General features: G+C 35.5%; 40 protein-coding genes, 2 long non-coding RNA genes, 1 other non-coding gene and 3 pseudogenes across 77 annotated transcripts in view; 24 read left to right on the forward strand and 22 right to left on the reverse strand.

Moving 5' to 3' along the window:
- The first annotated feature begins 1,599 nt into the window (after nucleotides 1–1,599).
- Nucleotides 1,600–4,702, forward strand: LOC140828034 (putative transcription factor bHLH041). Its single transcript, XM_073191002.1, has 7 exons — nucleotides 1,600–1,865; nucleotides 1,968–2,093; nucleotides 2,205–2,325; nucleotides 2,447–2,509; nucleotides 2,607–3,317; nucleotides 3,420–3,818; nucleotides 4,573–4,702. Exons 1-7 carry the CDS (start codon nucleotides 1,750–1,752, stop codon nucleotides 4,639–4,641), a joined length of 1,605 nt encoding a protein of 534 aa, XP_073047103.1. The 5' UTR covers nucleotides 1,600–1,749; the 3' UTR covers nucleotides 4,642–4,702.
- Nucleotides 4,703–7,509: 2,807 nt separating this feature from the next.
- On the reverse strand, nucleotides 7,510–12,677 carry LOC140825457 (DNA repair protein recA homolog 3, mitochondrial-like). 2 transcript variants are annotated; one of them, XM_073187243.1, is made up of 9 exons: nucleotides 12,435–12,677; nucleotides 11,854–11,911; nucleotides 10,779–10,996; nucleotides 10,054–10,141; nucleotides 9,796–9,968; nucleotides 9,546–9,692; nucleotides 9,012–9,143; nucleotides 7,976–8,372; nucleotides 7,510–7,794 (listed from the first exon to the last, which is right to left on the reverse strand). In XM_073187243.1, exons 1-8 carry the CDS (start codon nucleotides 12,492–12,494, stop codon nucleotides 7,980–7,982), a joined length of 1,269 nt encoding a protein of 422 aa, XP_073043344.1. In that variant the 5' UTR covers nucleotides 12,495–12,677; the 3' UTR covers nucleotides 7,510–7,794; nucleotides 7,976–7,979. The 2 variants fall into 2 exon arrangements, with proteins under 2 accessions (XP_073043344.1, XP_073043343.1); XM_073187242.1 differs by having other exon boundaries at nucleotides 7,510–7,872.
- A 2,113-nt stretch (nucleotides 12,678–14,790) lies between these two features.
- On the forward strand, nucleotides 14,791–20,143 carry LOC140828651 (uncharacterized). Its single transcript, XM_073191584.1, is given in 9 exon segments — nucleotides 14,791–14,996; nucleotides 15,434–15,641; nucleotides 15,769–16,402; nucleotides 17,580–17,646; nucleotides 17,758–17,879; nucleotides 18,052–18,102; nucleotides 18,462–18,602; nucleotides 18,727–19,497; nucleotides 19,499–20,143. Coding segments are annotated over 9 exon segments (2,427 nt in total). The 5' UTR covers nucleotides 14,791–14,842; the 3' UTR covers nucleotides 19,778–20,143.
- LOC140825458 (heat stress transcription factor A-2-like) lies at nucleotides 19,902–22,838 on the forward strand. The gene is made up of 3 exons (XM_073187244.1): nucleotides 19,902–20,037; nucleotides 20,632–21,054; nucleotides 21,868–22,838. Exons 2-3 carry the CDS (start codon nucleotides 20,725–20,727, stop codon nucleotides 22,606–22,608), a joined length of 1,071 nt encoding a protein of 356 aa, XP_073043345.1. The 5' UTR covers nucleotides 19,902–20,037; nucleotides 20,632–20,724; the 3' UTR covers nucleotides 22,609–22,838.
- A 1,496-nt stretch (nucleotides 22,839–24,334) lies between these two features.
- LOC140825459 (uncharacterized) lies at nucleotides 24,335–28,603 on the forward strand. The gene is made up of 7 exons (XM_073187245.1): nucleotides 24,335–24,676; nucleotides 25,607–25,825; nucleotides 26,625–26,711; nucleotides 26,891–27,037; nucleotides 27,585–27,611; nucleotides 27,702–27,797; nucleotides 28,281–28,603. The coding sequence occupies exons 1-7, from the start codon at nucleotides 24,437–24,439 to the stop codon at nucleotides 28,476–28,478; spliced, it is 1,014 nt and encodes a 337-aa protein (XP_073043346.1). The 5' UTR covers nucleotides 24,335–24,436; the 3' UTR covers nucleotides 28,479–28,603.
- A 426-nt stretch (nucleotides 28,604–29,029) lies between these two features.
- Nucleotides 29,030–33,650, forward strand: LOC140825460 (probable protein S-acyltransferase 17). 3 transcript variants are annotated; one of them, XM_073187247.1, is made up of 11 exons: nucleotides 29,030–29,356; nucleotides 29,484–29,577; nucleotides 30,348–30,442; nucleotides 30,517–30,684; nucleotides 30,783–30,855; nucleotides 30,959–31,011; nucleotides 31,408–31,499; nucleotides 31,594–31,646; nucleotides 32,210–32,335; nucleotides 33,091–33,367; nucleotides 33,461–33,650. In XM_073187247.1, the coding sequence occupies exons 1-10, from the start codon at nucleotides 29,208–29,210 to the stop codon at nucleotides 33,364–33,366; spliced, it is 1,179 nt and encodes a 392-aa protein (XP_073043348.1). In that variant the 5' UTR covers nucleotides 29,030–29,207; the 3' UTR covers nucleotide 33,367; nucleotides 33,461–33,650. The 3 variants fall into 3 exon arrangements, with proteins under 3 accessions (XP_073043348.1, XP_073043347.1, XP_073043349.1); XM_073187246.1 differs by having other exon boundaries at nucleotides 33,091–33,650; XM_073187248.1 differs by lacking the exon at nucleotides 33,461–33,650 and having other exon boundaries at nucleotides 32,486–33,174.
- Nucleotides 33,651–33,906: 256 nt separating this feature from the next.
- LOC140825464 (uncharacterized) lies at nucleotides 33,907–34,770 on the reverse strand. The gene is made up of 2 exons (XM_073187253.1): nucleotides 34,673–34,770; nucleotides 33,907–34,457 (listed from the first exon to the last, which is right to left on the reverse strand). The coding sequence occupies exons 1-2, from the start codon at nucleotides 34,760–34,762 to the stop codon at nucleotides 34,014–34,016; spliced, it is 534 nt and encodes a 177-aa protein (XP_073043354.1). The 5' UTR covers nucleotides 34,763–34,770; the 3' UTR covers nucleotides 33,907–34,013.
- Nucleotides 34,771–35,265: 495 nt separating this feature from the next.
- Nucleotides 35,266–36,903, reverse strand: LOC140825463 (uncharacterized). Of its 3 annotated transcripts, none has more exons than XM_073187251.1 (4): nucleotides 36,739–36,903; nucleotides 36,233–36,424; nucleotides 36,040–36,135; nucleotides 35,266–35,955 (listed from the first exon to the last, which is right to left on the reverse strand). In XM_073187251.1, the coding sequence occupies exons 2-4, from the start codon at nucleotides 36,335–36,337 to the stop codon at nucleotides 35,293–35,295; spliced, it is 864 nt and encodes a 287-aa protein (XP_073043352.1). In that variant the 5' UTR covers nucleotides 36,338–36,424; nucleotides 36,739–36,903; the 3' UTR covers nucleotides 35,266–35,292. The 3 variants fall into 3 exon arrangements, with proteins under 3 accessions (XP_073043352.1, XP_073043353.1, XP_073043351.1); XM_073187252.1 differs by having other exon boundaries at nucleotides 36,233–36,427; XM_073187250.1 differs by having other exon boundaries at nucleotides 36,233–36,369; nucleotides 36,739–36,902.
- An 829-nt stretch (nucleotides 36,904–37,732) lies between these two features.
- On the reverse strand, nucleotides 37,733–41,895 carry LOC140825461 (uncharacterized). Of its 2 annotated transcripts, XR_012116668.1 has the most exons (3): nucleotides 41,203–41,895; nucleotides 38,114–40,782; nucleotides 37,733–38,005 (listed from the first exon to the last, which is right to left on the reverse strand). XR_012116668.1 is itself a non-coding variant. In XM_073187249.1 (2 exons), exons 1-2 carry the CDS (start codon nucleotides 41,224–41,226, stop codon nucleotides 38,407–38,409), a joined length of 2,400 nt encoding a protein of 799 aa, XP_073043350.1. In that variant the 5' UTR covers nucleotides 41,227–41,895; the 3' UTR covers nucleotides 37,733–38,406. The 2 variants fall into 2 exon arrangements, 1 of the variants encoding a protein (XP_073043350.1); XM_073187249.1 differs by having other exon boundaries at nucleotides 37,733–40,782.
- Nucleotides 41,896–46,221: 4,326 nt separating this feature from the next.
- Nucleotides 46,222–49,294, forward strand: LOC140825465 (protein phosphatase 2C 50-like). Of its 2 annotated transcripts, XM_073187256.1 has the most exons (5): nucleotides 46,227–46,633; nucleotides 46,959–47,785; nucleotides 47,883–48,233; nucleotides 48,322–48,427; nucleotides 48,786–49,294. In XM_073187256.1, exons 2-5 carry the CDS (start codon nucleotides 47,075–47,077, stop codon nucleotides 49,118–49,120), a joined length of 1,503 nt encoding a protein of 500 aa, XP_073043357.1. In that variant the 5' UTR covers nucleotides 46,227–46,633; nucleotides 46,959–47,074; the 3' UTR covers nucleotides 49,121–49,294. The 2 variants fall into 2 exon arrangements, with proteins under 2 accessions (XP_073043356.1, XP_073043357.1); XM_073187255.1 differs by having other exon boundaries at nucleotides 46,222–47,785.
- Nucleotides 49,295–53,594: 4,300 nt separating this feature from the next.
- Nucleotides 53,595–55,165, forward strand: LOC140825466 (diacylglycerol O-acyltransferase 3-like). Its single transcript, XM_073187257.1, has 2 exons — nucleotides 53,595–54,164; nucleotides 54,273–55,165. Exons 1-2 carry the CDS (start codon nucleotides 53,811–53,813, stop codon nucleotides 54,891–54,893), a joined length of 975 nt encoding a protein of 324 aa, XP_073043358.1. The 5' UTR covers nucleotides 53,595–53,810; the 3' UTR covers nucleotides 54,894–55,165.
- Nucleotides 55,166–57,109: 1,944 nt separating this feature from the next.
- On the forward strand, nucleotides 57,110–59,081 carry LOC140825467 (protein RETICULATA-RELATED 3, chloroplastic-like). Of its 3 annotated transcripts, XM_073187259.1 has the most exons (3): nucleotides 57,153–57,213; nucleotides 57,512–57,543; nucleotides 57,648–59,081. In XM_073187259.1, exon 3 carries the CDS (start codon nucleotides 57,669–57,671, stop codon nucleotides 58,761–58,763), a length of 1,095 nt encoding a protein of 364 aa, XP_073043360.1. In that variant the 5' UTR covers nucleotides 57,153–57,213; nucleotides 57,512–57,543; nucleotides 57,648–57,668; the 3' UTR covers nucleotides 58,764–59,081. The 3 variants fall into 3 exon arrangements, with proteins under 3 accessions (XP_073043359.1, XP_073043360.1, XP_073043361.1); XM_073187258.1 differs by lacking the exon at nucleotides 57,512–57,543 and having other exon boundaries at nucleotides 57,110–57,213; XM_073187260.1 differs by lacking the exon at nucleotides 57,153–57,213 and having other exon boundaries at nucleotides 57,523–57,547.
- A 637-nt stretch (nucleotides 59,082–59,718) lies between these two features.
- Nucleotides 59,719–65,196, forward strand: LOC140825468 (uncharacterized). Of its 4 annotated transcripts, none has more exons than XM_073187262.1 (6): nucleotides 59,719–59,949; nucleotides 61,167–61,244; nucleotides 61,729–61,842; nucleotides 62,260–62,386; nucleotides 62,459–62,576; nucleotides 62,663–65,196. In XM_073187262.1, exons 2-6 carry the CDS (start codon nucleotides 61,235–61,237, stop codon nucleotides 62,714–62,716), a joined length of 423 nt encoding a protein of 140 aa, XP_073043363.1. In that variant the 5' UTR covers nucleotides 59,719–59,949; nucleotides 61,167–61,234; the 3' UTR covers nucleotides 62,717–65,196. The 4 variants fall into 4 exon arrangements, with proteins under 4 accessions (XP_073043363.1, XP_073043365.1, XP_073043362.1 ...); XM_073187264.1 differs by having other exon boundaries at nucleotides 59,719–59,937; XM_073187261.1 differs by lacking the exon at nucleotides 59,719–59,949 and adding an exon at nucleotides 59,956–61,057.
- Nucleotides 63,787–66,242, reverse strand: LOC140825470 (UBP1-associated proteins 1C-like). Of its 3 annotated transcripts, none has more exons than XR_012116670.1 (5): nucleotides 66,089–66,242; nucleotides 65,938–65,986; nucleotides 65,618–65,751; nucleotides 64,121–65,111; nucleotides 63,787–63,998 (listed from the first exon to the last, which is right to left on the reverse strand). XR_012116670.1 is itself a non-coding variant. In XM_073187266.1 (3 exons), the coding sequence occupies exons 1-3, from the start codon at nucleotides 66,173–66,175 to the stop codon at nucleotides 64,955–64,957; spliced, it is 378 nt and encodes a 125-aa protein (XP_073043367.1). In that variant the 5' UTR covers nucleotides 66,176–66,242; the 3' UTR covers nucleotides 64,903–64,954. The 3 variants fall into 3 exon arrangements, 1 of the variants encoding a protein (XP_073043367.1); XR_012116669.1 differs by having other exon boundaries at nucleotides 65,912–65,990; XM_073187266.1 differs by lacking the exons at nucleotides 63,787–63,998; nucleotides 65,938–65,986 and having other exon boundaries at nucleotides 64,903–65,111.
- Nucleotides 66,243–77,016: 10,774 nt separating this feature from the next.
- LOC140828652 (uncharacterized) lies at nucleotides 77,017–78,744 on the forward strand. Its single transcript, XM_073191585.1, has one exon. It carries the CDS (start codon nucleotides 77,017–77,019, stop codon nucleotides 78,742–78,744), a length of 1,728 nt encoding a protein of 575 aa, XP_073047686.1.
- A 973-nt stretch (nucleotides 78,745–79,717) lies between these two features.
- On the reverse strand, nucleotides 79,718–83,629 carry LOC140825472 (PHD finger protein ALFIN-LIKE 4-like). The gene is made up of 5 exons (XM_073187270.1): nucleotides 83,370–83,629; nucleotides 83,125–83,157; nucleotides 82,010–82,238; nucleotides 81,168–81,303; nucleotides 79,718–80,223 (listed from the first exon to the last, which is right to left on the reverse strand). Exons 1-5 carry the CDS (start codon nucleotides 83,464–83,466, stop codon nucleotides 79,978–79,980), a joined length of 741 nt encoding a protein of 246 aa, XP_073043371.1. The 5' UTR covers nucleotides 83,467–83,629; the 3' UTR covers nucleotides 79,718–79,977.
- Nucleotides 83,630–84,461: 832 nt separating this feature from the next.
- Nucleotides 84,462–89,454, reverse strand: LOC140825471 (alpha/beta hydrolase domain-containing protein WAV2-like). 2 transcript variants are annotated; one of them, XM_073187268.1, is made up of 8 exons: nucleotides 89,019–89,454; nucleotides 88,183–88,218; nucleotides 87,946–88,024; nucleotides 87,735–87,789; nucleotides 87,434–87,550; nucleotides 86,254–86,418; nucleotides 85,416–85,653; nucleotides 84,462–84,765 (listed from the first exon to the last, which is right to left on the reverse strand). In XM_073187268.1, the coding sequence occupies exons 1-8, from the start codon at nucleotides 89,254–89,256 to the stop codon at nucleotides 84,746–84,748; spliced, it is 948 nt and encodes a 315-aa protein (XP_073043369.1). In that variant the 5' UTR covers nucleotides 89,257–89,454; the 3' UTR covers nucleotides 84,462–84,745. The 2 variants fall into 2 exon arrangements, with proteins under 2 accessions (XP_073043369.1, XP_073043370.1); XM_073187269.1 differs by having other exon boundaries at nucleotides 84,462–84,847; nucleotides 89,019–89,451.
- A 3,711-nt stretch (nucleotides 89,455–93,165) lies between these two features.
- LOC140825473 (protein Brevis radix-like 4) lies at nucleotides 93,166–98,065 on the forward strand. 3 transcript variants are annotated; one of them, XM_073187271.1, is made up of 5 exons: nucleotides 93,166–93,273; nucleotides 93,748–93,882; nucleotides 94,013–94,404; nucleotides 96,649–97,191; nucleotides 97,693–98,065. In XM_073187271.1, exons 2-5 carry the CDS (start codon nucleotides 93,760–93,762, stop codon nucleotides 97,769–97,771), a joined length of 1,137 nt encoding a protein of 378 aa, XP_073043372.1. In that variant the 5' UTR covers nucleotides 93,166–93,273; nucleotides 93,748–93,759; the 3' UTR covers nucleotides 97,772–98,065. The 3 variants fall into 3 exon arrangements, with proteins under 3 accessions (XP_073043372.1, XP_073043374.1, XP_073043373.1); XM_073187273.1 differs by lacking the exon at nucleotides 93,166–93,273 and adding an exon at nucleotides 93,374–93,397; XM_073187272.1 differs by lacking the exon at nucleotides 93,166–93,273 and adding an exon at nucleotides 93,410–93,579.
- An 8,463-nt stretch (nucleotides 98,066–106,528) lies between these two features.
- LOC140828653 (uncharacterized) lies at nucleotides 106,529–111,928 on the reverse strand. The gene is made up of 4 exons (XM_073191586.1): nucleotides 110,899–111,928; nucleotides 110,362–110,817; nucleotides 109,114–110,043; nucleotides 106,529–108,618 (listed from the first exon to the last, which is right to left on the reverse strand). Exons 1-4 carry the CDS (start codon nucleotides 111,926–111,928, stop codon nucleotides 106,529–106,531), a joined length of 4,506 nt encoding a protein of 1,501 aa, XP_073047687.1.
- A 4,838-nt stretch (nucleotides 111,929–116,766) lies between these two features.
- LOC140828035 (uncharacterized) lies at nucleotides 116,767–119,517 on the reverse strand. Of its 2 annotated transcripts, none has more exons than XM_073191004.1 (11): nucleotides 119,259–119,517; nucleotides 118,859–118,924; nucleotides 118,715–118,773; nucleotides 118,568–118,628; nucleotides 118,433–118,472; nucleotides 118,155–118,271; nucleotides 118,026–118,072; nucleotides 117,783–117,843; nucleotides 117,593–117,684; nucleotides 117,274–117,513; nucleotides 116,767–117,078 (listed from the first exon to the last, which is right to left on the reverse strand). In XM_073191004.1, the coding sequence occupies exons 2-11, from the start codon at nucleotides 118,904–118,906 to the stop codon at nucleotides 116,983–116,985; spliced, it is 861 nt and encodes a 286-aa protein (XP_073047105.1). In that variant the 5' UTR covers nucleotides 118,907–118,924; nucleotides 119,259–119,517; the 3' UTR covers nucleotides 116,767–116,982. The 2 variants fall into 2 exon arrangements, with proteins under 2 accessions (XP_073047105.1, XP_073047104.1); XM_073191003.1 differs by having other exon boundaries at nucleotides 116,767–117,088; nucleotides 119,259–119,514.
- Nucleotides 119,518–120,035: 518 nt separating this feature from the next.
- On the reverse strand, nucleotides 120,036–129,078 carry LOC140825474 (uncharacterized). 2 transcript variants are annotated; one of them, XM_073187275.1, is made up of 19 exons: nucleotides 128,904–129,078; nucleotides 127,427–127,757; nucleotides 126,968–127,156; nucleotides 126,793–126,876; nucleotides 125,990–126,049; nucleotides 125,672–125,716; nucleotides 125,353–125,552; nucleotides 124,425–124,844; nucleotides 124,119–124,245; nucleotides 123,834–124,031; nucleotides 123,541–123,630; nucleotides 123,285–123,347; nucleotides 122,849–122,923; nucleotides 122,672–122,722; nucleotides 121,918–121,995; nucleotides 121,495–121,629; nucleotides 121,241–121,348; nucleotides 120,515–120,580; nucleotides 120,036–120,351 (listed from the first exon to the last, which is right to left on the reverse strand). In XM_073187275.1, the coding sequence occupies exons 2-19, from the start codon at nucleotides 127,721–127,723 to the stop codon at nucleotides 120,283–120,285; spliced, it is 2,355 nt and encodes a 784-aa protein (XP_073043376.1). In that variant the 5' UTR covers nucleotides 127,724–127,757; nucleotides 128,904–129,078; the 3' UTR covers nucleotides 120,036–120,282. The 2 variants fall into 2 exon arrangements, with proteins under 2 accessions (XP_073043376.1, XP_073043375.1); XM_073187274.1 differs by having other exon boundaries at nucleotides 127,427–127,754; nucleotides 128,904–129,077.
- A 2,855-nt stretch (nucleotides 129,079–131,933) lies between these two features.
- On the forward strand, nucleotides 131,934–135,288 carry LOC140825475 (12-oxophytodienoate reductase 3-like). Its single transcript, XM_073187277.1, has 5 exons — nucleotides 131,934–132,237; nucleotides 132,371–132,511; nucleotides 133,457–133,587; nucleotides 133,842–134,024; nucleotides 134,426–135,288. Exons 1-5 carry the CDS (start codon nucleotides 132,158–132,160, stop codon nucleotides 135,085–135,087), a joined length of 1,197 nt encoding a protein of 398 aa, XP_073043378.1. The 5' UTR covers nucleotides 131,934–132,157; the 3' UTR covers nucleotides 135,088–135,288.
- A 7,900-nt stretch (nucleotides 135,289–143,188) lies between these two features.
- LOC140828654 (MOB kinase activator-like 1A) lies at nucleotides 143,189–144,905 on the forward strand. The gene is made up of 5 exons (XM_073191587.1): nucleotides 143,189–143,279; nucleotides 143,648–143,699; nucleotides 143,888–143,999; nucleotides 144,745–144,838; nucleotides 144,902–144,905. Exons 1-5 carry the CDS (start codon nucleotides 143,254–143,256, stop codon nucleotides 144,903–144,905), a joined length of 288 nt encoding a protein of 95 aa, XP_073047688.1. The 5' UTR covers nucleotides 143,189–143,253.
- Nucleotides 144,906–146,097: 1,192 nt separating this feature from the next.
- Nucleotides 146,098–151,268, reverse strand: LOC140825476 (uncharacterized). 4 transcript variants are annotated; one of them, XM_073187281.1, is made up of 4 exons: nucleotides 150,783–151,268; nucleotides 149,423–149,547; nucleotides 147,742–147,854; nucleotides 146,098–147,290 (listed from the first exon to the last, which is right to left on the reverse strand). In XM_073187281.1, the coding sequence occupies exons 2-4, from the start codon at nucleotides 149,448–149,450 to the stop codon at nucleotides 146,361–146,363; spliced, it is 1,071 nt and encodes a 356-aa protein (XP_073043382.1). In that variant the 5' UTR covers nucleotides 149,451–149,547; nucleotides 150,783–151,268; the 3' UTR covers nucleotides 146,098–146,360. The 4 variants fall into 4 exon arrangements, with proteins under 4 accessions (XP_073043382.1, XP_073043380.1, XP_073043381.1 ...); XM_073187279.1 differs by having other exon boundaries at nucleotides 149,423–149,569; XM_073187280.1 differs by having other exon boundaries at nucleotides 150,778–151,268.
- A 4,385-nt stretch (nucleotides 151,269–155,653) lies between these two features.
- LOC140825477 (subtilisin-like protease SBT1.8) lies at nucleotides 155,654–159,143 on the forward strand (annotated as a pseudogene).
- A 3,674-nt stretch (nucleotides 159,144–162,817) lies between these two features.
- LOC140825478 (protein trichome birefringence-like 14) lies at nucleotides 162,818–167,575 on the forward strand. 3 transcript variants are annotated; one of them, XM_073187283.1, is made up of 7 exons: nucleotides 162,818–163,015; nucleotides 163,716–163,935; nucleotides 164,582–164,728; nucleotides 165,100–165,291; nucleotides 165,957–166,152; nucleotides 166,549–167,385; nucleotides 167,494–167,575. In XM_073187283.1, the coding sequence occupies exons 2-6, from the start codon at nucleotides 163,722–163,724 to the stop codon at nucleotides 167,375–167,377; spliced, it is 1,578 nt and encodes a 525-aa protein (XP_073043384.1). In that variant the 5' UTR covers nucleotides 162,818–163,015; nucleotides 163,716–163,721; the 3' UTR covers nucleotides 167,378–167,385; nucleotides 167,494–167,575. The 3 variants fall into 3 exon arrangements, with proteins under 3 accessions (XP_073043384.1, XP_073043383.1, XP_073043385.1); XM_073187282.1 differs by having other exon boundaries at nucleotides 166,549–167,575; XM_073187284.1 differs by having other exon boundaries at nucleotides 162,818–163,005; nucleotides 163,781–163,935; nucleotides 166,549–167,575.
- A 5,538-nt stretch (nucleotides 167,576–173,113) lies between these two features.
- LOC140828036 (protein TIFY 10A-like) lies at nucleotides 173,114–174,565 on the forward strand. The gene is made up of 5 exons (XM_073191006.1): nucleotides 173,114–173,352; nucleotides 173,476–173,647; nucleotides 173,765–174,039; nucleotides 174,129–174,186; nucleotides 174,287–174,565. Exons 1-5 carry the CDS (start codon nucleotides 173,211–173,213, stop codon nucleotides 174,393–174,395), a joined length of 756 nt encoding a protein of 251 aa, XP_073047107.1. The 5' UTR covers nucleotides 173,114–173,210; the 3' UTR covers nucleotides 174,396–174,565.
- Nucleotides 174,566–176,846: 2,281 nt separating this feature from the next.
- LOC140825480 (mediator of RNA polymerase II transcription subunit 7a-like) lies at nucleotides 176,847–179,621 on the reverse strand. The gene is made up of 5 exons (XM_073187285.1): nucleotides 179,399–179,621; nucleotides 178,495–178,564; nucleotides 177,580–177,746; nucleotides 177,402–177,475; nucleotides 176,847–177,114 (listed from the first exon to the last, which is right to left on the reverse strand). Exons 1-5 carry the CDS (start codon nucleotides 179,531–179,533, stop codon nucleotides 177,054–177,056), a joined length of 507 nt encoding a protein of 168 aa, XP_073043386.1. The 5' UTR covers nucleotides 179,534–179,621; the 3' UTR covers nucleotides 176,847–177,053.
- A 1,541-nt stretch (nucleotides 179,622–181,162) lies between these two features.
- On the reverse strand, nucleotides 181,163–181,663 carry LOC140828656 (ethylene-responsive transcription factor ERF017-like). The gene has a single exon (XM_073191588.1). The coding sequence runs from the start codon at nucleotides 181,661–181,663 to the stop codon at nucleotides 181,163–181,165; it is 501 nt and encodes a 166-aa protein (XP_073047689.1).
- Nucleotides 181,664–183,231: 1,568 nt separating this feature from the next.
- On the reverse strand, nucleotides 183,232–184,156 carry LOC140828037 (ethylene-responsive transcription factor ERF017-like). Its single transcript, XM_073191007.1, has one exon. It carries the CDS (start codon nucleotides 184,034–184,036, stop codon nucleotides 183,326–183,328), a length of 711 nt encoding a protein of 236 aa, XP_073047108.1. The 5' UTR covers nucleotides 184,037–184,156; the 3' UTR covers nucleotides 183,232–183,325.
- A 2,311-nt stretch (nucleotides 184,157–186,467) lies between these two features.
- Nucleotides 186,468–188,815, forward strand: LOC140825482 (uncharacterized). Its single transcript, XR_012116671.1, has 3 exons — nucleotides 186,468–186,783; nucleotides 187,548–187,693; nucleotides 188,580–188,815. It is a non-coding gene; the product is annotated as an uncharacterized lncRNA (long non-coding RNA).
- Nucleotides 187,731–194,512, reverse strand: LOC140825481 (respiratory burst oxidase homolog protein E). Its single transcript, XM_073187286.1, has 14 exons — nucleotides 193,717–194,512; nucleotides 193,394–193,553; nucleotides 192,563–192,611; nucleotides 192,079–192,192; nucleotides 191,034–191,456; nucleotides 190,563–190,949; nucleotides 190,367–190,462; nucleotides 190,009–190,124; nucleotides 189,715–189,885; nucleotides 189,470–189,626; nucleotides 189,174–189,359; nucleotides 188,940–189,068; nucleotides 188,683–188,761; nucleotides 187,731–188,266 (listed from the first exon to the last, which is right to left on the reverse strand). The coding sequence occupies exons 1-14, from the start codon at nucleotides 194,330–194,332 to the stop codon at nucleotides 188,157–188,159; spliced, it is 2,793 nt and encodes a 930-aa protein (XP_073043387.1). The 5' UTR covers nucleotides 194,333–194,512; the 3' UTR covers nucleotides 187,731–188,156.
- Nucleotides 194,513–202,100: 7,588 nt separating this feature from the next.
- On the reverse strand, nucleotides 202,101–202,173 carry TRNAA-UGC (transfer RNA alanine (anticodon UGC)). The gene has a single exon. It is a non-coding gene; the product is annotated as a tRNA-Ala (tRNA).
- A 1,399-nt stretch (nucleotides 202,174–203,572) lies between these two features.
- LOC140825483 (uncharacterized) lies at nucleotides 203,573–212,773 on the forward strand. 6 transcript variants are annotated; one of them, XM_073187289.1, is made up of 13 exons: nucleotides 203,573–204,518; nucleotides 205,463–205,727; nucleotides 205,963–206,148; nucleotides 206,494–206,640; nucleotides 206,737–207,186; nucleotides 207,433–207,841; nucleotides 207,923–208,501; nucleotides 208,655–209,628; nucleotides 210,215–210,402; nucleotides 210,501–210,656; nucleotides 210,861–211,095; nucleotides 211,633–211,946; nucleotides 212,129–212,773. In XM_073187289.1, the coding sequence occupies exons 1-13, from the start codon at nucleotides 203,746–203,748 to the stop codon at nucleotides 212,439–212,441; spliced, it is 4,989 nt and encodes a 1,662-aa protein (XP_073043390.1). In that variant the 5' UTR covers nucleotides 203,573–203,745; the 3' UTR covers nucleotides 212,442–212,773. The 6 variants fall into 6 exon arrangements, with proteins under 6 accessions (XP_073043390.1, XP_073043391.1, XP_073043389.1 ...); XM_073187290.1 differs by having other exon boundaries at nucleotides 207,950–208,501; XM_073187288.1 differs by having other exon boundaries at nucleotides 207,433–208,501.
- A 182-nt stretch (nucleotides 212,774–212,955) lies between these two features.
- LOC140825484 (eukaryotic translation initiation factor 3 subunit K-like) lies at nucleotides 212,956–215,816 on the forward strand (annotated as a pseudogene).
- A 2,941-nt stretch (nucleotides 215,817–218,757) lies between these two features.
- Nucleotides 218,758–221,069, reverse strand: LOC140825485 (probable pectinesterase/pectinesterase inhibitor 54). Its single transcript, XM_073187294.1, has 3 exons — nucleotides 220,695–221,069; nucleotides 219,996–220,598; nucleotides 218,758–219,567 (listed from the first exon to the last, which is right to left on the reverse strand). Exons 1-3 carry the CDS (start codon nucleotides 220,996–220,998, stop codon nucleotides 218,870–218,872), a joined length of 1,605 nt encoding a protein of 534 aa, XP_073043395.1. The 5' UTR covers nucleotides 220,999–221,069; the 3' UTR covers nucleotides 218,758–218,869.
- Nucleotides 221,070–229,149: 8,080 nt separating this feature from the next.
- LOC140825487 (uncharacterized) lies at nucleotides 229,150–230,606 on the forward strand. The gene is made up of 2 exons (XR_012116672.1): nucleotides 229,150–229,849; nucleotides 230,062–230,606. It is a non-coding gene; the product is annotated as an uncharacterized lncRNA (long non-coding RNA).
- Nucleotides 230,547–232,677, reverse strand: LOC140825486 (putative pectinesterase/pectinesterase inhibitor 45). The gene is made up of 3 exons (XM_073187296.1): nucleotides 231,676–232,677; nucleotides 231,424–231,584; nucleotides 230,547–231,327 (listed from the first exon to the last, which is right to left on the reverse strand). The coding sequence occupies exons 1-3, from the start codon at nucleotides 232,569–232,571 to the stop codon at nucleotides 230,639–230,641; spliced, it is 1,746 nt and encodes a 581-aa protein (XP_073043397.1). The 5' UTR covers nucleotides 232,572–232,677; the 3' UTR covers nucleotides 230,547–230,638.
- Nucleotides 232,678–233,743: 1,066 nt separating this feature from the next.
- On the reverse strand, nucleotides 233,744–236,377 carry LOC140828657 (probable pectinesterase/pectinesterase inhibitor 32; annotated as a pseudogene).
- Nucleotides 236,378–241,996: 5,619 nt separating this feature from the next.
- Nucleotides 241,997–244,247, forward strand: LOC140825488 (3-ketoacyl-CoA synthase 15-like). Its single transcript, XM_073187297.1, has 3 exons — nucleotides 241,997–242,496; nucleotides 242,842–243,426; nucleotides 243,560–244,247. Exons 1-3 carry the CDS (start codon nucleotides 242,098–242,100, stop codon nucleotides 244,109–244,111), a joined length of 1,536 nt encoding a protein of 511 aa, XP_073043398.1. The 5' UTR covers nucleotides 241,997–242,097; the 3' UTR covers nucleotides 244,112–244,247.
- Nucleotides 244,248–245,681: 1,434 nt separating this feature from the next.
- Nucleotides 245,682–247,083, reverse strand: LOC140825490 (uncharacterized). Of its 5 annotated transcripts, XR_012116674.1 has the most exons (4): nucleotides 246,827–247,083; nucleotides 246,557–246,701; nucleotides 246,101–246,228; nucleotides 245,682–246,011 (listed from the first exon to the last, which is right to left on the reverse strand). XR_012116674.1 is itself a non-coding variant. In XM_073187299.1 (3 exons), the coding sequence occupies exons 1-2, from the start codon at nucleotides 246,986–246,988 to the stop codon at nucleotides 246,558–246,560; spliced, it is 306 nt and encodes a 101-aa protein (XP_073043400.1). In that variant the 5' UTR covers nucleotides 246,989–247,083; the 3' UTR covers nucleotides 245,682–245,986; nucleotide 246,557. The 5 variants fall into 5 exon arrangements, 4 of the variants coding, with proteins under 4 accessions (XP_073043400.1, XP_073043401.1, XP_073043403.1 ...); XM_073187299.1 differs by lacking the exon at nucleotides 246,101–246,228 and having other exon boundaries at nucleotides 245,682–245,986; XM_073187300.1 differs by lacking the exon at nucleotides 246,101–246,228 and having other exon boundaries at nucleotides 245,682–245,993.
- A 376-nt stretch (nucleotides 247,084–247,459) lies between these two features.
- Nucleotides 247,460–254,180, reverse strand: LOC140825489 (uncharacterized). 2 transcript variants are annotated; one of them, XM_073187298.1, is made up of 15 exons: nucleotides 253,883–254,177; nucleotides 252,907–253,431; nucleotides 252,516–252,614; nucleotides 252,386–252,438; nucleotides 251,587–251,644; nucleotides 251,320–251,402; nucleotides 251,035–251,112; nucleotides 250,410–250,489; nucleotides 249,275–249,453; nucleotides 249,041–249,115; nucleotides 248,598–248,638; nucleotides 248,404–248,509; nucleotides 248,236–248,318; nucleotides 247,931–248,004; nucleotides 247,460–247,683 (listed from the first exon to the last, which is right to left on the reverse strand). In XM_073187298.1, exons 1-15 carry the CDS (start codon nucleotides 254,081–254,083, stop codon nucleotides 247,568–247,570), a joined length of 1,851 nt encoding a protein of 616 aa, XP_073043399.1. In that variant the 5' UTR covers nucleotides 254,084–254,177; the 3' UTR covers nucleotides 247,460–247,567. The 2 variants fall into 2 exon arrangements, 1 of the variants encoding a protein (XP_073043399.1); XR_012116673.1 differs by lacking the exon at nucleotides 247,460–247,683 and having other exon boundaries at nucleotides 249,045–249,115; nucleotides 253,883–254,180.
- Nucleotides 254,181–255,964: 1,784 nt separating this feature from the next.
- Nucleotides 255,965–258,571, forward strand: LOC140825491 (pollen receptor-like kinase 4). Its single transcript, XM_073187304.1, has 3 exons — nucleotides 255,965–256,768; nucleotides 256,934–257,524; nucleotides 257,793–258,571. The coding sequence occupies exons 1-3, from the start codon at nucleotides 256,090–256,092 to the stop codon at nucleotides 258,458–258,460; spliced, it is 1,938 nt and encodes a 645-aa protein (XP_073043405.1). The 5' UTR covers nucleotides 255,965–256,089; the 3' UTR covers nucleotides 258,461–258,571.
- A 1,526-nt stretch (nucleotides 258,572–260,097) lies between these two features.
- LOC140828658 (U-box domain-containing protein 52-like) lies at nucleotides 260,098–266,900 on the forward strand. Its single transcript, XM_073191590.1, has 10 exons — nucleotides 260,098–260,504; nucleotides 260,923–261,036; nucleotides 261,724–261,845; nucleotides 261,933–262,141; nucleotides 262,234–262,300; nucleotides 262,542–262,839; nucleotides 263,268–263,369; nucleotides 263,507–263,935; nucleotides 264,208–264,963; nucleotides 265,080–266,900. The coding sequence occupies exons 1-10, from the start codon at nucleotides 260,373–260,375 to the stop codon at nucleotides 265,161–265,163; spliced, it is 2,313 nt and encodes a 770-aa protein (XP_073047691.1). The 5' UTR covers nucleotides 260,098–260,372; the 3' UTR covers nucleotides 265,164–266,900.
- LOC140825492 (pentatricopeptide repeat-containing protein At3g42630-like) lies at nucleotides 266,447–268,881 on the reverse strand. Its single transcript, XM_073187305.1, has 3 exons — nucleotides 268,673–268,881; nucleotides 267,982–268,113; nucleotides 266,447–267,900 (listed from the first exon to the last, which is right to left on the reverse strand). The coding sequence occupies exons 1-3, from the start codon at nucleotides 268,775–268,777 to the stop codon at nucleotides 266,965–266,967; spliced, it is 1,173 nt and encodes a 390-aa protein (XP_073043406.1). The 5' UTR covers nucleotides 268,778–268,881; the 3' UTR covers nucleotides 266,447–266,964.
- A 3,670-nt stretch (nucleotides 268,882–272,551) lies between these two features.
- The window catches only part of LOC140825493 (FCS-Like Zinc finger 13-like), a 3,058-nt gene continuing 248 nt past the window's right edge, over nucleotides 272,552–275,361 (forward strand). Inside the window, exons 1-2 of the mRNA XM_073187306.1 lie at nucleotides 272,552–273,477; nucleotides 275,317–275,361. The exon at nucleotides 275,317–275,361 is cut by the window's right edge and continues 248 nt beyond it. Coding sequence (XP_073043407.1) covers nucleotides 272,897–273,477; nucleotides 275,317–275,361 — 626 coding nt within the window. The 5' untranslated portion in view covers nucleotides 272,552–272,896. The remainder of the gene's footprint in view (nucleotides 273,478–275,316) is intronic.

Raw genomic sequence — 275,361 nt, forward strand, 5'->3', positions numbered from 1 at the left:
TTAAATGGGGCGCCCGAATCGTGGTGAGTTTGTAGCATGAGCTTATAAGTAGCCGAACAGGTAAATGTCCGAGACATCTTCATCCCGGGCTATTATAAACCCGGGCTTTCTGACAAGCTCCCGAGTGATTTCTACCCGAGCTACCTTGAAAATAACAATTCACTCAAGTGCACTAATATGAGATACCTTATGGTTGACAATCATTACTATCAGAATCACATGAGTTTGGCGTGTCAGAAAAGTTGTCAGAACTAGAGTATGTTCAGTCATCTTGTCCTAATTAGTAAGTTGACACTGAAAACAAGGTAATAATGTGCTTCTTTAATATAAATAGCATGTATGATTTATATTCAAGGATCCTTTGGCATATTCATAGATTCACGTATATTCACACATATACAACCATTTTTCATCTTTACCCGCAGACTTAAGCATCGAAGTGGCTACGCTAGACTCCCTCTGACGCTCATTCACGAGTTCATCTTCTTGTTTGCAATATATAGTTGCAACAGCCATATCACCTATCATAGAGATATATCTTCCCCTCATAATTCTCTTAATTGTATAACAAAATCCCTCTTCAAAAGTATCGCAGGTAAAAATATCCAAAAGAAATTTTCATTTATTTATCAAAATATCATAATTAATATTTTTGAAAAATCAAAATCATAGCATGACCAACTTTGAAACTTAGATTAAATTAAACAGAAGATTACAAAAAATATGTAGTTAAGAAACACATAAAACTGATTTTTAAAATGATTACTATTTAAGGTTGCAAAAACACTCTAAATCGATCCGATTTAACAAATTAATTATGAATCCATGCAATTTGACTTACGAGGTAGAAATGAAATCGACAATCATTGTGAATAAAAAGAAATCGATTTTCGATATTTGGAATTGTATGACAAAAAGTAGACTAGTGCAATTAAGCCATTTCTCAAAAAGTCAAAGGTTCGTGTGATAAGGAAATGACGACTTACAAAATTTATACGTACATGTACAGTCGGTCGCCCTCCACGAGACACTCCTGACTTAGTTTCCCAACCAGGAGAACAACATGAGACGAATAATATAGTAATGTTATATTAGTAAATTAATATAAATATGATGATAATATATAAATATATTTCAAAGAAAAAATATGATGATAATAATAAATAAATATATTTGCTCAAAAAAAATATATATATATATAAATATATTTAAAGATGGTAATAATACATGAATGTATATATATAAGGAAATGCCAATGTGCCAAGAGTAGCCAACATAAATTCATAAAGCTGAGAAGGCCTTTTGCAATTCAACCATAATTCAGGGGTAAAAATAAAATTAATCCAAACACTTGTAATTTCCACAGTATATAAGTTAATGAAATGACAAAAGAACCCCTGCCTCCCCACTTTGACTCAAGACTTTGACCTGCTTCATACTTTTCCACGCAACCCCACCCCACCACTACTCTTTCTCTCGTATACTTTTCATGTTCCAGCTGCTTGTTTTCTTGCTTTTTCTGTTAATAATGACAGTCCCTTCTCCTTTTTTCATCAATACTTTTCAATTCTCCTCTTCACACACCTCATGCCCCTTGTCTGTTTTAACTATATTCTGTATGTTTTATTTACTAAGACCATGGACTTGAAGTGTATCTGTGTGCATATATATATGTATATATATATGTGTGTACATGTACAAGGATCAAATGTATGACAAGACAACCTTAAACCCTAAGTCCTGATTCCAATGGACTCCATTTTTCTCTTCGATAAAGGAGACAGGTCCTCTTTCCTTCTACGTATGATTCAATCTGTGGGCAGTTGTTACATCTGCTTATGGTCATTTCCACCCCAATCATACAAGTGAGAAGGATCTCCGATCGATCGATAAAATTGTTTTACGACCAGATATATATTTCTGAATCACCTGACTGATCATCTTACTGTATCATTTTTTTCTTACAGTTTGTTGTCGTTCCTGGATGGAATCTATCAAGAAATAAGCAGCCAACAGCAGAGCTCGTCGTCTAGAAGCCTAGCCCGGAGGCTTTTCGATGCATATTCTCAGTCGATGAACTATATGGATACCGGGTATGGCATACGCTAGTATTAGACTATGGTGAAACTGAAGGAGTGCGCACAATTTATATAGTTTATTTGTCTTCAAGTTGTCGATTTTAGTTACTACTATCTTTTCTTTAGGCGAATTCCAGGGTTTGCTTTTATGAACCATGTTCCTTACGTGGAGCTAAAGGAGCATGATTTTCAAAGAATGGCATCAAGTAAAGCGCAGCTGGATTTCTATCAAGAAGCTGGAATTAAGGTTTGTGTGCTCACATATATTCATGCGCTGATCATAAGCGAAATTTATGAGTTAAAAAGGTAGTTTTCCGTACGTATATCTGAAAATTTTCATGTTCTGATTCATCTCTTTGTATGCATAGACTGTTGTATTCATGAGTTGTGCCCAGGGAGAGATTGAACTAGGAATGCGCAACGAACCTCGGGTAAGAAAAACAAGTAAAACTTCTTGGTCTAGACCGAGTCTGTCATCATTACATTTGGTGCATGAAATTAATTAAAACCAGTGTTTTTTCTTATCAGCTAGGACTAGAAATTATGAATAATATATTCCAGATCATGGATTTCTCGCAACAAGCAGCATCAGCACTAGGCCCTCAACCAGCTGTGGATCAAAACCGACCCTCATCGTCGTCGTCATCGTTAAGGTCATTATCGTTTGATAGCCCGGAACGATATTCACCTCTCATGTTCAATATTCCCACCTCTTCTGTGGTTCAAGAACTACAAAGAGAAGCAATTATTCAAGAATCCCACATGGAAACTGCTCTAAATTCGGTTCCATTTTTGGCACCAAGCTTGCCATTTTCATCGTCTCACCAGCAAGTCATCCAAGATGCAAGCCAAATTCAAAATTTTCCAATTACGACTAGTGCAGATGCTGCCATGACAAAAGCCATTCTTGCTGTTTTATCTTCTTCTTCAACTTCTCCGCCCACTCAGAATATTGCACCAAATTTCAAAGTCAGTCCTGTAAGCCAAAATGCTACTCCATTTCAAAGGTATCGAATGGCTTTAGCCCCCGTTGCAGCTCGTAATCGTAAGAGTAGCATGTTTAGAAGAGCTGTTGTTTTCTACAGAAGCTTGCATTCAAAAAGAAGTCGAGAGTTGGCGATTCAAGAAAATCGGCCTACCCCTGCTCAGTTGCACCACATGATTAACGAAAGGAAACGCCGCGAAAAGTTAAATGAAAGCTTTCAACTTCTAAGATCATTAATCCCCGTAGGATCAAAGGTACGTCTGATTCAAGTAAAATAGAATTGATTTCTTTTAACATATCATCAAATTCTGATTCCATCTCCAAAAATGAACGAAAGGGTTTTTTCCTCTCTACAGAAGGATAAAGCTTCTGTTCTTACCAGCACTACGGAGTATCTAAGTTCATTGAAATCTAAAGTGGAAGAACTCAGCGAAAGAAACCAGATATTGGAGGGGCGGCTTTTGAATCGAAAAGAACCTATAATACAAGAATCTTTGGAGGGGCCTTCATTTTCTTCTTCAGTTCAAGAAAGGGTAAATGTTGAAATGAATCGTGTTCCAGAATCGACATCAGAAGCAAGAATCTTGGATTTGAGTGTTACAGTACGAGGAGAAAGCAGAATGTTGGATTTGGTTAGTGCGATTCTGGAGTTCCTGAAACAGCAAATGAATCTTACCTTGATGTCTATTGAATCTAACGCAAGAATGGCGGAATCAGATTCGGTGCATGCCTTGGTTTTGAGACTGAGAATTGAGGTACGTCGATGATTATTTTGTGAATTTGGTGGCTTATTGCATGGCTTATAATTCATAAATGTTATGCAATATTTAATAGTAATGATTACTTTGTTATAATAAATATATACATATAAATACATACATATATTTGTATGATATAATATAATTTTGAATAATTAAGTTGGTTTATTTTGAAATTTTATAACACTAAATTACATATCATAATAATAAAAATCATTTTTACTATGCAAAAATAAAAAATATTAATAAATTAAATTAGTTCGAAATATAGCATAGTTAGTTTCGAGGGTAGTAAAACTAATTTTTTTGAAAAATAACATTTCCCGGCCCAAGCAAATACCCTCGAAGGGTTTAATTTTTAACAAAATTGATCCAATTTATTTTGCTAACTATCTCATAAGCTTAAGTGGCATTCGTACACAACCCCGAAATAATGTATACTGTGTAACACCGATTTGCGAATAAACATAAACATCAATATGTAAATCATTAAAAATCGTGTTTCTAAAACTTTATAAAATTAATCCGATTGGCGTTATCACAAATTCTTAGCCGCCGGCACCATTAAAATAAATATGTATATATATGTATATATATATATATACACACATATATATATATACATATTTTTACGCACATGCAGATTATTCTTTATTCAATCATTTGACTGCTAAAATATAATTGAGATGAAACCATATAAATATATAGATATCAAAGTTGAGAATTTCTTGTTTGATTTTCTTGTCCTCAGGGAGATGAATTTGACGAGTCTAATTTCCAAGAAGCCGTGAGAAGGGTTGTTGATGACTCAACATATTGACAAAGTTACCCCCAAATATTCTATATTTAGGTACATGTCCATATCCACACATACACACACACACACATATATATACATACATACATACATACATACATACATACATACAAGTCCTACTCAAATTATGAAGGTTCGGATGTAAAATATGATATTTTCTGGTATATTAAGTATAAATAGCATTATAATCCAGCATTCCAATCAAAAAAGAATTCCTTTTTACCAAAATTAATTAGCGCACTGTGGAAAATCTTGGTAGCCAACTCTTTTTTGATAGGCATATACTAGAAAATATCAGATTTTATATAGAGACTTCAATTTATTAATAATTTGAGTAAGAAATTTTATATTTAACTTTGTAATTTGTCTTATCAGAAATTTATCTACCTATCTCTATCTCGTGTGTACCCATTTAAATAAATATTATTTCTTCAAAGTTATATGGTATACAAATCTTGTCTTTTTTATATTTTATTTATCTCTCTATATCTATATATTTAATTTAACAAATAAATTATATCACCGATTAATTTAAAATATTTTATATTTTTTTTTCATAATCTAGACAAAAAAGATACAAAAGGCTGATTCTCGACTATTATCAATTAAAAGATCCTGTTTACTAATATATATTAAAGAATCGTACTGTATGTAACTTAGGTTAAAAAAATTGCTTTTTGATTAATCAAATGTATATGTAATCAAAAAAATGCAATATAGTTTTAAAAACTTCAATCACATTAATTTTACATTATAGTCCCAATGTTGAGATAATTGTATTTAAATATATAACTTATTTAGGATATGGACTTTCAATTTTTTTTTAATATAAACGTAAAATAATCTCTCAAGCAGAAAATGTTAAAATGCTTATTTATATAATAAGATCTGCAGTTACCTGAATCAAGATTACTATTTAAGATTATTGGAAGGTGGTTTTTCTCTACCATTATATAAGTGGCTTTTAGAATATATTGTTAAATAATCTTATAATAATATATAATCATCATATATATTATTTTCATTAGTAATTTCATCTTATATTTGTTTATTTGCAATGTTGATCTTATACATTGTTAAAATTGGTTTTATTCAATTTTTTAAAATTTTTGTCATTTTAATTCTTTTTAATTAGTAATGTAGACATAAAATTGTACACATGAGTGTCACACGATCACATTAACGTCAAGTCAGCATTACGACCGAGAAAGAAACAAAATTGGAAGAGGAAGAAAATTAAACAAAAAATTCAAGATAAAGGACTAAAATTAAAATTTGACAACACAAAGTACTAAAATCGTAATGTGAAAAACTTGCATAATCTAAATTACAATTTTCCAATTAAAATAGAAGTTATTTCCAAATCACTCAACTTATCGATGGCGTAATGTCGTGAAGCCTTCTATATTATAAGTTCTTATTTCTCTCACTTTCACGCTCTTTAATTTTTTCCCTCTTTCGATTCAAACTATTTAATAATTAACATATTCATAAATATTTATATTTTTATATTATTTTTCTTTCATTTCAAATTAAAATTAATTATATATCATTTAAAATGTCAATTTGAAATTTTGAATTGTATGTGTATATCAAATTCTTTTGTTGCCTATCTTGACTGACAATAAATTTATGGGGACCAATTAGAATCACATCAAATGAAAGGAACAGAAGGCCATATTCAATGATGGTCAAATGTCAAAACACTAACATTTCTTTTGAAAATCGCTTTCATGATTAATTTACGTTTAATTGTATCATTTAATAACCTTTCGTAGGTTTCTAATTTGGAATAGTTTTTTCTTTTATATTGTATCTTTTAGAGTGTTCTATTTCTGTCTTGATTTTGAAGAGAAAATTAATGGTCAACAAAACTGTTGTTATTTTCTTTTCATTTTGTGTTTTGGTATTTTATTGTATATTAAGTACGGATGATGTCGATGTAAAAGAGTAAATAGTTTTGAAGTTTTCCAACAACAAAATTACACTTAAAATCGAGTTGATTTGATTAGAAAGGGTGAAGGGCAATAAATATGTATGAAACAAGTTGAGCCCCCCCACTAGATCTTATATGTTTGTATGTTTGCGATTTTAGTTATATGTCGATTTTTTGTTGGCAAGTATAGAAGCCAGTAGTCGGCATTCATATATGGGTTTTCTCGTAATGCTAAAAATTAAACTAAGGATCTTCTTTCTTTTTTCTTTTTTTTTTTTGTAGCAAAATCATATCATCTCATCTTTGTGGTCAGCTGCAGTTGGCGATATGCCCACTTCCAGAAGTTGTCTCAATGAAATACCAAAAAGACGATTTTGAAAGAAAAAGGGGTGATGTGTTTGTGGCAGGAAGCAAATTGACTAACTGCCCAGATTCGAAGCGTTCATACATGAATTTTGAATCAAGATCACCTTGGAAAAAAAGTTGGTGACAACTAACCCAAATTAAATTTTAAGAGGTAAAAAATATATAGTTCGACTCAATCACTCTAATTATAACCTATCTTTGTACAATCCATAAAAATCGGATAACCTATCTTTGCTCTGAGGTGTATAAATTGTAAACTCTACCATTATAATTTTGGTCATAATGCAAGTCAAATCTTTATAAATACTAGAATAATCCAAAATTATGATTGATGACGGCTAAAAAAATAAAAACTAGGCCATTTTATGCATACATGTTATTTTTAAAACTTTAAATTAGTTCTTTTGGTATCATTAATACATGAATTTTGAATCAAAGACCACCATTCTTATACATAAAGTCATCGAAAGCTTAACATCCTCGATAAAGGGCGCGTGTTTTTATCTATAACTTAAAAGCAGCCAGACGAACAGTACTAAATATCACAGCCATTTCAACAGAAAACAAAATTAGACGATAAACAGCTGATATAAAAATGGCAGTCGTAAATTAATTGCCTTTGATAACTTTTCTTAACCATTAACATTGCTGAATATACAACAGAGAACATTTTTAACATACAAAAACTCGGGCCGAACATCAGAAACGGATGATTGGAAGTAAATCATACAACCATACAATCAACCGGTTACCTGCTTGTCCGATTTTGTGGACAAGTAAAATTTCGACCGAAAGACCTGAAACATCAGGTATCTGGGATTTTACTGTCACTGTGCAGTTCAAGACTTCAGCACCTGACAACGAAGAATACTGCGGGTAAATTGGTTGCAAGACTTGTCCCAAAATTTCTACTGATCTTGGCTTGCAGATGTCTATCCATGATTAGAAAAGGATTAGACGGGAAAAGCAGAACTTGCACAGCAATATAAGCTAAAAAAATCGTTATTTCATCTTCTTGATCAAGAATAACCTTACAATTTCATGCCTGAACAGCAGTAACAATTTCTTCATCAGTCGAGTCAGATGCAGCAGCATCTTCAGTGATCTCTCCACCTATAGCTCCAATTACAGAATCATTTGTGGCATCTGGTTCAACGTCAATGAGTTTTTCCCTAAGCAACTTCATAAGTTCTTCCCGCCCACTTTCATTTGCAGACAGATAACTCTTCAAAGCTTCCTTGCCATGAAAATTTTGACCATTCATGTTAAAGAATGAACCAGATTTTACAACGAACTTGTATTTGCATCCTAAGTCTATCAACTCCGATTCACGACTAATTCCTTTGCCAAATTCGAGCTCAAACTCGGCAGTTCTGAATGGAGGTGCATGTTTGTTCTTTACAATCTTCACATGAACTTGGCTTCCTATAGCCTACAGAAGAAAAAATCAACTAAAAATTAAAATACACTTACAATTGAATCATTGCAAAGTGCTCTTTAACTCTTATCACTCTAAGATAGCAAAACCAAACACAGTGTCTTGCAGTGAACTTTATTTTTTTTTCCCAAACGTAAAGTGCATGAACAAGCAAAAGTTGAGAAAAAAGAGAGTTGGAGAGAAAACAAAAGGCCAAATAAGTTGTTCATTCTTGTTCAACATCAAATGGCCAAATTGATGGAAATGCTAATATCAGATAGTATTCAAGAGGAAGCTATCCAGTTTATCATATAATTATACGGGTATTGTTTTGTTTAGGAACGTAGGATGACAATGTAGAACTTCTGGTAAAGTAAATTGGAAGTGCAATTTCTCTCCAGAAGCCATATTCCACAGATCGAATACAATTGTTTACAATTAAAAATAACTTATTCAGAAAAAGAATAAAAGCACCAAAAATTAAGAGTTTATATTGTTATGCGCATTGCAAAAGGGACAGAAAAACAGACCAATTAACCAAGATAAATGTGAGGACGAGATAATCATTCCATTTTATTTAGATGCAAGATATTCGTTACTACAAAAACTTTTGTATGAGCTTCCAAGGTATTGACATATGAGCAAGCTGCATACCTCTTCTCCCTTCTTGACAAGGCCTGTTCTCTTAATATTTAGACGTACTGAAGCATAAAACTTCAAAGCATTTCCACCACAAGTAACTTCAGTGGGGCCGCCAAATCCAAAGGTAGACAACTTGGATCTTACCTAAAATTACATATAATTCATCAAGGATGTAGAAAGAAAGAAATTGAAGGGAAAGGACAACTGGAAGGAAAGGGGATTGAGCTAACCTTATCTAACTCATGGCACAAAGTAAAAGTAGAAAGTGGACGAGATATTAAAAAGCGTGTCAAGCTCATGAAATTAAGGACAAATATGCTGCATGACAAACTAAGATCACAAAGAGAAAATGAGTATTAATGGGAAAGTTGTGAAGAATGCAACAAGATGCACAGAAAATGTGGATGAAAATTATTTTCTGGTTTATTAACAACAAAAAGGCAACACATTTGAGTAAAAACACATTCAAGGATATATGGCAATAAAGAGGAAGACAGCAGCAAAATAAATAAAAAAAGTTTCGCAATAAAAGTTTACAGCCTTTGCCTGATTTGTAAAAATTAATATTGTCTGTGAGAGTGACAGAGAATGGCTCAATTTCCGAAGTGCCTGGCTCATAAGTCTAGCTTGCATTGCCATGTGTGCGTCCCCCATTTCACCATCAAGTTCACCTTTAGGGACCAGGGCAGCTACCTACAAAATGAAACTAGGAAAAATAAATGGCATCACAAAAGATTTCCAATTTCTTCGTGAAGTCTTTCGATGACATTATAAGCAGGAATCACGTCTTACTTACACTATCCACAACAACTACATCGACTGAACCACTTCGGATCAGGGTATCCACAAGACTGAGAGCTTGCTCACCACAATCCGGTTGTGACAGAAGTAAGTTTTTAGTGTTTACTCCAATTGCCTCCGCTAATGCTGGATCAAGTGCATGCTCAGCATCCACAAAGACACAATAACCTAGAAAAGGACAAAAAAGGTAGAGAAACAAATTTTGTCAATAAAACAAGCATTAGGGAAGTTAAAAGGAGGCAAAATGACCAACCTCCATGTTTTTGTGCCTCGGCAATCACATGGAGAGCAAGAGTTGTTTTCCCAGAAGCCTCTGGACCATATATCTCCACAACGCGCCCCTATGGTAAACATCATTACATAAATTTAAATATAAAAATTGCCGACAAAAAAATGATCTCACGCTTTTAGCTGCCTTGTACGAATGTACGGGTGTCCTAATATATGTTCATTGACAAAATGTTCAAGAAGGTTTACACTCACATTATGTAGCCCATAAGTAATACTATATATATCAATAACATCTCTTCAAGGTTAAATGCAGAGGATATACTCTTCAAGGTTAAATGTAGAGGATCTACATGAAGGGCATAATCAATAGCTTACACATGAAGGGTCTAGAAAAACCATACAAATAGATTAGTTATACCTGTCCACACGATACTATAATAAAATCTGAATAAAATGGAGAAATAAATTTTGAAAACAAAAGCACGTAGAAGATAATTGACTGGACCCCCATGAAGGAAAAGAGAATACAATGTGAAAGTTAACAAATTTTAACCTTCCCTTGGCAGTGTACGAGGGAGTGCTCACCACATTCAAAGGTTTTGTAACTTACACCACATACCCAGCTGCATGATAATAAGATCCAAAACCATGACTCCTATACAAGGAGGATAGGGCAGTGTGCAGATAATACAATTTGAAGTTCTTTAACAAGTTTTCAGGCATGGACATCTTTTTTACGTATAATACCTTTGGAAGTCCACCTATTCCGAGTGCAATATCCAAGGCAAAGGATCCGGTGGACACCACTGGAGTATGCTTAGGAGAGACAGACCGCCCGAGCCACATAATGGATCCTTTTCCAAATGATGCAATGATCTGATCCAAAGCAAGCTTCAGAGCTAAATCTTTCTTGGACATATTTTCTTCACCAGAATCACCATTGTCTGACTTTGATTTTCTTTTACCTTCATGCATACAGAGCAGCATCAACTCACTTAGGAATCTTTCAAAAAAGAAAACAAGATGAATATAAACAGATTAATGCAAGAAAACCTTGCAAGAGGACCAAAAAGAACTGTAGGAACCCAACACAAAAGCTTACTAATATAGGAGAATACAATGGGCTTATTTCCTTAAAAAACCGTATTCATCATTGCCAACCAAGTACTGTGCTATAAGTTGGTAAAGCCATAACTGATCTTGTAAAGCTCAAGACAGATATTCGTTGGATTTATATGATTGTGAATAAGAGTGTACAAGAACAACAATCCTGAAACATCGAGATATCAGATCAGGGTATGGAAGAAAGTCGCATCATCGATCATCTAACTACAAATGGTGGAGGAATGGATGAAAATGTACGTGAAGAAGAAATTGCACTAAGCATACTCAATGATAATGTTCACATTGTACTATATAATGAAAGAAGAAAGACATCTTCGTCTATGGGAAAATTACGTGTAAAGCATGAACAATTAATTTTATCCAACTTTTCAGCTTATATAGGTGACTCGGACAATTGAGAACATAATCGCTCAGTTAAAATGTAGGCACACACACATTCAAATATTCCTGGACATATCAATTAGTAATCAAACATTCATTTAATTACTTCAGCCACTAGTCCACTCTATACTTATTTGGCAGTGTCCCATGTATATAAACATAAATCTGAAGCAAGTAAAAAAGGAAACACTGACTTTGATATCAACAACTTTGATGCAATATAGTGATCGAATTTATCAAAGATGCAATTGTTATTAAGTGGGCACAGAAGACATCAATATATGCGATAAACAGTCAATTAGAAAAATCCCAGTACCTTTTGTAGAAATGTTGCATATATGAGTGGATGTTTTCAATATTCCCTTTCTATATTCCTGAAAAATCAATAATAAGAAATTTAAGAATGCAAAGGGCATTTCTGTTTTTCCTGGAAACTGAAAGGACAATCTCGAGGAACTGCTTAACAACAAAACAAACCAGCAGGCGACCCCTCCCCCAAATCCCCATTCCGACAGACATAAAGAAGAGCAAGCACGCTTTGGTGTGTCGAAAAACAGGCCGTAGAATATAGATTCATTGAAGCTGATGAAACAAACCCAAATTTCAAATTGCAACTTCATAACATAAAATCAAACATGTGTTTCCAGTTCTAAGCAAGAAAATCCAAAAAATGGGAGAAAAAAATACACACGCACCAGCACATAGTAAAACGCCCCCTTTCTAACAAGCCCTCGAGCAAAGAACCGGGTTTGAACGTGAAAAATATTTTATATGACCACATGGGCCCCTCAAAACAAAACACAAAAAACTTCTCATTTCTAACCAAAACTCCAGCGTCATATCGAAAAGAAACAGAATGAAGTGAACAAACACAAAGCTTGTAAGTAGGAAAAAAACCTGTAATTGCGGAAACAGGCATCGCCTAATACAAGAAACGTTTTGAAGAAACCTCGCCATTCCGAATTCCAGCTCAAAATAAAAATAATGATAGGGCAAAAAATCCCTACGCTTTTGTGTTAACCCGCTCTCCTCAAAAACCCTGTAATTTCACTACGAGAGAGTGAAAGTGGAAGAAGAGGGTTTTAGGGTTTTTGAGGGGGTTTTCCCTCCTTTTTCAACTCCTCGTTTATGGAGACCAAAGGAAACATTTAATTGAATTATTATATTTAATCAGTGGCCCGTGCGGGGTGTCTCTCTCCATCCCAATTTTGTAGTTTTAAATTATATAATTAAGTTGATTTATTTAAACATTTTGAATAATATTTCTGTCAAAAAAACATTTTGAATAATATTAAATTATTTTTATTCAAAATGTTGAATAATAGTAAATTATGACATCGGACTTATAGTCCAGTTGATCTCAGGTGTTATCCTTTCTTTTTGTACTAGGGTTCGAATATCCCCTCCCCTTTGTACTAAAAATAATAGATATATATATATACACATGCATATATGATGGTAAATTATATAGCCTTTTAAATTTTAATTAGCCAATAGAACCAATTATAGAATTTAATTACACGATGTGAATGCGATATTGAAATTGAAAAGGGATGGATGGATGGATGCTCATCAATCATATATAGTTTGAATCCCTTGCTAGTAGGACACTATTCATGATGTGGACTTGGAGAATAATGTTTTGTACCTGTGATTTATAATAGTAAAATATTCCTTACGAGTGATAAAAAAAATTATTTAGGATATAAATGTGGTCGACTTAAAAATTTATACGAGATGGTCTCTTGTTATAATTATCAGAAATGATTTGTAAGAGTTTATACTAAGTTTGATTTGATGATTAAATAAGAATACTAAAGTGGAATTTAGAGTCCTTGAAACGGTTGATCGCCATTATAACAGTAGAATAAATGTTGGAAGAGAAAAAAATCAATTACATGTTTAATATTTCTGATAAATATTTGGGAGTGGTTATGAATAGAACAGCTAATCATTAGTAATTAAATACTGTATAAAGTTATATAATTTTAGAAATATGTGAGTCATCTCTTGTTTTTCTATGATCACAATGTTGTACGACGGGGTCTCATCGTGGATGTTCTTATTATGTTTGTCATGTGAGTTACCTTTTGGTTCATGTGGGCGGTATGCGTGGAGCATGTGAGCCACTTCTTGTTTTCAAAGTGATGTATGATAAAGATTGTAATTGAATTATAACATTCTATTTGTATATGAATTTATCATTTGTTATTGCGAAAACTCTTGTCGTTATCCACAAATTAATAGATGGATACATGAATGCGCCGAATAATCCGTCTTCAAGTAATGATCCAAATGACGAGGATGAATATATAGAAAACGCAGGAAAGATTGTCAACGAAGAAGACAATTTTGAGGCATCGATTTGCAGGGTTTGAATATGTAATTACTATATTTTTAAACTTCAATTAATGGTGTCAGATAGTGTCTTGAACAAAGTTTGTATTCGGAACTTATGAAATATATGTTGATTTAAGTAAAAATATTTTTTTTATGTAAAAAGTATATATATAATATATGTTAATTTGAGTTAAAAATATTACTTCAGTATATATATTGATCGGACTGACATGTATCCCAAATATATATCTGTGAGCCAGTTGAATAAGAGACTTACTCATTATTAAAAATAATATTTAATTTCGAAATATATGGACTACAATGGAGTTTTTCCTTTCTAAAACTCATGTAAAATTAAGTAAAAATTTGAATCTTTAAGCACATAAATAAACTAATCAATCCTTCATTAACTACTTATGCGCGAATAGAGCTGCTTTCAACCAGCCCAATTAATATGCGATCCAAGTTTGGTATTACGTAATGACCAGGTTTAAGGGAACAAAGTAAAAAAAAAATAGTTTGAAGTCAACTTTGTAAAATTTTAAAAACTTTAGTAGGTATTTTGTGAGATGATCTGTCGATATTTAGAATAGTAAATAATATTTTTGAAATAAAAAATAAAATTCTTTTATTAGTGACTCAAATAAAATATACAACTCACAAAATTGACTTGTTATATCATCTAAAAAAAATTATTTGTATAAAAACTTTAATAATTTAAGGTAATTTTTTTGTTTCTTTTATTGTTTGGTTGCAATAATTAATTATTTACGTAAATCATTTATTTATTATAAAATATAAATCATTATCTTATTTCAAAATTAATTAATTTTCATAAGTATTATTATTTATTTAATATTATTCAAAATCTCATTTAAATATTTTATAGATCGCATTATTTAACATTGTTGGTTGGAGACGCGGGGACTGACCGTGCTGGTTCTTCAACAAATGGCGGCGTTCCGATGGAGAACCCGAGGCAGTTTCCAACCCTAAAAATGTCCGAAGCCACCGTCCTGCCGTTCTCGCCTCATCTCCGAAGGCCAATACGCAGCCGGACGTACTTCAATCTCATCCAACTTATCTCTCACTTCCAGACCGACATTTCTCAACTTAACGGTGATTTATTATTTCTCTCGGGCATTCAATTTTGTCACTTCGTTTTTCATACTGGACTTGTTTGATGTTTAGCGGATTGAAGTAGATCAGGGAAAAAGAAGAATTTGCTCTAGTTTTCGTCTGGATTTGTGTTCCTTCGATCGAAGACAAGTGATCGTTTTTTTTTTCGACTTTTTAGACCAGCAGGAATTTTAAAATGTTGCGATGTAACATATTACTTGCCCTGGTTTATTTAATGTCTCATTTTTTTAATATTCTGTAACTCAAGTAGAAAACATGGAACCCTGTCAAGCTTCTTGTTACCGGACGTGCGTTTATTTGTACATCAAACGGTTGAATTATTTCGAAAGGTGGAAATTTTTTCATGCTGCGTGGACTTGTCACTTGCTTGGTGAAATTTTAGTAGTAATATGATTCCTGCTTTTTGTTGTGCGAAGGTTCTGGTAAAGGTGATGGTTTAAGGCGAGGGAACTCTGAAAATATCCAAATTAATCACGGTGAGTTGAAGTCAGCTGAATTATTAGTTCCTAATGATATCTTAGTTCAAGGAACTGAAATCTATAAAAGCATAGCAATTGTTGGCTTTCAGGATGAGATTTTGATGATGAACGAACCACAGTATCAGAATTGGGTTGTGCAAACTTAGTAACAGATGGAGGGGAGGTAGTCACACGATCAGATAGTATGAGTAGTGGGGATTTGTTGGCTGGTGGAAACCTGCATGTTGATTGTGCGGTTCAGATTGCCAAAGAGCAAGAAATTCTGGATAATGTTCATGTTGGTTCAATGGGACAGCTGACATGGACAACAAATTCTCTATTGCTGATTTCTCTGAAGTTCTTGACTCTTGTTTTGGTGGAGATATGGTTTCTGAATCATCAAAATGGGGAAACAACAGCAAAGTGAACAACTTTGCATTGGAGGTGAATACCTTCGAAGATTTTGAGCATCAAGTGCAGCTGAAACAGATGGAATTGGAGAAGCTTGTATCTACATCAGGCATGGATGAAGAGATTGAAGAAGGGGAAATATATGGAGAACTGGGGTCTGTGATATGTCAATTGATGATTGATCCGTTATGTATTAATGCTGCATCATTGGGAAGGATATCCATACAGACTTCTGAGGACAACGGGTATAAACAAGACTTCACTTGCAAGAGTGAAGACCTGGGGTTTCCACGACGTGATACTTGTGTGATCAAAGAAAATGATCATGTGAAGGTGGAACATAGAGCATCGTCCAGGCCATCACTAGATATTCAGTCCCAAAGCTCTGCTGTTGATGATGGAATGGAGACTCAAGGATTTGATGCTATACCCAATTATTTGGAAAGTTTACCTCTGACTGAAATGATCCTCGAAAAGCGTATTAATGACGATCCAATTTCTGCCATCACCAAAAAGGTATGATATGTTTGTTATGCATTTTCCTTTTTTTTGCATGATATAGTTTTTAGATTCTTGATGCAACAGTATAGTTGCATCTTTAAATCATTGTTGTATTATTGTGTATTCTCACAGGAGTAATCGAAATTGTAATGCAAGATCATGGAACTTTTAGTGGGAACTGGGAAGAATTTTGCGGGTCTTACCCTTGGGGTAAATTTACACCACCAATTTAGTTTAAAATAACAATTTTTATACCATTGACCCAGTAAATTTTCCAGTCAATATAAGCAGTTTTTGGTGTTTGATTTTAATACACGTCCCAATAAAGGTGGCTAGGGCAATGTTTAAAATCTTAAGCTGTAGGAATTTAGTGCTATTTGTTTTTTACTTTTTAGCATACATTAGTAAATTGGCACTTTATTTCTCTGAAATTTAGATGATACTTGGGGTATGAAATGCTTTTCTCGTGTAAACTTCTTGATATTGCAACAGGATATTACCAGATTTGAAATTCTTATATCTTATTTTGTGCAGTTTGTTTTGTTTTGGCTGACAGTTTGCTGTAGAGTAGGTCTGAAATTATTTAGAGGTGTTTACTATTTCATCCTGGTGGTTGGACTCTTTAGATTCGGATTTTTAATAACTCGACTTTACCTGTAGGAAATTCAAATTTTTGTCTCATTTTAATAGGGTGACCGGTGATGTTATAGTGGTATTTCCACTTTTTACTCTTCTTAAATGTAGTTTTTTTGGGAGTTTCATAAAGAGTTGAGACTGCACCAATGAGGGCACAGAGACAAACACCAGTCTCTTTTTTACTCTTCTTAAATGTAGTTTCTTTCCGGAGTTTCATAAAGAGTTAAGACTGCATCAATGAGGGCACAGAGACAAACACCAGTCTCTTCTTTGTTCCTTCATTACAGCGCTTGAATAAACAAAGGAATGTAAACTTAGAGTCAGAGAAATAAAACTAGGTGCTGGAATGCGAGAAAGGGCAAGTTGTTCTCTTCATTCATCTTTGATGAGATTCCTGAAACTGTTGTCAAATATGATTTGTTATAAGCAGTTGAGAATTTAAGAAAATAGAGAATTTCAGCACTGATGGACTTCAAATTATAAGCCATTATTGAGATGTAATATAAACTAATCGCTATCATCTCAAGGCCGATGACATTTGGAGATCCTAATACAGGAAGGAGATGGCAGAACAAATAAAAGAAAGAATGGTTCTTCAGCCAAGGAAAGAAATGCTGAGAAAAAGATTTGTAAAAGGAATATATAAAAGCGAAAGAAATAAATGTGGTTTGCATATATTAGCTTAGCTTGATAGGTGTTTCCTAATATGTAATTTAGCACAAAATGTTACTTGCAGAAAAGAAAACGAGCAGAGAAGAACAGAAAGCTTGGTATTAGAAGATTAAAGCTGCAAACAGTTTCAAAGCCAAAAAAGATAGTGTATTGTCGTCACTATTTGCAAGGGAAGTGCCATGAGGTTGTATGTTATCCTCAACCTATGATATTGCTGCGCATCGTAGGGTCATATCTTAGTGATTATACATGCTCCCGTACCTTCATTCCCATGTTAGGAAACTCACATGCACACAATAGACAAGAAAATAATTTCTCAAAACTGGCTCTTATATAGTTCATTTTGGTTTGTACAGGGTGAGAAGTGCAAATTCTCCCATGACACCACACCCTTGACAAAATCTAAGGTATGACTTTGCAACTGCTATGTTTTTGTAATATACATATCTGCATGTGGTTTGACAAAGTCTTATATCATGCTGGGGTTCAAGAGCATGCATCCTTATCTTTCAGGTTGGTCAGTCTATGGGCAAGGTTGAAGTTAAATAAGAAAGTGTGATTGAAGGATGCATAAATTCAATGCTTTAATACCTTGAATTTCTGATGGGGAAAAACCAACATGTTTTCCAAAAATCGGGTTTTAGAAATTACTCACCTGAACCAAAATGTGGATTCATGGTTTGTAGAATATCTATTGTATGGATCAATTCATTCGAGCGATTGATGGTTTATATCTTTTAAAGAATGCCTATCTTATATCTTACAGCCGCGCGGTCATTTTGCCCGCAACTCTTGCATGAAAGGAGATGACTGCCCATACGACCATAGACTATCCAAGTATCCATGCAACAATTATACATCAATAGGATTTTGTCATAGAGGTGCTGACTGCCTATTTTCACACGAGGTAATATTTCCTTTTGTAAATTCTAGTTTGTTAAGGTGCGATCACACTTGTCTCTTGCTGTCTACTACAGTAATTCGAAGTTTAGATGTGTTTTTACCGAGTTTTCAAACTAACATGGTCTCAGATACCGGAAAACCAGATTCTATCCATGACGCATGATGCCTTGAAGTCTGAGTTGAAATCTGAGCAGTGTAAAGGGCCGGACAAAGCAGGCTCTTTCACAGCATCAATAGTCAGTAGGCCTGAAGTGAAGTTTTTACCCCAACTATATAACTCAAACTCCAGTAATTCCTCAGACATTCTCACATCCCATCAGAAAGACAATGCTAAACTCTCCTCTCCAGGGAAATCCGGTAAGAGCACGGCAAAATTTGTTGCTAAGCCTTTTTCGAGGACAACTGCACATGCTCCTAAAGGAGTTTGCTTTCTTACCGATATCTTGCTTGGTCAAAACCATATGCTCAAACTGGATGAATCAGTCCAAAAATCCGGTGATGCTGTTGAGGTTGCCCATAAAACAAACCCGAAAGTACCAAGCAGCAGTAATAAGTTGAACAAGAAGTCCGAGGAGTTGACTTCAAGGAAACCCCGGGGAGTAAATTTCTTATCTTTTGCTCAATCCTCTCTAGATGATTCGAGTTTCAAGACATTTGAAAACTTCTTTTCAGATAGATTTAAAGAAGCTGGAATGTTGGTATTGGCTGATTTGGCTGACGGGAAACAAACATGTCCATTGCCCAAGAATGGTGAATTTTTTGAAGATCATGGTCCGACAAGCCGAAATGCGATAAATTTTTCATGGAACTTGAATGGGGAAGCAAATAGAACGCCTGCGACTATACCGTTGTGTAACAATTCTGCGTCACAGGACAAAAATCAACCAGATGATTCATCCTTGGGGGAACCGGATGTCAATAAAGATGGCACTTTTTTTGTCATCAACTGAAGAGAAACCAACTACACCCTGTAATCTTCCTGTTAAATTGCGCCTACTTCCCTTTGGTGGCTCTTGTGATCAATCAGCATCAGCTGGATACCCCCAAACTATATCCAGCTCTTTTAAGACGTCGCTCTTGTCGAACACACCAAGTTTGGTGCAGAAGGCTGTCCAGTCAACATTAGCGTTCGCAGCAAAGTTTGAGTCTGAAATTAATTTAGGACACCATCTTCCATGACCAGAAAATCTCACGTTGATCACTTAATTTCTTGAAGTTTGGGGTGACGTTCATACTCTGAAACTGGTTTTCATCAATCCCCCAGGTTCGAATGTGGGATTGTGGAATCATCAGCAGATGACGTGTTTGAGCAATTTAATGTCGGAGGAAGTGATGAAGTCTGGGACAGGTTGGATGTTGGGCGTGTTTTTTATGCAAGTTCGAGCTCGAATTTGATCAATTGCGCTCAGGATCAGCATGAAGTTTTAAGCCATTATGAGGTCGAGTTTGATTTTGAATAAATATTTCATTTTTCCTGTTTGATTGGTTACGTGAATCTAAAAATTAAATTATGTTAAAGGTTTTATTGATATATATTAAAATTTATATATATTCTATGTGAAAATGTGTTTTCTGCACGTATACATAAACAATTTGTTTTTTGTGACGGAAGGGTAAAGCCCAATTTGAAGTTTGTTACGCTCAAACCGCATACATATTATTTTTGAAAAAGTAGATAAATTCTTATGATATGCGACTTGAGAAATATGATTCATATGAAAATAATAAGAAATCGTATATATTTATTATTTCCATTTTTATGTTTTAAATTTGTCATAATTTTATTGACTCAAATATCGAAAAAAATATACATTGTGAAAAAACAAAATCAAAAGATAATCGATAAATATTGCGAGTCAATGCATGTATGCATTCAACATCTATGTTGTGAAGATTAAATAAGAAAGAGATTTAAATGTGAAAATTTTTAAATCTTCGTAACATCCTGACTTGAAATACAAAAATGAAAGGCCAGGTGTTTTCTCTCTCATTGCTGCCACCTGCGGACCGCGCTTTATCACTGTTGTATGCAGGAGTCATATAATCGGCGTGGTAAAGTGATCACCACAAGAAATGATATATCCAAGTCGTGTGTATGGAGCCTGAAACAGTACTAGCAGCAGAATATGGAGCCAAACCAAGAAAATGATGGAGTAGTGGAGCACGACAACCAGAATGAGCCATTTATATTTCTTGCAGAAAACGCCGACGACGGGGAGGCTCGGGGAAAGGAGATACCGAAGCCAATAGAAAGGATTGGAGAAATGGGGCCACCGCCATTTTTGAGGAAGACGTTTGAGATAGTGAATGATCCCAATACTGATTCTATAATATCATGGGCTAGTACGAGGGCTAGTTTTATTGTCTGGGATCCTATCAAATTTTCTACTGATTTGCTCCCTAAACACTTCAAGCACAACAATTTCTCGAGCTTTGTTCGTCAATTAAGCACTTACGTAAGCATCAGCGGGTTGATCATTTTGGTCTTTTTAGTCGATCGTAACATTACAGTTTCTACGGGTGATTCGTAACGTAGTTTCCTCCAATAATATATTAAGCTGACTTATGCCGCATCCATATGTTTAATGCAATAATTTCTTGCTTGGAACAGATTCATTCTCGGGTTTCCATCTTTCTTGAAGTTAAGGGCCGATGGAAAGACTTTCGTGTATAATATTTGAGTAAAAAATAGGCAAATTGTTTTATTTTTCTTGGAGGACGATGATTTTTAAGACATATATCTCTGTTCTCGTTAAGATAATGAGTTGCATTTTACGATGGTTTTATATTTATTTTGAGATAGCTATTATCTGCATTCTTTATTTCTCGCCGCAGTATTCAGATTGGTTTTGAGAGGGGAAAGTGAAGGAACGATCAATTTATGGAATATTATCCTTCATCAGCATTTTCTAGCACAGTGTCCATTCTTTTCCTCCAATTGTAGCTTTTTCTCTTTCTTAGTGAACGCTTTGAAAATTTATTATACAAAAATTCGTTTTGCTGTTCGTCGTCTTATGCACGACATTGGTCATGTAGATTATGTCTGGTTCAGTACTGTGTAAGGCTTCTGCTACCTTTTCCTTTTGTTTTGGATTGTTGTAAACCGAAGTGCTGCTTTTTTTCTTTCTTTTTTTTTTTTTTGCATTGGATCATGTGTTTTTTATATTTTATTATTTCCGTTTTGCTTGACTGAAGAATAATCTATGTTCAGTGTGTTGTTTGTAAATGTTAAAATTGAATGGAACTTAATGAAACATGATAATTTGCAGAAATTTAGAAAGATTGATTCAGTCAGATATGAATTTGCCAATGAAGATTTTCAGCAAGGGAAGAAGCATTTGCTAAAGAACATCAAAAGAAGAAAGTACGATCCTCAAAGCAAACAAGGAGCTATGCATAACTCGTTGGATTCAACCAAGAATAGGATGGAGGCAGAGCTTGAGAAACTAAGGTCCGAACAAAATTCTACAAATGAAGAGATAATGATGCTACGGAAACGGCAAGAGAGTACACAACAACAGCTGGCTTCTCTTAAACACCGTCTCGACATCACCAAAATGAAGCAAAAAAGAATAATTGTTTTCTTGATGGAGTCCCTGAAGGACCCAAAGTTTCTGCAGAACTTCATTGAGAAAATGAAGAAGAAAAGGGCACTAGAGGTCTTGAAGAAGAGGAGGTTAAATTCTTGTGACTCAGGTGATGATAACTTATTCGAGGCCGAGGCCCTGAAAATCGTCGATGCTGATGATATCAATGATGTTAGTCTTGATGAAAAGACAGTATTATCTTCTGATGAGTCTGGCAGCTATTTATTGGATCACAAGGCCGAAGTTTCCTCCGAAACGAGTAACTTAGGGACGTGCCCTGAAAATTGCTTCTTTTGGGAGAAGCTCGTGGAGGACGATATCATATATCAGAAGCAAGAAGAGATGGTAAAACCCACGAAGAAACAATCTGATCTTATTCTAGAGTTGGAGGATTTAATAGCCAAACCTCCCCTCCATGGCTAACATCCATAGCATAGTTTCAAGGGTAAAAATCCTAATTTCGGCCTCCTCCATATGCTTTTTTCTATACTAAATGAAACATTCTATGATGTAGGAGGTGGAAATAGGAAAAGCCACCACATACTGGTTGACGACTTATTGTCTTGTTCAGAAGAAAGAAGAATCAACAATTGATGGATGCATGGAAGCATAGGCCATAGCTCCTAGATTTCTAGTTTCTTGCTAATTTACCATTTGCGCGCGATCCTAACAATATTTGGGCCTGAGTCTAACTTTTAAAAAGAGACCACCGAATCATAATGTGTACGTGTTCATATTTTTTTCGTTCCATAAAAATTTTCAAATTAAATCAATATGTCAAAGACAATATAAAAAACTAAAGGAATAAAAATATCAAATATGTCCAAAATGATCACTAAGAATCAACCCACCTAACAGTTTTAGAGCTAAAAGTACTAATCAAGTATGTATAATCAAGTTGTCCAGTAATTTCTTTCTCGATCGATAACATAGCCAATCCATTCAATCTTTCTCGTGATATGGTTGATCGGAGAAAAGTTTTGATAAGCTTTATGTTTGAGAAACTTTGCTCTACACTTGCTACTGTGACCGGGACAGTCAACAAGATTTTATAAGCAATATGAACATTTGAAATCCGGATAAGCATTACATCCACCAAAATTTTAGTCAAAAAACGTAGATTATAGATACCATATAAAGCCCCGAAAAAAGTAAAAAACTACAATAAAAAAATTAGAAGCCCGAACAAAGCAAATACAAGAAAATAGATTTACAGCTCCTCACGGGTCTTTCAATCAAACCTAGAGACGACGCAACGACTGGAGTCGATTAAGGCTTGTCTGCAGATGAATATTGGGGAAGATTGGGGAATAAATCGATAACATGCTAAGCAAGTTCAATTTAATAAATATTTGGTTTTAGACTATCTAATAACTAGTATTATATATAATAATTTTTTTTAAAAAAATTTGGGCCCCAAAAAAAATATGGACCTGAGTTGTTGGACTTATTTGCCTCCTAATAAGCACGGCCATGTAAGAGGATGATATAAAGAAAGAAGCAAAACATATTCATCCAAAAGCATCACAACTTTCATCATCGATACTTGTCCGCATCCAACTAAAAATGTTGATACCAGAGCTTTACTCGGGTATTTTCTTGAGTAATTCAAGCTCGAATTAATAACGATTTTTAAACTTTTTTTTTTGGTCAAAATATGTAATTTATAGAAAAAATAAAAATTAAATGATATTGAAAAGTAATAGCTCGATCCCATACGAAGGATGTGGCCTAGTGACATCAAGTGGTACAGCAAATATCTAAATTTGGAGATTTACATAAAACACTCTCTCTCAATTATAAAACAAGAAGAAATCGACCCATGTGAAACTCTTCTTTGTTCTTTCTAATACAGAAAACACAAAATTGAACTTCATGTAAACCTCTCCCTCTCAATTATTTTTTTTAAAAAAAAATCAATCTCGATCATTGTGAAACTCCCCTTCTCAATTATTATAATAATGAAGAGTTACTACTCGCATTTATTTATTTTGCATTTAAAGAAAGATGTGTTTGCTGATAATTATGATTAAAAAAGCATCCCTTTTCTCTAATTTTCTAGTATTTTTACAAAATTAAATCACATGTATTTTGGGATCCAAAATAATATAAAAAAGACTTGTTTTTTAATATTCTATAACATTGGGAGTGAAATGCAAAAGAGGATAATTCGGGGGATTCTGGAGAACTTTCTGTTCTTCTCATAGATTATCCACTGAAAGATGGAAATAATCTATCATTTGTTTAAAAAATGGCGAGTCGTGTTATGGTGTATTGCCATGGAAATGGAGCAATCTACAAATATTCCACTGGACAGCGTACAGTTGCGAGTGCATTGGAGCAGCCGCCGGCTACCGGGAGGTTGAGGTGGCCGGAGTTGGAGGAATTGGATAATGAGTTGAGCAAAGGAAATGAAAGGGCTGCCTTGAATATCGTCAAGCTTTTGAAGGACAAGCCTGGGGGCCTCCGCGGCTTCGGTTCCGCTCGCCAGGTGCATGCAATATGGCCTTTTATTGGATCTCTGGCCTTTTATTTGATCTCAACACCCTTTAGTCTGATGTTCGATTAATCTTCCTCGTGAGTGACAAGTTGGGTGACCTGACCTACATTGTGAGTACTTTTGATCGGGTAGGATCAGCCGAGATGCCAAGTCTCTCCCTGCCTGGCCACACACCTTTTCCACTCGGGCAGTATCATTCAAATCTGTTTTACCCGGCCAAGAATATGAACCCGAGCACGTATAGTGCTTTGATATACTTCCCGGATTACTTCTTTATCCGGGTTCGCTTCCACCCGGTCTTCGCTTGGTTTGTCAGGTCCAACTCTAGACTGATCCCGCGTCTTCTCCCGGGTCCAAAGATGACCTGGTCCTTTCCAGGGCATCACCATGTGCGATTGTTGATTTTGATTATCGGGTAGAATTGTTTCCTTCCATTGTTTCATGAACTTTTCATGCATGGAACCGTAAATTTATCTAGTGAAGTTTGAATCTGAATTTAGTTCGAATTGTTAGATGGGAGTCAATGGCTTAGAATCTTTTTCATGATTTGATGGAAGCTTACTCAATTGAACCAACCAGGCTCTGTTCCGGAAACTGATCAGCATAGTCGCAAAAATCATTTTTTTGAAATGAGACGAGTTAATTTTCACCTTAACTTTGTTTTACTGTCTTAGCAGCGATTAGATAAAACAGTCAAGTTTTTATTTATGAAAATAATTATTCAGTAGAGTCTCCAAGGTCTAATATCTGAGGATTAAGATCTTAATCTAGTTATCATGATAAAGATCAAATTTCATGTTTGCATTCATGAATATTTGGTAATTTTTTAATTTGTCAATTTTCTTGACTTATCTTCCGAGTTTTGAATCTCTCCTTCCATCTTGAACATTTGCTTAAACTGATGAAATAGACTCATTGCAGATACCCCAAAGGCTCTACACTCTGGACGAATTAAAACTGAATGGAATCGAAACTGTCTCTCTGTTATCACCAGTCGATACCACATTGGGTTCTATAGAGAGAATTGTGCAGGCTGCTACTCTAGTGGGAGGAATATCTGCTTGGAATGTATTTGAATTAAACCCTCAACAGATCCTTTTCTTGTCTCTGGGCTTGTTATTTCTTTGGACTTTGGATGGGGTATGCTTACCTTTTTACGAGTCACCTCACTTGTGACTCTGCTCATACTGCAATATATACACATCACTTATGACTTCAACATTCACATACATGTAACTCTGTTTTTGATATTTGAATTCACAGAACAACCTGCATTTCAAAATTTTAACGCAACAAAGTAGGAAATTATGTTCATGGCATGGCGCGTGAGTTGGGTTTTAAATGGATATTTGTACCTAACCTTTTGAAGCACACTTACAATGTTTAGCTCTAAAAACAGGAGAAGTTTGTTGCGTGAATGAAAAGCAACACAGATGGGTAAAATGTGAAACTTTCGATTTGTTGCTAAAGGTCAAGCTAATTTCTTGAAAGGGAAAAAAATAGCATGTTGCGAATAAACACTTATTTTGTTCCATAATAATGTAGTTTCTTTACACTTTGTGCCAAAGCCCAAAACCCTGGCAGTCTAGGGATCCTTTACACGGTATGAAGTTCATTCCAAATGGTTCTGGTTCTTATGAATAAGAGTGTGATTTATATTCAGCCATTTTCATCAAGCAGTAATCAGCCTCGTCAATTGTGCAGTAATTCTTTTTTTTTTTTCATATATAGATTTTATCCACTGGCATTCCTTTAGTATTTTACAAAGTTGCTGGCATGACAAGTCCCAACGATGTGAGCTCATATATGTGAACCACGGGCATCCTTTGGTTTTCTATGTGTCTGGCATGTATGCATGTATCCTGTTTTATGAGGTCACTACCGCACACTTTTATGGCCTTCATATGATTACTATCTGCTTCAAAGTGATTATGCCTAGGTTTATTTCAATGGAGGGGTCAGTTTCTTGGTTCTTGATACCCTTGGCCATTTGTTCAGTCAAAAGTACCATAATAGGGTTGTTCAAGTAAGTTTTCTATAGCTCTGTCCCTCTCTCTCTCTATATATATATGTGTGTGTGTAGATATTTAAATAGATATATATTTATTAGTACAAGTGTTCTTGCATTACTGACAAACTAGATCTCAGGCCACCCCGCTGTTCCTCGAAATATAATTAATATTGATTCTCTGTTGTATGTCATAGCATGAGGCTGGCCATTTCTTAATTGCTTATTTGCTTGGAATTCTGCCAAGGGGGTATACATTAACCAGTTTGGAAGCTCTAAAGAAGGAAGGATCTCTTAACGTTCAAGCAGGGACTGCTTTTGTGGACTTCGAATTTCTTGAAGAAGTATGTTTTCTTCTGACATTTCTACAGTTGATTTGCTTTTCATGTGCTGCCACTTCTTTCGCAGTGATTGTAAATGGATCTAAGGATGATGAGATAGTGTGCAAGTTAATTCAGTTTTCGGCTTTTGTATTTCGCTTGTAAATGTCAAGGTTCCCATTCTTTGATCGATTTTTTATTGGATTGTTTCTGCCGTCACCGTTGTATAATTTCAGAAAGCCTTCAAGGAAGAGCGACAAATTTCTTTTACTAATATTGCAATCGCTGTACCTTAATTTCCAATCCTATGGTGAAGGTATCCCATCAATCACTGATAACTCAAGATTCTACAAATAATGTATTGACGAGTTATTGAATTTTACCATATGGACTCTTTCTTGTGGACTTAAGTTTCTTTGGACACTTCTTCTGGGAGAATCGTTGACTGAAGTCCATGTCCAAGTCATGGTTTGTGTAAAGGAATAGTGGTGTTTCGTTGCACCCGCCCTTAGGTAGTGCATGCATTTGATGCTTATCCTTCGCTTACGGGAGTAATTGTTTTGTATTTCAGGTGAACAAAGGAAAAGTATCTGCCACAGTATGTATTGTTTACATTTTGCCAGTTAATGGTATTGTTTTTACTATTTGCCTATGTAACTCAAATAACTGTTGATAATCATCTTTTCAGACACTGGACAAGTTCTCGTGTATAGCACTAGCTGGCTTGGCAACTGAGTATCTTCTTTTTGGTTGTTCAGAAGGAGGTCTTGCGGATATTAACACGGTTCTGTGGCTCTCTCCTCATTTATGTTCATCAAAACGCTCTTCTTTCTTGACATCCTTGATACTCATCTTGAATTATGAAAAAATTAGATGTTTATACAAATCTTCAAAAGTAAATCTACAGGAATCTATGAAATTTTTTTAGAACTCTATGAGATCTATAAAAGCCGCTAGAGATCTGTAACTACAGAATTCTATTATTTTTAAAAAGTCAAATTTTCTTCAAAGTAAATCCGTTGGAAATAAAATTTATTTCACCTCTACTTTATGCGTGGATCAAACACATTCCAGTAGGGCAATGACATTTTCTTGTTCCAGCGCATTCCTTATTGATGTCGAATGCCATATGCCAAGTTAGTATAATCAATGTTTTTGAGCGAAAATTGGAAATTGTTCAATGAAGGAGGTTGTATAGCTGTTTTCTGGGCAAATGGTCTCTGCAGTACTAACAGCAATTCTCATTCATGACATTTTTGGTCAACAGCTGGACAAGTTACTTAAAAGCTTAGGCTTTACGCAGAAGAAATCTGATGGTCAAGTGAGATGGGCAGTGCTGAACACTGTCCTCACGTTGCGTCGCCATGAAAAAGCTCGATCGGTGCTCGCAAATGCTATGTCTCAGGGAAGATCTGTGGGATATTGTATAGACATCATTGAGAAAACAATAGATGATGATATTTGATTTATAGAAAATTCAATTTCATGTATCTACTTGTTTTATGAGAAAGAATCCATGTATCGTTTGGTCCTATGTATCGTGGCTGTGGGTTGACAAATTGGTAGTTTATAAATTGTTTAATTTGCATTTTTTAATCTCAATCTTGCTTATCTTGTTCCTTGTCTGGTCTTGCGTGTGGAAAGCACGAGTCTCGCCTTTGATGTGTTATCATAAAAAATTAGAAAAATTATATAACTCGATTTTATTTTATTAAAAAAAAATGAGTTCATATCTTATTAGAAAATTTTCGGATTCAATTATTTTGAAAAATCCTCTCAATTTAGTTTATATTGATCTTGTATATTAAAATGTTATGCTGATATGTAGTTTTTATGTAATATCTAGATATTATATTAAAGATTTTCTAATATTTTATTAAAGTATAATAATTTAATTATTCTAAAATTTATGATTATTTTTAAAATTAGAAAAGAGTAAACAAATGTTACATTTAAATTTGGATATGTTATAAAGTTATAATAATAATGATAATAATATATTAAAAATTTGAAGATGAGTCATAGGTTTGAAACGACAGATGATTGGCTATGCAAACTGTTAAAGTCAAAATCTTTGTTGTCTTCATTCGCAACACAATTTAACCATTCAATTTCGTTTTCATGTTCATTTTCCCTCGAACCCGTAATTTACACAATCTCGAAGCTGTGTTAATCGATATTGCAGCTGAATTTGATGGATGTTCTGTGGCTGCTGGTGTGCCATGGCCTGTTGACAGCTTTAGTTTTAGTATCATTCTTCTGCGGGCAGTGGCCAATTTTCCAAGGCACCTTCATTCAGCGCATCTATTTTTTCATTACCTTCGGCGCCTATGATTATCTCCGGTAGTGTCCTTGGCGGGTTTTATTTTTATATTATATAATTTATGGGAAATTGTGTGATGATACCCTTTTGCGTATGATGGTTTTTTTGTTTCTGAGTTGATTTATTTTGATTTTTTTGGTGGAACAGTCGTTTTATCCATTTCGCGTGCGGGTCTCGTGGCAGCAATGCCATGCTCTCCGTTGAGTATTATTGTTGCGATCGCCCTAACCCCATTTTACAGGTGATTTTGTGGTAACTTAATCCTTCAATGATGACGATCTGTTCTTTTTCGGGTTTTTCAGATTGGTATTTGATGTTCTATTTTTCTAAGCTAACATGGCTTAACTTTAATTCGATTTTTGAACAAATTCGAACGTTTGAGACATCCCTGAACTACTTTCTTTATTCACCTTTGTTAAATGTCCCACGTCGGTTAGATAATTAACCTTTGAGTGGTATATATGGAATTGGACAATCCTCCCCCCTTGAGCTAGCTTTTGGGGTTGAGTTAGGTCCAAGTTCCAATCTTTATATGGTATCAGAGCCCAGGTTTCACCGTTATGTGTTGGACTGCCTATAATTAGGCCATCTGTTCTGCCCACAATTGGGTCATTTGTAAACTCCACGCTCCAGATGATCATTACTGAGCGTGAGAGGGGGGTGTGTTAAATGTCCCACATCGGTTAGATAATTAACCTTTGAGTGATATATATGGAATTGGACAATCCTCCCCCCTTGAGCTAGCTTTTGGGGTTGAGTTAGGTCCAAGTTCCAATCTTTACAACCTTACTTGTTTAAGCCGAACTGTACTCATGGCTTCAGCGAATCTTTCAAATTCAAGTTAGGCTGTTAATATTGTCAATATCCTTTTGAGTGATATCATGAGAACATTCTTTGTTTATTGGATAATTGCGTGTAGTGGGTGATCACGAGATTGAGTTGGCCCGTTCTTTCCAAAATTACATATTTGCGTTAACAAGTTTGACTGACCTGTTTATAACCTGTGTGCAGTTGATATATTTTCTAATAATTGGGGCAACTTATTATTTCATTGCAAATTCATCCTTCAGCTACTTTCCTGGGTATTACTTGAGTGGAGTGCACAGGTAATAATGCTTGCTATTTATGTACTAACGAATCTATAATTTTCGCTTCTGTGTAAAAGTATTTATAATTTCAGGTACACGAGCTTCTTGGCAGTTGGTGTGGGTATTCTCCTATTTCTATTGACTAGCTTTTCTGATCCAGGGACAGTGAGTTATGCTAATGTCTCTCAGTATATTTCTGCTTATCCTTATGACAACATTATCTTCTCAGAGAAAGAATGCTCTACCTGCAAGATTCCAAAGTAAGTTTATTGTTCTAGCTATTGAATATCATGAACTTGTCCCAAAAATTTGCTGATTAAACACTGGGATACAAATTATTTTGTTGTTACTTACTCAGGCCTGCTAGGTCGAAGCACTGCAGCATATGCAATCGTTGTGTTGCTAGGTTCGACCATCATTGTGGTTGGATGGTTTGTTCACTACCTTTTTCTTGCATGTATAGTTAACTTTGAAATGTGCAATTCTCTGAAACTCTACCCTTCCCTATATTTTTTCATTTTTGTCATTTTTCAGAATACTTGCATTGGAGAGAGGAACACTGGATACTTTATGGCTTTTATTCTATGGTAAGTAATGATCTTTAAGAAGTTTCCTTGTATGAACAACACAATTATATTCAGTTTTTGCTGCAGCGTCCTTGCATTTATGCCACTATGAATGTCCACACTTTTCCTTCGATTTTTTTTAATATTTTAGGATGTGCAGAACTTTCCATTTGTCTGTTTTCCTTGGATCAGATATCTTGTGCATTGTCAGAAAGAAAGAAACAATGATGTCATGTGGAGTTGATGATTTGTATTAAATTACACTTACACATGTAGAACATCATCAGGATGAGAATGCTATGCTAGACTAATTTAAGAGGAAAGCAGTAGCAGTTCTTGGATGATCAAATTATTGGACTTTTTTCAGTCCAATTTTGGCTCTGGTTCTGCCTTGAGTAATTCTCAATGCGTATGCAGGCATTTCCTCATCTGTATATATGGAGTCGTTGTACTCGCATTGATTCTCGCTGGAAGGCTGAAGGAGCTGAAAGTTATCTATATCTTAACAGGTATTATTGGTGCCTTCCCAAATTTGTCTTCCTCAGTTGAAGATGTATCTTTAATGGCTGAAATGATCTCTCTCTCTTTCACTCGGTGCTGCAGCTTATTATGGCATTGAAAATTCTTTTAGAAGTTTGGCTCCACATGTTGTACAGGTTAGTGTATTTCTTTTGATTCTTAGCGCAGAACATTGCGTTTTATGGGTTTCCTAGAGTGATCCATGCCAACCTCCAAAAATTCACCAATGAACTAAGCTTTTTGTCCAACCTTTTATTTAATAATATCATTATTTCAAATATGATTATTAATATCAGCAGTTCACTGAAAATTGTGATTGTCATTGAACATTTTCTTTGATATTAACTTGTTTTGATACTGGCTATAGACACGTGGAAATGCCCAAAATAGTATACTTCTTCTGAAACACAAAGTTAACGTGAATTTAAATATGCATCAGGTGGGGTCAAAAGTTGCACGACTGACTTTTATTTGAAGCTCACCGCCACATTATCAGGAACTAAATGGAGAGCTTTTTGTCCATTATCTTTTTAGATGATTTCTAAATTGTTAATTTTTGGGAATGACCATCCTTTCCTGAAAGATAGATGGATGTACGCCACGTAGAAACTTGATTCATAACTATTGTATCTTGGTTTTTTTTGGTCAAGTGTGCTCATCCTGTAATGGCTTCTGACATTAGGTCTCTTTCCTTTTATAGTGGTTGCTGAGCTCCTACAACACGCAGATACTTATTATGATGTTTCTGGCCATAGTTTCGCTGCTGTTAGCTGGTTTCTGCATGTATCATGCGAAACTTTGTCTCACAAATACTACCACAAATGAGGTAGAACTCTTTCACGTTTCTTTTAGATATAATTGGCTATTAGACTTTGCAGTGTGCAATAAATGGATGCAACCCCTATTTTTTGTTCATTAGGAACATTCTGGCAATTTCATGTGGATTATATTTAGAATCTTGATTGAATTAATGCAGCTGCCGAATATCGCTTGCTGTTCGTGTCTACTTGCACCGAAAAAGTTTTAGGATTCTTGTGCCTCCCTCCTTTTGTCCAGACCTGCAAAACCCTCCCCGGTATTAGCAATTGCATCCACGGGTTTTCAGAAATGCTACCATTTTCAAAAAATTTATTTCCTGCCTGCTAACTTTCTTTCAAAAAAATCATTGACTAGAAATACTTTTTACACCAAAAGATTCTAATTATTATTCTTTTTTCTATTTTCCTTTTCCTCTTTCCTTTTCCTTTTCCTTCCCCTCCTCCAAGCCAGTGCTGCAGCTGTTGGGTTTGGGAGAGAGGGCCGGGTTTGAGTTTGTGAGAGGTACAAGAAAGAAGAATTTAAACAAAGAAAGTGGAGGCAGAAAAATTGTAATTACAACATAGTTTTTCAAAGAGACGGTGGAAGGGAGGCTAGAATGATAACTTTAGACTCATATGTATAACATTTTTAAACCTCGAGGGAGGTGAATGCAATGATAAATTTAGTTTCGCCAGTTTCAATAAATACCAAAAAACTAATTCCAATGGGAGTTGGGAAGCAAAAAATTGGAAAATGGAAGTGATGAATGCTGTTGAACTGCAGAGTTTCAAATGGCAAGATCACCTGCATTGGCAGAGGAAGGTAAATGAGGCCAAGGCTAGTGCAGAAGCTTTAAAAGCTAGTTTAGGTGGATTAAATCAAGAGAGGAAGACTCAAGAGAGTAAATGGATAGCATTCTTTAGAAGATCGCGTTTAGAAGACCTTGAAGTTGTTAAAAATAACATATATGACAGAGGATTTCTCAACAATATTGGTGAAGTTCTCTATCCCCTTTCAACTAGGCGGTCGTTTGGGCTTAACAAGCCAAAATCAGGATAAGGTGACGTTTACAGTTCCTTCATTTTTTATCTTGACTCGTGCTAGATGGCATCGCATTATGAAGTGATTTGAATTTTAATTCGTGGTGGTGCAGAAAGATGATTAGGCCCTGAGTTACATGGTTTAAATTATTTGTCCATATGTATACTGCAAGAGACGTGCTTACGTTCATTCTTGTAACAGAAGCTGTGTGATTATATTTCTCTTATGTTAATCTTCGAGGATTTCTGGACAATTGTTGACACTGACAATGATTTTTCTGATTCACTCTATAGCCTTATTTATTCCTGTATTGAATTTTTTAAACGACTACAGACATAGAAGGAGAGACATCTCCATGTCTTTGCTATCCATAAAATTCTCCACTTTTATTTGATATATGTGCTTCTGGTATACTCTGGGGCAGAGCTGGTTAGAGACGATTATTTTTCCTCATCTGATTTTTTTTAAAAAAAAATTAATTTACTATGTTCAAAATATAATTTTTTTACCTATCAAATCCACTTTTTGATATTTGGGAAATCTTGTTATGTCAATAATACAAACTAGTGTCTGCCTGAAGCGAGAAAAGTGGTTGCTTACCTCAAATGAAAACAGAAGTTACAAATTTATCCCCTAAAATTCTACAAGGAACGCTAAAAGATGCATCAATCAAGGTAAAATTTAATGTCAATGCCATTGTCAATGAGGGGCTGAACTGCTCTGATCTTCCCATCAAACTTGTCACTCTCCCTAGGAGTATACGATGCTGTGTATACATCAACTTCTCTTGCTCTATCAGCCAAATTCCGTCCTATAGCCAAACACACAGGTATCTCTGATCGCGGTTTAAGCACATCCTTCATATCATTCGAATTTGTACCGGACACAGCAACTTGATTGCACGTTATCCTGTGGGTAACTGAAGCAGATACGATGCATTTTAAAATGAAGATATCCAGGGTAAATGGCTCCATGAAAGCAACAGTCCGTTGCTTGAAAGATATGTGCTTGGTTGGATTCATGGACTTCTTCCCCTTTTGGTAAGTATATGTCAAGGTTATTATCATCGAGAAAATCTTCAACACCAAAGAAGCTTCTGCAAGGGAAGGCTGTGACAAATGGGATAAACAAAATTTTTTGGCCCCCGTCATCTCATTGTCATGACAAAATGTTAAACGGACACGTTGTTCATGAATGAACATTTGATGTATCTGAGCAAAGGGAGGAAAATCACACTCACGAACACCTGGTTCGTACATGAAAATTCACACTATTCTATCCAGTTCCTGAAATTCTGATGATAATTAATGAACCATAATGTTACCTGACCACTGTCAAAACCATTCAATTGTGCACACATGATAAAGGCCAAATTCCACCTCTTCCCTTTGTATGATCGCATAACTTGCGGCATATAAGTCTCAGCATCTCAATTGTGCACACATGATAAAGGCCAAATTCCACCTCTTCCCTTTGTATGATCGCATAACTTGCGGCATATAAGTCTCAGCATCATAAAACACTACCAAAAAAAATAAAGATTTTAAAACCCTTTGGAAAGTCGCCGCGATCCATTTGCTACGGTTTTTGAATTAGCGACGGTTGGGCTGTAAGGCTAAAACCGTCGCAACGGTATTTAAAACCGTCGCAAATTAGCGACGGTGTTTAAAAAATAAGTCACTAATCAGCGACGGTTTAGAGCAAAATTGTCGCTAATTCTATAATTTTTTAAATTTATTTAAAAAATATTTATTTTTTAAAATTATTTGTACACATTTATAAGTAATCTCCTCGACTAATCTAAAATAATATTTTTTTCAAATTTGTAAATAATATAAACCATTCGATAAAATAAGCGAACAACAATATTAAATTATGTCCTAAATACAAAAAACAAATAGTTCATAAGTGTCAATAAATACATATGTAAATGTAATAAAAGAACTAAGGAGACCGAGTCTCATCATCATCGTCGTATGCGTCGTTGTTATCGCCATCACCGTCGTTGTGACCAAAGTCCTGTGATGGTGGGATGTGCTCAGACAAGTACATCAGACCCTTGCCTGAACCTCGACGATGTGATGATCCAGTTGCGTATGGATCATCAAAATGTGATGACCCTGCTAAAGCGCGTCCTCTGCTAGATGAGCCTCGACCATACAGAACTCGTCGGGATGCATGTGGGTGCGGATGCGGCTGTTGGTGCGGTAATCCAGCGACGAGTTGACGTACTTGGTCCTCCAGAATCGTCATCCTATCCTTCAACGAGGCATTCTCATGTTGGGTCGCCTTTAGAGCGGTCTGTGTCGCCTCCAGGTCGATACGGAGATGTTCATTAACTCTTTTCTGTGTCTCCCACTCCTCTCGCATCCTCTCCATATCCTGCGACCCTCTGCTCGAACTGCTCGAACCTCCACGTGGACGTCGAGCCATCTGATCCGGATAGAATGTGGAGGCCATGGAACCACATCCATAGATTCGTCCCTTTTTCGGTCCACCAACGACCATGCTGAACATCCTGTTCACCTCTTCCGAACTAGGCTGGCTAGGAATTGTCCCATTGTCGAGAGGTGTCAAAGACTCGATCACGCAAGTCTGCGTAGCTTGCTGTTTCAGAAAAAAAGATATTTAAAATCAATATTTCGCAACACATTTTAAATTTATGTAATTATAATTAAACATAATACTCACATCGACAAGTGGTGAATCGTCGAGCGATCTGTCGTCGTGTAGATGTGTCTGAACATATAACTCCAACGACGTAGGATCTCTAACATGTTGTTCTGGCTGCATTATTAATTCGATTTTATGTAATTAGAAACGATAAAATCATATATTTTCATAATAACCACAATATTTAATAATGAAATATTAACATACTTACCGATTTCTGGCTAAGTCCGCTGCAAGTCTTCGAGCCAGTAACGTGCTTCGTAGTCCCAGTCTCAGGTCCTGCTGGCTCGCTATTCCCGTTTTCATTGTTGTCCATTGTAGAATTTTGTCTGGAGCTTTAGATTTCGCCTAGCATAGAATACTAAGTTATTTCACTGGTCCACCCATTACCCAAATTCACAACCTTCTGCCAAAAAAATAAACAAACTTGCAACCTTTGTTGTGAATCACTGAACTCAAGCACAACAATAAGCATCAAATTCTTGAGCTAAAATGGATTGATAAAACGAAAATGACTTCTCCAGTAATCAAGGCACATCTAATAAAAGCAGAATAAAAAAACGCCTCAAGCATTGATTCGAACAGGTTGCGTGCATTCAAATTTTACTCTCCGTCTGCTCCAGAGCACCCCCCCCCCCCCCCCCCCCCGTCAAGTGAACTTCCTTTAAACGAACCCGTAACACAAAACTATCAAAGTTAGCCGAAAAAGAGGTGTACCTGTGGTTGATCAATGTACCAGTTCTCCCTCCTCTCTGTGAACGAAACAGATGAATAGTAGTAGTGTTCATGGAAATGCAAATTGTTCTAGTTCACATTTTTTTTGAAGTCTTCGAGACTCGGCCCATTATCAATCCAGATTTATAAACTTATTCACAGTGATACACTATTTTTTTAAAGAAAATATGTTTTTTTTAATAATAAAAAAACCGTCATATTATATCCAATTAAAATAATTATTTAAATTAAAAAACTTTAATTTAAAAAACACCCAAGTTAAATGAATTTATGGTAATTTAATTTTTTCTATTAAATGAAAAGAGGTAGTTTGATTCAACTTCTTCGGAAATATTACTTAAACGATAAATTTTTTTATACCGTATTTCATGTACTACATACACTACCCTTCAATATCCTTTTGATTGAATATTAAAAATTAGGACAGGTAAATGATATGCGGTCGAAATGACGAGAAAGTGAAATATATATTGAGATGATAAACCGAAAATGCACTTTTGATCTCCACAAATTCAACCGAAAAAATACCCCCTTAAATTCAAATAACCCAAGTATCAAAAAATAATTGCAAAAAAAAAAAAACAAAACAAACAAAGCTATTCAAATTAATTAAAGAAAAAAACATCTTCCGTGTAAAACAATAATAAATATACGCAGCTCTTAATCCCAATGCCATAGTATTTGATATAATGTCAAATCACTCGAATTGAGGCCTCATAAAGTGTAACATTACGTGGTATCATATACGTATATGTGCAAAATATTGCGTCAATTCAACCAAAAAAAAATTCCATGAATTCATCCAAAATAGTCGAATTCAATTCAACGCAACTAGTAAAATAACCAAATGTCTCGATCCAGCAATTTTAAAAAACAAAATCTGCAGAGATTTTTTTAAAAAAGGAAAAAAAAAAAAAGACTAAAAGCTGCAAGCAAACTCAATGTCAACAGGATCGTGAATGCAATTTTTCCTCCAGGGATGGAAACTAAATATTTTTGGACAAATAGCAATAATTCAAAAGAAACTGTTGTTATCCATATAAGTAACAGAAAGAATAGTCGCACCTACACGACCAGTTCAACGATAACACTGTCAAGAGCGTCCTAAGCTAAAACCATGCACCAAATTGTAGAGAAACATGTAGACTGAGCAAGTATGTGTGCCTCTAATGCAAACATAGCTGCAACACATTGCTCATGCCCTCAAAATTCCTGGTCGAGCCAAAAAGAAAAACCTATCACTCGAATTCTGCAAAATGCTTCAGGTTAGTTTTTGCAAATCTGCACATTGGTCTTGGACAGTTAGTTGATCGTATAAAATCTATGCTAGGTCGTAAGTGTCCCAATTGAAAGTTACCTGATATTTGTTCTGCCCGAACACCAGCATTACCACCAAAAAGCCCAAAAAAAGTCCACACGCTTGAAAGTAGAGGTTAGGTCCCATAGCTTCGTTGACAATATCAATAGATCAAGGCTTGTTGAAGATTGTCGTAGCAGTACACGAAAAAGTAAACATGTGCTATGCATGGGCTAGAATCTGTACCTGGTTCCTGCTTTCCAAATAATCACATGATCTGACTACATAGATTACTACACTTTCCTTTTTTTTTAAACCTAATAAAATTCAATCCTACTGGAGATAGCCAAAGCTTAGTAATCTTCATCGTCCCCTTCGTCCAAGTCCACACACTCTTTTGGAGTACTTGTACCCTTGGGTATTGCGGATATACCTTTTTTTAGCTGATTCTGCTGGCCATTATTTCCAGATTCCATATCTGCTTTGCTCGGGTAATACAAATCATCAGGATTCATAGGTAAGGAAGCAGGATCGAGTTCAAAAGAACCTTCCGGTACACCCTCTCTTTCACCACCTTTCATTTTGTGACAGGGAACACGATGAGAAAATTTATAAAGATCGTTAGGCCCTATAAAAAACGAGCCACACTCGCTTTGGCTAGTTCTTTGAAAAAGGCTCACGAACCCTGTGATTTTGTCCAAGTAAACAACCTCGGCACCAACACCAGCAACAAAATTTGAGAGCACCTCCACAATTTCATATTTGAACTGGCGATTTTCTGGGTTGGAACTCCATCTCGTATCCCTGTTACTGAAAAGAGCCCAAGTTTCCCCGTTTCTTGGATAAATTATAAAAGAACGTCTTCCCTGCCCTTTTTCGTAGCACATTTGGTGTGAAAATAAAAGGCGGCTTGAAGTGGCTTCAGTTTCGCCAAACTTGAAGGAGCAACAAGAGATGGGTAACTGCTCCTCCATACATTTCTTGCTAGCTTCATCTTTAGGGTCAGCTTCAAGCCACGTATATCTCAATTTAAATGGAGATCTAGAAATCTCCTTCACCTTGGCATAGAATCTGGGCATGCTATCTAAGCCATCGTAGCAAGCCCATATTTGATTAACACGGAAAGTTTTTTCATCTCGATCATTATCAAAATTATGGAATTCAGTATCAGGACAGTGATACACTCCCACATCTGGATCATCACCAGAATATGGATCTTGGTCAGAATCACTTTCTACTTCAACAGTATCAGCATCAATGGGCAGCTTACCGCCGGATTCTCTCCTCTGCCTGACTTCTTCATCATGGTCAGCACCATTCTCCTGGAAGTTCCCTTCAGGATGGACAGTTCCCATTTGTTTGCCTTTTGACTTGGAGCAATCAGCACCCGTAGCAAAATTACTTTGAATGCCATGTGTGGAACCTTCACCACCAGAAACTTCCTTCTGTTCCTTTTCAATATCTTTTGGCAATTTCCTTGCTTGTGAACCCTCTGTACGGGAAGGAAAATCATCATCACTTTCGTTGTATACAACATGCTGCCTTTTCCGAGTTGATCTCCGAGGAAAATGGACGTCATTAGGTCCAGAATTCATCTCAATCGTTGAGTCGTTGAAATTTGCCCCACTGGACGCATATTCAACGTCAGATTCACTCGAGGCATCAAAACTTTCACTAGATTCCACTGCCTGCTTCTGACCCCTCTTTCTGTCCCTCTTCCCAACCTTGCGTTTTAGATCTCCTGATTCTTTAGTAACTGCATCCCCATTGGATGTCCCAACTGCCTGGGCATCTCCAGAACCACTTCCTGTCTGGATCCCTTGTTCTGGTTGAACTGTTCTCCTGCGGTCATTGCTCCGTGAATCAGTATTTGCTGGAGAAGATCCTTTTCTAATTTGAACACCCACTTTAAAGTTGCCCCCCTTTTCTTGAAAAGCAGAGGGTTGATTCGAGCTGGGTTTTGAAGGCATATGTTGAGTGCTATTGGGTCCACACTTGGATCCCAAAGGAATACCTTGAGAACTTATTTCACATGCCATGAAATCCTTTGAGCATTTCTGGCAGCGAAGAGATCTGTTCACAAATTTCCTTAGGTACTTGAATCTACAACTACAAAAAGGACATGAAGTCCAGAAACTTTCCTGCGAGACAGAGGAGCTTGACCCTGCTGCTTGATGCAGATTCAGGCTGGTGAAACCATTGGTGGTAACACTGTTATGAGCTCTGTTCGTGTTGTTAAATTGAAAATTTCTATTTATGTGGTGAGTCGGTGGATATCCTGGCGCAGATCTACTCGAAACTCCAATCTTACTGTCATACAAAGACTTTTTTGTGGGGTCCGAAAGCACTGCATTTGCTTCACAAATCAACTTAAAAGCAGCCTCAGCACCAGGAAACCGATTCTTATCAGGATGAAGAAAAAGAGCAAGCCGCCGATATTGTTTCTTGACAGCCGACTCATCAGCCAACTTTTCAACTTGGAGAATTTCGTACCAGTCCTTTTCAGACCCCAAAACCCTTTTTAGAGATGAACAGTGAACATCACAGATGGTTATCAGCTGAGAAATATTCTCAAGTTCAGGGTAAATATTTTGCGCCTTCTTAGCAATTCTTCGAGCCCCATCAAAGTCATTTTTCTCCATCTTCTGCTCAGCGATCTCCATGGCCCGAATGGCCTCATCTTTGTTGCATTCCATTGCTCTGTCGTGGAAATAGAAATCCAAATGATCCTGACACAAAGTCAATCGAATGCTTATGATCTTCACTTCAGAGGCCACCGATCATTTCAATAATTAAACTCTGAAACCACATTGCAGACATAAATTTGGTAAAAAAAAAATCAAGTTAAAGATTCCGGAAGCTTAGTGTTCCTTCTTTCTAAAATGAAAAAATTCAAACATGTTCAAGCAATAGATATAGGTTAGATAATAGCATGCCGATGCTTATACAAGAGGGAAAGACTATAATATAGGAGTCGAGCAATATAATAATTTCCATCTTGCATTTTTATCTTAACGAGACATCTGAGATGTGGTAAATAAATGACATACACAGAGTTTAAACAGAAGTATCAAACTCAATTGATCACCTGCAACATGAGACAAGAACAGAGCCTATCATTCCAGCTTATTAAAAGGCGTAAGGCATACCTCAATGCAATGAGGCACAGACATAGCGCACAAGCACACGTGCAAGTTACGAAAGAAAATAAATTGGCATCCTTCGCACGATCAATGCAGCTAACAAGTAATGGAAATAACACACTCGAATAAAAGAGGTTGATAGAAAATGTGAGAAAGATATTTTGACCATGCTACAACAGTGAATCAGTGATACTGAAACAGTTTAAGCTCACTACTAAGATTGAGTAAAAATCCACAAAAAAACAAAAACTCGGCACATCGCAGATATGAAGATAGTCTTAAAAAATTATAAATAGAATTTAAAAAAATACAAATCACCGCCCCATTCCGCATCAACTAGTGCCAGTAACAACTCCCAAGAATAAAACAAGATAACCAAATCTCCCTTCCCCCCTAAATCCTCGAGAACTACCCTACTTTCAGATTCATACAGTCTACAGACACTCATCCAACCAGAATGTATCAACGCTCCAGTAATCTATCATGTAAAAGAAACTTTGGCCCATCAATCCACAGTGTAGGAGAAATATAATTTAAAAAAACAGAGCCAAAAACCAAGGAACACATCGATCAGAAAACCCTAAAAGTGAGTAACCCGCAACTCAAACCGCAAAAATCATTAACAAAAGCAGCAAACCGCGAAAAATTAGAAACTCAACCGACGCACAAAAACCAAAGAAAAACTTGTACAAACCAAATACGTACATGCAGATATACATTAATACATACGCACCCAGCGACGATTCAGTGAAAGAGATGCAAGAACAAGAGCACTTCCATTGTATCAGGAGAGAGGAATTTTTTCAGTGGCTAGAAAATTATGTCCGCAGAAAAGAGAGGGAAGAAAAAGGAGGGAAACAATTGTATTTTTGTGAAGGGAGATGAGAAAGGACGAAGGGACCCCGAATTCTTCTGAAATATCATATGCCCCAAATTTGTGTGTGTTTTCACAAGCAATGAAGAATCAGGGTTTTCGTGATCGTCGACGGCGAGCTATACATACATATAGCAATCGATGGATCTTCCAATCGAATTGGGCTTAGTCCTAAATTCGATTTTTATTGGGCCGGCCCAATGGGCCTATAAGTTTTTGGAACTCCAACTCAACTTTAGAAAATATTCAAAAGATTTTAGTTACATCGTACACGAGACCAGAGGTGAGCAATATTTCGGTTCAATCGAATTAATCAACTTAACCGAGCCAATTCGGAAATTCGGTTCAGTTATTTCAGAAATTCGGTTTTCAAATTAAAAAAAATCGGTTATATCGGTTAATTCGGTTCGGTTACGATTTTCAAAATTTTGAAATCGGTTAACCGAATTAACCGATATAATAAATATTATTGTTTAATAACATTTTGATTTTGTGTTTTTATGCATTTGTGTAGACTGTAATGTTCAAGAAAAAAGTACATATCCGACCGAATTAAACGATTTTAATTCGGTTCGGTTTTCATCAGTTATGAAAATTAATTCGGTCATTTCGATTATGGCGAAATATTTGGTTCGATCCGGTTATGGCTAATTATACAAAGACAAAAACTTGTGTGAGACGGTCTCATTGATCATATTTGTGAGACGGATCTCTTATTTGAGTCACACATGAAAAGTATTACTTTTTTATGCTAAGAATATTACTTTTTATTGTGAATATGAGTAGGGTTGTCTCACAGATTATGATCCGTGAGACGGTCTCACATGAGACTCATTCTTATACAAAACCATGAGGTCATTGTTCTTGTTTGAAGTGATGGAGGGATGAGCGAAAAATTATTGCAAAAATTAAAATATTAATTAGTGAAAACTCATATGAGATTGTCTTGTAAATCAATTTTGTGAGACATATCACATAACTAACTCTATCCAATAAAATATATTAATTTTTATGTCAAAAATATTATTTTTTATTCTAAATATAGACTATATCAATATCTCTTGCATAATAAATCTTACTCGTTAATTAGTCGAACCAGCAAACCGGATTCAAAGTACAATCGTAGTTGTCAGTTCAATCATAACAATGCAATATATGTTGAAATCATTTAAACCAAAATCAACAAAAACGGGCATGCTTTAATAGTTCACATAATTATCGCTCCTTATCATATGTCTTCACATAATGACATCAACTTTGTTAGTAATAAGAATCGAATATATATTTTTTAACCATGAAATTAATAATAAAATAAAATAACAAAATTTAATAAAAAAACGTAAAAGTGGATTTTTTCATGATATTAAAAGTAGACACAAATATAAATGACAGCTACGAAATATGAATATTGAATGACTTCGTGCACTCTGACTTTTTTTTTATATATAAATATAGATATAAAAAGAGATGATATTTCTATAAACAAGTCTCGAATGTTAGTCCATTAGCTTGGGAATATAATTTTCAAATTTTTGACATATTGTACAAGCTTCGGTTTCTCGACTTTTCCACTGCACGGTTGATAGAAATGCTAGTACATAAAATAAGTTTTGTAATCATAGAAAATAATTCAAGTTTTTAAAACGCAAGCTGTAAATATGGAACCTCTAATACATATTTATTCTTTCTTGACCCTGTCCCTAGCTGACCCTATCTTGCAGGATATTTTTTTTATTTAGATGAGAGATGACCACTTGATTGGACAAAACAAGACCCGGGTTGTTGAATCCACGAGGTCTCATTGGTAAGTGCTACAAGATCTCGTGCGCTTCTTATTACATCAGTCTTGCCCCCGAATGGTTTTTCATCGCCCTCTTCAAGACAGGTGAGTTCTACGATGACGAACTCAATGAAGCAAGTTATAACGATCCTGCTACTGCGAAAAAACAATATGAACATGCTCTTTTTTCTGTTACCTCAGGAAGGAAATAAATGCAATATTCCCAACATCGCAATTGGATCTGTCTATTTATTTATCTCTTAACTCGAAATAGGAGCAAGTTTTAAGAAATACCGAAATTTTCTATTTGATCTTTTATCCGTAAATATGACGAAACCGGTATCCGAACCACCCCTTCAAGTGCTAGTGTACAAGAAGTAACATTATGCAAGCAACTAATTAAGTGAGAGGAGCAATACCAATCTTGTCATCAACTGCCTCCACTGGAAGTAATTGGGCTTCCAAAGATGTTTTATTTCTTATGATCAGAAACTGCCCACGACGACGCGGACTGCTTGGTCTCACAGACAAATCTTCTCTGTTAGACGAAATTTTCCAAGCATAAACAAAAATAAGGAGAAGCTGGCAACAGATGGTTTGGAAACAGCCATTCAACGATGCGCACACACTTCATCTCAGGTTTGGCCACATCAGAATACGTACTCCATTTGTACGAATAACCAAATAAATTAGTAAATGATTAAAGTTCTCCCCAGAATGCCACGGCTGAGGATTCCCAGTGGAAGAGCACCACTCATGGACTTTTAGGGGGTTGATTTCTAAATATGTTAAGAGTACAAGGGTTCATAGAGAAATTGGAACATTATTTTAAATGTAAATTCATTTATTTATGACCCGACACATAAATTGCATACACTACACGTATTTTGGTTTTTTAAGGGGAAAAATAAATTTAATTACAATATTTTTTTGATGGCCATAAGAATTTGGAAGGGCATAGTTGAAGGTTTAAATATTGTACCTTTTGTCTATGTGCTAATTCAGTGTAGGCATCAATTATATAAAAAATTCATTGTATGAAATTTTGTATTCAAGAAATCTACAAAATAAATTTTTATCTAAAAACCCTATTTTACCGATTCGTCGTACCAGAAAGCCATTCGAGTTTTGATTGAGCACATAATTTTCTTTCTATATCAAATTGAGTAGGTCTCTTGTGAGACAGCCTCACGAATATTTATCTGTAAGAAGGGTCGACCCTATCAATATTCAAAATAAAAAATAATAGCGTAAAAAATAATATTTTTTTTATCTATTTTAATGGATGACCAAATAAAAAATATATTTCACAAAATATGACCCGTGATACCGTCTCACACAAATTTTTGTCTTTTAACTTTGCACATTTTCTGTGATAAACATGTATGTAATATAAATTTTCTTTTTATTTAAATAAATTAGGTTTATTTTCTGTAGTAAATTATAAAAACTATGAGGCGCATCACCCAAAAAAAAATGTACGCTGAAATAATTTTTGAAAAATCAAAGTCACCACCAGACTATATTTGAGATTTTGATTAAACTAAAACAAAATCTGATATTAAAAAACATATAAAACTGATTTTTTTCAAGTGATTATTAAATAATTGCGTCTTTTCGAAGTTGCAAACACTCGCTTATTGCAAACCTAAAAAAAAAAACCTGAGTTTACACTTTTATAATATAATAATAATAATAATAATAATAATAATAATAACTACCTAGCTTGATTCTGCGATACTCAAACATCTGTACAACATAATATTTTTGAGACAATTCTTTTATTAAATAGATATTATTTCTTAAAATATTGCTACAATCAATATTTTCCATGACAGAATAAATTACGTAGCTCGCATTATGAAAATGAGAATGAAAATCCAATATGATTTTGGTAAGAGATTGTTCTAAGGTCAACAGAAATCCAAATCTATTTATATTTTTTTAAAGAAGTCTGAACTTCTAAAAATTCAATCTTGACACACAAGTATTGGCGTGTCTGTCTATTTAGGAAAAACCTAACTTTGATTAGTATAAAATATTAACATATTATTTTAAAAACAACATTTTTAATATGCATAAAATAAACTAAACGCGAGAAGGAAGAGAGCATCAATCAGTTCAAACTCCGACATACTATATTGGTGACACCTGGTTGTACAAATGTCAACATATGGGGCCCAGATGGACCGCGGGATTCGACACGGAAACCCCCTGCGCTTGACACATAATTGTTTCAGTTCCTTTCAAACTCTTAAAACAAAATATACAAAGAATCTATCTTTTTGTAGGTCTTCAATTCAAATTAAAATGTGTCATCTATTCTGAAACGGTAAGCGGCCCACCCCACCTCTTTCTTCCTTCTACGATTGAGTAATTTTATGTTTTTGGGTTATTTTAATCTTTATTCTTTTTTTTTCGTGCTTTGTAAATGAGGTTGCAGTATTTTTTTATTTTTTATTTTATTTTTTTGTTTGGGGGGTGTGAGTTAAATGTATTTATTTCTTCTTCTTTTTTTCTTGGAAAGGTGATAGGTGTCCCGAATCCCTAGCATTATTTCTCTAATAATATTGACTGGGTGACGTGTGGGGATTAAAAACTGGATTTTTCAACACTTGGAGGCGAAGGGCTACAAAAGTGGCCATTTTTAATCAACATTTTGAGTGGGGTTTCCTTTTCCTGATATTTTTCATTATTTTACTTAAATTTGGAGCTTTCAAGAATGGTATTAATATTCTGTTGAAGGGCACCTCCTCGTATTAATGGAGCCTTTTTTATAGCTTGTAAGTTCTGTTCTGATTACCTTTTTATTTTCCTGTTCTCTTCCTCGAGAAGATGCTCAACATTTTGTGTGGGAATTTTCCTGAATTTGTTTTCCCTGTTTCTTCCCCCCTTAGAATCGATTGCTTTTTTTATACTTTCTTTACTTAATCGATTCTCTTTTCTTTAGTTGATCTCTCGTTCTGATTTTCTTGGAACCCTCATGTGATTTTTCTTTCTGAATTTGGCATCGAATTCGAACCGTGCATATCGGTAGAAATTCTTGGTGGAGTAATTTGTTAAGATTTATCTGGTGATTGATGGATGAAATAACTCCTGTAATTTCAGTCTCCTTTAAGCTGGGAAATCTAATTAATGAGGACTCAGTGCTCACGACTTGTGTTGATATTACTGGGATTGAGCTCATATCCAAGTCCTCGAGAAGTTTGTTGTTGGAACCATCTATGGCTAAACTACCCATGTCCATTGAAAACATAAGCTTTACTTCTAGTGTTCCACTAGATGGAGTTGTCACCAAGAATGAGTCGAATTTCGATGAACCGAGTATTGACGTAGCCGATCTTTCTGCAATTAACAGGGAAGATGAGGGTAGTGTCGTACTGAGTGACCCTATTAATCAAGAACTCAGGAAAGGTGGGTTTATACCATTCGACATTGACTCGATTCCGGGGATTATAGATTGTGGATACGAATCAAATGGGACTATCACGCCATGCGTTGATGAGTGCAAAGTGTTGGAGGTTGATTTAGGGCCGATAGCACTTAGTTTCTTGAATAAGGATTGCAATGGTTCTTATAGTATCAATTCATCCGATTCTGGGGAATCGTTGGTGGAGTCATTTGCAGTAGAAGATCTTGTTTTGGTAGGAAAGAACGGTGAGGCGATGGTTATGCTTGACTTGAGTAAAAGAATTTCGGAATCCCTTTTCGAGGTTTCCAAAGAAACAAAAATAAATAAGCTTAATTTTCCACCGGTTTGGGGATTGGTGTCGATTCAAGGAAGGAGGTCTGAGATGGAAGATTCTGCGGTGGCTTTACCTAGATTCTTGAGATTACCTTCCCAAATGCTGAGTGATAACCCTCAGTTATGTTCATCAGATCAAGATTCAACCGTCCACCTATTTGGAGTTTATGACGGACATGGAGGTTCGCAGGTAACATTCGTTACTCTTCGCCGTTTTCTTGCCATTGATTTTGCCACGTAGTATGTTTCCATCAATAAATTTAACATAGTCAATTTTGGGTGCATAGGTTGCAAACTATTGCAAAGAGCGTCTTCATATAGCCTTAACCGAGGAGATCGATAAATCCAAACAAAATTTTAATTATAATTATGTTGGATATAGCTGGAAGGAGCAATGGATGAAGATTTTTCTCAATTGTTTTCAAAAAATAGATGATGAAGTTGGCGGTTCTCCCGAAATCGAAGGAGATATCACCTCTGACTCGTTAGTGGTTCCACCCATTGCGCCGGACTCCGTTGGATCTACGGCTGTGGTGGCGATAGTCTCTTCGACCCAAATCATTGTTGCGAATTGCGGTGATTCGAGGGCAGTCCTGTGTCGTGGGAAAGTAGCCGTGCCCTTATCTACAGACCATAAGGTTAGGCTCGAGTTTGTCCAAATCATATATATTGTGCTGATGATTTTATATGTTGTTGCAAGATTTAACCCTTCATTACTGTTTTCAGCCTCACAGAGAAGATGAGTACGAAAGGATAGAAGCTTTGGGAGGCAAGGTTATTAACTGGAATGGATATCGAGTTTCGGGTGTCCTCGCGGTGTCAAGATCCATTGGTATGTTCTTTCTATACATAGTGAAGAAGTAACTCTGTCTACCCATGCTCGAAATTCGAGCTGAGTTGATATCCTCGGGGCTGTTTCTCGGTCTTCGATACATATAATAAAATGGACAAATGAGAATGGCATGAACTTTATGGTAGCATCTTGTTGGGAGTTTTGGCTATTTTCGGCTCAGTAGATTTTTAGGGTTCTCTAGCAATGATGATGCCATATGGTTTGGATCTAGAACTTTTAAGATGCAAAGTGTTCAATGAATTTTCTAGCACGTATACTACATATAAACATGTTCATGTTCACTTTGCAGACAAAGGTAAACCCTATTAACACCTCCAAACATTTCTTTTCCATGTAGGCGATAGATATTTGAGTCCTTACATTATAGCAGATCCAGATATAACGTTCCATCCTCGAGCGAAAGAGGACGAGTGCCTTATTCTAGCTAGTGACGGTCTTTGGGACGTGATGACTAACGAGGAGGCTTGTGATTTGGCTAGAAGGCGAATACTACTCTGGCACAAAAGAAACGGCGGTACCATTTCCAAAGATAGAGGCGAGGACGCCGATCCTGCGGCACAAGATGCAGCTAACTACCTTTCACAGGTTGCTTTCCAAAGGGGAAGCATAGACAACATCTCTGTAGTCGTGGTGGATTTGAAAGCCCCGCGGAAGGTAAAAAAGAAGGTGTAAACTGTTCTAATACATTACTTTGATACTTTGACAGGCTATGTAAGAAAGATGAGATCGTTAGGCCAACTCTTGTTTTAAAGTTAAATCTCATCTTCACTTTAGTTGCTCTGCACATTACTTGTCTTGACTTGTATATTCTTTTATTAGTGAAAACGAGGGAGTTTTTATTCATTTCTTTTCAAGGTATTGTTCTACATTTTGATTAAAACAAAAACAAAGGTTTAACTATCTGATTGAATTTTTGGGAGGATTCGAAATGCATAGATTTTAAATGATTGTCTACAGGTTGAGTTTTTGAAATCGAACCAAATACTTTTTTTTGCGTTCATACGCGATTTCTTTTTTAAGAATAATTATGTTGAAAACTATTTGAAATCATTAATTGCTATTATTTTTAATTAAGATGTGATATGATGTAAAAAAATCAGGATGTAACTTGTTGTGGGATAAATATAGTGTTGATTCTAAAAATTAATTTGTACGCTAGATAACAAATATTGGTGATTTAGAAAATGGTTACATCTTCATACCAAATTAGCTAGGATCAAGTCAGATTCTTCAAGAGCAGATAAAAATTTGTGTGAGACGGTATCACGGATTGTATTTTGTGAGACATATTTTTTATTTGGATCATCCATGAAAAAATATCACTTTTTATGTTCAGATTATTACTTTTTATTGTGAATATTGGTAGGATTTACCCGTCTAACAGATAAAGATTCGTGAGATCATCTCCCAAGATACCTACTCTTAAAAATATTTTTTGGAGATTTTTTACGTAGATAAACTTTTTTATTCGTACTATAAAATCTCATTATGAAAATCTTGAAATAATGAAGAAAACAGTTACATAATTTTATTTAATCATAAACCGTCTTCACGTGATACGTACAAAAAAACATGTCAATTTATATAGAACATGCTCATATATATCGGAAAATTTGGGTTCAGTCTCCAACCGTCATTTTTTTTTGTTCAGTCTTTAGGTATTTTTTTATTACCACATTTCCACATGAAGTGTACCACATTTTGTATGACATAGTACCACAATTTTGTGGATAGGGAGTAAAGCCAAAGAAATTTTTTGATTGGAGATTTTTCAATAACTTCCCTTATAAATATTTACAAAAAAATAAAGGATTAACATAAATTAAAATATTATATTGCCAAAAATGGATAAATATTTCAGGAAAAAAATGAAATTAACATAACTAAAGACATCACATTGCCTAAGGAGTAAGAAAATCAGATCGAAATATTTATTGACAATACAACTTGCCAAAAACAAAACAAAAAAACACGGATGTGAACGTCTGAACGATGAATTTTGCTTCAAATATCTAAAAAAACTCGTAGCAGGGTCGTGAATTTTGTTTGTTGGACATTTATAATTAAAATAACTTATTTTTTATTTGATCTTCTAATTTCATTTGCTTTATTTGATCTTGAGGTGATCTCAACGTGAAAAAAATTCATATTACTCGTACCAATTTTACTATCGACTACAAAATGCATAATAAAAAAAAAAAAAACCAATTGGAGGTATCTGTTTTACAAATATATAACTATATATGCTTTAAAGCACGTAGAAAAACCCAAAAAAACACAACCAACTTGAAGTTCAAGAAATTATTTCTAAAAAAAAAGTGAACCCCACCCCCAGGGCCAGAGTTGCCCCAAGCTCGGACATGAAGAGAGTTAAATCAGAGTTATGTACCGTCAGCAGGTATCCAGAAGAGAAGTTGGCAGAAAAAATCTCCATAAAAGGAGAGCCGAGACTCGATCTCTCACTAACATAGATTAAAGTATCCTTCACTCCAAACACTTATCACACGACCTATGCCCCTAAGGGCTCAAGAAATGATTTGTAGCTTGTTGTTACCTCTTCTCTGCGTTTCTGAAATTTGGCTCTTGAATCACGAACAACAGCAGCAAAAGATCAAGTCGAGGCAAGGAAGATCCTTTCTCCGCAAGACGAAATTGCCCGTATCAAAATGCTATACGTTTCAAGCAATCGTCCCCAAGATACAACGACTTCAAGTCAAAACTTTGCAGCACTACAAAGCCTTGATATCAGCGAACAAAAATATGCAATTGCTTTCTAAGTTTTTTTTTTTTCAAAAATTTGTGCAGCAATATGACAAGAGGAGAGACCACAAAAATTCAGCAACCTTACAAAATGAATGGAGGGATTATTTATAGATGATCACCGGTTGTTTTGAAGAGACATGTTTCTTCAGACCGGATGTAATGAGGAGACACACTTCTAGACAAGGGGTACATTGGTTGGGGCAACAGCAGCCTTCAAAGCATGCCTAGACCATCAAGAGCCGCGCAAAACGTTTGGTGCGCTCACGACCAGACATGCGCGCGCACAGTAGGGCACGCGCGCCCTGCACTGTCAGGTGCGCGCATTTCACAGTAGGGCGCATCAAGAGCCGCGCAAAACGTTTGGTGCGCTCACGACCAGACATGCGCGCGCACAGTAGGGCATGCGCGCCCGCGCGAGTAGCTGCGCGGCCGCGCGCCCTGCACTGTAAGGTGCGCGCATTTCACAGTAGGGCGCGCGGGTTCTGGCCCGATGCTCGAATTCTAGTGACATGCGCGCGTCCGCGCGGGATGTGGCGCCCCCGCGCGCCCAGTTCTGTCCGAGTGCGTGCACCATGCACACTCTTGTGCATCTTTGTTGAGTTAAAATTTAGTTTCCAAATAAATTTGGTCTAAAAAGATTAACTTTGGTCAAAGACCGCACCGCACCGAGACGAGACGATCGCGCGCGCGTTTCACCGAGACACAGCCTATGAGCGTCTTCCCCCTTCTAAAAACTTCTGGTACCCCTTGGGGCCCAAACCCTTGTCTCAACTTGGAGCTTATTAGGGAAACTTCATGTGGTGATTTTCTCAATGTGGGACAAGCCATCTTGAGACATCCCACTTCCCTACACAACTCAACGCCTCTTCATTATTCATTTATCCAACATAGCTTTTATGTTGGTTTGAAACATAGAAAAAGAAACCGTCAACGTGTTTTTTACTTTTTTTTAATATTATGTATGATAAATGATTCTGAATAGAGTGAGTTGGGTTAAATATGTATGATAATAAATTATTATAAATATTAGTTATCATTTTATATTTATATAAATATAACTTCTTCTTTATTAAACAAATCAAGTTTATAATTCTATCACAACGCTGGCCAGATTTGATACATAATAATAATTTATTATCTTACTTCAAATTTAATTAATCAAATTAAATGTTTTATTTACCAAATATCATTTCAAGTTTCACTCAATATTTCAAAAATAGCAACATTATTTTTATCATATTCAAATCAACTAAACACGATACAACACGTCATTATTTCAAATAAGAGTAGATTTATTGTGAAATGATCTCACGAATATTTATCTGTGAGATATATAAATCCTATCGATATTATTTCAAATAAGAGTAAACACAATCAACTATGTCATATTCAAATCAACTAACACAATACAACATGTCATTATTTCAAATAAGAGTAGATTTATCGTGAAACGGTCTCACAAATCTTTAGCTGTGAGACGTGTCAATCCTACCGATATTCACAATAAAAAATAATAATACTTTTAGCATAATAAATAATATTTTTTCATTAATTACCCAAATAAGATATCTGTCTCACAAAATACGACCCGTGAGACCGTCTCACACAAGTTTTCGTCTTCAAATAATAAGTTCGAACGAAAAACATCACGCTCAATATGATAAAAACAATAGAGTATGTCTTTTGTGAGAAGGTCTCACAAATCTTGATCTGTGAGGTGGGTCAAGTCTATCGATATTCATAATAATACTTTTAGCATAAAACATAATAAATTTTCACGGATGACGGGTCAAGTCTACCAATATTCACAATAATATTTTTAGCATAAAAAGTAATATTTTTTTACGGATGACCCAAATAAGATATCCGTCTCACAAAACACGACCCGTAAGATCTTCTCACACAAGTTTTTGCCAAAAAAATAATAATATACAATATCAGTTTTTTATATTTAAAATTAATTACACATATAATATAATAAACAATATATTTATAATGTATTATCACGTGAAAAAAACGTGATAAAATAAAAATTCAAACAAAAATTTAAAGTTTATATTATATTAAAATTTTAAGATACATTATGTGCCTAAAAATCAATAGTAAAATATTAAGAATATATATTACTATTCACGTAATAGAAAATTTCTCAAAAAAAGATTCAATAATTTCACGTGGATCATAATCCTGACGTCAAATGAATCCAGCGGCTCGGATCCTCCCAAAACGCGTGTAGGACATGGAAGAGCGCGTGTAAAGGCGTAACCGCTTGGCGCTCTGCACACACCAATCCATGTAGGATAATTTAACGATGATCTGACACGTGTACGGGCAGGATGATTGCTTCAAGCAAGATGACTCCTACTATATTATAAAAATGGCAGATAATCCTTCTCCTTGGCCACAATCAATCGACAAAACAATCCGATATAATCAAGAGAATTCACATAGATTTTGTGTTTCAAAGGGATTCTTCCCAAGGGATAGCTGAGATTATCATTCTTCTTCGTACGTAGTTTCAGCCTTACCCTTAAGAGGAACTTCCCGTCTATTGATCAATACAGCACAGAACAATTCGCAGTGCAAGAAAGCGATATCAATGGAGGCTTCACGGTTGATTTTCAGGCAACCCCCCTGTTTGTATTCTTCGCATTCTTTCAGAGAATCGAAGTACTGCGGTGGAAGAGGAGTATTTCCTGGATTTTATGATCATGGTTCTGTGCAATATTATCACAACCGCAGTGCCAAATCTAGTTGCGAGGTTTCATCCATGGGGGTGATTAGATGTGAACTGGTGGTGAAGGAAGGCAAGGGCCCGATGAAGATTAAGAAGCAGATGAAGTTGCTCAAGGGACTCTCCAGGGATTTATATGCTTTCTGTCAGATGGGTTTTGGATTGGATTCTAATCTTGATCAAGATTTGCTTCATCAGGTCAAAGGCACTTCCATCTCGGTATGATTTTGTAAACCTCCTAGATTATGTATTATTTGGTTGAGTACACCTTAAATCACGTTTTTCCATGGTGGATTAATGATCATGTGAAAAAAAACTTGTGTTCAGGAAACGGCTGATCGTTTACTGGAACAACTTGAGAAGCTCAGGGCGGAGAAGCAGCTGGAGAAGAAAAGGAGACGAGAACATAAGAAGCAGATGCGGAACAGCCTTAATCTCGTCCAAATGTCATCCAGTTCTTCAGAATCATCAAGTGACAGTGAATGTGGCGAGGTAATCGACATGAAAGGCCTTAAACTCGCACAGCCGAAGCAAGAGGAGGAAGTCCTGCCACCAGTTCTTCAGAATTATTCACCGATTTCACCATCTCCATTTTCTGCAAGCGAGGCTACACTTCCAACGGAGATTACATCACTCGGAAACTCGCTGAAAGCCACCTTGGAGACCGAGTGTTCGAGTAAACTCGAGGTATGCATGGGTGGAAAGTGCAAGAAATCGGGAGCAGAGGCCGTTCTTGATGAATTTAAGAAAGTTGTGGGGATTGAAGGCGCAGTTTCGGGGTGCAAATGCATGGGTAAATGCAAGGATGGCCCCAATGTAAGGGTTCAGAGCGGTGAAGTTGGCAATAATCCGTTGTTCATCGGTGTGGGTTTGGATGATGTAGATATGATCGTGTCCAATTTGCTCGGAGAGAATAGGGAACAGCCTGGCTTTGCTGCTGCAGCTTGAGTCTTGGATACGTTAATTCTAGTTTCTTGAATTACCTGTAAATTGTAAATACTAGATATATATTGGGATTTGGAGGTTGAATTTTAGGGCTCCCCTGTTTTTATTGGATTTCCGTTCTCTTATTGATTTTGTTCAAATTTATATGTAGTCTGTTTTAGGAGTGTGGTTAACATGGCCCACTCACGGGGCTTCCGTGAATTTGCTGAGGGTGATACTATCTGGAGTCAATTGTTACTGTACTTTTGTTATAAATTTATAAGTAATTTGTATCTTGTCATTGGTAGTTCGAAAAATAAATATGATCCAATTAAGTTTTTGAAAACTAGTTTTCTGTGTATTTATATGTATCGAGAAAAAAAAATTTATATGAGGCGGTTCTGTGTTTGTATTTGGTGAGATGGAATTTTTATTTGAATTATTTATGAAAAAATATTTTATTTTTTATATTAAATGTATTATTTTTTATTATGAATATAGAGAAACACATATTTTTCGAAAAATAATTTTATTTTTATTATTTAGTTGGCTATCCTGTCGCTTTTCTCTCCAGCTGGACATTTAATCTCCACGCTTTCTAAAACATATTTTTAGATAAACTGAAGTGTCAAAACAATTGATTAATTAATTTGTCTAAAAAATATTCACAATTGTTTTCCAAGAATGTGTGATCGTTCCTACAATATTAATTTAATAATTATACAAGTTTGTATCTGTATAAAATTAACGAAAAATACTTGGATTTATAAAAATAAAATTTAATTTTATATAGCTAAATATGTAATTAATTTTATGTAAATATATTAACGAAAAAGGAATTTAAAAAAAATAATCCAAAAAAGAAAAACAACAAATTGACCAAAAAATGAACATCTCTCGCTAGTGTATATATTTAGTAATTTATGCATTCTGACTTCTAATCTGTATATCTTTTAAGATAAAAATTTGTGTAGGACGATCTCACGGATCGTATTTTGTTAGACATATTTCTTATTTGGGTCCTCCATGAAAAAACATTATTTTTTATGCTAAGAGTATTACTTTTTATTGTGAATATCGGTAGGGTTGAGTCGTCTCACATATAAAGATTTATGAGACCGTCTCACAAGAGACCTACTCTTCTTTTAAACACATGATTACCTTTTAAAAAAATAAATAAACTTAAGCAATACAACCGTTTTAAAAATAGAGTATGTCTCTTGTCTTTGTGAGATGGTCTCACAAATCTTTATTTGTGAGACTGATCAACCTTATCGATATTCACAATAAAAAGTAATACTCTTAGTATAAAAAAATAATATTTTTAATGGGTTTTTTTTTTATTAATTTAAAAATAAAAAATATTTCAAAAATAATTCAAAATAAAATAATTTTACAAAATTACTTTAATATGTGTTTCGTAAGCACAGATTATACTGAGGTGGAACATTATACGTGCTTTGTAAGATATTATATTTTTATGTTGTGATTGAATTTCAATTAATAATAATAACTTTAAAATAAAATAAACAATGTAAATTTAGGAATAAAATGAAAATATTATAATTCAGCATAAGTTTTTATCGATACTATATGCTAAAGTTAAAACTTTTGTGTATTGGTGAAAGACTACTATTTTTATTCTCCTTAATTTTCTCCCATCCAATCCTCTTATATCTCTAATTTTTCAACTATCCAAGCAAATAATATAAAATATTTAATAATTATCATATATTATAAATATTTATATTTTTCATTCGAATTAAATTAATTATTAAAAATTATAATAAATAATAAAATAATATAGTAATTTTGAAAAAATATTTTTTTAATTTTTAAATTAATAAAAAAACTATTTTTTCATGATGATCCAAGTAAGAGATCTGTCTCACAAACTTCGACTGTGAGACCGTCTCACATAAATTTTTGTCTTTTTTATTTCATCATTTCAAATTGTTGTTAGTATCTCATTAATTATCTGATATGATTTCATTCAAATATAACTATTTCAAATTACAATGTGATCTTTAATTATTTTTTACAATCATGATATTATCTTTATTTAAATATAAAATAAATAAATAATAAAAATACAATATAAACACAATAATCACATAAATTTGGATTGAACTGTTTTTGGACCGGAGCAATTAAATGGATTAAAAATTCTGATGTTTTGGCCCAACTAGAATGATACTAATATTGGGTCATGATTGCGGAGCCTGCTAAGTCAGCCAAGCCCAACTCTAATATAAATTGTCCGTTACAAGTCTGATCTCCCTTTACTGAGTTCGAGTTTCTTCCATTCACAGCCGGAAATAGTGTGATCTCTCACAGCAGCCAGGTTCCACAATTTTTTCTTGATTAAATCCATCGTTTTTATGTTGTCACTGACAGTTTCACTGATTTTCTCGTTGTCTCTTAAATTTATTGGCGTACCTGTGAATGCGGGTTAAGTTTTTTTAGTTAATAGTGTTTGTGATGGAAAGAATCGCGTGATCCCAATTTTTTGTTACCCTAATTTGTATGATCATCGGGATTATCGATTCTCGATTCTCTCTCTCTTTTTTTCCTATGATGGGTGTCGTGATGTATTCCTTCTCAATGATTCTGTTTTGGTGTCATATTTTAATTCTTCACAGGTTCATTGCTGAATGCTATTTGGTTTGTTGTGGTAGGTAGGGTGGGGATTTAGGGGATTTGAACTTTTGTGTTGTCTCAATTATTTTCTCAGTTGTATATTCTAGTAGATTAGTAATCTTTCTCGAATCTTTCTAGGGGTTATTCCAATTGAAGAGGATGGCAGCTCAGCTATGCTACTCTCCTCCTGCTGGCGGCCATGGCTGTGTCACTGCTACTCGTCATGATGCCAAATTTGGTACAAGATTTGCCGATACTACTTTCCCTAGTAACCTTTCCCTACCCTCATTACAATGCAGTACCATAAAACAAAAAAACATGGATTTGGTTTCCAAATTCTATATTCCATGCGTCGCTGCTGGTGGAGGCAGTGGCGACATTGGTGTTGGTCGTGGTGATGGTGGTGGGAATGGTGGCAATAGTGGGTGGAGTGGGGGTGGGAACTCAGATGAGTCTAAGTCTTCGTGGGATGGATTTGGACCAGTTGGGGCTTTCATAAATGGATGGAGGTCGAGGGTTGCTGCTGACCCTCAATTCCCTTTCAAAGTTCTCATGGAAGAGTTAGTCGGTGTCAGCGCTTGTGTTCTTGGAGACATGGCGTCACGCCCCAATTTCGGGCTCAATGAGCTTGATTTTGTGTTTTCGACGCTTGTTGTTGGTTCCATACTGAATTTTGTACTCATGTATCTCTTGGCCCCTACTATGTCTTCTTCAAGCCAGCATCTTCCAGGAATTTTTGCGAGTTCTCCAGCTAGCCATATGTTCGAACCAGGACCGTATAGTTTGTTGAGTAGGCTTGGCACTTTCGTTTACAAAGGAACTCTGTTTGCTGCTGTCGGGTTTGCTGCTGGACTTTTCGGGACTGTTATTTCCAATGGGTTGATTAGCATGAGGAAAAAGATGGACCCAAAGTTCGAGACGCCAAACAATCCTCCACCTACGGTTTTGAATGCCACTACTTGGGCAATTCACATGGGTGTCAGCAGTAATTTCAGATACCAAACCTTGAATGGAATAGAGTTCTTGTTAGCCAAGGGATTTCCAGCGTTCTTATTCAAGACCTCGGTTGTGGTTCTGAGGTGCTTGAACAATGTTCTTGGAGGTATGTCGTTTGTGATTCTGGCCAGGATAACAGGGTCACAAAGCGTTCAAGAGGTGAATTCTGTTAGTGTCGAGGATGGATCCGTTGCTGAGAAGGAGAAGCTAGTGAACAAGGATGACGTCTTGCAAACCGGTGAATATACTTCCAAGTGATCTTGGTCATACCGGACTTTACTACTCGATGGAGACGAAGTGAGCCTCTTCGAAGAGTCGTATGTTTCCACTTTGGTCCACCCATGGGTACCGAGCTTTTGTTGAGCTGGATCGAAATGTTAGCGTCATGTTTGGGTTATAGTTTCGAGTCTTTGATAATGTGTTGTCAGCACAAGTTTATGTTTGTAGTAATAGGGATCCTTGTGTTGGGTAAAACAGTTTTGTTTTTGAAATCTGAAGTTAGTTGAATCCATTAAATGATGGTGGGCTATGGACATCGACTTCTGAAATTCCATTCAAAGTTAATGATTGTTGTTTTGGAATGCTCTTTAAAAAACTCATTTTCATACACCAAAATGGAATCCTAAAATATCCTCACACCTAATACAGATAGTTTATCTATGATGAATTTTTTGTAGGGATGAGTTATTCATGATGTTCGTTCTTATCTATCTATGTTCCATGTTAATGCATATGTGTCTGGGATAATTAAATTATGTAAAAAAACAATTTAATAATTCAAAGTTCCTGGATAAATAAATACAAGTATTTATGTTTGAATTTATAATTTGTCAAAAATTCTAATAAAAAATATTTTGCTTAAAAATCACGATAAATTATGCATACATTGTATCAACAATGTTTTAACATATCATCTAAAAAAATGATGTACCTGGTATATAATCATATAATGAAAAATTAAAAAGCTAAATAAAAGAAAAAACAAAAATTCCGCCCAAAAGTGGATTGTTTTTCAATAAAATCATATAATCAATGGATTTATTGTTTAAAAAAACATTCAAGAAAGTCCAAAGTCACAAATAACTTTTTTAGAGTTTCTTGCCTTTAGCTTAGTTTTTTTTTAAAAAAATTATCTTATATAAAAAAAAATAGATTACAGTAGGGCATTCAAACATGAAATTAGTTTTATTTTCAGTTTATAAAAAAAAAAGGAAAAAAAAAAATCAAAAGAGAAACGAGTCGTGAAACCGACCGTGGTGGCCCTGGTGGTGTATTAATTTCTTGAAACCGAAGCGTATTTAGTAGTGGTTTTCTTGTAATCGTATTTCCCTTCAAGATTTCTCTTTTCTATTATCCTCTTTCAAGAGCTGTGATCTGAAAGCTTGAACTTTGCCGAGAATATCAATCAGCATTCAGCTCTTCTTGCTCTACGGCAAGTTTTCTCGTAAGCTTCTGTATAAAAGTTTTACATCAATTCTGCTTCTCTTTATTCTCTTGTCTAGGAGATTTATGTGTTTTTCTTTTGGGGTTCTTGCGAGTTGCGATGGTTTTTCATTTTGTTGACTCGAGCTGTTGGTGTATGGTGGTTTATGAGAAACGGGTTTAATTTGGAACGGTGGATTGGTGGATGAAAGGGGCAGATAGTGTTCAATTCTATGGTTTTTTCCAGTTTAGTTTTGGTGTGGTATTTGATGGATGATATTTTTTTAAAGAAACATTTCAACAATTCTATGAAATTCGGATGGACAAGTGACCTTCATCAATTTGTAAATTCTGCAAATTGTTCAATCCCCTAGACTCAACCCCTCCAATGTTCAAGTATTTCAGACTTATTTCCGAAAATTTTAGATCTGCTATTGCATGTAGGCTATCGATAGCTTTAAACTTCGCAGATTTGAACTATTATTATGCTACTCCAGTCTTCTGTTTTCTAATATTTGGTCTAATGAATAATTTCATGCATATTGAACCTGGAAGAACAAATGGAACATGCTGCCTATGCTATAATCATCTAGGAACCCACAGAAGCTTGTCACATTGAAAAACTAATACAATTATGTTGACGGATTAAGTGCTTGCGAGGGAGAAGAAATGTAGGAAACTAAGCAGCTAGTATTACTACATAGTATGCGAGAAATGAGGAGAAAAGGGAGCAATCAGATTTTTCAGGTTGTGGAAAGAAACAGAATCAACACATATATATTCATTTTCTGTGGCTTGAGTAATTATCAACCGATGATTTGGCACCATTCGCACGGTTGCCATGATGTATTCTGAATGATTATGAGAAGATAGTACAACGAGTTTCACTATTAGCTCTATAAGACGCATAGGATGCTGGCATGATACGGTGAAGTTAGAGAAGTTCTGTACATATCTAGAGAACCACACAATTTCACAATTAGACTAAATGTATTAGTTCGATAACATGAACAAACCAACTTTTAGATAATTTTCACGGTTCCTTTTCAAAGTGCTCTTTTTTGGGAGGAAGGATTCAAGATTGTATTATCATAGGATGATGGACAAAAAATTGTACAATATGTACAAAGGTGAAGCCTTGAAACTCGAATTTTTGAGTATTTTCTTAATACCTGACCAAATCTTTAACAAACAGGAGTACTTGTATGGTTTTGATGCTCTATTACTTTTGTAAAATAGGTTTGCATAAACGAATTTGGTGGCGAAGATCTCAATACACAAAAATATATCACCTTGGGAGGACCGTCATGGAGCAAAGTAATCAACTTTGAGTTTTTGTTTGTTATTTTGTTCGATAATTTCATTTCAAAATTGATGTGCAGCTTTTTCTTTGACATTTTGAATTCTGAGCTGCATTCTTAAATTCTCTAGTTTTTTTTTTTGGCTGGCAAATGATTTTTTCTTGGCAATTAGTGTGGATTTTGAAGCTTTATTTAATGCTATGGCTCGCCATACACCATAGAATCATTTGTAAATTTAGTCTTAAACTGTATAATTAATTCTCAGAGTTGAGATCGTTGTTTACATCATCAAACATCAGTGACAGAAATGCATATCATCTGACTTGTATGAGAAAACAATTTAGCATTCAACTTCGTGGTTGCTCAGAACACTTTTTGTCATAAAATATTGCCTGGATCTTTTTTTAAATACAATTATAATAACATGGGTGGGAATAAAAACCAAAATAAGAGTCTTATAAGCCTCCTGATGCTACAATTGGCACTTCTTGGTTTTGCAGATGCTTCCATTGAGGAGGGAGCGGGTAGAAATATCCTTGAAGTAGTCACCTCAGTTTCTGATAAACGTCTTGATCTTTTGAGACCATCTGCTCGATTTTACTCCATGCTTAAAGGTAGTTAATGTTTTTTAGGAATGCGGGACATTATTAAAATAGGCTTTTGGAGCTTTTTCCACACCATTTCTTGTTACCTGATTGAGTCATCATTTCTCGTATCCTATTTCTTTCTTGGTCCAAGGATAGCTAAGGGCCGAATGTTGATACACCTTCTCATGCTAAACATTTGTTTACCCCGTCACTAGCTTAAATACTAGTAATAATAATAATTTAATTATATACATATGTATGCATACACATGTATTGATTGATATCTAATATGTCAGTTTGGAGTATTTTATGTTCACATGAGCGTATAAATTTGTCATATAGTGAGCGCATACATTTTGTAACCTTGCAGCGTATGAACCTTTTATTGAACATCATAATTTTAGAACAAATCAACACAGAGAATTCTTTGGTACATCTTTACAGGAAAAATGGCAGATGCTGCAGACAAAGTGAAGGGAAAATATACTTTGATTCAAGATGAAGATGACTCACAACTTGGGATATACGAGAAACCTCTTCCTTGCTTTGGTTGTGGTGTTGGATGGTTCTCGTAAGTATTATCCTTATAAATGCCATGTTATTTTTTCCTAGCTTTCACTGTGATTCACAGTCCATTCTCCAGTTTTCTTGTAGGTTTCTTATGCCCACTGATGTGGTATTATGCAACGATATTGTATTTCCGAAATTATTACCGTAGGGATCCGAGAGAACGAGCCGGACTCGCTGCTTCTGCCATTGCTGTGAGTATATTCCGTCACATTTTTTCCTGATGCCGTAATGTGTAATTGAAGTTCAGAATCATCTCTGTCTTGTGTTTCTGTTGCAGGCCATGGCATGCACCGTCGTGTTGATAATCATAATCTTAGTTCTACTTCTCTAGTGCTGATCTTGATTCCTGGAAGTTTACAAGCATCAGTTTAGAGTTGGACTTACACGACAAAAATATAGATAAAGAAAATTCCTTAGCGTTGAAATTAAAAAATTTTCTGAAACTTACATCAACTTGTTGATATGAACATACGCATTATATTTCTTACTTCTCTTTATGAGCTATGGATGGTGAAAATGTACTGTAGAAATGCTCAGTGAGAAATCAATGACATACACCAGTCTTTTTGGGAGAAATAGTGTTTTTCCCTTATTTCTTGTTTCTGTTTCTTGTGTTGGATTTTGAAGACTTGATTTTTGTTTCTTTCTAGGCATAAGGAGAACATTCTGTTAGGGAGTTAGAATCAAGGTTTTAATGGGCGAAAAATATTAGTAAATATTAATGTTAGCTTTTTAGGGAGAGCCTACATTTTAAGAAGCTTTCCATTAAGAGCGGAAATAACATTGGTCTAACTTAAGATCTCATGGAGGCTCAGATTCACCCCTTTTGGAAAGAAGTTCCTTATAAGGGAATCCGATAAGAATAGGAGAGCATTGAGTCTCCGTGGGTAAGCTGTTTTAGAACTAGAACATTCAATAATGATCTTTAGCCAGACAAATATTTTTTGCAATCTAATTTTTGTTATTGAAATAAATGATCTTCAGCCAGACAAATATTGTTCGGACTCTTTAACTTTTATCAGTTGTATTTCAATTTATGTATAAAATATATTCATAATGCGAGTAAAAATTAAACGACAAATCATGTTTTCACATAAATGCAGTTGTTTTAAAAAAAAGTTAAATAGACACTTAATTATACAATTAAATAAAAGGAATAATTAATAAACTTTAACAAAATTAATCCTAGAAATTTACATAAATACTACAGTCGACCAAAATATCTAGGACAAATACATAGGACATAACAAATTGTTTGGATTGAAAATGTCACGGTGTTTACTTCATATCAACTGCGTAAAATAATCAATGACTCGTCCAACTATCATCTGATCCACACATAATCTCTGTACAATTTATAGTAAACAATAAAAATGATAAAAAAAAATGCATTGAAATAATATTTCCTCATTCCCACTTAGCCGATAAACTCAGAAAATTGCTGCAGGCTCTTAAATTTTGTCAACTCGAATTGCTACTGCTACAGGTGCAATAGCATACTGGGTGGGTTAAGTTCAAGATTGAATTCTTCGAGACTGATGTTAGGTCCCTTGGCTGCTGGTGACCAGGCGAACATATTTGCCATCAAAGGTAAACCTAGAACTTGAACTTATCTGCACAGCATTAAAGAAATGATACCCACAAGCGGTATTTATCATAAGAATGTCACTTCAGAATACTTTGGAGGCATAAAAACTTTCAACAGTAAAGGAACTCAAACCAAAGAAGTACACACCTTCTGCTCAAGCATTTCAAATACTTGGTTCTTGTCTTCCGCAAATCCAGATTCCTTGAGGGATTTTAGCACAAACTTCCGAAGTTTTATTAATTTCACCTCACCATCTGATTCCTGTTACGCTCAAGAAAGATGCAACCACATCATCTCATGTATTGTTATCCTTTCCACTTCAAATAATGAGCCAATAACAGAAGCTTCGTCAAAGAATAAAAATAACTTTGAAGCAGAGCTCCAGTTTCCATATACGTAGCACTTCCTGCCCCTCTTTTTGTTTCCAAGGGCCACATAATGCCAACGCTTGCATTGTAAGACGAACCCACCCAAAACAACCATATTTCTAATAAATATGGAAAACTTGAATGATCCCAAATAAGTTCATATCATTATTCCTCCATTGCTTAGGAAGTAGATATCAGATATACAATTTCACAATTGTAATATACATGAAAAACTTGAGGGATAAAAACCAGAGTGGCATACTGATTTCAGAAACGAAGTAACAAGCTTTTTCCACTTTATTTTCTTCTCGATGTTTTCCTTTTCAGAAGTTGAATCCAAAATTGCACCTTCCTTGGTCATACAATTTTTGGCTTTCTTCAAGACTTTAATTACCTCTGTTTCTGTTTGTTGTATTTGAATAACTTCACCATTACCATCTGTGGAGGTTACACCTCCAGTATTTAGTTCAGCACCATCTACTTAAGATGCCTCAAGTTTTCTTTTCTTGTCTGATTTCAACGAATAGGTTTCCACTTCCAAATTATCATGAAGAGAAGTTACTTTAGATGAATTTTGGTCTCTTGATTCCCCTAAACCATTATTTTCAGGAACTTAGTTTTCCTCATTCTTTTCTGTCAAGTCCGTAGTTCCAACTGCATCTACGGGCTGCTGCTTTGATGCATGGAAACCTCTAGCTTTTGCTCTGTGTTTCTTTCCGTCAGCATGAAGAAGCAAGGTTTGCTTGCTTGTAGTTTTGGTGTTACAGAGACTACAAAATAAATGAAAAATGCACAACTGAAGAGAAGTTGAACATGGGACCCAACATAAGCTACCAACTGAAAAAAGAACGTCACGTTTACAAACCTTGCACAGTTGCACCAACAGGGGCAACTAGCTATCAATTATAAAGAACAGCGGATTACAACTAAACCAATGCCATCTAGCTTCATCGTTATTGAAGAATCATAATTGGATTACTATCGATATCGTATCTACTGATTACTACAGACTACTCTCACCAGGAACGAAAGTTTACAAGATACTTTTATTAGAAAGCCTCACGCGTAACAGGTTTTCCAAGGTGGAAGCTAGTAAGACAAAGCTAGTCCTGCATTTTCAATCACTCCATGCTTCACACCAACCCTTACATATGAGAAATTACTTTTAATTACCAACTTATTTGATCATGGCATGATTCTTTCTACTCAACAAATAAACATAAATTATACCGTGAAGACCAATTGTTGAAGGCATTTATACATAAACAGATCATACCTACAGAACCATGGAGGGCGTTCAGACAATCCAACATTTATATCGATTTCTGGCTTCTGCTTGGAATCATTCTTGGATTTAGTATTAATTGTTCCATTTGGAGCCTGTCCTTGACCCTTTGGACCATATTTTTCCTGAAAACGCACCATGTACAACAAACTAAGATACATCAGATACAGCTCCGATTGCAAAATACAGTTAACAACAAGATTAGGAGAACCGCGCGCACAACCGTAAAAGGAATGAAACCCACATTTTTTTTTACAGAAAATCAAAATTGCAGGGAAAAAGTACCGATTCAGTGATGCACTGAGTGTGACCTTCAATTGATTGCTACCCAAACACTTGTCCACAGTCAATGCACGATAACTAACTCGATCAGAAACCAACAAAATAGGGATAGATAATTCAGATTTCTTCACAAAACCAGCTCAAAGAAATATTTTGAAAAACAAAAGGAAACGTCGGAACCTTGGAAGCAGAACACATTCTGAAGTGATCAGGGAGCTTGGGTTTCTTAAGGTTGTCTCCACAATCCTCACACTGAAACCACACCATTTCTCCTTCACCTCCCCAACAACAGATGCGATTGATATCGTTTCAGAGGGTTTATGATTAGGGTTTTTGCCATCGATTCAAATCATAATGGGCTTTATTTTCAGTCAGGCCCATTACTTTATTTCAAAAACCGAAACTTCAAATCAGAGAGAAAATCGAATTATATCTCAATTCCCTCTTTTAAAAATACTAGAAAAATGCACGTGTGTTGCACGTAAAAACTTAAACTACTGAAAATATATGTGCGAAATTTTGATAATATTTAAATGAATTAAAACATGACTAATAATATTTATCAACTGAAACAAACTAAGCCATAAAAAATAAAAAAATCATGACCATAGACGGTATATGAATAAGAGAAATTATCTTATCCACTTGACACACTTTCAAATATGCTTCTTGGTTGATTTTGAGAACTCAACAACTCTTTGTCGTAGTTTGTTATAATATGCATATAACTATTTTGATATGCTCAGCAAGTATCTGATCGTCTTTAACATATATTATGTTATTTACAATCCTTATCCGGGATTCGACATGCTCATAGTTTGTTTCTTTATCACGACATTTTTTTGGTTTTCTACATTGTTTTTATCTGATAATCTTAGTTTTCTGGCTATTTTTTTGTTGTTAAATGATTTTTCAGCTTTTGACAATCATCAACTATAACAACTAAGAAAAAATGCTTTTATTCGCGATAAGTTTTCACTGTGACTAAAAGTATGTATAACTTATATATTCTTCAACAACATAACCAATGAATGGTGTTGCACTTTCTTCAAATATTGTGATATTTGTGATATCATTTTTATATATTTAGTATCAATATTATAAATATATAGCTATAAGGTTAATAAATTTTTAATAACTATTTCTCAATCACTGTGAGAAAAATAATTGAAATCTCTTCAAATGGTCATATCTTTGAATTGTGTCCTCATTTAATTTGACGCAATTCAAGAAAGTCATCTTCATCGTCATTTTTTGGAAGCTTTGAAATAATGATTGCGTGCATCATGTCATGAGGATGATATAGTTTCAATCTCATTTGTTGCGTTTAGAACGTAATATTATATTATTCATTGAAACAAAATAAATTTTCTTCTATCGAGTTTATATTTTGTTTTATAATATTTTATATCTTGTGGAACGATATACAAACTTAATTATTGTATTTTAAAAATATTGAGAAGAGATACGAATAATGTAATTAAGATATGCATATGAGATATCATTCAAATATATGTCAAAGTATTTGTCTTATTCAATATCTCATCTAATAATATAACCATTTAGATTTCATGGACGATGAGTTTTCTATGATACAATCATATATGTTATGAATTAGTGGTTAGACACTTTGACTAAAAAAAAAAACAAAAACAATCTCGTAGTCACATCGAAATATATCGAGATAATATTGGAGGAAATAAAGTGAAACTGGCTTAATGTCTCAATAAAATGCACAAAATTGATCTATTATATCGTGTCAACAAAGTTTTAGAATTGTTCTCATACCATTATAAATAGAATGAGAATTATGCACAATTTGTTTTTTATGTATTTTTTTTTCTGAATGAAGATTTTTTTCTTTTTGAAAAACTATTTTATTGAGAAATATTGACATTTTATATGACATTCATATGTCGGACAACCAAGAAGTAACAACATAATCATTATATAACACTTAATGTACACATACAATTCTTCAATTTCTTCTTCATTGTGTTTCGTTTAAATTTAAATCTGAATCATTCTTGATCTTAATATTTTGCTTTAAATATGATTTAATATATATGTATATGTTTCATGTTACTTAGTTGAATCCAATTTCAAATATCTATAAAAAAATGTGCTTGAATTATATCATACAGAAATTAGGACATAGTATGTAGGACCGAGCGCTTGTCGCTTTACCAAAATCTATAGTTAGTAGTAATGGTGCAACTCAAATCTTTTAAACTGCACAGCAGCTCAAGCACCACGGTTCGGCCGCTCTACCAAGCAGGAACAATTATTGCACCCAACAATCTTCTTCTCAATAATTGCACTATTCGCAATCAATGGGAATCGAACCCGTGACCTTGGCTCTGATACCAATTGTAGGACCGAGCGCTTGCCGCTTTACCAAAAGCTATAGCTAGTAGTAATGGTGCAACTCAAATCTTTTAAACCGCACAGTAGCTCAAGCACCACGGTTCGACCGCTCTACCAAGCAGGGACAATTATTGCACCCAACATAGTAATACACAACATTATTTTTTTTATTTAACATGTTTATTTTTTTTTTTCATTCACTATATTTGTCTTAACTTTTTTATTCAAAATTTGACGCATTTCGTAGACTATATGTATGAAAAACCAAAAAATTATATAATTAACAGAAACCATTTATTATTGTCTTCGTAGAACAGAAGACCCAAAATACGTGGATTTGATTGGTATACTCTCATACTTATTTTTATAAACAACAAGACACATCATATAATATCAGAAAAATCAATTACCGCCAACAATACTAACCAAAACGAATAAAAAAATCATAACACAAACAACCTCGATAAGGAAAAAATGATAACTCAAAGTTTAAAAATAATTTATTTAGTACAATAACAAAGAAATTGAAGTATATACGAGCAATAAAAAGCATAAATCACTCTCAAATTAAATATTAACTCATATTATTCATAATTTGTATAAATTTTCCAATATTTTTTTCAAATAAAGAGAAGACACCTTATTAATGCATCGTTTTATAGATATTCATTCCACTTCTTTAAAAAAACACAAATGAAAAATGGTGCCTTGAAATCATAAGAAAACCAATTAGAAAAGGAGCCGTAAAAATATAATACAAAGTCACACAATTTTTCTTAAACCATAGAAAAATATTATACTATTGACAAAATATATCTAGCAACAACAAAGCATGTGTTAACTTGTGATATAATTAAAACTTAGAATCATGCATAATCATTGAATTAGAACAAAATAGCATGTCAAAAATCTACTGGATATTATATATTTTAATAATTTATCCATATTTGTCGTTCGTCAGAGGACTCTTAGACCTACCAAATTTTGTAGTTCACCTATTATTTTCATAATAGATAATATCACAAAAATAATATAAGCAAGAACATAAAAACTCAAATTAAAATGTCTTCTATCAATCTAAGTAAAAAAAAAATTGATTAGAGAATATAATAATGTCGTAAAAAAATTAAATATTGATTTATGGACAGAAGTTTTGAAATACAATTGTCTCAATAAATAAAAAATATTAGCTCTTGATATTCTGAGACATAACGTAAAAACGAAGAAATATTTCAATTTTTTTAATATTTTATAAGTCACTTCAAACTAAGTAATCTAAGCAAACAGAAAACATGCATTATGTGTTTAAAAATTAACAAAACATCTCAACAATAAAAAATTGAAAAATAACCATTTTTGTTGGATATTTGATTTTGTTTCTCTTTTCTTCGTGCAAACAACAAATCACATAAACAATCCAAAAACAATTACATGATCAATACAAATGACATATAAGAATCAAACATGTTAACGCTATGGTAAAAAAAACTCCTCATTGCAAGAACACAAAATGATCAAATGGAGCATATTATTTAGTAATATTTATTTAGCAGCATTTATAAAAAAATTGACTAAATAACTTAAAAACATTGTTTGAAATCACTTACATACAAACATTTCTCTCAATCACATATCTTTATTGACACATAAAAAGTTTGAAAATGTTTTTATTCTAAATGGGAGAAAGAAATTTTGTATGGCATTAATATTTATTAATAATTTATTTTTATTCAGTCCGACTCATCTCCCTTTGTCTTCCTATTATTATTTGACGGCAATATATAAATTTAAGTAATTAAAATTAAATTTAAAAGTAAATTAAAATAATAATTAGTTTGATTGAGTTAAATACACTATTAATGATCTTATTAAACTAACATAAAAAAATGACTTAAATAACAACATTAACATGACAAATTGTAAAACAAAAAAAATAATATAATAGTAAGCTCACAAATGAAAGTCATATATTTAATAGATTAATTAATAGATATTATATTATTTAATAATATGTATTTAGCATCATATATTGAAAATTGATTAAATAACTATATATATATATATCTACCTTCTAAATGGAAAAAAAATGTTTTATATGACCTTAATATTTATTAATAATTTAATTTTATTCAATCACACTCATCTCTATTTGTTTTCCCATTATTACATTAATGTTCGTAACATTAACAATTTATTTAAATTTATAACATTATGATAGTGATTTTCTGTGAATTTGATGTCAATGTAAATATTAAAGTAAATAATTAAATTTAAAAATAAAAACATATTAATGATTATTATTAAATGAATAGATGAAAAAAAAATATATATAATTATGATAGTGATTTTATGTGAATTTGATGTCAATATAAATATTAAAGTAATTAATTTTAAATTTAAAAATAAAAATTATTAATGATTATTATTAAAAGAATATATGAAAAAGAAAATATGCAGTAATTAATTTTAAATTTAAAAATAAAATATATTAATGATTATTATAAAATGAATAGATGATAAACAAACAAAAAAATAAACATGTATTTATGATAGTGATTTTCTGTGAATTTGATTTCAATGTAAATATTAAAGTATTTAATTTTAAATTTAAAAATAAAAATATATTAATGAAATGATTATTATTAAAAGAATATATGAAAAAGAAAACGTGTATTAATGATTATTATTAAATGAAAGTAAGGATATTTATGTAAATTATTATTATTAAATGAAGGTACGGATATTTATGTAAATTCAAAATTCACATTCATATATTTAGATTAGTATTAGTATTAGCATATAGATATAAATATAGATTAAACATCGACATATAAATTTAAAATTTCTTATTTTCTGTTTTGTTAAATATAAATTTTTTTTGTATTATTTGTAGAAAAACTAAGATTATGAAAAATATAATCAATACATAAATTATAAAAATAAGTTCGAAACCTCTATTAACATAATTTTTTGTATTATTTATTTTAATAAAAGAATGTATAACACTATTACTATTATTTATAAGGTATTTTCACAAAATCAAATAATTTTATGTGAATTTGATGTCAATATAAATATTAAAGTAATTAATTATAAATTTAAAAATAAAAATTATTAATGATTATTATTAAAAGAATATATGAAAAAGAAAATATGTAGTAATTAATTTTAAATTTAAAAATAAAAATATATTAATGATTATTATAAAATGAATAGATGATAAACAAACAAAAAAATAAACATGTATTTATGATAATGATTTTCTGTGAATTTGATTTCGATGTAAATATTAAAGTATTTAATTTTAAATTTAAAAATAAAAATATATTAATGAAATGATTATTATTAAAAGAATATATGAAAAAGAAAACGTGTATTAATGATTATTATTAAATGAAAGTAAGGATATTTATGTAAATTATTATTATTAAATGAAGGTACGGATATTTATGTAAATTCACAATTCACATTCATATATTTAGATTAGTATTAGTATTAGCATATAGATATAAATATAGATTAAACATCGACATATAAATTTAAAATTTCTTATTTTCTGTTTTGTTAAATATAAATTTTTTTTGTATTATTTGTAGAAAAACTAAGATTATGAAAAATATAATCAATACATAAATTATAAAAATAAGTTCGAAACCTCTATTAGCATAATTTTTTGTATTATTTATTTTAATAAAAGAATGTATAACACTATTACTATTATTTATAAGGTATTTTCACAAAATCAAATAATTTTATAAATAATATTATTAAATATTGATTCGAATCATTAGTTGTTGAATAAATACTTTGATATTATTTGTAGTCATGCCATGAAAGTGAGTGAAAGAGTAATAAATAATAATTAGTCAATGGATTAATAATAATTAACTAATTACATAAAAGGAAGAAAAAATATAATTAGAGTATAATATTAATAAGGATAATAGAGGAAATTCACAATTCAATCCGTATATTTATATAGATATAGAAGATATAGATTATAACATTATGATAGTGATTTTTTGTGAATTAGTATAGATTAAAAATTTATTTAAATTTTTAACATTATGATAGTGATTTTTTGTGAATTTGATGTCAATGTAAATATTAAAGTAAATAATTTTAAAATTAAAAATAAAAATATATTAATGATTATTGTTAAATGAGTAGATGAAAAAATAAATAAACATGTATTTATAATAGTGATTTTCTTGAAAAAGTGAGTGAAAGAGTAATAAATAATAATTAGTCAATGAATTAATAATAATAATTAACTAATTACATAAAAGGAAGACAAAGTGTCATTAGAATACAATTTTAATGGGAACAATAGAGGAAATTCACAATTCAACTGTGAATTTGATGTCAGTGTAAATATTAAAGTAAATAATTAAATTTAAAAATAAAAACATATTAATGATTATTATTAAATGAATAGATGGAAAAAACAAAAAAACTAAATATGTAATTATGATAGTGATTTTATATGAATTTGATGTCAATGTAAATATTAAAGTATTTAATTTTAAATTTAAAAATAAAAATATATTAATGATTATTATTAAAAGAATATATGAAAAAGAAAATATGTAGTAATTAATTTTAAATTTTAAAATAAAATATATTAATGATTATTATAAAATGAATAGATGAAAAACAAACAAAAAAATAAACATGTATTTATGATAGTAATTTTTTGTGAATTTGATGTCAATGTAAATATTAAAGTAATTAATTTTAAATTTAAAAATAAAAATGTATTAATGAAATGATTATTATTAAAAGAATATATGAAAAAGAAAACATGTATTAATGATTATTATTAAATGAAAGTAAAGATATTTAATTAAATTATTATTAAATGAAGGTAAGGATATTTATATAAATTCACATTCATATATTTAGATTAGTATATATATATAAATATAGATTAAACATCGACATATAAATTTATAATTTCTTATTTTCTGTTTTGTTAAATTAAATTTTTTTTTGTATTATTTGTAAAAAAACTAAAATTATGAAAAATATAATTAATACATAAATTGTAAAAATAAGTTCGAAACCTCTGTTAGCATAATTTTTGTTATTATTTATTTTAATGAAAGAATGTATAACACTATTACTATTATTTGTAAGGTATTTTCACAAAATCAATTAATTTTATAAATAATATTATTACATATTGTTTCGAATTATTAGTTGTTGAATAAATACTTTGATATTATTTGTAGTCATTCCATGAAAGTGAGTGAAAGAGTAATAAATAATAATCAGTCAATGGATTAATAATTAACTAATTACATAAAAGGAAGAAAAAATATCATTAGAGTACAATTTTAATGAAGATAATAGAAGAAATTCACAATTCAATCCGTATATTTATATAGATATAGATATAGATTATAACATTATGATAGTGATTTTTTGTGAATTAGTATAGATTAACAATTCATTTAAATTTTTAACATTATGATAGTGATTTTTTGTGAATTTGATGTCAATGTAAATATTAAAGTAAATAATTTTAAAATTAACAATAAAAATATATTAATGATTATTGTTAAATGAGTAGATGAAAAAATAAATAACCATGTATTTATTTATAATAGTGATTTTTTTGAAAAAGTGAGTGAAAGAGTAATAAATAATAATTAGTCAATGGATTAATAATAATAATTTAAAATTTTAACATTATGATAGTGATTTTTTGTGAATTTGATGTCAATGTAAATATTTAAGTAAATAATTTTAAAATTAACAATAAAAATATATTAATGATTATTGTTAAATGAGTAGATGAAAAAATAAATAACCATGTATTTATTTATAATAGTGATTTTTTTGAAAAGTGAGTGAAAGAGTAATAAATAATAATTAGTCAATGGATTAATAATAATAATTAACTAATTACATAAAAGGAAGACAAAGTGTCATTAGAATACAATTTTAATGGGGACAATAGAGGAAATTCACAATTCAATCCATATATTTATATAGATATAGATAAATAAATTTCATAACAGTGAATCAAAGGAGTGATCCAATTGGATTAGGTTAGTCAACTTTTTGTTAGTTATCCAGCCAGCCCTGCTAACAAAGGTGTGGTTGGTCATCCATTGCTGTACTACAAATGATTGGCAAAAACTTGTGTGAGACGGTCTCACGGGTCGTATTTGTGAGACGGATCTCTTATTTGGATCATCCATGAAAAATATTACTTTTTATGCTAAGAGTATTATTTTTTATTATTAATATGGGTAGGGTTGACCCGTCTCACAGATTATGATCCGTGAGACGGTCTCACATGAGACTCACTCCAAATGATTTTAGCTTGTATTTGGACGAAAGAATTTGGAGTTATGAATTTTAAATAATTTGATTGTTTGTATGAATTTATGTTGGGATGATTTTAAATCTATCATTTGTTAATTCAGATATATGTAATTATAATAATGATGAATTTGAATATCTTTTAAGATGGACGTTCAAATCTTACCTCAAATCAAATTATTCAAAATCCTCTTATTCAAACCCAATCTCATTGAATACTGATAGTTTTTGACAAATGTTCACTCGTTTGAGTCTGATTTGGACCAAATTTAGACAGAGAACTGAATTGGTGTCGACCAAGCCCCGCCCATTGACCCTATAACGTAAATACAGACAGATATTTGATAATTGTTTATGACAAAAATTAAAATGTGCAGTTACTGTGTACTTAATATTTAACTGAGAACACTGATTTATGAAAAAGGGCCAAAAGCAGGCTTCTTTTTAATAGTGGAGCACTTGAATAAAAGTTGGTGGAAAATGTTGCAAAATCCACACGAAATTCCAAACCTTAGATTGTGGCTTTTTTGAGTTACACACCCATATTTGTTTCAATATAAATAAAATTTATTAATTATGAATTTGCCTTATTGGCTATATATTTTGGGAATTTAGTTATTTAATCTTTATTTGATTTATATTTTGATGTATCATCTGTCTATGCTTAGCACCATGTGTTACATGGACTATTTAATTTTTGAGTAGATCTCTTGTGAGACGATCTCACGGATCTTTATCTATGAGACAGTCTCAACCCTACTTATATTTGCAACAAAAAGTAATATTCTTAATATAAAAAAATAATATTTTTTCGTGGATGACTCAAATAAGAGATACATCTCACAAAATACGATCCGTGAGACCATCTCACACATGTTTATGCCTTAATTTTTAAGCAGTGTTATATGTATAGACCATATATCAATATCATAGGTCAAAATAAAGTATGTGGCCGGGATTGTCTTTCGAACAAGCCATTTGAATTCAAAGAGAGAGTTATGTCCCAACCGTCCTTATAGGTAACGTTTGGTTGGGGTGATTGAGTAGGATAGATAATTTTATCCTACTCTATCCGACGTTTGGTTGGAGTGATTATTTAACCAAGTCAATCCCTCCTATGAATGATTAGGTTATATTAGGTAGGTTAAAATAATACCTCCTCACCCCCTAGGATTATTTATCTCACTCTTAATACCTCCTATTTTTCCAATTTTACCCTTCTCCTAAATTCAAACTCACCACCACTTCCCGCCTAAAATCAAACTTACCACCACTTCCCGCCACCGACTGCCGCCTCAACAACCGCCGCCGACCGACCGCCGACGGACAACCAACCGCGACCGAGCACCGGCCGACAGGCGATGGACCGCCGGCCGACAGCTGTTTAGCGACGGTTTGTAAAAAACCGTCGCAAATAGCGACGGTTTTTTTTCAAACGGTCGCTAAATGTCAAATTTTTTAGTAACTAAAATAATTCAAAACCAGATCGGCGACGGTTTCTCAAAAACCGTCGCTAATAGCGACGGTTTTTAAAATCCGTCGCTAATTTTCCGGAAACTGCCCTTTTCCAGCAGACCATTTCCGACCGGCCGCCGCCGTCGCGAAGGGTAAGGGCAATTTCGTCTTTTCATCCAAAAATTCAAAATTATCCTACACTTAAAAATCTTACCGAACATAATATTATTTTACACCATATATTACAATCCTACCAAAATCATTTTTTTTTTTATCATTTACGTACTAATCATTAGTTTATCTTATCCTTCCAACCAAACGCAGCCATATGCTACTAATGTTACAAGAGATTGAAAAAAGAAAAAGAAAAAAAAAGACATCCCTTTCACTTTTCTTTTGGGAAAGTTGATTGTCCAAAGGTGTGCGTGCATTGAAGTTTGAGGTTGAGAAAGGGGTTATGGAGCAGGCGAGAGCATCAATATGTTTTACGAATTAGAATTGAGCTTATTTAAATTTTGATATCGAACACAAAATATTCGACTAGTTTGCACGTAAAAGATTAATTTGTATTAGCATGAATTTAGTATTACTAAAGATTAATCATTCTAAAAACAAATCAAACCACCTCAAAAATTTATAAATCGACTGGGTCTATTTGGAATCGCTGCAAGGTGATGTAGCCTCTCTGACACTGCTTAGAACATCTGTAAAGCCAATCGTGATAAAGCAATTATAATCATTCAAAATATATGTCAATTACTTGTCTATGTTGGGGGGAAAACATGTACCCAAATTTCATTTCTCGCAAAAAGAATTGGCTTTAATCTTTAATTTATCGTTCATTGTCCGACTTTAAATATCACTTGTGTAACAGCCAACCAAAAACGTATAAGATTTACGCAAATTTCAATCTGCTTAAATTCTGTACCAAATACCAAAAAATATCCCATACCATGGAAGCCGGAGACTCGCCGCAGCTTTGGTCTCCACCAACTACCCTCTTCATCCCTGTCCGCCGCCGCCACGGCCACATATCTCCAATCCTTAATCCGGAGGCTCTAATCTTAACCATCCCAATACTTGTTTTACTCATCGCCTTCCTCATACTCCCTCCATTTCTCTCATGCACTAACCACCAAATTCTTAAGCCCATTTCTTTTCAAAAAGGCTGGGATTCTATTAACACATTTTTGGTGTCAACTGCTGTACTTTGCGGTGTTTTTGCCAAAAGAAATGATGAAAAATCATCCTCCCCCGATGCTGATGGACAAAAGAATTTAGATGCTGGTACAAATGTTTCAGATGACAATATAAGAAAATCCATTGCAAGTTCTAAATGGTTGGATTTTCTCGATAAGTCAGAGTATGATAAGATGAGAAACAGCAGGTCTTATCCCGATCTAAGACATGAATCGTTGTGGGGTTGTGAGAGTAATGAATTTAATTTTTTTGATGATTTTGAGGTTAATTTTCACCGGCAGCCAGAAAAACGCTACCACAGGCGGAGCCAAAAGGTAGAGAAAGAAGATGTTGCAGAGCCAGCTCCTCTGCCTCAGCCTGTACAGAGGAGACGATCTGTTCATAGGGGCAGAAATAACGATGAAAACAAATCCCCACTTCCTCCTCCACTGCCGCCTCCTGAACCAGAGTTTATTCCTGTAGCTGAAAGGACTGAAAGGATTCAAAGGGAAAAGAGTGGCACCACGAAAGAAATTGCTACAGCCACAGCTTCACTCCAATATGGTACTCAGACGCAGAGAACGAAAAAAGTGAAACGCAGAGATATTTATGAAAGCGCCGCTGAGGATTCGCTTCCACCTTCCACAATAGCCCCACCATCAACTCCGCCACCTCCGCCTCCTCCTCCACCGTCTAAAGGTTTCCAAAGCCTTTTAAAGAAAAGCAGCAAAAGCAAACGCGTGCATTCTGTTTCCACCACTGCCAAGCCACCTCCGCCACCTCCTCCTCCACCGCCCAACTCAATTTTCGCTAATATCTTCAAAACTGGAAGTAAAAGTAAGCGTTCACAGCTTTTCTCAGCATCCTCTCATCCGCCTCCACCACCGCCATACCCACCTTACTCTATTTTCAATAATATATTCAGCATGGGCAGTAAGAGTCAGCGATGCCAAATTCCATCAGCTTCCTCCCAGCCGCTTCCGCCGCAACCTTCACCTCAAACATCTTCAATACTCATTTCTTCATTTGAGAATCTAACCAAAACCCGGAGATTCAAGAATTCTGACTCCCCTGCTCCACCTCTTCCACCACCAGAAATCCGCCCTGTCAACACAGGAAAGCCCCCAAAACCCCCAAAACAAAGCACTTCTCACAACGAAAATGACATAATTGTGGCACCATCACCGCTGATCCCCGTGCCATCACCACCAACTCCGCCACCATTCAGAATGCCAGAAATAAACTTTGTCCCAAAGGGAGATTTTGCGAGGAAGGGAAGCACAAACAGCTCCCAGGGAAGCTCCCCGAAACTTGATGTTGATGTCATGTTGATTGAATCAGAAAGTGGACAATCAATCAGGCCTTCAGTTTCTTGCCCGAGTCCAGATGTGAACATGAAGGCTGACACTTTCATTTCCAGGCTCAGGGATGGTTGGAGGCTGGAGAAGTTGAATTCCATAAATGAAAGACAGAACTCGGTCTCCACATCGAGCCGGCTATAATGTTGGTGGTTAGGAACATTCATCATCTTTTCATTTTTCCCCAAGCAATTTAGAAATTCGACTAAGATTTTCGATGAAACCGTACCAGTTTCTACTACAGATTATATGGATCGATCGTGCGACCTATATCTCACGTAGAGAATTCTATGATTTAATCAGATGAATTTCACATACTGTAGTATAATTATGTGATGTAATATCCATCAGCAACCTTATGCATGGCCAATGTCATAATACAAATGCACTTCATATCTCCAGTTTGAATCAAACACGTTAAAATCGTACTACCGATGTGTATCGAATGGGATATCCAGACCAGCCTAAAATGCTCAGAGTGAATTATTCGAATTCAAGTTCTGTCCCGTGTAAACTGGGTTTGGATACAGAACTGTTAGATTCTTAATGAGCATCAGAGATTGAAAAACAATTATGTTTATGTTATGGAAAACAAATTTGAATTTGGATCCTTCACCAGCCACAAAATTAGACCCCGATGAAGTTGGATTCGAATTAAATCCACCTAATTGACAGCCAAGGACTATTATTCAAAACGAGACGGTCTAGGCAAAACAGCAACTAGAACCAAGTTTTCTTCCTCTGAAAACTCAGCAGCAGACAAAACAAACCCTGGCCTTGTAAATAATAGATTAGTTTTGCATATGAATCACCTGAGCCCACTCGAATATCATTTGATTTGTATTGTTTAAAATCTTAGAAATATATTTAAATATTAAACGATCTCACGAATTCAAAGTGTTACTTGTGGGTCAATAAATTATTTCGAACTAAACAAATCAACACAAATTAGAACTCCAATTTGAGCCAAATTCAAAGCCTTTTTATTTTTTTTAAGTTTTGAGATAGCTAAACAAATCCGAGCATTAAGCTTATAAAGGAAAATATAAGTAATATTTGACTCAATTTCATCGCACGCTTGTAATGCATAAACCAAGCAGAGGTTCCTAATTTTCTATGGAGATTTAAGCTTAAGCACAAATGGATCACATTCCTGCCAGTAGGACCTTGAATCAAGTAACTATAAATGAACATTTTCAGCATGCCTGAATTAGTCACTAAGTATGATTATAGAAAAACATCCGAAATAAACGAGACTAAAGACCAGTGAAATAAACACATAAACACAAGATCAAGTTTCAAGACTAACTACATGGTCAGCTATGTCCATGAAAGATATAACGAAAAGGAAGGCAAACCATGCTTGCCTTGACATTGCTAAGGGTGTGGTCTCTTGTTGCTGCACGACGGGCATTTGTACCGCTTGATGTGCTCAGCCTTCGCAGGAGTGATCTTAACACACTTTCCATGGAACCATCTCTCACATAGATCACATAAGATCCAAAATTGGTCTGAGGAATAGTTTTCGCCACATGCTCCACACAAGGTTTCACCATGTTCATCATCGTCTTCTTCATCAAATCCCTCATCCTCATCCTTAACTTGGGCTTTGGAGATCTGGCCCTGAGATTCAGAAAATGAATAAATAAATGAAGTTTCACAAATGACTAACTACTTGAAGAAAGTATTAGAAGTATAAAACTGATTGACTATCGAAAAATAAATTAAATTGTAGATATGCAATAAAAATGAAACTAATGAATTCGATGCCGAAAGGTTGTTGCTATTTTCCAATATAGCGCAAATAAAGTTTGATCAGACAAGGTTTCAAAAGAGAGCTAACACAAAAAGTAGACCAATTCTTTGTCATCATTTAAGAATGATACCCAAATTCTTTATCAACATAAACTAGCGGAACATCGTGATAGAGCAAATACTGCAGTATAATAAAATTTCCACATAAGAGCAACTTATATGATTAGAAGTTCACAACTTGGATCTTAAACATAAAGATAGCTTGTGATACACTCAGGAAAATACAGATATTATTGTTGAAAGCAAAAGTAAAATCATAATAAAACAATATTGTGGCTCAAAAGGCACCGACTCTTTGGATGGATATGGAGTACAAGGATTCCTTCCATTTTTGCCAACTGTTGTAAATTTGGATCTTTTGTTAAAATGACCTAATGGAATCTTTGAAACTTTAAAAAAATATATATAGTCAAAATTAGAAGGTTGGTCTCTCATATTGACAAGAGGTGTTCTAGATCCCGTAGAGTTGCATTTTGGAAAGAGGACAAAGTACATGAACAAATTTAATGCCATCCTCTACTTGTAATCAAAACTTGAAACAAATTAAGTTGGTATCCATATTGAGACATTATCTTGCATATCAATGAAAATTAGGTTGGCTGGCCTATACACCAATTCAGCATAGACCATAGTCTATTTAGTGATTGACCATACTTAAACTCATAATAAATGGGTATCATAAATCTTGAGAAGGTAGAATGTAAAATGTATGAGCATTGTCATCGTTTTGATAAACCGGAAATTTCTTTTACCGCTTTGGAGTTTGACTTAAATTTACTGCCACTGTGATTTGAAACGGATGATTTGTCCTTTGCTTGCTTCTGTGCAGCTCCATTCACATCTTCAAATATTGTTGGGAGATCATTTATCATATTGAACAGGCGTTTCCTATATCCCAATAAAAACGAATGAAGCTAATAGTAAAGTAAACAAAATGAAAAATCGCTTCCTTTATAATTCACAATTTTAAGATCCCCCGTCCTCCTAATAATGCCAAAAGGTAACGAGTTAGACTGGGAGGGAAATATACCATTGTTATGACAGAATCTTGGAAGCAACAAACCAAAGAGTCGCTCAGTGACACAGTTTCAGATAAAGCATTCAACAACGCTCAGTCATGTGGAAGATCTATTGTTGCATAAATGGCGGTTAAACTTTACATCAGGAACCAAAATTGGATACAAATTTTTGGTAACACAAGCAATTCCCTAGGAAACCTGACTTAGAAAGATGGAGTAGAAAAGTGAAAAACAAATGCAACACAGAACAGATAATGTTTAAATTATGCCAAAACATATATCTATAGCATCGCCCAAAATAAATTTTTGGGAAGAAGAAATCAGAAAGTGAACAAACAATGCAACACAGAACAGATAATGTTTAAATTATGACAAAACCGTAACATGGAGATCATCATGCCTAAGAAATATGGCTGTGCAAAAGTAAATCCAAAAAATGTTCAGATGAAGCAACTGTGCAAAACAAAGTGAGCGAAGTTTTTTGGCTAAAAGACATCCCATGAGATATCAAAACCAAATAATAAAAAACAACTTAACGATCTTCCATGAAGTTCACTACTCAAAAGGAAGCATACCTGTCAGCTCTATCAAATCCAAATCTAGCACCAAAATAGAAGGCAACAGAAAGTAGCCATGCGTCACTGTGTACAGCGACAAGGGCCAACCAATCTTTTTCTTGCATCCCGTCTCGGGCAAAGTTAATGCCTAAAGCAGGCTCCGGAAGCTCGGGTGGAACCTCCTCAGCAGGTAAATTAACTTCCCACTGCCCATTAGGAAATCCATAAAGGCAAAGATTTTCCTTTTCTGAAAATTTTCATGTGACAGCAGAGTATCATTTGATAAAGAAATCAAACACTTTAAAAGATACGCATTTTTCATTGAAAAATTTATGTAACATATTAATTCTCTCCTCTATTTAAAAAATAATCATACACTAGTCAGTAAAGATAAGCCTTCAGCAGGCTACATATGTAACCAAAACATGGAAGGGGAGGGGAATAAACAGTCTTAAGCATATATTGAAAGAATGCTACTTATCAAGGAGAACATCGAATGACGTAAGTAGCCTGAATAGGCAGTTTCTTTATGTTACCCCCATCAAAACAACAGTAAGTTATAAAAAGTTGAGCAAAACAAATTTATCAAAATCTCTAGTTCAAATATACAAGTCAAATTTGGTAAACTGGATTCCTGTATTGCCTAGAGATTAAGCATGAAACTTGGTCCCTTCTGTTTTACTAAGGATTGAACATTCAAATCTTAAGTATATTGAAAGCAACAATTACAAATAAAGAAGATATATGCTCAAACTAAATGGTAAATGCATGATCGTGTGCAAGTACTAATATGAATATTTCAGACAATCTAATTTGAAATATATGGATGCACAGAACAATTCCAGTCTCCAGGGAGATGCTCAGAGAAATACTATTTGCATACTATAACCATATCCAAGAGTCAAGTACACGTGCACGCACACAAAACAATATCACTTACATGAAACATTGTGATTGACTTCACTAAAATTCATGCAGTGCGATAATAAAGCAGGAAACAAAATCCTATGACATGCAGTGGACACAAGGAAAACTGAAAAAAAAAACTTAATTAAAGAAATAACATTCCACACAAATAACATTGGCGGATAAATCACAGCATTAAGAAAGCTGAAAAATGAAAAACAACTCACCGGGATCGCACTGTTTATAGAATTCTGCAAAGTCTGGAAAACGAAAAACAAACAAAAAAATTAAAAACAAAAACAATGTATCAGCTGTAATAAAAAATCGAACACGCGGAGACCGCAAAGCCCGGAGAAAACACAAGCAAATAGAAAAATCACCCAAACTACACGAGCTGCACGATTCGGTTAAACATATCGACACAGAAAATTCTCAAACATTCAAAATTTAAAGACGGAAGTAAGGAGTATACCAGTGGTGAGAGCTTTAATCAAGGCATTGCGCCTTCCCTTTAGATCATTGAAAACTTCTTCCACCGTGCGCAGATCATTGAGAGAACTTCCATCCATGCTTTATTCTCCGCCGTACACACAAAATCACGCCCGAATGTGTGTTTTCTCCAGCGATGTTTTTCAAATAAACGTACAATGGCTACGGCGAGCGAGGATAAAAAAATTAAAGGGGGAAAATTAGGGGTACGTTTGGACTCATGCTGTCCATTTTTGGGGTGGGCTTTATGGAGCCAAGGGAACCAAAATTTCGTGCCTTTTCTTGTAGGTTACTTACGTGGAATATAAATAAAATACATAAATACAATATGTACGGACCCCACTTCCCATCTTAAGTAAGTTATCAATTATTATTTGATTTGATTTGATTTGATTATAATTCCTTTATGTTAAAAATAAAATCTTCAACAATGTAAAGATATTATTACCTTAATCAGATCAGAGATATTAATTAGAGTTTATATATATGTAGACATACTTTTTAATTACCCTACAAATGTTTAAATGCATTATTATATAGCAAATGTGGTACAACTAGTGTAATTGATGAAATCCCATTTATGGTTAATCTCAAGCTGAGCTTTATAAAGTTTGATTCGAGCTTTCAACCACCAGAGCAATTAACAAATTTGAACTTAAACCATACAAATCAAATGTTATTCAAGTGTTAAGATCACATCACGTACGATAATTGAACTTACAATAAATCATTAGTATCGAACGCATTACCCTTATAACCAAAAACTATGTATCGTTAACAATGCCAACTCACGCATTTTAGTTATCACACTAAACCAATTTGGATCGTTGTAACACATAAACATCCACAGGAGATAGAGACAATTCCCAGACTACTTAACATTGTTACCAAATCTTGTGTAGGCGAAGAGAAAATGTTTGGAGCTGCTAAATGGGGGGACAACCTGGGATCTTGTCCCAGAAACTCCATTTGGTTTTTATGATGTTTTTAAGAGGAAACAAGACAAAACATTGAAGAAGGCATAACACCAAGATTAAATGAGACGATAAAAGATGGTACGTAAAACGCTAACAAAGACCATGCACCGGTGGTTCTTTCATTACAAACAGAACCAGGTCAACCGACAGTAGCATAGCAACCATTATCACAATACAGAGATAACCCAGGAGAAGAATACATGTATGTTTCAAATTTTACGAGTAATTTCAGATCGGTTACATCATTATTGGGACGATCAATCAGTTTACTGGGATATGATGTGTCGGTATCATGCTATGTACCTAAAGCATCTAACAGCCTTTGCCTCTTCTGAACATCATGCATCCGATGAAAAGCACTGGAAAACACGGTGTTGGACAATCACAGATAGCTCTTGGTTACTGCAAAATCCATAGAAAGGGCGTAACTGTTGAATCTGGATGTTGTCCTTAAGTGTGGCAGCAGATCAATGCGCATCAAAATCTGACACAAGTGCAAAATGATGCATCAATTTGGACTGGGACATAGAGTAGCTATTAGTTTGAAGAAACTAGATTTCTGATCACTCTCACAAAAATAGATGGGATTAAAAAACTAGAAAGAAAAAGGAAAAGAATCCCACTGATCTACTGGAGCAAAAGCAATGCGTCTAGCCTCTCAAGCCTAGAAATATCCAACTTGTGCAGGGTATGAACAGATGAAGTCAATTGATTCTTTTGGTAGATGGTAGAAGTAAATATATATAACAAAAGTTAGTTTACAAGAGTAGAACTAAAAGAACAGGGAAATAAATGGAAACCATCGGTGTCATTTTCTTAATGTCCAACCCCAAACCACCAAAAAGGTAAAACCAAAAAGTAAAGCATGTAAAACAGATGGTCAACATATGATATTCCCACATGATCAACTCATTTTATTCGACAGGACAGTTCCTTTGGCGAAACTTTTGGGAACAAGATGTGGTAAGTTTTAAACAACTGATAATTATAATAATAGATACCGGAAGATGCAACATTGCATTAATTTGGCGCAAAAGAAATTCGAAACATACCACTTTCAGAGGAGCCGTCAATCTTCTTATCTGGAACACTTTTCTCCAAGAACTCCTGAATTGTTCTCCAATAGTGATCACCACCAGACAACCATGTATCCATATGCATTCCCGTAGGAAACTCCACAAATAAACACTGTTGGTTGCGTGCAGCAGCCTTAGCATATAACAATTGCATGTGCAAGGGGGGTACCATTTCGTCTTGTAATCCAGAGAGGAAAAGGATTGGTTGTCTGATCTGCAGTTCGAAGCATCGAACTTTAAACGACGGACATATATATGGAAGATAATAAATGACGAGAAGAATGTTACAAAAAGGCTGCAGCATATATGAGAACATTGCAGCACAAGAATGCCAAATGGAACACTTTTAATCAGCTGACAACAATGGCTTTAAAACTAAAACAATTCTGTCAGCATATACAAGAACATTGCTGAAACAAGAAAGCCAAATAGGACATTTTCAATCAGATGACAACAATGGCCTTAAAATTTAAACAATAAAATTGCCTTTAAATCAACATCTGGATTGCAGGCGAAATTCAATTCACAAACCAGATATTCGGATACCAGTACTAATTCCGTTATTTCAGGAAAAAATCATGTCTATGATTTTTAAGGAATGAACTTGACATCCAACTGAATCCAGCTTTCTTTGACCATTCAACTATTCTAAATTTAAGCCTTACACTTTAGCTCGTGCTCGGCTTTTTTTAAACTCATTTGGATAGACATGAAAATTACCAAGGTAAGCTAGCCAAGTTGATAATTGATGGTCACTATGTCAAGAACCACAAAAAAAGATACTGAACCACATATACATCTAAAGTCGCCTCACCTCATTTATAACATCAATGGTACTCCATGGAGAACGAATAAGAAAATTCAAAACCCCGGGAACTTTTGAGCTACTTTTTCCAATAAACCACTTCAGGAAGGGTAGTAGAACTCCAGCCATGTCCAGGATAGATGTGAAAGTGTTTTCCAATATTAATGCAGCCACCTGAAACAATGAAGGCACCAGTTGCACCATGAGTCAAAGTCAGAACACCCAACACATTCGGAGTAACCAAAATATATTTATTTCTATTTCCAAGGAGAAGAACAATTATTTTATTTCTAGATTTACAAGGAGACAAGTACAAAAGAAAACCCAGACCACACACCGCAAAATGGTGAAAATGACATATGAACAATAAAGAAGACTTAGAAGAATACCATATGGCCATAAAACGAGAAAGAAATTATTTGACGTCACAACTGAAAGTATAACACCATTCTAATAACATCTTTGAACAATTTTTCAAAATAAATAGCAAATAAATAATAAACTTGATTGATCAACAATCAGAAATGCTGCATCTGTACCACATGATTCCCAATTGTTGCTTAGGTAGCACTCATATACAGCAAGGGTTAGGAAAACAATTGGTCCAAAACAATTTGTTTGCAGAATTAGAACGTAACAGAGATAGGATATAAATAAGAAGAAAAGAAACAAAATTTCAAAGTCGAAACTAAATGAGAGGAGAATGTTAAACCATGCCTAAAGTACCAGTTCCAAGTAGAAAATTATTACACTTTCAGCTTTACTATAGAGAAAAAAAGACATTGACGTGAAAACACGGGGAAATTCTCTTCCATGGAGATACAACTGAAAAGTATAAAACCTGTCAAAAATTACGGTTTCCAATTTAAACCAGTAAATATGATGTGACTGACTGGACATAGTAATTTAGACCACAATTTACACAAAGAAATTTGCAACTGCAATGTGAATATGAACATGAATCCCATCCGAGAAATGAAAAGATGTTGGTAATTCTTTTTAATTCACAAGCATGACTATCATATTCAACAATGGCCATAGTCTATCAAGTATTTCGTCACCTTGATCGGGATGAACAAAAATATAAATCAATCTAGAAATGGAAAGTAAGTATATAAGAGGAAAAGTATGGTTTCACACCCGAAGAAGGAAGAGGTCTTTAAGGTGAGACAGGCCCTGAGGACATTACCTTGTCTGGGTTGTTTTTCGTAAGCACTGCTCCAACAGCTCCCCCAAGTGACCTCCCAAAAACTACAATTCTGGACGTGTCGATATCTGTCCTCTGACTCAGATGATCCAGTGCAGCCTATTCCACATGATTATCGGAAAGATTAGAATTGACATGCCTGAATACCAGTGGCTACCACTCCTCCCCCATCCCAACCCATCTTAAAACAAGGTTGAAAAGAACAAGCAAAATAGCAAATCTAAAAGATTGCCGGGGGAAAACTGTGTTTCATTAAGTGAAATACAATAACTTGAAGCAAGACCTGGGCATCCATTGTAATACCATGTTGTGAAGGAAATCCGTCACTAGCACCATAACTGAGAACCACAAAGTTAGAGCAATGTAAATTTCAGTCTAATACAAGTATATATGTCTAAATACACCAATTAATAAAAAAAATACAACCAAGTAGCAGAAGAAAGAGGAAGATAAACCATAAAAGAGAAGAACATAACAAGAAAACAATCACTTACCCTCTATAGGAAAGCATGAAGACGTTGCATTGGAGTCTTTGCAACATAATTCGAACCATTTCAAGACGATGAGCAATGTCTGCAGGTAAATCATCAAGGCCCCAAGAAGAATATTTTTAAAATCTTTTTGTCTGCAAAGCTAATGAGCTCGAACAAAAAGAAACATTTTGAAAGCTTAAAAAGACGTGAGAAATGCTACATCGATGTTTGTTTCTAACATCTAACTGAAAAGGATACTTCCAGCATTTTCTTGGAAGAAGAGAATCGTTGGACCTGCAATCACAGGGAAAAAAGGTTTTAACTTCAGTACGCACATCAAAGACTATCCAACTGTAACTGCAGCACCTGCTGCTGCTTCTTCGTACTTACCTTCTTCTTACTAAGCTGTCCATTTACAGGTACATTTGCATCATGAAAAAAATCCTTCTTTTTATGTAACAGTTGAATTGACATTTTATGTAACAGTTGAGTTGACAAAGGTAAAATTTTCCGTGAAAAACTCTCACAGAAACTCAAACAAACTAGTAAGACCTTCACTGTGGAATGACTCCTTGTACCAAATATTGCATTTCGTGGTGGTGTGAGCAAAGAATCATACTTGAAGCAGAGAAGTGAAATCCTAACTCATGATTTTCAACTCCCAGCATTTATCAGCTCTAAATTAAGTAATATTTTCCACAAACTACACTTAAAAAGAATCAAACCAAAACATGACCCATCAAGTTCTGTTTTATGTATGTATCCAGTGGCAAAATATCGTCTCTCTCTTTTTCCTTGTTGCCTGAAATAATTTTTAATTCACTCATATCTCATCACACCACAAAAATCTAGTCTCGCAATGTAAATGACCAGTAAACCCTAACCCGACAAACCACTCTCGCGGACTTTGTCTCAAACGGATCGCAATCAAGCATATTTACCCATCCCCAACCAACACAAATCCCCACACGTCCGCAACATAATTTCTCCAATCAATCGGATACGAAGCCATAACATCATACATGCAACAGCACAAGTAAAAACCCGTTGACAAAAAAAACAGAAATAATAAACAAATACGAAAAGAAACCTACCTCTGCAATCGGGTAAGAGCTTGATAAACCAGGAATGGAGGCGAACGCCATCGGAAGAGGTTAGCCAAACGTCCTCATAAATTAGGCGCAGGCGTGCGGGGGTGATGGGGTAAGATTTAGTGAGACCAGGCAACACCGGCACGTATACGAGCTTTTCCTGAAATGCCACCAGTAATGCCATTCCCGCCACAACTATTCCGCCCATCCCGTACAGAAAAGCGTTCACGTACGACACCATGATCGATGCCCTTCCAGCTCTTTTTCCCTATCGCACTACTTTCGCATCTCAAATAAGTGTGCGTTTAATCTTTTGCGGTGTATATTCTGTTGTTCGACTCGATCGGCGAAGGGAGTAGCCGAGACGGAGAACGTTGAGGAATGGAGGCGTTGCTGGAGATTAAAACGACGACGTCGATTATGTGAGAATCGATATTATTTTAAAATACTCCTCTTTCACTCTTTTTTTAATCAACTTTACATTAAAATAATTATTTTTATAGTTACTGGTCATAACATGATATCTACATATTTGAAAAACCAGATTTCTTTTTAATCAACTTTGGATTATTTCTTAAATAAATATTTTACCGTTATTAGGAATTATGGCCGATAATATTTGCCAAACTTAATATATACTAGGTACTCTGCACACGCGGTGCGTGTGTGTACATTTTTTTTTATAATTATTTATGGACTAAAATGAAATTTGACAAATTATCGAGGTACTAAAGTGCTATTTGAATAATTGTAATAAAAAAAATAAAAACAAAAATGTTTTTTGAAATTAAAAAAAAAAACAAAAATGTAATTTTGATATCAAATAGAGGCAAAATAGGGAAACCAAAAAACAGACCAAAGACACCAAAAACAGTTATTCTAATATGCTTAAACTTAATAAATAGTAAAAGATATTTTTAGCATGAATGTTGACTTGACATTATGGGTGATATGAATGATAATGAGTCGAGTTTGGATGAGATTTCATATCATTCATCGTCATTTATTATATTCATTATCATCATCGTCATCTTTATGCACATCGGATGATTTAATATTCATATTATATTCAAATATTTTACTACTACCTATAATTGTATTTTATTAAATTTGAATTATTTCGAGTAATCTACTAATATTTGCTAAATTGTTAATAATAAATATATAACAAATATAAAATGAGAATTGTTATTACATCTTGAGACTTTGTTATTTGCTAAATTGTTAATAATAAATATATAACAAATATAAAATGAGAATTGTTATTACATCTTGAGACTTTGTTATTAGTAATGAGATTTTGTATTGAATTTATCATGATATTTTGATTAATGAAATTTTTTATTGAATTTTTGAGTAATGCTAAAAGTACAATCAATATATCATACATATGATTTGGCCAATAGTGTGCAAAAAAAATTTGAACGGTGATGTGGGTTGGGTTTATGAGGGATACAAATAACTTCTGATTTTTTTAAAAAAAATTGACGAGCAATTGGAATAAATAATAAATTACAACTCTATCGTACCACAGTCGGTGTATTGATATTTGTATTATTAAAACGACCTAAAAATTGGCATTTACCTACTACAGAGATAGTGTGATGACCAGATATCGTTGAATTGATGTAGGAGGCTAATGATATTTCTGATGCACGTTAGTAGCACGAGGAAATTTTTTTGAAAGGAAACAAAATTGGATTAAGATGAATCTTCAATTATTTAAAAGACACACCAGCTTAAAATATGTAATTTACTATTTTTGTTCCCTTTAAAAAACGTGCATATACTCACTGGATTGAAATAATTGATGATTTCATCCGTCACAGTAATTAATAAAATTTAAGACAAAATCGTATAGGTTGCTGCTTGATTCGTCATTTGGAATACGTTTTCTAACCCATAACATCTACACGAAACATCAATTTTCCATTATTCTTTTAAGGTCTTTCACGTGAACGTTTTACAACTTTTTGTATCATATGTTATCAAATTTTATGTTTAGTTCTTGATTATTACAGTAAGTTTAGTGATATCCCATAAGGATCTGGGTCATCATTAACTCGGTTTGTTATTTGGATAGTTGAGATTGTAATCAATGTACCGGTTAGTTTCCTAAAAACCCAGGCGAATCTTCTCTGCTCGGGCACTGCGGGCCTTCCCGGGCAATCATCATAAGCCCGAGATCTCCACCAACCACCTCGATACTCTACTTACTCCGGGTCACCTCGAAACTTGCACCATACTTGAGTATGATGGATACAGACCATCTATTCTGTTATAACCACTTGGGTTTGGAGTGTACTAGAAGTCATCAGAAACTTGAGTATGTGCAACCGACTTGCCATACTTAGTAGGTGGCAAGAGAATCGAGTTACCTACCCCATTTTCTGCTATAAATAACATGTATTAATATCATTTAGTGATTTTGAAACCTTTGAACTCTCAAGCATTATACATATTTTCTCTCAAATATTGCTTGTGTTCATCTTCAACCTGCTGACTTTAGCATCGGAGTGGCTACGCCGACACCCCTCCGACGCTCATTCACGAGTTACTTTCTTGTTTGCATGTGTTAATCCAAGCCATTACCTTTACTCAAATACTATAAATTGTCGATTTGATCCGTTTGAGCTCCTTACCCGGCTCACTCATTTCAGCGGGTTCACATCATTTAGTAATTTTTCTATATTGTGAAGTTGATGTGACGCTCACTATCACCGATTAGAAATGACAATTTCACCCGAATCCGAACCCGGTCAGAAGGAAACCATGATATGAAGGAGAATTTTTATTCGATTAAATAAATAGGTAATAAGATATGAATTTTTTTGATATGAGGATGGAGGCGGATATTAAAGAAAGAATCATATTTATATCCTACCCAAATACCTGATTAAATTAATATATATATATATATATATATATATATATATATATATATATATATATATGATTTTTTGGCTGTAATGTTAACTATAATATGCTTTTGTTGAATGATATTAGTTGGATGAAATAATAAAATTATTAATATATAGTTGATGCTATTTTGTTGAATAATGACGTTAATATAAATTGTTTCTAATATTTTGTTATTTGTTTCGAATAATACTACATGAACAACCAAATTTGTACAACAAATTCAATGCAAACATTTCATTTATCAAATATCATGATAGTTTCAATATAAAATCATACGAGATCATAACAAAATATCATGATATTATTATTATAAATATGATTGTACGATATATTGGTTGTACTTTAGGCTATGTTTGGTTTAAATGATAGGATTACAGAATGATTAACACATAAATGATAAAACAGAATGATTGAAGTAGATAATGATAAAATAAAACTATGTTTGATATGATTATTAAGAATGAGATAAATAATAACCTTTTGATGAATTGACGAAATTGCCCTTCTACTTTTGCGACGGCGGTGGTCGGCTAGCAGTGTGATTGTTGGTCGAAGGCGAAGACGGAGGCGGCAGGAGAAGGGGGTGGTTGGCCGTGGCGGTCGGCCGGCAGGAGGAGGGGGGTGGTCGGCAACGACGGCGTCGGGGGTGGTCGGCGTCGGGAGGCGGTCGGTGGGAGGTCGGGTGAGGGAAGTGGTGATAAGTTTGGACCTAGGAGAATAGTAAAATTGAAAGATATGATGAATTAAGAGTAGGATAAATAATCTTAGGGGGTGAGGAGTGATTATTTTATCCCAGTTAATATAGCATAATCATTCATAGGAGGGATTGACTTGGTTAAATAATCAATCATACCAAACAAGAGATAAAGTGAGTTAAAAATTCATAAACCCACCTTATCAATCCTACCAAACATTGTCTTAACATTATTCAACTATTAATCATCAATCGGTCAGTATAAAAATATTTGTAATTTGAAGTAAAAGAAGAAACATATCACATCTCATGCGTGTCTTTGTTTTTTATATTCTAAAAATTAATAAAATATAAATTTCCACTTATCTATACTTCTGGATTTATTAAAGCGAAAATAAAATATTTTAACTGTAATAATAATAAATATAAATAACTTAAAATTTCTAAAATATTAATTAATTAAGTTGAAAATCCTTCAACTAGCTCATAGGTAATAACTTTACCAACATTGAATGTTATGGATAAAACAAAAAAATAAAGTAAAAATCAAAAGCCAAAAATAAAAGCATCTAAAAGCCTCAAAGCTCTCAAAGGCCGACAGTTTTCAATATGCTTTTCACATCTTCAGTCTCCTCCAAGAAGGTAACGAAGCACCACCCTTATTCCTTCCCGTCACCTTTTCTTTGGTTCGCCTCCCATCTCCACCATCCTGAAATAAATCTTCCGAAAAATTCTCAGATTTCTTGCAATGTTTCTTTCTGATCCTGTAATATATCGACATTTTTCTTTTGTATTATGTGTGTATACATTTATAGAATATACACACGTAATGCGATCAAAATATAGAATCTTGTGTTGACTCGTGCATACCTTATAATTAAGGGTGGGCACTAAGAGTGCCGGCTCACCAAAATCACAGCTCTGTTTTTCGTTCTCCTTTACATTCATGTATCGTAAACTCTCTCTCGTTTCCCATTAATCTACACAGGATTTTTCTAAGTTAGAGTTCTGTAATTTTGTGCGGTTTTTTATTTGGGTTCTTTTTTTGTATTTTTTTTTACAGATTGTTTAATTTGGTTTCTTCTTTTTGACCTGTTTCCTGCATCATATTTGCAGATAAGATAGAAGATGCTTACTTGCATAGCACGTTCGAAGCAAACGGGTGACGGATCGTGCGTTGATCACCAGGGAGAAAAGCCTAATTCCAATGTCACTCCTAATAAGCAAGCTATTAAAAACCTTTCTTCTCAGGTGATTGGACGTGTAAACTAAGTGATTGTCCCGTTGATTTTGCTCGAAGGAATGCAAAAATTGTTGGGTCATTTTTTCTTTTCCTGAAATTTATTTACTGAATGAAAAATGTGGTGTCGCCGTGTCGCAGATCAAGGACATGGCATTAAAGGCCTCGGGTGCGTATCGGCACTGCGCGCCGTGCACAAATGAGCCTGCGGCGCAGCAACGGAGGTCCAGGAGTTTCCGAGGCGGTGGTGAGCCTGAGTCGGCGGCTCCCGAAAAATTCCGGTGGTCGTATAGGCGGACGGGGAGCTTCAACTCCAGTTCGACAGCTGGGCGGAGGGAGCTTGAGGCGAGGCTGAAGGGGATCTCCAGCGGCGAAGGGACACCGGCGTCGGCCAGGTGCCGGCGAGTCGACCCGATTGTATTCGTGGAAGAAAGCGAGCCCAAGGAGTGGGTGGCACAAGTGGAGCCGGGGGTCTTAATTACGTTTGTCTCCTTGCCACGTGGCGGAAACGACCTTAAGCGGATTCGATTCAGGTACGTTTTGGTAGTTTCGCTCAATCTTTTCTTAAAGTATAATTTTAGAATAATTTAATATATTTCTACTTTCCTTCCAAAGCATGGCAACCCACCACATGGGAGAATCTAGGATTGAGACAATTAGATCACCATTTTGACCAATTTTTTCAAAATTCGATAACGTCGCAAAAACCAAATTTGGAGAGGAAATTAATGTATATATGATTTTTCTAAACATTTAGGTCTCGAATCCGAAATCTCGTTCCAAATTAGGAAATTTGAATGAACTACAAGTCCATATATGCCTGCCTATCTACGGATTCTGTTAGTTAATTATTTGTTAAAATATAATCAAGACAATTTAGTTTTGTAAAAATTTAGTACGAAATGCAGGTTCACAGCCCTTCGACAGAATAATGAATTGTGAGTGGAGACTATTGTCAATAATAACTGGAATAGTTAAAACGCATGATGAGAATTGATTATTGGTGTAGCATAATTAAGAATTATGATATATGGTCTACGGAAAATTTAAATGGCTATGAGTGTTTTCTTGACTTTAGGATGAAAAGTTTGCACGCTTGGTTGGTGTAAATATATTTATGGCTATCATGGTCATTATACAAAATTTTCAAACAAAATAAATCGTCGAAAAAGAAGAAAAATATCGAGTCGAATTTAATCTCATATTACTTGGATTTGCTTGAATAAGTATCTTATTTGAGCATTCTATTATTGAAGCCATACTTGCATGTCTCTCCAAATAAATTCATAATTAATGGGATGTATTTTAAAATAAACTGGTCATTAAAAGCAAGACTTTGTGGGCAAACATACTAGATCGTGCCTATAAGGAGAAATCAGCACAATTGTTTTGACAAAATTACGCTAATCATTATGAATTGGGCCATGAGGAAAAGAAAAATAGGACAACACCATTTTCAAAAGTCTTAAAAGCCAAATTAAAACTCAAGAAAACATCTCGGTAGGCCTGTCGTTTTCAAGTGTTGGGAAACCTTTTACTTATTGTTGTCGTTTTGTCGGGGATTGCCATTGCTTTCGTTTTCAATTTTACTCACGCCTCTTTCTTTGCTTTGTCATCTTGTGTACTGTTTTCTTGACAATTTGTCTATGAAATGTATAATCCTGTGTGACTCCAAGACTGATCAACTGGTGACAAGATGGGTATCTGAAGCTGGCTTATGAACAATAAACATTTCTGGCAGTGGCAGACAACAGGATTTTGTGTAGCCATTGATGAATGTTGGATTTATCTTGTTGCTTTGGTATCAGTCGGCAAAAGTCGAAAATTAGCACATGGGATCAACTCAGTCTAGGATGTAGTGGATCTAACTTCTTAGCCTAAATATGTTTTCTATGCTATATTTGGTGATAGACATTGGTTTATTTATAATCATAGATCCTGAATGGGGATTTTTTCGACTCTACTTTTAGGACACTTAACCAAAATATTCATTTAATTGTTGTAAAAGAGTGAAAAATGATGTGGGCTCCTTTATAGCAATTAGATCAACTTTTGAAATAATATCCCAAGAGTAGGGTCGAATTTAACCCTGAATGGGATTCACATGACATTGGCTCTTTGTGCTATATTATCTAGTGGGTAAAGATTGACGAACGGCTCACTTTAAAATATATTCCCATAATTGGTAAATGTATATTTTTATTTAAATTCGTTTCATGATCTAATTATTCGATTGGTTATTCTCCTTCATTGGTTCTGCACTCTCATTATTTTACCGGAGATTTGGATTATCTTGAAACCATTTCAAAGAGCATTCAAATGTCATGCACTTTATGTCCAAGCCTCCATGATTTTCAGTTTCTTAATATTTAGTGATGAAACTTGTGGAACGGGGGCCAGTCAGGATTTAGGACTATCCCCTCTTTGATTTTCAACTGTTTAGCATAAATTTTTTCTTTGTTCGTATTATATGATTTCAGTATTTCACCACCTCTGAATTTTTTGAGTTCTAGAAATTTAGTTTCGTCGTCCTCTATGAAAATCATGGCTCCACTGCCACAGCTAACTTTCTTGCCATAATTGACAACCATTGAAATAAAGTTTGAATTGATTCTTTGATAAGTCAGAATGATGAATATTCCTCAGTAGCGGCATATAAGAATATTGAACTGTTATTTTTTTATAATCATGGGAATTGAATGACGATGATAGGGAAATCTTGTTCCTTAATCACCTTAAATTTTGCTTAAAATGTTTGCAATTTCATGATTCTTTAGCCGAGAAGCATTCAACAAATGGCAAGCTCAAAGGTGGTGGGCCGAAAATTGTGAGAAGGTGATGGAACTCTACAACGTACAAAGATTAAACCGCCAAGCTTTTCCCCTTCCAACAACTCCGAGATCCGAAGATGGCCGTAGCAGTTCAAAGATAGAATCCATTCAAAACAGCCCAGTTACGCCACCATTAGATAGAGAACCTCTGCCTCGTACCTTTTTTCGGCGGGTGGGAAACGGGATATCATACTCATCATCGGATTCACTAGACCATCAGTCGACTCATTCTCGTTCTAACTATGACTCATGTGGTGTTTCCTCTACGCCAAAACTCTCAAGTATCAGTGGTGCTAAAACAGAAACATCCTCCATGGATGCTTCAATTCGAACTAGCTCCTCAAGAGACGCTGATCGCTCTGGAGAGATATCAATAAGCAATGTCAGTGATCTGGAAAGTGAATGGGTCGAACAGGATGAGCCCGGTGTGTATATTACAATTCGACCACTGCCTGATGGTAAAAGAGAACTGAGACGTGTGAGATTCAGGTTAGTATTTATGTTGGCTTAACTTGTCTTGATTAATAGCATTTTACATCTACTACCTGAAATATTATTCCTGTACTACCCAGTCCCATAATATCCAATCCCTAGTCAAATTGTGAAAAATTACTAAACTGCTGTAAAAGTCTATGCAATCAATGGACTTTTCAAGCATAGACTGATTATTTTTGTAAAGCTTGGACGAATATAAAATAATCTCTTATATATCCCGCGATAAAGAGTTTTACTTGATCAGGCCCGGGACATAGCAGTTCCAGTGGATTACTGTACTATATATACTAGTAGCAACGAGTCCGTCTTTTAAACAAGATTGCAGCTCCTTTCTGCCTGTCTCCTGTGTTCTTAAATAAATGCATCATAAATGGTCAAAAAATGTAACAAAATTTTCTCCACCTTGAGACTTTTTAAGCTTGAATTGAATCTTGAGTAGTAGTCTCGTTGTTTAATACTTGTTCCAACTTGACTTAATATCGGAATCAATTTTAGCCGAGAGAAATTCGGCGAGGTGCATGCAAAGCTATGGTGGGATGAGAATAGATCCAGGATACACAAACAATACTTGTGATGGATTCAATTCAACAAGGGAAGGAGATCAAATACTGCAATATTTTACTGATTGAGAGATATAACATGGTGCCAACTAAAGTGTTTACCTTTTATTGAAAGAAACTGGTTCAGTCTTGCAAGGGGAGAGTCATAGTTTATGACTTGAAAGAACCTTCATCTGGTCTTTTCAATTTTTGTTTCTTGTACTTTATTTGCATGGAAATTGTGGGATATCTATATTGTGGGCATTTTTTTAGTCATGTATGAATCTTATATGTATAATTTAAACGTGCTTGAAAGGGCATTGATGCTGATTGTGTAAAATTTCGAGTTACAGCAAAAAAAAAAAAAAAATTCTCGGGATTTTATTATATATTCTTCAAATAGAATAAGGAATCTGACTTGTCATGTTTACTTATAAGCCGTTTTAACATATTCGAAATTTCGAATCACATGTGGCTTTCATCCAGCAGATGAGCACCGATGCTCAAGAAAAACAAAGAAATGAAGATTTAAATAAATGTTGTACTATTTTTTTTTATAAACTGACGTCCATTTTAAAGTTTGTCCTATCAGATTTTTATATGTTACACACACTTATAATGTTTCTCCTCCGATGAAATTTTAGTATTTGAATCATTAACACACGATATCAACAACACATATAATTAGTATCATAGTCAAGGTCACGGGTTCGATTCTTATTGGTTGCAAAAAAAAATAATCTGGAAAAAAATTGTTGAGTGCAATAATTGTTCATGTTAGGTAAAACAATTGAAACATGATGTTTGATTTATTGTACATTTTAAAAGATTTGAGATATATCGCTATTATTAACTATATCTTTTAGTAAAACGAGAAACGTTCGGACTTATATTTCTCGATGTTTAAATAAATAGATGAGTAAAATTAATGATTTGTACGGAATGTTTCGACCAATATTAATAATACGGAAATAGACAAAGGATTAATAGTTATTAATAAAAAATAATTAGAAAAAAGCAAAAACTTGTGTGAGACGGTCTCACGGATCGGATTTGTGAGACGGATCTCTTATTTGGGTCACCCATAAAAAAGTATTACTTTTTATGCTAAGAGTATTACTTTTTATTATGAATATGGATAGTATTGACCCGTCTCACAGATTATGATCCGTGAGACGGTCTCACATGAGACCCACTCTTAAAAAAATTTACTTTGATATTTAATAAAGTCTTATTATATCCTTATAATCTATATTACGTTATTAAGTTTAAGGAGATCAAGTTAACGAACTTTGAGATCGTGACTCCTCAAATTACAAAAAAAAAAATTTGCTTAATAAAATATCATATAAGCCATTAATAAATTTGTATCTTGTACTTGTGACATCCTAATAAAACATTTCTTTATTTTTATCTATACTTTTGGAATTTAAATAATCATATCATTTGTAGCATAAAAATATTATAAAAACGATTTTTAAATTTAATATAATTAATAAAAAAAATTTAAAAATAAATTAGCACCAAAAATATACAATTCCAACTGAGAATACTTTCTTGTAATTTTTTAGATTAAAAAATAACCATAAGTGGAGTACATAAAATAGGATATCAAAACATTATCTAAAAAAACATTATCTAAAAGGCACATTTGGCCAATTTTTTGTAAAATCAGATTCTCTAATTCTACCCACGTGAATAATATGTCCAATCATTTGTCTGCTCCCAACAGCGTTGAATGGACCTTAACAACGTTGAAATTTGATTTTTTTTTTAAAAAAAAAGAAACCGAACAGGAACAATGACGGCTTTTCTTCACCAGACGAGACAAGGCTCTACTCTGGAGGCATCAATTTTGTGCTTTTCTTCGCATATTCTTGAGGACCTTTCAGTTCTCATCTCTTAATCCTTTCATCGGCATAGTTCCGATTCCAGTGATGCTGAGCTGTGGTCCTGTCTGGGCTTGCTTTTGGCGGTTGCAAGATTTTCAAACTAAGCTTGAACTGAATCAATAAATCTCGATTCTCGAGTCTTGGCTATCTATTTTCATGATCAAGATTTTCACTTTTCTTACTGTGGCAGCTTCCCAACGGAAAGTGAAATAACACTGGCGGACAGAGGAGGAAACTATGATGTTGTTGTGGAGGTTCAGGTTCCGGGCACTGGAGGAAATGGTGTTTCTGGATAAACGGGTGACTATTCAACGATGGAGGAGTTGTCTAGAGTGCAAATGCCCTTATTCTCAAGTATTATGACTACTGCAGCACTACAGGGACTCAAGATTTCTCTGCAAAACCACCATTTGGGTCAGCCATCACTAATGAAATCCCGAAGCCAATATCAAGAATTGTGGAGCCTCTACATTTGAGCACTTTGATGCCAGGTGAGGATTAGGCAGAGTTAACTGAACAACACGCACTATCCTAATCCCGATCTCATTTACCAGTGACGATCAAACAAAGAAAGGAACTTTATTTAACAGAACAGCAAAATTGAAATGGAACCAATACTATTGACCGACGAATTCGGTTGGGATTAATTCTAGCAAGCGGACTAGGTCAAGTTATAGTAAATGGACAGACGTCCAAGTATCGATCCCACAGAGACTATTATTTAATTACTAAGATTTAATTATTTTATTTAATCTAGGCAAACAATAATGAGTGATTTGATTTTTATATCAAATAAATAAATTTTAAACTAAGTTACGCAAATTTAATGGCTGATTCGAATATCAGAGAGGCTTGAAATTTGGGATTTTCAAATTTAAATAGAATGACCGGGAACACACGACGGTAACAATTTTTAATTAATATCAAGCACTGAAATTATTCAACCAAAAATTATTCTATATCACGATGTAATTCCCTAATTTAATCATAAATCTGTTTCTAGAATTTATAATCCTATTTTTATTTAATAGTCCAATTATTTCTAATTGAATTTAATTAAACAAAAACGCATTTAACAACGAAAGAATCACAGCTGTCGCCTAAAATCGCACACTGAAACCGAATACTATTTCTAGTCGGTTTAACCGCGTGTTAATTAATATTTTTGAAGCTAAATTTAATCAATTCTCTTTCGAGTCAAGATTAAACAACAAACATGCAAATAATTGGCCAAATTAAAAGCACGAAATTTATGCAAACATTAATCAATAACATAGAACAATTTTATAAATCAAACACTTCAATGAATAACAAAAATCAATCGTTTGTTCCTATCGTGGTCCCGATCATAAAGGAAAACTACTCCATAAATTCAAAACTAAAATCAAATTTAAATGTTGAATTCATGTCTGAAAATAAGAAATTAAAAAGAAGAGAAATTCTCAATGATGGCGCGCGGATCTTGCGTGTAAATTGCGCTGTCTTTCGCCCACGTTGTCGCCGTCTTTTCCGGGTCGCAAATCTTCCCTTCTTCTCCAAAAGTCGGCCGCCTCCTCCAATATTCGACAACCCCCTTTTCTTCCTTTTTTTTTTCTTTTTATTCTCGGTCAAATCTCGAGCAAATCTTCGCCAAAATTTTCTTCCGATATTAAATACACGGACCCCGTGCCTGCCTCAGGACATGGGTCCGTGTAGACTCTGCCCAAGCGTTCTTCCGGATTGGTGGACACGGACCCCGTGTAGGGATCCGTCCTGGGGTCCGTATAGATACTGTAATTTTCTTCTTCTTGATGCAAGCGACACGGACCCCGGATACAGGTCCGGCAAGGGGTCCGTATACATACTGTAAATGTCTTCCTTTGGCTTCTGATGAACGGACCCTTACACGGGGTCCGTGTATGGGTCCGGATGTCAACTTTTGCTATTTTTCCGGCATTTTTGACGTGGCATTGCGGAGTTTGACTTTTCTTTCATTTCTTTGGCTTTCATCCTCTTTTGGTCAAACCTACAATTTGCCATAACAGTACGAATTAAGCGCATAACTCGGAATAAAACATGCCAGATAAGCACGAAAACGACAAAATAAAGACCCTAAAACGCTATATAATTCGTGCTTATCAACTATACCCACTGTGTCAACAATCCATATCAAATTACAAGTTAACCACAGGATCAAAAGCACATGCAAATCAAATTTGTACAAAATTAAAAGATTTAAGGATTTTACTGTGAATAAACAGAATTGAAATGCGCACTTCACAAAGTACTAATCGCAGAAAATCCAACAAACCTTATAGATCTGAAGAAAGTAAGCGAAGAGCGTATCTTAGGCGTACCTCCATGAATTAAAGATTATGTAATGCCCGAGAATTTAATTACCGTAATCTGAAATGATTGGGATATGATTACAGTAATCGGAGATTAATCCGGAATGATTTATTGAATTAATCGCGATAAATATGGACGGGACGGATCGGACTAGAACACATGAGAAAGGTGTAAATGTGTGTGCCAAGAAAGAGCCTCGCGCACATGCGCTGTATGGATTGGCGCACATGCGCGGAGCTGGCCGAAGCTTGCGCGCACATGCGCGAGATAATGCGCGCACATGCGCAACAAGGCCAGAACCAGTGGCGCATATGCGCGAAGATGCTGGCGCATATGCGCGGGAGGTCCAGTAGGTTGGGCGCATATGCGCGGAGGTGTGTCGCGCATATGCGCTAGCCAACGAGTGCCGAGCAGAAAGTCTCGCGCACATGCGCGATGGGGGTGCGCGCACATGCGCGGAGCGTCCAGAGGCTGTGGCGCACATGCGCGAAAGATGGCGCGCATATGCGCGGAAGATGCTGCCGAGACACGCGCCACAGATTTGTGTCTCGCGCATATGCGCCGATGATTGTCGCGCATATGCGCGAGACGTGTTGCGCGAGGGACGAGCCATGTGCTTTGCTGCATGTGAGTGTAAGTATATATATATATATATATATATATATATATATATATATATAGAGCTCGTTTTCCTTCAGATTTCAGAGGAAAAATCGAGAAATGGGAGAAAGGCTTTGTTCGTGATTTTAGGATCACTTCTTTTTGTTTGTAATCGAACCGCCCCATATGCTTGACTTTCATACCCCTCTCTACTAAATGTTGAACGACGATGACTAGGTTAATAGGTCTTTTTAAGCTTATAACGTAAGGCCACGGTTCACGGCTACAAAAGAAGGCGTGGGAATCAAAAGTGAGAGAACATAAAAAAAAAAATTAATCCTGTCGCACATTCACTTAACTTTTGACTCACACCAACTACTGCATTTTCATCATTTTTAGAGCCCTGTCGTTTCCTGTCTTTCTCATTGTCCATCAACTTTCACCCACAGATTTTTCGGGTGTTTTCAATACTACACACTTTCTTCCCTTTTCTTCCCTTTTCTTTTCTTTTTGTTTCTCTCTTTTTCATGAATAAAGATTCATTGACTCCTTCACACATATTTCTTCAACCCATTGGGGTATTTCAACCATTTCAATGTGTACAGGAAGTTTATTTCTCTCACAAGTGGGTAGAGAAAAGTGTATAGGCTAAATTCCAGGTAGTTGATGTAGGACTTTGAATAAATTACGAATGGAGGCTAATCGTGTGTCATAGACACACACCATTCGATTTTTGTAGGCTCAAAAAGGGTCGCTAGGGGCAATGAATGATGTGTCGGTCAGGCTTGAAAGGCTCAAACGGTCCAAAGATCACCTAAATCATCCCTAAGCCACCATCGTTCGTATTTTCGCTTCGAGGACTAATCAGACAAGTTCTAGGGTTCGTTATTCGAATCTCTTTTTTTTTTTTTTTTTTTTTCACCTTTCACCGATTTACTATTAATGAGCAAAAATCTGACCACGTGCATAGAATGAAATGTTGATACAGAACTAGTTAATGTCTGACTCTCTCCTTGAAACTACGACTCCTCTCATTCAATACTAGGCGTGAAACGATTTCCCGGGTGATCCAAAATCTAACAAATTAATCAGAATATCAAGTGAAACAGGAGTTCGTTGTCTAAAAATAATCTCATCCTACGTGAAAAGTGCTGTTAAGTGTTGTGCAACGATGTGTAACAAAAATGACTCACCCCCACACTTTGACAACGACACTGCCCTCAGTGTAACGCAACGTAAAAAAAACGATAAAGATAGTTATATCAAATGAAAGAAAACACTTCCCTGGACAAATGTCGAGTCGGTGGTGAAAATGTGAGACAAATCAGCAACTCCTGAAAAAAAAAAACGACATCGAGTACACCAGGAAACGTAAAAAGGAAAAGACAATAACACACAAGCGCTCCAATAAAATCCAAAAGATAATAAACATAAATAGCATGTCCCAAAACATCAATAACAACGAACGAAATGTCTAAGTGAAACAAAACGAATACAATCCTCCACAAAGTCCAAAATAAAGCTACGCCTCATCGTCTGACCCCAGCTCTAAGTCATCTAAGGCATCCAGTGTAGATCTGTCCCAAGGTGGTGCAGAGGCGTCGGGGGACTGTTGCTCGAGCCGAGCCAAACGGGTGCGAATGTCGTCCATACAATCAAAAATGGCCGAGAAGACCGGACGGATACCTCTCGGTGCACGCTGTCGTGGGGGCGCATAATCCTGTGGGCCAGTGCGGGCATCCATAGCCGCTTCTTCCTCCATACGAGGTTCCCAGGCCCGGTCAGCAATGGCAGGGGGAGGCACCGGTGGGTCCCGGGGATGATGACTGATGTGTCGACTCCCAGGATTACGATACCACGCTCCCTGTCGAAAAATGAAGAACATGCCCTGCATGGCCTGAGCAGTGAGCATCTGGGTAGAGGTAGGCGTGAATGATGTCTCGCCAGTGAAGTCGACGCCATGAGCCGCTAAAATCCGAGCTATGATGATGGGAAACGGGGCATACGGCCTCTTATTCTTTGTGGGGTCAATGTGGGCGACGGAACGCATATGTGAGACGATAATCGACGCCACCGGAATAGCAGGAATGGCCCCCAATCCATTCAACATCTTATCTATGATGTACAGATCCATGTGACGGACCTCATTGTTGCCTGCCTTCCTCGGAATGATGTTGGCCCCAGTGAAATAACAGATCAAACGGTCCAGTAGTGGGATGGACGTCGGGAGGGTGCTGGAGCGTGACCCGGTTGGGGTCGTATCGTAGTCGAGGCAGTCCCGTGCCTGTGGGATTCTGTACGTGCTGTCGGAGTGGAAAAAATCGATCTGGTTGAACTCCACCCAAGGGCCATCATTGGGGACTCCCAAAATCGAGGCCAGATAATCACTAGAAATGTTGATGGGAACGCCCTTGACGTAAGTACGGATCGATGTCAACCCTGTTATGTCTTTCTCTTCAAAATTCGCATAAAACTGCCACACCAGATCAGGGTAGTATGGCCCGGAGATGTCTAAGAGGGGACCCCAACCAAACTTATCAAATTCCGCCCGCAGTGGCACTTCGGCATCGATACGTGGGTGAATAGATCGCTCCACAATGACAGAATTCCCGTGAAGTGCCGAGTACCATTCAAAATTTTCGAAGGATGTGAATTTGGAAGTATCAAATGATCTCCTGGCTGACCCAGAGGAAGAAGAGGCACCGGTTCGAGCGCGCTTACCAGTCAGCTTGCGAGGAGGCATTATCAATTCACTCCAACAATGCAAGCACAATAAATCCAACAATGAAACACCAAGAACCCGATACACAAAGGACACCAATCTAATACTACAACCAAAACGAATCAATCCCGGTGATCCCCAAGCAATGATAAGAACCAAATCACGCTAAGCTCAAAACAATGCAGTACCAATACCCACGGCCAATCAACTCACAACCAAGATGCTCAATAACAACGAATCAACCCGGAGAACTCACTAACAGTAGTAACAATCAAAACCACGAACAATTGATTCGCAACAATCAACGCCCACAATAGAAATCCAAACCCCTAACTGCTTAAACTGAAAAAATTTTGCAATAACTCACGTTGGGCGGTGTAATGAGGTGGCAGAAGTCGGAGTACGGCTGAGGGGGGTGTTCCGGCGGTGAGCGGTGACAGCAGGTGGTGCTGCGGTGAACGACGGTTGTGCTAGGGTGGAGTATGCGGCGGCGACGGGAGGTGGGGGCGAGTGGTGGTGTACTGGTGCGGTAGTAGTGCGGCGGCGTGAGTGGTGGTGTGAGAGATCGCCGGGAAAGCGTTTGGGGATTTAGGGATTTTGAAGGAGAGTGTGCGCGATTTTAATCTGAGAAGTCCCGAAAATAAGAGACACGGACCCCGTGGTTGGGTCCGTGTATAGGTCCGTGGACCTACTGAGTTTCGAGTCTTTTGAAAGTGATAGACACGGACCCCGTGTAGGGGTCCGGAGTAGGGTCCGTGGACCTACTGGATTTCGGCTTTTCTGGAAGTGGGGAACACGGACCCCGTGGAGGGGTCCGGAAACTGGTCCGTGGACCTACTGTATAAGAATCGAAATTTTCAAATTTTCACATAAATCCCTATGCACTCTAGACCCAACATACAATGCAAGTCAGGAAAGAACAATTCGAGACATCTGTACAACAAAATTTAAAAGCAACCAAGCACACAAGATGCAAGAATTGTACAGAAACTTCCCTGGCCTATTTGACGTTCTGAATCCGTTGTTTTGATAGAATCCCATGCCTTATAAATCCGTCCACCAAGGAATAAATTACCGGCACCACCAAACACTGAGATTAGCTTACGAATAATGCGAAAAAAAAACAAAAAGAAAGTAAATTAGAGCACATAAAATAAACTAAAGCGTGAAAGAAAAATAAAACTAAACACTGGGTTGCCTCCCAGTAAGCGCTAAATTTAGAGTCGATAGCCTGACTGTACTCCCTTGATTCAGTTGGGATCCTGCAGATCCACTGTGGTCGGCTCATCGGGTATGGCACCACCATGATAGACCTTCAGCCTATGTCCATTCACTTTGAAAGATCCAGTTGCTTCACTAGTGATCTCCACTGTCCCATATGGAAAAACTTGCGTGATGGTGTAAGGACCGGACCACCGAGAACGCAACTTACCTGGCATCAATTTCAGTCGAGAATTATATAATAATACCTGTTGACCCACCAAAAATTCTCGACCGACAATGTTCTGATCATGCCAGCGTTTGGTTTTCTCCTTGTAAAGCTTGGCATTCTCGTACGCCTCCAACCTAAACTCATCCAATTCGTTTAGCTGCAGCACTCTCGCGTCACCTGTGGCTTTAGCATCAAAATTCAGAAATTTAGTAGCCCAATAAGCCTTATGCTCAAGTTCGACAGGTAGGTGACATGACTTTCCATACAACAATTTGAAAGGGGACATGCCAATGGGGGTTTTAAAAGCAGTTCGGTAAGCCCAAAGTGCATCGTCGAGTTTCCTAGACCATTCTTTCCTCGAAGCACCGACAGTCTTCTCCAGAATGCGTTTAAGTTCTCGGTTCGAAACCTCGACTTGGCCACTATTTTGGGGATGGTAAGGTGTGGCCACCTTATGTCGGACCCCATACTTAGCCAATAGACTGTCAAACTGACGATTACAAAAATGAGTACCCCCATCGCTAATGATGGCTCTAGGTGTGCCAAAACGTGAGAAAATATTTTTCATAAGAAATTGAACGACAACCCTAGAGTCATTAGTTTTGCATGCAGCCGCCTCAACCCACTTAGATACATAGTCTACAGCCACCAAAATATACTTGTTCCCAAAAGAAACCGGGAATGGACCCATGAAATCTATACCCCAAACATCAAATATCTCACATACCAAAATATTATTAAGAGGCATTTCATGTCTTCTAGAGATATTACCTGTGCGCTGACAATTTGAACATTTTGTAACATACTCATGCGCATCCTTAAACAAAGTAGGCCAATAAAAACAGGACTGGAGGACTTTGGATGCAGTTCTAGTTGCCCCAAAGTGGCCTCCAGCCGGACCAGCATGACATTGACACAAAATTTCGCTTACCTCTTCTTGGGGAACACATCTACGGATTATACCGTCTGCACATATTCTAAACAAATAAGGATCCTCCCACAAATAATACTTCAAATCTGAGAAGAATTTCTTCTTTTGCTGGTATGTAAAATGGGGAGGAATGAACTTACTTGATAGATAATTAACAAAATCGGCATACCATGGTAGACTGTTGATCGCAAACAGTTGCTCGTCTGGGAAATCATCGCGAATAATTTCATTACCTGTACTTGGATTCTCCAATCGCGAGAGATGGTCTGCAACTTGGTTCTCTGTTCCCTTCCTATCGATGATCTTCAAGTCAAATTCCTGCAACAGAAGAACCCAACGAATTAGTCTTGGCTTTGCGTCCTTTTTAGCCATCAAATATTTTAAGGCTGAATGATCAGTATGCACGACAACTTTGCTCCCTATCAGATACGATCTAAACTTATCAAGAGCAAAAACCACGGCAAGAAGCTCCTTCTCTGTAGTGGCATAGTTCAGTTGGGCAGCGGAAAGTGTCATACTAGCATAGTAGATGACATGAATACATTTATCCCTCTTTTGGCCCAACACTGCCCCTAGAGCGGTGTCGCTTGCGTCACACATCACCTCAAATGGCGACCCCCAATCAGGTGCTATCATCACTGGTGCGGTGATCAATTTCTCCTTCAGGACCTGAAATGCCTGCACACACTCAGCAGAAAAATCAAATTTCACATCTTTTATCAGTAAATTGGTCAGTGGCTTAGAAATGCAGGAAAGATTTTTGATAAACCGTCTATAGAACCCTGCATGTCCTAAAAAACTACGCACTCCTCGGATGTTTGTTGGGGCAGGGAGTTTCTCTATCACTTCAATCTTAGCCTTATCGACCTCAATCCCATTTTCAGAAATTTTGTGCCCCAACACTATCCTCTCTCTCACCATAAAGTGACATTTTTCCCAGTTCAGCACCAAATTTGACTCCTCACATCTCTCCAAAACTTTAGACAAATTAATCAAACAAGTATCGAATGAAGAGCCAAATACAGAAAAATCGTCCATAAATATTTCAATGAAATCCTCAATCATATCATGGAAAATTGCCATCATGCATCGTTGGAAGGTTGCTGGTGCATTACATAGACCGAATGGCATTCGTTTATATGCAAATGTCCCATAAGGACAAGTAAAAGTGGTTTTCTCCTGATCTTCAGGGTCAATAGGAATTTGCATATAACCTGAATAACCATCCAGGAAACAGTAAAAAGGATGCCCAGCTAACCTTTCCAACATTTGGTCAATAAAAGGGAGGGGAAAGTGGTCTTTACGGGTGGCGTCATTAAGTTTCCTATAATCAATGTAAACACGCCACCCTGTAACAGTTCTAGTAGGGATTAATTCATTATTCTCATTCTTGACAACAATGATCCCACCCTTTTTCGGAACTACTTGCACTGGACTAACCCACCTACTATCAGAAATCGGGTAAATAATACCTGCGTCCAGTAGTTTAATCACCTCTTTCTTTACCACCTCTTGCATAGCTGGGTTCAGTCGTCTTTGAGGTTGGGTAGAAGTCTTGTGGTCAGCCTCCATCAGAATTTTGTGCATGCACATGGATGAACTGATCCCCTTGATGTCTGCAATGCTCCAACCAATTGCTTTGATATTATCCCTCAGAACTCGCAGCAGCTTTTCTTCCTCCAAACCTGTCAAAATAGATGAGACAATTACTGGCAGTTTATCATTGTCAAGCAAAAATAGATATTTCAAATGAGAAGGGAGAGGTTTCATCTCTAAGATTGGGGCTTCTTCAATGGATGACCTTAAAGGTCTTGGGACATGCCCAAGTTCCCCAATCCTAGAGTTTACCGTTCTCGAGATCGGTCTGCCTGCTTCCAGATAAAGCATGTATTCCTTAACATCCTCATTCTCCAACTCTCCTGAACATGAATCAGTCAAACAAACCTCCAAAGGATCTTCACCGATCAATTCCTGCAAACTGCACTCAACAAGCTCGTCAGTAGCATCAATTCTAAAACAATCAGATTTATCATTAGGAAATTTGATGGACTGAAAAACATTAAACACGACACTCTCATCATTCAGTCTCAACACCAACTCACCCTTTTGTACATCTATCAGAGCTTTCCCAGTGGCTAAAAATGGTCTTCCTAAAATTAGAGGAATCTCACGATCCTCTTCCATGTCTAACACAACAAAATCCACTGGAAAAATAAACTTGTCAACTTTCACCAACACATCCTCTACAACTCCCCTAGGAAATTTAATTGATCTATCAGCTAACTGTAGAGAAATTGTAGTTGGTTTCACTTCACCTATTCCTAGTTTCTCAAAACATGAATAAGGCATCAAATTAATGCTTGCACCTAAATCACACAAGGCTTTAGCAAAAAATGAAGTTCCTATGGTACAGGGAATAGAGAAACTATCTGGATCCTTAAGCTTTGGAGGTAATTTATTTTGTAAAATAGCAGAACATTCCTCCGAAAGCTTAACTGTCTCAAAGTCAACCAATTTCCTCTTGTTTGATAAGATTTCTTTAAGAAATTTTGCATATGAGGGCATTTGAGCTAAAGCTTCTGCAAATGGGATATTTATGTGCAGCTTTTTGAAAATCTCAAGAAATTTTTAAAATTGAGTATCCAATTGCAGTTGCTTAGCTCTTTGTGGGAAGGGGAGCGAATTAATATCAACATTGGAGTTCAAGTTTAGGGACTTACCTTTCTCCTTCGTGTCATTGAATCCTTGCTTTGATGACTCCTTCTCCTTCGCATAATTATCGACATCAACCACCTCTTGCTTTATGGGAGACTTCACCGTGACTGCATTGACACCTTTAGGATTCTTTTCCGTGTCACTAGGTAGTGAACCCGGAGCTCGTGTAGCCATCTGTGTCGCTAACTGCCCTAGTTGAGTCTCCACTCTTTGCATCATGGCATCATGATTTTGCCATCTCATCTCATTCCCTGCTATGTACTTTGCAAGCATGTCCTCAAGGTTTGACTTGCCATCTTGTGGCTTGAAACCGGGTGGCATAGAGGGTCCAGCACCTTGTGGAGGCTTAGGTGGTTGTTGAGGAGGCTTTTGCTGCATAGGATGTTGTGGAGGATTAAACTGTAATGGCATAACAGCATTTTCTGATTGTCTCCACCCGAAATTTGGATGATTCCTCCAGCCTGGATTATACGAGAAACTGTAAGGATTGTTTTACTGACGCCCCTGGTTTCCCAAATAATTTACTGAATCCCCTCCAAAACACTGTATTTCCTCAAAAGGCATATCTGGCATGAATGGCATGTCACAAGATGGACCACCAACTATTTCAGCATTTCCTTGGATCTGATTCACTGACTTGACTGGTATTGACTTCTGCGCTTGTAACTGTGACATCTGATGTGTCAATCCATCAAGTTTTGCTGTAATCGCTGTCAAAGCATCCATCTCAAGGAATCCTACTTTCTTCTCTCTGCGGTTGTCTTGCCAACCCACATTGCTCTCGGCCATATTAGATATGATTTCGAGCGCTGCGGTTGGCGTTTTCCTGTATAGACTCCCATTTGCTGCCGCATCAAGCATAGATCTCACAGAAGGATCTACCCCATAGTAAAATGTCTCCACCTGCTGGCCTACTGAAAAACCATGTCTCGGGCACATTCTCAACATCTTTTTAAACCTCGCCCATGCTGAATTCAGTGATTCCCCATCTCTCTGTCTAAATGAAGTGATTTCATTTCGCAGTTTTGTAATCTTAGTAGGGGGAAAATACCTGTGCATGAAGAACTCAACTAGCCCATCCCAAGTAGTGATAGAACCAGCTGGAAGGTCGCGAAGCCACTCCATAGCTTCTCCTTGCAAGGAGAATGGAAATAGTCTGAGTCGTATGGCATCAGTACTCACCCCATTGCACTTAATCGTATCACAGATTGACAGAAAATTCTCCAGATGTGCATTGGGGTCTTCAGATGGCGCTCCACCAAACTTTACTTGCATTTGGATCATCTGGATGATGCCTGGCTTCAGCTCGAATGTATTTTCCTGAATCGTAGGGCGGATTATACTAGACCCATAACCTTCGAATGCTGGTCGATGAAGCTCCATCAATGTACGGTTATCCTCTTCTCCGGCCATTTCCTCAACTTCTGGTTTACGGTCTATTTCGGATTCTGCTTCAGATTCGAATTCCAGAGTCAAGTTGTTGTTCCTTCGGGCTCTGCGGATACTGCGGAGAGTGCTTTCAATCTCAAGATCAAGTGGCACTAGATTCCTGACGTCTTGAGCACGGCTCATATAACACGAGCTAACCCCTGAAATCAAAAATTTAAGTTCACGATTTAAGCTCCAAGAGAGAATAAGTAGAATAACCAAAGGTAATTAAAATGCTAAAGAAAGAATAAAAACAATTTTAAACTAAGAGTAAAAGCCTAGTCTCAAACAAATAATTTATCCTAATATCAAATAAATAGTCCCCGGCAACGGCGCCAAAAACTTGACCGACGAATTCGGTTGGGATTAATTCTAGCAAGCGGACTAGGTCAAGTTATAGTAAATGGACAGACGTCCAAGTATCGATCCCACAGAGACTATTATTTAATTACTAAGATTTAATTATTTTATTTAATCTAGGCAAACAATAATGAGTGATTTGATTTTTATATCAAATAAATAAATTTTAAACTAAGTTACGCAAATTTAATGGCTAATTCGAATATCAGAGAGGCTTGAAATTTGGGATTTTCAAATTTAAATAGAATGACCGGGAACACACGACGGTAACAATTTTTAATTAATATCAAGCACTGAAATTATTCAACCAAAAATTATTCTATATCACGATGTAATTCCCTAATTTAATCATAAATCTGTTTCTAGAATTTATAATCCTATTTTTATTTAACAGTCCAATTATTTCTAATTGAATTTAATTAAACAAAAACGCATTTAACAACGAAAGAATCACAGCTGTCGCCTAAAATCGCACACTGAAACCGAATACTATTTCTAGTCGGTTTAACCGCGTGTTAATTAATATTTTTGAAGCTAAATTTAATCAATTCTCTTTCGAGTCAAGATTAAACAACAAACATGCAAATAATTGGCCAAATTAAAAGCACGAAATTTATGCAAACATTAATCAATAACATAGAACAATTTTATAAATCAAACACTTCAATGAATAACAAAAATCAATCGTTTGTTCCTATCGTGGTCCCGATCATAAAGGAAAACTACTCCATAAATTCAAAACTAAAATCAAATTTAAATGTTGAATTCATGTCTGAAAATAAGAAATTAAAAAGAAGAGAAATTCTCAATGATGGCGCGCGGATCTTGCGTGTAAATTGCGCTGTCTTTCGCCCACGTTGTCGCCGTCTTTTCCGGGTCGCAAATCTTCCCTTCTTCTCCAAAAGTCGGCCGCCTCCTCCAATATTCGACAACCCCCTTTTCTTCCTTTTTTTTTTCTTTTTATTCTCGGTCAAATCTCGAGCAAATCTTCGCCAAAATTTTCTTCCGATATTAAATACACGGACCCCGTGCCTGCCTCAGGACATGGGTCCGTGTAGACTCTGCCCAAGCGTTCTTCCGGATTGGTGGACACGGACCCCGTGTAGGGATCCGTCCTGGGGTCCGTATAGATACTGTAATTTTCTTCTTCTTGATGCAAGCGACACGGACCCCGGATACAGGTCCGGCAAGGGGTCCGTATACATACTGTAAATGTCTTCCTTTGGCTTCTGATGAACGGACCCTTACACGGGGTCCGTGTATGGGTCCGGATGTCAACTTTTGCTATTTTTCCGGCATTTTTGACGTGGCATTGCGGAGTTTGACTTTTCTTTCATTTCTTTGGCTTTCATCCTCTTTTGGTCAAACCTACAATTTGCCATAACAGTACGAATTAAGCGCATAACTCGGAATAAAACATGCCAGATAAGCACGAAAACGACAAAATAAAGACCCTAAAACGCTATATAATTCGTGCTTATCAACTATACCCACTGTGTCAACAATCCATATCAAATTACAAGTTAACCACAGGATCAAAAGCACATGCAAATCAAATTTGTACAAAATTAAAAGATTTAAGGATTTTACTGTGAATAAACAGAATTGAAATGCGCACTTCACAAAGTACTAATCGCAGAAAATCCAACAAACCTTATAGATCTGAAGAAAGTAAGCGAAGAGCGTATCTTAGGCGTACCTCCATGAATTAAAGATTATGTAATGCCCGAGAATTTAATTACCGTAATCTGAAATGATTGGGATATGATTACAGTAATCGGAGATTAATCCGGAATGATTTATTGAATTAATCGCGATAAATATGGACGGGACGGATCGGACTAGAACACATGAGAAAGGTGTAAATGTGTGTGCCAAGAAAGAGCCTCGCGCACATGCGCTGTATTGATTGGCGCACATGCGCGGAGCTGGCCGAAGCTTGCGCGCACATGCGCGAGATAATGCGCGCACATGCGCAACAAGGCCAGAACCAGTGGCGCATATGCGCGAAGATGCTGGCGCATATGCGCGGGAGGTCCAGTAGGTTGGGCGCATATGCGCGGAGGTGTGTCGCGCATATGCGCTAGCCAACGAGTGCCGAGCAGAAAGTCTCGCGCACATGCGCGATGGGGGTGCGCGCACATGCGCGGAGCGTCCAGAGGCTGTGGCGCACATGCGCGAAAGATGGCGCGCATATGCGCGGAAGATGCTGCCGAGACACGCGCCACAGATTTGTGTCTCGCGCATATGCGCCGATGATTGTCGCGCATATGCGCGAGACGTGTTGCGCGAGGGACGAGCCATGTGCTTTGCTGCATGTGAGTGTAAGTATATATATATATATATATATATATATATATATATATATAGAGCTCGTTTTCCTTCAGATTTCAGAGGAAAAATCGAGAAATGGGAGAAAGGCTTTGTTCGTGATTTTAGAAATTGATTGGCGAGCGAACCGTCTATCCAAATTGAAATCCGACTTCGGTACTGTATTCCTATCAACGCAGGCTACACAAGGACGTAAGTTTTATTACGTTTAGACAAGATTTGAATTTCTGATGTTGTTAGAATTGAATATGATCTAGATATGGTGTTTCTGCTACTGTAGACATCGTATAATTGAAGTCAAATTGAAGAACAGATTGTTTATGTATTTGTTATGATTTTCAGAGTTGATTTGATTGAGATTTTATATCAGATTCGTATTGTTATTGAGATTATCATTTGTATCAGTATTGATTTCGAAGTCTGGTATTATATTTGTGATGTTTAGACTGACGGGGTTATCGAGACAGTATTGTTATGCCGTCGAAACATCAGTTGGTACAGATTGATCAGATTCAGTATTGGTTTCTGTTATCTTGTGATATGGTTAATATGAATCAGATTGTAGTTTATTCAGATATTGACCAGACAGATTTTGAATTGGATTATACATTGATACATTGTATTGATTATTGTCATTTCAGATCAGATATGGACAAATTCGACTTCGAGACTTCGTCTTCATCAGACGGAGACGACAAAGGTATAATTCATGTGATATTCGGGAAGCATAACTCAAATTAGATTAATTTGAGTTTCCCAATAAAATCACATACTAGATTATTGTTTATATTGTTACCTGATTATGCTTTGATTATAGAATTGGATTCAAGCATGTAAAATAACGGTGATATTCAGTTATGAATATGATTATGCTTTGTTTACAGATTGTTATTCATTGCAGTTAAGATAGGAAAGTCTTGACAGTCATTGTCAGACTTCTAGACGTTCGGTGTATCGTACATAGGAGCAGACATTGTCCTATTGTAGCACCACGATACAGCCATGGCCGAAGTCTAGGAATAAGACGTACAGTTACCACGATCGGTTGAGTAGGTAACAGCCATTGACGTCTTATTCATTACGGGATCCCTAGAGTTATAGTTGAGTCGAGTCTAGACATGATTTGATTAGGACTACATGCACATATGGACGTGGCTCCTAGATCATGGGACCCATCATTATTGCTTCCAGTTGTGCTAGCATGTTTTTATGATTTAGATTGGTTATATGCATGTTTAGCTGATTTGACGTGCATGCTTGTTGTGATTAGATTTCATAGCTTATGAAATCTAATGTTTTGATGTTATTCATGACAGCATGTTTCATGAACTAATTTATGTATATACATGTTTACCATGTTTTATACTGGGATTTATTCTCACCGGAGTTATCCGGCTGTTGTCTTGTTTTGTATGTGTGCATGGCAACAGGTGGGGCTGGATCAGGGTCAAGATGATGATGAGAGAAAACGAGTGTAGCGTGGTGATTCCGGACTTACAGTAGACTTGGTTTTATTACTGGACTTTATTAGTTGAACCTTAGATTAGCTTGTTGTACTTTAATACTGAAATGTATTTATACAGACATGTATAGTATTTAGATTCCATTATCTTCCGCAGTCATATCTTAAAACGAATTTTTTTTTTTTTTGACCCTGTTTTATCTTAATTGATAATTAAATCCCAAAGATGATTAGCGTCCGGGTCCCCACAGATTATATTAGCAAAAAAAAAAATTATAGAGGTTAGAATATATTACTCAGCTAAATTGAACTCAAGCTCAGGAACTGAAATATGCATATTTTCACGACAAACAACATATGTAAGCTTTTAAAATACATCAGTTGGTCATGAAATATAATTTCATAAATTATTTTTTTTTTCCCTTAAACTCGCGTTATTTTATTTTTCTAGGAGATTATATAGAATTTGCTTAGAACATGTAAGATAATACATTTTATTTCGAAATGATTCTATTTTTAGTCACTAAAATTGATGTATCGATCGTATTTCTGAAAAATATATCATATATAGTACCTATGCTACACATGCACAAACTACTTTGCGATCATCTAGGACATCATGGTGCCGGGAGACTCGAAAAATTTTGATTCAGAAATTATAATCTAAAAAAGTACTTTATTAATCTCAATTTTAAGTGTTTTCTAAAATCTAAAGCAGTTTTCATGTGGGATATAATAGTTATTTTTTTAAAAAAATTGTATAAGTTTCGGGATCCCGGATACTGTTTCTATATTGCACGTCACATTCTTACATGCATGACACTGATGATACTCGGACAAAAGTGCACCTACTTACAAAGTAGGTGAAATCCATTCTGTGTATCGTTCTCGGCACAAAATACAACACTTTCCCGCATGAATGTTCTCAAAAACAATAAATGAATGTGGTTTCAAACTCAATATAGGAGAGAATTTTTCTGTATCAAACCAAAAAATATTGTCATAACTCAGATATACTGTCTAGGATGGAGTCGATGTCAGGGAGTTATAACGGCGCGTTGGTTGAGTTCCCCAAGATTGCAGCAATGTTTATTTTCTGTATCGATGGCAACAAGATCCTGTCCAAAAGCACAATCCAAACCTGCAGATACCTGAAATCCAGGTAAAATTTACTTTTCTTATATTATTTATTCAATATTTGAAATTTCTCATCAGCATTTAGTAACCAAATGGCGTTTTTTGGGCTACTAAATTCCAAGAAGCCTCGATTTCAGATTAGCTACATACAAACATGGAAAAAGGACTTGATAGAAATTGGGGTTTGGTCTATACTTACATCGTATAGTGTACCGCCGAGCTTCAACTTTACAGCACCACTTTTGTATACCAGCATTTTTCCCATTAAACCTGCAGGTAATTCTTCCAAACCACAAAGCTTTTGCGATGATCTTCCACCCTTTTCTGAATTTTTAAGATTTTTGTCCTGATTTTCACCTTCTGCATTAGCCGATTGCTTCAAAATAGGCATAGTAGCTGGTAACTGAAGAAAAATCATCCTCTTCTCCTGCTCATCGTCCTGAAAACCATGTTGCCCATTTAATTTCAACACTCGCATATGAATATGTTAGTACAAATCATCCTTAAAGATAACGAACCATTAAACCTAAGTCAACGGTGGAGTTGGATTCATGTTCCTCGTTATGCAACCTGTCTGTAACTTCTCCAAACTCTTCTTCATCAAGAAGCTCTACGAGCAAAAAAACCAGGTAAAAGGCACTTTGACAAATGAACTTTTTTCAACCATACTTATTGAATGTGAAAACCAGGTAAATTTCTCCTTCTTACCAGGATTTCCTGAATATGGCCTCCTCAAAGGAAGTGTTACAGGATAATTGGTGTAGTAATCCTGCAGTTATCACTCAAGAAACATAAGTATATCGCAAGGACTTCAATCACAGACACAATTAATCAAGATTTCAGTCAAAATGAACCCTCCCTCAAAAAACAAAGTGGAAAAGAAAACACAAAGTTAATGCCACTCAACTAAATTTCTCAATCCCACAATAGAGGTCAGCAGTATGTTATTACCCAAGGTTCCTTGTATTCTTTCTCCGCTACTTGGGTATTATCATCACCTACAAGAAGACAAATGATCTACAATGAATTCCAAATTACAAGCAATGGAAAATAAGAAAAAGGTAATGAAATATCACTGACCATTAGAAGACGGGCCTTGCTTGGTTTTCATAAATTTTGGAGGAAATTTAGGAGAGCCAAATGACTTGATGGAATATGATTGACCTCCATAACCAAAGGCAACCTGACTCGTCCCAACTGCAGCAGAAAAAATCGAGATCACACCTCGGAAGAATCGATCAACAGTAGAACTTTAGCAAAAATATAATTCTTTGAAGAACGAAGTTCTCTTTATGAGCTAGCACTATTCGTGGATTTAACAGCTTATTTCCAAATGAAAATATTCGGAACAAGCTTACCCTTCCTCTGAACTTTAGCCTTTTCCTTGAAAGATGACTCCTGGAATGAAAAGCAATGGAATTATATAGCACAGAAAAATCAACACACATTTGATCTGCTATAGAATTTAAAGCACAAAAGGGAACCGGATATACATGTAAGCGGCGTAGAAGTTGCTGTGCCTGTGCTTCATCAATATCACTTTCAACCTTTTCCCTGTCAAATACATAATAAATTCACTATACATAGAATAAGTTCACGTCAAGAATCAGAGTATCAAACATGAAAGCCAGGACCATTACACTTTAGGCAGGGTAGGCTTCAGTTCTTTCTTGATGGGAGCTTTTGGTGCAAACTTCACCTATAAAAAACAAATCAAATCAATCCTGACAAGATAGAAATGATCACAAAATATCTGAAAAAATAGTAAATTCAAATAATCAAACCTTCCTCGGCGCCTTGCTGGCCGACTTGGCGAATGGCTCTGAATCCATACGAATTTATGAAATATTCTGATCATAGAAGCCGAAAAAAAAAAGAACAGCATCACTCATTGATTAGAAACAAATGACAAATCATATAAACGTGAAATAAGTCCAAAATTTTTATACAAATTTGTATTTTATCCAGAATGTTAAATTCACATTGGATCATGCATAATTTTCAAATTTTGATGTTTAAGAATCTGATCAAAACAACAAGACATGCACCCTTTTTCTTGCATTCACCAATACTATGATATTAGGTACGAAGATCCAATGCGACATACCGCTGATGGATCATCGCCAAAGAAACTGGGCAATGAATAAAAACAAAAATCTTGATACGGGACATGTTTAAACCAACCTGTTTTGATCAATAACGATCGGATTCTGGTTTTCAAGAAATTGTCTTGTGTGTGATCTTGAGTGAATTTTAGCACTGTGGCGTTATTATAAGGAAAAGGAAAAGGAAAAGATTGGCGGCTAAGTGTTAGGGTTTTGGAGAAGTTTAAGAATGGAAGTATTTGCTTACGTTGCCAGACGACTGTCTGTTACATCACATTACATCGGGCGATTGACGCCTGAATCCCCCCTTCTCCGCTTTCTGATCACATTTTCCCTTGGGATATTCCTGTAAATTGACTTAATTTGATTATTTATATTAATAATTAGTTTTGATTTTTTTAAAAAAAAAACATCTATATATATATATATATATATATATATATTGTATCTTTCATTTTACTAAAATAACTTCTTTTTAATACTTATCATAATTCTATTTCCTATCCATCATTTTCCAACTTCTAACATTATTGGAAATTGGAAAACCAACGAAATAATATGCGACGCAATCGATTTTGCGATACAATCTGCAAATTCTAACACGAGACAAGTAGTGAAACCAACGGTAGAAATCAAAGTTTTATCCTTAATTTAACCGATCAAAATCTCGCGACTTCTTATCATTCGTCATTCAATAAATAATCGTTCGATTTCTTTTGTTCCGTCGAAGGCAATCATAAGTGGAAGTGAGTGTGAATCCAGCTTGAATTCAAGTCATTGACAAAGCAAATTACGTCGGAAAAACAGAAACCAGTTTCGAGAAACAAACTGAATTTTGATAAGCAATCACGGCAGATTGTAAACAGCAGAAAAACATTGCTCAATATCATCTTATTTTGCATACATTCGTCCAAATTTAGTACAACAAATACATTTCAACACCTCCACCATATCATAAATCATGGGGATGCATCACAACACGACTGAAAAGAAAGTTTCCTTCGACTCTAAGTCACGTGATCGTGAAGCAAAACACAAGCAGTCGATACATTGAAAATGTATATATCGTCTCTAATACATTCATCACACATTTGATCGAGGAACTATTCTTTCTGGAAAAAAGAGAGCACAAAATCTGTATGTACAGAGAAGAGCTGTGTATCCAAGAAAAGCTGTTCACCAATATCCAGAGAATGAAATAATATATCAGAATTATGCTATTATAACTTTTCCCAAAACATATCCTCCAAAACCTCCAATAGCAAAACCATGCAAGCCCGTAATGTAAAGTTATGTACAAACTAAGGAAACGGAAATAAGGCGTAAGGGACGTGCCTTCATAAAAGGTCGGTCTCGACTGGGGAAAGAATCGATGAAACTCTCCTTTAGTAACAAAGATACCTGATGATCAACGAAAAAAATACTTCATGCTCCAAAATATATCCTCCAAAACCTCCATAGCAATATTAACAGGAAGGCCAGAAATATTTTTTCCCAGTCACCACAATGAAAGTAGACTTGCAAAATGGCATATAAAAGAAACCCTCTGGAAATAACCACAAAGAACTAAATAGTGCATATTTCGAAGTTATTTTTGTATTTCGGTATCAAATGCTTTTAGCAATATGAAGTCCCAGTATCTCATTCTTTAAATGGCATTTCCCAAAGTTTTCACTTACTTAGAAAGAGTTTAAATGTAGGAGTATTTAGCTTAAACTAATGCTTTATCAAAAAGAACCTTTTCTATATGAATCTGTATCAATTTACATTTTGATATAATTTTGAATAGAGTCTTATTTTATTCTTTAAAAAAGGTAAGTTAAAACAGAATTCTTAAAAACCATATTTACTACTTTCTTTTTCTGATATTATCAAGCGCTCCAAAAATATAACTTCTTTCGACAAGAGCCCCTATTCTTTCTTTTCTTTTGTTTTTTACTTTTAAAAAAATTTAGAAAAATTCTGTCTTCAGATGCACTCTTTGTATCATATGAAATCACAGTACGTGTCCAAGTGCAAAGTGTGGTTAGAGCTTGTTGTGTTCTAGAAATATATACATACCTTATCATTGTTAGATTGGACATTAGTAATTGTATGAGACCGAATGTTAGAACATAGAGAATCCAAGTAAGATCGCAACACTCCTAAAAATGCTCGGGCAGCTTCGACCTGAAAATGTTACAATGAGTACACTAGACCAATATTCATTTTATTATTATTATTTTTCTTTTGGAGGGCGGGTGTTACCCCTAATTGTTAATTTAATTCAAGTAGAACTCAGAAAAAGGGGTAACTACACCAACAGAACTACATACCTGTACTGGAGTACAATCATAAACTGGTCTTTTCTTCCCCAAGTAACTTTCTCCCACGAGCTTCTCATGGAATGGACTAAGGCGCGAATATAGTTCTCTCTGTTGAGGTAACTGGGGTATCGCTGGTGATTTCATCTGTTGCCTCGATACAATCAAATAAAAGAGATTACAATATATCACAAGTTTAGAATGTTTGCATGACTACTAAAAGACCGTAAAGATAGCGTCCAAAGAAAAAGTGGAACCAATTTTAAAAAAGGGACCTTAGAAGTCCCCAAGAGACCAAAGTACCAAATAGGAACACCAAAATGTTTAGACAATAAAAGCTTTGGGTCATGACTTTGTACAACATAATATATTTCGTGTGTGGAAATCTTGGATCACTTTTCAAGTGCCTAATACAAAACTAGAAACTATAAGCACCTGGTTTCTGTTTGCATCCACGAGTACGACATTTGTCATCTTTGACTGCACTTCTGTAGTCTTGTTCTTCACACCTACCTGCTCAGAAAAATGGACATCTGTAACTAAACAGAAATCAAAAGCAAACAAGATCTCTTTCGTGTAGCAACAGCGCATTGCCTTTGAGAAAGCAAATATTCACATATATCAAATTTGATCAGGATAATGACCAGAAACATAGTTATGTGAATTTCAAGTTAAGAAATGGAATATTTATTAAATATCATGAAACCCTATTAATTTCATAAACTCACAAGATCAAGCATAAGAATTTGCCAATATTTTTGCCTCATCAAGTGCAAAAAATAAAAAAAGATAAATCGGCTAGACAATAACTTGGAAGAGTAGGAATCATGCATATGCTACAAATAACCTATGGTTGAGATTTGGATCCTACTTCTTGTTTTTTTTGGCTCCACATGCTTCAGCGTTAAAACATAACTCTTTATTATAAATTCAAAACTTGGTAGAGCTCATAAGAATTATACGTAATCAGTTTCCTGGAAAAGCTCAACATTTCCCGAGTTTACTGTTCATCATCTAATACAGACATCTAAAGCTCCACCTTCTGTTTCAGGATCCAATACAGTAGTAGCCCAAGCTTTCAGGTTCAAATATTTTAAAAACTCACCGAAATTCATATGGCTTTCAAAATTAAATAACGAAAAATCGAGTACGATTTTCTCACTAATTAAAAAGTACAGGAAAAACTCACTATGTAAGGGACAGGTGCATCAAGAAAGTCCAGCATATCATTTGGCAAGACCTGCAAAAACAACCTCAGATCCATAACAATCACCATGTGCAGCCACAATACATATTAAAGCTAAACAAAGTTGCGCCAAAGGCATAAAAAAAACCATGAAAAACTACTGCAGGGACAAAGAGGTACCGGCATTAATAAGCTCTGCCATTGATACGGACGAATCAGTGGTATAATTGACAAAACTATAGCTGACAAAATACCCTGCAGGCCAATAAAAACCCAAATGGAGTAGAAACTTTTAAGTTACATTTCCACGATATACCAGAGAATCAGCAAAAATGTAAAGATAAGAGAAAAAAGCAGATGCGAGTATTAAGAATCTGAAAAGAAAAGTTGGTTAGTGTAAATCTCCTTTGGATGAAGTTGTCGCTAGCATGCTAACCCTAAAGTACAACACACATCATGCGATAGTTTTACCAGATACATGACCAGATGGTCTACAGATAGAGCTGAGAGAGAAACTGCATAAGTATATATATGCACAGAATGCCAAAAACCTTCAGACTGATAAGACAGAAATATGATTAACAAAAAAATTAAAATTTGCGCAACTGACACCTACCAAATTTGAACAAACGACCACAATCTGCTTTTCCAGAAGAGCACCTGCAAATAAAGTCAATACCTGAAAAAGGGAACTGAAAAACTTTTAGATATTGAATGATCCACCACAAAATAAAGTGTTTGTGTTGCACATAGTGCCTTCTAACAAGCTGGTTGAAAGGAAATTATTGTAATGGGCAATCTGCCAAATCATATCAGTGTTTCCTTGGATGATATGTTAAAAGTCATGGAACTCAATAAGGGGATGGACTTACATGCTCCAGTCGGAGGGAACCACATAAGCAAGCAACAGCCCATACAGATAAAGCAGTGGCCTCCTCCTCCACCATTAACGCACTGTGGACCTATAAGGAAAAACCAACACATGGCAGACCTACTTCTCAGTTGAAAGGACGACACTCAATATCACAACCAAAAGCTAACCAGAGAAGCAGAAAAAAGTTCAGAGAAAGCTACCAGACAATTTTGTATCAAATCAAACTGCATAAACGGGATTAAACATCTGAGATCTACATAAGGGTGAAAACTTATATTCTTCCCATCATACCTCTGCTAACTCCAAACTCGTGCTGCATGATCTCAAATCAATTGTTGCTCCAGCAACATGTAAGACTGTTTCATTTGGTCTGTGATACTCGAGAGGATGCAAATGATCCAAAGGGTGGAATTTGAGGGTTGAACCACGTGTTGGACAATTTAAACGATAATATTCACAAATTATACACAAGGATCCATGATTGTTTGCCTGAAAACATAACGGGGATGAGAATACCTCAGCAGACAGATAATAATATGAATGAGACCCAAATACATCCAGAAGAAAAATTCCAACCTTTGCCCAATCAGTTATATCGCTATGTTCACTGAGGACATCTTGGCCAGATGATGATGCCTCTTCCACTTCGGCCTCATCCATATCACTCCTGAAATGTCTATAGTCACTTGGAGAGCCCTGAATACTGCATCCATAGTTCATAATGCATTTGTTAAATTACATGTTCCTTCTCTGGACAGCAGAAGAGGAACTGTTCGTGGTATCTGTGATGAAACTAAAGTTTTCACTGTGTATGTTTTTCACGTAACCCGATAATGGTGGAAAACCATAAAATTACAAGGTCAAAGATGGGAGTTTATCTACCTTGAGGAAGATTCAGAGCTTTCCAGTTGCTGAAACTGTAATAATGGTAAAGTAGGATTTGGTGGACGGCATTCCACTGATTGATTGCCTGCAATGTTATTCTCAAGATTTGGTGGACGACATTCGACTGATTGATTGCCTTCGATGTTATTCTCAATAGAAGCATCAACCACGGAAACATCAACAGCAGATCCCTTCTTTATATTACTGTCATCATTTAGACTTTGCTTTTTAAAGAAAAATGTATCATTTGTCACTCTTTCTTCAACCATTCCATTTGACGTTGCACCTTCTCCATCTTCCAGCGCTAAACAACTGCTTTCTTCCAGTGTTTCATCTTCGTCATAGCTCACAGGTGACTCCAGATCCAAGTTATATATCTCCTTTGTTAACCGTTCCAATCTCTCTTCAGTGAATATGCTACAGAATACAGTAAGAACTGAAGTAAAGGATGAACAATAACAAGTAGAAACCACAACACTTCCGAGCAATCTAAAATTTAAAACACTAAGGTGTATTCATGAAGATGCCAAAAGAACAAATATATCATTATAGTTTATCCGGCATCAAACACCAAGAAACCGAATCCTAAAGTGACATGCACACGAATTTTGGTCAAGAGATGACCACAAACGTGTAGTATCTTAAAAACTACTTGATTCAACAGATCCTGGAGTTTACCATTTCCAGGAACATCAGCATGAGGAGCAAAAATTTAAGAAGGATCACAAGTCTGCCAGCAGCAAATCATTCCGTGAAGTAAGAAACACAGAACCATCAATAAAAGAACAAAGGAATCTAAATTAGACAAGCAAGTAATTGTATCATCATCGGGTGAAATATTTTGGAATAGAACAAGGATCTAGACAGATATCTCTTAAAATGAGATGCATCAGACAACACAACATAGACACGTCAAGTGACAAACCTATTCAATACTCCAAAATGCAGTTCAAAAAACGGCACCCTCGAAAGAATGCAGTAACAGCGACGTGTGGTCAAAATATGTCGGCCAAGGCTAGAAGAAAAGGGATGCCCATCTGACATCATAGAAATCAATCCTGATGGCTTTTGTACGATTTCATCAATCAAAACACAGCAACCATAGAGAGTTGAATCATCTGCCACCTAAAACATTTCAAAGTCATCAGAAACCTATAGGAAAATAAGGTACAGTAGAAACCAAGTTTGGCAAAAGAGAATCAAGAGCCAAATGGCAAAACTTGTAAAGAATGGTTTCAGCACACCTGCAGCCGGAAGACAAAGGACAGATCACTCTGTTTCAGATGTTCCTGTAAATACACCCATATTTATTAACACTGCACTTGGCAGAGAGAGCTAATGACTTTTAAATGGGCACTTATACAATCTCTTCAAACACCCAACCTACCCAAGGTGATAAATACAAATAGAAAAGTAGAAAGGGATAAGTACACTCATCGAACTACACTGAAAATCTTATGAAAAATAATAACAGAATAAAAAAGAGAGCCGGAAAAAAGGCCTGTGAAGAAGAGAGTTGGGAAGTCGTCAAATCACTTTCAGAAGAAGCACTATAAAAATACCTGTCCCAAAAGTATCTCGTTCAATTCACTCATTGATGGAGTTCTCTCAACAGCATTAACCTGTAACAAAGAGTTGATTTAGAAACCTAAATAAAAACTAATTCCTCAACAACCGTTTTTTATATCAATCACGCCCACAGGAAATTAATCTTAGACAAGGCATGGTTTCTGCTAGCCCTATTATTCATGACTAATCACTGCAAATGAGACTCAAGTGCACAGCCTTAAAGAAAGATAATCCACAAAAGCATGAAACTGAAGCTCTGTTGAGACCTTTCGTATCCCAGGTACTTTCCACCATAATAATTTAGAAAAGTACAAAACAACAGCAATGAGAATGAACCAGAGCAATAGAACTGGAACAAATGATAAAGGGGCCCCCTTTCCAAACAAACAGCTTCTTAGGCTATCAAACAAAGAAGTGCCATAAAAAATAAAAACCTACAAACCATTATTTTGTGTGGATTTGAAAAACATCTACAGACAATATTACACACACACATACAGAGCTGGAGAACAGCCATGATTTGTGTATAAAGTCCCAAAAATTTATCAAGGATAATGAACAAAAGATTTATTTTAATCATCATTGACTAGGATGTTACTATAATTTGCACCTTATGTGGCCTGCCCCCATTCTTACCCATTTAAACCATATTAAACTTATTTTTTAACCCAGATAGAGTTAGCTGCCAAACAAGAAAACCATAACTCCAAGGAGAATAAAATGAGAGTACTAAAATAAAATATACAAACTTAAATTAAGTTGTAAGAGGAAAACAAACAATTGCACTTCACATGACCTCTACTCCTGCAGGAAAACAAAATGAAAGGAGATCCTTGTATTTGAGTGGCAACTGTTTGCCTGGAGGGTAAACGAACAAAACCTGAAAACCATTAAAGAATATTGTTTCTCATTTTATGATGGTTTAAATTTTATCACAACAAAGTTGGTGGAAGAATATACAAAATCAGCACCTGAGGCTCAAGATTAGGTTCTACACGAGACTGATGCGGACCACCAAGCGCACTTCGAAACCTCCCAGAGCCTTCAGACTTTCTAGCAAAGTAAAGATTTTGTAGTGCTTGAATATCAGAACTGGGAGGAAGCCCAACGACTACCATGCTCTCAAAGAGATTCGATGGCTCCTTCCAGACTCTGTGATCCTGAAAATATTAGCATTATAAATAATGGAAAACTTCAATTTTATATATTAATGGCTTCACTTTAGACATAAGATTAGAAAATGGTGGGGTTTCTAGAGCATTTACAGTTTGTTCTAGTTAAATGAGCTTCTGTTGTGGTAGAGAAAGGATTTTCGATTTATTTCTTGAATAATTATTTTAAAAAAACCAGATAATAAGCACCGGGCACAAATTTAACTAAGATTGCAAACGTGAAAAGAAAACTTGTTAAAGTATGAGACAAGAACCTACCAGGGACTGCAAATGAAAGCTCGCCCATTGACGTTTTTGACTAGTAAGAATTTCTGGGTTGTAAGGTCCACGTTTCACTTCAGGGGGACTCGATAGACCCTTAATAATTCTAGATACATGCTGCTGAAGTTTATGAAGCTGGCCCCCACTTTCCACTTTTGATGAATATACCACAGAAGGTCGTGGAGAATGAACAGCAGCAGCAGCAGCAGCAACAGCTTTAGCCACATCTTCAGTTGTTTGCATGAAGAATGATGCACTCCACCCAGGGCTACCCGACTCTTCACTTTTCTCCATCTATCAAACCTCCACTCTATGGAACCTCACACTGCTGATATTTGCATTTTGACCAAAGGCATTATGTGACATCCATTTTAAGAAAAATACACAGAAAAAACAATAAAAATCCGAGCATAACTCCAGATTTTAAGCTTCCAACTTCTATTCTTATCTTAGAAATAATGATGGAAAGTCTATTCAGTAAGCCCTTCTGGTGGTGTATGAGGTGGTCATATAAAAGCAAGACGAAATGAGAGAAATAAACAAAAACAAACCAACCAATACAAATCTTTAAAGTTGTTCCTAAATTTAGCTAAATTACAATCATAGATAGAACTCGTTTGAACAAAAATAGAAGCTGAAGTGTGCGAGGTGGGGGCAACCATCTCTAAAACGAATATATTTAAAAGACTTATATCCATGTATCTAAAACTTTCACCCCTCCCCCCGAAATCCATACACTCTCCCTATCCTAAATTTTTGTTCTGCCCCTACATAGAGAAGAGTAAAATTCACAACTTCTTCAGAGTACAGAGATTCTCCAAATAAAAAGATTGTGGTCAACACGAGTGTTGATTTATTCTTGATTTTTTACATCAAGCACTCCATCCCTTGGGCTTGGTACAGATAGGAGAAAGGAAATACTGATTGGAGACAAAAATCAAGAATACACCCTTTCAATCGTTATTCACCTTGCCTAACCACTAACCCCTCCAACACGTTCCTAAAAAACAAAAAAGAAACTAAGTGCTTTTTTTTATTTAAAAAAAAAAAAAAGACATCCGTAACTACAGGCTACAATATGTCTATAATTATATTTAAAAAAGATAGGGAAAAGCTTTGTTTACTTGCACCTACCTGGTTTACATTCATCAATTAAAGAAAAAACCACTGAAGAACAAAAAGATCACAACTTTCCAAAGTTTTCCTAGTTTCAGAATCAAGATCACAACTTTGAACCTCGGGTGTATGGATTTATTACGAATTAAACGACAAAATCTCACAAGATTTGAGCTTAAGCCTCCATTTTTTTTTTAACTATGTCCATCAGAAATAAAAATACAACCAATCCTTTGCATAAAAAAGTCAATAATTCAAGAAGATAAGTAGAATCTCAGAAACGGATTAAGAATCCAATCAAACTTAGCAAAATAAACGCGGGTATTCACATAAATTGTAAAAAAAAAATAAAAATCACCTTTTAATTAAAATACGAATGAAGGAATAGAGACGTCAAAAATCAAGAAGGAAGAGGGCTTTATTAAGAGAAACAGGGAGTTTCAGGCGGCCATAACAGAGAAAAGGAAAGCCGCGTCTTTGTCGATGTTTCGGCAATTGATTAAATTGGCAGAAACCTCCAAACAATGGAGAAAAAGAGAGAAAAACATGATGTATAATTACTATTATTGATGTAATAAACAATTTTAAGGCACTAATTAATCCACTTAAATGCTCGCTAATCTGAACACTTAAATTTTTAGATTTCCACTTCCAACCAATAAAACTAAACAAATGCTAATATCCCATGTTTTATTTCCAATTCAATTATATTTTTATATTTATTCAACAAATCAACTATATATTTACATGGTTTTTTTATATATTCCATATCGATCAATTACATTTTTTGTGTAATATTATTTTTATTTTAAATTTTCCTCCTCTAGAGCTTTCAATTAGTAGGTAATTCAGTTAATTTTCACAAGAATACTACTTAATTCAGTTGAAATTCAGACAATAATTAAAAATAATCCACCAACTTTATCAACCTCATAACCAAACTGAATCAATCAAATAATCCCTTTTTGGTTTGGTTAGGAGTTGTGCCAAATGGGAAAAATAAAAATGATGTTTTTTTTAACGTTAGATTAATCAAAATATATTTAATTAGTGGCAATAAAAATATGTTCGGCTAGAAGGATCCGTAGGTGCTGTTTTATTTATTTATTATTATTTAATTAAGATGAATAAATTAATTAATATAAAGAAAGTTTGGTTAGCGGCGGAAGTGGCTTTATTTCATTGCCTTGTACGCATGCTTCGGACCGCTGTCACGTGCAGTTAACTTCCAGTCAAAAATTTACATACAATAAGTTTTAAGTTACGATTGAAATCATCAGGGATATTTTGGTAATTTCGAAAAATCATCCATAAAAACCAAAATAGTAAAATTGGGAAAAAATTAACAAAAGAGTTAAAGACCACCCACGGGATTTAAATACGTACATTTATTCTGATATGTTTAGGCAAAAATTTGTGTGAGACAGTCTGACGAGTCGTATTTTGTGAGACATATCTCTTATTTGAGTTATCCATGAAAAAATATTACTTTTTATGCTAAGAGTATTGCTTTTTATTGTGAATATCGATATGATTGACCCATCTCACAGATAAATATCTGTGAGATCGTCTTACAAGATATCTACTCCTATATTTATTACAATTTTATAAAACTCTGGGAAGCTTGATGAAGTTTATTAACAAGTAGACCAGCGGGGCATGATGCCTTTGTCCTCAAAAGAAAACAAGCGCATCATAACATGGACATGTTGATTAAATCGCTATTATGATGTATGGTCTTAGCTATAGGCTTCTTCTTCCAATTACTTGATTCTTGACGACCACATCTTTTCGAGTTTATCTATCCACGCCCTTTTTTCTACTTTAATTATGAGTTTTGATTGTTGTGAATTGTGATTTTTGTTACAGTATTTCAAGTTAAACTTTGACATGAAGTACATAGGTAAGACATAAGCACGTTGAAAAGGCCTATGTTGGTTTGTAAGGACAATCGAGATGTTATATTTTTAGTTAGATTGATAATATTAGAACGTGTTTGACGGATATATTTGTTTTTATTTTTTTAAAAAATATTATTTATTATTTAAAAACGTACATTTGGAAAATGCATCGAATTTTATGTTTACCGGAATCTAAAAGTTTGTTTAATTTTTTAAGGACAAGTGGACCTTTAAAATTCGGAGATTTTGTATTTTTATTAGAATGTCTACACCTGTGGCTGTGAGTTGTAAAAGATCAAGTGAAATCATGATTGTGTTGGAAAATTGAATGTGGAACTAAAATATATTTTTTATTAAGATTTCAAAATTAATTCGCGTACACACGATATTTTTTTATTGAAAAATTTTAAAAAAAAAATTGCATTACAGATAAACAAACCTAAGAATAGTTCTTTTTTAGAAATTAAAATATATATAATAGATTTAAAAAATGCCAAATTTTCCTTTAAAAGAGTAAATCTCCAAATTTCCATGTCCGTTTGCTATGAATTGTCTGGAATTGTTGACAAATGGTTCGGTCAGGTTCATTGATTGTTAGGATTCCGTACCCAAAAAATAGTCTCAAGAATTCAAACAGAATTGGGCCTAAGTAAAAGTCCAACTCTGGGCCATCTGACCGAGCCCAATCAAAGCTTCTCTACAGACACTTTGTTTGAATTTTGAAATAATGCCAATCTCACGGACAGAAGAAGAAACAATCACATTTTGTGCACACAGGTTTTTAACATATACAAATTTTGCGTCCTAAGAATATTATATCATTATTTGTAGAACTCGATCGATACGGCTGATATTTACTTTCCGTGGAATTTAGTTACAAATGTTCTATAAGATATAATTACGTTTAATCCTATAATAACTTGTTTTTATAACAACTATGATCGTCTCATACGCTTCCTCAAACACATTTTAAGAAAGGTTGGGTTATGTTAGGTCAATAACATTGATTTAGGCTAAGGTGGCGAGCAAATTGAATTGAATTTTATCGTGTGTTTGAAATAATCGTTTGACACATCGTGTGACATATCGATATATTTTGTTACGTAATTATATTTTTCTTGATCAACATAAGAATAGTCAAAGAATGAAAATTACACAATAATATTAATTAGTATCGTGGAAGTGAAAAATGAGAAATAAGATTATAAACTCAAATGACTCGAATGTAGGTATGATCAAACATGAGTTATGATGTAACTCAAATCCTTGGATTCAACTCAAAGCTGATTCGAGTTCCCACTGCTGCCTAACTTTTGAGGAACCCTATTGGGTGCAGGAAGAGATGACCGACCACACACAGACCGAGTCAACGCGCACAAAAAAGAAGTCAGAATCGCACAACTCATGAGAATTCTACATTATTGGACTCACATATGAACATCGTGCGTAAAATGCGAATAAATCTACAGTATCTGAAATTAATAATTACAACTTTTTTTCCCATTTCCTCGTTCCATAAATTCTCTCCGCCCTTATGTCGAATGCGGCCGTACAGTCTTTGACAAAACTATTCTCACTGACTACCCCAAGCCCAGGTTTCTTTCACAGCACACCACCACCCTTTCCACCTTCTTCCCAATAGTATAGAGATTTTCTTGCAGAACTTCTTTTTCTTTCTTTTGTGTATCTTCTCAGAGCTTGGTGTGCAGAAATGGCGGAGACGAAGTTAGATGGAGGGAGCCCATCTCTTTTTTCACCGTACAAGATGGGAAGATTTAATCTTTCTCACAGGTACGTAAGCCATGAATGAATCTCCTCCCCAACTCTTAAAAATAAGTGATTTCTTCAAGTTTTCAGATCGAATTTCTGCTTCTTATTTTGTGAATCTTTACTTTTTATTGAAATGATATATTCTTGTGGGTAGGGTGGTTCTTGCTCCCATGACCAGATGCAGAGCCTTGAACAGTATTCCCCAGCCTGCCCTTGCTGAATATTACACACAGAGAGCTACGAAAGGTGGATTCCTCATCACAGAGGGCACCATGATCTCCCCCACTGCCGCAGGGTAATTTCGTGAATTCATCATCTGATAAAGGGTAGAAGAATCGTTGGCCCACTAGCATTATTGATCCCTGACCCCGTTATACACATCGGTAAATAATTGCAAAAATAAGTTTTTTCCTTTTATAAATAAATTTGTAAAAATTCCAGAAAAAATTCAGTCAGCTACAAGCAAAAAATCATTTAATTAAAGTAAAGGCAAAAACTTGTGTGAGACGGTCTTACGGGTCGAATTTGTGAGACAGATCTCTTATTTGGGTCATCCATGTAAAAGTATAATTTTTTATGCTTAGAGTATTATTTTTTATTGTGAATATGGGTAGGGTTGACCCGTCTCACATATTAGTATCCGTGGGACGGTCTCACATGAGACTCACTCAAAAGTAAAATATATAAAAGCCCATCTATTATTAAATTTATAGCCAAAATTTGTGGTACTCGTGTTTTTTAAGCGCTTATACACTTGAAACATATGTTAAAAAACGAAGTTTTCAAAAGTAAAAAATAGAGTCTTGAATTGAATAAAAATACATGTATTTCTTTTTTCCTTCAATTTTCCATATAATTTTATGTATTATATATACCCTTAAAAACGTACTTGTGCCACAAAAAATCGTTTACGAGGGACTTGGGATTGTTTGCAATCTATAGAAAAAAATTTAATCAATATCTCAAAGTTGGTACATATTTTCAACTTTGCAAAAATAACCGAAAGTTCCATAAGAATTTGATCACTCAGCAACGAGTAACCGCACATTACATACGATTTTCTAACTTTCTTTTTCATCGCTTTGTAATATGAATGCAACGAAGTCATGAATCTGTCTTGATTAGTTATTCAATTAAATTTAAAGTTAAAATAATTCAAAAAAAGCTAAAAGATGGCAACGTTATACATGGTAAGATTGGTTTCATGTGTATTTCCCGTTTGTTGTTTGAATCCATGCAGGTTTCCGCATGTGCCAGGTATTTTTAACAAGGAGCAAGTGGAGGCATGGAGGGAAGTGGTGGATGCTGTTCATGCTAAGGGTGCAATTATCTTCTGTCAACTGTGGCATGTTGGCCGAGCTTCTCATCGAGGTACTTTTTTTTTAGTCCTCGAAATATATAGATGGCCCTGATTCGATATTTGACAATGTAATTCAGTTGATTGTGCGCCTGCGCTTCTTGAAAAGGGTTTTCTTTTAATCTGATTTTCTATCCGTGTTCTTATCATGCCAAGATTTGTGAGAGCATATGTTAGACTGATCAAATTAGGAAGATGTTTGAAGTTGAATCCTTTTCTGGCATTTTGTCCCATGATGAATTTTGCGTTTTCTTGGTTGTGTTTGCAGTGCTTCAGCCTGGTGGAGTTGCTCCAATTTCATCCACGGACAAGCCAATATCAAACAAGTGGAGGGTGCTTTTACCGGACGGGAGTCACGAGATTTACCCGAAGCCACGTAAATTGGAAACTCGTGAGATACCTGAGTTGGTAGAACACTATCGTCAGGCGGCCCTGAATGCTATTGAAGCAGGTCAGCAGAACTTGTAAATTGATCAATCTTGTTATTGCTTAGTTTAGCATTTGAATTCTTGAGCTTTTTGTCGTGGTGATTTTACATATGATGAAATTAGAAGTGTAAAAGCATTGTGGTAGATCAATTAGATGGAGTAAATTGCTCATGTAGTTCATATAGTGATGTTGCAATTCTATTAGCCAGCTTTTTTTCAAGCATTTTTCTTTTTCAGTTGCTCGTCTTTGTTTATTGAATAGCATCAATTGTGTACACAGATCTGTTTCACTGCTGTTTATGTGACATAGAAATCAAATTTGGCACTTCGACTGATACGTGCATGTTGTAGTTGAGTTGAATGGTTCCAATTTTATGAAGTGAGTACCTTTCATCATTGCCTATAATAATTACAAGACGAACAGGTTTTGATGGTATCGAGATCCATGGGGCTCACGGGTACCTCATCGATCAATTTTTGAAGAATGGAATCAACGAACGAACAGATGAGTATGGCGGGTCTCTAGAAAATCGCTGCAGATTTTTAACACAGGTTGTTCAAGCAACCGTGTCAGCCATCGGTGCGGAGCGAGTAGGTGTCAGAATTTCACCGGCAATAGACCACCTCGACGCAATGGACTCAAATCCACTCATCCTCGGCCTAGCAGTAATCGAGAGACTCAACAAGATTCAGACAGTTTACGGCTCAAAACTGGCTTATCTCCACGTAACTCAGCCCCGATACACGGCCTATGGGCAAACAGAATCAGGCAGACATGGCAGTGCGGAAGAAGAGGCACGATTCATGAGGACTTGGCGCAGGGCGTACACGGGAACTTTTATATGTAGTGGCGGTTTCACTAGGCAACTAGGAATCGAGGCTGTGGCTCAGGACGACGCTGATTTAGTGGCGTATGGCCGGTTCTTTATTTCGAACCCGGACTTGGTAAAGAGACTCGAGACCAATGCACCTCTCAATAGGTACATCAGGGCTACCTTTTACACGCATGATCCTGTCGTGGGATATACCGACTACCCTTTTCTCGGAAACGATACAACAAAAAACATCCTCATGTCTCGTCTTTAAACGCGGTATTGCAATATCTGGAGCACAGAGCTTCAGTATCATAGCTTGCCGGTCATAATCCGCAAAGGCCCGGCCTTATGCAGAGTTTTAATTGGACGTTTGTATTATGTAGCAGAAAATATTGGTTGAAAATGCTTTGTAAAACTCGAGACATACATATAAACAAATTTATATTTGTCGAGAGGAAAATTATTGTGAACATGTGATTTCTGTCTCTTTTACTCTTTCTTGGTTTTGGAATCACATTGGTCGTGAGTAAGCTAGGGGAGTTGTTTCTGTCTCTCTTATATATATATGGGGCAAAGGACATAAATTCAAAAATAATTTATATAATATTTTTTAAGTTCTACAAACAACTTCATTTTCTCGTATCCTCTAATGCGGGAAGCAAATATAAACATAATCACGCTTTTTATTATCAAATTACATCCCCACTAATCATTTAATCTGATTAATGAACTAATAGACAATCTATATTTTCTATTCTGAAGACGTCTCTATTTTTGATATTTTGTTATAAATTATGACATTAATTGTCTTAAAAAAAAAAATAAAGGGCTTATTGGGTACCAGACATTATTCGAGACGAAGTCATATTTTTTCTCTCTACCCGATATGTCTGGTGCCTGATTATAACTACTTGAACCCAACCCACCCCTAGCCAGAGAGAATAAATAATGAATGCTCATAATCAAATAAGTTTTACATTAAATACGACTTTGGATAGAGAAACTGTAATTTAAAAAACATTTAAATAAATCCAGTTTTTAAAATAGTTGTTATTTGAAAAAAAAAAAAACAGCTTTAATTTGACGTTTTGATCAAAAAAAATTAAAAAACAGAAGTAGAAGAAGCAAAAGCCAAAAAAACACTTAAATAATTGTTTTTTAAAAATAACTTTTGCCACCAAACAATATGAAAAAAAAATGTTTTTAGCCCGCTTCTCTGACCAAACACTCTAAATGACAATGGGTGGCCAAAAATATCGACAAATATTAATGTAGAGAAATATCAAAAGGAATTTTGTATAAAATGCTAACAACCAGCTAGCAACTCACGAGAATAACCTAAATCGATCGGTATCATTGATGACCATCAGAATGAAAAATATAAGCAAAACACGCGTACGTCCTACTAAATTAACATTAGGAGCTCGGAGATCGCCCAACGGTAGAGACGTGCAAGAGGAAAAATTGGGAAGTATGAAGAGGTCGATGTTCACCCGTTAACTCTTAGGGTCACTCTATCTTACATTAGATTTTTACTAGGCAGGGCAGTGTATCTGTTGACAGAGAGACAAAGATATTAAATGAGATGGAGCCAAAGGGGTGTCATACTTTGCATGTCGGGAATGGCCTAAATGAAAAACGTGGGTGAGCATTGGTCAATATAGGTGGGTGAACATTGCGTGATGATATTGTGTGATTTCTTTGTTCACACATAGACATGCACCTATAAATAGGTGCTCATTTTGCAATTCTTATGCATCCCAATCTCAAGTAATATCTTGAGTTTTCTCTCTTCTCTTCTATTAGTTCTATATATTTGTGAGGTATTTGTTCTCCTGTATTAAGAGAGTGTGTTCTCTTTGGAAACACAGTGAGTGAGTTGTACACCACAAAATATTATAGTGGAATTCTTTTCATCTTGCCCGTGGTTTTTACCCTAATAATTTTTAGGGGTTTTCCACGTAAATCTCGGTGTCCAGTTTATTCTTTATTTTCGGGTTTTATTATCTCAAATTCCGCACGTGGGACCAACAAGTGGTATCAGAGCCTTGGTTTAAAATTTCTTAAAATTCTGAGTATGCTCTGTGGTTGCAGCCTAGACTGATCTTCCACATCAGAAAAGATTTTTTGAGATTTTTTTTTAAGGCGGGATTATTTTGTCCAGTCTATAAAATTGTTGTAGACATAATGGCGGGAAGGTACGAGATAACAAAGTTCAATGGAAGTAATTTTCTGTTGTGGAAAATAAAGATGCAAGCAATTTTAAGAAAAGAAAATTGTTTGGCGGCTATTGGAGATAGACCGGAGGAAATGACGGACAATGTAAAGTGGAATGAGATGAGTGATAATGCTGTTGCCAATTTACACTTGGCCATAGCAGACGAAGTATTGTCAAGTATCTCCGAGATAAAAACGGCAAAAGATATCTGGGATACTCTGACAAAGATGTACGAGGTCAAGTCGCTACACAACATGATTTTCCTAAAGAGAAGGCTTTATACTCTTCGGATGGCGGAATCTTCATCGATGACCGACCATATCAATACACTAAATACTCTATTTGCCCAACTCACTTCCATGGGGCATAAAATAGGGGAAAATGAACGTGCAGAGCTTCTACTTCAAAGTCTACCAGATTCATATGATCAACTTATCATCAACCTAACCAACAACATCCTTATGGGCTCGCTAAAATTCGATGATGTCTTAACGGCGGTTCTCGGAGAAGAAAGCAGGCGGAAGAATAAGGAAGATAGGTTGGTGACTTCGAAGCAGGCGGAGGCTTTACCGATGATAAGAGGGAGGTTTATAGAACGTGACTCCAGTGGGAGCCACAGGCACGGTAGATCAAAGTCGAGAAGTAAGAAGAAAAATATTTACTGCTTTAAATGTGGCGGTAAAGGGCACTTCAAGAGAGAGTGTACGAGTATCGATAAAAGTTCTCAAGGAAATGTGGCCAGTACTTCAGACAGTGGTGAAATATTATTCAGCGAAGCAGCAAATGTTGCAGAAGGCAGACACAAATTTTGTGACACATGGATTATGGATTCAGGAGCGACGTGGCATATGACGTCTCGGAGAGAATGGTTTGATCATTATGAACCAGTCTCAGGAAGATCTGTATTCATGGGAAATGATCATGCCTTGGAAATCGCTGGGGTCGGTACTATCAAAATTAAAATGTTTGATGGCACCATTCGCACCATACAGGAGGTACGACATGTGAAAGGACTGACGAAAAATCTTTTGTCCTTGGGGCAATTGGATGACATCGGGTGCAAAACTCGTATCGAGAATGGGATCATGAAAATTGTGAAAGGCGCGCTTGTGGTTATGAAGGCGGAAAAGGTTGCTGCAAATCTGTATGTACTTTTGGGAGAAACACACAAAGAGGCGGAGCTAGCTGTTGCATCAAATGGTTCAGGAGAAGAATTAACAGTGTTATGGCATAGAAAGCTCGGGCATATGTCAGAACGGGGTTTGAAAATTCTCTCAGAACGGAAGCTGCTGCCGGGACTTACAAAAGTGTCACTACCCTTTTGTGAGCATTGTGTTACCAGTAAACAACACAGATTAAAGTTTGGCACTTCTACTGCCAGGAGCAAAAGCATATTGGAGCTGATTCATTCAGATGTTTGGCAAGCACCGGTTGTATCCCTAGGAGGAGCGAGATACTTTGTCTCGTTCATTGATGATTTTTCTAGGAGATGTTGGGTGTATCTAATCAAGAAGAAATCAGATGTTTTCCAGATCTTCAAAGAATTCAAAGCGCGGGTTGAACTTGATTCTGAAAAGAAAATCAAGTGTTTGAGGACTGACAATGGAGGAGAATATACCAGTGACGAGTTTGATGCATTTTGTCAACATGAGGGCATCAAAAGACAGTTCACGACGGCTTACACACCTCAACAGAATGGAGTGGCGGAGCGGATGAACAGGACCTTGTTGGACAGAACAAGAGCTATGTTGAGGACTGCGGGTCTAGAAAAGTCATTTTGGGCGGAAGCAGTCAAAACCGCTTGTTATATTATCAATCGTTCTCCTTCAGTGGCGATTGATCTGAAGACTCCGATGGAGATGTGGACTGGGAAGCCGACAGATTATTCTCATTTGCATACATTTGGAAGTCCGGTGTACGTTCTGTACAATGAGCAAGAAAGATCGAAGTTGGATTCGAAATCCAGAAAATGTATCTTCTTGGGTTATGCTGATGGAGTAAAGGGGTTTCGCTTGTGGGATCCTACTGTTCACAAGCTTGTCATCAGCAGGGATGTTATCTTCGAGGAAGATAAAGTAAAGGGAGACAAAGGCACACAGAATTCAGAAACTACTATTTTTCAGGTAGAAAATAAGACAGACGAAGGTCAAGTTTCTTGTGAAGCAGTACCAGAGCACGAAGAACAAGTACAAGTTGAGTCTGAGGTTTCCAATGTGAGGCAGTCAACTCGAGACAGAAGACCACCAGGTTGGCTTTCAGATTATGTCACTGAAAGCAACATTGCATATTGTCTATTATCAGAAGATGGTGAGCCATCGAGTTTCCACGAGGCTACTCAAAGCTCGGATGTATCTTTGTGGATGATAGCAATGCAAGAAGAATTGGAGGCATTAGACAGGAATAAAACTTGGGATCTTGTTACACTACCACGAGGGAGGAAAGCCATCGGTAACAGATGGGTCTATAAGATCAAGCGAGATGGCAATAATCAAGTGGAACGGTATCGTGCTAGATTGGTAGTAAAAGAGTATGCTCAGAAAGAAGGTATTGACTTCAATGAGATATTTTCTCCTGTGGTTAGGCTTACAACAGTCAGAGTAGTGTTGGCATTGTGTGCGGTGTTTGACCTACATCTAGAACAGCTAGATGTAAAAACGGCGTTTCTTCATGGAGATCTTGAAGAAGAAATCTATATGCTCCAGCCAGAAGGTTTTGCGGAAAAAGGCAAAGAGAACTTGGTTTGCAGGTTGAAGAAATCTCTGTACGGTCTCAAACAGGTGCCGAGATGTTGGTACAAGAGATTTGATTCCTATATCATGAGCCTTGGATACAACAGACTGAGTGCAGACCCTTGTACGTATTTCAAGAGGTCTGGTGATGATTATATCATTTTGCTGTTGTATGTGGACGACATGTTGGTAGCAGGCCCCAACAAAGATCAGGTCCAAGGATTGAAGGCACAGTTGGCTAGGGAATTTGATATGAAGGACTTGGGACCAGCAAACAAGATTCTAGGGATGCAAGTTCACCGAGACAGAAGTAACAGAAAGATTTGGCTTTCCCAGAAAAATTATTTGAAGAAAGTACTTGCAACGCTTCAACATGCAAGATAGTAAGCCAATATCGACCCCTCTTCCTGTTAACTTCAAGTTATCCTCCGAGATGTGTCCTAGCAGTGAAGCAGAGAGGATGGAGATGTTTCGAGTACCATATGCATCAGCAGTGGGGAGTTTGATGTTCGCCATGATATGTACAAGACCGGACATTGCTCAAGCAGTGGGAGCAGTTAGTCGGTATATGGCGAATCCTGGACGAGAGCATTGGAGCACTGTCAAGAGGATCCTTAGATACATCAAGGGTACCTCAAATGCTGCATTATGTTATGGAGGATCGGATTTTACACTCAGGGGCTATGTCGATTCAGATTATGCAGGTGATCCTGACAAGAGAAAATCTACTACTGGTTATGTGTTTACACTTGCAGGAGGAGCAGTAAGCTGGGTTTCAAAACTGCAGACAGTTGTGGCGTTATCTACAACAGAGGCAGAATACATGGCAGCTACTCAAGCTTGCAAAGAGGCAATATGGATTAAAAGGTTACTGGAGGAGATCGGGCACAAACAAGATAATGTTCCTTTGTTTTGTGACAGTCAGAGTGCCTTGCACATTGCAAGGAATCCAGCCTTTCATTCCAGGACGAAACACATTGGAGTACAATTTCACTTTGTGCGAGAAGTAGTAGAAGAAGGAAGTGTGGATATGCAGAAGATCCATACAAAGGAAAACATAGCTGATTTTCTGACCAAGCCAGTAAACATTGAAAAGTTTGAGTGGTGTAGATCCTCAAGTGGTCTTGCGGAAACGTAAGCAGCAGGGAATGACAAGATTGAAAGGATGTGTGGAGATGTGTTTGATTCTCAATCAAATCTCCAAGTGGGAGAAATGTTGACAGAGAGACAAAGATATTAAATGAGATGGAGCCAAAGGGGTGTCATACTTTGCATGTCGGGAATGGCCTAAATGAAAAACGTGGGTGAGCATTGGTCAATATAGGTGGGTGAACATTGCGTGATGATATTGTGTGATTTCTTTGTTCACACATAGACATGCACCTATAAATAGGTGCTCATTTTGCAATTCTTATGCATCCCAATCTCAAGTAATATCTTGAGTTTTCTCTCTTCTCTTCTATTAGTTCTATATTATTTGTGAGGTATTTGTTCTCCTGTATTAAGAGAGTGTGTTCTCTTTGGAAACACAGTGAGTGAGTTGTACACCACAAAATATTATAGTGGAATTCTTTTCATCTTGCCCGTGGTTTTTACCCTAATAATTTTTAGGGGTTTTCCACGTAAATCTCGGTGTCCAGTTTATTCTTTATTTTCGGGTTTTATTATCTCAAATTCCGCACGTGGGACCAACAATATCAACTTAGTGTGAAGGACGGATAAGGCCATAAAGCTTAAATAGAAAGTAGGATCCTTTAGTATATGTACAATTCAGACACAAATAAGGATGATCACATGAATGTCTGACAGAGACAAGGATCGGTTCTAGATAAAGATTGGCGAGGTATCCGAGACTGGCTCACGATTCAGAAGTGTTTGATACCGAACTAGCTTCAAAGGTTAGCTTTTGTCCACATATCTAGCTCGTACAATAGGGATATTGCCGGATGATTGACTTGTCTAAGATGTGGTGGGGTTTGATTATCAATCTTAGTGAGTTGACCACATGAGCATCAAAATAGATACTGATCTATAAATGCATGATCATTTCAGGTGAAAGCTAAACAATTCTTTATTATCTTAATTGGTTTTACTATATACTTTTTTTGAGTATTTGACTTGAACGTCGGGATATGCGGGAGACCACTTTTGAGCCCTCTTTAACGTTTTTCTTCATGATTTCAGGCGTGTTCAGGTGATTGATCGGTGCCCCAACTTTTTTCTTATCATCAACCCACATATTTCTTACGTAATATATAACTTATTTTAATTTAGAAAGTGAGCATCGACTTGAGTTATTATTTTTAATTGTACATCCTGTAATGATAGATGCAAATTATAAAGATTGAAATATTTTAGAATTATTAAGAGATTTTATTCATACAAGTAATTTAAGATGAGTAGGACTACTGTGATGCAAATAGAGCTGTCAAATGGATTAGTCCACCCAATCCCGACCCGCTTCGATATGAAGGCAAATGGGGCGGGCTGGTAACCCGCCAACAATCCCCATGGTAGCATCTTTCACTGAATTTCCAGGTAGTGTCGATGCTCTTCTCATGGGACAGTGCCCCACAAAGTAGGGTAAAATCCGAATTTCCATAGCTCAGGAAAATAATCGAGAAAACCCTAATTAAGAACCCCATGCTATCTTACCAAGTAAAAAGTTAACGTAGAATCAATTGACACATACGTCGCCTATATATATAAAGAAATTAAAAACACAGATAATATCTGTTCAGAGAAAGCTCAAAAATTAACTAACAGAGAAGGGAATGAAGGAGCTAGTTAGCCAGGTGAGAATGGCAGCGCCTAAAAACTTGTCTGTTTTCACCAAACGCTTACATATGCATACGCATACTTACAATTGATATTTATGGAGACTGAGACACAAACACATGCAAAAAGGGATGACTAGTCGAAATAATATTTATAACGAGAGAGAAGATGAATGTGTGTGTATGTAATTGTATATATGTACGTACGTATGCCACGATTAAAAGTTTTGAATTTCATATGTATAGATATGTATATTTTGAAATATATAAAATTAACTATAGTGGCACGTAATCTCAAATCCCAAGTCCCGACATATTTAGCAAGAAAGAGTCGCGACATATATAGTGGTTTTGTTCGAAATTACTGCTTATACAAGATGTTTGCGTGAACATTTTGTATAAAAACAAAAAAAGTACCGATGAGTTTTACATATTTTGATTGAATTCAGATGTTCGCGAAAACATCTTGTATAGAAACACATCGAGAGTATCATTCTCAGTGTAGTATAGAATTGCCTGAACGTAGTTGGCTTCTAGTTGAACTCTACATTGCCAGCCTGTCATCCTCCAACCCACCCCACCTGGCTGTTTATATATATTAACAGATAAGCAAACATGCAAACCCTTTTAACTACTGAAGCAGAAAGAGAGAAAAAAAGCTGCTAGCTATTCTAAAAGAGCTTATTAAAAATTTCAGCAGATTGTTTATAATCATGAGTATGTTCGGAATTGGAAGCAGGTAACTAATTAGTATATGATACTTATATATATAGGATTCTTATAATTTTCTTTTGTTTTCTCTCTGCATGCATATATGAATGAAGATTTCTTGATTTCGTAGCTAGCTTGATTTTAATCCGATTCTGGGGCTTTTTTTTAACTGTGGTTTTCATGGTGAATTACTTGATCTTCATTGGTTAAATATGTTCAATGTATTGATCAAGTCTCATAATTTTGCATGCAGCAATCTTGTTTTTAATTTTCAGAAAATTGTGAAGTAATGAAAATTAATGGACTTCTTCACACTTCTATAAATTAGATCTTTTATTTATTTATGGCACTTTTTGCAATGAGTGGTGATTTGATTTCTGTAATTGATAGTAACAGCAAAAACAAGAAAACTTTCCGTCGTAGGAAGAATTCCCCTTCTGGCAGTAAGGTAAGTAAAAACATTGTTAAGTCAAATAATTTGTGAGTACTTCTGACTAATGAGTAAAAATTGTAAGCGTTACAATCAACAAGCTTGCGTTTCAGGGCCGAAAACCTGCATGAACTGGTTAATATATATATTTCAAATGTGAAACATGTAATTATAAATAAACTATATATTTTATTAATTTGATGCAGGGTTTGCTGCTGAAGCAGCGTATTGAATCTACGTTGGGTGAGTATGGCAACTTAAGGGAAGTTGTGGTACTTCCACCAGGGGAGGATCTTAACGAATGGTTGGCCGTAAATAGTAAGAATTTACGTGTATTTCATTTGCCTCTCGTAACTATCTTCCGATGAAATTTGATTTCTTGCTAATAATTCATTCAAGTTTTTCCTTATGTTTCTATAACTGTGATGTGCCTGCTATTATCTCATATTGGCTAGCTAGCTTTATAAGCGATTGTGAAAAGACTTGCAATTAAGTCTGAGAGACTCTTATACTTAGAGATTGTTTGCAATCTCTAAAATAAAGTGACATTTAGATTTTCCTTTGAAAGTTTATAAATTCAATCACTTGTTTTAGACTTTGCAAACACTCCCTTATTTGACTTGATCAGTCTTGGATTTGAGCTGATCTCCTCTTGGTCTTATGGAGAGATGAACTGCGACAGTATGCACATCTATGCTGTCTCCAATGAGCTCTCTCTCGGCGAACATAGCGAATTATGAGGCCTTTTATGTAGTTGTTGATGTCATGATAACCTAAGAAAGTTTATCATTTTCCGGTATTCACTGCGTGCATGTCCTCATGTCAAGACTCGACGAGTAAATTTTCGATGAACTTGTCATTTTCCAACGACCTATGGTCGATGTCTTGTTTCTATTTTTAGCACATACCGTTAAATAAGGTGTTCATATTCGATCCTTTTGTCAGTAACCACATTCATACGACGTGGTTTGTCGCGATCGATATACTAAAAGCAGAATACCTGCATAGAGAGTGTTAACTGTTATGTTGTTTGAAGTTACCAGTTTCTTTCTCCCTTATGCAGCTGTTGACTTCTTTAATCAAGTAAGCGTTCTTTATGCGACTCTAACAGAGTTTTGCACACCAGAAAATTGTCCTAAGATGTCAGCTGGACCGAAGTATGTTCTTCGACTCATTAATATTTACCTTGTATATGTTCTTTGTCATGATATTTTCTGTAGCTAGCCTTTGACAAGTTATATCCAAGTGTTTTTGCTTATAAAGTAGCACAAGATTTCCATTGAGTTGGCATAATGTAATATAATTTGAAGTCATGGATTCTTGGATGTGCAGGTATGAGTACCGATGGGCTGATGGTGTGACCATAAAGAGGCCTATAGAGGTATCTGCACCAAAATATGTCGAGTATTTAATGGACTGGATCGAAGCACAGCTCGAGGATGAGTCCATCTTCCCTCAAAAAATAGGTACAATCTGTATATTATAGGTGCGTGCATATGTCTATTCTTATGACATCAACTTTGTTTATCAAACTCGATGTTTTTTCATGAATTCCAGGCGTACCCTTTCCTCCGAACTTCCAAGACATCGTGAAAACCATACTAAAACGTCTTTTCCGTGTGTATGGGCATATATATCACTCACATTTCCAGAAGATTTCGAGTCTAGAAGCTCATCTGAACACTTGCTTCAAGCATTTTGTTCTGTTTACTTCGGTAATCTTTTTTCATTATCGAAACTCGTAAAATAAAAGTAAGTTCTGCCCTAAGATTAGGGGTAGCATGCAGCCACAGGTAAACCCCGGCCCTTTCCACGTATCAAACTGTGGTATAAATCGTGACTATGATTGCATGATTTAATGCAGGAATTCGGGTTGATCGCCAAGGAAGAACTCGAACCCCTTAACGAGATAATCGAGCCGATGCTGCAATCCTAGTTAGCTAGAAACTTTCAAGCTCCGAGTCTCAGAAAATTCAGCTTGAATTTAAGTAACTTCTCAGTCTTGAGAAAGCTGTTGGTTAAGTTGGCATTGTTCTTCTAGCTATCCTTGATATCGTGTAATGAAGTTAAACACTGGTTATTCTATGGCCAAACTTAATGATGGAGGTTGGCTGTGACGTAAAAAATTTGAAACCTTTTCCGATTCGTGTAGCTAAAAGTCTTTCAAATAGAATGACGTGGTTATAAAATGGTAAAAAAAATGGAGTTTTATTAAATTTGATTATTCATTTAAATATAAAAATTATTAATTTTATTCTGTTAGGTGGGCGATAATTTCAAGACATGGTTGACTGGTTTATCCACTCATCGCTCGAGCTTTTGCATTAATCAAGCAACAAGAATTGCGTCACTACTTCATTCTTTTTGTAGATATTCGAATTCCAAACAACGGTTACTCGTGTATGTAGGAGTCGCTTTCACTTGCAATTGACTGCTCCATCGGACTCGAGTAATCGAATAACGGATAACATCCATTGTTACACTAAAGTTTTATTCATAATGAAACGCACCGCCCCCATCACCATTACAGAAACAAAGACTGCGACACAACTTGGATCCTAAAACATTAAACGGTAGACACAAGAAAAAAAAGACTGGAACATAAACATAGCGAGGCACGAAACAAAGACAACAATTGAGAAACATCGATGGGGGGTACGTCAAAGGGTTGGGTTATCCTCATGGCTCTGGCCTACCGTTGTTGGGAACAAATTTACGCATCCAGATATGCTTACCATTGATGGAAAATTTTGCTTTGGTCATCCCACTGAGAATGCTGTCTATAAAAGCTGGCCTGTGGAATACGACTCTTGCATAGAGAGCTTGTTCATTGACCTTAACCTCTTGCATGTGGATCGACTCTATGCAGTTCCCATAGATCCTTGAGAAGAATTGCCTTATTTCACTTTCAGAGACGGGGTAGCCTTTAGAGAATGTAGCAAACATGGTCCTCACGTATAGTGCCGGCTCGTTTGCCTGAACCACGTTGTTTTGGGAAGGACGGGTGTCTACTTGAATGTTTATGTTAGAGAAGCTTTGCATGAAAGGGTCGTCATAAGATGACTGTGCCATCATCGGGTTCAAACCTAATGCAGCATGGCCTTGCATGCTCATCTGGCTATCGTTCAAGCTTTCACCAAAACCACCATAACAGGCTTTCTCCATAATGTCGGATAGTACAGGAATGTATACTTGCTTAATCAGGGTTTGAATTTCATGGTATGCAGTAAGTCGACGGAGGTGGAAATAATTGAGAGTGAGATCCTTTTGCACGATGCTCTGAGTGAGCGGAATTTCAGTTGCTTCAAATTGGAGCGGGAACTGGGCATCATCCATGCAGTTGAGGCATGCCATGGCCTCATCAGCTAGTTCGTTGATAAGAAACAGAGGTTGCGACAAGATCTTACTTATGACATTGCTAAAGCCTGTCCGTTCGAACCAAAGCCACAGTCCCATGATCTGCAGGCAATCTAAGGGGTTTCGCCAAAGATCTCGCACAAGAATGGTGAACAGTTGTCTATCAATCTTCTGAAAAATCTTGGATTCCTCTAGCGTAACAGAGGGAAATGAACCATCCATGAGACTATCCACAGCCAGGAGATGCCAAACCTGTTAAGCATGAACATCAAACCTGAATTCCAAGTAAAACTTAGATATAACAAAATGACAAAAGAGAAACAGGACTTGAGATAAGATAGTAACTAGCAGTAACCACCAGCCACCCAGAAAATCAAGAAAAGCAAAATCGAGAATGTGTGTTCCAGAGGAGGAAATGAAAATTAAAATGAGAAAGGGTTAAAATGAGAATCCATGCAAATGAGTAAAATAAAATGAAGAAGAATGCACGTTATTTGAGTCATCTTCTTAAAATCAGAAAAATCAGAGAAACAGATGCTCAAAGTCAGTTAGAAGATACTCATGGAGCTCATGGGAAATAAATCCCACTTCTTTTTTCTTCAGGAAAAGCCATGCAGCTGATTCAAAATTACAATTACATCAAACTCTAGACTAAGACGTCTAGCAGGCTTCTTTGCTAGGAGAAGAACCTAAGGCGACTTACTGTAAAAAATTCTTGAAGAGAACCTTTTTTCTTAAGGAACTCTATGACCCAACTCGCTTTATAAATATAATCACATCCATCGATGGTAGATGAAGGCATTAAGTTGTTTTTATCTGTTGTTCACAAAAAAACAAGCATTAACTGTGCTGAGTAGGAAAATTTCAAAGAGAAATAATCTTTAGTAGGTGAATTAATGTGATTGTTGAGATTATGACAATAAGCACTGGATGTATCACGATTCTTTTGTTTCAGTCAGAAGCCTCAGCGAAAGCATTACACTTGTTGCACATGAAGAAAGGTGAAGAAATCAAAGAACTCAATTATTCACCAAATCCACAATTTTCAAGGGATTACAAATTTACAAGACCTGAATTATTATAACGGGTCCAAAAGTTCTACACTTCTCTATCCAACCTTACCCAGTTCAATGTCTTTCTTCATATCAATTATGAAACCTAAAAAGTATAGTTTGTTTCACACTTTCTGCTTTTTGTAATTTTAGCAAACTTAGGTAAAGCAATGAAAATTTAACCTTATACTCTGGCAGAGCTTAACAATAAACATATTATCGCCTTAAAACTTACAGTCTTTTTACTCTACTCACCATAAGAACCAATATAATAATAATAATAATAACCTTAAGAAAAAAAGATCCAAGCACCATAATATTTTTATGGATTAAGGTTTTCTAAATACTTGCATGCGTGTTGTTGCCCATAAATATTTGCAGGGGCCCCATTCATGCTTTTTCAAATGCTGACTGTTGGAAAAACATCAGTAGTCCACAGAATTAGAGTAATCATACAAGAAGATAACAGCTTAATGATATTATCATCCCTGCATCAAATTAAGATAAATCTGTAGCTCCGCCAACCTGTCGATTAAATAGATGACCTGCGACAGGACCGAACAAAGAAGACCACGAGATTTGGCTTTCTCAAGGTAGTATATCATAGTTACTTTATGGGAGTCGTATATTAAACAAAAATAAAAAACAAATCTTTCTTGTAGATACCTTATGCCAGCCAGTGGGGATGAACCTTGTACATTTATTGCTACCAGTTATCTCATATTAAAAATTAATATCACCGTGTCTTCACTCTGTCGAGTATCTCAAGTTTGTCGCTATGCAGTTCGAAATCAACAACGGAATCGTTCATAATTTTGGCTGTTTAGCTAAATGGAACTTTAGATACTCGACAGAGTAACGACACGGTGATATTAACTTTTAATATGAGATAACTGGTAGCATCATATTAAAAAGTTTGTCGTTATGCAGTTCGAAATCAACATAACGGAATCGTTCATAATTTTGGCTGTTTAGCTTAATGGATGACGGCAGATTTTGGCTTAACTCATGAACGACAACTTTGTGCAACAAAGTTATCTCTTGCTATTCCGTACAATTCATACGTCAGACAATTGCGACCCAAACCATCCACTGTTGCGCATAATGACATGATATGTTCATTTTTAACTATTGACTAACAACAAATTTTGAGTTTGGGAACAATCACTACTTAATCGCGGCCACATTTCTAGGAGGTCACGTCAGAGCAAGCTGCATGAACTTCAAAAATTTACAAATCTGGACAATGATCAACGCAATATTGACAAACAAACGACTAGTCTATCGATAGTATAACCTAAATTTTGTCTGAAGCTAGATCATATACCATACCATAAAGAGCCTTCAACTGACAATTCATTGTTGTTAGAGCCTTTTCTGATCATTAGTAGAGCTCCTACAGCCATTGGTATTCCTGAAAGTTGATGATTCTGGTTGCAACGAGCATACTTTATCGGCTGTAAAAGATGATGAAACCAGCTGACAAAGACACCAAAGAAATTTCAATTAAAATTTTAAAAAATCCAAATATTTAAGAAGAGATAAAATTATAAAATAAAAAATTCAGAATATTAGACCATCATGCATGGATTTACAAGAACATATAGAGGCTCGACTATAGGCAAACTCAGCCAGACAGCAGCAACTTTTCTCACAGTGCGGAAGAGAGAGAGACATGTTTCAGTCTCTGTAGCACATGTAAATAGACAAAGGCAAGGCCAGTAATAACTTAAGAAAAAAAATCCTAAATTTCTCACAAGCAAATAAATGACTTGCCTTGAGAACTTTGGACTCAGTAAATTGATAAAAATCTAGTGATCGCATTGTAAAACCGCCTAACACGTTTTAGGCTTAAATACCAAATAGTTACCACAATAAGCAGAAGCATGCGAGGACGAGCAAAAAAAATAGTATATTATCTCGAGCTTCATGAACAAGCATCATATTCAGGATTCATAAAGTAAAACAGATACAAAAGAAAGATATTATTGGCGCTTTCATTGATCCATAATTCACATATCAGAAGCTGAGAGAGATGGAGCTAAGGGATGTCTAATGTAGACACATCAAGAAAAAAGTAATGAAATTTTTGACAGTTATTCATATCCTAGTGGGTTCATAAAAACAGGCTCTACGTAGCTTGCATTATCAAATGAATTGTTAAATAGAAATCTTAAGAACAGCATAGACAGCATAATCCGGCAGGCATCAAAACATTAGAAAGCAGCCAGGCAGATAGATGGAAGACGATGACAGATTTCTATGCTTCTCACTGAAATCCCAAAGTACAATGGCACAAAATAATAAATAGATTCCGAATTAACAAAACCATCCATAGTAAAACAATCCCACAGAACCTCATTTGTGCACCTAAGTCAGCTCAGAACAACACTGAGTTTTATAGCATTAGTGCTTTTCAAGTTTACGGTTAAATCTCCAAACGGATCGATTTAGGTCATCAATGACAGTCATCTTCACGAAGAGGAGTGTGTGTGAGATATATTCATCAATTCATACGCGTGTTTCTTGAAATATACCAGAACACCTAAAACCCCGAACCCTGGACAAAAATTTTTACTCAATCCAAAATGCAAGATCGATTTTAGTAATAACTGCTTCCAGAATCATCAACTATTCAAAAAATTGACTGACTTTAGTACACTGAAGGGAGGGGGAATGCTACGTACTTCACCGGGAGACCTTCATCCAAAGCATCCATTTTTCCCAAGGCAGGCTCTCCTTCACACTCACTCCACTCCGCCTCCCGAAGGACTCGCCGCTGTTTTCTTCTCATCCAAGGCGTGAAGGAAGATCCCCCCGAGCCACTCCAACCTCCAGCAAAACCAAGTAATGGAAAACTCCGGCGAGAAAACAATGTCATGTCGCGGTTAGCAAATCCCGGCATTTCGATCGGGGCCACAATTGTTCCTCTCCAAAGCTCATGGCGCCGCCATCAGCTAAGACATTGCGGCCACTCGGCGGCGGATTTCAGAAATTGAAGGTTATTTTCCTGTGGTGGCGGCCGGCGGGTGTAATCGAGTTTGAGTTTCAGTGGCTTTAGTGTTCAGTCTCAACCGTCCCTCGACTTCCATCGCTGAAATGGCTAATCTTACACTCTCATATATTTTGAATTTTCGTTAGTAAGTTTTTTTATTTTTGATTTTTTCGCCCAAATATATAACTTCAGCAGCTCTTTCCTTCCACAAAAAATTTCTCTTCCTCGAATAATTTGCAAATCCTACTGTAAGAAATCAAAATGATCCGAAAACAGTTGGTGGCTTATGGCACATCATGTACCAAAAAGACTTGGCAAAATACGGCCAGTCCTTTCCGATTCTATTATAAAACAACCGGTACAAACCCCTCCCTTTGTAATCAAAATAATAATCCATTTTAAATTTTAAAATATATAAGTTATAATTTTTATTTAAAAAATAATAATATTTTTTTTACTAAAATCATAATTCATACACGATTTTTTCTACATGAAACTTAATATTTTCACTCAAATCGGAATATTACACAATATCTTTCATAAAAAGATGATATTTTTGCGTGGAAAAATAATATTTTCGACATAAAAAAATTTTACGAGCCATATATTTCATAACATAACTCAAAAAATGATACATGGCAGTGAAAAATAATATTTGAATATAAAAAATAATATTTTTCATAGTATTGTTTGGTATAAAATTAAAAGTTGATAATATTTTATAATATAGTTCCAACGATTTGTCTTACATTACCAGTATCTTTTAAAAAATAAAAAATGGTCCCAATTTCCTAGTTTGTGACGTGAACGGTTCCTATTCTTCTTCTTTCTTTTGGAGGGAATCCCAAATCCCAATCATCTCGTATTTTGTTTTTTTATAAAGAATGTAAAGGCAATTCCACTATGAAAATAACATGTCTTCATGTACATCTTTTGTCAAAAATAATAGAATTGTGTCAAGATAAACTAGATTCCTCCAAAGAGCACACATTTATGAGTCGAGTATGTTTGACTTGATTAGCGGGTCTTGGGCAATATTGAATTTTGATCCCAGGTTGGTTGGAGCATTCTGATCATATCCTCAGCAGTAGGTCTGTATAGCCTGAATGACGGTAATTGCATGTAATTCATCGATCCAGTTGATATGTGGGTGGGGACTGTAGCTCTATTCATGACAGCATACAATTACCTGCCTGGAAATATCCGAGCTGAAACAAAAAGCACCTGGCCAACGGAATCTTACCCCACCATTCCCACAGCGAAGAAATCCAACGAGGTCAGGCAACTACTGCGGCATCAACGTTAATTTTGCAAAAACCATTTGAAGGGGGCTGCCATGTTTTGGTCTAGTGTTGCGAATGAAGGCCTGAACACTTTTTTATAGGAGAAGATACGAGAAAAGTGTCCAAAAAGCTGCGTGCTCTTTTGCAAAATGAATCCTATACGATGAGGCATACTTGCGACTTCCCGCATTCGAAGGGCGGAGCAAACAAAAAAAAAAAAATAACTGAGGGTTAAAGAGAACAGGTCTGGAATAAGTTGGAAGGGTCTGTTATTCAGGGAGGGATGTCTATGTTTTCAAAGATCCGAAGCTGTCGACACCAAAGCGTTTCAAATCCCATTACAGTGCCTCGACAAAACCAGGAATCTAAGCGGGTTTGGGATTTAACGACAGCTTCGGGAGAATGGGACTGGGATATTATCAAACGAGCACTTTGGGAGGTGGACATCCGTTGGAAATGCAAACAGTACTGCTCATGACAAGATCGTGTGGCATTATACTAAAAAGGAGATTCCACCGTGAAATCGGGTACCATCTTTCACTCACGACGGATGAAGTAATGGGTGGATTTGATAGTGTTCTGCACAAATTACGGAATCTTCAATGCTTTACCAGTTGGAGTCAACTTGGGGACACGGGAATCAGCATAGATAAGTTTTGTTCTTTTTCCAAACCTCTTGTCAAAATCAAGATAAGGGGATCAAAAACGTGTTTTTTTTTTTTTAAATTAAAAATTATGATTTAAGTAGGCATTTAAATATTTTTTACAATTGTTTTTTAATTGAAGGATCTCAAGTTAAAGATTTCAAATTTAAAATTAAAAAAAAAATCTTTGATTTGTATTTGCAATGAATTTCAAGCTTTAAATAATTATTTATTAAGTAATTATGACGAACTTCAAATTAATCCTTAAAAAAATTATTTTGATTCATCTTTCAAATAATGACTCAAATCTAAATCTTTTATTACAAACACAACCTAAATTCACATGCAACGTCATCGATGCTGGATGATTTGATATTCCAAGCATGGGCTTCCATTATTTTTTGTGTATAAACCTAATTGAAATGCAATTCAAACTAAGGCGAGGCCCGTTTTATTTAATTGACTTGGGTTGGCCAAATCATTTGCTACATTTAGGGAAGGATTTCAAAACCTATTTATTAGGTCTGATGCATAAATTTATCACATGCATCACAAAGGTGTGGGCTGGACCATAAATTTCAACAAACGAACCGTTAAAGTCAAAATTTTAGTCATTTGCACATGCAGTACTTTTTCCTTTTTTAGTAGGACTGATGTGTTACAAATTTTAGTCATTAATATATAATATGTAATTTTTTTAATTTGGGGAAATCAATTTGGAAGATGAAAATTTGAGTGGAGAAAAAAAGTAGATTTCGATTGTAATATAGAAAAGAAACCAACCAATCAATTAAAAAGAACATGGTGGTGGAAGTTACTTTCAGATATTAAAATTCACCAACGTTAATTTATGATGAAATTTACATGATAATAAGTAGAATTACAATGTTCCACATTTTCAATCTATTTTTTTCTTCATGGAGTTAGGGTTAATTTTGGAAGTTCCCATAATATACTAAAAATATTTATTATATCACCCTCTTACTTTATTATATACTAGTGCATCTACGCATGTCTTACGTGCTTATATAATATTTTTTATAATTCATTTAATTTATATTTAATTGAAGATCAAATATAATTATAAGGAATAGTAAGACACTATACTGTAATTTTTGATATATAAATTAAAAAATAAAAGAATAAAAAAATGTTATCAGTAAGAATTGAACTCATAAGTCATAACCTTAACCACAGTAAACAATGACTCTATCCGCTGAACAACATATAACTTAAATTAAATTTTAACAATTTATTAATTTATATAATTATTAAAACAGAATATAACACCAAAATTAGTTACTCTGAATGTCTCAAACTTAATAAAATAATATAGATAAAATAGTATGTATATATATATTATATATAGAGTAGGACTCATGTGAGACCAGTCTCACGGATACTAATCTGTGAGACGGGTCAACCCTATCCATATTCACAATAAAAAGTAACACTTTTAGCATAAAAATTAATACTTTTTCATGTATGACCCTAAATAAGAGATCCGTCTCACAAATATAACCCGTGAGACCGTCTCACACAAGTTTTTGCCTTATATATATATATACATACACTAAAAATAGTAACATAAATTATATAATAGATAGTAATAATTACGGATTAATTTATTTATCTCGTGCAAGTGTGAAAATGATATTATCCCCTATATTTATTATTATTATTATTATTATTACTATTATTATTATTGATTCATGGGCAAAAGGAAAGGAGTACTCTTCATTTTCCCGTAATATTATTATTATTGATTAATGGGCAAAAGGAGTACTCTTCATTTTCCCGAACTGATTACGTGCATTCACAGAGTGGAGGAACTCGTGCATTGAACCTTTTCGATAATCGCAGTTAGTTCAATGTATTTTAAATGGATCATAGAGTGTCCACGCTTTAATAAATTGATGCCCTTTAATAAATGAGTGTTAAAACGCTATCTGCTTTTTAAAAACTAAATAAATTTATTTTCGTTATAAGGTCTGGATTCCGAACACAAATTTATCATAACGACATGCAATGTTTTGATACACATGTGATCGTACCGACGTATCTTAAAATAGTGGTTCAACGGGACGGTCAGATCGAAACACTGTTATATTATATAAAATATTAATATGATATATATTTAATATATTTTAAATGTTTGTATTAGAAAAAAAATATATAAATTTTATTTAAAAAACATTGAATCGATTAGATCGGTTTTTGATAATTTATTTGACAAAACATACAGAGTAGTCAAATTATGCATTTATATTAAATTAATTCGTATGTGCATCATATTTTAATTTTTTTATTACAGATTACAAATATAGTCCACACGACATTTAAACCCAAGCATGATCTGACGCAGATGGATGCTTAGAAGTGCGTGCCTTCTGGTTAAGTATATTATATTATATTATAAGATCATACAATTTGAAGAAAATAAAAGTAATTGATTAAAAATGTATTTTTTTAAAAAAATTATAAATAAATAAATAAAAGAAAAACCGTAAATTAAGAGACGTAAACAGGTCCACTAAGAAAAGAAACCGCCACGCCTAAGCAATTGACAGTGGTATTCTCGTAATAAAAATAGAATTGAAGCCTTATAGTTAGCATTTTGCCCTTTATAAACCCAAAACAAGCCACCGTCTTCTCTATCACACACATATTTTCCTTTTTACAGCGCACCTTTTTTCGTGTTCATTTTCCCTTCATTTCTGCAACCATGGGATTAAACTCCGGGATTTTCTCCCATGGGATCTGCTTTTGTGCCACCTTTTTTATTTTCCAGGCCTTTTTGGTTTCGGTACTAGCCAAGAAAACCTACATTGTTCGTGTTAAGCACCACCAAAAACCCGTTTCTTATTCGACCCACAGTGAATGGTACGCCGACCATTTGAGTTCCTTTTCCCCAGAGTCTCTTCTGTATACCTATGACGCCGCTTATCATGGCTTCGCCGCCGTGATGGATATGGAAGAGGTAGAGTCCCTCCGAAGATTGGATTCTGTTCTCGGAGTCTATGAGGACAGAATTTACTCCCTCCATACCACTCGTACTCCAGAGTTTCTCGGGCTGGATGCTCAGCTTAGCCCGTGGACAGGCCACGGTCTGCAGGAACTCAATCGGGCGTTACAAGATGTTGTCGTCGGGGTTTTGGATACAGGGGTCTGGCCTGAATCAAAGTCCTTCAACGACGTCGATATGCCGGATGTGCCATCCAGATGGCGCGGCGAATGTGAATCCGCGCATGATTTCAATCCCAAAATCCACTGCAATAAGAAACTTATTGGTGCGAGGTTTTTCTCCAAAGGTTATACTCAAATGGTGTCGAGTTTGAAGATGAAGGATTTGCAATCCCCGCGCGATTTCGATGGCCATGGAACTCACACGGCAAGCACTGCCGCTGGGTCTGAAGTGGCGAACGCCAGTCTCTTTGGGTACGCGAGGGGAAAAGCCCGAGGTATGGCCACCCACGCCAGATTGGCGACCTACAAAGTTTGCTGGAAAACAGGTTGTCTTGGTTCCGACATACTGGCCGGAATGGACCGTGCAATACGCGACGGAGTCGACGTCTTATCTTTATCCCTTGGCGGTGGATCTGAGACGTACGCGCGCGATACAATCGCGATAGGAGCTTTCTCTGCGATGGAGAAGGGGATTTTCGTGTCATGTTCAGCAGGAAATAGTGGGCCTGCTAAATCGTCACTGACGAATGTTGCGCCATGGATTATGACTGTTGGTGCCGGCTCGATAGACCGGGATTTTCCGGCTTTTGCCGCATTAGGAAACGGGAAGAAGTACACTGGTGTATCATTGTACAGTGGAAAAGGCATGGGTAAGGAGGAGGTGGAACTAGTGTACAATAAAGGCAAGAACAGTTCCAACAATTTGTGCTTAGCAGGATCCCTAGATCCAACAATAGTTCGTGGGAAAGTGGTGCTGTGTGACAGAGGGATCAACGCGAGGGTGGAGAAAGGTGCGGTGGTGAGGGATGCTGGTGGGGTTGGAATGATACTGGCGAACACGGCGGAGAGCGGGGAGGAGCTCGTAGCAGACAGCTACTTATTGCCGACGGTAGCAGTCGGGAGGAAAGTGGGTGATAAGATAAGACAGTACGTGAAAACCCAGAAGAAACCGAGGGCGCTTCTGGGCTTCGGTGGGACGGTGGTGAACGTGAAACCGTCTCCGGTGGTGGCGGCGTTCAGTTCGAGAGGGCCCAACACGATCACGCCGCAGATATTAAAGCCGGATATTATCGGGCCGGGTGTGAATATCTTGGCAGCTTGGTCTGAAGCAGTCGGGCCCACCGGACTTGAGGTAGACACTAGAAAGAGTCGGTTCAACATCATATCTGGTAAGTGCCCTTTAACGGCTATCTTCCGAATTGTTGGTAATTATTGGAAAGTCTTGTCCCTGTCAAGCTTTTATATATAATAATAATATATAAAATATATCAAAAGATTGGGTACGTGAGTACGATTATTTATGATGATTTTTTATTACATGGTGTTTTTAAATTGTTTATTTGATGAAAAAATTAAAAGATCAAATAATTTTTGAATCCGAGCATTAAATGGATCTTTTAGTATAATATGCATGCTTTGCTGTCTACTTTCTAAGAGTTTGAGAGCTTTAATACCTTTGAAAAAGATTCATTGCCCTTGAAAAGTCGCGCGATGGACGTTACTCGTACGTTGAAAATCGATGCATTTGCGATCGTATTATTCTTCCTTGTTGACTTTTGTTCTACCTACTATACGTAATAAGGTTTTTAGCCGCTAGAATCTTGTGGCGAATATATTCAAAAGATGAGTTTTGCTAAAACTGTTTTTCACGAGTTTTTTTCCCAGAAAATAGTTGGCCCAATTGTTGGAAAATTGTAACTATAGTGGTTTATAAGCTCGATCGAACTAAATCATCGCGCTTAAGGGTGGTAATTTATTTATCAAATTTCTTGTGGGTTAATATCAGGTTAAAATTTGCAGGCACGTCCATGTCCTGCCCGCACATCTCTGGCCTAGCATGCCCTGCTAAAGGCAGCGCATCCAAACTGGAGCCCGAGTGCCATCAAATCCGCCTTGATGACCACTGCCTACGTACTTGACACCACCAACTCCCCTCTTTGCGATGCAGCGGACTACTCACTCTCCACACCATTTGCTCATGGTTCCGGCCATGTCGACCCTCAGAGAGCCCTCTACCCTGGACTCGTATATGATGCCACCCCTCAAGATTACATCACCTTTCTCTGCTCTCTGAATTACACACTTGGGATGATTGAAACCATCTCTAAACGTCCTAATGTCACTTGTGACAGGAGATTTCATGACCCTGGCCAGCTTAACTATCCGTCTTTCTCAGTGTTGTTTGGTAAGTTCAGGGTCGTGCGATACTCTCGGGAACTGACCAATGTTGGAGCAGCTGGGTCTGTCTACAAGGTTTCTGTTGAAACTCCCGCAAACGTGGCGGTGATTGTTAAACCGTCGAGCCTTCTTTTCAAGACCGTGGGGGACAAAAGACGTTTCACTGCAACATTCGTTTTGAAGAAGGGCACGAATGGGTCTTCAGGGAATGGGTTTGGGTCGATTACTTGGAGTAACGCTCAGCATCAAGTGAAGAGCCCGGTTTCGTTCTCGTGGGTCCGGGTCTGAGAGTGTATCAACGTTCTGTAATTTGGAAATATTGCATTATGCGACCTGATGTGTGTTCTGGGAATCTACAGGAAGAAGTTGCTTGTAGATTATAAAAGTAGAGTGGATAATATATGTGCTTGCCGCTTTGTTTGGTTGTTCTACGGGGATTATAGCCAAAGATTACTTTTTTAATGGGAAGCTGGTTGGATCTTGGCCTAAAGTTACCAAGATTTTTGATGTTTAAACTTTTCAATTGCTTGCATTGCAGTATTTGGAGTGGATCGCAGTTCCAAGGAGATGTGCGCGTGGTTAATATGACGGCAGTTGAACTTGAATTCTTATATAAAAAAATACACACATTCTCTGCTTTTGTAAAGAGAGAGTGCCCGTTTTTTGTTCAACTCTTCCAACACATAATCATATAACAAGAGAAGCATGTAAAATGGCCGGTGATAAGTTATATTATTTGAATTATTTCCAAAGTATTATTGATTTAATCTCTCGATTATTTTTAAACTTTGATTTGTTGTATTTTGTTTAGGATAATTGCATTTATCTATTGTAAAAAACGAATTATATTTAAATGTTATATTTATCTATTTATTAAGGTTTATGAAAATAACAGATAAACTCAATAAGTTTAACAAATATTATTAGGATCAAACATTTATCACTAGATAAAAATATGTAGTTGTAGTCAAGGAACAATTTTATTTCTTTATACTCGTGAAAGCATTGAATTCATATACTTTAGTGTTGATAGGTCGAGCTGCCAAGTCTATGAGTTATTAGATGTATGTGTCTATATGATGGAGCTGTCTCGTATCCATTAGAGATCGGTCTTTCTCTATCCTATCATCAGACATGTCCGTGTAAAGACAATATCACTCGTTAAGATTTGACGACACTCTTTTACTGTTCACCTACTCAATGGATCAAGCAAAACAATATCATTAGTTTGACTCACGAAAACTTCTCAAAAGTCACTTCTCCTAGTATTACTTACTCATGTACGCTTAACTCAATATTTTTTACTTAACATGTATAGAAATATATTTATTAAGAGACTTAAACTCATTAATGCGCTCTGATTTTAATTGTTAAGATACTTAGTACTTACTAGGTGAAAAGTTATCGTTGTTAGCCAAGCGAAACTTTATTTATTTAAATTTGCGGTAGTGGAAATGTACCTAATTGAGTGCTAATGAGTCTGACTGTTTGGCCGATGAGTTTGAGAAGTTGCATGTCTATGTATACTTGTGATGTCTTATATCCCTTAAAAATCAGTTTTATAATTTCTCTACCACCGAACCTAATCCCAGCATAGAAAGTACTACCCACTAAGCTTTGACGACAATATTTTATGATCCATTTAGCCTATCAGATCATGCGGCACAACGTCAATAATCTGATATACGAGAACCTTCCAGAAAGTCCTTCATCTCAATACTACTCTCACTCATGAATAATTAACCTATCGATTGCAAACACACATGTCGAATTTGTAAGTATCTTATATTTATTTACCTCACATTTGTCGACGTTAAATGTAATAAATACAAACATAAAGGAAGCGTGTGTGATGTTAAAATTTTCTAGTTGTTTGTTAATTCACAAGAATGCATATTTAATATTTAAAAATAGTTGATTTTTTTTTAGTTAATATGAAAAAACTTAAGAGAGGTAGGTGAAGAATAATTTAAATTTTTTAAAGTAAATTTTAGATATATTAGCATATATTTTGTAAAAAAAATCAGATAATATGAAAATATAAATTATAAATCTTATTTTATTCGTAACAGGTGTCCTTTCTAGAAACAGCCCATTCGCAAGCTGTCTCAATTCTCAATATTGACAAAAAGAACACGTCTTTTTATAAGGTCACAAACAACATACAGCAGTTCCCTTGGACAAATCCCCCTTCAAAAAATATATTACTAGTTATGCACTTATATGTAATTACTGTGTGAAAACTATTATTATACCTTCAAAAAAAACTATTATAACAATAATAATAGTACTTTTTATATGGACGATAATAATAGTCAAACTTGTGTTGGACGATATCACGGGTTGTATTTGTGAGACGAAATTCTTATTTGGATCACTCATGAAAAAAATATTACTTTTTATGCTAAGAGTATTACATTTTATTGTGAATATGAGTAGGATTGACCCGTCTCGCATATTATGATCTGTGAGACGATCTCCCATAAGACCACTCTTATTTATAATTTTAACCAAATTCCCGCCACACGAGTTCGAAATCACGTGGCCATTGTGGTAAAACAGATCCAATGATTCGGTTCGTTAGTACGGTAAAAATGAAATTAAAAATTTAAAAACAAAGAAAGAAAGAAAAAAAATGGGGTCAACGAACTCTGCCCATCATTAATTCGGAAAATCTATGGACTGTCGAGTTGAGCAATCCAATCACACACGATGATGTTTCCTAAAAATAAGAATATAGTAGGTTTTTTTTATTTTAATACAAATTGTATTATAACATATTCATTAGCTACTCAAATATATTTATTTAATATTTAATTATATTATATTAATACAATTTCTGAGCGGTATGCGAACTATCAAATAAAATAATTTGAACTCGAGTTCGAATATCGAACATGTTCAAATCCAACTTAAATATAATAATTTGAAATACAAGTCTAATATTATCTTAAAAAACTTACAAACAGACTAATTCGTTTGACAGTCTAATTCACACCATCAATGCTGGCATGTGATATCTCTAGTGGAAAGTTGTCGAACATAAATACACAATCCCGTGGTGAAAGATTTAATTTCCACCACTCAACTAACTGCCAACAACAAGTCGTCTTTTCAATCATGTACTCTCATTTTGTAAAACGCACCTCCATTAATTTTACAGCACATTATTAAATTTATATTATTATGAAAGTTGATTGATTCAGTACCGACATCATATTTTATAAATTTCTATTTACGATATCGTATTGGAATATGACCGTACTATGGAAGGAATCGTGGAAGCACGAGTATTCTAAATTTAAGCTTGAAGTTCGACAAAAACGTCTCATTTGGAAAAAAAACGAAAAAAAACTTAGTTTTATAATTTAGATGTTATTTTTTAGTTTTAATTATGATTAAACATGTCTGATAATGATTTGACAAATATTTAGCATTTTTTAATGTGGTCTAGTTGCAAAAACAAATAAATATTATAATTTTGAGATTTTTAAGCTTTTATAAATATGAGAATTAATGCATTAGATTTCAATTTATCATATTTATATATTATTTTATCTATTTATTGGTTTGAGATAATTACAATTACATTAAAGATAAAAAAACGTTTTTTCACACTTAAATTTGTGTTAATCTCCCTTAAACTTGAAAAGCTTGGAGCTCGACATCCACGCTTCGGGACAACGCTTATTAGAACCTTAGGAAGCACATCCGTAAAAATAAATAATATTAAATATGATAGGTCTCTTATATTAGATCTGATTATCTATCTCCGTTGCACAAAATTAATTCGTGCGATAGTCTTTAAAAAATTTTGTGTACTAAATAGTATTCTTTATGATTCGCATTTAAAGTAAAAAAAATTTACAAATCAAAATATTAATAATGAAATTTGATCAAGTAATCACTCTCTATTTTTTTTAGTATTAAGCAACATCACATATGAAACCAAGGGATATTTAGATATTAAATAATGTGAAAACGAAATATCTTAGAATTTTTTGTACAAAACAAAAAATAATTGTAATATTATCGATGTAAAAAGATAAAAAAAAAAAAAAAAAACTTTTTCATCTATATCAAATAGTTAATAGAGTAACGGATTTATATCTTTATAAAACTGTTTCACAAAAATTTTGTGTAATAAATTATAAAATTTAATTATTATCTATTAAATAAATTATTTGCAATATATAATAATACAACAAATAATACCTCAGCAGCCAATCCAGGTACATGGATATATCATTGTCAAAATAGAATTCAGTAATTATATAATTATAAATAAAATAAACTAAAAACTAAAATAGGATGAACTTGGATCTCCTGTTCCTATATTTGTCCCAAAAAAAAACATATAATATAATATTAATATTTCAAATACTCGACACGTGGCCTCCTTTGTTATATTTTAATATCGCCTTTTTCTTTACCCATATCATTCTCTACTCCGTCACCTCCGCCCAACGGCCACCCTACTACAGCTGTTGGTTCCGCGGTGGCGCTTCCATCCCTCCTCCTCCCTTGCTCACACACATTTATTTTAGGAGAGTTGTTTTTTAACGAAATTTTATATTAAATCTTAGCATTTTCCGAGAGTTCCATTTCTACCGGGGTCTCTGATTTCAGGTAAAAATCTGTTATTCTTCGCCGTTTTGTTTAAGTAATCCATTTTTTGTTACTGTTTGATCAGGTTGCTTGATTTGCTTCTGTTTTGTTTGATCCAGGTTTAGCAAATTGTATGTTGTTTTAAATTTAATTTCTTTGTTCGGAATTCCGATTGTTTCTTGCGTTGTAGTTATGTTTCGTTTCTCTTTTTTTTTTTTTTTTTTTTTCTCGCTGTACTTATTTTTATTGTCTTAGTAGCTTGAAATGTAAGCTTTTTCGTATTGTTTTTGAAAAGAAATAGATTAATTTGTTGATTATGCTTTAGCCGATGTACGATCTGAGAGCCGTGGGGATTCCAATCCCTATGCTGTCTGTATGTACTGTTGAATTTGGCGGAGTGAATGACGGTGATATCATTTTATTTTTGTTTGGGAAAGGAAGGGTAGCGGGCGGTTATTTCAGCAATATTGAGCACTTCGTGTGTGATTAGAACGATGCTCCATTATTTTGTGATTGACATTCGTGTAACATGACGAGAAAACTATGAAGAAAAAACAAATCGGACTGTCTTCAAGTTGTAATGGTAGGCTGATTCCAATACCAATGAATTTATATACTAAATATAAGAAGGTGTGTATTATCAACCTTTAGGGCCGGGATGCTGTTTATGGAACTTCAAAAATCAGTATTGTGGACTAATGATCGTGGAATATTTTGTACATCCGATCTAGAAGTAGATGTTCAAGTGTTTTCATGTTGAGGTGAACTTGAATCTGTTTCACTTGGAACTGTCCAGGATGAAGCGAGGCATATATGGACTTAAAGTTCAACAAGTCTCTTTTATCCTCCTTGGTTTGGTGTGCGCAATGATGCTTGGGTTGACATGGAAGAAGACGACATTTCTGACCTCTTTCGTCCCAACTCGAAGTCATGTCTTGGAGCTTAATCGAGGTGTGTCTTTATTCATGATCTCCATCTGATTTCACGACCATGATCAACCTATGTAGAATATGGACTTTTCCGATTTTATAATTGCTGATTAACTGTGAACTTAATCCGAGCTTTGGTCTGGAGTGAATTGTTTTATGAAGGTAATGTCCATGCCATCGTATTCCTATGTCATTTCAATTAATATGATAAAGAAAAGAATAATTTTTTTCTTTCAAATGTCTGATCTTGAACTAACTTCAAGTCTAATCTGCTTTTCCCGCATAAGAGCTGATTGTGATCCATGTCTGTGATAGCTGGTGTACTTTGGCACAATCATCGGCAAATGAATTAAAAATATTTATTTAAGGGAATGAATAGGAATGTTAGATGTTCTATTTTTTGACTTGACGTAAAAATAATGTGTTTTTGTAAAAAAAGTAAATGGTTGCTGTGTCAAGGACTGCCTTCCTGTGATTATATTCAATCTATAAGAATATCAGTTGATTTGCATAACTGTCCAGATGAAGAATTTTCCTTACTAGTTGCTTCTAAATACTTCCCTGCAGAATAAATTCTTGCAGTTCGCCAGGCATTCATTTGACCGTGCTTGTATTACACCTGATATCAAAACTTCTTACTGACGAAGAATTTCATCTGACTGTTACAGATGAAGCAGATATGATGGAAATTTTAGCTGGAAAAAATAGTTCTGAGGAAAAGGAGGGGAACGGATATGAATCAGTAGGTTCTAATGGTACAAGAGAGTCTACTGTTAAGAGAGGAAATAGTGAAATTACTATTTCTGCAAACATAGGTTGGTAATTTTGTATCCGTTTGTTTTTATAATAACAGTGACCTATGTTATCATTGCAAATCATTTGAGATTATTGGTTCCATATGTCTTTAAAAGCCTTGTTGTTCCTGTGTTTACTTTATATTCAAGTACCTTTTTGGTCATATGGTATCCTTTTACATAAATATGGAAGTCTTTTTCTAGTTGTCCTCATACAGCAGATTGCTTTTTCCAGTTCATATGATTTTTATACGGTATCTCCATAGTTTAGGCCACCCTTCAAGGTTTCTTCACATTCAATCCAATCATTCTTTCTGTAATCAGCATTCAGTTATTGCAGTCGGGTCTTCAAGTTTTTTGAAAATTTGTTAAATGAATTCATTTTTTCTCAGTCCAAACAATGGCAAAAAATTTATTCCAAAGAACTGGAGCAGAAGAACATTCAGTTGGAAAAAATAAATCGAGAGAAGGCGAGAGTCATTTGGCGGCACCAGTGAACTCTGCAATTGAAGAGCCATTTGTCAAGAGCGCGCAAACCGGAAACATTCCAGCAGCAGCTGATAAGAAAGTACATACAAAGAAAGGTTCTATACCAAGTTCCTTCATTTGAAAACTAAATGTATGATAACCATAATAGATTATAAAGGCCAGATGACAAGTTTTGTGGGTTATAGTTATGACGGCTGTTAAAACAATAAAAAACGTTATGCATGGACTGCTATAGAGTTTAAAAAATTTGAGTTACCATTATCACTCTCTATAATTTTTGGTAGAGCTATAAAAGCATTTGGTCCTATGATTGCTATCCAAGCTAACGTGTTTGGTTTCCTCCATAAGTTGTAGTTTATTATGATTACTGATGGGAGGATTGCAAACTTTTGATCATACAAAAAGAATTATGTTGTTTAAGGCTTGCGCCTCGTTCTTTTAATATGACTTAAGTTACTAGAAATTAAGGGTTTGTCAATAGATGTACCAAATTGATTGCATGAAAATGTAGCACATGTATAGAACATGGTTTACTGATCATAGCATTAGAACATTTAGATTCTGAATGAGCTCCCTCTATCCATGTGGATAAGCAAACAAATAACATCGAAGGGATTCTAGTATTCAAAAAATTTGACTTATGATTTCGGTCTCTTATTTATTAAATTGTCCTTTTCTCATTTTTATCATGTATGGGTGGTATCTTTAACATAATCTGAAACATATTTTATGATTATGCTAACCATGCTTAGTTTTACAGGCTGTAATTATGCCAAAGGTAAATGGATCTTCGACGATAGTCGTCCTCTATATTCGGGTTACGATTGTCATCAATGGTTGTCGCCCATGTGGTCTTGTCGTCTCACGCAGCGAAAAGACTTTGACTATGAAAAATTACGATGGCAACCCAAGGACTGCGATATGGTAAAATTCACGGCTTCCAAGTTCCTAAAGAGGTACGACTAACAAAGTTCAGTGCTTGTCGAAACATAAAAATGCAAGAAATTGGATGGTTATTGTTCTCTTCGCATGATTCTCTGGAATAATATCATTAACAAAGTTGTGAGAATGGTGTCAAAAAGGTCAACTGTTATCTTTGTTAATTGCGACAAATGCAATTGTGATGTAGTGTTTCTGCTCCTTGATTTACGCTCCCTGAATATGATCATTCTAGTTTGCTATGAAGTGTGCACAATTTTTCTCCATTTTTAGATTTGCCCATTTCATCTAAATCAGAGATACTTCTTATTTTACAAAAAAATGCTGCATGTCTTAGGAATGATGACATGAAATTCTAACTGCTATATTTACTCAAAAACAGAAAAAGTTCTAAAATGTCATTCTTCTTGCAGAATGCATGACAAAACTCTAGCATTTGTCGGTGATTCATTGGGTAGACAACAGTTCCAGTCTCTCATGTGCATGGTGACAGGCGGCAAAGAAACATCCGATGTTGCAGATGTGGGGCATGAGTATGGTCTTGTTAAAGCTCTTGGTTCTGCAAGGCCTGATGGATGGGCTTATCGGTTTCCTAGTACCAACACCACCATTCTTTACTACTGGTCGGCCAGTCTTTGTGACATAGAGCCTATTAACTTCTCAAACCCGACCACCGATTTTGCGATGCACCTGGATCGACCTCCTGCATTTTTACGCCAATATCTCCACAGATTTGATGTTCTTGTCCTCAACACCGGACACCATTGGAACAGAGGAAAACTCAAGGCCAATAGATGGATCATGTATGTTGGTGGCGTTCCCAACACGGATAGGAAGATTGCAAATATTGTGGGCGCAAAAGATTTTACGGTCCACAGTATTGTCAAATGGGTAAATACCCAGCTCCCAAAATTCCCAGGCCTCAAAGCATTTTTCCGATCTATGTCGCCAAGACATTTTTTCAACGGAGACTGGAACACTGGAGGTACCTGCGACAATACTACCCCTCTATCGAGTGGCAAGGAAGTTTTGCAAGATGAATCAGGTGATCCTCTCAGTTCAGGAGCAGTGAACGGAACCAGTGTTAGACTTTTGGACATCACAGCGTTGTCTCAGCTTAGAGACGAGGGTCATATTTCACGTTACAGCATCAAAGCAACACCTGGGGTACAGGATTGTTTGCATTGGTGCTTACCAGGTGTTCCGGATACTTGGAATGAAATTTTGTTTGCTCAAATATAGTTCCTAAAGTGGTTTGAAAATTATATTAAGTCGCCAGCTAACAAGTATTCGTAGGAGTTACGGATGCTATGCCAATGGAAACGCAGTGTTGGTTGGGAAGATCACCATTGATATAGATGATCATGCTCGCAGGTTATTCTAATTTGTTACTTCATTCTCGCTAATTCTTGACGTATATATGATATTTTTTCTCAGATAAGCCTCATGTACACTAAGAAAATTATTTGCATAATATTTTTTTATCGTCTTCTTCTTTCTTGGCCTTCAGAAATATCGAGTACAGCTAGCACCTCTACCATATTTGTATACCAACGAAGGTCGAGTGGAACATTCAGTTGGATTTAAGTGCTGGCACCAATTGAATTTGCTGATTAATGTAATACGGATTGGTTCGATTTGTATTTTGATAAAATAGTTGTAAGAAAGCTATCTCGTGTCTTTCCTTCCACGTACGTAAGTGCTTGAATATATAAATTCGATATGGATTTCTACAAAAATGTTTAGATTCGGTTGACGGGTTCAATGATTTTGGAATCAAAATTGACCATCAAGATACTGAGTAAGAACCTGAATGTTTTGGTTTTTTAGATAGATTCGTCGCCAAAGGTTAATTAATCCCTTGCCCGAAATTAGTTTTTCTTTTTCCTACTTATTTAAATAAAGTCAGTAATATGATTCCCACGGGATCGATTATAGTTATACGAAACCTTTGTTCGCTCCATGGTCAGGTGAGTCGTGTATTCTGTATGTGTAACTACTCTGTGCGCCTGTTTTTACGTGATTTATTCTGATTATTCTGAAGCAACACCTTGTTTCAGTGAGGGTATATCGATAGCAGTGTTCTAAAAAGTCTGCTTAAACACCGTTTAAGTGTGCTTAAGCTTGAAGTTCGACAAAAATGCCTCGCTCTGAAGACAATAATATGTAATCAAGACAGAGTACAATGAACATCCAGACGAGGGGTTCGATACTAAGGATGTCCCTCGAATGGAATATATTACTTATCGGCTCACGGTGAAGGTGTTCGAGTTCCGGTTCGAATACACGGGAGTGGAGATACTCACATATGGAATGGACATGTCTGGGGGGATAACCTATAAAAGAAACACTTTTCCAGCGTTCTTATGTACAGGGACGCGGTATAGGGCGGTGTTCCTCCGCTTCCTGTGAAAATCTGGATTTGTATGATGAGAGGGGACGTGGCAGTGTTCCTCCGCGCCAATATAAAATTAATAGGTTTTTACACCTCATGTCCAGCATATTTACTTATTTGCCAGGGTTTTATATTTAATTTTTTAAAAATAGAATTTTAAATGCAATTGATTTTACATGTAACGTGTTTTGTTCTTTTCAATTTTGGTAGCGGGTTTTGATGCAACTTTTCCGATTATTTGGTGCGAAACTTGTTATAATAACTATACTTATAAAAATTTACGGTATTTAATTTTAGTTGAAATGTCATCTAAATAAGTTTATAAATTATAATATATATATTAGTTGCATGAGTAGCTATCACGGATCTTTATCCGTGAAACGCGTTAATTATGTCGATATTTACAATATAATAAGTCTTTTGTAATACGGTTTCACGGAATTTTTTTGTGAGATATGTCAATTTTGCTCATATTTACAATAAAAATATTATTTTTTTGCATAAAAAATAATACTTTTGCATTAATGATTCAAACAGGATATTTTCTCACAAAATTGACCCACGAGGCAGTCTCACATGAGTTTTTGTATTTACAAAAATAAGTAATATTTTTTGCATAATATATAATACTTTTGAGTAGGTTTTTTGTGAGACGCTCACAAATCTTTATCTGTTAGACGAGTCAATCCTACTGATATTAACAATAAAAAGTAATAATTTTTCATAAATGACCCAGATAAGAGATCTGTCTCACAAAATACGACCCGTGAGACCGTTTCACATAAGTTTTTGCCAATATTTTTTCATGTGTTATCAAAATAAAAGATTCATCTCCTGGATAAAAATATGTGACATCATCTCACATAAATTTTTATTTAGTTTTAAGTGAAATTGTTTTGATCTCTTTGATGTATTTCTTTTCCAAAACTTTTATCATTTATTATATGTGTGCTATAGTTTTTTATTTATATAATTCTTTTCCAAAACTTTTATCATTTATTATATGTGTGCTATAGTTTTTTATTTATATAATTAACTGTTATTGATACCAAATTCTAATGTCCAGTACGTTGTAATAAGTTTTTCAAAAAAAAAAAGCCAGAAATTTATGTATCTTAAAAACGAGGCACATGCAGTTGCGTAGGGCTAGCAAAAATCAGAAAATTCCTGACCTTTCCTGACTTCCGACCCGGGCCCGACCCGAAATTTTCCCAACCCGAATAGTCGGGATTTTTCCCGACCCGCTCAGAATAGGGAAAGGGATCGGGAATATAAGATATACCCGACGGGATTCCCGACTCGACCCGAATATATTAATAAATTTAAATATTTAATTTTATTTGAAAAAGAGACTAAAATACTAATTTTAAAATATATTTTTTAAAATATAATCTATACATAATATTTATACTTATTTGGGTTATTTTATATGTATTTAAGATTTTATTAACTTATATGTATATATTCTTAAATTAGTTAGTAATATTCATAGTTAGAGAACAAATGGAAAACGAAAATAAATTTAAAAAAAAATCAAGAATAGTATAGAATGTATATTTGTGCACCATCATTTGTTTTTTAAGATATATGAAAAATATTGTTTCGCTTAGGTATATTTTAGTAATTTACTTCAAATACAATCATAATACTAAAACATTTTAATAATTTATATTTATATTAGGTATATTTTACAATGTCAAGCTACATTTGATTTTATCTGTCAAAAAAATAAAACATAAATGAATCTTATTAATTTGATTTGATTAAAAAAATATTAAATTTTATACTTAAAATATATATTTTTTATAAATATAAATCAGATCAAACTCTAGGTCATATTTAAAAGTGCAAATATTTAAAACATTCTTCAAATTTAATTTCTCATATCTAACAACAATAATAATAAAATGAAATGATGAAAATAAAAAATGAACAGAATGTGTCAAAATAATGAAAATTCAGTGAGAATACTGCATTCTGTGCACACGATCCTTGAGAATCTCACTGTACAAAACTACATGATTTGCAGGAATTTTCTGAATTTCATTACCGCAACTCTTTCGAATTTCTCCGAATTTTGTCTGTTCATTTCTGTACGACTAACCGTTGATTTTCTTGCTTGAATCTTTCATATCTTCCGCGAATTTCACTCTGTTCTTCTTCTTCGCCTGATCACTTTTCTTGCTCCCTATGAATTAATGAACATGTAGATGAACAAAAAAATCTCAATGAAAAAGAAGTGTTTTCTTGATATTTAGTACCTGAATCAGAAGCTAAATACGATTTGAGAGCTTTTTTTTCAGGACATAAATAAAAAATATTTATCGGGATTTTGTCTCCTTTCCCGACCCGATCCCGAACATTCGGGATCCCGAATATTCGGGTCCCGATATTTGTCGGGTACAAGATCGGGAATCTTTTTCTATTCCCAATTCTTATCGGGACGAGGATCGGGTTAGAGGGTTACGGGACGAGTCCCTACCCGATCCCAGCCCTACAGTTGCGAGTATTTATTAGCATGCATGCATATGTTGAAGATCTCTCTCTATCTTCAAAGATATTCAATCAAGCGAAGAGGCTGTGCATCTCAACCACATGGAACCTCACCACGTGGTGATATTTGGTTGGACCAATTCCGGGTTTTAATTAATATATATTTAATGAAATTATATAGTTCGATCGCAAGTCAAACTGTTTTAGCCGACATTTTTTGTTCTGTTTTATAAATTTTGTTGAATCAATTATATTATAATTATTCTAATTATATTTTTGATGATTAATTTAGTTATTTTAATCAAAATTATTTTGCAATTAATAATTTTTTGTAACATGCACGTGTTTTTATCAACTAAATCATAAAAAAATTAGTAATGATTTAGTTACATGATTTTAACGAAGATAACTAAAATTAATCGTTAAAATACAGTTAACTATAATTAAATTTTAAAAATAAACTAAAAATATCATCCGTCATTAATTCCAAATTCAACTTGACAAATTCATTTCTCTCCTTTTTTTTCAAATAACATTTCAATCTTATATTACATATATTTAGAGTTTGATTATAAATTTTATATTAATCTAAAATTTAATTGGATATAATTTTTATCTATATTTAAAAATTAAAAAAAAAACTATATATATAGTGAATGCATATTGGATGGATTGTGTTGGGTCTCAATCATTCAAGCTTTGAGTCAAGCGTTCGATTGAGGGACGCAAATTGACTTCATCTACTATTAATTAATTAAACAGTATCCTTTTGAATTTCTAAGCAAATTAAATTAAGAATAGGTCTCTTGTGAGGCGATCTCACGAATCTTTATATGTGAGACGGGTCAATCTCACCGATATTCACAATAAAAAGTAATACTCTTAATATAAAAAGTATACTTTTTCTAGGATAACACAAATAAGAGATCCGTTTCACAAAATACGACATGTGAGACCGTCCCACATAAATTTTTGTCTTAAATTAGAAACTATCTTGAAGAGACGGGTCGATGACATTATTAGATCATATGGATCTATCATATATTAATAAAAGTCGATATCATATGTTCGAAGATTGAAAAATAAAATTTCACTTGACAAGGATTGTATTATCCTTTATAATTTTTATTTTAATATTGTATATTTTCTCGGGGAAAAAAACCTTTTTTCTCCCTTAATAATATTTATGACGTTAATACTAAGGCTGCGTTTGGTTCGGGTGATTAGCCGGGATAGATTATTTTATCCCGGCTAATCACATGTTTGGTTGGATTTTTATCAAATCAGAGGGCCCGTGATAATAGGAAGAAGCCCGCACTGTAGCTACAATTTGTTGGACAACCTCATATTTTTTCAATTTTACCCTTCTCCTAAATTCAAACTCACCACCACTTACCGCCACGACCGCCTATGCGACGGACTGCACCGGTTAGCGACGGTTTGTAAAAAACTCCGTCGCTAATAGCGACAGTTTTTTCATAAACCGTCGCTAATAGCGACGGTTTGCAAGAAACGTCGCCGATCTAAACATCGGCGACGGTTTTTCAAAAACCGGTGCTATAAAAATCCGTCGCAAATAACGACGGTTTATACAAATCGTCGCTAATACGAACAGTTTTTCCTAAAACCGTCGCTGATAGCGACGGTTGTAATGAAATTGTCGCCGATCTAAACAAGATCGGCGCCGTGCTCAAAAAAAAGGGGAGGGCAAATTGGTCTTTCATCAAAAAATTCAAAATTATCCTACACTAAAAAAATAGTACCAAACATAAAAATTTTACACACATTAGATTAACAATCCTATCACAATCATTTTCTTTAGCATTTACGTACTAATCAGTAGTTACTCTATCCTCCAACCAAACGTAGCCGAACGGGATAACAGATGGCGTGGGCTAAGTGTCCGATTTGTGACTGAACAGATAACGGAATAATAGATGGCGTAAAAGTGGGATGGTGTTCGATATGGAAAGCAACACGTGTTTATGTATGTAATATTTAAACTAATATGGTCCTACTTGGCAATTATCCGCACAACTTGTCGGCCATTTTGCTCTTCCCTAAAACACCACAAATTCCTCGTGTCTAAATGACCCAAATTAAGAAGGATAAAAACCCTTCGGCATCCATTCGCTATCCCACTTTCTTTCCATTTCTCCACTTTTGATTAATTTTTCCGGAGGTGAAATGGACTCGTCGGAAGTCGTGGATTCCTCGGGAAAGAGGAAGAATATCTATCAGACTTGTAGCTTGTTTAGTCAGTTCTTGAAGGGGAACGGCGGCTTTGGGGAAGTGGGTCTTGGTTTGTCTCAGAATTTGGAACATGAAAGTACGTACGGCTTCCGTTTTTCTTTTTGCTTCTTAGATTTGGGTTTTGGTTTTCTTGGATTTTTTTCTGTTTTAGGTCGAAAGCTGATTTTTTTTTAATCTTTTGTTTAATGTTTTGAAACAGTGGTGCCGACAGGGACGATGAATTTGTTGCCCATGATTGAGAAATTGGGTCTGAATCAGGCTCCTCCCAACCCTGATTTGGATCCCAGGAACTTTACCTCGCCGTTGAATAGTTTCCACCACCTTGTCGGCGGAGGGAGGAGGGAAGAAACCATGAAGAAATCTTATTCCAGGTGACGAACGATTTAGACATACCTTTTTGAGCAAATTTTGTTTCGCTTTAAATGGTAAAAAATTACAAATTTTATCTGTAATCCATTTCCTAATTATCTCCTTGAAATTTGATGCAGCTGTGGAACGAAATTGGTGGCCGAAGGTGCGCCTTTGACCATTTTCTATGCGGGACAGGTCATAGTGTTTAACGATTTTCCGGCGGACAAGGCCGATGAAGTTATGATGCTAGCCAACAAATCGAGCGCCGCCGCGGCGCAGAACTGCCACTTCTCCCCCTTCGCTCCGCCCATCACACCACAAAGTCCAACGGAGTCCGCCACCAGCTTTCCCAACTTTGTCCTGAGTTTAGAGCGTGCTCACCCCACTCCGCCGCCGCCGCAGTTTGCTTCCGGTAAGCATAACGTCTGTTTAATGAATCGACCACCAAGTTATTTGCTTGACAAGACAAGATCTCATGCGACTTTTAACCCTTTCTTTCAGATTTACCAATTGCCAGAAAAAAATCACTGGCCCGATTCCTGGAAAAGAGAAAAGATCGGTAAGCATTTTCTTGATTTTCACACGAAACAGCAAATCTCGAATTTCTTCGTTTTGCTGTAGTGAATTAAATCAATTAAAATATTTTTGAAAAATGACAGAACTACTGCGACTGAACCATACCCAGCTAGAAATCCGGCGGCGCCATTGAAGGCGGCTCAAAACAACGAAGCATGGCTGAGATTGGGTCCCCAGACTAGGCGCAATTAATTAATGATAGTTAAAGTTGGTGGTTTACCCATCAATTAATATTTGAATTTATTTACGTGTAAATTAAGCATAGGATTAGTTCTGAGTAGCTTCATTAAAAAATTTCGATTTCAATTTGCATGTGCTATTTCTTGAGATTAATTAATTAATAACTTCATATATACTTGTTAGCCACCGTAGCATATCTGCATATCCATTGTGTCATTCGTATCTAAAGTTGTATATTTTTAGTTAAAACAAAAACTCTATGCTGTTTTTAAAAATTTTAACATGTTGAACAAAATTTAATCGATTATGCAATTTTTTTATATCAAAATTATTATTATTTTTTATTCTAAATATAGATCGAGTCGATCCATAAGATCTTATCACAAAATACATATTAATAAATAATACGTGGTTTATATTTATGTGTTGAGGTATAAAATCTTTGAATATATAATTAGAGTAGCAGTGTCGATCATAATTTTTCTAAACATCTCCCAAATATCAGATTGCTTGCTTTTTTCTTATAGATTTAAAGTAATTAATCGCATATATAGCCGTAGTATCATGTATATGTTTCATTTTGATAAGCTAAATACAGAAATGAAATGATTAGGAGGAGATGAAACCAAGCTTAGTAAATAATAAATAAATATATAAAATAATTAAAGAATGAATGGAGAGCAATGATATATGGTACGGTAGCAGGATAAGTACGTATTTTAAGAACATAAAAACTCACGGGAGACGATTTCATAAGTTAGTTTTGAGATATAGATATTTTATATGAGTCATTTATATATATTTTTTTATGTCCAAAATATTTTTTTTTGTAAATATCAACAAAATTGATTTTATCTTATAAATAAAGGATCGAAAAACCTTCTCACGAGATAAATTATTTGCAGATATTTTGTTTTTTTCTTTCTTTGTTTATTTATTTTTTAGTTTTTTAAAAAAATTGCCATCATTTTTTTTTGTCGTCATTTTGTTCTTTCTTTGTTTGTTTATTTAATTTTTTAGTTTTTTTTTTTAGAAAAAAAACTGGTCACCATTTTATTTTTAATTTTTGGTCGTCATTTTGCTTGTTCTTGTATTTGTCACGTTCTACACGTATCTGGCTACATGGATCGATTCGTCCATTTTCCTGGAAAAATAAAAATAAAAAATCCATGCATCCCATTCTTGATAGTTGACACAACACACATATTATATTTTAAAGTAACATATATTAAATAAAATTTTAATTGGCATCACATGATGTGCCTTCTATCTTTAGCTGAGCAAAAAGGGCCGTCTTACATATAAAAAAAAAATATGAGGGTCGTATTTTCTCCAAAAAAATTTTAATTGGCATCACAAGATATGTACCTATGGCACTAATTGGGAATACAAATTTAAATAACATGAAAATATGAGGGTCGTATTTTCTCCAAAAAATATAGATGTCAAGAAATTTAATCAATTTTTTCAAAGGAGAACGTAGCAACGTATGTGGAATAATAATGGCCTTTCACAGTTCCCAAACGCCAATGCTTTACGAACGGGAATGGATGCCGGACTGTTTAATCTGTTTTTCTTTTTCCTTTTTTTGACAACGACTGTTTAATATTTTATTATAATTTATGTAAGCGTGTGTAAAATAATAATGTATAAATTAAATGATTATACGAACGTAAAATGTATAATGTCGTTAATTTTTTAAGTTGATCAGATGATTTTGACAATTAATACAAAATTTTCTTCAATTAGTTTTTCATATGTAAACATTAATCGGGAAATTGACCTTCAGTCTCCAGCCGTCGATTTTTTTTGTGTTCAATCACTGATACCGCATTTCCACATGAAATGTATCACATTTTGTATGACATAGTACCATAATTTTGTGAGTAGGGAGTGAACCCAAACAAATGTTTTGATTGAGGAATTTTCACCAACTTCCCCAACATTAAGCGATTGACTGATAGAAGTTTTTAGTGGGACAGTAAGTATGAAAAATACTTATGAAATAAAATATTTTGATGTTTTTCAAACTAGTTATGAAAAACACTATTTTTATATAATATAATAGATAAAATGTAGCGGGTTAATATTATATACATATTTTCATTTTATAAATTTAGAAACAACACATACGAACCTTTCTTCTTTGACAATATAGAAGAGATTATTAAAACGAAGTAAAATTAGATTTTTTTAAAATAAAATTTTTTAAATTTAATTTCAAAAGGTATATATCAAAAGCATCAACATTAATTTAAATAAAATTATCTCACTTAATAATAAATGGACATTATTATCCTCATCACATTTACTAATATAATAATCGACATGATCATCCTCCTCCTTGCTAGTATAATTATCGTTACTGATGTTATTACTATGATTGTCCTTACTAATGAAGTCAAAAGGTGCGAGAAACTAACATTGCCATTTTTAAATAAATTTTCAAATTTTGAAAACAAATAAAATAGATATTTGGTATTTATTTTTAATTTTCGATTAATCTTTTGTAAGTATTATGCCCCATATTGGTACTAAATAATACGGGGAGTAACAGTTTCATGTAAATACATAGATACCACGTGAAGCGTCACAAGAAACAGTTGAACTTAGCTACCAAATCAATGACAGTAGTAAATTTTATCAAGAAAAGCTACCTGTCAAAGGTTTCTACTGTCCATCTAAGGTTCCAAGGGCCTCCTTTAGAAGCCTTTGTGCTTCTTCTCTTCGCCTGATCCATCACATCAAATATAACATTTTGTATTACCAGTCTACACTTTGCAACAAGGCGAGCATAAAATATAATAGCCGGAAGTGAAGTGAGTGAAAGGAAAAGCATGTCAACTGTGTTTATGTTTATGTTTACTCTACACATATATATATATTTATATATATATATAATGTACTGAAAATGCTCATTTCAGAATACCAATGGTCATTTATATCCACAGATCAGGATATCTCGACATGTCTGGAGCACCTTTTACAGTTACAATATCAATTTATTATCATACGTACCTACTAATGTCTTCCACAGCTTGTTTCCGACGTTCTATCTGTTGTTCTAGGATATGGATCAGTGTTGCTCTGGCCTGAATTAAGGGAATACAACTTGAGAGAGCAAAAGCAAAGCCAGAATGCTGGATCATGCAACGATATTTGACAAATATTTTTGTATTACATGGAAATACTTAACCTGGTATGGACGAAGAGAATTGAGAAGGTGATGCAAGTTCTTGAAAATAAGAGAGATGTCTTCCACTCTCCTGGCATATTGTGATGGCCGCTCCACAAGAACATCAGCAAGCTCCAACAAATGCAGTTGTAATTCTCTGTTGAGTGATTTCAGCTGCTTCTTGAAATCTAGCAGAAAAGATGTCAGTTTTTTCTACCCATGTTCACACTCAGCATGACATACCAGGATCTGAACCATAGGAAACTAGCCACTCTAACTAGAACATTTTGCAACAAGAACTAATCAGGACAATACGAACTGAACAACCACATATGAAATATATTTTAAAAAAAACACTCATGTTCTTATTTGATGATAAATAACCAATTGAATTTTGCCAGCGTTTTTAGAGTGGATGTCCAGGTTTACAAATTACAATTAATACCCCCATCCAAACGCATAACAAATGTGGATGCGGCTATGATAACTTCGACCCTGCAGCCACCACCACTTTAGCAGCATAATTTTCTCAACCAAATTAGAGATCAGAACCAAAGAAGGAGGCAAGATGGTGCAAGAACTTCGTGGCTAACAAGCAAATATATAGTCTTGTTGATATATAATAAGAGGACAAGGATTATGAACTCAATGAGAGGCGCGTATACTAGCTAACTTACTTTCAAGTGAATCTTTAAACTCACGAGTCATAATACACTAGAGTGACAAACCATATGCTATCGTGGAAATCTGATAGTCAAATTCTACCAAATCTATGGAATGGAAAAATATAGTCCCGAATAAAACAGCAACATCATGCAGAAGGTAAAATGAATTTGTAAAATAACTTCGTAACCAACATCAAAATGGTTGAGATATCAATATAATATTCGAATAATATAGCAAAGATACTGTGTCAAGAGAGTGGGACAAAGATACCGATGTTAGGCCCTTTTGGGTACAACTGACGAACACCTTGCTCTTCTAGACCTGGAAGCACATCATCTGTCTGCAGAAGATGTTCAAAAACAAGGTTAAAATAACTATAAATATGTTATCTTTCACAAAATAATGAGCTAGCAAACGCAAGGGACAAACTACAGCACCAAGAACTTCCGGAAAGTAGACATATGACATACAAAACTCAAGAGAATGAGACTTCTATAAGCATACAGGCTAAAGATATTAACTTTCAGAAAGAAGATGGAGGAAAAAGTCATATGATTCCTATTGAGAAACTGGAGCTTATAACTTCAGGACTGCTATAAACCATAAAGATTTAACAAGTGCGTCAAAGTAGTGAATCATAATGCATGGACCGACTCAATCTCGATCCTACACGGTTGATTTCATTAATTGCCAGCAAAGAACACAAACTTAAATTTAGGGGAATGTCTATTTACTTTCCATACACACAGTGAATTTGGAAAAAGAGTCTGACCAAGTTCAAATACCTTTTTTCTACATAATTCCCCAATTTTTGTCCACAAGATTCACGATTCTTTGAGACTATCCATATCTAACTCCTCATCATATCATATGTAAAATATACAAATGCTTCAAGAGAATCCACAATAATCAGCATTTGGTTTGCAGGACCTCGTGTCATCCTCGAAAAACAACATAACTTTCTTTAGAAATATAATGATACATTCATAAACTGGACATCAAATACTCATAATTTCAGCAATAAAATAAAAATCCCCAAATGTTTTCCTATAAAAACAACCTACTATAATCCTAAATGTCCCAACCGATTACATATAGTTACTTAAGAAACAAAATTACATCGTAATTGCAATCCCCCAAATCCCCAAAGTGCAGTCGAATCAATCAGAAATACCGTATAACTGGCGCCGTAAAGTACGTAGGGGCCTTGAATTGGAGGAGGTGGGGAGGGGGCGGAGTCGGGGTCTTGAGAGTAGTCTTTGTACAGTTTGTAAAACGGCGGCGGCGGCGGATACGTCGCCGTTGCCATTTTCTTCGAATGGTTATCAGAACTCAGTCACCCTGCGCTGTTAGCTCAAATTGATACATTTGGTATTGGTATGGGTGTTTTTTAAAATAAAATAATATAATAAAAAAACTGAAAAATAGAAACTCGGAGGAGTCGAGGTTCCTTCGAAAAACTAATTAGATTTTTGTCAATGACGTCTCCTAACATTTATTTATTTATATATATATATATTTTTAGAGTTATATACTTTATATATTTTATATTAATTTCTATCTTTTTTTGTCAGCCATTATGTAATCTTTTACATCCAAAAAATAAAAACAACAAAAATGTCTTTGGTCAATTTTAATAAAAATAAAATTGTACACTTTTCATTAATTGTTTTAATATATACATGTTGAAAGCATGTCTTAAATTTGGAAAAAAATCATACAAATTATTCAAATTTATTCGATAATAATTGACACATACTTATTTCAATATTCTAATTTTTTTTAGATACGATGAACTTATAAAAAAGATTATTTACATATAATTATAATAAATAAATGATATTGATCCATGGAGCAAGACCAGGCAATGTGACCTTGGCTCAATAGAACGAGATAGGACTAGGTGGCCCGGACACAAGTAATAGACATTCTCAATGGAGATGGGTGAAGTCTCTTGGGTTGAGACGCGCGATAACAAACAACTTATTCACTCGTGGCTTGTCCTCTATCCGTATCTCTTCTACAATGAATTTTTTCCTTAAAACAAAACTCTTAATAAATTCGATGGATTTACTCGACTCGACTCGACTCACCCGATTCATCCGGATCATATCAAACTTTAACATCACATGAGATACATTGAATTTCATCTTCAACCATCTTTTAACGCTCGTGTTTGTGATTTCACGTCTGCTCAAGTAATTGGTCGGTGGAAAAGTTTCATTCTACCATGTCAGAAACTCTCCTCCTGATCTATGAACACATACCTCGTTCATTATTGAGCTCACATATTATTACATTATTTTTAATGCGCATATTAATATATATTTAAATTATATATTATTTGCAAAAGTTAATATTTTCAAACCACCAACAATTTATAATGTTATTAAAATTCTATTTCTTTCGTCATTTATACTGTTTACTTTGATTTGAAACAAAATTAATACAATCCTAACTGTTAATTTTTCAAAACTTGGATGATCGGGAAAAATATGTTAGCTGACTCCATATATCCATTGGCAGATTATAGTATTGTACAACTTACTAGTCTAATTAATCGCACGCTTTGAGAAAATAGAATCCCAATATCATAATCACGTAAATTTCTACCCAATTAATTAATTTATGAATTAATCAGCCTTCATAAAATAAGTAATTAAATATGGCTTTTCAAAGAAATATTCCAAACTTTTCCACATCCAGCTTCATTATATAAATCAATACGTTTTTTTACTAAAAAATTCTAAATAAATCAAGGTTCTGAATCTCTAATTTATATTTCATATCAAATATTGATTAATTCGAGATTTGATAATAATAATTATTTACATATTATCTTCTGAACAAAATGGAATAATGACCATCCAACAGATACAAATATATGATTATAACGAAAACTCTACTGTATTTTCCTTGGAATCTTAGAAAAAGAACTTCAAAAATTCCACAACAGGCCGACGGTACTTTCTCCGCCGTCTCTCTCGCTGCTTTCCACACAACTCTCCCTACCCCCGAACTGGCCAAAAGAAGAAGAGCCCAACTCCTTGCTCTCCCCGAAGAGCACGTCTTGCACCGCCGGCTGTTTCAACTCCATCCCTGCAGCCGAATCCGGTGTCGGAACCGCAGACTTCCCGCGAGCATGCTTAGAGGCAGCGACCTGAATCTGCGACCTGGAAAGCTCATCACCCGCTGCCAGAATACTCGGTGGTGGATCCTCGGGGAAGTTCAGCACCACCGAAGGCCCACGCAAGCAAATCATGGCGGCGTCATAAGCTCGGGCAGCCTCCTCCGGAGTCTCGTAAGAACCCAACCAGATCCGATCACGGCTCTTCGGTTGGCGAACCTCAGCCACCCACTTCCCCCATTTTCTCATCCTCACACCCTTGTAGTGGCCGCCGCGCCGCTCTGATCTTCTCGATTGGTCAGTCCTGCCCATGGAGTTTAACCAAAAAATATCTGTAATCTAAATAACTTTTTATAGTGTGTGATATATATCGTTCCTTGTGTTTGAAAATCACTTAAATGCTGCGTGGAATGAATGACACGAGTGGACTCGTTGACAGTCAAAGCAAGCAGCGGATTCCCATTTAAAAATGGTTTGATCGACAGGTGTGGCGGTGCTAGAGTTAGATCTCCGCATGCAAAAGCAAGACACGTGGGTAGGCTAATTTCAGCAAATGCTATGACCCGGTGGATCTTGGACCATTTATTGGGCATACACTTGCATCAGGTGAAAATCATCCCGGTGTGACGTAGTATTTGTCGCTCATTTCCATGTTAACTTTTGCTAAAATCATTCGCATATAAAATCACATTTTTGATTAAAAAAAATTTGTTTTATTAATAAATTGGCGGGAAATCAAATTCAATTCCGATTTAATTTACTTATTGCTTAGATAAGATAGTAATTTTTGTTTCATATATAAATGCTTTTTCAACTTAATAAAATTATCGTGAGTATTTATCATTAATTTCGAGATTTTTCCGATATTTTATGTCGATCAACGTGCTAATCCTTCTTGTTACTGCACGTTTTCGCACATAATTAATCCATTAAAAAGTTATGTTTATTCATTATTTGGGATACCGGCATGCACTCGTCCTCAACATAATAAGCTGGTTTATTCGTTTAAGTTATCGCCTTACAAATTAATTGTTACACAAAGTCTAGTCAAATATTTCGCATGATAGAGCTATTACTCCTAATAATTTGGCGAAAATTTGTGTGAGACGGTCTTACGAGTTATATTTTGTCAGACAAATATCTTATTTTGGTCATACATGAAAATATATTACTTTTTATGCTAAGAGTATTACTTTTTATTGTGACTATCGGTAGGATTACCTGTGAAATAAAGATCCGTGAGACCGTCTCACAACAATTTCATACATAAGGCCTCGCACACGGATTTTACTTTTTTAAAAAAAATTGGTGGGCCTGATATTTCTGACCATTATTAATTTTAATAAATTTTGAAAAAATATTTTAAATTAAAACATAAAAATTATATATATTAAATCAGAAAATATAAAAAATGTAGAAAATATTTGATCGAACATATTTTAAGTTTACATAAGAATGTGTAATGAAGTTTCTCTACTTTTTAATTATGTGTAGTTTTAATTGTCTTTTAAAATTTTATTATCTGTAATTTTTTAATTATCAGTGCTGTAACATGAATTTATCAGAGCTGACATCAACATACTAGCTTCATTTATTAAATTGGCTTGCGACTTTTATGAAAGTTTGCCTCTACTTCTACTAACAGTTAGTGATAAAGAGAAACTAAATATATTAGATATGCATGCTCTTTTAATATACGAGGAGAATTAAATAATACCAATTGAATGTCTGTATATACACTAACCAACATTTCAGATCATATAAGCATTACATCGATTTTCAAACCTCCTCTTTACTCCATAACACGCATTAATTCTGTATATATATATATATACTTTATAAAAAACCTGTAAATTATCGATAGAAATAAAGTTGATGGATGCAAATTAAATTGTTCACCAACTCTATTAAAAAATTCGATAAAAAAACCTAAAAAGTAAAGGAAAAGCAGGGTAGAAATCGTAGCACAAAAGATTACCACAACTTCTTACTTAAAAAAGTTGGCGAAATTAAATCTTGAAAATCCCAAAGAGAAGAAGATATTCCTTCATTATTATTAGTTTCCGGACAATAATAATCCACGTGGGGAATTGAAAAGTCGTCGAATCCAGAAAATAAGCCGTAATCGGGCACGTTATTTTCGTTGCCCACAGCCAAAAACTGGTCCAAAAACGCATTGTCCAGGGGCATTTCCAAGAATTCATTATCCACGTGCGCCGCCCCGTACGACAACGACGTGGACGGCGATCCTACGTTCAGAGGGAACACATCCGAAGCCGACAAAGATTCCGACTGTGAATCCGAATTATCAACCCGCGAAACGGGTTGATCCATAGGGGCCGACTGCGCGAAACGCGCCGCCGCGTCCTGGATCGCCCCCGGCGATAAGGAACCGCCATTGGGTATCTCCGGTGGATTATCCGGGAAGTTGAACTTAGCCTTCCTGCCCCGGAGGCAAAAAAGAGCGGCGTCGAATGCACGGGCTGCCTTCTCAGCTGTGTCGTAAGAACCCAACCAAATCCTCTCCCTGCTGTTCGGCAGCCGGATCTCCGACACATATTTACCCCATTTACGCCTCCTCACCCCCTTGTACTTGCACGAAGAAGACGAAGCAGCCGACGACCTGCATATCTTCTCCGAATGCGGCGGCGATGGTTGTTCGTTTTGATCCACAGATTTCACCATACAGAACAGATTCCCTTAATTAGAAAGAAAAACCCAGGAACAACAATTCCCTTAACTGGAAACGAATTAAAATGGATCGACACCGTCGTTGTTAATGATGTTGAGTAGGGGAAAATGGCGGCCGCATATATATATATATATGAGTGTGTAGTGAGAGTGTCGGGAGTAAAAGGAAGGGGGTCAAAAGACCCACGGCGCGTTGACCGAAACCCTGTCCTAAAACGTGGGGAATTTATGAATATAGAATCGAAGATTTCGTGGATTACGCGGTCCATTGGTTCGGGTAATCATTGAGATAAGAACACGTGAGGAACTAGAATTCCTCCAAGGCCATCCAAGTTAGGCTCTATTAATCAAATATTAAAAAATCACTATTTATACATATTTATTTTTCACGCCTTATAAATCGAGCTAATTTCGAATTTGTTCCTCCAATAAGTCACTTTTTTTAACTTAATTGTTGCGTTTGTTGATTGATTAGTGTCCGACCAATATGTATTTTATGTGTCGAATAATTGTATGTTATTTATATAAAGTTTGTTTGTAAATTTTAATTTTTCAATGATATTTTTGATTTATGTGAAAAAATAAACACACTTTCGGACAAAACGAGTAACATGTTTACATAATATAAATATTGTTGATACGACGTGTTTTGACTAGTCATATGATTGAATAAAATATAAAAGAATACAAAATAAGTATATTCTAGACTTCTAGTTTGACATGCCAATTGTCACGTATGGAAACAAGATGCAGGGACACATCGTCTATCCCACCTCACACATGATGTAGTGCGGGCTTTCGTCAATCACTTTGGAGATGACGTTGAAGGCTAAACAAACGTAAATGAATACGTACCTATACGCGTTTTATACCCATAATCCGATTATCATCACATATTATATTGTAAAATTCAAACTAAAGTATATTAACATAAGATTGCAGGTTTAGATTGGACTACAAGGGAGAAGGAGTCGAGTTATTTTTATAATGTGAGAATTCGAAACCGCTACATTTTGATATGTATTGTGTAAACTTTGGACTGAAGTAATAACCTGCAAACGAAGCTGTAAATCGCAGTTAAGTTCTATACGACAATCTAGCTCAAAAAAGACAAAAACTTGTGTGAGATGGTCTCACGAGTCGTATTTGTGAGACGGATCTCTTATTTGGATCACCCATGAAAAAGTATAACTTTTTATGCTAAGATTATTACTTTTTATTGTGAATATGGGTAGGGTTGACCCGTCTCACGGATTATGACCCGTGAGACGGTCTCACGTGAGACTCACTCCTCAAAAAAATTTTGATGATGAAATCGAACTCTTAATTATTAGTTAAAATTATTATCATGTTTAAGGTAAGTAGAACTTGTTGTTTTTCGAAAATTAAAATATGTTGATAAAACTTATAGATTAACTAATTATGTTGATAGAAGTTATAGGGTAACTAAAATTATCATGTTCATAAATTATAGATTTCACAATTTTATTTCGTATTTTGGGATATAAACACAAATGTTGTTATGAAATAATATGTTGATTTTAGAAATTATGTATACTAGACTTGTTGTTTTTCAAATTTTATTGGAAAATGAAGGCGATGTCGTGTCTCGGATTCTAAGCGTGACATATACAGTAGATTCATTATATATTGGCGATATCGATAAAAAAAAATTTTGGAGAGGATATTAATAAATTTTGAATAAGGAGATTTTATGGAGTCAATAAATTTAATTTTTTTTAGAAATGAAGTATGATGTCATTTCATAAAAGAAAAGTAAATAAATTAAAAGTGAACCAAAACAGTATTAACTATTAGGCAAAAATTTGAGTGAGACGGTCTCACGAGTCATATTTGTGAGACGGATCTCTTATTTAGGTCATCCATGAAAAAGTATTATTTTTTATGCTAACAGTATTACTTTTTAGACAAAAACTTGTGTGAGACGGTCTCACGGGTTGTATTTTGTGAGACGGATCTTTATTTGGATAATCCATGAAAAGGTATTACATTTTATGCTAAGAGTATTACTTTTTATTGTGAATATGGGTAGGGTTGACCCGTCTCACAGATTGTGATCCGTGAGACGGTCTCACATGAGACCTACTCTACTTTTTATTGTGAATATGAGTAGGGTTGACTCGTCTCACAGATTATGATCCGTGAGACGGTCTCACATGAGACTCACTCTAACTATTAAGCATCATATTAACATGTAGACTCATTATTTTCATTGCGTTTTATCTGATTTAATAATGAGTATTATCACCTGTATAATTAAATTGATATAATAATTTGTATGTTATAAAAATCTAATACAAAATTTTATTTATCAAAATTTAGAATATATTTAATATAAAATATTATCAAAATAAAAGCAAAATATCATAATATAATGATAGAATGTATCACTTTAGCCATACTCATTATGACAAACCGGTCGCCGAAATCAAAGTACATTAAAACCCTAAAACCCCAAATTCATATGATTTCAGATTTGGATGGGTATAAACAGACCCTAACTAGTGAACTGATCTGAAAATGGAGGGACTACAGAAAGCATATCGTAGTGCGATGGCCCAGGCTCAAGAATCAACGGCAAAACTTAGCTCCTTGGCTTCGTCTTTAGAAAAATCGAAAGGAATGGACTCTGCTGCTTCTTCTTCATCATCATCTGGTGTTGGATCCTCTGCCGGTTATTCAGCTGACCAGTCTCGCTTGTTGTTGACTCAACCACCGAGGTAAGAACCCTCGTCGTTGATGGTTAAATGCCTTCAGCTTGCGATTGGATGTTATAATTTATATTAGAGATCTTGGATGTCAAAATACTGTCATTTGGGATACGAAATCCATTGAGATACTTGATCGTAATTTAAATGCGAAGAATTCAGAAAATACGAAAACGAGAACAATGTGCTGTAGTATGGATTTGAAATCGAACTCTTCCATCTGAATGATTAATTTTGGTGATTTTGTAAGGGGAATACCTGGCTTGATTTTCTTTTTATGAACGGCGCACTGCAAAAAATGTATTTTAATCTTGTGAAAATTAATTTCTAGAAAAACTACAGATTGTAGTTGATTTTTCTTTTTGAATTGGAAGGATCTATAGGACTTATAATGCCATTATTTGTTAACGAATCTTTGTTCATTGTTTGTTTTTGCTTACAAAACTCTTAACCCGAGAACTTTGGTCAGATTTTGTTTGTCTGAGGAGGTAAATAGTTTGTTATGTAATTCAAATCTTGGTTTTGATTTAGCATAAAAAAGCTTCATAGCCAAGAAATAATTCAAATTTTTTTCCCAGGCTAGATTGGAAAACAGTTGTTTTCATTTTGTTGAAAAATTTGTGTTTTAAAATAATGGATGAAACCCTTATAAAAAAATTCGTCACAAAATCCTTTGGTCCAAACGTAGCATAAATTTTATGTGTATTTGTTTAAGTGTAAAGAGGAAAAAGTTAATGAAAGCACGTGTATGTTTTAATGACGGATCTCTTATGCAGACAGGTGGTATCACTTTGGACTTGCTCAAAGCTCTGCGCTATTTGTTTTCTTGCTGGAGTTTTTGCTGGTTATACGTTGAAAAGACGTGTTCGGCGATGGGCATCTAAACTGCTGCGTAGATTGAAAGATGATTGAAATGTCAAGAGTAAGTTTGCACAAATGTCATTTGAGGTACTTGAAATGTAAGGGAGTATTTTTATTTTTTCACAACAGATTATATGTGGAAACTCCAATTGATGGTCTTCTTGAATTTTTCATATGCAAAAGTTTTGTATCACTTGTCAAATTACTTAGAAATATTTCCATGCTTTATTTCTCAGATGCAATATTTCACTCGATAATACAATTTTTCACTCGATTATGCAATTTTTCACTCGATAATTCAATTTTTCTTGAAGCTGTTGTAACATAATCGACTATGAAGAAAATATAATCCGAGTATGTACTTTCTACATCCAACCTCCACAATCATTTCCCCCTCTGTTTTGATTCCCTACTTTATCATTGGGCTAACCCAAATATACACTTGCGGTGGTAATATTTATTTTTATCCTCTTAGACATCATAATTACAATTTGCAAGAATAGTTAGTATACAGTCTTCCCACTTTAAAAGTATTCCTTGTGAAACTCAAACCTCGTGGATGTCTTGCGAGTTACTTCTTGTGATAGTTTTTTCAGCTCCTTTGCCAAGATAGGCATGCCACAGTAGAAAACACCTGCAAATTTAAGAAGTTTTTGTTTTTAATCAGTCTCTCAAATTTTAACTTTCATTTTGGATTTCTAGACGTCGAAGGACATCGCTGTTAACTTAGCAAATCAAACTGGATTTTAATGTTTTAGAATTGACGCACAAGAAAACATTCATTTCCTGATTTTTTCTTTATGTTGACTTAGTTTGATTTGCTTCAATCCGAATCCTTCTATCTTTGAGCTCTTGATGAACAATACAACTTATGGTATTTTGCTTGTTAAATTTGTTTCAATTAGATCAGAAACTATATGACTTAGAGTCTTTTCTTCAACTTGCAGATTGTTGAATCGAATGGCAATGTCAAGGAACAATTTTACGAGCAAGGACCCAATTCGAAAGTCTGGATGAAATGAGATACATTTGTATGAAAAATATCTTTACCTACTGTTGAACATGGATGCTTTGCGGCTACTTTTTTCAACACTTCTTTCCAATTTGGCCTTGCAAAATGTGTCCTCACCTGAAATGGGGGAATATGATCTCATGAGACATTATCTACTCGTAATTTTTAACAGTCCTCATCTCATTGTTGCCACTTATACATGAAAGGTACATTGTAAGAAAGAGTGATCACTGATATAATTTACACCATTGTAGAATAATATCACACCATTGTAAAATATGAGTTGAGATCATACTCTGGTGCCAGATAGGATATCAACTCCATGTTTAGCATGGTTTAGTGCTTGGACCATGGTGATGAGAGTCGACCTTGCATCACCCTCTTCATAAACGCTTGTCAGATAATTGTGCATCTCTATTTGACCCTGTTCCATTTTGAGCACAAATAAATTGAATAACTTGCATCTCCTGTTCCAAATTTAGCAACAGAATTCTAAATGAATAAGTTTTTTGAAGGGGATAAGAAGTGCCTTGCGATCCATCTCTGCTATTTCGTTCATGACTCCCTTGAACCACTCAAATGAACCAGGCTCCCTGGTAACCCAGTAGAAATGCGCACTTCTTGTATGCTGTGGTTTCTTTTTTACGCCAGGTTCGCATGAAGAGGCTATACTATTTGAGCTATCATCTGATCTGCTGGTTTCCGTATTTGAGTCCTAAGCCGGCAACAATAAATAAAACGACTGAGTTCCGTCAAGTTTCTTTTACTGAAAAAAAAAGTAAAAAAGAAAAAGGAAAAGGTACGGCTACAGATACTGAACAATACCGCTTGGTCTTCTAGTCTTGTATTGTCCAATAGATCTTTGAGGATGCTTATGAAAGGAGTAGCTCCAATTCCAAGTCCTACAAGTAGTAATACATCATAGTTCTGGTAGTCTTGTGCTGGAGCTCCATAGGGTCCATCTACAAGCAATCTAGGTAAGCTGCACCAAGGAAGTTTGCTTGCTCAGGCTTCCTAGAGAGTCATCTCTAACTGACTGTATGGTCATAAAGTTTATCTAATTTAGTTACCCATTTCGGTGAATGTTTCCCCGTCCTCCGAAGTTAGCTCTACCAATCACTGTTGCTGAACTATTATCCTCGGTAAATACTCGTTTAAGTTCTTGTGTCCAATCTCCCACAGTACGAATATGGACGCTCAGGTAGTTGTCTCCTGGTGCTGAAGTAAGTGAAAATGGGTGCCTGAAGGAATATGAAATAAAACTAATTTTGCAATTGCCGTTGTGTCTTCAGAGACATATTCATATATGGATCTGACCATGTGTATGATATTTGTACATATGATGGTCGTGCACTTGTACTCACCATTCAAAGGGGGAGATTGTGGGACATTGTAGAAAAATATATTGCCCACTTATGTATTTGAATCCGTTTGGCTTTGCCATGACCAAGCTGAAAACACCTCCTGGAAGTACAGAAACCTATAAAATCCAGAAGAACCTGGGTGAATCTTTTGCTTTGGGCTTTGTTGAATCTTTTGTTTATTCAAGTCACTTTAGCTCAGTGAGACTCTTGCAGTAGCTACTTTTCATTAAAATTCAACAATAATGCATGAATCTCGCACAATATTTGGCACCTCGTAAAGCTATGCATTGTGTGAATAGATTATGCATATTGCTACCCAATGTTTGGATTGTTTTAATGAGATATGAAATGTAATTACCTTCAAAATCTCAACGGCATAATGTTCTGACCTTCGATTTCTTAGACTCCGTTCAGCTATGTAAAGCAGCAGGGGTATAGATATGTACATCCATGTCTGTCAAATCCAGCAAGACATGCCAGTAACACTACTTAGTTGTTCTTGTTAATAGTATATTTTCCGGATGCATAAAATTTTTTCTCCTACTCTATCTTACCGTTTTTGCATACCATTGATGGACCAAGAACAAGCTGGTTCCATGAACCAGTAGTAGTATGTAGACTAGACCAAGAAGATGATGTGAATACCAGAATGCATTAAAGCCTGTTAGTCTGTTGAAGGGTGCTGGCAACTTCACCCCTCTTTTTCTGAAGCTTCTTGTTGCTAATGTGAAGGAGATCACTATTAGCAGTACCATGACAATACCCGTGATGCCTACTGTTCCTGCCAATAGTTGACCATAGGTGGGCTGTACACCATGAGCAAAATCTGAAGCTATGGCTGAAAATTTATCCGGCGATGCTCTAGCTAAACGGGGTAAGTCGCATGTTAGATGGCTTCCTGCATGAATTATGATCCCGATTGCTATAGCAGTCGCAATGACCTGCAGGTGCTTTAAAGTTGTTGGATTGATAGCTAACGAATAAGCCAAATTTTTATCAAAGATTCATCTGGTATTGCCTCTCACCTTGTGAAAATTAATGTTGTCATTGAAAGGGATGAACAGCCTGGCACTTGTAGATCTTAGCCATGTCAATATATTACGACAAACTGGTAAAAGAATCAGAGCCATGTTGAGTTTAAGTGTTTCGGCGGCACCTTTTGCTGTTGTCAAGCAGTAACCCATTATCTGAAATGCTTCTTTTTGCCTGTAAGCAAGGAACTTCCAGATGAAAAGTCCGGCCATGATTAAAACCCATATCAACAAAATCCAATTCCTTTGCCAATTGTCTAAGAGGAGGCGCTTGAGTGCCATCCAGCCTTTGGACGCCACTTTTCTGGGGCTAAAATTGCTTAAATTCTGGCTCCATCCGACACTTGTTGTGCTCAAAGTTCTGCTGTAGTCCATGTAATTGTACCTTCGCAATAGAAGTGTTTCCAGCTGCCATAACTGAATAAAAAAGCAAATGAGGGAATACGGTTTCCATGAACATAGTTTTGTTGTACAAGATATGTAATTTTGTTCATGGCCATATATATGAAGAGGTGAAATCATAATTATTAGAATAGAAAAAATTTGAATCGTATATAATGAGATAATATTCAGCGTGATGCATTTGGATCGAGTCACTTGAAATCCATGGATTAAAAATGTATTTCAATTGTATACATAACCTAGAACAAAAGAATTTCAAATCCACCATTTATTTACAATATAAATATTATTCATAATAGATTTCAAAGTCTTAGAATATTAGAGTAATTTGAATTTTCTTTATTTAAGTTGTTTAACAATGGAAATAAACTCGAAATCATATATTTCAAATTACTCGATTCAAATGCAATTTTATATATCTACAGACTAAAAATCTTTTGTTATATATGTAAATTTGGTTGTCATTTGCACTTAGTGATGTATTGTCAAAGCTCAGCGATCTCCATTCAAGGGGCACGTTTTTTTTAAAAAAATTAACAAGACTTTGGCAAAATCTGCCACAAGCTAAGTTCATATTAATTGTTCGCAATTAGTTCTGTATGCCTGCCACATAATTATAAAACTAGCAACAATGTACCTCAATATACCCAAGATTTTCTGGATCAAGTTCTTCCATTATTAAAGAGGCATACTCCTCTGCACGTTCTCTCAAATTGGACAGCTTATTTGCGGAAACACTCAACATCATTAACTGTTTACAACAACAAAAAAATAGCAATAATTGGATTAGGAATCCCATTTTAAGAAGACTATTCTACATTGCCATGTCTCAAGCACGACTTGCCCATTTCTACAACAATTTAAGGCCTTTTTTTAACTAATTTTCATTGGGTTTTAAGTCAATCTATTACAGGGGAAAAAACAAAAAGAATTAACATAAGAAAAATAAAACACAAAAAAAATCATAATATACTGATTTAAAATCTGGTGAATCAGCAAAATCGCATGTCTTAATTAGTATTATTCAATATTCATAGTTAATAAAATTAGAGAGAATGTGGTTTGACCTAAATCTGAGTTCTAATTTTCCCTTTCAAGAAGTTGGCCAATAACAACTTTACCTCTTGCACTTCATCTCTTGTGATTTTTCCGTCTCCATTACTATCTGCCCTATATTTTAAACAATTCATCGAGATTAGTCCAATAATTCCATCAGAAATTTTAAAAATGAAATCAATAAACAAAAGGAGGTCAATTCTGTCTTAGTTAATCAGAATAATTTAATTTATTCGATACTCAATTATTGGTAACTTAGCAAATGTGTAGAATTTTTTAGTTGACGAGTACATATATTAAAAAAATATATACGAAAAGTACAGTCTAATGATTACTCTATGTCAAGGAAAATACAGAGGGAAGCTTCTCCAATCAAAGCTTCAAGAAATTAGTTAAATATGGTAATTATTAATAATTATAATAATTGGGAAATATTGACTCTTTTTCCAGAATACAAAATTGTTAAAAATTAGGGTTTTTATTGAATAATTTGATTTTTACAAGAAATTTGAACGAGTACTGGATTTGAAATAAATCAATGAATTAATGATTTAAAAATTATTGTTATAAATTTAAAAATAACTAAAAATCAGAGCTAAAAATTTCAATTCAATTGATTTGAGAAACCGTTTAGTATGACAGATGATATTCATCTTTGTGTTATTTTGTATTTGACTCAGATTTTACCATAATTATAATAGTTAATTTTTCAATTTAGCATCTTATCATATGAATTAATAAATCAATAATGTATTTGGATTAACGATTTGAAATCCATATTATTGAGTTAAAGAAGAGTGGGGAAAACAACTCAAACAAGAAATGTGAGATTTTTTTTTTTAAAAAAATAAGAACACGAAAAAAAGGAAAAGATGGCGGTGTTTGCGCATGCTCACATGTCAAAGAAAATTTGGAGACGGGCATCGAAACTGTGGTCGGATATTTGGAGCCAAAATTCATGCAGCTCCGCCTTCGTTATTCTCCCAATATTCTGTCGCCTCCGCCGCGCCAGCGCGTCGAATACTCCCACCGCAAACTCTTTCGAATCACCCATCCCTACACATGCACCACGTCAAATTCATTAAATCAAAAATTGAAAAACTAGATAAAATTTTGAGAGCGATTCATATCGTGTGAACCACCTGCCAATTTGATGTTCGAACTACCGAAAATATTGTAACTTAAATACTGATTTGATTAATATTTGGCTAAATTTTACCTATGCATTCCCCGAAATCTTGTCTAGAGAGCAAGCCGTCTTTAGCCAAGTGGTCAAACCGAGCCTCGACTTGTTTCCAGAGCAGGTTAGGGTCGGATTTGCCGTCTGTGTTTCTGCTGATGAATCTCAGTCCGCCCAGCGCTCTATGCGCGCTGGATTTGTTCCTATCCAACTTCGCCTTCAACTTCATCATCTCGCGAACGGAAACCACCGGCGGAGACATGCGCTGTCCCTCCGTGTACGGCGTGTAGGCCCTGGCTGACGCGGATCTCCGCCAGGTGAACATGCGCCGTAGTCTCGACGCAGATGAAGAACTCCGCTTCAGAAATCCGTCAACCGCCTCCACATCCCCCACTCTTCCGCAAGCAGCAGATGATCTTGCATTACTATCGGCTTCCGCCGGCACAACGCTTCGCAAGACGACGGACCTTTCATCGAGCTCGAGAGTGACTTCAACCATTTCCTCCGCGTGATCAACATTCCTCCCCAAACCGTTGAGGAAAACTGGCAGCATTGCGCCGCGAACTCCATACCCTGGCACCTCGGCGCAATCTTCTGGCAAGTCAAAAGAGCGCCTGTACGTTGAACTGTTCCCGTAAGACAACGACCGCTTCATCACTATTTCATCGAAAAGAAAACAAAATTCAATCCGTATACATTTGTTTGGAAAACGGTTCGGTGAAAAATCGAAAATGTTAATGAAGGAAGAACAGCAGAAGAAATCGAGAAGTTGCAGAATCACACGCTTTGTCCGGAAAGAGGGATGGGAGTTAATTAGACTTGAAAACCAGCACCTCCCAACCCAACCTAATCTCTGCCTAGCCACGCCATTTCAACCATCCCTAATATTATTAATAATAATAATTATTATTTTAATAAAAAAATTAAAATGTAAATTTTGATACAACACAATTAGCCATCACCACATTCGAAATTATATAACGTAAAAACTATAACATATATATACAATTTAAATAGTTAATAGACATAATTAAAACTTCGACAATGCATATTTGATTCGGTTGTACTACTACTCATGGAGTGCATGTAATTAATTAATGAAGTCCTTAATTTGGTTGTACTATGAAAATGTATTTATTTGTACAAGTTGTGTAGTAGCCCGAATCCCAAATTGGGTAATTAACGGATTATTGGTGATTAAGAAGGTTTAATGTGTAATTTTGACCGAGTCATGATCGGACGGACCGAAGATGGTTCAGAAGCACCGAAGAGTTCGGAAGGTCCGAAGTGAGTTCGGTGGATCCGATCATTAGGTGTCAAGAGTTGATCGACACGTGGGAGTTCGGACGTTCCGAAGTGTAGGTTCGGTGGATCCGATCATGAGGTGTCAAGAGCAGCTGGACACGTGCATGTTCGGACGGTCCGAAGTGTATGATCGGAGGATCCGATCATGAGCTGTCAAGAGCCAATGGACACGTAGCGTTCGGACGTTCCGAAGTGGTGTTCGGAGGATCCGAACATGGCCTATAAATAGTGCTCGGATTTCTCATTTGTGACTTGCCATTCCTTGAGTTAAGTCTCCTCTTTGAGAGTTTTGGAAGGATTCTAGGGCTAGTTGTTGTTCGAGCGATAGCCAAGAGCTGCCGGGATTGGTAGCATAGCAGCGCCGGAGTTTCGAGGCAATCGACATCAAAGGGCTGTCGACGGACGAAGGTTTGGAATTTTATCAGTATTTATCTCAGGATTATCTAGTTAAGTCTGGTAGATAAGTTTAGTGATGGTTTTCACTTGATGAATAGGCTTGGATTAGACCTGTTGTCTGGTTGTTCCAGTGAATTAGGATTGCTGTGATAGAGGTACGAAAGTACTATCCGAGATATCCTGGTTGAGTATACATTCTTATATGTGTTGCATGATTATGTGGTGCATTGATATATGTCATATGATGCATGCTATTATGTCACGTTTATTACTGCACGTTGCATTTCATGTTGAGCCGTATTCTCCTTCGAGATAGCCTTTACTGTTGAGCTGTATCTCTTTCGAGATAAGCTATATCTTGGGGCCGCTCAGCCCTGTCTTGTGGACGCATGGACACCGAGAGTACACAGTGGCCGACGGGTCGGGAGGGCTTCGGTGGTCCGGGACATTTTAGGTCCACGTCTGTCTTGTAGTGGATGCAGTGACCCAGAGGTGTACCGCGCGGCACTATCCACTTGGCGCCTCTAGACTGAGCATTGTTGAGATCCTTTCCTTTGTGACTCCTGTTTCTTGACTACCCCGGTATCATGATCATAGCATGTGCATTTCATATAGGTCTGTATACTCATACTTTTGTACTGGGCGTTCTTATCGCTCACGTCCTCGGTTTTGTTTATTCTTGGACACCCCATTTCCCACGGGGCAGGCCTCAGGTTGGACAGCTCAGGAGGAGCAGGAGGAGGACGTTGAGTAGCTGGTTGGTTAGTTTATCGGTATTTGTTTTGATTCGATATGGTTGTATTGGATATTTTATTTTGAGTTATTCTAGACTTCGATTGGGTTGTATAACCATTATTTTGTTGACTTTTCCGCTGTTATCTCTGATTATTGTTAATTAGGTTAATTGCATGCTTAGTTCTCAATTAGTAGGTGATTCTGGAACGGGTCACTACATTTATGGTATCAGAGCATGCATGCGATTTTGGGATATAGATTCTGTTTTGGGATTTCCGTTGACCAATTTACTAGTTTCCCCATTCTATGTTGTAGCAATGGCTGACCACTTTGGTGATGAGAGTAGTCAGGGAAGTGTAGGTCGTTGGGGTGACCAGGACGATTTGTTAAGCGTCATAAGTTACCGCATGTTTCTCTAGATGTCATTCTTTCCGTTTCTACTCCGATGGGTCATTCGGTTTTAGCCAAGCGTCTAGTGATGGGTTGTCCCTTAGATTTGGAGGGTAATGATGTTGTTATTTTCGTTTTGTTCATTCTCTAAGCTTGATTTCGAGGACGAAATCGTTTTAAGGGGGGGAGAATGTAGTAGCCCGAATCCCAAATTGGGTAATTAACGGATTATTGGTGATTAAGAAGGTTTAATGTGTAATTTTGACCGAGTCATGATCGGACGGACCGAAGATGGTTCAGAAGCACCGAAGAGTTCGGAAGGTCCGAAGTGAGTTCGGTGGATCCGATCATTAGGTGTCAAGAGTTGATCGACACGTGGGAGTTCGGACGTTCCGAAGTGTAGGTTCGGTGGATCCGATCATGAGGTGTCAAGAGCAGCTGGACACGTGCATGTTCGGACGGTCCGAAGTGTATGATCGGAGGATCCGATCATGAGCTGTCAAGAGCCAATGGACACGTAGCGTTCGGACGTTCCGAAGTGGTGTTCGGAGGATCCGAACATGGCCTATAAATAGTGCTCGGATTTCTCATTTGTGACTTGCCATTCCTTGAGTTAAGTCTCCTCTTTGAGAGTTTTGGAAGGATTCTAGGGCTAGTTGTTGTTCGAGCGATAGCCAAGAGCTGCCGGGATTGGTAGCATAGCAGCGCCGGAGTTTCGAGGCAATCGACATCAAAGGGCTGTCGACGGACGAAGGTTTGGAATTTTATCAGTATTTATCTCAGGATTATCTAGTTAAGTCTGGTAGATAAGTTTAGTGATGGTTTTCACTTGATGAATAGGCTTGGATTAGACCTGTTGTCTGGTTGTTCCAGTGAATTAGGATTGCTGTGATAGAGGTACGAAAGTACTATCCGAGATATCCTGGTTGAGTATACATTCTTATATGTGTTGCATGATTATGTGGTGCATTGATATATGTCATATGATGCATGCTATTATGTCATGTTTATTACTGCACGTTGCATTTCATGTTGAGCCGTATTCTCCTTCGAGATAGCCTTTACTGTTGAGCTGTATCTCTTTCGAGATAAGCTATATCTTGGGGCCGCTCAGCCCTGTCTTGTGGACGCATGGACACCGAGAGTACACAGTGGCCGACGGGTCGGGAGGGCTTCGGTGGTCCGGGACATTTTAGGTCCACGTCTGTCTTGTAGTGGATGCAGTGACCCAGAGGTGTACCGCGCGGCACTATCCACTTGGCGCCTCTAGACTGAGCATTGTTGAGATCCTTTCCTTTGTGACTCCTGTTTCTTGACTACCCCGGTATCATGATCATAGCATGTGCATTTCATATAGGTCTGTATACTCATACTTTTGTACTGGGCGTTCTTATCGCTCACGTCCTCGGTTTTGTTTATTCTTGGACACCCCATTTCCCACGGGGCAGGCCTCAGGTTGGACAGCTCAGGAGGAGCAGGAGGAGGACGTTGAGTAGCTGGTTGGTTAGTTTATCGGTATTTGTTTTGATTCGATATGGTTGTATTGGATATTTTATTTTGAGTTATTCTAGACTTCGATTGGGTTGTATAACCATTATTTTGTTGACTTTTCCGCTGTTATCTCTGATTATTGTTAATTAGGTTAATTGCATGCTTAGTTCTCAATTAGTAGGTGATTCTGGAACGGGTCACTACAAGTTGTATCTATATTTGTGGTACTATAAACATTGCTTAGCTTGTAAAGTTCTTCAAAATAGCTAGGTTGTTCTGAATCGGAGTGAAGAGTTTTTAAATTGACAAAAACTTATGTGAGACGGTCTCACGAGTCGTATTTTGTGAGACAGATCTTCAATCCGACTAGACTAATGAAACAATATTACTTTTTATTGTAGATATGAATCGAGTCAATTGATCTCACCCACAAGACCATCTCACAAAATATTTATTCTTTAAATTTTCTTAGCTTGAATTCATCAATTCTTGAGTTAAGTTCGAGTTATGGAAATTAAGATCAACTACGTATTAGAATATCATATTATATTGTATATGAAGAGATACTCTTCTTAAACCTACTTTATTTTTCAACATTTGTAATCACGTTAACTTCTCTTTATATGTAAATCATATTATAATCGCAGATGTCAATAAAATTTTGTACTCGTAAGTAAAATATATTTATTCTTTTAATTTTTGATGACGTGAAAATGAACCAAATCATCCGGTTCACGCAGTAGCTTGCAAGTTGCGTAAGTACAATTTTTGTATAACAGACTTGTTCGAAAAGATGTTAACAAAGAGAATCAAACATCTATAATTAGTTAAAAATTCATATATTTCACCGACTTGGATGCCATATAGAGCTTAACGATAATTTTTGTATCTTTGTTCCATGCCGATGCTCGAATTCTAAAATAAATTAAATATTACATATGTTTTTTGTTTCTAATAAATGTATCTCTTAACTAGGTTCATCATTTAATATATATGTGGCATCAGAACTGTACCATATGATGAATCTTACCAGGGATTCGCGCAATAATATATAGTCAAAAAGTAATAGGAAAAATAAATTGTTATATATATATATATATGTGTGTGTGTATATATATATAATTTAATAATAAAATAAATTTATTAACTATATTAAGTATTGCGATTTTTTATAATCTCGAGAGAACGATAGATTTACAAAACAATAAAATATTGGCAGCCTCGTGCTGGAAATTTCCTCTATATTCTGGTCTGAAGTCTTTGCATTAGGTGAAAATGAGGTAGCTAATTAGCCATCGTTCAGAAATTAAAGAAGAAATCAAAGCTGTAATATATACTCTTTAAAATCATTAATTAATAATTACCTATCTACCTTAAATATTATTAATATTTGACAATGTTTAGATTAAATATTTAAAGCAGAAGGGCAAAAAAATAAATTATCCTGGCTGTTTGGAATCTGATTATTGTGTGTTTATTAATATTATCATGTAGTTTAAACCTCAGTTCCATTTCCATTAATTTAATTTATTTAATCCAAGCTAATAATAATCGTGTCTCCCACTCCTTCAAGCTTCCCTCAGGCAATCTAACGAAGGGGCAGACCTTTATTAGTAAATTAAGGTCAATATTTGTTCGATCAAATATATTTATTTATATACACACATATTATTTACAGGATAGTAAAAGATTGGAAATAATAAATTATTATATTTTATCCACCTTATTCTAAAGCCAAACTGTGCGGTCAAATTTAGACCACCTTAGTCTACTCCTTGGCATTGTTCAATGCACATTAATAAGTTAGTGAAAAACAATAAACCACTTGATTTGTTTCTAATTAGAAAGAACACCAACCCCCAACATTCTTTGTTATTTAATTTAGGGCATGGTTTGATTTTGTCTTGTCCCGCTTGTTCAACTGACGGCTCATATACAACGGTCTCATGAAACACGTCGACTTATAAAAACTATCACAATATCATAGTCCGCCATTTTATTTATTTTGAACAATACTTTTTTCTTTTATTTAAGAGTGAGTAAGTCTCATATACAACGGTCTCATGAAACAGTCGACTCCGTCTAGACATACAGTAAAAAATAATATTTTTTTTACATAAAACAATATTTTTACTCAAATCAACATATATTACACAATATATTCTTAAAATAACAATAAAAAAACATCTCTTAACTATTTTTAAAAACTATATTTAGAGAACAATTATTTTTAAAATATTTCATTAATTTTTTTTTTATAAAATATAGTCCGACTAACGTACTTTATTTTTTCGCTTACAAAACGTTGAAAATATTTTTAAAATATATGCTCAAAAAAAATCTAAACTCTTCTGGCTCTCAAACTTCTATTTTCTTTTAAAAAACCCTTTAATTGATCTAGTCGGGTTTCTTCTCCATGGTTGTGTAATTGTATTCGAACATTCCAGATTATTCTATGCAATTGAGTTCGAGGCACACAGCTGAAGTACAAACAGAATTAGTACAAAATCCTTTTGAATTGCTTCATAATTATTGTACTTTCATTGTTCTAACCAAATAAATTAATAAATAGATGCAAGAAAGTCATTTTTTCTTTTAAATAACTTTGATCGGTTACTTCATTTAATTTTTTTTATATCGAATTCCGTCCACTGCTCCAAAAGTAATTGAAATATGTTTATTATTTTCAAATTAAACCTATAATTTTAATATTTTTAATACGAGAAAATTTAAAATATTTTAAACTCCAGTTTATGATCAGTGCGCCTTAATGCTTAATTAATTGCTAGCCTCATTCGTTTTAGTCAGACATAATTATTGTTCTCTGTCCACAATTTCTACGTGCCTCTAAACCACTTTATTAGCGTACGTCCTATAATCATTCATTATCATCGGCAAATTTGAATTTTCTTGTTTAATATTTTCCTTTTTTAAAAATATTTCAAACAAAACTTTAAATTATACAAAGTTGTCGTTAGAAAATGAAGGAACATCTACTGATTTGATGGATTTTTTGTTGTAAAATAACAAGTTGCGTGTTTGATTTCTCAAGTGTCTTTTTATATTGGGCGGAATATTATTGTGAATATGTCTTTTGTGAGACGGTCTCACGAATTTTTATCTGTGAGACGGGTCAAAATTTTTATCTGTGAGACGGGTCAACCCTACCGATATTCACAATAAAAATTAATATTCTTACCATAAAAAGTAATATTTTTTCGTGGATGATCCAAATAAAATATTTGTCTTACAAAATACGATCCGTGAGATCGTCTCACACAAACTTTTGTCTATTATTGTATGTTGCGATTAAACTGCACCATTTAAAATGTCAAAAGATCCTTGCCTCCTTCTGCGCTTACGGAGAAATTTGAAAAATTATAATTCTCCCACCAATAAAAATCTTTTTGTTAAAAAAATTTGATATCTATGTACTACATTTAAAAGAGAGCTGATAATTTACACCTCATTTTGTGTTATTTAAACTAATTTTAATTTATTCATAAATGAAGTGCAAATAATAAGAAATGAAATGTAAACATTAACATTATATTCAAAAATAGCTTAGAAATATTCTTAATAATTAACTTTAATACTGATGAGTTGTTTCTGATTCAGAATATTACTTTAATTAAGATTGAAACTCGAATATAATTTAACTTCAAAAGATGGTTAAAAAAAAGATTGTCAAAGCGCATATATGGACAACAAACATACCCATTCAAATTCATAAATGAATATTTAAATCGTGAAATTTATAAGACAATGAGTGACTCAAATATGAGCACTTTAACACATAATAGTGGAATTTGAGCTATGATATAATGTTAAAATTGAGACTTTGACCGAACTCAACGATAAAAACTAACTCAAGAAATAAGATTGGCCGAATTCATACATACAAATATCAAATTTTTTATCCAAACGACAACTTTCTTGAATTGGAGCAAAAGACAGAATTGTGGCCCATTGGTTTCTAATGGAATGATGAAAAAGAATTAAGATACAAATTATTCGCATGGTAAATTGATTAATCAATAACTTCGTAACCATACGCCACGTAGGTGAATTGAAATTATGATTACGGAATAAATTAAAATAATAGATGGAGATGCGGGGGATCGAACCCCGTGCCTCTCGCATGCAAAGCGAGCGCTCTACCATTTGAGCTACATCCCCTGTCGAATCTTCACAGTTTTTTTTATATATATCGAATAAACTGGGCCAATCGGCAAGTGCAACTTGATTAGGCTTGGAAGAGTTTGCAGCAACCCAATATCATTCATGTCTCAAAAGCCCAATACTGGAACAACAAAGAGGTAAAAAAAAAATATATGTTGTGAAGGGCTTAAGTTTTCTTTCTTTATTTATTTTTTAAATGAAGGGCTAGTTTTATTTGTTAAGGCTGCGTTTGGTTCGGGTGATTAGGAGGGATTGATTATTTTATCCTACCTAGTCAGTCGTTTGGTTCGCGTGATTATTTAACCAAGTCAATACTTCCTATGAATGATTAGGTTATATTAGATGGGTTAAAATAATACCTCCTCACCCCCTAGGATTATTTATCCAAATCTTAATCCTTCATATTTTTCAATTTTACCCTTCTCCTATATCCAAACTCACTACCGCTTCCCGCCATGACCGCCGCCACCGGCCACCGCCTGCCGCCGCCCCGCCGCCGCCAGACCACCGTCGGCCGTCGCCGGTAGACCACCCACAGCCGGCGTCGCCGCCACCCCCCGTCGACGTTGACGGCCGCCAGACCTCCCACCGGCGGCGTCGCCGGCTGTCGCCGCCAGACCACCCACCGTCGGCGTCGCCGCCGAACTGCCGCCGTCGCCAGCCTGCCGCCGTCGCCGCCAGAGTGGAAGAAAAAAAAAGAAAGGGCAATTTTGTCCTTTCATCAAAAAATTTAAAATTATCCCACACTTAAAAAATCATACCAAAACATAACACCATATAATACATTCCTACAACAATCATTTTCTTTATCATTTACTTACTAATCATTAGTTTATTTTATCCTCCAAACCAAACGCAGCCTAAGGATTATTTTACCCAAAAAAATTTGAGGTTTAACATCATTGCATTATGGACTTTTGACTCGAACTTTGATTTGAAGAAGACAAAAATTTGTGTGAGATGGTCTTACAGGTCGTATTTTGTGAGATATATATTTTATTTGGGTCATCTATGAAAAACTATTACTTTTTATGTTATGAATTTTATTTTTTATTGTAAATATCGATAAAATTGACCTGTTTAACATATAAAAATTCTTGAGACTTTTTCACAAAAGACTTAGTCATTGAAAAATAACTATATCATCCATCTATCGAAGCGAGTGGTTTCTTTTATTATTAATGTATTGGATTTTTGTGGAATCATCATACGCACGTACACGTGTCTGTGATGGAACATTAGCGAAATTTTCGTCATTTGAAATATTTGATTAATTTTTATTCTCTCACTTTTTTAACAATTTTTTTTAATATAAAATTTAAACGAGCAGACCCAGCCAGTTAACCAAGACCGCGATGAGTTTGGCTGGCTTGACCATCCGGAGGCTCGACATTCCTATGTTTCAATTGTTTGAAGTAACGTACACGCGTCTGTGATGGAACAGGAGCCCAACTTTACGTTATTCGCAACCATCAATTCAAAACCAGCGCCACTGCTGCAGCTTCCGCCACCTTCTCATTTTCCACCGCTACTTTTCATCCATAAATCCTCCACAAATTTCAAACTTTGATGCTGCCGCCTGCGTGTGAAATGATCCACGCTTTCCCTCACAACCTTACATCTTCAGCAGTCTACAAGCGGGCCTCCCGTCCTTCCCGTCACCATCACCATCCCTGTAAACGTAGCCGTTTGAAGCCCTTTTCTATCTGTAGCCACTTTAATGCTTCATCTTTGATTTCCGTGAATTTATTTCATAGCCTACTATCTCAAATTCCTTCGCTGAGCTACCTAGATTACATTGCCCCGACTCTCGGGTTCGCCTCTGGCCTCGCTCTTTATCTTTCTTCTAAATCCCGGAAAGCGAACCCTGAAAAAAGCAGTGATTTTGATTCTACTATCGGGGAGTGGATTTTGTTTTCGAGTCCTACTCCGTTTAATCGTTTCGTGACGTTGCGTTGCCCGTCAATTTGTTTCCCTGGAGGTGAGTTGCTGGAGAATGTGATGGAGAAGCTCGTCGAAGAGGATACGCATTTTGTGAATTCGAGCCGTGGGAGGATAGTTCTCGGTAAGAGCGAGGAGGATGGGATTCTGGAGAAGGTGGCGTATCAGAGGCTCTGTGTGGTCTCGGAGGGCGGTGGAGTTTTATCCTTGGATTGGCCGGCCAATTTGGAGTTAGAGGAGGAGCGAGGATTGGATACTACAATTTTGATTGTTCCAGGAACTGCAGAAGGGAGTTATGAGGGGAAAATTAAGCGATTAGTTTGTGAGTGTTTGAGAAGAGGGGTGTTTCCAGTTGTCATGAATCCAAGAGGGTGTGCGGGCTCACCGTTGACCACTCCTCGGTTAGTTTTATCCAAAATTAATCTCGTTCAAGTTTTTGTTCACTTGCTACTGTTGTTTATTTATTATGTGGATCAATCCAAGGGCATAGTTTGGCATCTGAAAAGGCCTTTTAATTAGAGCTAACATGTCGAAATCATGAAAATTGGTTGCGACATTGTTCAGTGTTTTGCAGCGGGGCAGCTAGTTGGGGTTAAGTGTACAGAATATACAGAATATAGAGAGTAGATCCCAGTTTCTTTTTTCTTATTGTCAGAAAATCAGAATGTTTTTGTTTGTGAATTCTTCATGTTTACTTTTTTTTTTTATGCTTTTGTTGAGTTACAACCAACTTTGAGGTTACCAAATAGTACAATGTCTTTTCAAGTTTTCCTCAACAAGTTGGTTATCGCATGAAATAAATGCTGTTTATTTTTTATAATAGACACATTTTTCTTCAACCAATCTCCGTGGCACTGCCAAATTATATCAAATATTTCATGATCGTCGATGTGTTCAGATGCATGCTTATTAGAACTTCTGAATGAAGCTTTTTGAAAATTCTTTTCATCATGCATGGCTTCTTTTATTTTTATTTTTTAATCATGGCAAGCCCGGTAAGGTCCAGCTCTTTTTCCCCCCCTGTGTGCTTTGACCTTATTTGCAGGCTCAGTGATTCAATCTCCTTGCCTGCTGTTGCCTTTTACCTAGCGTAGAAACGATAATCAATTGTTCTTCAAATGTGTTAAGTTATCAATGTTTGTGTGAACTTACAAGTTTCTTGAAAACTGTGTTAAAGGGAAAAAAATAGGCAATTCTGACGGCTTCAATCGGATAAAATTAAAAACAAAATAACTTTGTTAATCATCCAGTTTGATGTCCAGGTTCCTAGTTGAGAAGATTCTTTCATTCCTGGACCAGCAAAACAAGCTGATAGTAGGACGCTGTAACTACTTCATTTATGTAGGTTATTTACAGCGGCTGACAGCGATGATATATTCACAGTTGTTCAGTTTATCCACAAGAAAAGACCGTGGACTACATTTATGAGTGTAGGATGGGGATATGGTGCCAATATGCTGACAAAATACCTGGCTGAATATGGAGAGCGAACACCTCTTACTGCTGCAATATGCATAGACAATCCATTTGACTTAGAGGCGGCCACCCGGTTAACTACGGAGGACATGAAGCTAACCAGAGGTTTGGCCAGTATACTTCAACGTAACAAGGTTGCTATTTTCCACATATATGCTCTTGTTTTTCCTTTTCTTTTAAGAACTTTAATTTATGCTTGTTTTTTTTGCCTAATTGGTGGTCTTTAAAATAGAATTATTCCTTATAAAAGGAAATGTTATTTTGAAAATCCTCCTATTTTATGGCAGCGTTTATGTGGCCTGGGGTGCAGCTTGCTGAACTTGCCAATTTCCATGTCTTCTTTATCATAACCGTTCCTTTGCCTTTCAGGAATTATTTCAAGGTCGAGGAAAAGGATTTGATGTGGAAAAGGCTCTCTTGGCATCATCCATAAGAGATTTTGACAGTGCAATATCAATGGTGTCTCATGGATTTGACAACGTTGAAGACTTCTACGGAAAATCCAGTACTCTAGATGTTGTGGGCAAAGTGAAGATTCCTGTTTTTTTCATTCAGGTTGTATTTTCATTCTTTGATGCTATGCTTCAACAAGGAGACCAATGTTGGACCTTTGAGTCTTTGACCATCATATGAATCATGGAAAACTCCTCTCTGTATTTGCAAAGTATATAATCAACATTTTTGCTTTGTCTATGACACTGAGAAACATATCTTAAAAATGAGATTTGATGACCTGGATGGTTTGGATAGACCTGCTCTTCATATATGTTTCCAAGTAATAACTTTAAATAACACTATTCATTTAAATAGAATTATTGGTTTTGGGGCAATTTACTTGGGTATGTTCTTGCTGAATCATGTGATTTCTAAGTGACAATTGTTGTTTATTAATTCATACAGAACGATGATGGAACATTTCCAATGTTTTCCGTTCCAAGGGCTTTGATTGCAGAAAATCCATACACGAGTTTGCTTCTTTGTTCTTATTTATCATCGGGTAGAGATAGTGGATTATATTTCTCTTGGTACCTGAACCTAGCCATCGAGGTAACTTTCTCCTTTGTCATCTGAATAAAGTTTAGCCTGTATGTATGATTGATATGCACTGATGATTGCGAAAAATTCTTTCATGCATCCATGCAGTGGCTCAGTGCTGTGGAGCTTGGACTTCTAAAAGGCCGTCACCCGCTTCTGAAAGATGTCGATGTCAATATAAATCCTTTGAAGGGTTTGACATTGTTAGGTGGTAAAGCTTCTAGTAAATCTGATGGTGAAAACAAGCTCCTGAATTTCCCTAATGGCTATTCTGCTAAAAATTCTAAGTCAAAGATGCTGGACACGTATGATGCTAAGGCGAAACTTCAGTCAAGATCTGCAAGAGATATAGGAAGGATGCCTCCTCAAACTGAAGGACGGCAAGCCGAGGGTAGTGATGTAGGATGCCAACTTAATGCTAATGATGCAAAACTAGAAGACAAAGCATCTAAATCTTCTGAGAATGAAAGAGGACAAGTGCTACAAACTGTGGAAGTGGTCATGAGTATGCTTGACGTGACCATGCCAGAAACTCTTTCAGAAGAACAGAAAAAGAAGGTACTGCCCATAACGTGCTTATACTTCACACCTGTCAGCTTGCGATTCTATAGGTAATATATGTTTAGGCTTGATGCAAATTCATGTACAAACGTCATGTATATATCTTCATGGAGATATGCCTTTGCAAACCCTCTAAGCCTGGTATGATGAACTTGAAAGTTTAATTGTTGACACAGAAGACAAATCTGAAGAACTTCATAGCTAAGAAACACTGATCTAATCAGAAACAGTAACGATTTTCAGGTCCTTGATGCTGTGGGTCAAGGGGAGATGCTGATGAAAGCGTTGGAAGATGCTGTGCCTGAAGATGTACGCGGAAAGCTTACTAGCTCTGTTTCTGAAATTGTGCAGAGTCAAAGATCTAATATAAAGTTTAACGAACTCTTAAAATTGGGGCACATTCCTTACGTAGCATCAGGAGTGAACTCAAAATTGCAAGAAAAAATTGGACTATCAAGAGGAAGTGATGACGAGGCTCTCTTTTCTGATCAAAATAAAAGGAGCAATGAAGCTGGAGATGGTCCTCCTGTAGATATGGAGTTAGCGAATCAGCAATCAGAAGAACATGAAAAATCTAAGGATTCAGGTTTGAGTCAATCTATAGGCAGCCAATTGGACGACAATCTTGCCACAGAAAAAAACAAACAGAATGGTATGAAAAATAATTCTGAAAATGAACAATTTCCTGGGCATAATTTATCAAACACCTCTGATGACAATGGAAATGTGACAGAAATGAGTGCTAACCAAGAGTTTTCAGGCCAGAACAAAGGGCCTGGTGAATCCCAGAATATTTCCAACAACCTAAAGGAAACAGAAAGAGAAAAAGTTGAAGGTCAATCAAACCTGAAAGAAAATGATAATGGGGACGTGTCTGATGTATCAAATGATAAAAGTGAGGTGAAGGAAGCTGATCACATTAATGGGAATTCTGGTGCTCCATCCTCTACGGAGACTCAACCCGCAGAAAATGAAGCAGAAAACAATCAGGAGAAGAAAGAGAAAGATCCACAGCCTGTTTCAAGTCAAATTAATGCTGCCCCCCCCAGCTTCAATATGTCGCAGGCGTTAGAAGCCTTAACAGGGTTTGATGATTCCACTCAAGTTGCTGTTAATAGTGTATTTCAGGCAATTGAGGGCATGCTTGATCAGTTGCAGGTGAAAAGAGAAGATCAGAATAAAGCGAAGGATGAAAGCGATGAACTAGATTTCAATAGAAGGGACATGGAAAAAAATTTGAGGGAAGGCACTCCCAATCTCAAGGATCTTGACCATGAGTCAGAAAGTGTGTATAATCTCTGGAGAAACCCAGGTACTATTTCCGTGAATTCAAGTGTTTTGTTAATCCAGGAAGATGTAAACCACATTATGCATTTGATCGACTCCATTATAGTCAGCTGACAAACAAAATAAGGAGGCACTTTTGTCTGAACTTTGAAAACATTTGATTTGTTTTATGTCTCAGGGGTTCCAGGTTATATGGCTGCTTTTCCATATGGGGACCCACTTTACAAGGAATACCTCAAGGCTCGCCTTCTTTCAGAGTTGAGAAAATTCAAGCCTGCAGTTTTGGATGCAAAATCAGCTTTGCCTCTCGACTATTTTCCCGAAGATGGTCGGTGGAGACTCCTGGAACAAATAGAAGATGATGGTACGTCCGGTGTAAAAATTGCAACTCATGAAGTTGGTTCTAGGGCTAGCCAGATAGATTCTGATTCTAGATCTAAGTATACTAACAATATCATTGAACCCTCTTATGCGATACTGGATTCTGGAAAGCAGCAGAAAATAAATGAAGAATTTGAGGAAATGAACATTGCATCTGAGCACACTGACTTCGGCGAGTTGGATAAGTCTATGCTTTCTGTTAAAAATATTATAGTAGAATGTTTAAATGTAGAAGTTTCTAGGAGGGTCAGTGCTGACATGGAAGAACTGAAGCTTGAAATAGCTAGGGATATAGAACGTGTCGCAAATGCTGTGTCTCTGGCTGCAAGGCGCGTAAAGGAAGACATGTGCGAGCAGAATGACCATCCGTTGAATGCAGTTGGCTCTCTTCACAGCGAGAATATAATGAGAGCTATTTCATTTGCTATTGAGGATACCCAATATTTAAAAAGAGTACTGCCTGTTGGGGTTATTGTTGGCTCTAGTTTAGCTTCACTTAGAAATTTTTTCAATGCATCTGCATTGGATAGTAATGGTGAAAAAGATGCAAATTTTCATCAGGTTCAAAAGTCAGATGCCAGTATTATTCCAGTTGACAAAAAAGAGGCTAATCAGCGGCTTCCAGTGAAATACGAAGATGAAAGCAGTCTTTGCCCGCTGGTTAGCAAAGATGAGGATAAGATTACTTTCCAACGTTCAAACGACAATAAAGTAATGCTAGGCGCTGTTACAGCTGCTCTAGGGGCATCTGCATTGCTTATTGGTCAACAGGTATCAACTAATCATGGTGAATCATTAAGAATTTGATGTACATGATGAACCTCTTCTTGGATTCATCTTTGTGTTTTATGGTTCCTAGTGTTCATTATTAACATCAATAGTCGATTTCAGCATCTTTCAATTTAGAAGAAGGCCAGTTAAACAATGCTATATTGTTTCAACCTGGCACTTTATCTCCAGAAAGTCTTTTGAAGCAGCGGTAATATTCAGTTAAAAACTTAACTAGAGGCATGTGGTGAGCTGCAGTGGAAAAAAGTTACTTTGTTCGAGTCACGGCTCTATAGATTGTAAATTGCTTTTGCTCAAACAATCTCTGAAGTTTTTGGGGAAAAGTACATGATTCCAAAGTTTACTTGTATTAGATTATAATTGTTATATATGCCAAATTCCATCGCGTGGACTGTGGAGTTTTTGTTATCAAGAAAGAAGACGATGGTTGGATATATATGGTTGACCATACCTTTTCATTTGTTACCTATCTTGTGCATGTGTAGATGATCATGACCACTCTCTGATGCACACCCTGCTTCTGGTCTTTAGTTTGAATTCTGTTAACTTTTCAATGATGTGCTTGTAGAACACTGATACTGGTGGATCTTTAATGGACTCCCTTGAGGAGGAAGCAAATAGTGAAGATCTCTCCAAGCTTGAAGAAATGCCGGAGAGAGCTCAGAAAAATACAGTCACAAGTCTTGCGGAAAAAGCAATGTCTGTTGCTAGTCCTGTGGTTCCTACAACAGAAGATGGGGAAGTGGATCATGCAAGGTTTGCGGGGTCATTCTTTCTTGTCTTCTGATGTCTGTCTTTGTTTTATTTGATTTTATTCGTCAATTGAGAGGTTGAAATTTTAACTCCAACAATAGGCTGGTAGCCATGCTAGCAGAACTGGGACAGAAGGGGGGAATTTTGAGACTGGTTGGAAAAGTTGCGCTGCTTTGGGGTGGAATACGTGGTGCAATGAGTGTAACTGACAGGCTCATTTCATTTCTGCATTTTGCTGAACGTACACTGTTTCAGAGGTGAATATCTGCATCTGTTTTCGTATGACCAGGTTTTTGAAACTAAAAAGTTCATTACATCAGTATATGTTGGATGATAATGGTAATTCATTTGTGGAAAATTTCGCATCCTTTCTCCTCCTCCTGCTAGAAGTACATGCACATTGTATGAGATCTTGTGATTGTTGATTGATTTCCTTTCACCCCCCTGTTTTTCAAATTCAGAATTATTGGCTTTATATTCATGGTGCTGCTTCTATGGTCCCCTGTTGTTATTCCTCTGTTTCCATCTCTAATGCGAAGTTGGACGACTCAAAATCCGTTCAAAATTGTCGAGCTTACTTGCATAATTGGCCTGTATATTTCCGTAATGATAATGGTGGTGATGTGGGGGAAAAGAATTCGCAAGTATGATGATCCGTTGCTGCAATATGGTCTGGATTTTACTTCAATACCTAAGGTATGTACTTTATTTCTATGACTATCATGAGAAGATGATGCTGGTGAAGCCGGTCCTTTTGTTGTTTTTGCACGTTCATTGATGTATGATAGTACCATAACGATAGCAAATGTCTTTTAGCTTTTAAAAGCCTTTATATACCTTTTGGGGATATGAATCAACACGGAAAAATTCTCCTATCTTTTTTGGTAGCTTTTGTTGAAATTTTATCGTGTAAATTTTTAGTGCTTGATCTGGCCAAGAAACTTTTGATTCCATATTTTGTCATGCTGCTGCTTTTTTTTTTTTTTTCCAAAATCTTCTTTCATGGTTGCTTTTGGATAGAAGTAACTTCAAATCACTGTCTCCAAAACGTTTAACCAATTGAACCCTTGGTTTTGAGAAAGAGATCCTTGATGCTGGGACAATAATTTCTTTAATAAAAGTTCTTTCTGAGCCAAAAATTAGACTTCCTCATTGTTGCTTTACAATTTGGTCGATCTTTGACAATTTACTCTCACCCCACATTTTTCTGCTCTCCACTTGCCTTCATTGTAGTTCAAAAACTTCTTGATGGGTCTTGCTGGAGGGGCAATGCTTGTTTTACTGATACAGTTAGTAAACTCCTTACTTGGCTGCTTGCAATTGCGTTGGCCTACTACGTTATCTTCACCATATTCAGAACCCGTTACATTGATGAAGTCATATGCAAGTATGCTTTTGCTGATTGTTCAAGGAATTGCCACGGCAACTGGTGTTGCAACTGTGGAGGAATTGCTCTTTCGGTCATGGTTGCCCGAAGAAATTTCTACCGATTTTGGTTATCACCGTGGATTAATTATTTCTGGTCTTGCATTTTCTTTATCTCAAAGGTACTTCTTTCCGTATTATTTGCTCATGACATCTCTTTTTTTTCATGGTTTTCCATCGTTGTAACTTGTTAATGTTTGGAACTTTGACCTGAAGATTACTTTATATCTTTTGTGCGGATCCATTTATAAGGGTTATTTTGCTTTCATTTCTTCCACCTTATTTAATATTTATTGAAATTTAGATCAATATGGGAAGTACCCGGATTATGGTTACTGTCCCTGAGTTTGTCTGGAGCTCGTCAACAAAGTGAAGGTAGCCTCTCCCTTCCGGTCGGGATCCGTACAGGGATACTGGCTTGCAGTTTCATCTTAAAAACGGGTGGCTTTTTGACATATCGAGCTAATCTCCCTCTATGGTTTAGAGGTGGCCACCCTTCTCAGCCATTTAGTGGAGTAGTTGGTGTTGCATTCTCTTTAATTTTGGCGATCATCATGTACCCACGTCAGTCACCTCTTCACAAGACAAAAAACAAGCAGAGCAAGCAAAAACTATAGTCAATACATTTGATTCACATCGCGTTCTGGTTTTGGATGAATCCTTTCTTCGAAAGAGGACCTGAAAATGGCTCTTTTTCTGGATTCACGATTCGCATTTTTGAAACAAGACATATGAATGACGACAGGAAGGAGATGGCAGAGGTATATGAATTTATGACTGCAGTGACTTTGTATGCTGACATGTTGTAGTTCTAATGTATAGAGATATTTTTGTGAAATTATGGTGTACAAATAAATTTGTTGCCGGAAGCACTTGAATACGCAACTAATTTGGTTTATACGTAACATGGTTACTTTCATCGTACCTATCTTTGTACTCTCTTTAATATCACAGCTAATTGTTTGGGATAATATATGGAAGCTTCAACCATGCTTATTAAATATTAATATTAATAAAAAAAAAACAAAGAGAGAAGAAGGCTTCAGAGGGAAAACGGGGGGTATAATTGTAAAAAAGAGAGAAGACTTCAGAGGGAAAACGGGGGCATAATTGTCCAGCGGATAGAGAGATAAAAAGCCTTAAAACCATCTTTCTTCTTTCTTATCTATCTTGTGTGGGCACTCGCAGCATTGCAAAGCAAAGCTGAGGTTTTTAGGTTTCAAAAATAATTTCATCCATTACAACAAATCTCTCGCCAATTTTAAGAAGAAATGGGTAGAGAGGTAGTTAATACGACGACGGGTCAAAAGCAGCAATCGACGATGTCCTACACGGTGGAGCAGCTAATCTCCGTCAATCCGTACAACCCAGACATTCTCCCGGATCTGGAACTCTACGTCGATGAACAAGTATGTGTCTGTTTTGGGTAGATAATTGCTCGGTTTTTGTCAAAACCATGACAACCTAGCATTTTTTGCCGTATTTGATGTTTGATTGAAATCTTAGGTCTCGTCTCAAACCTACAGTTTGAATGCAAATCTCTGCCTTTTGCGACTGTACCAGGTTTGGATTTTTGATTTGTTTCATAGCTATTCTATTTTTTCTCCTGTTGATTTGTTAATTGTTGTTTGCTTTTTTGGGGGGAATGCAGTTTGAGCCGGAGAGAATTAGCACTCAAATTGTGGCTCGGATTTTAATCAAGGTACTTGTAGTTTGAAACGGAAATCATGGCCATCGTTTTTTCCTTATTTGCGAGTGTTGTGTTGTATAGATATGTGCTGATGTCTAAGATAATTTATCTGCAGGCGCTAATGGCGATGCCTGCTCAGGATTTCAGTCTTTGCCTCTTTCTCATTCCTGAAAGAGTGGTACGTCACCATCTTAAATACAATTGCTTGCCTCTCTTGTGTCATCGACTGAATTTACATTCAAGCTTTAACTTTGAACTATCTAGTTTGTACACTTTATGAACTGTTCTCGGTAGAGGGACATTGAATTGAATTTCCACTTCATTTCTTCAAAAGTAGCAAAGAATCATCAATGGGCTGCCAGTTACGAGTTTAACAGTTTGAACCATTGATTGAATCCTGGATGCTTTGAATTTTTTACTCTGTTAGTAGCTCATGGTATTTTTAACTTATGAAGAATTGATTGTTAGCCCGTGTGATTTTTTGCTTTTTGTGATCAGAATAGGAATTTGTGATTTTTTAGTATGAGATTTTCATCCTTGTCTCCTCTCATTGCTTTTGATCTCGATTTTCACTTTTTCTGAGGATTTATTTTTCCATATCTCTCTTTGAAACTGCCAGCAAATGGAGGACCAATTTAAGACTCTCATTGTTCTCTCGCACTTTTTGGAGGTATTTAATTTTTTTGTCCCTTTTCTCCTTTACGTGAAAAATAGTCCTGTATTGAATTATATGATTGGCATGCTATTAATATATGTGGATCTTATTATATATGATTATCTTTGTCTTCAGACTGCCAGATTCAGTCAGTTTTGGGATGAAGCTGCTAAGAGTCGCCATATATTAGATGTTGTGCCAGGTATATATGATACGATACTATTTTCTTTTCCCAGCATCAACCAGGATTATGGACTTTGAATACTTGATGATTTTATTCATGTTCCATCCCCCATTTCATGTGCGTATAGAAGCATATTTGTGCAGACTACATGGACATATGTCATATCTATGTTGTGCAAGGACTTCTAAAAGTTGAAAATAACTATATTTGACTTTTCGTATTACACGTATATCTATGGAAAGAGACGTGATAATCTGACCAGTGCCAGAACTAAATCCTGAAGCATGGGAATCTGCTGATTTTCTGGTGGTGGAATCACATCCAAATGTTGGGAAGGAAAAATCTTTTATAATGTTTAGGGAAAATTGCATCAACGCCTTTTATAAAAAAAATTAAAAATGATAAATCTCCCGTGTAATAAAAATAATTGCGTTGGAAGCCCTGTAATTTTAAAATCAGGCATAGATCCTTCAACAAATGCGCTAAATGTACTTCAGTTTTTTAAGCGCAAGGGTTATACGTGCTTGATTTAAAAAAATACAAGATATTATCCTGATTAGTATTTTGACGTTGTTTTATGTTTTTTTAGACTTTTCGCAAATGGCCTAGTGCAATACCTAATGTTCTATGTTGCCATAATTTGTTTCCTTTCAATGAAAGCGTGTTGGCTTCATTCATGTCTCATGTATTCACATTTGTGATGCTCCTTTCGGTACTCGCTTATTTTTCCTACTGTGTATGACACTTGCAGGTTTTGAACAAGCAGTTCAGGCATATGCAATCATGTTCTTTCGCTAATTTACAAAAAGGTCCCAAGGACTGTTTCTTGCCGAGGTATTGATTCTTTTTACTTTTCAGTGCGATTTTCTTAGGTTTTGAACTGCTGGATAAAAATTCCTCGCAGAGTTGATCACAATTGATGAGTTGCTTCAGCTTCATGCTGATACAGATTTTATTTTTCTTTTTAGTCTTCTGATGAATGGTTTTTTTTTTTACAGGCGATTAACATTGAGGGTTTGGCCCTAGACAAGTTTCTCGAGAGCCACATTGCAAATTCTGGTTGGTCCATAGAGAAGACGCAGGATAAGGGGCTACTCATCATCTTTCCACCCAACGAATTCAACCATCCCGAGCTTAAGAAAACCACTGCAGATGGTATTCAATTGGAACATGTTACCCGCATTTTCCCAATTCTTGGCTGATTCTGATTCATGCAAAGTGCGGTCTAAATCTAAACTCATATTTTGGCAGAGTTTAATCATGAATTACGTGTACGGATTTTACATAATAGGAGCCTGTGTTTAGATTTTTGGTGGGTAAAACCTTTTGTAGTCATGTCTCATGTTCACGCGATACAGCAAGAATTGAAAGAGCCTGTTTATTTGGTTTGATTAAATGGTCATGTGCACCATGAGATTATAGGTACTGGGTTTTTAACTGCCTGCTTTCAGGTTTATTATCTACCTGTCTACTGCATTTCTGCAAATCTGTACTTGGCCAATATTTTTTCTCCGTTGATGGTCATTGTAAAACAAGATAGTCCCTAAAAGTCGTATTGTTATTGGGGCTTGCGGTCAAGATTTGAACCATATTTTTATGGCATTTTTGGTAATTTTGAACTATTGTTTGGATTTGGAATTTTGAAACTGATATGGTGTATAAATGGAAGATGTTTACTCATGTTTTCCACGCTACATGATTGTTTTTTTTTAATCACTAAATAATTATATTAGACAATCACGTCGATACAAATATACGACATATCCATATTAAATAACACATCATAAACAACCTAACAAATGTAATGCATCATAACCAAATAGATATTGAAAACATTTATGAACATGCATCTGGATCTTGAAGAAGGTCCTGTAAATATCTGTGCAGTGTCCTCGAATATCGTAACAATGCTGGCAGTCCAAATGTTATAAACTGTTGAAGAAGGTCCTATAACTATCTGGTGCAGTGTCCTCGAATATGGTAACAATCCTGGCCGTCCAAATGTTATAACTGTCGCAGAGAGAGCCAACCCTCGAGCTTTAGTAATCCCGAGGTATCTCGGAATGATTCTCTTGAACAATTTCACTAAGCCAAATTATGCATGCTTTGGTGTGAGATATGCGTTGAGGCTACAACTCTTGAAAAATTATAAACAGACCTCTATATCATAAATGAATAAGATTAGGCTATCAAAAACTCGAAAATACATACATTTTCCATCAACTGCATATTGTTGCATATAAATTTCGTCAGTTCACATCGAAAGTTAGGAACTTCATAGAAGTTTCTATGGTTTTGTGATTGGAGTGCTCATATCACAAAACACAAGTCAAATGATTGCCACGTTCCATAAACACCATGCGTGTGTAAATTAGTCTTAGAAAGGTAGAATCCAACTATAACCTCGACTTACATTTTGTTCTTATTTTATTTCAGCGTTTGTTGCACATCTCATGCAACAACTATTTCAGATTCGTATATCTTACATCACCAACAAATCTTGAATTTGAAATATTTTAACGTGAAATTCACTGGTCCAAATGTGCACTCAAACATGTCCAAATGGGATTTTGAATTACGAGAGCCACGTTCAAAATCGAAGCCAAGAACCTTCGGGGCAAGAATTCTTGATTGAAAGAGTGTCTGAGTTGTTTGATTAATAATCAATAGTTTGATTCTCCTATCAATATTTTTTAGGGTGAGCATGCCAAACATGGTATGTCCAATATAGTTTACCTGACTAAGTAGTTTGCAGATTACTACGTTAGTCCAAGTATTTATCCAATATGTTCTGAAAAATAAGGATGCGTTCCATAAGAAAAATAATATTATTGCCGACAATTTGTATGTGAAAATCTTTTATTAAAATAATAATTTGTTAAGAATAACTTTCAAAATTATTTATCTGCTTTTATAGGAAAAAAATAAAACCGTCAAAATAGGTTAGTTCGGTTTCGACCAGTCCCACCAAATAGGCGGGTAATATCTAAACCCGTCGGTCCGCTTAATATAACTAAAAACTGACTAAACCTGTCTGGCCAGCCTTTCATACTCCGTCAGACCGATATGTTAGCCCGTTTGACTGCTTAAAATAAGTATAACTAAATTTTTTTATAATTTAATATGGCACTTTAAATTATTGTACAAAGAAACTAAATATTAAAGGGGAAAAATCATTTATCTCATGATTTCCAAATTGCATGAAGCTCCAATGTCCACCCAGCCATCATCCACAAGCCATCTAAAGTCCACACATTTGGATTTTTTTTAAAAAAATCCACATATTAGAAGAATATTTCTAATTATATATAATTTTGAAGAATAATTATTATTGTGCATCGGTAGAGTAGGAATGCATTCAAACGACGTGAAATGTTTGTCAACTTTCACGTGGGAATTATATCTAAGTGAGTCCATTGATAGAAAATACATTATATTTTCTGGTTAATATTCCCACATCAATAATAATCAGTAGGGACTGAAAGACATCATCTGCATCCTACGCTTTCCAATAAAAATATTATAAATATATATATACAAAACCTTACCAATTCGTGCAATTAGGCTTGTTAACTGGAAAAATGACACAAAAATAAAAGGAAATTAAATCACTTATAAATATTAAAAATCATTAAAAATAAATATATGCAAATAAATAATATTTTTTAAGAATTAAGAGCCATGCTAAATTTAAAATTTTCACTCAAATATCAGACAGAAAAGGAGTCATTTAAGAAGACTATTATGTTTAAGTTTAGCTTATTAAATACGATTTGACACACTTATCATCGGTGGTTCACTAGTAAATTTAATTTAATAATCGGTGGTTAAGTCAATTAAATTAATAATTATATTGATTTTGACTGGTGATGTAATATTTGGTGGATGCCTAAACATTTGTGAAGCCTTTTCATTTCACGTTAATTAATGTGATTTAAGTGGTTCGTTTGTTAAAGTGAAAGTTGATTGTCCCTCTCATGGAAAGAGCTAATGCATCTATCTATCTATCTATTTATCTAACCTTTTTGACTTGGGCAATCAAATTGAACAACACACGCATTGGGGAAAACAGAATGCAATTGTGAAATAGCCGAATGACCATTGTTACCCAAGAATGGTATAATAATGGAGTCGCCTACTTTTGCTGATGACACTTGTATCATACATTTTTCTTTTACAAACGACAAATAAAATGAAAAGGTATATGAATACTTCAAGATTTTACGAGTCAATCTTATGAGACATGTTTTTTAATTATATGAGTCACCCATGAAAAATATTTTTTTATGTCAAATTATTATTTATTATCGTAAATATGGAGATAATTGACACGTCTCACGTATATGTCTAGACGTACTATCCTTCCATTCTGGTGTTGGCTACTCTTGCTCCATTCTGTTCATATACATACATACATAAATATGTATTGGCATTTGTGTAACATGTTATTTATATATGTATGTGTAATATCACTTAACTTGAACAATTGAAAAATAAATATGGATCCATAGAATCACTATAGTCCAGACGTAAAATCTACACCTGTAGGAGGTAACCACGAGTTTCCACCGATGAAATTTGCAACGGTAAATTTACTAGCCTCCGGGGTTCCGATGACATGAAATCCAGGCCAATTCACCCTGCCAGAAGTTCTTGATCCAGGCCCCGTATTCGCATATTCAGCGAAATACAATGTTTTATAAGTCGAACCGCCTGCTCCTTTCCACTCGACCCAGCCCCGAGGATTGATCACTCCGTCGATGTTTGTTTCCATCACCACTGCCCTGGAGTACTCTTTCCAGGGCCTCCCGAGATAAGAATTGTAGGAGTTTTTGACGGGGGCGAAATCCGACTCAACGGTGATTTTACAGTTTTGGACTGAAAATCCTGTGTTTTGCCCTGGATCGGTCCTGCCATTGGCCAGGATAGTGTTGAAGGCCCCACCACGTCGTGGTCGGCGAAAGATCAAGGTGCAGCTTTGGAACACGGCCACGGCGTTGCCGAATATGAAGTCTACGGTGCCGTATATATCGCAGTCACGGTAAAATTGTCGAAGGGCATACGCAAATACTGTATCTTGGTAACCTACTATGCTGCATCGGAATATGACAGAGCGATCCGAGGCGATGTTTAAGGCCACGGCCTGGTGTCCAAGAGGACCCGCGGTGTTCTCAAAGCCGATATCACGGGCGATGAAACCATCGCCAGTGATTGCTGGGAAAACCAAGATGAAAATCAATCAGTTCGGTAACGATTGAGGCATAAATGACCCAAACTCCACTTTTAACAAAAGTAATTTTAATATCATAGAAAGTTTGAGGTCTAAGTTCAAAATTCTCCGTGTATTTGTTTTGTTTTTAGTTCTTATTTGTACGTCTTTTATTGATTATCATGCAACCAACATACATGTGATACTTTGAATATTAGCTTCTGTTTTATATTAATTGGTCCCCAACTTATACTCAAGGGACCATGTTGACTCATGAAATTTTGTTTGGCTTATTTTCCATAATTTCTAGCTTTTTTTCCTAAAAATAAATAATCTAACATTGATGACACAATTTCCCATATGTTAATGATTCCAAAGAATTTACTTTTTATCTGAAAAAGAAAATATTCCTATAAAGGGAGACGGAACTTACTAAAAGTTGCAGTTTCTTTAAGCGAAGAACCCCCGGCCACACTGCTACTTGCACTTATAACAGTTGAATATTTTCCATCTCCAATCAAGGTGATTCCGTCCTTGTTTACGTGAACTTTCTCATTATAAGTTCCAGCTTTCACATATATCACGAATCGGCCACCGCCTGCAGCGTGGACAGCCTCGGAGACTGTCTTATAGTCCCCACTCCCATCTTTTGCAACCACGGCGTTTGCTTTAATCTCGGTGCTTTGGAGCAGTTTCCTGTCGGAGACCGATACCCAGTCGGGGAAGATTTCTTCTTGATGAAGCCGCCTGGAAGTTGTCATCTTTTGTGTTTCCGTGTTGCTAGAGATCCTGTTCGCCAGGGCTAAAGAGTTGCTGCTGAGTTCCGAAAGATAGTCGATTTTCCTAGAAATTTTTTCCATCAACAGATTTGATTCAGTATTGCCGTTGATTTCATCCTTGCAGGATTGCTGGAATGTTATGGCAGCACTAATCCATGTCTGGATGTCAGGTTTGTATTGTTGCGGAGATTTCTGAAGCGCGTCCAGAGCTTGGTTGAGTCGTTTGAGCGACATTTTCATCAGTTCTTGGCAATAATCTACATATATAAGTTCATATGTAACGTTACAAATCAAAGTTATAATGTGAAAAATAAAAAAAATAAACAACTGGATATCATGTGTTATGTACGTACCTATGGTCATTTGAGCAAGTTGAGTTTGGGGGGAGATGAGATTGGAGCTGGATGTATCTGCAGGGCTGGACTCTGGAATTTCGGACTCGCGGATTGTCATGTTAACTAGGGCGGTTGCGAAATCGAGTCTTTGAATTCCGGATGCTAATCCTGTCAAGGTTTGGATACACAAGTTCGGATATCTGGTGAAGCCACATTGAATTCTCATCTCCTGTTCAAAATCATCTTTTCCTGCATAGGATATAATGATAAAGCATGATATTGCCATTGTTAAACCAAAAACTATGCCTTTTTGTGTTACCATTTTGGCCAAAAATACGGTTTTTTTTTTTTTTTTGTGGGCTGTTTGAGCTGATTTGTAGAGTATTTGATAATGAACGTGCCATGGGTATTGCCTTTTATAACGAGGGAGGGGTTCGTTCTCTTGCGTAGGGTCGATGTCCAAATCATATACCTGATTTTCAAATTTTTTGAATAATATTTTAGTAAAGAGCATCTATTTTATTATACTGTCTAACAAATCTTTATACGGATCAACCCTACCAATATTCACAATAAAAAACGTTATTTTTAGCATAAAAATTAATACATTTTATGAATGACTCAAATAAGATATCTGTCTCACAAAATACGATCGGTAAAACTGTTTCACACAAATTTTTGCCTTTTTATCAAAATAGGGTTGCATTTCCAAGACCGAGACGAGATCTTCAACACCCAATTATAACAAACTCAAAAAAAATAAAATATTGCGATGAGCAATAAATTAAAGTTTCTAAAAACCCCTCCAAATGGGCCAAAATGGGGCCCCGAAATGCTGTCCAACCTGGCGCCCCGTATGATGGACCAACACTTTTCAACACTTTTTAATGTTATGTATTTCAATTTTTTTTTGTTCTTTTAATAATTTCAAAAATTTAATTTATCATTATATATACACTTATAATCTTATGTTTTCTGCATCAACTTTTTTGTGTTTAGTATTTAATTCACTATGATATTTATTTAATACAAATTAATTATTAGTTTGATGGAACACAATAAATTGTTTTCAGAATAATCACCGTCCTACCTTAATTTATTTATGATTTTTTTTAAAAAAAATACTTTTTAACGACGGTATCCAACATAAATATGCATCAACTAATTTAACAAAAAAAACCTAACAAAAAAAAAAAAAACAATTAACATAAATAATTTTTTATGCTTATAAAATAATTCAACATCAGCCAAAAGCGATAAAATTTGCCTTTGTCCTTCACTGTTGTTGTGCATGTATGCATGCATGTGAGGTAGTTTAGAGGTCAATATCTCGGGAGCTTGGTGTTATTCACTATACCAATTGGCGAAACTACTTTGTCTATTTCATGCCTAGCCCCTTCTTTCTTTTTTAATACTTTTCATGATCCATTATATTTAATTTTTTTCGTTAAGGCTAAACTCGAAATTTAAATTTTTCGACGTCGAATCCTCCATGTATATAGAAGTACGTCGTCTTCCTCTTGTATGTTACTTAATAGATATGCACATTATAGCAATTGTCCATATTCAAATTGTAACTTTAATTTTCCTGTATGACTCGCAAAATAATATATGAACTACGACCGGCCTAAAGGGCAATATTAAAATTAGAACTTTAATTGTATATAGAAGTGGTCGTGCCTCTTGTATGTTAATAGATATATGTTCCCGTGCCAAAATTAAATGTGTACACTATACTACGTTAGATTCTACGTTTGTTATAACGGAGTCTCGTAATATTAATGGCAAACACTATTTAATAATAAATCGATAAGTGACAACAACTTCCATCCATATCCGGAAATTATATATCTTTCATATAATAATTTTAAAGGCTAGAAAATATTCAACTCTCTATGTTAATAATATTTTTTTAAAGGCTAGAAAATTATGGCCAGTTATTGGAGTTGATATCACCTCGGCAGTTCTTGCGATTCTTAATAACCAGGGCGATCTCTCGGATTGGAATGCTACCATTATTTCTCTTATCCCCAAAGTCAAGGATCATGTGTCATTGAAGGATTTCAGGCCTATTAGTCTTTGTAATACTTGTTACAAAATTGTTGCACGAACAATTACAAATCGATTTCGTTCGATTTTGGCTAATTTTATAGACCCACATCAAAGTGCCTTTGTTCCTGGGCGGCTGATCTTAGATAATGTGGTTGTTGGCTTTGAATGTATGCATTGGATCAGAAATAATAAGAAAGCAAAATCTGGGTTCGCTGCGCTTAAACTTGATATGAGTAAAGCTTACGACCGAGTGGAGTGGGACTTTTTGAGGGCGATTTTGCTCCGGTTGGGATTCGCGATGGTGTGGGTGGATCTCATCATGAGGTGTGTTACTTCAGTCTCTTACTCATTCAAGCTAAACCAGTCGATATTTGGAGTTATTCATCCGCGTCGAGGGTTAAGACAAGGAGATCCGCTTTCACCCTATCTCTTTGTTCTTTGTGCTCAAGGTTTGTCGTCTATTCTTTCTAAGGCAGCAGAGCTTAGAAAATTTAATGGAGTTAAGATTGCCGCTTCTTGTCCGAGTGTCTCGCATTTGTTCTTTGCTGATGACAGTCTTATTTTCTTTAAAGCGACAAAGAAGGACTGTGAGAATGTTCGTAATTGTTTACATAGCTATGCTTCGGCGTCGGGACAACTGATTAATTACGATAAATCTGCCCTCACGTTCAGTCCGAGTACTCCGACTTTGTCAATTGAGGAAATCAGGAGAGTATTGGATGTGGATGTTGTTAAGGGGCATGAATTTTACTTGGGCCTACCTACTTTCTCACTTCGTAGTAAACGATTACAATTTGCCTACATTCGTGAGCGGATTAGTAAGAAAATTCAGGGCTGGAGCAACAAATTTTTCTCTATGGGTGGTCGAGAGGTTCTCATTAAATCGGTTCTGCAAGCAATTCCTTCCTTTGCTATGTCGTGTTTTAAATTACCAACTTCTTTATGTCATGAGATTGAAAGGATGTGTGCTAAATTCTGGTGGGGCAATAACAGAGAATCTAAAAGTATGCACTGGTTGAACTGGAATGATCTATGCAAGCCTAAGTGCTTTGGTGGGATGGGATTTCGTAATATGGTAGCTTTCAATAAAGCTCTTGTGGCTAAGCAAGTGTGGAGAGTGGTTCAAAATCCTGAATCTTTAATGGCGAGAATCCTCAAAGCGAGATACTTTAAAAATTCAGACATTATGGATGCATGATTGGGCTCTAACCCTTCTTTTGTTTGGAGGTCTTTTCTTTGGGGCAGGGAGCTGATTAGTAAAGGTCTGTGTTGGAGAGTGGGAACAGGTGAGAAAATTTCAGCAAAGTTGGATCCTTGGATTCCGGGTTTGCCTTCTTTTCGATGCAAAAATAATACTTTGTTAGATGGTAATCTTAAAGTGGCCTCCTTCATTTCACCAAATGGGTCCTGGTATGATTCCATTATCCGCCAGATTTTTTCGAGGCCAGAAGCTGAAGCCATCCTAGACATCCCTCTGAATAGGAGAGGTTGTACTGATATCAGATATTGGCATGGCAGTTCAAATGGGAAGTACTCAGTCAGAGATGGATATAGACTAGAAGCGAACAGCTTTGCTCCCCCTCCTTCTCAATCGTCGCATTCTTTGCAGTCTTGGTGGAAGGTTATCTGGCAACTTCATGTACCTCCTAAAATCCGGATATTTATGTGGCGGGCGTCTAGGAATTTCTTACCTACGTCAGCGAACTTGCAATCACACCATGTACCGACTGATGGTAGGTGTCCTTTATGCAATTTTAACTATGCTTCGACTAGCCATTGCCTTCTGTTTTGTTCTTTTGTGAAAAAGGTTTGGAAAAATACAAGTTTTTGGATTTATTTGTGCAAACTCAAGGAGTGTTCCTTTGTTGATTGTGGCTTACTAATATTAAAAACTTGTGGTAAGAAAGAGTTTGAAGTGTTTGCCATTGTGTCTTGGGCTATCTGGAGTGATTTATGTAAGCTTCTGCATGCCGATAAGCTGTTACCAGTTGATATAGAAGTGGGATGGGCTTTTTCTTTGTTGGGGGCTTTTCGAATGGCAAGTGAATCATGCAAAGTGTTGCCTTTGCAAGAGCAGATTATTGCTGATACTCTATGGAAACGGCCGACTGTTGGTCAGGTGAGGCTTGATGTGGATGCAGGTTGGGATGAGGCAAATAACCTATTCAGTGTTGGGGCTGTTATTCGAGACTCTCTTGGGCTTCTTTTAGGAGCCAAGGCAAAATTGATACGAAATCAGGGGTCGATTAAGGGTGCTGAATTAGAAGCTTTAAGATTTGGAATGGATTACTGTGTGGCCCAACAGTTTGCTAATGTTTGTATCTTTTCAGACTCTCTTCAGGCGGTCCATGCAGTAACCAAACCTGAAGAAGAATTGGGATCAGTCGGTGCCTTAGCTTTGGAGATTCATTCTATGCTTCATGAGCATAATTTCTTATCGATTCACCATATGAAGAGATCTGCCAATGGAGTAGCTCATCTTTTAGCCCACAAGACTTTGATTTTGTTGTCTAATTTAGATTGGGGAACATGTGGTTTTCCTACTTGGTTGTTGAAAGCTGTAGAACATGATCTTTCTTTATCATCTTAATGGAGCTGTTTACCTTCAAAAAAAAATAATATTTTTTTAAAAAACATAAAAAGTGCAAATTTTCTAATTGCGGATCTGATTATTATTAATCTTCTTCATAGAGGATTCGCGCGATTATATTATATTTTTGGCTATATTAATTGGATATTCGTCATGTGTTTTGGGATGTAATATGCAAGAGCCATTCGATGGATAGGAAAATCTGAGCTTAATATAGCACAATATTGGTAACTTTGAGATAATAAACTGTTATATTTTAGGTATATTTTAAGAAGTTAAAGAGCTACACCAACGAAATCAAAGATGGTATGTTGGGTACAATAATTGTCCCTGCTTGGTAGAGCGATCGAACCGTGATGCTTGAGCTGCTGTATGGTTTAAAAGAATTGAGTTGCACTATTACCATTAGCTATAGCTTTTGATAAAACAGTAGTCACTCAGTCCTACATGGTTTATATATATATATATATATATATATATATATATATATATGATAAAAAAAGAGAGCCAAAATCTAAAAATGATAATTTTAGATGATTCTTGCATAATATGAAAATAAGTAAATATTTTAATGTATTATTAAATTAAAACATACAAATATACAATCGGTCAAAATTAATTTAGTCGTTTGTCAACGAGTTTGCGACATCAAATGGTGGCGGCCTTAACATAATTTAGGCCTCTAGAATGGATGACATAGACTTGGACACGTAAGTCGTTGCCAGTTGCATGCCTTATATAAATAAATGTTGCCAACTGTATTTATAATTAAATCACATTCTTTTTTATTTTCCCTGCCCAATACTTTCATGATACGAACATGACACATGATTTTTCAGTTTATTTGTCTAACATGATTTGTAGAGTATTATTTTTATCCCTAAAATAGAATAGCAGCGACTATGAATTTCGGTGTTATAAAAAAATATCACTATCTTTTAGATATAAAAATAATAATGATCTAGAAATATAATTGCGAAATGAAAATATATATCAATTAATTTACACAAAAAAATTTTATGAGACGATCTCACATATCAGTTTCGTGACACAGGTTTCTTAAATAGGTTACTCGTGAAAAAATTACTTTTCATATCAAAAATATTATTTTTATTATAAACATGAGTATAATTGACTCGTCTCACGAAAAAAGATATGTAAAAAAGTCCTACTTTAATCATTAAAAATAAAAACTTGTGTTGGCATGATCTATCTAATGTTCAAAAAATAAATACATATTTAATTCAATAATTATAAATATCAAATGGATACCATTTGTCGGGAATCAATAAATTATAACGTGGGATATAAACCACATATTTATTTCAGCAATTTAACATATGATAATGTATTTTAGTTAGATAAATAACATATAATTTATAAATTTATATAGGGATGGATTTATGAGCACTCGTGAATATATATAATAAGGTATCTTTACCTTCTAAATTAAGTTATTTTTTTTTTTTGAAAACTCTAAATAAGTTATTTTATTTCACGTAGAATTATACAATTCCATCAATTATTCCATATACGATATCAGTTCCATCATGCATGTCAAGTTCATTAATGAATTAAGCACATTAATTAAATATATGAGGTCTCTCTAAGTTCATAATCATTGTCTTTTAAACATATTAAAATCTTCATTTTTGACTTATGTTTATTAGATTTTAATTGCGCATTGAAAAAAAGGAGACGTAGGGGGCCGATTGCCTTCCTTTTAGTTCATAAAAGAAATAACACTACAACCAACATGATGATAATACATGGAAAATCCCACGAGTAAACTACCTCAATTTGCAAACAACACACACATTGTGTAAGGATGCATAATTGAGGAATTCACAAGGCCAATTGATTGATGCAATTTACGGCAGACTACATTGCAGCAATATCTTATTTGGGTCGTCCATGAAAAAATATTACTTTTTATGTTAAGAGTATTATTTTTTATTGTGAGTATCGGTAGGGTTGACCCGTCTCACAGATTAGGATCCGTGAGACGCTCCACTCTTATTTTTATACATAGATCAGCGTACCAGATGGCCTACACTTTAACAAAGACGGCTGTTTCCTTGCCTGATTTTATAGGAATAATCACCCCCTCCTTCAGTTATTTATGTTGTGCTTGATATTAATTGATAATTCCATGTTTTATTTATAAAAAAACGCCTAAAATAGAATTCGAATTGGGGTGATTTGATTCGTTTATGTTTCAGGGTCGTATTTATTTTTAAAATAGACTTATCAAATAAGATGATATAATTGTTAATTACTTTCGAAGAAAATAAAATAGATACATAGAAGAAACATATTTATTGCCCCCCTAATAAACCATTAAATAAATCCGAAGTAATCACATTTATGGAAAATTAAATCCGTCATCAATTGCCATAATTGAATGTTCGTTTTCAAATAATGCTAGCATTGCCTGAAAATTCCGCGTTTGACAAGTACTTGGCAACCATTTTAGACAATTATGAAATACAATATTACTGAACACGGAAATATTATCAGATATCAAACTCATTAATGTTAGAGATCAACAACACGACATATTCGATTTAAAAAATTTGATTTACATTATTCGATAAAATGACAAATACTCGATACATAATATTAGAACGACTATATATGTACTTAGACTATTGTAGTAATTAACACATTAATTTCATATTGCAATAAAAAATGGCAAAAACTTGTGTGAGACGGTCTCACGGGTCATATTTGTGAGACGGATCTCTTATTTGGGTCATCCATGAATAAGTATTATTTTTTATGCTAAGAGTATTACTTTTTATTGTGAATATGGGTAGGGTTGACCCGTCTCACGGATTAAGATCCATGAGACCGTTTCACATGAGACCTACCGATTAAATTGATTTTTCCTTACACCTAATTATAAGTCATGGATCAAATTGAGGACAAGCTTTTTAATTAAAAGTTGGACTGACGTGGAGACTCAGACAACCTTTTTCAAATTTGGGGTCAATTTCAGAATAATTATATGGTTATGATTGAAATGTTTGAACAAACTCAACTTGACTGCATTTAACTAGACGAGAGTTGAACGACGAGTCAACTTATGTTTCCCAATATATGCTTAAATAATATTTTGTTGTTTTTTTATGAGATTAATTGTAAATCTTCCTAACATTTTAAATAATAATTTATTTATCACAAATAGAAATTTACCATATATATTAATTTCAGAAGGTTAAAAAAATTTACAACTTATTAATTAAAAATATTATGAAGAAGAATGATAAGAGAAATATCGTAGATCATAAATAAAATTTCAAATACAATGCTTGAGAAAATATAAAGCTTTAATTAATTAAGTATTATAAATAAATGAGTAGGTCTCTTGTAAGACGATCTCACGAATCTTTATCTGTGAGACGGGTCAACCCTACCGATATTCACAATAAAAAATAATACTTTTAGCATAAAAACTAATACTTTTTCATGGATGACCCAGATTAGAGATCCGTCTCACAAAATACAACTCGTGAGACTGTCTCACACAAGTTTTGACTAAATATAAATATATAAAACATAATTTTAAAAATTATTTTGGAGAAGGCAGCTGTCCCATTAATTTACATTATCTGCGGTCTAATTATTCATAGAACTGATAGATCCCTATTATCACGACGAAGTAATGGATGAGTATTAATCTGAGCTTAGCTTATCTTTGAATATAAACTTAGGTGGTGGTTATGATTTATAGATTTTGGGACCCAAAACTTCGTTTTATCCCTAAAGAATTCGAAAAAAATTATTTAATTTGAATGTTTTTTTGTGAAACATTGGGGCTAAGCTAAGAAAGAATACACAAAGCAATATCCAGTGACTGAAATGAAGCAATTTGATGAAGTTCACTAAAGATTTTGTCGAATGATTCAGAAACTCGAACTCAAGTGACTATCAAAATAAATATTCAATTTTGTATAGAAATAATCTATATCGATCCCCAAAACCAACTTCCATTTCTTGAAGCATTTACCTCAGGACATGAATCTAGAAATCTCGGACTGTTGTAAACATGTCAGAAATGATTTCCAGGCCGTTGCTGGTGAACTCCGTGGTTTTTTGTATATTGGCCTTAATTTCGTTCCGAACCGACGCTGAAATGTTCGGAAACTCCATTAGACTCTCCAGGCAAGTTTGCTCATCTGTTATTGCAGAGCTTAGCCACTTCCTAATATCACTAACATCGTACCTGGAGAACATGTCAAATTTAGACGAGGAAATCAACATGTTGACACGATCAACGGCATCCTCTATAAGATTTTCACATATATTCAACACTTCTATAACAGAAGATCGACCATTGGTGCTGTTTTTTCCGAAGGAAACAGCCCTTTCGAGAATGGGGGAATGCAACCTCAGTAGCTCATTTAGCGTCACTTTCAGTGGAAGTGTGAAGATTTGCTCTGGATTATAATGATCAAAGCTTGAATCTTTGCTTGATGTCATGAGGGAATGTATACTTGAATAGCAAGAATATTGAAATCTAGTCGAGGTACATGCTTTGGCAATTGGATCTTTTACTCGATTCGAAATGGAGGGACTATCATTAACGTGAATTACCCCCTATTATTGCTCCAATGATCAGAACAATCAGTACAACAGAAGCAATAGTCATGATTATTAAACGTTTACACGTTTGCCTTTGGTATTCCTCCTCTTCGAATTTATCGTTCTTGATGCTCTCAAAAACTTCAACTGTATCAGGCATTCTTTCTTGCTCCCCCGAACAATCAAACGAGGCGGTTATAAATGAGTCCTTTCGCGATCCCATTTTTGAGCTCAGTTATTAGTCTCTCTGTTGCATATTCATGCAGGTAAAAAGTTTCAAACTTTTAAGACATTATTTTGTTGATTTATGATTACTAGGCCCATCCAGAATGATCGTCTGATAATGTCAAGGGCAGAAGAAAGACAGCACATAACCACTTTATAAAATGAAATCAGGATGGAAAAAATTGCCTGCAAACAATGTTGATCCTGGTAAATTTCTTGGTTTCATGCCAAAAGTTAAAAGGGATACAAACAAAGAGTTTTATAATAGTATTCATTTATTTGGTCTGTTCATTTCGATTTTGCAGCTGCTAATTTACTAATAATAATACATGCCCAAGTGGTCAGTTTCCTACGTTGGTTTTGCTTGTCTAACTTTGCTGGCCTAGAAATAGATCAAAATAGCAAGAAAATCGAACTCCGGAAAAGGTACGAATCCGTATATTGAATCTCTTTATGAACAGAAGAAAATAAGAAAACTTTGTCCCAAATTTGAAACAAGATCTCAAGTTCACATGCCAAAGCGAACAGGGACAGTTGGATTCTTCAGCCAGCTCTCGCCCTGTAAAAAGGGACCAACAGTAAACTTCAAGGCGTCTTCCCTCTTAATGACTTTGTATCCTGGCCATTTAACTCTTCCAGATGTATTTGACCCCGGGCCTTTGTTGTTGAACTCTGCATAATAAAGGGTCTTGAGTGCAAAATCTCCATCCCATTCAAGCCATCCCTCAGGCTGGATTAGATCGCCTATCTCCGAATCCATGATAATGGTCCTGGAGTGTTCTTTCCAGGGCCTGCCTAGATAACTCTTGAATTTCGCCTTCTCTGGCTCGAGCTTTGGATCTGCCAAAATCTTGCAGTTTTGAAGCACAATCCCTGTGGTTTGCCTCCTGTCAATACGCCCCTGAGCTGTGACGATATTCTTCTGGTTGTCTAATGGTTTACGAATATAGATCATGCAGTTTTGGAACACGGCTGCTGCATCACCGAATATGAAATCTATCGTGCCTGTAATGTAACAGCTTCGGTAGAATTGTCTGTGGGTTTGGGCATACAAGGTGTCCTGGAATCCTTCCATTCTGCAGTTAACGAAGATTGAACGATCCGCTTGGACTCTTAGAGCCACGGCTTGGTGTTTTTGGGGACCAGCAGTGTTCCTAAATCCAAGTGACTGGGCAATGAATCCTTCCCCTAGAACAGCTGCAAAATTATGAAAAATATGCATAAATTTTCATGGAAGATAAAGTTATATTTTCTTGATTTAAATCATGATAAAAATTTGAATCCAAGATATACCAAAAGTAGCAGTCTGAAATGTTGGAACACCATCTATGAAGTTCTTGCTTCCCGAGATGACGCTCTTCTGAGATCCATCACCATAGATTGTAACATCTACCATTTTCTTGGTAATCATCACGCTCTCTTCGTACACTCCTTCTTTAACGTAAATCACATATCTGCATTTGCGTGCAAATGGTAACAATTTACGAAGATAACATACATGAGAATAAAGTAGAAACCGAGAAGAAGAAACCCGACAAATCATACCGTCCCGTGTACTTTTCAGGCATGGCATTCAATGCTGCGGAAACGGTAGCAAAGTCCCCACTGCCATCTTTCGCAACAGTAACATTAGGCGTAATTTTCGGAGAATTCGTCTTCAACATTCTCCTGTTCTCTCGACTGATCCAGTACGGGAATCCATCTTTGTTTACCGTTAAAAGATTCCGTTTCACATCAGAAACTTGCAAAATGGAAAAAATACTCGACAATTGTGAAGTAATAGCAAGAGCATTGCTGCCAAGTTCCCTAGTAGTCTTCAAGATCTTCTTCAGAGCATCCTTTTCCTTTCCCTCAGGAAATCCATCGATACATGTCTGCTGATACGACAAAACGGCACTCAACCAATTGTTAAGATCACCCGTTTTTGACGAAAGCTTTGTCAAATCTTTGCCTTCTATACTTGAAATAGAGCTATTCAGTTCCTCCTTAGCATCATTTAGAAGCACCAAACAGTCATCAAATGCAGCCTTTTTAAGAGGACTATCAAATTTGATATTCGACGCTTGTTTGATAACCTTATCAATCTCATCGGAGGCCACGGAAAAAGCAGCCTTGAGAATATCCTTCGGCTCAGCAGTGGCATTGTTCTTGACTGCCTTTGACAGGCTATCTTCGCACGTTTGCTTATAATCTGTGCCCGCACAGACCGACTTTACTGCCTTATCAGCGGTGACGATCTGTCTAGGAGCAGAGGGGGACTCGCTATGCGGCCCTGTATCAGTATCTGGATTGTTTTTGTATGCAACGGCACAAACAGCAGCAGCAGCCAAGAGAAGAACACCGACACTCGAAGCGATGGCAATAGTAATCCTCCTTTTAATCTTTTGCTGCCTCTCTTGTTTTCGACGTAATGTAATCTGGTCGAAATCTTGAAATGCCATTGTTGATATGATATAAGTATCTCTGCCTTGGCTACTTAGGAATCAAGCCAAGGCAGGATTTCTTTGTTCTTTGATATTTCCAATCTTTTCTTGGCTTGCTTTTGTGAAATATATATATGAAACGCCATTAGGGTGCGGATGCTTAGGTGAGTGAGGTCTGGATTAGAGAGAATTCAGGAGCTTTCATTAAAATTGGAGCAATTTAGTTACAAGTTTGAGGCAGTGGGTGATGGATAAACATCCATTTAGCGAAGTTTAAGTTTTTTGCTTGTGGATTGTTCATGTGAACATGCTTATTCCTTTGTTTTCGTATGATTGTTGACGTTTCTTGCAGCTATCCCATTTTGGTTCAAAATTGCATGCTTTTTTTAGGATTTTCTTGACAGCAATTAGCAGTTTGGCCGAAATAGATTATATAATTTTAACGTGGGTACAATGGATTTGACTAAACTTATCAAAAAAAACTCAATATATACCATAATTAATTGAGCCCTCCAATTTTGAAGGAACATTTTTTTAGATTTTTCTCATTTCCAAGTACCACTTGCTAATAAATCTCGGCAATTTTATTTTATTTTATTTTTTGTAAACAAACATTTCATACGTGTCAATAAAAATTATAAAAACTATGTCGATATATAAATTTTTTTTTTTGAACGGATGTCGATATATTGTGCGCACATATATGGGTTTTTTGTATCATTTTTTTTGTTTAGTAAACTTTATGTGAAAAACTGTAAAGATCATATTTAAATTAAGAACCCAAAAATTAATTTTTTTTTTTAAAAAAATATGGTGTTCTTTAGTTTTTTTTTTCCCTTTGACTTTAGATTAGGGGTATACAATGATGATATTAATTAAAATAATCACTCTAAATCCCGATTATTATAATAAATTATAAAAATAGAATAGATGATCAATCTTATGCTCTTATATATTTGTTTTCGCAATTCATTTTGTTCAAATAATATCCTCTTTCGAGTGAGAGAAATGAATTTTTTTTTCCCCGAATTCGCGAGTACGTACGTACATATTTATGCAAATATGCAATGTACATCCAAGACATGAATAATGAGAACTGGTATTCTTTTACCTACTTAAATCAATCAGCCAAGAAGGGGTATTGATGATAAGTTGTAATTCTTGATCCTTGAATGCCAATTTTGAATACATTACATCACCAACAAGTACTCGTAATTCATGTACTCACCATAATATAATGAATTCAAATACAAATCTCCGTTCCATTCTAGCCATCCCTCGGGCCTAACGCCGTGGCCAGTGTACGATTGCATGACAACTGTTCGCGAATATCGCTTCCAGGGCCGGCCTAGGTACGTTATGTTCAAATTTAAGACATCCTGCTCAACTGAAATGTTGCAGGATTGGATTGAGAAGCCCGATTCGTCGTCCTCATTCTGTCGGCTCTGAGCCGTGATGGTGTTCTTTTGGCCAACAAGGCCTTTCCGGGCCGTGATTTGACACTTTTGGAACACGGCTGCGGCATGTCCGCAAATGAAATCCACGGTACCTGTTATATGACATTCCCTGTAAAATTGTCGGTTTTTATGTGCGTAGAGGGTATCTTGGTATCCCCGAAAAGCACAGCGATACAAAACCGATTCATCGGAGTCGGAAACAAAGTTTCTTATATGGCCCGGCCGTGTTCTCGAATGTTATGTCTCGGGCTATGAATCCTTTACCTTTGACAGCTAAACAACAAAGAATAGAATCAGGGTTTGTAGCAAGAGTTGAACAGTAGTACTTGTACATTTTTGTTCCACAATTGGAGGTGTGAATTTTTTAAATTTCCTTAATTTCATTTTTAGTCATATTATCTGTTGACGTGACTTCAAAAATTGATAATATGTCACTTAAAATTGTTGATATGGCATGATATGCTGACCTGTCCGACAGCTACGTTAACACTGTGGAGAAACAAAAGATAAATGAAAACAAGGACCAACACTGCACTAAAGCTGCAGATTGAAAGGTTATATTTTAATACTACAAATGAAAGATTTTCACCTCTCGTTATCATACTAGCATGCCATCAAACAGTTTGTCTTGTATTAGCAATGCCTGTCGTAACCTGGGCAGATCCAACCCCCAATTACTTGGGAAGTTTATTTAAATACTTAAATTGCCACCAACTAAGCAATTTAAATAAAATTATAACGATAAGAGTTCATTGTTATAATTATAGGATCTTAAATCCCATATCTCGTCTCAAATTTAAAACTCTGATGTCAGATTGACTACTGACTATAAGCCGGCGGTCATGCATCAAATGATTCTTTGAAAACCTTGACCCCTTAATAAAATTATGGATTAGATAAGGAATCAATTAATTAAGAAGTATTTCTTACCAAATGTTGCAGAGGTGAAAGTTTTAAATCCATCAGGATGGTTGTGATAACCTCTGATAACTGTTGCATCCATCCCATCTCCAAATATCATTACGTTCCATTTTTCCTTATTGATCATCAATACTCGTAATACACGCCTCTTCTTACATGTATCACATGATATCTTTTAGCACTATATTTCGGCGCCGCCGCAATAGCATCACCGATCCTGCTGAAATTCCCAGTCCCATCTGCGGCAACCACCGCATCCACCGTGATGTTTGTGGTGTTGAGAAGGTTTTGGTCGTGGGGACTCAACCAAATAGGAAACTCGTAATTTGTTTTAGGTTTCTTTCCGCCACGGGGCGTGGCGGGGGTGGTGATCGGAGTAGGTTTGACCATTTTGAGAAGGTCGTGGAGTGACGATGAGATTAGGTCTAGGGTCCCCGAGATTAGATTTTTCAAGGTCCCATTTGTGCCATCAAAGCCTTCTTTGCATGTTTCTTGATCAATTAATGCACCGCCCAGCCATGTTTTCAAGTCTGAATTCATATTTCCGGTGCCATTTTCTTTGCCTGTAAATTAAATAATAAGTGTTAGCTTAATTTTATTCATCCTTTTACTTAAATTGCATAATTAATATGAATCCGGGGCTATTAAAATTCTTTTGTGTGTAAAGGATATATCATGCTTAAAAATGACTTAAGTATTTGTGATTTGATGTCACATTAGATTACTTTCTTGAAATATATTCAAGATGTTATAATTTTTTTAAATGGAAATTCAACATGTTATGTGTTGACGATTGTACACAATTGGGGAAAAAATCAATATATTTAATTAAAAATAGTAATTTTTAAAGAAATTATATATAATTATTTAAGTTTTAATTGATGATTAAAAAAAGTACTTCTGGTATAATATTTTATGTGATATTAACAAATTTTTTATACATTTTAAATAATATGTAGGAAGTGTTGTTCCTTATATTATTATTATTATTATTATTATTATTATTATTATTATTATTATTATTATTATTATTATTATTTTATTTTATTTTATTTATTTTTTTTAATAGATGAATACTAAAATAAAATAATACTTTAGTTAAAGTTACACCATGCATTCACCATTCAGCCAAAGAAAAACAGAAAAGGTTAAGGATGGTTACTATTTCTGTTCAGAGAAGCCGAAACAACCCAGCTCAACTCGTCCACAGAAGTATCGATCAAATCTTGGCAATCTCGAACAGCAATAGATAGCCAGAAATTGTCCTCCGGCAAACCCTAACAAAACGGAATTCACCTTCTGGATCATCTCAATTGTGGCCTTGACGGAACTTACGAATTCTCGTGTCGGAACATTCAAACACTCCAATGCTTCAGACTCCGAATGTACAATATTAGCCGAACACAGGCACAGAGCCAGCAAGAACATAATTTTCGAGAAAGCCATATTTGTGAGATTAAATGGCGACAGATGTGGGAGAAACTGGAGATTTTGTTTGCAGCCTGAATGTGTTTTTTGTGTACATTTTCTTTGGCTAAGAAAATATTATAATCATACAGAACTGGGAAAGAAAGAGTCGGTATAAATAATGGTGATCAAGAGTTGGATTGTAAAATAAAGAGATTCTATCAATGTCTACGTACAATATATTGATTTGAGAATATACCCGAAAGGTCAATGTTACTACCTGCAAATCATGCTGACCAAGTAAATTACATCAAGTATACCCTATGTGATAAACTCAAAGCCAAAATAATATTGACATAGAGAGATTAAACCACTGACCTGTTAGTAGGGGCTCATCATATTCTATCTCCCGATAATATAAATAGACCTTGTATGACCTAGTTAATTAATATTATTTTCTTAAATTTGAGTCACTTGGTTTGCCATTATTTATTAAATGATTACATTATATTCCATAAAACTATAGTTTTATGTTGTATTCTATTTCATATTTTGATTTGAGAGAATAAATATAATATATGTATGTTAAATTATTTATAGATCATTAAATGAAAGGCTTGAAGAGGAAGTGCCGGCGGTGCCGGTTTATCTACCGAAGTGATCACTGCCTAATTATATATAGTACATGCCACCCTAAGTAACCCTTTTTTTAATTACTTTTATAATTATAAAATTCAAAATTTTCTGTAATAAAATTGGGAAATAATGGGGTTTTTTTTTTAATAAATTTCAACGAATAATATTAACGTGTGTATTCGGACACATATATTTGGAAAATGTAAAACCTTGTGTGAGACGGTCTCACAGGTCGTATTTTGTGAGAATGATCTCTTATTTTAGTCATGCATGAAAAAATATCATTTTTTATGCTAAGAGTATTAATTTATTGTGAATATCGGTAGAGTTGACTCGTTTAACAGATAAAGATTCGCGAGACTGTCTCTCAAGAGACCTACTCATTTGAAAAATGATTGTTTAAAAATAACTATTACGACATGGAATTTTAATTTTTTAATGCCTTACTATAATTAACTCATTTAATTGCGTTTCAAACTATTCCTCTCATAAAGGTAAAAGTATACGTAAAATGTAACCTTGCAATACCAAGAGACAGAATAAAAAGCGTCAAACTTATCGCAAATAAAACTATGCCAAACGTTAACTTAATCTGGATAATAAACATTGGTGAAATTTTATAGCGGGGAAGAAATGAAATTAGTGTATTTTAATTAAGCTATTCAAAAAATATCGGAAAGGAAAACTTTCGACAAATTAAAAGTATTAATCTTTTTGGTTTTTTTTTTTGGCTAGATATAATTTTTATAACCAAGCTTGCCGATATGTATATATATGTACCACAAACAAAAATAATTATTTTCTGAAATTTTTATTTATTTTCGGAAAATGAATAATATGTTACGAGGAAAAAATGAAGATGATTGATTGATGCAACTTTATACAATTTAACCTCTTTTCCATTAAAAGTAAAATTGGATGAAAATTTGTTCAATTTTTTTTGTTATTACACCAAAATATTATCTTCCTTAAAATACAAAATATAATTATTTATCTCGAAAATTTTGCAGGTATGTGTATACTCAAAGTAATAAATAATTATATCATTCATGTGTGAGATGTATGCAACTTTAGGTTAGGTGTTTTCCATATTTCGTTTTCTAATAATAGACCTACAAAAAAATATAAATTACCTTGTTGAATTTAAATCAGATAATTAAAGAAAAAGAGAGAGACAAGCAAATCACATGCATGCAACGTCTAAGAACATCAATTATTGCTACTCTTTTTTCCAAACCGAGTATATAATCACTAAAAACGTTTGTCTTTGGAAAAGAAGGGCAAAAACACGACTTTAACAGCTTGCTTCTTATTTCTTTTTCCGAGAAAAATAGAAGTAATCGCGTCTATTAATTAAATTATAACACTAAAAATGCACGACTTTTTAAAAGTAGGCTCAAAAGACGCGTTTAACAGCTAGCGTTTTTTATTCTATTTCTGCAAACAATAAATAGAAGGGATGCTTTTTATCTCCGCTGCCAATCTTTTTCTTTTTCTTTTTCTTTTTAATTATTATAGTAATGCTTTTAATTATGTCTATTTTTATATTTCCTGGAAAAAAATACTAAGAACAATAAAAAGGAATAGCTCAAAATCATGGATCTAAATTTTATCCGCATTCATCGAAAAAGTTGGAAATAATTTTGTAGACGTGAACGAAAATGTGGGAGAATTTATCAGATTTTACTTTAGTAGCTATATTATATATATAGTATGTGAAAATTTGTTATTTTCTCACTTGAAGTATTCATTTTTATCATCAGCTTCAAATTCGTTGATTCATAATTTATTGAAACAAAGAATAAAAAATATTTTTTATTATATTGATTTATTCAGTATCAGTATATGCCGCAACTTTCGTAGCATATTACTTATTTTTATATTTGAAATTATGTTACAACTGGTTCTTAATTGTCGAAATTTCTTTTCTACATAAGCTTTTTAAATTCTTTCTCGAAATTTAGGTAAATGAAAGAATATGATTTCCCATTATATGAAATTGAAAAAAAAAGGCAATAATTAATTATTTATGGGTCAATCCAACGCACGGATTGCAATTTGAAACCATCTAAATGCAACAGGAGATTATGTGATCCAAATGTTTAAATATAGATGCTAATGCTGACATTTTTTTATTACATGGGGTTAAATATTTTTCATCTATCACCTGAGTTCAAAAGCTGACTTTGGCTTATTGTGAGAGTTTTATGTCAGAGGTGATCAAATTTTTTTATTAACAGCCGAAACTGAATTGTACTTAGGGATGACAATTTTTCCCACGGGTTTGGGGCCCCGCGGGGAAAACCCGAAACGGAGATGGGGATCCCCGATTTTTTCGGTTTTGGTTTCGGGTTCGGAGATTTTTTTAAATCCCCGATATAGTTTGGGGCGGGTATGTGATTATTATCTCCATCCCCGAAATCCCCGATCTCGACCCGAAAATAATATCAATAATAAAATAATAGTATTATTAGTATTAATAATATAATAATAATATTGTCTTTTAAAATATTAATAATATTATTATTATTAATATTGATATTGTTATTAATATTAATATTATCTCTAATAATAATAGATAATAATAAATTTTAGTTTAAGAAAATTTTCGAATTTATCATCGTCTTGCCATATTAATATTTTTAAAACGGGAATGAGGATGGGGATGAGATGTTGATCCCCGAAGTTTCGAAATCCCCGAACCCGAAAAATCGGGGATGGGGACGGGGATGTGGGTGGGGATGGAATTCGAGGATGGGGATGGGAATGGCAAACCCATCCCCGCCCGGCCCATTGCCATCCCTAATTGTACTGTACTCATTTTTCCTAAAAACATTAATGATTAAAAAAAATAATAATAAAACACAATATATATAAGGTACGTTTATTTTTTGTCAAGAACAACACCATACCGTCTCCGTCTAAATTGCTTGCCATAGTATTTGACATATGATTATAATAACTCCCCCCAAAAAAAACATATCCTTCTTAAATATTCTTCAAATTTGCCTTAAAAAGGAGAAATTATGAGTAACGATGCAAAAAGGTTATAAAAAAAAATGTTTAATACTATTTCTTAGTGTTAAAAAATTTATATGTATGTTGAATCTTGTAAGATTTTGTTTAACAAAACTTATTACTTGGCTATTAATTATAATATTGTTTTAAAATTGGATCTGAATATTTGATTTTTATTGTTTATGTACCATTCACAAAAAACCACAAACTCACCAAAATAAATATAATATGATATGTAAAAACCGCGATTTTTTTAAAGACTAACCGATTTAATATGGCAATCCATTTCTCCACCATGATCACGTCAGTTTATGCCACTTCTAATGTAAACATTTTTTTTTCTTTCGATCATTTAAGTAATTTATATAGTCAAATACAGAAAATAGTAGGAAATATTACTCTCACAAACTAAATAATCGATCGTACGGTACACGAAATCGTATAAAATATATGAAAAGAAGATTACAGATAAAAGGCCTTGCTACTGAGCCAGTTGGTTTATTGGCATTCGGCAACCTAACAGGCACATTTATATTCCAAGCTTGGCCCACTGTTTCATCTTTAAAGGGGTTGCTTAATTATCGAATCGAGACTAATATTAGTCAAAATTTAATATCTGAATTTATCTCAAATTAAGTATATTTGGGTTGGATCTCGATTTGAAGTTAATTTTTTTTAAAATTTCTTGGCTCAAGTTTGACTCGAATTGAAGTTCTCATTCGGCTTGAAATATTCGAACATTCGAAACTTATTCAAACTATTTCTCGGTTATTAAAGTTCGGGAATAAATGTTTGAAAGTTCGAAACAACATTGTTAGCACTCACTGCACGATAATATATATTTTCCGTGTTAGGATTTCGATTTTCTTGTAATCGCTGAAAGAAGAAAGAGTTTTGTCTGAGACTTTAGTTTTTGCTGCACTTTAATGAAGATCTTGATTTTAGCCAATCAACTCTGTTATTCAAATTTGCATTCTGAATAATATAACGAATAGCTACGTCCATTTTAGCCCCTAATATCATATCCTGTTATTTATACCAAGCAATAAATTAATTATCCTATTTTACTTTTTTGTCCAATCAAATAAAATTATTTATCCCTTGATAAATAATTATTCTGATCATTTCTCTCAAGCAAAGTTAATAGTGCTAGAACAATGAAAACAGAAGAAATAATAAGATAAACTTCGTGATACGATCACAAAGTTTATTTCATGATAGAACATCGAGAAATTAAAAATCGTATTGCACTTTTACGCTTCTCTAAATATATTTTTATTACATTTATTGTTCGAGCAAGAGAAGTAAATTTATGTTTAGAGAGTGATGACGAGTTTGATTTCCTCTACCAACTCTTCTCGGACAAGCCTTTTTGTGCAGAATTTACCTAATGCAGTTTATTTAACAACCATGAGTTTACTCGATATGCTCCGAAGGTTAGTAGTTATGGTTCTCACGTCATTAAAAAAATATAAAAATGGCTAACATTAACGAATTAGCCAAGTTTCGTATTTTATTTTATTTTATTTTTACAAAGAATATATATATTAAGAGTAGGTCTCTTGTGAGACGGTATCACAAATCTTTATCTATGAGACGCGTCAACCCTACCGATATTCACAATAAAAAGTAATACTCTTAGTATAAAAAATAATAATTTTTCATGGATGACCTAAATAAGATATATGTCTCACACATGTTTTTGCCATTTATTAATATGTAAAATTAGAATTAACCATGGGAGAGGAATTTCCTTTGGATTGTACAAACATTATTGATACTCAAAACGTATCCTGCCTGCACAGCTGCAGATTTCAAGGCTTCATGCCAAAAGCCCCTCCCATTCAGTTATACATCACAATTTCGGGAGTTTTGATTTCCTGTTTTCAATGTTGTTTCAAGATCTTTCTCAGTATCTCAAGTAAACCATTTGTTTATTAAACGCAAGACAATTACAAAATACATTTTATGAGATTAGAATGTCATCTGGAACACGAGTTTTTAATTACTCTTCCAACACATTTCTCATTTTGATCGGTCTTCATGCTTATACAAACCCGAAAACTATTTCTTCATTATTCTAACAAAGTCGTTCTCCCCTTTTCATGGCGAGCACAAGGGAGTACTTTTCACCGGAAATCGTGAACCGGGGCATCGAGGACTCGGGTCCGTTCGCGGGTTCCCCGAGTTTCTCCGTAAGGGTTCGACGCGGCCTGCCGGATTTCCTTAGTAGTGTGAATTTGAAATACGTGAAACTCGGCTACGGTTACCTTATCAACCATGGAATTGGTTTTTGCTTCGTGGTGGCGCCTGTTTTTGTTGTGTTAATGGGTACACTGAGTGGGAAGCTACGTTGGGACGATTTTTACTTGAAATTTGAAGTTGGGAAGGCACTTCTTTACTTGGGATTCTTGTGTTTGGTTGTGTATGTGTATCTTGATTTGACTCCTCGTACCACTTATTTGGTTGACTTTGCATGTTGCCGACCACCTAATGAACTTAAGGTATGTTTCACTTTTCATTCTTCAAATATGTTTTACCATGACCATAAAAGACGACTGTTAATTCCAACAACGTGAGAGATTTTTGCCAAATAACCAACTATATCTTTAATTGGATTGATTTCTCCCAAAGTACAAATCTAACACTTTTTCATGATTCAATTCCATTTGGAGTTGTACTAAATCTCCTACTTCTAAAAACAAAAGGTCCATCGGCCATGATTTTCTATAATTTATCTCTTGAATATATACATGAAAATTATCCACGTACTTATGGGATCACTGCTAGTTTAAGATATGAAGCCACGTTGATCAGTAAACTAATGGATAATGAATCACATGAGACAGATCACGAAAGATGAATACATAGAATTAGCCAAGAAATCCGGCCAGTTCAACGACGCTGCAATTCAATTCCAGCAGCGTGTCCTCGAGAATTCCGGCCTTGGCGACGAAACCTACCTTCCCCGAGTCTTGTTCCAGCCTAACTACGAGAAAGAGTTGAAGGGCGGCCGGGAAGAAGCGGCTGCGATGATGTTTGGCGCAGTGGACGAGCTCATTTCCGTCACGCGCCTCCGTCTGAAAGATATCAAGATACTCATAGTCAACTGCGGAGTTCTCAACACAACCCCTTCGCTCTCCGCAATGCTTATCAACCATTACAAACTTGGCCAGGGAATCCAGAGCTTCAATATCGGAGGGATGGGCTGCGCCGCCGGGATCACCGCCGTGGATCTTGCGAACGATCTTTTGAATGCATATCCTGGATCGTATGCATTGGTGGTGAGTACTGAAGTTATCAGGTTTACGTGGTATGGTGGGAATGAATTGGACATGGTGCTCCCCAATTGCTTCCTCCGCATGGGGGCCGCCGCCGTTTTGCTCTCCAATCGCCGCCGTGATCGGTGGTGCGCCAAGTATCAGTTAAAGCAGGTAACAACCACCTTAAAATATGTAAATTTGTCTCTCTAAATAAAATTTCTGACTCCACCGCTAACGACAGCGGGCTTCTACGCATCACTTTTGGAAGGCATAAAATTCTTCTTGCTATGATTTTCTTTTGCAGTTGGTTAGAACCCACAAAGGAATGGATGATAGAAGCTTCAAAAGCATACAAATCAAGGAAGATTCACAAGGCAAACAAGGCCTCTCAGTGAGCAAAGACATCATAGAAATAGGTGGACAAGCACTCAAGGCCAATATCACTACATTAGGCCCTCTGGTTCTCCCCGTCTCCGAGCAATTCCACTTCTTCAAATCCCTCCTTTTGAAGAAAAAGTTCACCTCCAAGCCCTACATCCCCGACTACAAGCTCGCGTTTGAGCATATATGCATCCTCCCCACGAGCAAGAAAGTTCTAGATGCTATACAGAAGAACTTGGACCTCACAGATGAGTACATGGAAGCGTCAAGAAAGACGTTGGAACGATTCGGGAACACCTCTAGCAGTAGTATTTGGTATGAATTGGCCTATTTGGAAGCTAAAGGTAAGGTTAAAAATGGAGATAGGATATGGCAATTGGCTTTTGGTTCTGGTTTGAAGTGTAATAGTGTGGTGTGGAAGGCTGTGGCCAATATCAGGGAGGTGAAGAGGAGTAACCCTTGGAATGAAAAGTGATGACTATATTATTGAATATAAGGTATTAATTATAATCATAAGTACATGAAATTTATCGTGTCCTTTAAATTGTCTTTAGAGTATAATTGTTGGGTCGGGAAAAAAATTAATAAATGTTATTGATCATTTACATGATAAATGATGTGTTACATTTAACATATATTCGAGTAGAATTTGCAATGCTAAAAATTCTTAATTAGATTGTAATTTATCTTTCGAATTTATTTTGTAACTCAATTTATGCATATAACACTATGACGAGTCACGAAGATACGAGTTTGGTCATGTGGACAATGTTGAATTTTGAGCAACTGAGGCAAGTTTTGTTCATCGGCTTGCACCACGTTCACCGTAATGTGTTAGTGTTTTATGCATATAGGCATATCTAATTAATTTAAATCAAAGAATAATAATCGAACTAGAGCTTTAAATGTTCATCTTAGGTCAAAAATGGATTATTCGAACCAAGCAAAAGACCTCTCACAGCTCCAAATACATTGAAACCGTTTGAGAGAATTAGTACCAATGCTGGACTTGTAGGTGGAGGCCAAATGGTTTTTGATCGAGCTTTAAAAGATGCAGATGTATCCTTGACGATGGAGCATTATGCTTGTTATATTGACCTTCTTGGGCGGGTAAGCTTGAAAATGCACGTGATGTTGAAAGAATTCCCATGACACCAAACCCAAGTATCTGGAGTTAATTGGTTTTTGCATGTAAACTTCTTGAGAACTAGTTAGTTGTTCAACCTGAGAATGCAGCTAATCATACTTTGTTTAGTATGGTGTACGCAGAATCTGGTAAGTGGACTGGGAGGGAAGAAGTGAGAAGATACATGAAGGATACCAAGTTGAGGGAGAACTAAGGGTGTCAATTCAGATAGATGGAGAAAATAAATAATAAAATATGTATATAATTTAAATTTGAAAGTATAACAACCTGATTTGAAAGTATAACAACTTGATTTAAATTTGAAAGCATAACAACCTGATTTTAAATTTGTCAACTTGATTTTGATTTTTTTAAAAAAAAATAAATAAAATTCAGAAAAAAATTAACACATAATAACAAAATCTCATTCGTACATAATTTAAATTTGAAAGTATAATTATTAAAATTAAAATATGTATACTAAATCAAATAAACAATTCTTTAAAAATTTTAAAATATACAAAATAAATATTAAATATAAAAATTTATTATATAAATATACAATAAATATTTTTTTCAAATATACAATATATAAAAATATAGACAATATTTATTAATTATATATATTTTTAAAAAATTAAAATTTTCGAGCCAACTTGGGTTAATCCGAACCCGGCCCGACCGATTATTTTCTCGGGTCATATATTGGGTCCAAGTCGACCTGATCCGAAAATCCCAAACCCAAACATGATTTTTTCAAGTCGAATTGCATCGAATTGACGAGTCGAATCCAACTTTGACACCCCTAAGTTAAACATTATACGAGAGCCATGCTATTGTTCATTTCTCAGCAATTTATAACATTTCCAGGATGTCGTGAAAGAAAAGTCTGAGAATATTCCGGGCACCGCAACAATCATTTCCAATTGAAACCCATATAAATTCAAACAAAGAAATTAGAAATGCTTGGCTATACAACCTTTAGTTTCTGAAACTGATCTCTAGGAATTCTACCTTCAGAATGGAATAAATCCACATACAGAGGCACAGACAGAAACTGCCAAGAAATAAAGAGGCCTACAAAAGGTCCTATACCAAATGAAACTAGTATCACCAGTAATTGGATATCCAACAGATACAATCTTTATCCTCCTGGAGGTCGCAGATATGTTCTACAGGTGGTAGGCCTGTTTGGGCTAAGCAGAACCTTCCAGTCCATTTCACCTAGCGTCTAGCAAACACAAAATCACTGCAATTAGATTGTAACAATTCAACCTACGGCCATTAGATTTCAAGAGAAAATTACAGATAAGAATCAGTTTAATAAGCACAAAGCACCAATTTTAACAAGAACACAGAAGTAAGACTGCTTGTCTTGGAATCATATAAACACTGCACAGATATTCAAGCGATGCCGCGTTAGTGATTGTGTGATTTGTTCCCCAACTTCTTTGAAGTAAATTGATCTGACAAAATAATAAAAAGAAAAATGAAAAAGACTAACTGATTCTGCTTATGATAAGCTGTCTAACCAGTTCATGAGAATGGCGTTCCAACATTTTGGTAAAGAAATATCTATTCATCAACAGAGAGTTCAAAAGTTTGTGAGAAATTATACAGCCAGTGTTGACATCTAAAGCTTAACCGTGTAATCAATTTCATTTTCTACTTAATTATATTGAAAGCCAACAAATAGCAGAAATAAATTATATTTCTTCACACAAACTCATCATATAAGAAAGCCATCAACATAGTAAGTAGAGCAAACTTTGGACAATAGAAACCTATAATTACCTCATGAGGCCCTGCTGCTCGAATCATCGGGTCCACTCCCTACCTTTCTAAGCGACGGCGGCACATAAATCTTCGCTTTCTTAAGAATTTCAGCCACCAACCAATTCTTCCGCTTGCTAAGGGGCCTCGAAGGATCCAACCTCACCTGCAATTATATTTACAACCGGAAATAACTATTATTTCATCAACACACTCATTCATTTCAATCAATGACTAATTAACAGGCACAAGAAGAACAAATGCAAATGCGTGAGAGTGTCAGAAACTAACACGATCGCCGATGTTGCATTGGTTTTGCTCGTCGTGTGCCATAAATTTGGAGGTGCGCTTCACGTATCGGTTGTAGAGCTTATGGTGGAAGAGCCGATCAACCGCCACCACCACCGATTTCTGCATTTTGTTTGAGACGACCATCCCCACCACCGGCTTCATTATCGTCGAGATTCTTTTGTTCTTCGCCCCCTGCTAAACCCTTTGTTTTGTTATCTACGACGTCGTGTGGTAGCCGTACACTAGGTGCTTGCTTGTATTTACGCTTTCACAGTTTCACACACATTTTAACGGGCCTATATGTGGGGCTCTCTAAAATTGGGCCATTTGACTGAAACTATCTTGGGCTCTAGTATTATTTGATGGTCCATGTGAGGTAGTATGGGAATCGAGCCAACACGAAGAATGCTCGAATGAGATTCACTTTGAAATTCGATAATTATAATATTTTAATTTAAATTATATATAATCATGGAAAAGACTTGAATATATATATTTTATCGACTGCATCTGCTAAACCTTGCTCGAGGCAAATTCAGTAGCTGCACTTACGCCAAGAATAGGACGTAAAGTGATCAGATTACTGATAATATTTTCATAAAAATTTCATATTAATTAGAATGGTACAGGTACTTCAATACAATCTACACTGCCCAAATTTAATCAGAGCAATTATTTAAGTATTTCCACGGAATATCAAGTGTATGTACTTCATTTCGCACGAGACACAGATCGAAAAGATCAATACTCCTTTACTCTAACGGAGTTGTAGATGTCGATATACTTTCCTGCTGTATTATTCCAGCTATTATCTGACTGCATTACCTTCTTCACTATGCCTCCCCATTCATCTGCTTCTGCACCAAATCACATTAACTTACATTACTTGAAAGTAACCACAAGCCTTATGCAAAAAGCATAGACAAATGAGCATGGGTGAGCAGGATTGGAGTAAAAAAAATCTCATTTTATATTTAGTTTTTATGAAAAAAATGGTGAGTTTTGCACCAAAATTATGCTTTGCCAGAAATTCTTGAATCCAGCCTAGCAAGAAAACAGCAGAAGCATCAGCACTCTTTCTCACATGCAAAAAGAATCACTTACTTTGTCGGTAGTAAGAAAATGCACGGTCTAATGCCCAGTTCAAAGATCCTTCATCAATTCCTTCAAAGACAAAGCTGCAATAAAAAATAAAAAATAAAAAATCAATCTAATCAGTCTAATGAGCAAAAAACTATAAGTAACACAAAGAACATGGAGTCACAGCTCCAGCATTTCAATTTACGTGCTCCAGCTTTTCAAAATCATCTTGCTTAATTGAAAACTCAGCCGATCACATAACTTCATCCTCTGATGCAAGCAAAAAAATAACTAGGAATACTCGAACTACAATGAAATTTGATCATGACCCGTTCGCCAACTCAGGTTGCGAATTATCGTCCATGTCAAACACAGTGTCTGCAAGGCCACCGGTCTTTCTGACTACAGGTACCTGAATCGATAATTAAAGCATTCATTATATTCCTCACATTTTAAAATCTTTAAATAAGAATCTCTGTCATAACCCATTTACATACCGCTCCATAACGCATTCCTATCATCTGAGCCAGTCCACATGGCTCATATATAGACGGAACCAACACCATGTCAGCAGCAGCATAAAGCATGTGAGACAACTCCTCACTGCACATAAATGAACGTGAGTTGAACTTTTCACTTTACTGGCATATCTATATAGTATAGGTATAGATGTATTGTAAAGGACAATTACCTGTACATAAGAAGGATCCGGATACTGGAACCTTGATTGTACTACAAAACAAAATGAAGTCAGTTTGTTATGCTTGTTTTACGGGAATCGTTCACTGTTTATTTCCCATAAGACAGCATGTGAGCACAATAATTTTCAAAAGCATCATGGACTCTAAAACGGTCGTTCAACTATTGAACCTCATTGAAATTTTACCAAGCATTTGCGTGATTCATTGATAATATTGTAAGCAGCAAGAAACCAAAAATATATTTGATTGCCAATCTTGGTAGGATCCTTAAGCTATGTTGTTACTTGTTATACATCGAACAAAATGGTATGGTAGTATTTTTACTATTTATGCTGTACTCACAAAATTTTGGATCCCAAATCAAACAGTTGGCCCGTTTTGTTTTTTTGAAGAAGACATCAGTATATATTGTGAATATATAAAAATGCTTTACCAACTTGGCAAGACCTTCAAATTCTCTTTCAACCCGAGCATCTGAAGCTTTTCCCAAAACCACCATTTGTCCACCCTGGAATTGGCCCAAACCAACATGTCTTAGATTGTAAACTACAACAGTCATGATTTCCAAAAATAATATTAGAATAGAACAAATTCTATAGATATTCAATACATATGGACGTTTACATAGATAGATGTATATCAAATAAATATATACACACACACTTACAAGTCCTTCAACATATTTGATTGCATTAGTAATCAAATGAAGACCTTTCTGAGCAACTAGTCTGGTAATGCAAACTACCAGGGGGACCCTATCAGGGCCCTGTTGAAGTCCTTCCGAAGCCAAGCCAAGGCCTTTCTGAACATAAAGTTTGCATATCTTCTTTCCCTCGATCTTGTTAGCTGCCAAAAAACAATAAAATTAAATAACAAAAGAAAAACCAAAATAATTTGTTTATTAAAAAAAAGAAAAAGATTCAATAATTGTGCACATAACTTCATAGTAACACACATCTGTACTTTACGCAATTCCCTGCAGATCGTTACTCATAGTTGCAAGAGAGTTGCATAATCCACGTGATCCAACATAACAATCAATGACTTTTTCATAGCTTCCATTTTGCAATAATTAACTTTTAATTAACTCTCAATTAGTCTAAAAGTCTCTAGTAAAATAGGATCAGCTCCTAAATCAATGTCAGTATATTTTTGGTTAAAGCCTCATTCATAACTCCACATTTATCAGCAATTCTAGCACTAAACAGCTCCACAACATCCTCTCGAGTTCTCTTCTCACCATCATTATGCGGCAAAAATTTTTTTATTTCTTACAAGATGATTTTTTGCCCACAGACTGGCCAAATCTTAGCAACTAAATAACACAATCTAATTTCAGAATTCAGCCTTTCATTTCTGACCCCTGTATTGAAATCTGCTTTAAGAACTTGTTGCATGCCAATTTTGAAAATTTTCAAATAATTAATAAAACATTTTTCTGATCTTCATTCCCTGCATTTCCGCACGACTTCACTTAATTGGTCTTTCAAGATCAACTTATTCCTCATTGATATTGAGCTTCATAACTCTTATGTTTCATAATGACTAATGAGAGACAATAGCACTTCAAAATCAAACAGATACGTAAACCAACTCAAAGCAAGAAAACCAAGTTTAATAATAAAGAAATATATACAAATTTGTAGTAATGGAAGTGTCATCAAAATGCTTTCAAAATCCTGTCATACATGTCATCAGGAAACTTTAGATTCAAAATGCCCATAATGTAATTTCATACCAAACACGCAATACATAAGATGAAACAGAATGGAATGCTGACTTCATCAAAAAAGAAAAATCACCATCAAACTTAGCAGGCAAGAAAACATCCGTAGATGGGTTCCATATTGTAGTATCGATCCCGTTCAAGACACCGAAGTACCTACCAAAATAATTTATTAGTTTCTAAACTTAGTGATGAAAGTTTATATTCTTAGCCTAAAGCAAAAGGGTAGAATAACTCACTCAAAATGGATACAGACGCAGAATAAAAACAGGCACTACAGTCTACACCACAAATGAGCGAGCCATAAATTGCAATAAAATAATCTCCACGTTTAGCATAACAGAAGACAGCATGTATATTCTGAAACTTCAGCATCAACTAAAGGTGAAACAGAACATAGACGGCCATCAAACTCTAACTTTTCTCTTCCATTATTCACAGTTCTAGACAAATAGAATTTCATGAGAAGAACTTAAACTCTGAATTTTCTATTCCTCAAAATTGCATAAACACCTCAGACCAAATGACTAACAAATCAGTCATTTCTCAAATTTATACCAGCACACCGTCTTCTAAATGACAATAGATTGTGCATCAGGGGGATCTAAAAATGGATTTAAGGCATGAAATAGGTTACAGGAAATAACGTTCAGAAAGAAAATAAACAAATAACAAAAAATTGAAATTTGAGTGGTCTTTACTTGTCCCGGTGTCTTATCAATGTGCCAGACAGCCATCCAGAGCAAAGTGTTTCCTTGAGATATGTTGGAGAAACTGTGCTGAAGTTCAGGAAAAAATAAAAAAAACTCCTTATTTCCCGCTGACATGATTACACACATTCAACTTTTACTCAATAAGAACTGAAATACCCACGTATGAGTCAGCTTGCAGGTAGAAGTGACATTTATCATATTGTATGTTCAATATTCAGTAATGAATAAAATTCGGTCACAGGCATAATTATAGACAGATGCATTCCAGCTTACACAACTGAATTGCTGTACACAATCCCTCCTTTAAGTAAGCTTAATCTCTCAGGATTATGCCCAACAGTTCGATCATCTACTGCCTGTCAATTGGAAACAAAAGAGAGAATATTCTTCACACAAGTGATTAGAGAATTGAAATGGGTAGAGAAGGGACTGCATGAAAAAGGGAATTTTTCAAAATCTTTGTGCGTAACAGCTATGGAAAGGATACTGAAAAGTGAAATCCCATAAATACATAAAAATACAAAATACTGGGAGACACACCTTCTCTTCCGTTGCATATGTTGATCCATCAAGACCACACTTGCTGAGTTGCTCTTGTCTGGAAAAGAGCCACAATGTACAGCTTAAATAAATAAATTCGAAAGCATATTCCAGTTTTATCAAACCAGATTAACAGTAACTAGCTCCACTCTAACATAAATGGAGGATTTAGATTCACCATTGAATTGGAAAATGAAATAACTAAGGTTGCGTTTAGATTGATGTATTTGGATTTATGGGATGATTTAAAACAAAGCATTTAAAATCTATGGATTTGAAATGACAGAGTTGAGACATGAATTCGGAAAAAAACGTACATAACTAACATAAGAGATTTCAAATCCTTTCATTCTAGTTTTGAACTAAATCGATACAATGTATTTGAGGTGTGGATTTCTCAATCCTTCAATCCAAATGCAACCTAAGAAATTCAACTCAAATTTCCCAAAATTTCATTCAGTCATTTGCGTTGATTTGAGCTAAGATTCTTAACTACTTCGCTATCTTCATCTTACTAATTTCCATAAAACCATGTATCCATTGTCCGTTATCTTCTGAGAAGCTAAGCTAGTAAGACATGTAATCCTTTTGCTTATCTGTAGTAGTTCAAGAGCTTCACATAGTAGAAGAAGTTTTTGAGTACCTAATCACACAAAACCCTTGCCCAATACCCTGATTCATGGCGGTTGAACAGCCAATCAAAGTTAATTTATTTCCATAAAAAAATACATGGTCACCATAAGCAAGTGCTGGGAAAAAAATATAATTTCAAAGTAAATGCAATATTTTAGAAGTGTACCTGCACTCTCCATAGTGCTCCATATTGTGGATAGTCAACACAATTCTTGGTTTCTACAAGGAAATGTATGTCAATCCAACCTTTCATATTATCATGCTAGTAGAAGTTAAAAACAAAAGGAAACTCTTACTTTAAGAGAAAGATGATGGTACATGTCCCAATATAGCAAGGGCAAACCCCCAGTTTGCCATTCATGGACATGAATAATGTTAGGCTGGGTTCCAGTAACCTGGAATAATGATAAATTTCATAATGAATGTCAACAAACTTGTAAAAATGAAAAGGTCAAATAAAATTCAACTCGAGAAACCCATCGACATATTCAGTAACGAAAAGAAGAAACTATGTAATTGGTGATGGTAAAAAGTAAAGAATATGCAAACTAGCTTTATAGACCCGACTATATATTTGATCTGGACTGTTTATATTCTATAGGTGTATCTCATTCAAATCATAAGGTTCATTCAGATTTCATCTAAACTTATGCTGAAAAGGCAAGTTCATTTAGTTCATCAACAAACCTGCATCCATTCAAGACAAGCACGACTGAAGAACAAATATGCCTCCAGCTCATCATATGAGCCTCCATACACAAACTGTCCCTTGAAAAAGTGATTGATAGGTTGAACGAGCATCACTGGAATGCCTGAAACTACTCCGCGATACATATTAACAAGGATCCAATCCTCATCATGAAATGATTTATAAGTTACAACCAATTCCAAATCTTTGATCTGCTTTTCGTTGATGCACTCGTAGAAAGGTAAAAAAACATCTACTTTATGACCACGTGTTAAACATGCCCTAGAAAGCCCTGTCACCACATCACCGAGACCTCCTACTTTTGCTATAGGTGCCATTTCAGCCGTTATGTGAGCGATGTGCATAAGATCAGGGTCCTTCGAAATATTGACATGGCCATTTGAGCTAATATCCAAAGATGGAAACTCTCTCTTCCAGAATGGAATTTCATCACTGGGAGAAGGCCAGATAAGATTATCATATTTCGACTTTGCTCTTGAACCAAAAGCTTTTTCAGCCTTTAGCTGCAAAACTTGATTTTAGAACAAGCAATGAAAACAAAACAGAGAAGAAGAAATAGGGACAGAAAATTTTAAAGGAGCTTCATTTTTTTAACGCTGAGAAACAATATGCACCAACCATAAAGATATAAATCAAGGAGTGCGACCAAATTGTACAGGCTTGATCAGGCTGAAGCTTTAAACAGAGGTTCATTTATCCATTCAAACTTCCAAAACATGTTCATGGATACATTTATAATGAAACACATATTTTTCTGCAACATATGCACCTAGCAGCGCAAACCCATAACCCGCTCAAATGATCAAATTTAATGCAAGTCAATCCCAAAATTAGTCGTTCACTGAATTCAAGAGCTGGTCAACATTAGACATCTATTTTCATCCAAAGAACTCATAGATATTCATAAACCCGACACAAATTAACATCGGAATCAAAGAATCTCGATGAAGTTACCTGACCAAATCCAGTTTCAAGAGCACGAATCTTGAAACTGCCGTGTCGTGAATGAATGCAGTAATACTTCTCCGAGTCATTCCCAAAAAACTTTTCCCTTTTCTTGAAACAGCAATTACAGCAACTACGGAAGCTTTTTTTCAAACGGGGCACTAAAACTGAGTTCGAAATGGGCTGGGTGGAACAGGGCTGAAGAATCATGGCAGTCGTGTAGCTGACACTGTTCTTGCAATCCGAGTGATTTTCCCTGCTGAATCAGTATATTCCAACTTTTATCTTGTAATAATAATAATGTGCTTCACACGCATAATTTGTAACAGATGTGTACATATCAACATAGATATTTGTATACAATTTGAAAAAAAAAAAAAATTGATTAAAAATAAACATAATTTAAATTCAAATGGGGCTGAAACAAAGTTCCTTATACTTAACAAATTAATAATAATAAAAAGAAGAAGAAGAAGCAACATTTGATTATGAATCTCGTTTGTTTCAAGATCCGAATACCTGACCTATAATCCTTGCAATATCGATATGCAACAAGTATCATTAGGTTTCCATTTCTTTATATATCCAGTTTTCCTTAAAGTTATATTTGTTCGCGTATTAAACAGAGTAATTCTCTCAAACCCTCACACACACCTGCTTGCAAAGTGTTTAAAACATGAATAAATAATTAACTTCACATTAATTATATATTAACTTCCATGCATGTTAAACAAATAAATTGGTACAAGCTAGAGAAGAGATCAGCTATGAAAGTACATCAGAAAATGTTCTAAGTTATCGCAGATGAAAATATGTTTTGTGCAAAAAAGAATGAATAATATTCGCAGAAGACATATCTTAAGAATAGTCAAATGACAATATCACCAAAAGTTTCAGCTGGATTGATTATCTGAGAGGGGAAAAAAGGGATGGATTCAAATCAAAAGTAAAAGTAACCCGATAGGATGTAAACACCATGCAAGTCAATATACAGCATGCAGCTGGAATCATGTGAATTAAGACGTTCGAAATCAATAAATGATATCTACACCAAGATCAGTAAAATGAGAGGTAAAATAATGGTGTGAGATCAGGTTACACACTAGAAATCAGCTTCGCCCTGTCCAATTTCATAATAAATATAACATTTGTACAGCAACATATCAGAAGAAGAAATGGCTAGAGAATTAATTTGAGCATGAACACAATGATATAAAGGAGCTTAGACAGACAATATCTTGATTTTATAGAATCAAAACTAAAATAAAATTATTTTTCTTGGTGATATACAGATGGTTCGAGTTCTTGTAGCCACAGCTATAAGGGAAGCTGCTGCCGGTGCAGAAGACGATATGCTGCTAAAGCTGATGGATGCAACATGTAGACGTGCCACTGCTCCACCAGCACCACCAGACGGCCTTTGCCTTCCCGGTGTGGGGTATACAGATTTTGATAGAAAGTGTTGCTTGATCCATTAAGGTTCTCTCAGTACCATTTTTTATATATGAAGTAGCACCCTTCATACAGAAACTGGATCCGTTGATCTATCTTTATTCGCTGGTAGCATTCTCAAAATTATTCTTGAGTTCTACGAAGTCGATTCAGATAGAAGATGTCACCGATTGATAGCTCTAAACATCATCTTTTCTCAGACAGTAAAACCTTTTTTTACTATGAATTTTCTTTTCCATATTATTATCATTAAAATTAATTTTCGGCACGAGTTGTCAGTCCTTGTTTCCCATTTACTTTTGAATTGACTAATAAAATGGAAATTAGGATGTCAGTCCATCGATGAATTCAAAATAACAAGCCGATGTCATAGATAATTAATTGAACATGCATTCAAATATAGGTCACATAGACTCAATCAGTTCAAGTCAACATTCTTTATTTATCCTTAATAATATTATTATGTGGATAATGGCCTCAAACTCAAAAGGTATTGCGCATATTTCTCATGCAAAAATAAGTTTCCCCTTTACATGCGAAGAAAGAGAGGACATAGTCGACTTTATTTTACCCTCTTCACATTTGTCGAAAGAAATTCATTTGAACCTCATGATACCAAATCCCTATTATTGGTTCCTTCTCTCCATCTCCATGCCCGCAAGATTTCATTTCATCCTCTTCCATTTTCTCCCCTCCAAGAAGCCATTCTCATTTCTTGGAGTTTTCCGATAGGGCGCGCACCTAAGAGTGCGCGTGCCATTTGCATGATCAAGATGTCTGTCAAACACATCTTTCTCTCGCCGGGATCGCGTATAAACATTTTGTTTTTTATCGTCTTCTTGAATTTTATCACGTCATCTGCCGTTTCCGATGCCGAAGTATTGGTCAAGTTCAAGCAATCCCTCAAGAATGCCGATGCATTATCTAGTTGGGACGAGAACAAGTCTCCATGCAATGGGGATCACGAGATCTGGAATGGGGTTCTGTGCGAACAGGGAACTGTCTGGGGACTCAAACTCGAGAATATGGGATTAAAGGGTGTAGTTGATGTGGAAGCCCTCGCACAAATGCCAAACTTGAGAACAATAAGCTTCATGAATAACAATTTTGATGGTCCTTTGCCTGACCTACATAAACTTGGTGCTATTAAAACTATTTACTTGTCATATAACCAATTCTCTGGGGACGTTCCGCCAAGCGTTTTCACTGGGATGTCCTCGTTGAAGAAGATTTATATGGCTAACAATAAATTGTCGGGCTCGATCCCAGAATCTTTGACGGCATTGCCTAGGCTCAAGGAGTTGATGCTGGAAAATAATGAATTTGAAGGGGCGATACCTCCTTTTTCACAAGACAGGTTGAAAGTTTTCAATGTGTCGAACAATAAGTTGGAGGGAGAGATCCCTAATGGTCTAAGTCATGTCGATGCTTCGGCTTTTAATGGTGAGATTTCGTTCCATAATTGGGACTTGCATTATTCTTAGCGACCAAACTTGCATTTGGTCGATATGGGCGCAATTCAATTAGTTATTGAAAAGAGAAGTAAATTTTATTTTATGTTTACTGGTTTTCTCAACTCGTCTTTTTTTGTTTTTTGGCTGTTTACAGGTAACAAAGATCTATGCGGGGCGCCTCTAAAAGCATGTTCAGCCCCGAGCAAACTCTCCATCGGGGCAATCGTCATTGTCGTGGTGCTGGTGGTGGTGGCCATAACTGCCCTAGTCATTGTGGCCCTCATCCTCCGCCGACGCAAGAAATCATCGCAGCAACCAGACGAATCCCCGGCCTCCGCCAATTTAAAAATAATGGAACAAGGCCCAGCTAATGCAAACTCCCCTTCCCCAGATCACCCCGGTCAAGCCAAGAAATCCGAGCAAAGCGCAAAACTAACCTTCTTGAAAGAAGACGGGCAGAAGTTCGAAATGCCGGATCTGCTGAAAGCCTCAGCGGAGATTCTTGGCAGCGGTGTTTTCGGATCCACGTACAAGACCAGCCTGAATGAAGGGAAGATGATGGTTGTCAAGAGATTCAGACACATGAATAACGTGAGCAAGGAGGATTTTAATGAGCATATGAGGAGATTGGGGAGATTGAATCATCAGAACTTGCTTCCCATTGTGGCTTTCTATTATAAGAAAGAGGAGAAGCTGTTGGTTTCAGATTATGCAGAGAATATCAGCCTTGCTGTTCAACTTCATGGTACGTATTCTCAATCTTTATTCTGCAGCTTCTGCACTGATGCCGAAGGACAATTGTCCTTGAAGCCGAAAAACAGGAAATATTTTCTTTACGTTTTAAGTCTATCCAATTCCCTACAATCGGCCCATGCATTTCAAATTCTGAGTATTAATTTCTTGAAGCAATTAAGTATACGAACCTCCCCTTTATTATATTTTCATGAATTGGTGAGAGCAAAATGGGATACACAGACTAATCAATGATATCTTTTCTTATATATATATTACAGGAAATCGATCTCGTGGAATTCCATGCCCCGACTGGCCAACTCGTCTAAAAATAGTGAAAGGAATCGCGAAAGGCCTCGCATATCTCTACAACGAACTCCCATGCTTAACAGCACCGCATGGCCATCTCAAATCCTCCAACGTCCTCCTGGACGCGACCTTCAATCCCCTCCTCAGCGACTACGGATTCATCCCCATCGTCAATCAAGAACACGCTATAGAACACATGATCGCCTACAAGTCCCCCGAGTACAAGCAAACGGGCCGAATCACCAAGAAAACCGACGTGTGGAGTTTCGGAATCCTTGTCCTGGAGATCCTGACCGGCCGGTTCCCTTCGAACTTCCTGCAACAAGGGAAGGGCGATGACACAGATTTGGCGACGTGGGTGGACTCCGTAGTGAGGGACGAGAGCAATCTTGAGCTGGTTTTGGATAGAGACATGGGGGGAACTGGGAACTCTGAGGGGGAAATGATGAAACTTTTGAGGATTGGGCTGAGTTGCTGCGAGGTGGATGTGGAGAGGCGACCCGAGTTTAAGGAAGCTGCGGCCATGGTTGAGGACATTAAAGAAAAAGACGAAGAGTTCTATTCATCGTACGCGAGCGAAGGTGATACGAGGAGTTCCAGGGGGTTGTCCGATGATTTCGTTCATGTTACGTTTAAATGATAGTTAATTAAATTAGCTCGATCGATTGGTGGAAACTTGGTTCTTGTGTTTTCCATCAACGTATCAAAATGGGTGCTCAAGTGGAAGAAATAAAAGAATTTCATGCATGTATGTGATGTATCAATATTTCTAGCATTGATGTTTGATCTTTTTTCTTTCTTTTCAGTTTGATGATAAGATATACATACATATACATATATTATATATATTAATGATTACTGGATTTAACAAATTTTTTATAATTAATTTGATTTATATTAGATACATATAATATGATATTTTGTAAAAATTAATAATGAAACATACTGTAATTTAAATTAATTATATATTGTAATTTGTTTTATTATATTTAAATGAATGTCATATCACAAGTGTAAAAATTAACAAATAATTAAACTATGATTTTGAAATAATGAATTAAAAAAATAAAACAAAACAAATCATATTGGCTCTATTATGCTCAAATTTAAAAAGACAAAAATTTGTGTGAGACGATGTATTTTGTGAGACGATCTCACGGGTCGTATTTTTTGAGACAAATCTCTTATTTGGATCATTCATGAAAAAGTATGGCTTATTATGCTAAGAATATTATTTTTTATTGTGAATATCGGTAAGATTGACCCGTTTCACGAATAAAGATTCGTATGACCGTCTCACAAGAGCTCTGCTCCTTAAAAAGATGGAAAACAAATGTGTGTGTGTTTTGAGAGTGATTTGGAAGGAGAAATACTAGTGATTTATTTTTGCTGTAAGTTTGTTGGTTTTAATTATTCAAATAGTGGACTAAACTTTTAATGTGTGGACGATATATCTATACTATATATTAAGCCACAATACATATTTATATGCCTAAATTACACCAAAGAAATTTTTACAAAATAAAAGATTGTGCAAACACACAGTATATGTATCAAGATATTAGTATTTAATTAGTATTTAATAAAACGTGAATGATTGGTTCTAAAAGTGGTTTTTTTATTAATTATATATTATATTTATCCCATTTTACATTTAGCCTAGATGACCATATTATTTATATCTTAGTATATAATCACTTCGTATCTTCAAACCAACAGTTCCAGCCATTCATTTTGTTCTCTTGTAATAACAATACCTTGTGGTCAATAAATTCGTTTTCTTGTTAAAATTATATACTATTTATTAATGGAAAATCTATTATAAATTTTTTTTGTTGATCTTGGTGAGTTTAAAGGTGATTTTTACCAATCATCCTCCGTACAATTAAATTTCTGAAGTGCCCGTATTTATCAATTGGCTCATAATAACGTTTTTAGAATAAACTCAAATACTATTATATTCATATTAAAACCATAAAAATAAATATACTGAATTTAACATACTTATTAAATAATAACAAAATTACCTAAAAAAACAAACTTATTAAGCTCAAGCTATATACTGAATTGTTGCCAAATGGATCCAGAAATTAACTAAATTCAAATTAAACGAATCAACTTGAACTCAAACTTGAAATTGTGCTAGCTCGAAATACAAAATATTAGTAGTATTTGCATAAATTCGGTCCCAAAATGTAATAAAGAAATTCCTACGCTTTCTAATGCCAGCCTCTCCTGCACTGCGGGTCAAAGGAGAAGATCAAAGGTAATAAATATTTCAATATAATAATGGTCACAGGATCATTATAAAACCCTATTTATTCGGAACAAAACAAAACCCGATGAATTATTATCTGCCAAAACCCACCACAAATAAATAAATAAAATCAAAATGGGTTTTCATTCATTTGAGGATACGTAGTACCCTCTCCAAAGTCCAATGCAAAGATTTTTCCGAATTCTCAGCATATAATTAGCACAACAGAGAGCTTCAAATTCTTGCTCCAATAATTCGAATACAAATATATGAAGAGGGAATAAATCAAGAAATTATGGTGGTAGTTGCTATAGACAAGGACAAAGGAAGCCAAGGTGCATTGAAATGGGCAGTCGATAATCTCTTGTCCAAAGGGAAAAGTGTAACCCTGCTCCATGTCAAGCTCAAGCACCCTGCTTCACGTAATGTTCTCCACATTCATTTTCTCCTCATGCAGAAATAAACTCAAAATTTTAATCGAGGGGGAGAATCGCTCTATTTTTTACCCTTACAAATAAAAGGGTCCTGCTTGTCCATCCTCGCATGCATGCATCTTTTCTATCGCTGGCATAGGGGCAAGGCGAGCTTAGTGGCGACGGAAAAGCAGGATTTCACCCCCTCTTTATACTATTAAAGACTTTAATTTTTAGTTTCGACCGTCTCAATAAATTTCTAATTCCGACAATCAAAATACACACTTTTTCAGAAGAAAGATTATGGTCTAATCCTCCAAGAAAATATTTACATTTACAGGGAAGAATGTTATGCAGTAGTTTCATGATGATATTCATCGAGTATTCACGCTATAGTTTCTCTCACAATAATTTCATTGTGGATACACAGAGGGAAGTTTCTCAGGGAACGGGGATGCTTCAAAAGTATCAAAGGGTACCTTGCCGATTGATGGCCAAACCAAGGAGCTCTTCTATCCTTTTCGTTGCTTCTGCACCCGCAAGAATGTAAGGCATTCCATGCAACATGTTCATAATTCTGACTGCTTTTCGTCAAAGGCTTCCATTGTACACCCAAAAGACGAGTAATCAATAGGGGAAAGGGTGGTCAGATCGATCAACTTCAGATCACAAATTCAATTGCCTGTTTACAAAGTCTATGTTGTATCACGATCTTACAAAAACAATATATAATTAGCCTAGGAGTGTTAAGCGTAGGTAACTAAATAAGGGCATCATAATCGTTTCACAACTTAACACACAATGAAAAATATCCACACTAAGTGTATGCATATGCACGAGTTTTGTCCTCGAAAGGTTCTAAAATAGCTAATGATTGACCTTGATCCGACAACTCGCAAAATTTTGCTACAATTGCTTTTTAGATACCCAATTATACTGGATGTTAACCTATAAAAATAATTATTAGGTGTACTATATATTATATAAATATTATGTAAAAAAGTAATTGTGTTCGTGAACTCAGATTCGAAAGTCAAACTCATGGTATGAGCTCACGAAAATATTCCCAAGTTGGGTTCGGGAACCAGTCTTGAGCCAAGGTCACGAGATCGAGTACTGCTTATTTACACCCGTAGTCAAGCAAATCCAGAAAGCAATTCACCTAGTGTATCATAAACTTAAGTTTGTCAAATGTAATTCCAATCACATAATATTAATTCTATGTGCAAACAGATACGAGTCAATGAAGTTGCAGTAGAAGACATCGATGTGTCCCGAGCACTCATCGATTATGTCAACAACAACTTGATTGAGAATTTGGTTGTCGGTTCCACGGTTAAGAATGGTTTTATGAGGTGATAAATCTAGCTAATCTATCATCATCAAAACTAAATGATAATTTACAGACATAACGAAAGAAAACTCATAAATTTCCTTGACAGAAGATTCAAGATTGTTGATATCCCAGGCAATGTGTCCAAAGGGGCACCTGAATTTTGCAATGTTTACGTCATTTCCAAGGGAAAGATATCATCGGTCAGGTCAGCCTCCATCCTCGTCCCGACAGAATCTCCATCTCAAGCGCAGAACCAAGTTAATCCACAATCTGGTTCAACCGACGCAAATTTCATGCAAAGTAACAACGCACGAGGTATGATTTAGACATTTGGTAAACTTACCTGTTCAGAGTCTTACTGACGTTTTGTCCTGGATAAAGAAAACCGAACTGTATCGTGTCTGTAGGAAATATCGTCGATAGACCGCTGCCGTTGGCATCCAAGACATCAATGGATGAGATTGACACGATCGAGTAAGATGTCAATGACAAGTCAGATGAAGTTGTTCGTTTACAAAAAGGGGAGATCTAGTAAATTTAATAAAGATGTTAACTTTATTTATTGAGGAAGGACGACTCTTATAATAAGAAAAAATATCATGAAATCTGATTTTTTCTTCATTTCATATGCGTATAAAGAAATGCATGCTTTTTAGAACAGGATGAAAAGCAACACAATATCTCAAGGAACTAACACACACTGTTACTAATACAGGTCACCATTTACTAGAGGAAATGCTTCAAACAGATCTTACGGAGATAATGCGATGCTTGATACGGACACGTCATTTGTGAGCTCTGGTAGGCCAAGCACCGAGCGCATGATTCACACACTAGATTCGGAAATGTCTATGGCCTCCCGTCTGTCAAACAGCTCAGATACAGAAAACCGGTCGAGTTTTGGATCTCCATTCTCTAATGCCATGTCATCGGATGCAAATTACAGCTTTGGAATCTTGTCATCAAGTTCACATGATAGTGGAAACTATTCATGGTCAGGATCCCAAACCCTGGTATGTATACAAGCAACATAAACAGGCGTTGAATTCGTTATTTACAAGAAAAACTAAGAATCTCAAATATTATATTTGTTATCTTCTTGATTTGATGTCCCATTCGCAACATATTTCCTCTTGAAGCATCTCCAATACAACACACAGTTTTCTTCCCATATACAATGATCCTTTGTAGAATCTTTCAAAATTATGTTCTATTACCATGTCACTTTTCCCTAACTATATTCCAAAATTTTGTCTAATATCAAAGGAAGCATTCCCTAGAAACTGACAAGGTCTTAAAGTTTTTTGAGATGACTCGGAGAATATTATAGAAAATTCGATCTAGATGGCCAGTGACTACCTTATATGTTGTATGCTGTTAGTTAAGAATATACAATGTACAACATGCATAAAAGTTCACATCAAGTATTCCAAAAATGCAGGATGATGTAGAAGCAGAGATGGCCAGGCTCAAGATGGAACTCAAACAGACAATGGATATGTACAGCACAGCCTGCAAGGAAGCTCTTTGTGCAAAACAGAAAGTATGGTTCACCATCCAAAATATTTAAACTCTTTAATGAAGTAATATAAAGTCACAAAAAATGAAACTTAAGAGCAAAATCGAACATTTAAGTTGAAGTATATACCGCTCATGTATCTGATTTCTGTATCTGTGTAGGCACTGGAGCTTAACCGCTGGAAAATGGAAGAACGACAGAAACTTGAAGAGGCCCGACTAGCTGAGGAAGCAGCGTTGGCAATGGCAGAGAAGGAAAAAGAAAAATGCAGGGCAGCTATTGAGAAAGCCGAAACTGCTCAAAGAATAGCTGAACTTGAAGCATACAAAAGAATGAATGCTGAAATGAAAGCAGTCAAAGAAGCAGAGGAAAAGAAGAAAGTGCTGCAAAAGTTAGCACATGGTGATGCTCGATATAGGAAATACACAATAGAGGAGATTGAAGCGGCCACAGAGTACTTCTCGCAAACTCGTAAAATAGGGGAAGGCGGGTATGGTCCAGTGTACAAGTGCTACCTTGATCATACGCCGGTGGCCATAAAAGTTCTTCGTCCAGATGCAGCACAAGGACGATCGCAGTTCCAGCAAGAGGTATGAAACTTTATATGAAAAAAGTAACCTGTCACAACTGCTTTAGAATAGTTTTAACCTTTTAACACACATAATCCAATCAGATTAATGGAATAAAAGCCATTATCTTTTGCATGGAAATAGATGGTCGTATTGTTTCTTAAGCAAGTCTATAAATACAATGCCTCCCACAAGCCCTGGCACGATTAATGTGGTCGCAAAAGATGACAAACTTCACTGAAATAAAGTGGGCCACAGTTCTTATGTCTCGCATTCTTCAAACCTCAATGCAGGTTGAAGTTCTGAGTTGCATCCGACATCCCAACATGGTTCTTCTCCTTGGAGCATGCCCTGAGTATGGCTGCTTAGTCTATGAATACATGGCTAACGGTAGCTTGGACGACTGTCTCTTCAGGCGAGGAAACAATCCAGTGCTCTCTTGGCAACTGAGATTCCGAATAGCTGCAGAAATTGGCACAGGCCTCCTTTTCCTCCACCAGACCAAGCCAGAGCCACTAGTACATAGAGACCTAAAACCAGGAAACATTTTGCTAGACAGAAACTTCGTGAGCAAGATCAGTGATGTTGGCTTGGCAAGGCTTGTTCCTCCTTCAGTAGCTGACAATGCCACACAATATCTCATGACTTCAACAGCTGGAACTTTTTGCTACATAGATCCTGAATATCAGCAAACTGGCATGCTCGGAATAAAGTCTGACATCTACTCGTTTGGGGTAATGCTTCTTCAAATAATAACAGCCAGATCCCCGATGGGTTTGACTCATCACATTGAGAGGGCTATCGAAAGGGGAACTTTTGCTGACGTGCTTGACCAAGCAGTTACGGATTGGCCAGTAGAAGAGGCCATGAATTTCGCAAAGCTAGCCCTTAAGTGCACAGAATTGAGGCGTAAAGATAGACCAGATCTTGGAACTGTGATTTTGCCCGAGCTTGAGAGGTTGAGAGCTCTTGCTGAAGAAAGTATGCCTAACATTGCACAAATTCCTAGTCGAAAGACCTCACCAAATCACAGCCAGTATCAATCTCAAGTGAGTTTGCAGTTTAATATAAGATTTTTTTCACCCAAAACTCCCACTATAATAAAGTAGAGTGTGACACTATGCACTGTGCAAACACATAAATGGTTGTTATCAACTTTTTGCAGGTCAGTGAGTATCAAATAATTTCCTCCAGTTACGATGATAAAAAAGAAGTTTCAGTCGCAGAAACCGAAAGCACAAAGAGTTGATAAGCCATGGGATCCATTCCAGACAAATCAAGCGACAAATTACTCACGATTTAAATGGTTGTTTGGGAGGGAAATAAATCAAAATACTAAACAAAGCTGACGATGAAGGTTACTAATTCAATTTCATCTTATTCTTCACGGCATCATCCTGAACTTCAGTTAAATTCTTTCGGCATTTGTTTAACAAGTCTAGAAACTAATTTTCTCAACAACCTATGGCCAATAATATAGCAGGCACTGATGGTTTATGGCTTTATCTTAGTTGTTAAACTAAAACAATATGTTGGTGATACAACATTATGGTATAAATAAATAATGTGCATTCTTCAAGAGTCTGTAGCTTTATCTTGTTTTAATTCTTCATGAGTTTTGATTCTTATATGTAGTAAAAATAATATGCTTGTAATACCCTAAGGTTTCCTATTTTATTTTCATCACAAGTTGCCCTCGGATTCTCACTCAAAGATAAAAGTTAAACGGAATGCTTGTTATTTAAAAAGCAGACCAAAACTATGATCTTTGTATCGAGGCCCTATTTCACAATTTAGTAGGACAAAAGTTCTGGTGGCAGGGTGTTGACATAAGGGAAGATTCCGTGACACTGACACAGTAAAATAAACTGACAGCAACTGCATAATTTAGTCCTGTGCTAGAAGAAGTGATGAAACCATTTAATAAAATAATGGAAGAGTTAATTTAAAAAATGACCAAGGTCAAACTTTTTTTTATGTATAATCTTCATAGACTAAAAACACAACTCTACCAGATGGTTAGTTTTGATAGACAGAGTTCATTTAAAAATAATAATAATAATTGACCGAGGTTTTTTTTAATATTAATCCCATAACCGAAGGACCTTTATGGAACAAAGAAGAAGAAAATCATAGAAATTAAATAAATAATAATATTGACATTTTTTCGTTTTAGGTCATAAATTTACACATACATTTACACAGAGAGTAAAGTGTGTGCATGTTTAACATGTATTACCCAATGAGCCCAAAATATATGTCCTCAAAAGTCAAAATGAATGGCGAAAGGAAACCATGGATAATACAGAGGCGGAAAGAAAAACAAAATAAAGTAGCAATGGGTAACCTCACAGGTCAACCATACCAACCAAGATGATCATCCCATTTTATTGGCGTTAACTATACAACCGTCTCGTTACATGGTTATCTACAAGAACATAAAGACTTCTGATGTACTTCTTTTGAATGCATAAGTACACTATTTTAGTAAAAGTAAACAAAAGGAAACCAACAATTAACTGCAAGCAGCTCTTTTTGAAATCCTGTTTCTTTCCCTTGAATATTAAACCACCATCCACTTTCGAAGAAAATACGCATAAGCTGATTTGCTCCATTTCTGAAATGTCTACCCAACTAAAGATTTCACACAGCATCAAATGCTGGTGAGTTCAGGAAGTTTAATCATAGAAACGCTATAAAACCAGTGGAATTAATCTTGAAAAGGAAATTAAAAATAAAATCTATTAGGTCTGATTTGTCCAGCATCACGATCAACCTCAAACAAACTCTAAAAGTTCACTCTAGCGATAACTCCTCTCCACAGTAAAACACTGCATGGTTGCTTGGGCCCATCCTGTCTGATTATGACCAAAATTCTCCACATAGGATACATGGTTCAAAAAACTCTCATGTCTTGCATCCACGACGTGGCAATGTTATGAACTGCTTGTTCACCAAGAGCATAAGCAATAATAAAGAGGTGCTAGTTCTCCTCAGAAAGTTAATGTATCAAAGTTTCCTATCAAAGATACAGGTCAATCTTCAAGTCATTAGTAATTCCAAAATATTTGATTACTCCGGAACTTTTTCTTAAGATAGATATCAATTAGCTTTTTGTAAGTCCAATCCTTTTTTTTAACATTCCACAAAAATAACTCAGAACTGGAATGAAAGTCGCTTTTTCCCATTGCCTCAAAAACAAGTGGATCGGTCAATACTGAAACAGAACTGTTCCAATTCAATTTGCTAAATGCGAATTTCAAATTTCTTGCTAGTCCCCTGTCCATGTATGCATCCACAACACAACCGTAAGTCACCAAATCAGGAGCCACTGATTCATGTGCCATGTGTTCAAGACTCAGATGCAGGTCCCAAAGTAAAGACATTTTTGAGAAAGCCAGAGCTCTAATATTAAAGGTATTGAGATCGGGTCTGAATCCCGCCTCCACCATCCTCACAAACCCCCTTTGAAGGCTTTTCATTTTAAAATCTGCGGCGTAGGATAGTAACAACAGGTTCCAAATAAGATTACCAACATCTCTCCTACTAAGACCTACATCCTGCAGAAATTGGCCTAAAGCGTAAAACTTATTTTCCTTGATATAAGCAAATGAAATGGCCCTGATCCCTTCTCCCTCTAAAAGAATCCGTGACCTCTTGAGACGGCCATAAGCAACTTCCATCTCAGCCAGAGTACCAAAAGAGCTGTAATACAATACATAAGCATTTCCAGTGGCGGAATCAACAGAATACCCCAGGGAAACCATCTCCTTAATCATGAGCTCCATGCACTCTAGCTGTCCCCTCTTCCCAAAACAAGAGATAGCCTGTCTAAAGATATCATGTACAAGTTCAGCATCGTTCAGCTGCATAAGACGCAGAATTCTGGTAATCATATCGAAATCTCCTATGCTACCACAAATACTAATTATATTTGAAACTGATTGAGGCACAACTTCACTTTTCAACACTTCATCCCAAACCACCTGTGCTTTAGTAAACGAATCATTATTTATGGTCATAATACATTAGTAAAGATGATAGCTTAGATAAGCAGATGATAGCACCTTTAGTTTCTCAGCAGGAACAAGTTTTCCTGAACCCTTAGGCAATCCTTCCACCCTTAGTTTTTGTTTTGGTGGTTCATAATTCCAAGCATCACAGAAATCAGTATATTTCTCATCTTTTCCATGCATACTCTGTTAAATTCATACGGACCATATTCCATTCAACATATGAACACAAAAAAATGCAGTAAAAGTTAAGAGGACACGTGATATGGCACTTGAGCAGCCATGATCATTGCGCTTTCTAGTTCACTCTTTCTCAACTTTCTTAACCGACTCATACTTATCATCCTGTTAACCACGTGATAACGCGATGATGGCAAAATAATTTTTTGGGCTCAAAAAATTTTCCGAAATTATTTTTCACTACAAACAATGCGAATTAAATCCCTTGATTTCACTTCACCACCAGATTTACTTTCAGTATAATTACAGCCAATTTGATCCAAACAATTAACCAAAACCAGCTCATTTGTCCCAGAAGATAGAAACTAATGTAGACGAATTCTCTTAACTCAAAACACGGAAAGCAAAAACACGTCAAACCCACTCAAATTAAAGCACAAATAAACAAAAAACAAGCCAATAACGAAGTTCCATATAGAAGCACAGTTCAACACACGCAAAGCAGGAAAGTGACGAATGTTTAATTTTAAGGAAAAGATTCGACAAATAACGAAATAAATCATACCATAGGAAGCAAAGAGTGGTTTCTGACTCCATTTTTCATGGGAAAACGCTGAAAATCCTTTGGTCCAAGCATCTTCATGGGAGGACGTAATTGCAAAAATTCCATTTTTCCTACGAAGATTGAATGCTTACTGGACCTTATTAAAATCGATATGTTTGGGTCTCTTGTGTAACTATTTAGGCCCAAGGAAAGAATGCAAACGAGAGCCGTGAAAATAGGCTAACGGGATGGGCGGTCCGGCTCGTTACTTGGGTGGGTCCAGAAATTTCAATCTAACCAAGCCAACTCAATTCGACGGGTCTAGAGACTAGAAGGCCAATCCATCAAAACAGCATTTGGCGGAGTAGAAAATTTTTAACCCAACCCGACTATTTGACAAGTGAGATCAATGAATCTAATCTATTTTGATGTCTCTAGATTTAGTCAATTGATGATAGAGTAGGTTTATTGTGAAATGGTCTCACGAATCTTTATCTATGAAAAGAGTCAACCTTACCGATATTCACAATAAAAAGTAATATTTTTAGCATAAAAAGTAATATTTTTTCATTAATGACTCAAATAAGAGATATGTCTCACAAAATACGACCTTTGAGACTGTCTCATACAAGTTTTTGCCGTTATTATAATAACCAAAAAAAAATAATTAGCCCAGTATCTATTATCAAAATACATTGACTTTTTTCTCCCTAGGTAAACCATTTTCCAGTGATTTAAAATCATGGTAAAGTTGAACAGAAAATCATTCTTTAAGAATACAACACGACATTTCTGGAATATTTTTGTGCGAATTAATTTTGATATCTCCATTCAAAAATAAAATTAATGAATTTTAAAATAAAATATTATTATTTAAACAAAACTAAGTTACAATTTATGAAGCGGATTTTTTGTTGATAAAATATCTTTTATTGATAGCGGGTTTATAATAGTGAGTGAGTCTTATTGAGATCGTCTCACGGATTTTAATCTGTGATACGGTTCAACCCTACTCATATTCACAATAAAAAGTAATACTCTTAGTATAAAAAATAATATTTTTTCATGGATGACCCAAATAAGATATCCGTCTCACAAATACGATTCGTGAGACCGTCTCACACGAGTTTTTGCCTATAATAGTGAGTAAGTCTCTTGTGAGACGGTCTCACGAATCTTTATTACGGGTCAATCCTACTGATATTCACAATAAAAAGTAGAGTGAGTCTAATGTGAGACCGTCTCACGAATACTAATCTGTGATACGGGTCAACCCTACCCATATTCACAATAAAAAGTAATACTCTTAGCATAAAAAATTGTACTTTTTCATGGATGACCCAAATAAGAGATCAGTCCCACAAATTCGACCCGTGAGACCGTCTCATACAAGTTTGTACCTAAAAAGTAATACTTTTAGCATAAAAATTCATATTTTTCATTAACCCAAATAAAATATCTGTCTCACAAAATACGACCTGTGAGACCGTTTCACACAAGTTTTTACCTATAATAGTTTAGTTTCAGATAATTATTTTTAGAAAGCTTATGTATTTTGTTAAGTTTAGGTAGACAAATTAAGTAAAAAAAAGAATAAATTAATGGGATTTTAAGAAAAAAAATTACAAATTGTTAGGAATTTTTGTCGTCACGGGTTTAATTGTTTTTTTAATATTTAATCATCATGGACATTTATAAATATCGCAATATTATGTGATCTATAATATTTTAGCCTAAATCATTGATATTGTTTTTCTGAATATTTTTATTTAAATACATAATGTACTAGAGAAAAATTTCAAAACCATTTGAAATTGCATTCCCTGTTTATAATTAGATGTTAAAATTAGAGGGGAAACACTGCAGAACTGGACAACTGAAATATTTAATAAACGACTGCAAGCAGTGGAGCTTTCAGTTCAACCTTATATACAAAAGCTATTGTACTTTCCAAATGTTAAATTTCTACACCCCAAAATCAAAAGGGCTCCAGCAATTTAGAACCACAAATTTATTGAGAAACACTGAAAACTAAATGTAAGTATGATTGCATGTAATAAAATGATTAAGAGTAGGTATCTAATGAGACGGTTTCACAGTTTTTTTTTTTATCTGTAATGCGAGTTGATCAAATCCATAATTATAACGAAAAGTGATAGTTTTATGTATTGCTTCGAGTCGAAGATATATCTATAAAATTGATTAGTGAAAGAATTTCAGATAATTTTGTTTTCGAACAATTGAGGGACCAATATCATGGCCCAAGAGCATAAATTTGCTCAACTAGTGATGCCTTTGTCAATTGTATTCTTTTGCTTTTTACACACACACATGCATATCATTAAGCTAAGTGCGTGAATTTGCGCAAGTAGTTATGCCTTTTTAGATGTATTGTTTTGTTACGACTTTTTGTTTGCATAAGTGTTTATGTGCGAACATTGTGTGTTTTGTATGATCGTTTTTTGCGAATATATGTTTTTTTTACCTAACTTAAATTTTATATTTTGCTAAACATATTTATAATTTATACACATCATGACAATAATTTTAAACCAGAAATAACGATACACTATCATCTATATTTGCTTTATGCACATGATTGATTTAGCACCATTTGTCGTATGATTATTACTTTTTTAGGACATGGTCTTTTAATGTGAGTTTAGAATCCATTAATCGAAGAGATGCCTAAAGTCAATTTATGGGTATTTGATGTTGAATGTTTGCCACTCTAGTGACAAAGGACATAAGCATGGGGGACCTCTTCTTTTGGCATAATTCATTAATTTAGAGGAGAGGGGAGGGAAAAGGGACTAATGTATCCAATTTTCGTGGCTCAATAAATACCCAACACTTTATAAAAGCCATACTCATGTCATCATACTAGTTTCTAATTATGATTTTCAGTTTCTTTTTTTAAATCTGGATCAGAAATTACATAATCTTGTCTCGTCAGTCATATTTTTATTTTTATTTTTTACAAAGTTTTTTTTTCGATGTATAGTGGATGATTCTTAAACATTAATGAATGTTTCGATAATTTCCATCAAGATTTTCAACTCTAATTTTTGTAGTCAAAAGATCGAAAGATGAGACCGAGCTTGTTGCCCAGAACAGCCTCCTACTCCCTCCTTTAGGTGGTAGGATCGAGTTACCCAAAGAAGAGACGATTTTTTGAACAAAGTGAAAAACACATGTGATTATTTTACAAATATGAAATGAACCTTAAGACATTATCACGAGGACATGATCGGATAAAAAAACACTGCGTGAATATGTTCTTGGTGTCACCATTTCCCCCCTTTGAAAAGTTATTCTCATCCGTATGAATAGGTTTCTTGTTTTGTAAGCCTCTGGTTTTGTATATATGGCCTTATGACATGGCACAAGGAAAATGCCCATTCTCTTCTTGCTTTATGATAGCTACCATAGTTTAAAAGTACTTGATTCGAGAAAAATAATAATAATTTCAACATTAAATAACATTAAAAAAGTACTGACCTAATTATCAAGCCTACCAACTTTAAATTTTAAATAATAATTTTCAATATTTAGTTCACCGCTCGAAAGATTAAAATTATATCTAGAATTTGGGGGAAAAATATGAATTTCATCAAATAACATTGTCACTTAATTTTCAATGTGGACAGTGGGGACATCCAACAATTTTTAATTTGCTAATAACAAATAAGTTGGACAATTTAAATTGGAGACACTAATTTTCTTTCACCAATAATCATGTCTTATACTTTAGAGTTGCTTTGAATTAATAATGGAATGCAATTATATATAATATATAATATAGATTAATAAAAAGTTAATTCGAAACAACGTATTATTTTATAAAACGAATTAAATTCACAAACACACACGAGATAACTTGGTATTAGAAGTAATTTACACATTACATCCATGGCATTGAGGCTGCTCGAATTCTCTCCATTCACCCTTAAAGTTCGCAATTTTTTGGAGAGAGAAGCAGACGAGGCTAAGATTCATCCATGGTGGTCTTCTTCTTCTTCTTTCCCCATCCCCCTCTCTCCCCACGTAATTTAACAACCCGTAAGTGGGCATAATCCTGTGTTTTTTCACCTCAATATCCCAAGAAAAATATTAATTATTCAAGTTTTGTCGGTACTGTCACAGTCCCTGTGTGTACCAGAAATACATGAGAGTATAGACAAAAGAACCCACGAAGATCACAAATTTTCTCCCATTGTTGAGCTTGTGCTTCAGTGTGGAAGAATGGTTAAAATAGAACGGAAAAAGAAGAAGATGCTATCTGTAAATTTCTCCTTTCTTAAACTCACTGAACACTACGGCTCCACAAAACAGACCACTGCATATAGATCTCCGATTAACTTTAAGGAGCCGAACGGAGCCGTGGGACTTGGTATTCTTGCAGCCCTCGAACAGCAGCATGATGAAGATCCGATCTTTAGGAGTGCGTTTCTTGCAATCTCCCCAAAATCATTTAAATACCCAATCACGGTACATGGGAATGAAAATTTATTGAAAAACAACGAGGCTGATAAGAAGCTTATCGTGGAGGAAACGGAGTTGTGTGAGGAGTACACTTGTCTGATATCTCATGAGGGTGAGAATCTGATAAGGAAAAGGGAATATTTTTATGCTGGTTCTGTGGGAAATAATGATGGTTTTCACGGGGTTTCTGCTGTTAATGGAAATGGTGATGGTTTTGAAGTGTTCTCTGATTCTTCAGTCGGTTTTGGAAGGGAAATGGCCACCTATTGGACCTCAGATTTTCTAACTTCTTGCTTTCGTTGCAAGAAGTTCCTTCACGGCTTGGATATTTTTATGTACAGGTAAAAAAAAATTATTCAGAATTTATCGATGTGTGGATTTGAGTAATTGTTTATTGTATATTGTACTGCCATCGATGATCTCGAACTCGTGAGACTTCTAAGCTGAAATTTTAATGATTTCCATTTTTTGAATGTTTATGGAATCCTGTGCTAAATTTGATGTATCCAGTTAGTTTGCGCTCTATTTTTTTAGCCAACAAATTCTAACATCTAGTAATTGATATTGTACTTGGCAGGATCCCAAGAACATAAAAAATATGGAGTTTTCTAAACTTTTATGTAATTTATGTCTAACCATCGTAGAAGTACTCTAGATTTGGTAAATCTTGATGATAACATATTTTTCATTTTAATACTATAATATTCTTAATTTGTATTCTTTTAAATAATATCTTATTTTTATCTTAATGGCATCCGTTGACCACAATTATAATTATTTTATGGACTAAATTAAATGATCTAACAAGGTGAAAGTAGGTAGATACATTCTTTATCATTTGAATCTTCTCCCGATCTTTGTCTTATTGTTACACTTTGTTTTTTCGTTTAAAGTGTTCATTGGGTAACTGGGTTAAGTAGTAGTAATCTTTTATCTGCTGCTCTGGGTGCAACGCTGGTCTGTCATTTGATTCGGAGATCTCACTAGCTTTGTTAATGGGGTTCTTGGAATTATTTTTGCAATGTCTTGCTAAGGATCGAACAGGGAAGGTTGTTGTGTTATGTATTTACCACTATTACCAATATAACAATACTTGTTCTAACCTGCTACTTTTCAGTAATGATCAGAATATCTCCTGTGTGTTAAACTGAGGTTGCTAGTCAGAACTGATTTCAGATTCTTTAGTTTTATAAATTTCTCAATACCTGGAAACCATGGTATATGATCTCCCATTCACGGAGATATGGTCCAATGATTGCTATAATGGTCAAAATGTAGCCTTCTGGATCTTAATGCTTGGGATCATCTGGATATTTCAATTGGCTATAGGTGTCTTTTGTTTTCAAAAAAGAACTTTTGAAAAGCACTGGAGTATACCCTCTGTATTATCAGTGGGAATGAGAAATGGTCTTTTGAGTTCGCCATTGGAACTTCTAGGTCTCAAATTTGGCCAAATGAAATATCTAAAATAAACATTAAACCCATTAGTGTCGACCATTTTTCTGTTTTTTAACGAGGGAAACTACTTTCATTTTATTTTACTGCCATGTCATCGCGTGTGGCTTGTGCATTTGGACCAGAAGCAAGCCTCGTGCCACCCCTTGTTTTGCTTTTTTACTGCCTATTCGTTATCAAAATAAGTATCTTGTTAGATAGTCTTGTCGTTTTATTTGATTTGGTAGGTTTCTTAGTCTTAGTTTAGAAAACTAGACATATTTGTTCTAATCTATTAATTTGTCATTTCCTGTTTTGCTTGTTAATGTGGAATACCCTTATTTGTTGATGAAGGGAATGCATAGATGATATGTTTTTGAGTGCTTTCTAAGATGGTGGATTTCTTCACGAACACACGGGAGTTATATTGTTCAGTCTCCCAAATGTGTCTTACTTCGACATAATAATCGCATTTTAAGTTACTCTTGCTCGAAAAGTCTTGATCTTGTATAGTAAGGCTAACTTACCGCAGAAGTTACCATATTTCTTATAATCACCAGTTTCTACGGAAGTTACCTCATTTCTTAGAATCACCGATTTCTACCTGCACCAGTAGAATCTCATGTTCTTGGGGAAATATTACTCTCAAACTATGATATTATTTTGTCTACCCGTGAAAATAATGCCATGTGAGTATATTTTCCATTGACTTTTTTATTTGACATTGTTTGCTGGCGATGTCACAGAGGGGAGAAGGCGTTTTGTAGCGCAGAGTGCCGGTGCAAGCAAAT

This window comes from Primulina eburnea, chromosome 3, assembly GCF_022965805.1.
Source record: "Primulina eburnea isolate SZY01 chromosome 3, ASM2296580v1, whole genome shotgun sequence".
Classification (NCBI taxonomy): domain Eukaryota; kingdom Viridiplantae; phylum Streptophyta; class Magnoliopsida; order Lamiales; family Gesneriaceae; genus Primulina; species Primulina eburnea.

Excerpts from the sequence above, each read along its gene's own strand:
- LOC140828034 (XM_073191002.1), top strand. The coding sequence starts at position 1,750 with ATGGACTCCATTTTTCTCTTCGATAAAGGAGACAGGTCCTCTTTCCTT. Across the intron at positions 2,094-2,204 it reads ATGAACTATATGGATACCGG|GCGAATTCCAGGGTTTGCTT; the intron begins GTATGGCATACG and ends TCTTTTCTTTAG. Across the intron at positions 3,318-3,419 it reads TAATCCCCGTAGGATCAAAG|AAGGATAAAGCTTCTGTTCT; the intron begins GTACGTCTGATT and ends TCCTCTCTACAG.
- LOC140825457 (XM_073187243.1), bottom strand. The coding sequence starts at position 12,494 with ATGGCGAGGTTTCTTCAAAACGTTTCTTGTATTAGGCGATGCCTGTTT. Across the intron at positions 11,912-12,434 it reads GCCTGTTTCCGCAATTACAG|GAATATAGAAAGGGAATATT; the intron begins GTTTTTTTCCTA and ends TTGATTTTTCAG. Across the intron at positions 10,142-10,778 it reads GAATAGGTGGACTTCCAAAG|GGGCGCGTTGTGGAGATATA; the intron begins GTATTATACGTA and ends TGTTTACCATAG.
- LOC140825458 (XM_073187244.1), top strand. The coding sequence starts at position 20,725 with ATGGAGCCAAACCAAGAAAATGATGGAGTAGTGGAGCACGACAACCAG. Across the intron at positions 21,055-21,867 it reads TTCGTCAATTAAGCACTTAC|AAATTTAGAAAGATTGATTC; the intron begins GTAAGCATCAGC and ends GATAATTTGCAG.
- LOC140825459 (XM_073187245.1), top strand. The coding sequence starts at position 24,437 with ATGGCGAGTCGTGTTATGGTGTATTGCCATGGAAATGGAGCAATCTAC. Across the intron at positions 24,677-25,606 it reads GCTTCGGTTCCGCTCGCCAG|ATACCCCAAAGGCTCTACAC; the intron begins GTGCATGCAATA and ends GACTCATTGCAG. Across the intron at positions 25,826-26,624 it reads TTCTTTGGACTTTGGATGGG|GTTTATTTCAATGGAGGGGT; the intron begins GTATGCTTACCT and ends GATTATGCCTAG.
- LOC140825460 (XM_073187246.1), top strand. The coding sequence starts at position 29,208 with ATGGATGTTCTGTGGCTGCTGGTGTGCCATGGCCTGTTGACAGCTTTA. Across the intron at positions 31,500-31,593 it reads AGTTATCTATATCTTAACAG|CTTATTATGGCATTGAAAAT; the intron begins GTATTATTGGTG and ends TCGGTGCTGCAG. Across the intron at positions 32,336-33,090 it reads CAAATACTACCACAAATGAG|AGTTTCAAATGGCAAGATCA; the intron begins GTAGAACTCTTT and ends GTTGAACTGCAG.
- LOC140825464 (XM_073187253.1), bottom strand. The coding sequence starts at position 34,762 with ATGCCGCAAGTTATGCGATCATACAAAGGGAAGAGGTGGAATTTGGCC. Across the intron at positions 34,458-34,672 it reads ATGGTTTTGACAGTGGTCAG|CCTTCCCTTGCAGAAGCTTC; the intron begins GTAACATTATGG and ends CATTTGTCACAG.
- LOC140825463 (XM_073187251.1), bottom strand. The coding sequence starts at position 36,337 with ATGGACAACAATGAAAACGGGAATAGCGAGCCAGCAGGACCTGAGACT. Across the intron at positions 36,136-36,232 it reads GCGGACTTAGCCAGAAATCG|CCAGAACAACATGTTAGAGA; the intron begins GTAAGTATGTTA and ends TTAATAATGCAG. Across the intron at positions 35,956-36,039 it reads ACGATTCACCACTTGTCGAT|CAAGCTACGCAGACTTGCGT; the intron begins GTGAGTATTATG and ends TTTCTGAAACAG.
- LOC140825461 (XM_073187249.1), bottom strand. The coding sequence starts at position 41,226 with ATGTCTGTGCCTCATTGCATTGAG. Across the intron at positions 40,783-41,202 it reads CTGTGCCTCATTGCATTGAG|GATCATTTGGATTTCTATTT; the intron begins GTATGCCTTACG and ends ACTTTGTGTCAG.
- LOC140825465 (XM_073187255.1), top strand. The coding sequence starts at position 46,931 with ATGGATGAAATAACTCCTGTAATTTCAGTCTCCTTTAAGCTGGGAAAT. Across the intron at positions 47,786-47,882 it reads ACGGACATGGAGGTTCGCAG|GTTGCAAACTATTGCAAAGA; the intron begins GTAACATTCGTT and ends TTGGGTGCATAG. Across the intron at positions 48,428-48,785 it reads CGCGGTGTCAAGATCCATTG|GCGATAGATATTTGAGTCCT; the intron begins GTATGTTCTTTC and ends TTTTCCATGTAG.
- LOC140825466 (XM_073187257.1), top strand. The coding sequence starts at position 53,811 with ATGGAGGCTTCACGGTTGATTTTCAGGCAACCCCCCTGTTTGTATTCT. Across the intron at positions 54,165-54,272 it reads TCAAAGGCACTTCCATCTCG|GAAACGGCTGATCGTTTACT; the intron begins GTATGATTTTGT and ends ACTTGTGTTCAG.
- LOC140825467 (XM_073187258.1), top strand. The coding sequence starts at position 57,669 with ATGGCAGCTCAGCTATGCTACTCTCCTCCTGCTGGCGGCCATGGCTGT.
- LOC140825468 (XM_073187261.1), top strand. The coding sequence starts at position 61,024 with ATGATGGACAAAAAATTGTACAATATGTACAAAG. Across the intron at positions 61,843-62,259 it reads ATTTTACTCCATGCTTAAAG|GAAAAATGGCAGATGCTGCA; the intron begins GTAGTTAATGTT and ends ACATCTTTACAG. Across the intron at positions 62,387-62,458 it reads TGTGGTGTTGGATGGTTCTC|TTTTCTTGTAGGTTTCTTAT; the intron begins GTAAGTATTATC and ends TCCATTCTCCAG.
- LOC140825470 (XM_073187266.1), bottom strand. The coding sequence starts at position 66,175 with ATGGTGTGGTTTCAGTGTGAGGATTGTGGAGACAACCTTAAGAAACCC. Across the intron at positions 65,752-66,088 it reads GAATGTGTTCTGCTTCCAAG|GAAAAATATGGTCCAAAGGG; the intron begins GTTCCGACGTTT and ends GTGCGTTTTCAG. Across the intron at positions 65,112-65,617 it reads CGCCCTCCATGGTTCTGTAG|TCTCTGTAACACCAAAACTA; the intron begins GTATGATCTGTT and ends TTTATTTTGTAG.
- LOC140828652 (XM_073191585.1), top strand. The coding sequence starts at position 77,017 with ATGGAAGCCGGAGACTCGCCGCAGCTTTGGTCTCCACCAACTACCCTC.
- LOC140825472 (XM_073187270.1), bottom strand. The coding sequence starts at position 83,466 with ATGGATGGAAGTTCTCTCAATGATCTGCGCACGGTGGAAGAAGTTTTC. Across the intron at positions 82,239-83,124 it reads CTATAAACAGTGCGATCCCG|AAAAGGAAAATCTTTGCCTT; the intron begins GTGAGTTGTTTT and ends GAAAATTTTCAG. Across the intron at positions 81,304-82,009 it reads GGATTTGATAGAGCTGACAG|GAAACGCCTGTTCAATATGA; the intron begins GTATGCTTCCTT and ends ATTGGGATATAG.
- LOC140825471 (XM_073187268.1), bottom strand. The coding sequence starts at position 89,256 with ATGGTGTCGTACGTGAACGCTTTTCTGTACGGGATGGGCGGAATAGTT. Across the intron at positions 88,219-89,018 it reads GCTCTTACCCGATTGCAGAG|GTCCAACGATTCTCTTCTTC; the intron begins GTAGGTTTCTTT and ends CTGTGATTGCAG. Across the intron at positions 85,654-86,253 it reads CCATTGATGTTATAAATGAG|ATCAGACAACCAATCCTTTT; the intron begins GTGAGGCGACTT and ends TTCGAACTGCAG.
- LOC140825473 (XM_073187271.1), top strand. The coding sequence starts at position 93,760 with ATGCTTACTTGCATAGCACGTTCGAAGCAAACGGGTGACGGATCGTGC. Across the intron at positions 93,883-94,012 it reads TTAAAAACCTTTCTTCTCAG|ATCAAGGACATGGCATTAAA; the intron begins GTGATTGGACGT and ends GCCGTGTCGCAG. Across the intron at positions 94,405-96,648 it reads CTTAAGCGGATTCGATTCAG|CCGAGAAGCATTCAACAAAT; the intron begins GTACGTTTTGGT and ends ATGATTCTTTAG.
- LOC140828653 (XM_073191586.1), bottom strand. The coding sequence starts at position 111,928 with ATGAGCCGTGCTCAAGACGTCAGGAATCTAGTGCCACTTGATCTTGAG. Across the intron at positions 110,044-110,361 it reads CAATGACACGAAGGAGAAAG|GAACTTCATTTTTTGCTAAA; the intron begins GTAAGTCCCTAA and ends CCTGTACCATAG. Across the intron at positions 108,619-109,113 it reads GATTAAACTACTGGACGCAG|TTTTGGAGAGATGTGAGGAG; the intron begins GTATTATTTACC and ends ATTTGTCTAAAG.
- LOC140828035 (XM_073191003.1), bottom strand. The coding sequence starts at position 118,906 with ATGGATTCAGAGCCATTCGCCAAGTCGGCCAGCAAGGCGCCGAGGAAG. Across the intron at positions 118,774-118,858 it reads CCAGCAAGGCGCCGAGGAAG|GTGAAGTTTGCACCAAAAGC; the intron begins GTTTGATTATTT and ends TGTTTTTTATAG. Across the intron at positions 118,629-118,714 it reads AAGCCTACCCTGCCTAAAGT|GGAAAAGGTTGAAAGTGATA; the intron begins GTAATGGTCCTG and ends TGTATTTGACAG.
- LOC140825474 (XM_073187275.1), bottom strand. The coding sequence starts at position 127,723 with ATGGAGAAAAGTGAAGAGTCGGGTAGCCCTGGGTGGAGTGCATCATTC. Across the intron at positions 126,050-126,792 it reads GTTTTCCTGCAGGAGTAGAG|GTTAATGCTGTTGAGAGAAC; the intron begins GTCATGTGAAGT and ends TCTTTGTTACAG. Across the intron at positions 122,924-123,284 it reads TGGTCGTTTGTTCAAATTTG|GGTATTTTGTCAGCTATAGT; the intron begins GTAGGTGTCAGT and ends ATTGGCCTGCAG.
- LOC140825475 (XM_073187277.1), top strand. The coding sequence starts at position 132,158 with ATGGCGGAGACGAAGTTAGATGGAGGGAGCCCATCTCTTTTTTCACCG. Across the intron at positions 132,238-132,370 it reads AGATTTAATCTTTCTCACAG|GGTGGTTCTTGCTCCCATGA; the intron begins GTACGTAAGCCA and ends TCTTGTGGGTAG. Across the intron at positions 133,588-133,841 it reads TGGCCGAGCTTCTCATCGAG|TGCTTCAGCCTGGTGGAGTT; the intron begins GTACTTTTTTTT and ends TTGTGTTTGCAG.
- LOC140828654 (XM_073191587.1), top strand. The coding sequence starts at position 143,254 with ATGAGTATGTTCGGAATTGGAAGCAG. Across the intron at positions 143,280-143,647 it reads ATGTTCGGAATTGGAAGCAG|CAAAAACAAGAAAACTTTCC; the intron begins GTAACTAATTAG and ends TGATAGTAACAG. Across the intron at positions 144,000-144,744 it reads CGAATGGTTGGCCGTAAATA|CTGTTGACTTCTTTAATCAA; the intron begins GTAAGAATTTAC and ends TCCCTTATGCAG.
- LOC140825476 (XM_073187281.1), bottom strand. The coding sequence starts at position 149,450 with ATGAATTGTCAGTTGAAGGCTCTTTATG. Across the intron at positions 147,855-149,422 it reads TCAGTTGAAGGCTCTTTATG|ATAAAAACAACTTAATGCCT; the intron begins GTATGGTATATG and ends TGTGAACAACAG. Across the intron at positions 147,291-147,741 it reads CTCTTCAAGAATTTTTTACA|GTTTGGCATCTCCTGGCTGT; the intron begins GTAAGTCGCCTT and ends CATGCTTAACAG.
- LOC140825478 (XM_073187282.1), top strand. The coding sequence starts at position 163,722 with ATGTTCAAGTGTTTTCATGTTGAGGTGAACTTGAATCTGTTTCACTTG. Across the intron at positions 163,936-164,581 it reads TGTCTTGGAGCTTAATCGAG|ATGAAGCAGATATGATGGAA; the intron begins GTGTGTCTTTAT and ends TGACTGTTACAG. Across the intron at positions 166,153-166,548 it reads GCTTCCAAGTTCCTAAAGAG|AATGCATGACAAAACTCTAG; the intron begins GTACGACTAACA and ends TTCTTCTTGCAG.
- LOC140828036 (XM_073191006.1), top strand. The coding sequence starts at position 173,211 with ATGGACTCGTCGGAAGTCGTGGATTCCTCGGGAAAGAGGAAGAATATC. Across the intron at positions 173,648-173,764 it reads ATGAAGAAATCTTATTCCAG|CTGTGGAACGAAATTGGTGG; the intron begins GTGACGAACGAT and ends AATTTGATGCAG. Across the intron at positions 174,187-174,286 it reads CTGGAAAAGAGAAAAGATCG|AACTACTGCGACTGAACCAT; the intron begins GTAAGCATTTTC and ends GAAAAATGACAG.
- LOC140825480 (XM_073187285.1), bottom strand. The coding sequence starts at position 179,533 with ATGGCAACGGCGACGTATCCGCCGCCGCCGCCGTTTTACAAACTGTAC. Across the intron at positions 177,747-178,494 it reads CCCAAAAGGGCCTAACATCG|ATTTCAAGAAGCAGCTGAAA; the intron begins GTATCTTTGTCC and ends CTTTTCTGCTAG. Across the intron at positions 177,115-177,401 it reads GCTGTGGAAGACATTAGTAG|GCGAAGAGAAGAAGCACAAA; the intron begins GTACGTATGATA and ends GTGATGGATCAG.
- LOC140828656 (XM_073191588.1), bottom strand. The coding sequence starts at position 181,663 with ATGGGCAGGACTGACCAATCGAGAAGATCAGAGCGGCGCGGCGGCCAC.
- LOC140828037 (XM_073191007.1), bottom strand. The coding sequence starts at position 184,036 with ATGGTGAAATCTGTGGATCAAAACGAACAACCATCGCCGCCGCATTCG.
- LOC140825481 (XM_073187286.1), bottom strand. The coding sequence starts at position 194,332 with ATGAAGCGGTCGTTGTCTTACGGGAACAGTTCAACGTACAGGCGCTCT. Across the intron at positions 190,950-191,033 it reads ACAACATTAATTTTCACAAG|GTCATTGCGACTGCTATAGC; the intron begins GTGAGAGGCAAT and ends AAGCACCTGCAG. Across the intron at positions 190,125-190,366 it reads ATGCCGTTGAGATTTTGAAG|GTTTCTGTACTTCCAGGAGG; the intron begins GTAATTACATTT and ends TGGATTTTATAG.
- LOC140825483 (XM_073187288.1), top strand. The coding sequence starts at position 203,746 with ATGCTGCCGCCTGCGTGTGAAATGATCCACGCTTTCCCTCACAACCTT. Across the intron at positions 204,519-205,462 it reads TCACCGTTGACCACTCCTCG|GTTATTTACAGCGGCTGACA; the intron begins GTTAGTTTTATC and ends TCATTTATGTAG. Across the intron at positions 210,657-210,860 it reads GAACGTACACTGTTTCAGAG|AATTATTGGCTTTATATTCA; the intron begins GTGAATATCTGC and ends TTTCAAATTCAG.
- LOC140825485 (XM_073187294.1), bottom strand. The coding sequence starts at position 220,998 with ATGGTAACACAAAAAGGCATAGTTTTTGGTTTAACAATGGCAATATCA. Across the intron at positions 220,599-220,694 it reads ACTTGCTCAAATGACCATAG|ATTATTGCCAAGAACTGATG; the intron begins GTACGTACATAA and ends TTATATATGTAG. Across the intron at positions 219,568-219,995 it reads TAAAGAAACTGCAACTTTTA|CAATCACTGGCGATGGTTTC; the intron begins GTAAGTTCCGTC and ends TGGTTTTCCCAG.
- LOC140825486 (XM_073187296.1), bottom strand. The coding sequence starts at position 232,571 with ATGGCATTTCAAGATTTCGACCAGATTACATTACGTCGAAAACAAGAG. Across the intron at positions 231,585-231,675 it reads CCTGAAAAGTACACGGGACG|ATATGTGATTTACGTTAAAG; the intron begins GTATGATTTGTC and ends ACGCAAATGCAG. Across the intron at positions 231,328-231,423 it reads ATTTCAGACTGCTACTTTTG|CTGTTCTAGGGGAAGGATTC; the intron begins GTATATCTTGGA and ends ATAATTTTGCAG.
- LOC140825488 (XM_073187297.1), top strand. The coding sequence starts at position 242,098 with ATGGCGAGCACAAGGGAGTACTTTTCACCGGAAATCGTGAACCGGGGC. Across the intron at positions 242,497-242,841 it reads GACCACCTAATGAACTTAAG|ATCACGAAAGATGAATACAT; the intron begins GTATGTTTCACT and ends CACATGAGACAG. Across the intron at positions 243,427-243,559 it reads CCAAGTATCAGTTAAAGCAG|TTGGTTAGAACCCACAAAGG; the intron begins GTAACAACCACC and ends TTTCTTTTGCAG.
- LOC140825490 (XM_073187299.1), bottom strand. The coding sequence starts at position 246,988 with ATGAAGCCGGTGGTGGGGATGGTCGTCTCAAACAAAATGCAGAAATCG. Across the intron at positions 246,702-246,826 it reads AATGCAACATCGGCGATCGT|GTGAGGTTGGATCCTTCGAG; the intron begins GTTAGTTTCTGA and ends ATATAATTGCAG.
- LOC140825489 (XM_073187298.1), bottom strand. The coding sequence starts at position 254,083 with ATGATTCTTCAGCCCTGTTCCACCCAGCCCATTTCGAACTCAGTTTTA. Across the intron at positions 248,510-248,597 it reads CGGATCCTTCTTATGTACAG|TGAGGAGTTGTCTCACATGC; the intron begins GTAATTGTCCTT and ends ATTTATGTGCAG. Across the intron at positions 247,684-247,930 it reads ATTTTCTTACTACCGACAAA|AAGCAGATGAATGGGGAGGC; the intron begins GTAAGTGATTCT and ends GATTTGGTGCAG.
- LOC140825491 (XM_073187304.1), top strand. The coding sequence starts at position 256,090 with ATGATCAAGATGTCTGTCAAACACATCTTTCTCTCGCCGGGATCGCGT. Across the intron at positions 256,769-256,933 it reads CGATGCTTCGGCTTTTAATG|GTAACAAAGATCTATGCGGG; the intron begins GTGAGATTTCGT and ends GGCTGTTTACAG. Across the intron at positions 257,525-257,792 it reads CCTTGCTGTTCAACTTCATG|GAAATCGATCTCGTGGAATT; the intron begins GTACGTATTCTC and ends TATATATTACAG.
- LOC140828658 (XM_073191590.1), top strand. The coding sequence starts at position 260,373 with ATGGTGGTAGTTGCTATAGACAAGGACAAAGGAAGCCAAGGTGCATTG. Across the intron at positions 261,037-261,723 it reads GCTTCTGCACCCGCAAGAAT|ATACGAGTCAATGAAGTTGC; the intron begins GTAAGGCATTCC and ends ATGTGCAAACAG. Across the intron at positions 262,142-262,233 it reads GCAAAGTAACAACGCACGAG|GAAATATCGTCGATAGACCG; the intron begins GTATGATTTAGA and ends TCGTGTCTGTAG.
- LOC140825492 (XM_073187305.1), bottom strand. The coding sequence starts at position 268,777 with ATGGAATTTTTGCAATTACGTCCTCCCATGAAGATGCTTGGACCAAAG. Across the intron at positions 268,114-268,672 it reads ACCACTCTTTGCTTCCTATG|AGTATGCATGGAAAAGATGA; the intron begins GTATGATTTATT and ends TGAATTTAACAG. Across the intron at positions 267,901-267,981 it reads TTCCTGCTGAGAAACTAAAG|GTGGTTTGGGATGAAGTGTT; the intron begins GTGCTATCATCT and ends ACTAAAGCACAG.